This window comes from Diplotaxodon limnothrissa, linkage group LG22, assembly GCF_057381915.1.
Source record: "Diplotaxodon limnothrissa isolate DT_005_m linkage group LG22, D_limnothrissa_male_GT1.1, whole genome shotgun sequence".
Taxonomy (NCBI): Eukaryota; Metazoa; Chordata; class Actinopteri; order Cichliformes; family Cichlidae; genus Diplotaxodon; species Diplotaxodon limnothrissa.
This window is the reverse complement of record NC_140616.1, coordinates 10,637,306-10,923,802: the sequence shown is the minus strand read 5'-3', so window position 1 is coordinate 10,923,802 and position 286,497 is coordinate 10,637,306. Positions and strand designations below refer to the sequence as shown.

Genomic DNA, 286,497 nt, shown 5'->3' with positions numbered 1-286,497 from the left:
TTGTGTCCACCATTCCCCCCTCCTCTCCCCTTTTTCTTTCTTAACTTGGCCGGTGAAATAGTAAATTGGCTGCCATATGGCAACACTGCTATTCCAGGAGTGCAGCTTGACTGCCCAGTGTGGCGTGGGGGTTAGTGGTGGTGGACTGTGTCTGTAAGTGTGTGTGGCAAAGAGGAGGAAGGGAGGGGAGATAAGGATTTAGGCTCTTTCACTGGCCCGCGCCTATGCTGGGCTAATTTCTCTAATTTGCAGACAGTCTGGGCTCAGGCTCAGGGCTCAAAGGCTAAAGACCCGGCACTCCATAATAGCAGGCCAGCCGACTCATCACACTCATGGACACACATTGCATCCAGGACATCAGAAGATTTAGATGTACTTTTTCCAGTGAGGGAAACCTCACTTGAGGGTCAGAAGGAACTGGGCCTATAGCATGAAGAGGGAGGTAGGGAGAGAGAACCAGACAAGACCAAAAGGATAAGTGGAAGAAAAACCTGAGGTCAGCTTTATTCAAGCTGTCTTGGACGGAGACAATCAGACCAAATGATGCGACCTGAAACATGATAAGTGGCACCTGGGTGTTTTGTAATAGTCTGGTCTCGGTGGACACCTGTTGCAATGTAACAGTCTAATTCTGCAGCGCTCTAGTGCTTATACCGCTGCAGAGAAAGCAGCCACCTGCTCGGCCAGTTTATGGTGACGTATCTGTTCTCCCACTTTTACTAAAAGAAACCAAACATTTACTCACCAATACACATTTTCCTGCAACGTTTATCGGCCCAACTCCTCTCACCACGGATCATGTATTACTAGCATGTATTACTCAAGCGTACGTTTACCTACTTCAAAGTTTCACAGTTTTAAACAGACTACAAGACCATGAAAATTATGAAAATATTTAAAATCCTTTTTTACTTGTTTTATATTATATACACATTAAAAAATGTACACACATTTGTTAAACATACGCACACCAAAAACAACCATTTGAGGTGCTCCAAGTCCTTTTTGCACATAATAACAAAATAAATAAGGTATTTGTTTCTACAACATATAGATTAATAGTTTTGTCCCATTGCAATAAAAGGGCTTAAAAATGGTTATTGTAAATTGCCATAGAGTCCTCTGAAGAGAGGAGTTTGAGAGTAAACGGAGGCCTCCAAAGTCTGAAATTTCTTTGATGATGACACAATCTAACTTTGGGGTGAATTTGCTTGTATTTCCACTTGTAAAAAGATTGTGGCATTGTGTTAACATACACGTGAATGCTCCAGACCAGCTAACTGCAAAAAACATTTGTTGTTATAGTGGTGGCCGTACTTGCTAACTTACTGCCGAAGCAATTTCATTTCGTGGAATCATTACGAACTTCTTTGGAGACGGAGTAGAAGGCGTGGCTAGTGTTACGCAATAGCGCAGCTTTAATGAAACGAAGAGCAATATCAGTCCTGATTTGTCACAGGGCATCTTTTATTTAGGGTTTGTGTAAAAGGGGAATGTTTTAGTGACTTTTAACTGACTTGTCAAACGCATCGATTCCTTGTACGGCTTTACTACTTGTACAGAGGAAAGAAAACTCAGTGTCAGATTGGACTGCCTTATCTGCCTCAATGAGTCATCAGGAGACATCAAGAGAAACTTTGACTCACATGGTGTGCCACCAACATAGTGGATCAACGAGCTCAACAGTGTTTGGTGCTATCAGTTGTAGTTCAGTCATTTTCTTTTTTTACTAAGAATGAAAGTGGAAACAATCCATCAGCTGCTTGGCTACGAGTCAAGATCAGTTTCTGCAGTGGGTACATGCCACACCTCAAATCATAGGGACAGATAATGTTTACAGGTACTCTGTATCCTTATTTCTCGGTGCCCTCAATTCTTCTTATTCTTTTGGTATTTTTGGTACTTCCCTCCCTTGGTGTTTTTTATTCCTGAGCTGCTGTAAACAGTAAACAGCCATGCTTTAGAGGATTACTTGTCTGTTAATGCATTCTTACTGTTTCCCTGTAACTGTTGTCCTTGATAACAGAGTGATGACTGATGGGAAGAAGCTATAGAAACAACACACTTCACACATAGGGGGTGGAGTGTGGGGGCTGTTTACTTGGTCTGGAGAGCTTAGTTTTCATATCCCTTTAACCAGAAGGATTATCCCCACTAGCTCAACGTTAAATATGTAAGATTACATTATATTTTTAATCACTAACATGCACAGGCAATTGTTTTCCTGGAAGCGTCTTTGTTTGTGTGGTTTTGCTAAATGGACAGAGGTCTCTGGTTGTAGGAAGTCCCATTGTTACCACTGTGCAATCGTTTCAATGAGGCTTTGTTTTGACAGGGGACTACAGAAAATGTTGCTTGTGTATATATACATGTAGCTACATGCATCTCCTTCTACTGTACAGCTCTTTTAAAAAAAGTCCATCCGTTTTATATTTAACCATGACTGCATGACTTAGCAAACCGATATCTTTGTCCGTATAAATCCAAACTCGTTAGACCTGTTAAGTTTCAAGAGCCACTATCTTCCATGGAAATGCCTTTGCGTGGCGAAGATAAGCAAATAACAGACTAAAACCACTCTGAGGCTTATGGAAGAAATCAGGTTTACATATGGGTGAAATTTAGTATCTTAAATCCACAGGTCAGGAGATCAACACAAATTTGAAATGCAAAAACAGTTTTAGCACATTTTGACGTGCAATCTTTGTTATTGTGTTATCAAAGTATCCATTGATATCAAACGAGGGTTAAAAATGCTAACGGCAGGCGCACGCTGTCATTTCCTCCATCTCTCTAAAGGCTAGTGACAAGTGTTTGCAAGTGTTTCGTTCCACATTTCTCTATTTTCTTTCTTTGCTCATCATTTAATGCGGTGAAGATGCGTTCAAGTCCCTGGAAACATGGAAAGACAATAAAATTATTGTCGGCACTGAAAGAGGCAGTTTGCATGGGTAACAGGAAAGAATAAAAATATGACAGTGGGTGATAAATCTTCCTTTCAATGAAGTGTGCACGGTACATTATTACAGTTTTCATCTGCAAACCGGAGCATGACTGTTATTACCTGATTACGACTGCATCATTCAGCAGATGTGTTGCAATGCAAAAATCTGCTCCTGGCACTGGCTTTATAAACTTTTTGTGGTTGCATCTTTCCTTTTTCGCAAAGCAATTAACCAATGACTAAATGTTGCAGTGAAAACTGGCAGCATAGCATATGACAGGAAACTTCAAATCATTGCACACCCTCAGCCATCCTGCAAATCTGCATGTGCAGTTTATGTAGTAGAAATCAGTATAGATTCAGCATGGTGACTTTTTATTGATGAGAACTCTGACACATTTTTTTAGCCTGTAGCATTTCACTTTATCCGTACAAGGTTAAGACGAAGTGAGAGCACTTTCTCACACTTTCTCACAAGCAACTTTAGTATACGCCAGAGTTTCTCAGAGGTTTACTGAGACAGACCAAAATAACCCATCACATTTTCACACCTCTTCTGGGTTGCATGCCATCATAGAAGAGGAAGGAAAGAGACGGACGAGCCAGAGGCCTCAGCAAGCAACATCTTTATCTGCAACATCATCATCAGTCTCTTTACGTGCTCAGTAACTTTGCACCATATGAGGGGACTTTTTTTTTTTGTTACCATGGTTCTAATTTAATCTAAGAGAAAATTCTATCTACTATTAGAAATATATACCGCGTTGTTTCTCTTTAGTCACCTACATTACTGATTAACTGATTATACATAAACATTGACCTGGTAATGACAAAAAGACATGCTTGTGCTAATTTTATTACAGTTGCTAATGTTTAAACGTGTTGGTTGTTTAAATATATAAACTCAGTGTCCGGTCAGTGTGACTACCACAAACAATTGTGGCTTATTTGTTTTCTTAGCATTGACGTCCATCGTGCTGTATTACCGGCAAATGTCGTACTGTAGCAGTCACTTCTTCTTCTTGTTCTTCAGAAAATATATTTAACAATACAACTTTTCGCTTCTCACATTCATCAAATCTCAAAGGAAATATTTGCTTTTAAAAACACATTGAATCGAAAGATGTAGGCGCCATGTATCTGTGAGTTGATGCAGTGATTCTCTCAGTTTAGACATGTGAATCTTCGCACTTACAGTACAGCAGTTAGTAGGAGCAGAAGGGGAACATGTGAATGGTGCGACATGGCACCGGTTGGGGACATTTGCATATTATTTGCAACAATTCACAACTCTTGTTAAACAAATGTATTCACCATGTTTGATTGTGCTTTGCATTACTGAGCTGTGTCGACTTTTATAACTGAGCCGATTATTCATACAATGTTCGTTTTATCAGATCATCTTAGGTCACACTGCAATTCCTGGTGAGAAAGTGTGAAAGAGACAAACAAATGTGACAACCTAGGCCCACGACAAAAACCGACGCTGTGCATTTCATTTCCCTGTTGATACTTGGCGTCCAGCATGCAGCTGCACACGTTAGCAGGACACATTATCGCTTTAACGCCTGACTTACTCTAATAGGAGCTCTCTTACGCCATTTTTTTGATATATTGAGCAACACAGTTTTGCAATAGTTAAACCTGTGGGATGATTTTCTGCTTCAGAGAAAAAACATGACAATCCTTAGACTGAAAAAAATAGGACACGACATACCAGAAATCGTGGACCATTACACCACACGCCACCCTGTTTGACAGAATGAGTAACATTACTGTTGTTGCTGGTAAGACTGGAACACCTTTACATAAAGGTGGTAGTAGGTTTTGTTTTCTTCAAACAAAGACTAAAGCAGCATAAAAACTTCTAAGTAAAAAGGCACATTACTTTCTGAAAGGATTGAATCAGCCCTCATTATATTTTGCTAGGGAAGTAGGTGCAGTTTATGAGACAGAAAGAAAACAGAGGTTATAGCATTATAATACATTTGAAAGTCAATATTTGGCCTGAACTTTCTTACGCAAGCTTTCTTGTAGGGATTTTTCTCCAGGCTTCTTTTACAACATTCAAAGCTCTTCCTGGTGGTGGCTGGCTTTTGTTACACACTCTCTCAGCATGATCGCACACTGCTTCAATAATATAGAGGTCTGGGATCTGAGGAGGCCAGTTTATGACCGATAGTGTTCTACTGTGCATTTTTTCTATCGAGGTATGCTTATCCTGCATTAGCAGTTTACTTGGGATCATTCTCCTGATAAAAATAATGAAAAATGGTGATATCACGTAGCGGATCAAAATCTGATGATACTTTTGCACATTTGTAATTCCATTAATTTTGGCAAAACTCCCAACACCACTGGTTAAAAGGCACCCCCAACAATTTCTATTTGAATTTGTATTGAATCTTCATTTTGAACATCAAAATAGTATAACCAACAACAGAGAAAAGAGAGACTAACAAACAAACAAAGCAAAACAAAAACAAAGCATTAATAATTATAAATAACTCACATGTTCAGAACGGAGTAGGAAGAAGCATAAGCTTATTTGATCCCACCCCCTTTCTACTGTTTAGTAACTAATAGTCTACACTTTTTCTTCCTGTTTATGCCCTGTCCATCATAAATTCTTCATTACAATTTGTTGCATGGATTTTTATTTATTTATTTGTTTTTTATAACCCCAGTAACACATTCACAGATATATATACTTATATAAACATACTTGTGCACCCACACACACATATATACACATCCCTATTGTGAAAATAGTGGGTGAGAACATACGATCAGAGCCCTACCTCCTCCCTGCACCGCTTTTTAAACTGAGTCATGCTGGGACATTTCTTCAGTTCTTCACTTATTCTGTTCCACAGCTTCACTCCACACACAGAGATGAAAAAGCTTGTGAGTGTTGTACGGATACAGGGATGTTTTCATTTTAATTCCCCCCTCAAATTGTATCTACGTTCTCTTTTAGAAAACAATTTTAGAATATTATCAGGAAGTAGGTTGTGATAGAGCCTCCACTGTGTTTTACAGAATGCTGTTGACACTCACTGTTGTGCTTCTCTCTTTACCTCCTCTGTACATATTGATCACAGTTTGAACAAAATATTTAAAATTTGGATTCATCACACTATGAGCCCTGTTGTCACTGATCTTCAGTCCATTTCTTGTGTAATTTGCAATACCTCAGCTTTTTCTATCTATTCCTTAAGAATGGCTTCTTAACAGTCTACTGCTCAGACCAAGTCTGATGAGGATTCATTGGAATAGTAGATGACTCAAGGGAACGTTAACTGTTATTTGATGGATTATTTAGACTTCTGGGCCCAAATGCAGACTGGTTGGAGGGAGTAAATAAACAAAAAAAATTTAACTTTATTCTGGTGTTGATGAAAACCAACGGGAAGAAAACAAAGCTCATAAAGCTAAAAAGCTGATCCACAAGAGAAAACTCATGACAGAGGGCCATGATGAAGTATTTAGGGGAGATAAAGGCAATAAATGCACACAAGGTAATTGGGGAAATGGGAAACACCAGGGGAACACAGCTGAAGGGGAAACAAAACTATGAGATGAGAGACTATCAAAATAAAACAGGTAGTAACTAAACACATGAATCTGTGACACCGAAACGCAGACTTAACAGATAGGGGGAACACTATGGGGCGGGAAGACTGAAACTCTGGGAATTAACGAAAGACAACTATAATATAAATTACAAAAGAAAGCACAATGTTCAGTGAGAAGAGCATAAAGCAGGAAATAAATCTAGAACGTGAAACTCAAAATGACAAAAATAAAGAACAAACTAATCAAAAATATATTATATAGATAAAAATGTACCAATGAACCAGGGTTAAAATCCCAAGTTTATGACAAGGACATGACCTTCAGATACTGTTCATCTGCTATAGATAGTTTTTTGTTGTTTTTTTTAGAGCTGGCACTTCTTCTTTTGTCATTGTTTATCCAGTTTCCTCAATTTTATTTTAAGGCCACATTACCCACCATGCTAAAATATGCCATGGTTTCAGCGAATAGCTCTCAGGGAATCACCTTGCTGGTGTAAAAATGTTATTTTATGCCTGTGAAACTTATTTTTGGCATTTATCATGGATGCAACTAAAAAAGAGATACATTACAAGCATTTAAGTGTGACTTTAAAATTGGATTTTTGCTAAGTTGTCTGTTGTATATTGTAGACAAAAACACTAGCACTGTTTTACACTTTTGGACTAAGTGTAAAATAAGTATAAAGTATGAGACGCTCAAGTCAGGACCTCAAAATTTGGTACTACTGACTAACTATTAAAGTAAAACGCATTAGTTATTTTCCCTGCTATCATGTGATGTAAAAAGTCAACATTATATATAAACATTGTATATCTGGTATAATAAGTCTAACCAGTGTCAACAGATGTTAGTTGTGCATTGTGGCTAATTTGCGATTTATAATGCTTCCATAATCCGTCTATGCCACTTAATCACCAGCAAGTGGTTCCTCTCAATCTGCTACTTTCTGTACTAAACAGACAGTGCTAGCCTAAGACCCTAATTATTGCTAACTCTAGTTATTATTTAGCAAGAACCAACAAAATTAGAGTGGGTGGGGTAGGCTATAGAGGATATTAGGAGACTAAGAGATGTTGTGATTGGGGAATCAGGATAATAAAGGGGTGTTGTTAAGGGTGTAGCAAAGTCTGCACGCTTTTGGCTTGTTGTCAACAGGTGGGCCCGTGTACTAGGGATCCCTCCCCCAGCCCACAGCCCACCAGCTCAGGAGAAAGACTTTAGCCAAGATCTGTCTGGCAGACAGAGAAGGGGATTTCAGCACCAAATCCATGGGATCAATAAAAATGTCTGCTAATTAGGCGAGCCATGAAAGGAGGGGCAACTGGATGAGAGTAAATAGAGAGAGGGCAAAAAAAAGAAAAGCACCTATTTTACCTCAGAAGTCCAGACAGATGAGGAAACTCTTGAGACAGGAGTGCCCTCTGAGTAAATCAGGTACAAAAGCTGACACACAGTCTCGCTTCGAGAGCAAATCTCACGTAGTCTTATGAGGAATAGGGCTTGCCCTCTTTCCCTCCCTCCGTCACTACTTTTATCACTCTCTTGCGCAGTCAGAGGCAACCCTCTCATGCAATGGTGATCAGTTTCTCTGACCCCAATCCCCTCTCTTCCGCCTCCCACCTTTTCTTTGCCCTCCTCCTTTTCCCTGCCCCTCCTCCTTCCTTCCTTCCTTCATCATCACTTTGACCTAAATCTCCACATTTAATCTTCTTCTTCTTGTCTTTTGGAATACAATCAACCCCTTAATTGTCTTAATCTCACTGGTCTTTTATTGTCACGAGGCATCATGCGTACTGCAGAACAAAAACATTAACCACAGATCAATACTTGGCATCCGGCCACATAAACCACCACGGTCTTCGATCGATAATCACTAATTTAATGTCGGACTGCACTGCACAACAGCTTAATTAACATATAAAAGATGGTGGGGTGTATCAGGTTTGTTGTCTGTAGAAGCAAATATAGCAAGCTCATATTTTAAAAGCGAGGTGATAGGATTACGTTAGTCAGAAATAGGAAATGTTTTTAGTAAAATTCATCACTAAGATCATGCTGTTATTGTTTTCTATAAATGTGGAGTTGAATGATAGACTACTGGAAAAGAGGTATATATTTCACTGTGGAGTGTTAAAAAACACTGTTTATGGATCAGTGGATTAAATATATCTTGAAGGCAGAAACACAACTCACTGGCTGTAAACACCCACTGCAAATCTTCCCCAAGCCGCTTTATTTTTATCTTCTCTAAATAAAGACAAAAATAGTTGCATTGTCAGTTTCTAATAAGAGAAGCTTATGGACTGGCACTTTCAGTTATATTTTAACATGGTTTTAGAGCTTGAGCCAAACATATTAGCTTCCCAGCATTGGTAAGCCCAGGATCAAGCTAAGGTTAGGATGTGATTTGTATATGATTTTGAAATGACAACGCCAATGTTAATCAACATATTCAGAACAATAACAGATTATCCCTGTCAGCAGATGCACTCTGCACCATCTGTTAAGGAGCAGCGCATGGAGAGAATGATGATGTTCACTTCTGTGTTATGTGTACATATGTCTGTTTTTTGTGTTTTAAGTTGTTTGTTCTTTTATGTGTGTGTGTGTATATATATATATATATATTTATATATATATATATATATATATATATATATATATATAACACCCAGCACGCCCCTGCGGGCGGTTTATCCTTCAAGCTCGGGTCCTCTACCAGAGGCCTGGGAGCTTGAGGGTCCTGCGCAGTATCTTAGCTGTTCCCAGGACTGCGCTCTTCTGGACAGAGATCTCCGATGTTGTTCCTGGGATCTGCTGGAGCCACTCGCCTAGCTTGGGAGTCACCGCACCTAGTGCTCCGATTACCACGGGGACCACCGTTACCTTCACCCTCCACATCCTCTCGAGCTCTTCTCTGAGCCCTTGGTATTTCTCCAGCTTCTCGTGTTCCTTCTTCCTGATATTGCTGTCATTCGGAACCGCTACATCGATCACTACGGCCATCTTCTTCTGTTTGTCTACCACCACTATGTCCGGTTGGTTAGCCACCACCATTTTGTCCGTCTGTATCTGGAAGTCCCACAGGATCTTAGCTCGGTCATTCTCCACCACCCTTGGGGGCATCTCCCATTTTGACCTCGGGACTTCCAGGTTATACTCGGCACAGATGTTCCTGTACACTATGCCGGCCACTTGGTTATGGCGTTCCATGTATGCCTTGCCTGCTAGCATCTTGCACCCTGCTGTTATGTGCTGGATTGTCTCTGGGGCATCTTTACACAGCCTGCACCTGGGGTCTTGCCTGGTGTGATAGACCCCAGCCTCTATGGATCTTGTGCTCAGAGCTTGTTCTTGTGCTGCCATGATTAGTGCCTCTGTGCTGTCTTTCAGTCCAGCTTTGTCCAGCCACTGGTAGGATTTCTGGATATCAGCCACCTCCTCTATCTGCCGGTGGTACATACCGTGCAGGGGCCTGTCCTTCCATGATGGTTCCTCGTCTCCCTCCTCTTTCTTGGGTTTCTGCTGCCTGAGGTATTCACTGAGCACTCGGTCAGTTGGGGCCATCTTCCTAATGTATTCTTGGATGTTCGTTGTCTCATCCTGGACTGTGGTGCTGACACTCACCAGTCCCCGGCCCCCTTCCTTCCGCTTAGCGTACAGCCTCAGGGTGCTGGATTTGGGGTGAAACCCTCCATGCATGGTAAGGAGCTTTCTTGTCTTTATGTCAGTGGCTTCTATCTCCTCCTTTGGCCAGCCTATTACCCCAGCAGGGTACCTGATCACGGGCAGGGCGTACGTGTTGATGGCCCGGATCTTGTTCTTACCATTCAGCTGACTCCTCAGGACTTGCCTGACCCTCTGCAGGTACTTGGTGGTTGCAGCTTTTCTAGCGGCCTCTTCATGGTTCCCATTCGCCTGTGGGATCCCCAAGTACTTGTAACTGTCCTCTATGTCTGCAATGTTGCCTTCTGGTAGTTCAATCCCCTCAGTTCTGACTACCTTCCCTCTCTTTGTTACCATCCGACTACACTTCTCCAGTCCGAACGACATTCCAATGTCATTGCTGTATAGCCTGGTAGTGTGGATCAGTGAATCGATGTCTCGTTCACTCTTGGCATACAGCTTGATGTCATCCATGTACAGGAGGTGGCTGACAACTGCTCCGTTCTGTAGTCGGTATCCGTAGCCAGTCTTGTTAATGATCTCACTGAGGGGGTTCAGGCCTATGCAGAACAGCAGTGGGGACAGAGCATCTCCTTGGTAGATCCCGCACTTGATGGTGACTTGTGCTATGGGCTTGGAGTTGGCCTCTAGTGTTGTACGCCACATCCCCATTGAGTTCCTGATGAAGGCTCTTAGGGTCCCATTGATCTTGTACAGTTCTAGGCATTCCAGTATCCAGCTGTGGGGCATTGAGTCATAGGCCTTCTTGTAATCAATCCAGGCAGTGCACAGGTTGGTCAGTCTGGTCTTGCAGTCTCGGCTGATTGTTCTGTCTACCAGTAGCTGGTGTTTTGCGCCTCTGGTATTCTTGCCAATTCCTTTCTGTGTCCCGCTCATGTATTGACCCATGTGCCTGTTCATCTTAGCCGATATGATGCCTGACAGGAGCTTCCATGTAGTACTGAGGCAGGTTATTGGTCAGTAGTTGGAGGGGACCGGTCCCTTCTTGGGGTCCTTGGGGATCAGGACCGTCCGGCCTTCAGTTAGCCATTCCGGGTGTCTCTCGTTAACTAGCAGCTGGTTCATTTGTGCTGCCAGACGCTCGTGGAGTGCAGTCAGCTTCTTCAGCCAGTAGGCGTGAACCATGTCGGGCCCTGGTGCTGTCCAACTCTTCATACTGGAGACCCTTTCTTGGATATCTGCCACTGTGATGGTTACTGGACCCTGTTCAGGGAGGTCGCTGTGGTCAGCCCTCAGATCCTCTAGCCACTGAGCATTGCCGTTATGGGTTGCATCCTTCTCCCATATGCTCTTCCAGTATTGCTCCGTCTCCAGCCTTGGTGGTGCTGTTCTCTTATTGTTCCCTTGCCACTGAGAGTACACCTTTGCTGGTTCTGTGGAGAACAGCTGGTTTATTCTCCTGCCTTCTATCTCTCTGGTGTACCTCCTCAAGCGGCTGGCCAAGGCTGTGAGTCTTTGCTTGGCAGTTTCCAAGGCCTCAGGTATGGACAGCTTGCTGTATTTCTTAGGCACCTTATTTGTCGCACCTTTCTGCAACTCCGTTAGTTGGCTAACCTCCCTCCGTGCTACTTTGATCTTGCCCTCTAGCCTCCTTCTCCATGGAGGGTACTGCCCCTTGTGGCTGTTCAACTTGTAGCCAAGCATCTCACTGATCACTGCTGCCGTATTGTAGATCAGCTTGTTAGTGTCGGTAACCGTGGTTGTAGGTATTGTCCGTAGTGCTGCATTAACATCATCTAGCAGACCTTCTGAGGGTACTTCACGTAATCTTGGTAACCGGCTACGGGGGATCCAGGTTTCAAGCTTGGCCATGATCCTATTTTTCAGGTCAGTTCCTCAACGATCCACTTTTCGTCAGGGTGCCCTGGTTCCTCAACACCTGACGCGGACCTTGTTGATCCGGGCGACGTCCGAGCCGGCATATGTGTATGTATATGTGTGTATGTATATGTGTGTGTGTATATATATATATATATATATATATATATATAAAAAAAAAAAAAAACACCCAGCACGCCCCTGCGGGCGGTTTATCCTTCAAGCTCGGGTCCTCTACCAGAGGCCTGGGAGCTTGAGGGTCCTGCGCAGTATCTTAGCTGTTCCCAGGACTGCGCTCTTCTGGACAGAGATCTCCGATGTTATTCCCGGGATCTGCTGGAGCCACTCGCCTAGCTTGGGAGTCATCGCACCTAGTGCTCCGATTACCACGGGGACCACCGTTACCTTCACCCTCCACATCCTCTCCAGCTCTTCTCTGAGCCCTTGGTATTTCTCCAGCTTCTCGTGTTCCTTCTTCCTGATATTGCTGTCATTCGGAACCGCTACATCGATCACTACGGCCGTCTTCTTCTGTTTGTCTACCACCACTATGTCCGGTTGGTTAGCCACCACCATTTTGTCCGTCTGTATCTGGAAGTCCCACAGGATCTTAGCTCGGTCATTCTCCACCACCCTTGGGGGCATCTCCCATTTTGACCTCGGGACTTCCAGGTTATACTCGGCACAGATGTTCCTGTACACTATGCCGGCCACTTGGTTATGGCGTTCCATGTATGCCTTGCCTGCTAGCATCTTGCACCCTGCTGTTATGTGCTGGATTGTCTCTGGGGCATCTTTACACAGCCTGCACCTGGGGTCTTGCCTGGTGTGATAGACCCCAGCCTCTATGGATCTTGTGCTCAGAGCTTGTTCTTGTGCTGCCATGATTAGTGCCTCTGTGCTGTCTTTCAGTCCAGCTTTGTCCAGCCACTGGTAGGATTTCTGGATATCAGCCACCTCCTCTATCTGCCGGTGGTACATACCGTGCAGGGGCCTGTCCTTCCATGATGGTTCCTCGTCTCCCTCCTCTTTCTTGGGTTTCTGCTGCCTGAGGTATTCACTGAGCACTCGGTCAGTTGGGGCCATCTTCCCAATGTATTCTTGGATGTTCCTTGTCTCATCCTGGACTGTGGTGCTGACACTCACCAGTCCCCGGCCCCCTTCCTTCCGCTTAGCGTACAGCCTCAGGGTGCTGGACTTGGGGTGAAACCCTCCATGCATGGTCAGGAGCTTTCTTGTCTTTATGTCAGTGGCTTCTATCTCCTCCTTTGGCCAGCCTATTACCCCAGCAGGGTACCTGATCACGGGCAGGGCGTATGTGTTGATGGCCCGGATCTTGTTCTTACCATTCAGCTGACTCCTCAGGACTTGCCTGAACCTCTGCAGGTACTTGGTGGTTGCAGCCTTTCTAGCGGCCTCTTCATGGTTCCCATTTGCCTGCGGGATCCCCAGGTACTTGTAACTGTCCTCTATGTCTGCAATGTTGCCTTCTGGTAGTTCAATCCCCTCAGTTCTGACTACCTTCCCTCTCTTTGTTACCATCCGACTACACTTCTCCAGTCCGAACGACATTCCAATGTCATTGCTGTATAGCCTGGTAGTGTGGATCAGTGAATCGATGTCTCGTTCACTCTTGGCATACAGCTTGATGTCATCCATGTACAGGAGGTGGCTGACAACTGCTCCGTTCCGTAGTCGGTATCCGTAGCCAGTCTTGTTAATGATCTCACTGAGGGGGTTCAGGCCTATGCAGAACAGCAGTGGGGACAGAGCATCTCCTTGGTAGATCCCGCACTTGATGGTAACTTGTGCTATGGGCTTGGAGTTGGCCTCTAGTGTTGTACGCCACATCCCCATTGAGTTCCTGATGAAGGCTCTTAGGGTCCCATTGATCTTGTACAATTCTAGGCATTCCAGTATCCAGCTGTGGGGCATTGAGTCATAGGCCTTCTTGTAATCAATCCAGGCAGTGCACAGGTTGGTCAGTCTGGTCTTGCAGTCTCGGCTGATTGTTCTGTCTACCAGTAGCTGGTGTTTTGCGCCTCTGGTATTCTTGCCAATTCCTTTCTGTGTCCCGCTCATGTATTGACCCATGTGCCTGTTCATCTTAGCCGATATGATGCCTGACAGGAGCTTCCATGTAGTACTGAGGCAGGTTATTGGTCGGTAGTTGGAGGGGACCGGTCCCTTCTTGGGGTCCTTGGGGATCAGGACCGTCCGGCCTTCAGTTAGCCATTCCGGGTGTCTCTCGTTAACTAGCAGCTGGTTCATTTGTGCTGCCAGACGCTCGTGGAGTGCAGTCAGCTTCTTCAGCCAGTAGGCGTGAACCATGTCGGGCCCTGGTGCTGTCCAACTCTTCATACTGGAGACCCTTTCTTGGATATCTGCCACTGTGATGGTTACTGGACCCTGTTCAGGGAGGTCGCTGTGGTCTGCCCTCAGATCCACTAGCCACTGAGCATTGCCGTTATGGGTTGCATCCTTCTCCCATATGCTCTTCCAGTATTGCTCCGTCTCCAGCCTTGGTGGTGCTGTTCTCTTATTGTTCCCTTGCCACTGAGAGTACACCTTTGTTGGTTCTGTGGAGAACAGCTGGTTTATTCTCCTGCCTTCTATCTCTCTGGTGTACCTCCTCAAGCGGCTGGCCAAGGCTGTGAGTCTTTGCTTGGCAGTTTCCAAGGCCTCAGGTATGGACAGCTTGCTGTATTTCTTAGGCACCTTATTCGTCGCACCTTTCTGCAACTCCGTTAGTTGGCTAACCTCCCTCCGTGCTACTTTGATCTTGCCCTCTAGCCTCCTTCTCCATGGAGGGTACTGCCCCTTGTGGCTGTTCAACTTGTAGCCAAGCATCTCACTGATCACTGCTGCCGTATTGTAGATCAGCTTGTTAGTGTCGGTAATCGTGGTTGTAGGTATTGCCCGTAGTGCTGCATTAACATCATCTAGCAGACCTTCTGAGGGTACTTCACGTAATCTTGGTAACCGGCTACGGGGGATCCAGGTTTCAAGCTTGGCCATGATCCTATTTTTCAGGTCAGTTCCTCTCGCACTCAACGATCCTTCTCCTATCGCACTTGGGGCTATGTACCCAATCTCGGGTGGGGGTGATGATATCTCCCCCCTGACCTGGCGTCCTGACTCCTCCTTGCCGTAGCATTTGTGTTGTACCTCGTCAATCTCTAGCTGTGAGAGCAGTCCCTTCTTTCGAATGTTGGAACACTGAGCTACTAGTTGTTTCGCCGTCATTGTGGATGTTGGGTATCGAAGAATCCATAGGTCCCTCATCCTATTCATGTAGCCCCTTCCGCTGGGGTTACTTGCGTAGTAGCATTCCAACAACGCCCTGTTTTCGTCCCTTGCCCACCGATGCCTTCTTGTTCCAGTAGCCCACTTTTCGTCAGGGTGCCCTGGTTCCTCAACACCTGACGCGGACCTTGTTGATCCGGGCGACGTCCGAGCCGGCATGCCTTCATATTTATCTGTCTCGCTCATGTCTGCGGTAGGCTTGCTTAGCATAGGGGGTCTAGCCTTAGGACCCTTACTGGATACAGACGCCCCAGGCAGGAATCGAACTTGCGATCCTCTGTTCCAAAGGCGTGTAGTCTAACCACTACGCTATATATATATATATATATATATATATATATATATATATATATATATATATATATATATATATATACACACGTATATATATATATATATATATAATATATATATACACACGTGTATATATATATATATGTATGTATGTATGTATGTATGTATGTATATATGTGTGTGTATATATATGTATATATTAGGGGTGCAACGATATTCGTATCGATATTGAACCGTTCGATACAGTGCTTTGGTTCGGTATGCATATGTATGAACAATACAACATTTGTAATTTATTTTATCAATTTTCCTTCTGACGATGCTGTCTGTGTTGAGCGCTCAGTGAATCTGTGTTCGACTACTCCGCCTAGGCTGCACTGTCCAGTGCAGATCCACTGAGCGCTCAACACAGACAGCATAGTCAGAAGGAAGAGCGCAGGGCAAGCTAGCGAGACAGAAGTTAAGCTCTCCTTGCAACAGGCAAATTGAACTTCATTCAGATCTGGCGTTTGGAATTATTTTGGTTTTCATGTGACGTATGACCCTGAAGGTAAGCGAGTCATGGACTAAAGTAAAACAGTATGTTGGATGTGCCATGCAATGCTCAATTACATTGGTGTGAACTAGTGTGTTAGCGCAGTTAGCTCGTTAACATGTTGGCTGTCTAGCCCCATGCACGGAGCGATTGGCGGTAGCTCGTTAACGGAGATTTGCCGTGTTGTGGCGTTAAGGTCATTTCAACGAGATTAACCTGAATGCACTAGTGGGAACACAACGAATATGACTGCACATTTACGCCGACATCATCCTAGTGCAAAGACAAGTGAAAGCAGACAAAAAAATAGCAAGCATGCTACTAACTTTAGCCGAGTCATTTAGACCGCTGTTAGCACATGATTCTCCTTATGCTGCTGAGAATATAGCCCAGAAGAAGCGGATAGTATAGCTTTTATTTTGGAAAGAGCCATTTCTCTGTAATAAACTCTCTTTTCCAAAGATGAGTGATTCCTCAATCAGATACAGGGCTTGCAATATCGCTAGCCCGACGTCCCGAAGCTAGCGATTTTTTCAGTCGGGCTACCAAAATCTATCTCTTCCCTGCCCGTCGGGCTATTGTAGGAAGGAAAATATATGTCAATGCTTTTGCATTCTTTCAGAAATGTAGCTGGGTAATTATGTCATTGGCATCGGTGAGCCACTGTCAATATGTGACATATTGAAGTCGCGTTTGAATTTGCGCTTGTTTTTTTGCTTTCACTTTGCAATCGTGCGAACTGTGTATAGAGAGCGACAGCACTGATCTGTGAGTGATGATAATTTGTGCACCAATTCCTCTGACATCGTCTTATTAATCGTTAGCTTACTATGCAAACATGACAAGTGAAATCTCCCGCAGCTTAAACATGTGAGAGGTTGATCGTGCAGAGAATCGCTGAGCTTATGTGAGTGCGTGTGTAAAAGCATTTCAGTTCTGCTGAGCCAAATAAGACAGGTCAGGGTGAAGAAGTGACAGCCAAAGAAAAGCTTACCACAAAACGGAGAAGTTATGACAAATCAGACTATAAGGCAAAAAGAAAGTGCAGCTTTATGGTTTCATGGACAAAAGAATTTCTGTGGCTGCAATATGACGAGCTAAATAACCAGGGCTGCACATAAGTGGTCCGCAGGTGCGCATTAGCTGTCAAAATAAAAAACACGCACAAGGGTTAGGGTTAAATTTAAAAACTGTACTTTTGAGTTAAAATATATATTTATAATTTTAATAAATGACAAATTAAAAATGCATGAACATTTTTTTGTATCGAAAAAATATCGAACCGTGACACCAAAGTATCGAACCGAACCGTGAATTTTGTGTATCGTTGCACCCCTAATATATATATATATATATATATATATATATATATATATATATGTGTGTGTGTGTGATATTTGCACATGCCTATTTATCACCATTCTATTTTTCCCTTCAAACAACAACAGGTCAGCGCTTCCCTCCTCCTCTCCTTTCCTCTGTCTCAGTGGGTGAGTCTGGTCCTCTGTTGCAGTCAGACGACACTGTCCGACTCTGCTGTAATCTGACATGGCTAATCTCATCTCTCTGTCTTCAGTACTGGCAAACTACCTGGGTCTCTCCAGCCAATTAGAGCCCATCTGCACAGCACACACCATGCAGGCCAGGCTGAAGCCAGCCTCTGTAGGGGACCAGCCAGTCTAGTCAGGCTGCTGAAGGGCTCAGTGGTGGCTAAGGCTGTCTGGTCTGGGCCCAAAATATCTGCTTCCATAACCGCCCATCTGCCTGTGGCTTGGCCTGGTACACTTTCATCCCCTGCCGCCCCCAAAATTTGTGATACTCTCCAGGCCTGCTGCCAGTTAAAGCACTTATTGCCATACAGTTGTTAGGCAGTTGCCAAAGCAGTGATTTAGGCTAAGTGGCCTACTGTTATGCCAAAGTTTGTTCTTTTTCATTATACCTATTGAACAGCATTGGCACAGAAAAAGGTTATTAATTAGTATAAATATTTAAACAAATGATACAAACTATTAGAGGATTAGCCCACTCTCAGTCACTGACTTATCCATGTATAGTATGATATATCATCTTATTGTTTCCTAAACTTGGTTTTATTATTATTATTTGTAATGGAAATTATTTTTAATGAAAATGTTAATTATACATAAATGTTTAACGACTTGCAGAGTGGTAAATAAAACGTAACAAGCCTTCTAACAGCTTGGTTTCTCATCAAGCCGGTCTCACTTAATCACCTTAGCTAAATTAGTTTGAAATTAGCCTTCTTTCTAACTCCCCGTTCTCCATCTTTCCCCTCCTTTCCTCCCCAGTTGTTTTCACAGCTTTGTGGATTAGACAGATTACCCGTCTGAAACTCTGTTTTTGTTTCTTTTTTTTCTCTTTCTCCCTCTGTCTCTGTTCCAGTCCTTCTATCTTTCCCGATGTTCATCCAGAATGCACATTAGTGTATAACACAACAAGCAGAGTCAACCTTGTGATTCTCACGGGACAACAGTCGTCTTATGACTGCATTATTACTAATGGGAAAACAGAAAATGAAATTAAACAAGGCCTGCTTTTTAATTGATTTACATAAATTTAAAGGTCAAGGTCAAGGTCAAGGTCAGATTTATTTATATAGCACATTTCCAACAGCCGATGCTGCACAAAGTGCTTAACAATAACAATAAAATTAAAAACTACAGTGTAATACAATAATAACAATAGAAACAATAAAATAGAAGAATTGAAACAATACTAACTAATTCAGATAAATCCAAAATGCTTGGGTCATAATGTGTTAAAAGCCAGAGTGTAAAAGTGTGTCTTTAGTAAAGATTTAAATTGCTCAAGAGTTTGAGCAGATCTAATATTAAAGGGGAGACTATTCCAAAGTCTGGGACCTGCCACAGAGAAGGATCTATCACCACGAGATTTGAGGTTAGTCCGTGGAATGGACAACAATAGTTTTGAACTAGATCTCGTGGGTTTTAAAGGGAAAGAATGCCACGCCTGTTTGCAAAGAAACAATAAAATTGGTCAATCAAGAAATGAGGAGTCATCAATGACTGATATGAGTCACATGTCAACAACAGGCTTGATCTTGTCAAATGTCAAACCTGTTGACTTGCTGCTGATTGCAAAAAAAAACAAAACAACAAGCACACAAACCCCAAATCTGGACACGTCATCTAGGTACTTGGTCATGTAGACAACATTTCTACTGCTTTTTGTTAAATTAAACTACATTTAAACTAAATATTAATTAATTAATTATATAAAAAATTGAAGATGATTAGAGTAGCCTAACTGTATTAAATGCAGTTATAGAGCTTTGAGTGATTATTACTTTTGAATCCTAAATAGCAGGAAGCACTGCTTTTATCACAGTTATTCATTTGTATTTGTATTCGTGTCTTCCCTAGATTTCTGTGAAAAGGTTCCTTTCTCTGCTTAGGATACCTTTGCGCATGTTGACGTGCAACAAGTCAAATACGTTTGGTACAACTTGCCAGCGATCGTCGGTAGCCTACAGCTGTGCATGTGTTGCCACATGCCGTGTGACACATCATTTCCTGCGTCAAAAAGCAGATCAGGCCCTTTGCGCAAACCAGAGTAGGGTATAGGTGAAGGGGGGTCATGCTTTCACTTTCACTTTCAAACTCCATTGATTAACTCGAGAGGCTGCATTCGGTTAAACGATTAAAAAAGAAAGAAAGGAAGAGAAAGGCGCCCCAAGTAACATCGCAGAAGAAAGACGACAGACACCCTCGAGCTCGTCGCCATGGCGTTTAAGTACCCGGTAGCCCGAAGAGACGACAGTAAGGTCAGTGTCAAAGTTCTGCGGCGTGCTTTTTTTTTTCTCCTTTTTTCTCTTGGTCTGTTTTTCATTCGACGAAATGCTGTGGTGTAAGCCCACGAGCAGGAAAAGCGATACCAGGAAGAGAAAATGCACGTATGCGCGGAGGGACAGAAAGGCAATGTTCGAGGAAGCAAAAACAAAACTTTACTGTGTGTAAAGTCCGAAAAGTGAAATATTCTGTGGCTTTAATTTGTCATTTCTCGTATTAGCCGGTGCATTGGAGGTAAAGTAACGCCCACGTGATTGAAAAAAAAAAAACGTGCCTGGGGCCGTGGGTGGAAATTAGCTATCGGCTAAATCTGCACATCTCTTAGGAGAATTATTTTTTTTTGTACACGCTCCCTGCCAAATAAATAAAGGCAAATACAAACTAGTTCTTGTTCATGATGGCCATTATATTAGCTCCAAGTACCAAAGTGGCGTTGCATGTTTAGTGAATCATGCAAACGTTGCTTTTAAAGCCACATTGCACTCAATTATAATTCCATATCGATTTAAGTTAATGATACTTTAATACAAGAAAGGTCGTGCCAAACGCTACCAAATGTTTACTTCTCTTGACACACAAAACGTCCCCAGCTTCCCTAGCTGCATTTACAGCCCGAAGTATGTCTTCATTGTGCTTAAAAGTAAAAGTGAAGCCAAAGTACGTCCTGCAGAGCATGCAGCTGACTTGCAGTGGCATTCAATCATTAAACTCAAGTGAACATAGGCTGTATGTACAGGGGTAGAACACCAAGAGATATGCATGGCCTGGTACAGTTGCAAGAAAACGTCCGAAATGAAATAACATCTATCAGATGAACGGTGCACTAGCAAAGATGAACAGAGGTGACAGTAGCCAAAAACGGACAGCCTCAAGTAAAATTAGATGAAGCGCTGTGGCTGAATATGTTTGGAAATTGCTTAGTTACTTGTGACTAAATAAATAAAATACTGCAGCTATAAAAGTTTCAGGTTTATTCTTTAGAATTGTGAGTTATGACATCTATGTCTAGTCATACATGCATGCATACATGACTAGACATGTATGCATGCATGCGTTGATGGTTCAAAGCTAAACTGAATGTGATGCAAATTTGTTTCGTGTGGGTTTTTGAGTATAAATAAAAACTGACAGGTCCCTCTACTATTTGAAAATTTACCATTCTATAAGCCACAAATGTTTAAAATGACCAGCCGATCCATACCTGTGCCGACGTAAAGGTTGTCTCTAATCTTAGGATGTCTCGCACTGCCTCAGGGATCATTCTAAGGTTTATGAGATGTAGGTTTACTACTGTGTTTCACCCGATCTGAACTGGCATGAAGGCACGAAGGCAGGTAGTGAAAAAGCCAGTCAGACTGTCTTTCCAGGAGGACATTAGCTTGGTTGCATTCAGTCAACACTCAGTAAAGAGAGATAGAAAGAAAGGCATGCTGAAAGAAGGAGAGACAGAAAAACGGGCAGAGTGGGCCTAAGGTGCCTAAATGTTAATGTGGTGAGGATTAACCAGTTCTTTGTTGTACGCAAATTTTTCCCAGACTTGAGTCTCGCACTAACAGTACGACATTCGAGAACGTGAAAAATGGCTGTACTTGAAACATCCATCCTAAGTAAAACATTTCACACTGGTTGATCTCAGGCTACTGGTGGTGAATTCGTATTGTTAAAATAAAATATGAGTAGGTTGTGGACAAGAGCTGTTTTGCAATGTCACATTTAGAGTTTGGTCATATTTCCCTCTTAATTCTTAGGAGCCAGTCAGTGGGAGTACATCCCACATACAGAGTCCATGTAACAATCTGATGCCACATGTCTCTGTTGTGTAATGGGAGATGCCAAGAAAAGAGATGGCTTGTGACTGAAGTGAAAAATGTGGTTTTGTATCCTGGTATCGATGTCCTGTCATAGATTTGGACCAGGGGTTTGCTGTAGATGTTAAGAAATATATATAATACCACCACAATGATACTCTAAACTATTTTAAAAGCTTGGTGTGCCACATGTATCTTGTGTAACGTTAAATTAAAACTGCCTAAAAATAACTAACAATGCATTTCAGTATATACATTTGTATAGAAAATTTGTATAAAATGATTCCAATCTACGGTGAAATGGGGTTTTTTCCCCCCACCTAATGTCCTTGATGTGTGCCATAAACTGGTACTGAAATGAGTTTTTCACCACAAGTCAAAGGCGATGTGGACAACGGGCTGTGCTTTCAGGTCGAAGTGGAAAATGTGACGGGCCTTATTTCTTTGAAGCGTTAATAGTTGTTTTTCATTGACAGAAAACTACTGGAACATTAATTTTTATTTGGATTAGTGGAAATGGGCACATTATGGAAATGCGTATGTGTGTGTGTTTGTGGTTTAAGAGAACTTGCAGTAACTCCAGTCTGCTCACTGGTGCATTAAGGTCGGCCTATCAAAAGTGCTTGGAGTAGTAATCCAAATTCCAGTGCTGATAAGCATCAAGTTGATGAGCCAAAAATTTCTGATACAGTTGACAGTTATGAAGTATGATGCTCTGCAGTTCCAGAGAAAAATGCTTTTCAAAGGAAGTATAAATGAGACAATCCTTTCTGTCAAGAAAATCAGGTTTGAATGCCAAAGATGAGACGCGCTCTTTGTTTATGTGTTTGTATGTTTGTTCTGGCTTATTCCTGTTTGTTGATGTTTAGTTTCTCTGTGCATCTTTGCAACAGGTGGATGATTACCATGGAACTAAAATCAGTGATCCCTATGCATGGCTGGAAGACCCTGATGGTGCAGAAACAATGGTACATGATGATTTTTATTTATTTATTTTTGAAGAATGCTACTGTTGGTTCTTCACCCAAAAAAACCATCTGCATTTCATCCCTTGTCATGTCATTTGTGTTACGCAGGCCTTTGTTGAAGAGCAGAATAAACTCACTATGCCGTACCTGGAGCAGTGCGCCATCCGGGCACAGTTCCATCAGCGGCTGACTGAGGTCTATAATTATCCCAAGTACAGTTGCCCTTACAAAAGGGGGAAGAGGTAATAGCTGAATTTTAATTAATGGTTATCAGCATTTATACTTAAAGCGACAAGCTTGAATTGCAGGACTTAAGTCACAACAATGCTTTCCCTCACCTCACCTTTTCAGATATTTCTACTCTCACAACAAAGGGCTTCAGAACCAGGATGTGCTGTATGTGCAGGACTCTCTCGATGCACCTGCAACTGTATTCTTTGATCCTAATAAGCTTTCTGAAGATGGAACTGTGGCACTGAAAAGTTAGCCAAATTGCAGAACTTGTTATCGATCACAGACATACAGGCAACAGAGATGGAATGATACTAAATTTGCACTGCTAACTTCTAATCTCTTTCATCTCCTTCTCCATTTAGTGGGGCGACTGTCAGAAGAGTGTGAATTTTTTGCTTATGGTTTGAGTAGCAGTGGCTCAGACTGGGTAACGGTGCATTTCATGAAGGCCGATGACCTCAGCCCACTGCCTGACGTTCTGGAAAGGGTTAAATTCAGCTGCTTGGCCTGGACTCATGATGCAAAGGGCATCTTTTATAACTGTTACCCACGCCAGGAAGGAAAAACTGATGGTTAGGAGGAGATATTGTGCAAATAAACAGAAACAACACATTTAACTAATCTAGTTTGAAACGTATTTAGTATTTAACTACTTTGTATTTCGCTGAAGGCACTGAGACCACCAGCAACATGAATCAGAAGCTCTACTACCATGTTATTGGCACCAACCAGTCAGAAGACATTCTGGTAGCAGAGTTCCCTGACCATCCCAAGTGGCACAGTGCAGTGACCGTAAGTCTATAGCTTTCTTGAATCATTAGTGCCCTACCCGGGCATGCTCGAGCAGATGTGTTACCCTTATTGAGTTGGGGTCTGCTAATGGTTCGTTCCTGTTTTAAAAGGAAGAAACCCATTAGACCATTGCAGTGCTTACTCTAAGGAGTTGACACTCTTGTCAGAAAAGAGAAGAATTTGATTGCTACCAAAATTAAATTAGTTTTCTGCAAACTACATGAACCTAATATTGCAAATTGCATTGGATTATAGCATCTTTTGTCCATTTTGGTATTTTAAAACGATTAAAGACCCAGCTATCTCTGTTTTATACAGTGGGGCAAAAAAGTATTTAGTCAGCCACCGATTATGGAAGTTCTCCCACTTAAAATGATGACAGAGGTCAGTAATTTGCACCAGAGGTACACTTCAACTGTGAGAGACAGAATGTGAAAAAAAAATCCATGAATTCACATGGTAGGATTTGTAAAGAATTTATTGGTAAATCAGGGTGGAAAATAAGTATTTGGTCACCTCAAACAAGGAAAATCTCTGGCTCTCACAGACCTGTAACGTCTTCTGTAAGAAGCTTTTCTGTCCCCCACTCGTTACCTGTATGAATGGCACCTGTTTGAACTCATCATCTGTATAAAAGACACCTGTCCACAGCCTCAAACAGTCAGACTCCAAACTCCGCCATGGCCAAGACCAAAGAGCTTTCGAAGGACACCAGGAAAAGTATTGTAGACCTGCACCAGACTGGGAAGAGTGAATCTACAATAGGCAAGCAGCTTGGTGTGAAAAAAAATCAACTGTGGGAGCAATCATCAGAAAATGGAAGACATACAAGACCACTGATAACCTCCCTCGATCTGGGGCTCCACGCAAGATCTCATCCCGTGGGGTCAAAATGATCATGAGAACGGTGAGCAAAGATCCCAGAACCACACGGGGGGACCTGGTGAATGACCTGCAGAGAGCTGGGACCAAAGTAACAAAGGTCACCATCAGTAACACACTACAACGGCAGGGAATCAAATCCCGCAGTGCCAGACGTGTTCCGCTGCTGAAGCCAGTGCATGTCCAGGCCCGTCTGAAGTTTGCCAGAGAGCACATGGATGATACAGCAGAGGATTGGGAGAATGTCATGTGGTCAGATGAAACCAAAGTAGAACTTTTTGGTATAAACTCAACTCGTGTTTGGAGGAAGAAGAATACTGAGTTGCATCCCAAGAACACCATACCTACTGTGAAGCATGGGGGTGGAAACATCATGCTATGGGGCTGTTTTTCTGCCAAGGGGACAGGACGACTGATCCGTGTTAAGGACAGAATGAATGGGGCCATGTATCGTGAGATTTTGAGCCAAAACCTCCTTCCATCAGTGAGAACTTTGAAGATGAAACGAGGCTGGGTCTTCCAACATGACAATGATCCAAAACACACCGCCCAGGCAACAAAGGAGTGGCTCCGTAAGAAGCATTTGAAAGTCCTGGAGTGGCCTGGCCAGTCTCCAGACCTCAACCCCATAGAAAATCTGTGGCGGGAGTTGAAAGTCCGTGTTGCTCGGCGACAGCCCCAAAACATCACTGCTCTCGAGAAGATCTGCATGAAGGAATGGGCCAAAATACCAGCTACTGTGTGTGCAAACCTGGTAAAGACCTATAGTAAACGTTTGACCTCTATTATTGCCAACAAAGGTTATGTTACAAAGTATTGAGTTGTATTTTTGTTATTGACCAAATACTTATTTTCCACCCTGATTTACCAATAAATTCTTTACAAATCCTACCATGTGGATTCATGGATTTTTTTTTTCATATTCTGTCTCTCACAGTTGAAGTGTACCTCTGGTGCAAATTACTGACCTCTGTCATCATTTTAAGTGGGGGAACTTGCACAATCGGTGGCTGACTAAATACTTTTTTGCCCCACTGTATGAGTGCGTCTTTTTAGGGGATTCTAAGAGCAAAGATTATACTTTTATGGCAAAGCCTACATTGGCATTTTCATGTCAGCTGCTTCTCAAATTCTCTTTCCCCTCCCTGTGTTGACTTTAAAAAATAATCCTCTTCCCAGATATCAGATGACGGCAGATATGCTGTTTTGTCGATCACTGAAGGCTGTGAGCCTGTCAACCAGCTGTGGTACTGCGACCTAAAGCAGCTCCCCGATGGCATAAAAGGTCTGTGTTAAATACTCATAAACGCAATAACTCATGTGTGTTATGGAGATGTAAGATCACAGGTATATATTTGGTATTCTTATTGCCTCACAGTGCAAAATGCTGATCTGGCCATGACAGGTAAATTCAGGTTCATGGTAGTTAGTTTCCTCCCAGCTTTACCTCATTAGCCTGTATTAATTTGTGAATTGCCACAAATTGGGAGTTATTTTGTTGGAGGATAGTGTCTTAAGTGGCATGAAAAAGTTTGTGAAAAGTTTCAGACTTGTATGTAGCATGCAAAGAACATTAAAAATGATTTGAATTGTAAAGAACTGTCAGTTCTTTACAATTCACCCCAAATGAACAAATCATCTTTCATGAGAAGTATTTATGAAGCAGTATGGACTGCAGCACGACTCAGTGTCAACATATATAGCTTCTAAGTAGCCCGGGCAGTTTTGTGAAAAATACGCCAGCTTTGTCATTAAGACGTGTCAACGCAGACACGAACTGATGCCTGTGACTCAACCATTAGTGAAGTAAATGTTGAGATTTCAAAATTCAAAATGTGGCCTGTTTTTAGTTGAGGAAAAGAAATCCTCCCACACAGAAGTTGTGAAACCTTCTACTGCAAGCCTGCTATGAAAACTTGTTATTGTTTTTTACAACCCACTGCAAATGAGGGTTTATAAGCTAATACTAGTTCCTAATACTCACTGCTAGTGATAAATATTTTATTTATGTACTTCTGCAGGTCTGCTGCCGTGGGTCAAACTTGTGGACAACTTTGAGGCTCAGTACTCTTATGTTACCAATGAGGGAACTGTGTTTACTTTCCGCTCCAACTTGGATGCGCCTCGATACTGTCTCATCAACATAGACATCGAGAAACCAGACAGACAGCACTGGACTACCCTCATACCACAGCATGATAAAGATGTCCTGGGTGAGATAAAATGGAAATGTCATTAAAACATACTGTAATAGAGAATGAATTATGTAGTGGCATGTAGTCTTAGTACATTCCTTTTGTGGAGAACTATCTGCAATGCAGTGTCTGAGAGTTAATAAAAGCAAACTTGCTGCTAAACGCACAACAGCATCTGAAACAGTCCTTAGAAATGTGTGAAGGGTTTATTCATAGAACTGTACTTCCACAATTCACCTCTTAAAATCTTGCAAAATAGTTTTAAGCCGAATTTCTGTCCTGATGTTTCGATGACGGTCCAGCCACAACAATCGGGAACTTGCATGTCTGTCTGTGGTTCAAAACCTTTGTCAGAGGGAACTCTGCTCAAAAAGTGAAACTTGGTCCATAAGCACTTTGTGTTGTAATTTTTTTTTCTTTGTTCGTGTCACTTGAATGACCGTAATTGTACTTGGAGATGAATGAAACATACACAAATGTCCATGTTACCTTTGAGAAGTGCGAACAACACGTCACAACATTTTACTTGTGGTAAAAACAGCTGTATAGCTCTTGGCACACTGGGAAACTACACATGTTAAAGAAAGAGAAAAGAGGAACATAGTTGAAATTTGAACTTGGGCAATACTGGACTGATAAAAATAATAATGTAAATTCTATATTGTTAAAGGAAATTTAAATCACATTTTATGAAGGGCTTACAGTGTTGTATTAAACAACATAATGTTTCAGTTACTGTTGGCAGCTATTGAGTTAAACTTTATAACTAATTCAGGTATTATTAAGAGCAATGAAATTTTCATAAACTGACTATTCAGGGTTTTTTTTAAATAATGTTACTAAATGAAACCAGTAATACTTTCTTTACTAGTGCAAGTTATTTCCTAAGTAATTACTGGCAATGGTATTGGTTTTTTTTTCTTGGTTTCTGTTTTTTTTTCTTTAAATATTCTTAAATTGCTTTTTTTGCTTGGTGTTGCTTGGGTAAAATAACACACACTTGTTGCCATGGTGTCAAAAAATGCCATTCACATAAAGGATTGATGGTTTCATTTGATAGTATCTAGTCACTCAGGTTCACCAACCTGTTCAAGACAAAACTGACTGCTCTCCTCTGTAATTTTCTAAGCTGATAAATCGTTGTGGTCTCTGTAGCATTCCAGTTTAACTACATGCCCAACATCACAGTTTTGTTATTACCAAAACACTCCCAAATGTAGCCTAATTGTGATCCTTGTACTTTGTATAATATAATAGCGCTAGGATTAAATATAAAGTCACCGTTTCAACATTTAACAGTTTGTCTTGAAAAGGACAAAATGCCGTGCATGGAACTGTAGTTATCGCATATAATGTACGTAGATACTACCACAGCTATCTTAACATCTGTAGGCTGTTGGGACTTTATTAGGGACAGAACATGGATTTATAGTTTATTCCTGCAGTTATTCTGCCCTTTGCACATGTAGTTATGCATTAATTACAAAACTTAACTGAAAAACTATTTTATATATTCATGTTGAAAAGTGTTTATGCCTTATACTTGAGTAATCATGGGATTACTCCTTATTGCTGAGATCATTGTCAGGAATCGACAGGAGGAGGAAGTATAAATAGTGTGATGTAGAAAGGAAAACAAAGACAGAAATACAGTGCCGCGCTTGGATACATTGTTTTTGACAACCCCCCCCCCCCCCCCCCCCCCCCAAGACATTTTGCATTACTTCCTCCTTTATTTTCCTGCAGGCTTTGTGTCTTGTGTGAACCAGCACCATCTGTTGGTCAACTATGTCCATGATGTGAAGGATATCCTGCAAGTATACGAGTTGTCTACAGGCCGGCTTGTCAGAGACCTGCCACTGGATGTGGGCACTGTGGCCGGAGTGAGCTGCAAGAAGAAACACTCTGAGTTCTTCTACAAGTTTACCTCCTTTACTACACCAGGCAATTCCAGTTTTTATATACTTGAGTTTTTCCATGAATATGAACCACATAAAATACACTTCTTATTCCATGCAAAAAAGAATATACAAATATTATTGCAATTACTTCTCCAAAAACTCAATAAAGTAACTGTATGTGACCAAGGCACGTATTTAACAGATTAAATGCTTTCTGATGTGCAGCTGTTTGTTATTGTTATTACAACAGAGGATTAATTGCAACATAAAATACTCGTATAATTAGCCTATTTTACTAAAGTTGCAGATCATGTCTTTTGAAATGGAATTAATTTGCATGATATAATCAGAATTTCTTAATAACATGACCATATATTTAACTATTTAAATGCAACCAGTCACACTGGAAGTCTAACTTTGATTTCTGCTGTATCCAGGTATCATTTACCACTGTGACCTGAGTGAGCCAAACCCAGAACCCAAAGTCTTCAGAGAGGTGGAGGTAAAGGGTATCAAAAATGAAGACATTGAGACCAGACAGGTAATATCACTCTTTCTGGTCATCTGCTTAATTTCAGTAGAACATACTGTAATGTTATGTATTTTAACAGTACTTTTAATATTCAGAGTCATGATGTTGCTGCTTTAGAAATTTGACTTTGGGATCTAGCTTTTATTTCATGCTATTTACATGACCCCACGCTTTATCATTTTATACAAAGAGCTATTTTAATGCTTCTTTTGAGATATGCAAATACAAGTTAATGACTTACTGACAGTGGTAAATTGTGAATTGCCCAGACAAATAAAAGCCTTTAAGTTTGCAATCGGTGCTAGATGGCCAACACAAGAACCAAAGAACTGACTCTGGCACCTTATCTGTAAAATGTAATAAGAGACAACAACAAAAAAAGCAGAAATGGGAAACTTCACACAGGAAATGTACATTCAACTTAGAGGAGTGTGAAAAGTTTAGAAAAAAAAAAAGAAACCATTGATGGACTAAATAAGGACGGGGGCTGAATGACTACAGAAAATGACTGCAGCTAAAAAAAAAAAAAAAAAAAGAGTCTTTAGGCCTGCGAAGAAGAATCCCAGCATAGCAGGAGTCTAGAAACCCTTGAAAAATTAAGTTTCTTACTCAAAGTTTTATAGTCACAGTGTACTATAAGACTTGTTCTATTGACTATAAGTCACCTATGTTGACTAATATACAGCAGGAGCTGGGAGAGTGGAATTTAAAAGCATTTCCTTACAGAATACAAAGCATTTCAACACGTCAGTGGATCATGGACTCAATATAGGCATTTCAGAGCTAATATATATCACACTCATTTTACATGTGACAGTACATGGATGTACTCTTTGGTGTTGTATTAAAGAAGCGTGTCTGCATATTTAGGGTCTCTGAGGCCTAAACGTCCCCATTACTTTATTTGTATTGATTTCTAAACATTTGTCATTTTGAGGCATAGTTGTTATGAATTGTCACATCTACTGTTTGAATACACACGATGCAGAAGTAGCAGAATTCTGTTCACCATGGTTGAGGAAGTCACAAATAATATATCAAAAAGAAAAGAAGCCGTTGGTTGACACATGTCAGATCAAATAATGCATTTTTCTCTACGTACCAGGTGTTCTATCCAAGTAAAGATGGAACCAAGATCCCTATGTTCTTAGTACATGCTAAGGCCATTCAGAAAGATGAGAGTAATCCTGTTTTACTTTATGGATATGGAGGCTTTGAGAACTCCATACAACCATACTTTAAGTAAGTACGACTCTGCTGTCAAAGCTGTCTTCTTTTAATGTACTTTTCCTAGTACTTCAGAACAGTGTGATCAATGATGGTAGGTACTATAATAGTGGAAAAACAAGGTTAAATACAATAACCCATAATGATGGTCCTGCTAAATAATTCCAGTGCTCTTAAACTGAATGAACCCTGATTCATTCATTCATAATTTAACAGTGAAAATTCAACTTTTTTGTAAGCTGGAGATTTTAAATTAATAAGAAGACAAGACACCCTCTCAGTTCAAGGTTTTTGCCCATCTGGACATGATTTCTATTATTCTGTCTTGTCATTTGCTATTTAACAAAAATTAAGCCAAAATACAGAAATTTTATGTGGAAAACTTTATGATTCAGTAGTTTGCACAACAACTTTTACCAGGAACAACTTGAAGTCTAACCTTTCTGTAGGACTTTATCAGTGTTTATCAGTGTCTCACATCATTGTGGAGGAATTTTGCCTCATTCTTCTTTACAACATTGTTTCAGTTCGTTGAGGTTTGAGGACTTTCATTTACGCACAACTCCGAAAAGGTCCTAGCATATGAGGCTATACAGGCACAGCATTTCAGTCAGGTTTCTTCATGTAGATTTGCTGGTGCTCTTGAGGTCAGAAGGGTCGTGCCATACATTGTTCAGAGAAATTGCAATAAAAATTCCATAGTTAAATTTCAGACTCGGCAAGGCCTCAGTTAGCCAATTATGTATTAAGGCTCATGATATTAGAATTAGAAAGAGAATGGAAAAGCAGAGATTGCTTAGAAGACACAGATCAATCATCCAAAGGTGATTTTGAAAGTCTTTGTATGTGCATTTTGGCCTTACCTTTTGTTAGATAAATAATGGCAGGGTGTAATATCATTTGTTGTTGTTCATTTACCTAATTTTATAACCTAAGGGCCAGATGATTTTATTATGTCCTGATAAGGAAAACCTTAGAATTTGAAGAGGTTGTATTTTTTTTATTTTTATGACTATATTACATCCATCAGTGAGCTTTTATTACACCTGGTTGGATTCATCTCTGGAGGAAAGAGTACTGATGAGGTTGGATTCTCTGTAAGTGACTGGGTGTGGATGTATGCATTAGTATTTCTTGAGAAACGCTCTGTGTATTCAGTGCTAATGAAAAAGAAACTGCTTAGATATGTGTACTGTTGTAAAGCCAGTCACATCTAAATAAACCGCATTGTGAACTTAAGTGTCATACTGCCAATAACACTACTTCTGCATTTTGTTTTCTAAATACCATGCTTGTTACGTGGCATAAGCTTGTGATTTTGTGAAGGCCTTTCTAGAAGAAAGTGTTGGTTTTTTTAGCAGTATTTTGACACCACTTTCTAAATGAATGGGGAAACGGTGCTAACTTGAATGTCAGTGATATAAAAACAGCATGACTAATTAAATATAATAGGAATAATCAAAAATCTCCAAAAAGAAGCTTAAAAAACTTGTCCTTGTCATGTAACTTTGTATAATCCTTTACAACTTCATGAAAGAGTCAATCTGGAGTGCTGACACGATCAGTGTCACCAGAACAGTGAACTAATGGCATACTAATGCATATTATGCATATAGTTAGCAAGGACAATGAACTTACTATGATAGGGAGATATGTTTCTCATCATATAATTGAAACTGTTGTGTATTCAGCAGTGCAACAATACAGTCTATTTATTATTTTCTAGTTCGAGGGTTGATTGGCTCTTCAGGGGCAGGGATGGGACCAACGCTACCTTTATCTTTAAATGCTTTTCCTATAGACTTCTAGTCAGTATTCTTTAAGTACAATGTGCTCTTATAACATTTCTGTCTTTATTCTCTCTTGTATGTGGTCAGTGTTGCCTCTCTGCTCTTTGTGAAACACCTCGGAGGCGTGCTAGCAGTGGCTAACATCAGAGGGGGTGGCGAGTATGGCCTCACCTGGCACAAAGGTACAAAAAGACATGGACATAAGTAGTATGTAAGCAAGTAATTGTGTGGGTTTTTTTTTTTTTTTTTTTTTTTACGGAATTGACACGACTACTTCTGCTGTGTATTGTTTGTAGCTGGCAGTTTGGCGAACAAGCAGAACTGCTTTGATGACTTCCAGTGTGCAGCACAGTACCTGATCCAGGAGAAGTACACTAAAGCAAGCCTCATTGCTATCAATGGAGCCTCTAATGGAGGGCTGCTAGTGGGTAAGTACAGGATCAACTGTGTGTGTCTGTGCTTTATGTTTTTTAGTGGGATAGCTGCTGAAAAGGCCAGAGGGAGTTTTAAAAGTATACCTGGGAAACCATTATGCAACAGTCCACTGCCTGCACGTTCAGATTGGGAAGCTGTGTGAACCTTGCTCGTTATTTTTATAGCTGAAATTAGCCAATGGAACTGTACCTCTACTTCCTCCCCAATTTACCAGATGAGCTCCCTCTTCTCTGTGATTTAACCCATGAGACCCGTAACAGTCCAGTACAGGTTCATGTTTTCACATTTATTACTAATGCCACAAAAAAAGGGGGGGCAAAAACACTATGATATTGGCCTCAGCTGCATCCACATCAGTGCTTCGTGTTCTTTTATAGTACTTCTTTGTCATAATTGCTAATGTCAAGTTCATCTAACAGTAGTTAGCTGCTTAGCTTCAATTAATTTCGCTATTAAACACCACATTAGACAGTGCTTAGTCACATCATTTACCAAAGGCTGGCTGCCATATGGCATCGCACAAACCCGACTAATGCCTGCTTCCCTGGTGTGTAAATAGCCATTTAGAAGTGACTGTGTCCTACAGTGTGAAGTAATTGAGATGCATGTGTGTTTGTAAGCAAACAGAATGTGCAGTACTAATTCTGAGTCTACACACAGCGGCATGCATGATTCAACGTCCAGACCTGTTTGGCTGTGTTGTAGCTGAAGTGGGCGTTATGGATATGCTGAAATTCCACAAATTCACCATCGGCCACGCTTGGACAACTGATTACGGCTGTTCTGACGATCCGGAGCAGTTCAAGTGGCTCATCAAGTATGGAAAAACACACACTGAACAAACAGCTAAAGTACACATCCATGATGGTGTTTTATATGTATGCACGCGCGCATACTTATGTCTCCACTGCGATGACTGATCGCATTATTTAAAAACTAGCAAAAAATAAATAAATCTACGGTCGGTTGGGAGAACTTACTTCTGAGTATGTAATACTTAAGCTGAGTGACATCTTAATATAATGTGCCAAAGTAGTTTTTTTCTGAAAGTGAGGTGTACTTGTACATATTATTATTATTACATGTCAGAATACAGAGACGATGATGGTTTTTGTTTCGTTTCCATGCTTCAAATGGCTACAGCAAGACTTTTGATGTCTTTTGAAGTCTTTAAATGCAACGTGAATTCACGTCAGGTCTTGTTTTCAGTAATCTGAAAGTCGAGTCGCAGTGCTGCACTTGCCCGCATAACCTGAAAGATCACAGCCGAACAACTGAATAGCAAATGAAAGTTTTCAAATATCTCTTATGATCTTTGTTCTCTCTGTTAAGAGACTCCCCTCACGTTTTCCTTCCTTTTGATCTTTGTCATCCTCTCTCCAGGTATTCTCCTCTCCATAATTTGCCGCACCTACCTTACTCAGGCCCTCCTTACCCTGCTGTCCTGCTTCTGACAGCAGATCATGACGACCGTGTGGTACCTTTGCACACACTGAAGTTCTGTGCTACCTTGCAGTATGGGGTTGGCAGCAGCTCTGTGCAGCGTCAGCCTCTGATGGTCAGGGTGGACACCCGTAGTGGGCACGGTGCAGGGAAACCTACTGCCAAGGCCATCTTGGAGGACACGCACATCATGTCCTTTATCGCCGAGACACTAGGCCTTAAATGGAGGGAATGATGAGAACATGACAGTAAAAGGGAAGTAAAACATATATTCAGCAGTCGAGGCTTTTCTTAGGGATGAATCATTTCTACTTTTATACTTTGGTATGCATACTCTCGAATAAAAATAAGAATACATCTGTTTAAACAAAGTCCTGCTACAACTAAAGCAATGAATTAGAGAAGTGTAAGAAATAAATTTTAGAAATTAAGTCCACAGACTTTTTTAAACATACACTGTAACTTTGTGAATGACTTGAATTGGATGGAAGCATTTTCAATAAAACCTTTACTGCATTATAATCCATGGTGTCTGTCAAATCTTATTGTCTTCTACAATAGACCTAATGAGAAATGACATGTAAGTCATAATGAAAGAGCAGCTCAAAAGTCTATAACTTTATAATAAAAGTGCAATAGTGTAAAAATAATGTTTTACAATTATTGGAATTTTTTTTTTTTTTACCAAAACAACAGAAGTACTGTTACCAAAATCATAGCAAAAGTGTCACTGTGGCATATGAACAGCTGTGGGAATGTCTTCATCAGTAGGAAAAGCTGTAAAACTTGAGAAAATACAATTAAAAAGCCCCACATCTTTTGTTCTCAGTCACCCCTGATCTAAAGGGTTGCTTTTTGTCACTTTTCAGTAGTTATTACTTTATGGTGTAGTTCTTTCATCTACCACCAAGTAGCAGTATGGGACTGCAAAAGCTCACTTCAACCCCTTCTAACGCCTCTTGGTCAAAGGCTAGTCGGGTATCAGTGCATTAAGCCGCTTTTTTGATAGGATTTGTAGAATTAAAAATTGAAAAAACAACTAGCAAGATGAAATCCACTAAATCACTTATTTATTTATTTATTTTTATGCTGATTACTCTGGCTGGAGATTGGATCAAATTGCTGGTGAATAAAGACGGGCATGATGGATCTCTAAACACAGTAAAAAAACAAACAAACCAATACACAAGCATGAGGACAAATGGTAATGAACTTGTAAGGGGAGAGGGAGGTGCTAGAAATGTGTGGAAGCCTTTAAAGTATTTGCACAAAAGTTGAGAGATGGAGAGCGATGATAGACGGAGACAGTGAGTGGCAACAGAGAACTGCAGACTGACTGAAAGTGCACTTATGCGAGTCTCGGCGGGTAGTGAGACATATGGGTGTTTAAACTGTCATAAAGAGAGATGGAAGCTCTCCGGCAGCTAACCACAGAGAGTGAGCGAAGTTGTCTGTTCGGTCACTCAGAGTTTAATCTCGGCTCAGTGGGAAGTTCTGATTTCGTCAGACTGAACCCTGGGCCTTATCTAAGTACCTCTCGGTGGAGAGATACGGTGGGAAAAGGAGAGGGGGAGCAGAGAAGGCAGCAGGAGGAGGATTTGCAGACAATGACTCTGCCACAGGGGCAAAGTGGATGAATGTAGCTAGGAAAGACAAAGGCAGTAATAAGCTGGACATATGAGAGACGGAGTGAGGGGTTTAAGATCATGCAGCAAAGAGGCTGTGATGCTCTTCTCTCAGGAGTGTCCCTCAGGACCGGACAAGCTTTTGCTGCTTCATTTCTCTCATTCACCCACCCGTCACCTCTTGAGCTCCCTCTTCCTTCTCACTGTACTCACATTCACACATGTACAAGCGCACACAGCCTTCACATCTCATTTTCTCTGGAGAAACGCAAGCTTTTACATCGCCTCACAGCTTCTCTCCTTTTCCCCCCGTCTCACACACTCGCAGGTCCCTGCTCTGTCCTCCATTTGTTTACTTTACTCCCTCCATAATGCAGGGATTAATTTCTCAAAGCCGATTTGAGCTGCGGCACGCTTCAGCAAAGAGCGGAGAGCAGAACTTTTGTGCTGGGGGAAGTTTCCCCTTCACACTAGCTTAGAGGTGGACTGCTCTCCCCTTTATGCCGCTTGCTTTAATCTTCACACGGAGCGGTGAGAGTGAGGGATAGAGGGAGGACAAGAAGGGGAGAGGGCTCTCAACACGCAGCTGGGAATCACTAATGTCTTTACAGAGGTGTTGTCTGCTTTCCCATGTGCCTCTTTGAATCCTTTTGCTTCCTTTGCTATTTCTCTGGCATTTCCTCCTCTTACATTTCTGGACTCTTTTTTTTTTCTTTTTTGTTAAATGAGTTTTTGTTCTTTGATTTTCAGTTGCAAAAGTCATTTTTTTTTACTAAAAGGTTTGTCGTACTGGCAAAAGACTGGCTGGGAATAACCTCCATAGTACTGAGAGATTGACCTGAATCCTTTTTTTTTCACCGATGTGTGAATAATTTCCTCATAATTGAATATGTCTTTAAATTGCATGTTTAACCAGTAGTATTAAACCCAAAAATACAACTGCAACTCATTTTTGCAACTAATTGTTGTTGTTATTGGTTATGCTAAGAACTGTGGATGTTGTTTTTCACCTCATGCATGTGGACTTCTGAAGATCTTCTTTGCTCTCCCTACAGAGCCCCTTCAAGTCTGCATATGCAGTATATAGCAATCATGTGGCTTTAGTGCTCTACCATGTTTTTTGTATCTGCAGTCAAGCAGTCCACAAGTGATATGAATAACATAAAAATGTCTAGCGGTGTCCATCTGTGCCTTGCTGCCACACTGACTGTATCCCTCCGATCATACATTGACCCCAGCTAGCAGGTCTGGCTTGGTACTTCTGTCGTCTCTCGCTTAAGTGGAGATGTGCTGATGAGCTGTCACGGTGTCCCAAATAATGGGGAAGGCCAGCTGAACTTATGTAGTCCCATATTTCAAGCAGAGCTGGACCACTTTAACTTTTGGGTTCCCTACATCCCAGAAGACAATGGGCAAGATTCCAGTGGCTTAGCTCTGTTTCCAGTTAGGAGCATTGAAGTCTGATAATGAGCGATCGAGAGCCCCTTGTTTGCTGCTTTCACTGTTCCCATTGCATCTGTGAGCCCTGCTGGATCAGCTCTTTCTGTCAATGTTGTAGTCATTTGGCCATCACTAAGTAGTTGGCAGATTTTAGAGACACTTCTGTCCTGACAGAGCACTCGGCACCTGCTCACAGCCCCTTAGCCAGGGACATTTATGATCAGGAGCCACAGGTCAGACATCCCTTCCCCGCTGTGGCTTGACTGCACAGAGCTCTGGCCATTCATAGAGGCACCACATAGAGTGGTGTTGACATCTTACCCAAGGATTTATTCAGATTGGCACAGCTTCTCTCCCAATAAAACCTTTTTCAAAGCACACAAAAGTAGGAGTGGATTTCTCTCGCCCTGGTTGTTCCCAGTCATATTACATATGCTGACAGAAAAACCATGGTAGCTCTGTTCGTGCTATCACAGCTAGACAGGGCACGCGAATCAGTGGGAGTGTCTGTAGATGTTAGGCTACCCTAAAAATGGTACCCAAGGGGAAGTACTTCTGTTTATGCCTGTTAAGTGCTCCAAGTTAATGTATTGATTTTCAGCACTGGTGCATGTAGGGAGGCTCAGACTCCATATCACGCCATCTGTCTCCAGTGCTGTCCGACCTCCAAATATTCGTACCAAAAGAGCTAGCTCCAGCTATGATTGCCTTGTATGCTACTGCTGTCTTATCTTGTCATGAAGGCTTAAAGAGATTTCAGTTTTTGTGCATCCTTTGTTAACTGCCTTTTGAAAGGAGTCACACAACTAAGACCTGTCTTTGGCATCACAGTGTGATATATCGATGGTGCTGCGCATCACAGTTTGAGCCAACAGTCAAAATGTCTTTCAAAAGGCTGTCTCTGAAAACTGTTGCTCTTAGCTTTACCTTAAACAGTGTTATGCATGTTATCAGCCCCACTATCTTGTCTTGTAATTAGTGAAGACACGGTGGGACCACAGCCACTTTACAACCAAGCTCCATTTTTACACCTCAAACAACTTTTCTAGGTTGAAGGTTAACTAGAAGGCCATTTTTGTTCCCCTGGCTCAGAACAATGAAGCAGCTGAGCAATCTCTCTGCCCAGTCCTCTGTCTCATTATGTTTTGTGCACCACTAACACGAGGCAGATGCAGCAACTGTTTGTCCACCTCAGAAGACTCTCATAAGCTATTTCTCTGTCAAAACAGCATTTGGCTCACTGGCTGTGTAATGCTTGCACGCAAGTATACATAACAGCAGGTGCAGAGCCTCTGCAAGACACTCATACTCGCGCCACAGGAGCCATATTCTCGTCCACAGCTCTCCTCAGAGGGACTGCGGTAGCAGACATCGGCACAGCAGCATCTTAGGCCTCTTCGTGCCCCTTCATCCATTCGCCTCTGCACCATGTGTCTGAGTCATCCCTGAGATGATGTTTTTTTTTTTTTTAAATGGTAAATGACCATGATGTACCCATTCCTCAGCACTATAGTTCTTCTAGTAGTATGCAGCTTTTCTTTCTGAAGTTTAATTTGAAAAGAAAGTCTGCCATAGGAGGACCAAAAACTGTATTTCAATTCACTATTACTTATAAAGTTATTCAAAATAAACTTTATGCTTGACTTGAGCGTCGGTGTGATGGCTTTCAGATCGTGCAATCTGCATTTTGAATTTTGAAACATGATATTCATCAGTCTCTCTGAAGAATTGCTGTCCAACTCCCTGTCCCAGTCTCATTTACAGTGAATAAACAGGCAAATCTGATTGAAGATTTACTCTCAAACCGTGAGAAGCCTGATAAAACACAGACTAACACAACTCCCCCTTTGCCACCGAAGCGATGTACTGTTGGGTATGTTGTTTGCATACTAAAGCATCACACTCAAAGTAATAGCATTTATTATATTGTATTGCAAGGGGACAGAAAGAAGATAGCAGATGATTATGCCCGCTATTTGGTTCATTTAGCAAGAGTAAAGCTGCTAAGATAGCTTGTGACCCAGAGAAGGCAGGAGTTAACTCTCAAAGGCTATTAGGATTTCATAATTTACATTATGTAGATAAGAGCCTGCAAAATATCTCTTCTGCTATATTTTGTTATTGTGCCCAAATATAGAAGTCTGCTTAGAATTTATGAACTTGAAGAACTTTCAATACTTGAAAAGTTTTTTTCTTTTCATATTTTGTCCATAAATGTGAAAAATATTTCTTTAAATCAACCACTTATGCTCTGTTTTTCAGCCTTATAAAAGAGTTTTGATGAGGAAAACATCTTGAATGCAAGCTATGATAAGCCTCCAATAATGAATTATCCAAATCCCGTGTTATTGCAGCAGGAGTTCAAATCCATTTAGCACGGGTCTGCGAGACAGCATCCGGAGGAGGTGATGTTTGGTTGTGTAGGAGGTTTACAAAGCTTCAGTCAGCGATGGCTCAGAGATGAAACTCATTCAATCTCAGACTCCTATCCTCAGCTCCAATAAGACTTTAATATAAAAGGTATGGATCGGTACTGCAACTTTGAGCTAAATAAAAAGATCATATTCTCTAATGAATGCCGATGAACTCTCAACGCACTGGCAGCACATTTGCACACAGTTAATATGCACATGCATGCAGTATTGTGCACACGCTGACCCTTGCATGCAGGCACTGAAACACATTCCACCACACTCCCCCCTGCACACCCACACAGTTGCCTACAGCAATCCTACACAGAGTTAATTTGCATTTACAATTATTTCCCATACGCTCGGTGCTGGTCTAAAGGTGGGTGTTACATGATAAAGCAGTAAGTAATATAACCTCAGTCCTCAGAGAGACTTCACAGACATGGTGTGGTAATGCTGAGAAAGTGCAAGAGAAAATTGGGAATAGAAATAGCTAGAGGATGTAACCAAAAGCTGAAGTTTATTGTAAGTGGATACGAGGTATTAACCTCATAAGAGAAGAGTAAACAAATAAGTACATCTCGTACTTATTTGTTTACTCTGTCCTTAAGGTTGGAGAAGGTTAAAGAAATAAATGTGTTTTCAGGGCCTTTTTTTACTTCATTCTGAAGTAATTCTTTCTTACATGAGAAATAACATTTATGGAAACAATCTTAAAGTATCGTAAAGGAAATTAAAGATGGTCAAACATTGCTACACAGCACCACCTGGTGGACACACTTCACAACTGACTTTTAAATTAAAACAATCTGCATGTAAAGTTTTTTTCTTTCTTCTTGTTTGAAGTTTGACTGTCTATTTTCCATTCCCCAGCAAGGGCCACGACCTTAAATACGACACAAAAACATGTATTGATAATTAAGCATCGAGCTAGGCTTAAGGTTACAGTTGAGACGAGAAGGAAGGGAAAGGATGCCATTGAACTGGTAACCTAGTGCCATTTGCTCAATAGGTCAATAGCAGATCTTGTGGAAAGAGAAGGCTCTTGCACGCCGACTGAAACAAATCCCAGGGCTTTGCTGGAGGGCAGGTGGTAGTCACACGCAGTGACACTGCTGCGGCCTTGACCTGAGAGAATATGGTTTCGATTTTCCTTTTGTTGCATTGTGAACTTTGAGAGGTTAAAAGCAGTTTAAGTGACTCGGCTTTACTTTTTGAGAAGTGATAGCTAGTCTCTCTATTTGAAGCTTGGCAATAATGTGGTGTGTCAATTCTAGTGCTGAAACAACAAATGAGTGAGAAGGCGAGAGATTACTTTCAAAGGTAAGGGTTGCTCAACATTGAAATTTGATAAACTGGAAATTTGAATCTTAAATGTAACACCCTCATTTACTGTAGAATTTCACATCTATGATGTTTTGCTGAGTTATATTTTTATGAATTGTATTGCGAAACAAACTGATATCAAGGGTTGCATGAGAATACTGGGCAGTTTAGTGTGTCTAAACTGGTTAGTTTGCACTGTATGTATGTATACAGTATGCTTGGTTTGAAGTACAAAGGTGAATTAAGTGACTCTGAGCATGGCACGGTTGTTGTTGCCAGACGGGCTACTCTTAATATCCCAGAAACTGCTGATTTACTGAGATCTTCCCACACAGTCGTCTCTAGTGTTTACAGAAAACTCCATAATAAAATGAGCCGGGATAAGACTATCCAATCTAAACCTCAACATCTGACATGGAAGACAACGAGGAAAAAAATGTGCTCGTATTGGAAGTTTTTTAATAACACATTTCAATATTGCAACAGCCATCAGATTTTCTCCTAACGGGTAAAAATCATTTAAAAACTAACAAAAACAAAAGAAACTTTTTTTTTTCCAGTTGTATATTCCAAACATCAGAGTTTCTTGGCTATTGCCCTAAAGTCAAACAAATAAAACCCTTACACAGTGAGCAGATATTATATTCAACACATTGTTCTTCAAACAAATTATAAAAATAGATTTAGCATTTTCAAATACATATATACAATATTAAACATATACTTAATGGTCACAGCAACATATTGGGGGACAGGGCGGGAAACATCTCCGGTTTCATTCATCGTGGTGAAGAGGTCCAGGCTGTTTTGTAGTCTCGTGTGTCTGTTTTAAAGGTGTATTTTTGGATACGTGTGATGTGTTTTATAGCAAAAGGAGGGACATTTTTACCAAATTGAAATCCTTAACTTTATTCCAATTAATTTTTGCACCTTCTACTGTGAATCTGTAATGCCCCGATAAATGTCTTCCCCAACCAAATGGAAAAGCCAGATTGCTGTACACAGGGAATTCTGGGAGTTAACTGGAAAAAGTGTAACCATATAGTCTGATGGAGCATGATATTAACAGCAACATAAATTTAAACCTGACAATCCAATAGCAACCAAAAGGAAAAAAAAATATCATTGATGTTCTGTAATACTGTATCCGTACTGCAACACACACACACACACACACACACACACACACACACACACACACACACACTGTAATGTGTATACAGCAAATCTAAACGGTAATGAACCTAAAATCAACTGTTGCAAATCCAGCGTATAGAAATACACAGATACTGTGTGCTGACAGTAAAAATCCTCCAGTGTTCCTCTCACTTCCTCTTTACAAAATAATTTGTTCAGGTACAAACTCACAGTCGAAATAAGTCAACGGAACAAAAACGAAACAAGACAACTGCTTTGCTCAAATTATTATTTTTTAAATACTTAAGTTTAAATAAACCATCCCAACATCCTCTCTGGAGAGGTCTGTGTTGCAGTCTGTAAACATAAATAAATATGGATAAATATCTAAAATCAGACCACCTTCCAGAGATAGCCCGAGTCCTATACAGAGTAATAAACATTGTAGTGAGAGCCTTTGGAGAGGAGGATCGTGTTATCCAGATGAAATCCAGCAAACTAAAGGGAACGATTTAAGCTTTAAATGCACACAGAAAGCATGGAGAAGAAGAGAAAGATATAGGGAATAAAGCAAACGTAGTTAGGAGTAGCGAAACAGACAGCGACGTACAACAAATTCATGAACAATCAAAAACACATTTTCAACCCTTTGCTTTACAATTTCATCCTGCAGCGATTGTTTCACCATCAGTAGTACCAAACAGGATAAATGAATGCTGATATCCCTGCTGAAAGAAGAGCATAATATCAACACAAATATTTTACTTAAGTCCGTTCATGCCATGAGCAAACTTTAGATAACGTATATAGCACTACAATGAATCCTCGCCCCTCTCATTCTGCCACTTTGCGGCTCCATCCAACCTCCGGCTTCACTAACCTGAATAGCACGGTCTTCCCAACCTGCTGCTTTGAAAACGCAAGTTACATTCCAGCCATGTTTATTCTTTAGAGTATTTCTTTACCATCTGATATGAGATCAGCTTTGACCGTTCTTGATGTGATTCTGTATCTTCGTAGTAAATCAGTTCCTGTTGATGTGAAATCAGCTGTGCTAGTTCTGAGGCATTGTTTTGACCCAAGGCCAATAAAATAGTTCCCTTCATCGAGAATATCTTGGTTTTAGTGAATTTATGTTGTAAAGGGATATTTCACCCCAAATGTTCACGTGTCTTCGAGCTGTAGTTCAAAATTGCTGTGCGCGTCTCTCCCACAGTTCGGCTTCAGACAGAGACATTTTTAATTTGTCTTTATGCGCTGATCTAGAACCAGTAAGATGGAGCCAACGCAGGCGTTGAAGGTCAAAGTGCAGATAGAGGTCACAAAAAGTCACATGACATCACTCCTCTGCTATCCCCCCCCCGGTTATGACATGAACACAATGTCACAACTGATCGCAGTCTTCAAGGGGGACTTGTTGAAAAGAGAAAGGAAGGAATAAAGGAAGGCATGAGGAAGTGTGGGAAGGAGGAGTAAATAGATGAGTGCAGTTAGCTGAAAGATCAGCTCATCTATCTTTATGTATGGAAGAGCTCTCTCTTTCTCTCTCCTCGCCTCCACCCCATCATCCATCTGCACACATGTAAGGATCTGCAGCAGCACGAGACTAGGTGAGTTGACCGTTTAGACCTGCACACCACGCCCGTGCATTTGGATGACCTGGGCTCTCAGAGTCTGGATGGCAGCCAGTATCAGCTTCTGGTGCTCCAGGGAAGTGATGCCAAGGCTCAATACATCTCTGTGAACACAAGATTTACAGAGATCAGAAGATGTGGATTGATTGTTTTTAACGATGTTTCGCTTTTATGATTTTTGTTTAACAAAGATGTAAGACTGAAAAGGCAGTTTTAGTCAGCTTACTTTAAAATGCAAGCCAAACCCAAATGTTAAAAAACATGATGCAGTGGAATTCTAATCCTTTACGCTAAAAAAATACACCATTACTGTATCTTTGACCTAACAGTAAGGACACCAGTTATTGCAGAAACATTTTTCTGTAGCAATCTTTATATGAAACAGAATGAGGCTGCACACATATGTTTTCAGGGAATACCACTTCCAGTTTCTTAAATGTATTCGTTTGCGTCTTTATATTAATTCAGCACAGATGCCCAGCTGTCTTAGATATGGCTGACGCAACTCTCTGACACACACCCCTGAGCTCAGATGGGAAAGACGTCATTTTAGATTCAGATTAAGAGATTCATCTCAGAGTTCACTGGGTCAGTTTGACACTTTGAGGCTTTTAGAAAACTGGAAAGGTCTGCTGCTTCTTAGAAATTCCTTCACTGTTAATACTCAACACTGTAAATAAGAAACTCGTGTTCTTCGTGTCAAATTTTTTTGACACGAATGGTATAACATGTATGGTATAACAAGTGCCATATTTAGACATATTTAAATGGAGCTAAAAAGGTTGGTGTCTTCTGTGACATCTCATTTTTTTATATACAGTTAACATGTTTTATTATAAGTAAGTTATCTAGTAAATAAACAGCCAAATATTTGCTCAAACACAGGGTGATGTCTCCTTACCTACATATATCTTATAAACACTGATTCAGTTGCTTTTAAAGTCTTGAATATTAGCAGTTTTTTACTGGAATGAATTGGCTTCTTATTCTTTTATTAAGGTACCCTTCTGTTAAAAAAATGTAATGAAAAGGTCACACAGTCAGAATTGTACAAAACTACTCACTGTACAGTCATTCGTGCCACAGACTCCAAGTAGCAGTATCCCGCAGCAGTGAAGTTGTCCTTGTATCGGCCCATGTCTACTGCATCCAGCCACTCTCCAACAGAGTTAAAAGATGGGAAGGTGGGGAGAGGCCTGTCAGCTAGTGTAATGGATGAACTCAGGGTTCTATAGTGGGGGAAATAACGATTAAGGCTTTGTAAAAGTAACTTTTTTAAAAATTTATACATTCAAGGATCTACTCCAACTCATGTAGTCATGAGACTGTACCTTCGCGCCAGTGTGGAGGAACCGATACCATCAGGCGAGCGAATGCTCTTGCTGAGGGCCGAGTGGATCTGACTAAAGCTGGGCCTCTCCGTCCTCTCCTTCTGCCAACAGTCCAGCATCAGCTGATGGAGATGTGGAGGGCAGTTAACTGGAGCTGGCAGCCTGAAACCGTCCTCGATGGCCTTTATCACCTACGCACAGAAAGAGGAAATCGATAATATCAGATTAGAAATTAGTTTTGTGATTTTCCAGTACTCATGGTATAATTGGATACATTCTTAAAGAGCATGTCTGAGTGGTAGGGCAGAGTGGGAGAGGTGAACGAGGATGTAGAGAAGTTTTGTCCTACTTTCAAAGTTCAATAAGATGCTTAAAACCTTTTCCCCTTGCAGTGGACTTGCTTAGTTGCCAAGAATAGAAGTCTTACAGAACAGAACAGAAGACTGTATAGGTCACACGTGGAAAAAAAATATTAAATAAAAGTACATAATAATCACACTACCTAGAATGTCCCACTGTATGGCTTAAAATCTAAAACTGACCTTGCAAGCCTGCGGCAACTGTAATACTTAGATTTCACAGAGATATCATCACCCTAATATGAGTGGAATACATTATGTTTTTGGTAATAAAAAGGCTCCAGAACTGTACAGCAGGTATGCAATCACAGAGGGGAAAAAAGAGCCCCTGCAAATTTGTTCACAACTGACGCTGTATGCAGACTTAAAGGTCAGTTAGTGTGATATCCACTGTCACTTGGTGTACTTCACACGATACTTACTGGGTATCACAATAACAGCACCTTTTCATTTCCAATAATACAATATGCGGTAGGTCTTTGAATTGGGGGGAAAAAAATCAAACCAGCCAAGTTTGAAATACCAGAAACATCAAAGCAATGAAACAAACACGCCATTAAAAAGTCTGTGCTTTCTTAAATACAAGATAAGATAAGATAAGATAACCTTTATTAGTCCCACACGTGGGAAATTTGTTTTGTCACAGCAGGAAGTGGACAGTGCAAAAGTTATGAGGCAAAAATTAGAATACAATAAGAATAAATACAGTACACAACTGTACAGAATAGAATAAAATAAAATACTATATACAGTAGAATAAAATAAAATAAATATACAATAAGATAAAAATAGAATACAAATACTATATACAACTGAGTAAAAATGCAATGATGACAGAAAGATAAACTATCAAATTTCAGAAAATGTTTAATCTCTGCTCAGCATCATCACCAGGCCTCTGAAAACTCACTGTCTTCAAACAGCAGTGCTTGAAAGCATCCTTCCAGACTCTTGATGTTCTTTACTGCTCCATCAAGCTAATGTCGCCCCCTATTAAAAATCATTCACTCAAACACCCCACGAGATATTTCCTTTCAGTATATCTAGGGACATGGGATATATCCTCCACCGCAACCACTCTAAGAAATACAATCTCCTTAAAGGAGGCAATAAAGTCTGAGAATAATCACAAAAATGACATCCATCAGCAGCATTAATTCCTAAAACACTCTCTTCTCTCTCTGCCTACCCGGCCACCCACTTCCCCACTCCACCATCCTCTCAGCCCCTTAAGCTTCTATCTCAGTAAAGAGCATTCATAAAATGCTTTTCAGCATTTGACATTTTCCATTTAATCAGAGCCAGTAGGTAAAGGGCACGACGGATCACAGGTGGACAGGCCGACCAACAATTCCGTTATGATATAATGTATCAATTTAAAGTGGATTAATATCCCTGGCGCTCTACAAGCTTGATCTTTGCCCTCTCAATTGGAAAGTTTGATAATATAAACCAGGCTGAGATGAAACTTTCGCCAGCTTTATAAAAGGGCACTAACAAAGAGTATTAAAAAGCTACCTATTCTTGTGCTCGCTGAATAACTCATGCATATTAATTTGGGACATTCAAAAATGGAACATGCAAGTAATCAGTTGCTTTACGCGTAGCTGCCTGCAGAAAATGTAGTCTTTATGATAAAATTCATTTGAAAAGGCATTAGGATGATGAAAAATAATATGTCTTGAAAAAAGCTCTTTGCTGATAATGCCTGGAGTGTCACTGGCCTCACTAATAAGAAAAGCAGTAACAAGGATCTGCTGTCTGTTGTCTCATATGCAGACCTGTATCCTGCTTTCAGCTATACTATAGAGGCATGACATCCTTAAAAAGGGGGGAAATATAAACCTCTTTTTTAGGACAAAGAAAAAAGAGTGACAAGGAAAATGGGCCCACCCACAGTGACTTTTAAAGGTTGCTAGTGGTGGCAGGGTCCTATTAACTGGACAGTCACTCCCCTCAAATAGTGCTTTACATTTCTTGAAATAAGCTGACTATTTTCTGAGAGATTTTCTACACTTAATAGCAGGGTGGCAGCCAGGGATAGGCAGTGGACACTAGAAGGGGGTCAATGCATCCTTAAGAGAAAACAGGATTGGTCATGGAGCTGATGCAGACTTAAAGAGGGGGACTTAGGCCCTGCAATAGCTCTCAGAGGTACTGTGGCTTCTCGGTTTTCTATTAATAAGATGCATGGTGGGCACAGATAGAAAATTCATTGATAAAAAAAAATTAGAGAGCGGCAAAAGAGAGAGGTAGGGTACAAAAGTATAGAAATTAATATTGAAATTGGAGCAAGGAATATGGAGAATTTAAATGCACACTTACATCCTGGTTGCCCATATCCCAGTAGGGTCTCTCGCCATAGGACATGACCTCCCACATGACAATGCCAAAGCTCCAGACATCTGAGGCAGAGGAGAAACGATGGTACTGGATGGCTTCTGGAGCGGTCCACAGCACCACACTTTTCCCTCCATGCTGGCGGAGAGGAACAGGAGAGGTAAGACAAGATGTAAAAGTGTGTGGAGAGTTCACCAAAGTAAAGCTTTAATATTCTCTTTGAAAAGCTTTGAGCATATTTCCAGCAGATCAAAGGAACTGTTCGGAGATTGGGTTCACCTTGGACTGAAATCCTAAAATAACCATAGAAACACTGGATTTTTCTCCCCCTCTACCTCAAAGCCCACGTGACCTCACCTGAACTTGACATAACATATGATAATTCCCATTTGATCAGACTCATTAAGAAAATATGCCCTACATGTGTGAGTTATAAGATGTATAAGGTTGCAGAAAAAATGTTATCTCACCAGCGTGGTGTAGATGGCCTCTATTTTGTCCTCCTGAAGAGGTCTGAAGCCAGACACCTTGCAGCCAAGGTTGGAGTTAACCAGCACCTGCGATTTGGAAAACAGGCTGATTAGCATGGCTTACATTTGGAGGGGAAATGCTCACAGTATGAGAGCTCACTACCCTGGTGGGCAAAGCTCTTATCACACCAGAGACAATTGATTGTTTACAAGAACAGATGTTCCTGATTTTCCACAACATGACCACTGCATCTGTAGTTTGATAGACTGCCTCTTCTATGAAAGACAAAAAACCAAACAAAACACACACACACACAGTCGTGTTTTCATATCCTTGTGGGGACATCTAATTGACATAATGCTTTCCCTAGTCGTTTACCATAACCGTAACCACCAAAAATAAAAGCCTAACTCTAACCCTAACCATAACCTAATTGTAACCCTGACACTAAAACCACATTTTGAGTCTCAAAAATGCCTTCAAACTTGTGGGGACGGGTTTTTTGTCCCCATAAGGGGTGTTGGTCCCCACAAAGATATGTAAACATGGTACACACACACACACACACCCCTAATGAAACGTGGGTGACACAATAATTTAGACAGTTTTGTCTAATTTTCAGCTTCATGTAGTCTTTCAGTAAAAAACCTACAGGTGAGTGCTTTCAAAGATGTTTGCAGACAAGAACGAATTGTAGTCTGCAAAAACTCATTATAGAACACGACATCCTGTTCATCACACCATACCTGTCCTCTATCATCTACTCCCACCTGCTCCCCTTACCTTGTGCGCGGCGAGCCGTTTGTGGACAAAGCCCATTTCGGTGAGGTACTTCATCCCCGACGCCACTCCGGTCAGCAAATCCATCAACTGCATTATACTCAACTGGCCTTCATGTTTCTGAGGTTACAGAAGGAAAAAGAGAAAGATGAAGAAGAGGTGGGAGAGAAGATTGTGAGCAGGCTGAATGGAAGGGGGAGAAAAAAAGCACATCTGCCTCTGCTTTACAATGTTGTGCTTGCTGAGCTGAAAACCTTTATTTGGAGAATAAAAACAAACAGGCCATTAATTCATATCATTATAAACCACAGTGAAGTGGTTCACAGAGCAAAGGGGCACACTAACAGTTTACAGAAGCTTACAGCAGCTTTGAGCAGAAACACTCCATTTGTGCAGTTAATTATGCTATGTTTTCCTTATTACAGTAATAAGCACAAGAATTGCTGCCCTAGGACCACATTATATTAACGGTATATTTAGGACAAGTAGAACAAAAGTGTTGTTAGTGCAGCTGCTTGAAAACAGAGAGTAGTAATGAGTAATTACAGTTTAATAATGAGCATCAGCACATATATTTAAGATGAATGCACAGTAATGAAACTTACCCTAAGGAATGAATCTAAGGCTCCGTTAGACATGCACTCCACTATGATCATCATGGTGTTTCCTGGACAAAGACATGACAGAGGGCATATATGAACAATTGAAACGGGGATAAAATTGTGAAGTCAAGGGAAAAAGGGAAGCAATAGCATGATAATAGAGACATTGGGAATAGGGAAGGAATAAAGTGAGTCTAGTCCACTTGGCAAGCATTGTGCGAAGCCATTCTTCACTCGGTGAACTGTAGTGAAGCCTGGAGAACCTGTGCGCTGCCCTGGCTGTCTCAGCAAGTTTAACGACCCTGAAACACTCACACACGCACGCTCTTACTGTGCACAATAGCATGCGCTCATATACACTACACGCGTGCTCACACACATACTGTGCCAAGGCCCAGATGGCAGGGATCCAGTAGTGCTATGAAGTGCACGGAGGAGGGAAATGAAAATAAAACTGCAGTTGTTGGAAGGGAGACGAAAGGAGGAAAAGATTGCGGGAGGTTGAGACAGTAAGATAAACCTTGACAGATATGTAAACAACTTTACATCTACAAACACATATTCTAGGATGGAAAGGTGGTCTGATCAGTCCTGACAGTTTATGCAGGCATAATACAAGAATGATAAATTGCCACTGTAAAATCCCCGGTTTCCAGTTTCCCAGCATTACTACGCTTTTAGGAAGCTATTTGAAAAGGTTACCAAATATGCTGTGGGAAGCGAGAGCCAGGGATGCTGCCATAATTTGCCAGCCATCATGTAATTAATGTGAGCTGGATAATGAGTCTGTGGTTGAACGGGCTTGCGCAGGGCTGGAATGGCCGATGTATTCAGCTACAACCATGGACCGACTATGCAGTAAAAATATGTCTATTTCTTGTGGTTATCTACAAGAACATCTTTGTTTGCAGTCCTGCTACCAGCTGTTCCAGGTCTCCCACACTGTGATTTGTTTTCTGCTACTCTCACTTTTTTTGATAATGATTATAATAGGTTTAAATAGTGACTTCATTGATCACCCATTTAACACATGCCTCTAAATTATGAATAGAAAGATTAGTATAGAACAAAGGGACAATAGGTGGTATTTTGCAGGTGAGTGAGATGTATTGGGCGGATGGAAGGGGGGCTAAATAAGAATCCGGTGGGGGCGTAAGTGATGTAAAGCAGGTGATTTGTAGTCTAACGGCATGTGGGCGTGCGTGGGTGTGTGTGCAAAGATTTGTGATTTCATGCCAAGTGAAGAGGCAGGCGAGCAGGTGTGTGTGTGTTTGTCAGTGATGGTAAAGAAAAAGTGAGCATATGGGACAGCCTTTTCGTGTGTGCGTGGTGAGGAGTGTGCATGTGGGTTTTCGATGAATGTGTGTATGTGTGCATATGATGGTGGGTGGGATTGGAGTGCATCTCAGGGCCCCGCTGGGTCTCTAGCACCAATTACTGTACCCTGCACATCTGCTGCCATCCTACTGAGCACAGAGTGTGCTGGGGCACCGTGCCCCCCCCCCCCCACACACACACACACACACACACACACACACACACACACACACACACACAAACATCACCAAAAAGCATCGCAGCGGCAGTAACAAAAACTTCACAAACTCCTTAAAGCTTCTCCCTTCAGCTGCCATTCCCATTAACCTCTACCTCATCTTCTGTGACTCTCATGTCTCTTTCGTCAGTCTCCTCCCTTCAAGTTTTTTTCCCCCACTCTCCTTCCATTCTGTTTTCGCTCTTGGACCTCAATTGCTATCTGTCAGCAGAAAATAGACCTTGATGTAGCTCCGCTGCTGCTAGCACAAGGCATCCATCTACCCACCCTGCTTTCTCCTTTTCAAACTTTACTTCTTGTTCCATCCTCCTCTCTTGCCCTCTTTGCTGTAAGCGCTGACCCCCTCCATGTGTGAGTTATTGAGGTATCTGGAGTGTCTTAGCGCTCCTCCCAATCCTTGTCCCTTGCTACTCCCTTTTACCCTCTCTGTATGCAATTTTAAGATGCTTAAATCCCAATTACCCCTTTTCAACAGCCTTACTTCCTTCAACAACTGAGCTGGTCAAACTGTAGAATTTTTCCCTGATCCTTGGATTCCTACGTTTTTTTCCACTCTGTGCTTCTTTTCATCTATACCCATTTTCCTTTGTTTTCCCATTCTTTTCCCAGTGGTATCCACTTACTACTATACTACCTTTCTGTTTCTGCTCTCTGCACAATATCCCTCTCTCCCTCCTTTCTTACCAGTGGTGATAACGCCCTCCAGCCGGATTATGTTAGAGTGGTCAAATTGCCCGAGAATGCCAGCTTCGCTAAGAAAGGAACGGCGCTGCTTGTCAGAACAACCAGCCCTTAACGTCTTTATGGCCACAGGCAGCTCCCTCTTACTGGGCAACTTCAGGCAGCCACGGCACACCTCCCCAAAGTCACCTGTGGGGGGAGACAAACAGAGGTCGTGATCAGTGTCAACGGATGCACAGAAAGAGAGCGCTGAGGGAGAAAAACATCAAAAGAATGCGAGAAGAAATGAGTAAGGGTTAGACTGAAGGGGATAGAGGGGGAAGCCAGACTTAGATGAAGAAATACTACTTCATGTTGGGAAGAAAGAGTGATGACATTGAGAGAAAAAGATGAAATACAAAGGGATCAAAGAGAGATCAAAGATGGAGTAGAGTGCAGGTGAAACACTGAAGCATCTACTAGAGGCAAATACAATAGCCACAATAGTTTAGCGCAATTTTGGCAAAGGTCTGCAAGTTCCCAAATTTGATTGAACTGGATGCCAATTCAGCCTCAAAGCAGATTCAGAGAAAGTGCAAAAAGACACAGAGTTGACTTTGAAAGGTTTCTAATACTTTTGGCTTTCTTTTTAACACAGGACAATATATTTTAGCATTTTTGCTATAATATTTGGAAAATTAATGGATTAAAATTGGTTGTCATTCATAATTTCTACTGTGCTATATACTGCTTTTGATTATATCCTCATTCCTAAAATGCATTTGCATGCTTAGCAAAATCTAAATGAAACAGAGGGAGTTATTCAACACAATCTATTTAATATTTCATGTAGCATAAATATTACAAAGACAACATGAGAGATGGATTTATTTTTGTTTAATTAAAAAAAATATTCATTTTAAATGTAATGCCCGCAACATGTTTTTGTTCACTACTTTTTTGAACAGGAAACGCTCACTGTAGTTATGATTCCAAAACCTCTCAAAGCAGAAATATTATCCAGCAAGTTGCCTTTTCAGATATGGAAGCTCACATGTCATGTGCACTAATACTACAACAAACTAGATGCTATTTTGTTAAACCACAGTATAGCTTTCTAGTTCTCCTCAATCTTAAAGGAGCTTGGAGCTTAAAGGATGAACAACATGTGTACAGTTCCATTGAATATGTACAATGACAGTAAAGGGCTTTTCTATTCTTCTATTCTCTTCTACCCCACTCTAAAATTGCTGAGCCCACGCACCCTTTCACCGAGTGGTGAAGTCCTCCACCATCATCTCTGGGATGAATAGTGGAATCTGAGATGCTTTCTTGTGTATAATCATGTACCTGTGTGCACAATTCTCTCGATCTTGATGCTCGAGTTGTCCAGCTCTTTGGCAAAGGCATGGACAGCCTGAAGTAGGTCTTCGCAAGTCTCGGGGTCAATGTAGGTCCTCCGTGTTGGGATCTTAACTGCAGTGGTATAAACACACAAAAATATTTATATAGTTTTAAAACTGGTGATATAAAATGAGACATGTGTTTTCTACACTTTGTAAGACATTACATCATTTATTGTGCACATTCTTTATAACGTCTGAAGTACCCAGCAGCAACATATCCACATTAGATATAAAGAAACACTCCCAGACTGGCTGGACCTCGCTCTCAACACAAAGCAAAGCATTTCTAAAGTCTGCATCGCTTTGTGCTCTACTGAGGCTACCATCAGTGAAAGGAATTGCTATGTCTGTCTCCTTCAAGAAAGACTTTCTCTGTGTATGATAGTTGAACATTAGACCAAAATGTTGTGTCTGGGAAGAAGGCTTTGCTCTTTGATCTCCAGCCTGAAATCAATACCAGAGTTTTACCATTGATGTTTGCAAATGCTGAAAAGCTTTCTTCTATCAAACTCTACATAGCTCTATATAACTGTAGGGTTAAGGTAAATATCTCAGTTCTTAGTCAGTTTTTCAAGGTTATAATAGCCAAATATAACCCATAATGCAAAGAGATGATTTGGGGGGGGGGGGGTGTCTGTCATTTTATTTAAAGGATGGAAAAAATAACATATACTTCCATTTCTTTATTCATAACTCGCCTTACTCTCCGTTTTATTTGTTGTGACCTTGCAAACTCCTGGGAGACAAAGTAAGATCAAAGGCTTTGAGTGCTCAAGTCTTACTGGGTTTCCTCCACAAGGCTTTATTCAGATCACACGGCTCTTCCACAAGGGTTTTTGTCTTTTCAAAATGTTATCGCTCTAACACACACATACGCAGGCAAAATAACAGACACACACGACCAAAATACAATCTTCAGTCAGAAACTGGGACAAGCATAATAGACTTAAAAATGCTGAGGCAGAGAAACCTTTGTCACATGGTGCTTATAGTTGCCTTGCTCCTTTGCTGTAAGTTTCACACTCTAGGTTAAAAGAAACCCTCAAACCGCAATGTTGAAAATAAAAAAACAAACCCCAAAACAAAAATACTTCTACGTTAAAACTGGATGTGTTTTAACTTAGTAATTCAAAAATTACTTAATAATTTTTCTCTGACATATCCACACAAATTGCCTCATTTCTTTTACCAGCATCTACAAAATCACTACTGTGAGGCTAATGAGACACAATAATTGGAAATTTTACCTGACATTTAGAAATGAAAGGGATATCGACTCCAACTAGACTGTACACAACAAAATAAACACTACTTGGTTCCTCAATGAGCCTTAGTTTTCTTTATCAGTTAACTGCCTGTTGTACTTACTGAATACCAACGGTAAGAAAATAAACTTGCCAGCAGGTAGTCAATGACCATTAACCAGTGTATTATAGCTCTCAGCTGGATGACCTTTGACTCCTGTTACTACACTTTAAGGCTAATCTTCCAGGAAAAGGCCTGGTAGTACTCCCAAAAGCAGCACAGAGGCTCTCAAATGTGATTACAGTTTCAAATTGACCTGAGGGAAACTGTACTGGCTGCTTCAAAACGGCTTATTGATCTACCACACACACATGCTTACTTGTGCGAACAAACACACATGCTGATATGCTTCTGTGTGTGTGTGTGTGTGTGTGTGTGTGTGTGTGTGTGTGTGTGTGTGTGTGTGTGTGTGTGTGTGTGTGTGCGCAAAGCCAAAAGTGCACTTATGAAAGTGCACTTTTGGCACTTTCATAAGTGCAAAAAGTCCAACACTTTTATTCAAGTGTTGGACTGAATGTTCTTTCCTATAGTAGCTTAAAATCAGACATACACACACAAATGCACAAAACACATAGCATCTGGGTTGGAAACATGAAGCTGAGCCTTAAATCTGCATTCTATCTAAAGGCCACCAGATGGCGATACTTGTGGTTGCAATAAAGATTTCCTGTCTTACAGACGTCGATGGGAAATCAGCTGACCTCTGGGTTTATGGGCTCAGTCATGCATTTTGAGACTATTTTGTAAATTTTGTTCATACCATGTTTCAAAATGGAGGATTACCTGTGGTATGAAAGCACGCAGTCATTGGCTTACAACTTGTCATTACCCAATGAGCACGCAGTTTCACAGTCAGACCCACCCCTTCCTGCCATATCCGTTTTTTTCCCCCTCTAGCAAAGATGGAAACGCTCATCTTGAAGCTTCACAGCAGGACTTCAAAACCCAGTGCGTAATATCACAAATACAACATTACATCATACATATGCCCACATACCAGGAAAAATCTCTACTCCAGTAAGGACTTAATCTTCAATCTGCATTTGTAGTATAAACTGTTCAAGGTCAGTCTGCTTGAATGTTCTTCCATCCATCCTCTTCCACTGATCTAATTCAGAGCTGTGAGGGGACCAGTTGCCATAGGCTGAGTACATCCTGTACAAGTCGCCTGTCTGTCGCAGGTCTACTTGACTATAATCAACACCCAACTTTTCAAGGTTAACTAACAAATAGCTTTGTTAGCAAAGTCACCTTTGTAGCATTTAGCTTTTCATGTTCATCCATCACACATGCACTGCAGCAGCTGGTTAGATTCAGGGTTCACCGAGTTACTGCTATAGGCACACTCGAAGGGAAACTGAAACATATTCAAGAACATTTTCTTTCATTATAGACAGAAGAACACAAACTTCTTTGTGTCTTTCTCCGTTTATTTCCTTACACACCTTCTCTTGCCGTCGCTCTCTTATGCAGAGTCAGACTATCGATGGCATTGCAAATGAGTCACGAGCCTCTTCTCCTCGCATTCATGGAATATGTGCTGAATATTTCTAGGTCACATACTCTGACATAAAACTAATATTCTGAGCAGTGTCACTTATGATGAGTCTCCTTCTCTGCCAGTTCACCTCATCACACTTAATCCCTCAAACCTCTTAGTGCGCCCTTCACTCACTCACTCATTTCCCCTCCTTTTCCCCTCCTTCTTCCTCTACTTTATTACTCACACGCTCATTTATTCACTTTTCGTCTCTCTTCCCCTGTCCTCACGCGTTAATATATGGTTGTAGAATGTGTTTTAAGAGTCTGGCAGGCGAACAGATGGGAAAAAAAAAAATCATAACACCCACTACTTTGCGTGCTTCCAGCTCTCGGACAAAGCAGACCTGCAGGAACGCGAAAGCATGCTGCACTGGGTTTGCATGCACGGAACGCAAAACGGACTTTTGTGTTGAATAATGAGGAAAAAATGTTTATATGGGTGTCCAAGTTTCGGAAAGAAAGGTGCGTGTGTGTGTCTCTGAAAAGCAGGCCAAAAATGTTTCGGTGTGTTTCTGTGTTTGTGTATATTACGTGCTTGTCAGCTGTTGGCATGTCTTTGTTTGGAAAGATTTAATTCCCATTCGCATGGCTTCGGCTCATTATTCATCAGACATAGTGCTCCAAACCTCTCTAGAGGGCTCAGTATGCTGGGAGATTAAACAACGCAAATGAGCACGAGCACACGCTTGCGCACTCACACACAATTAAAAAAAAAAGGAGAGAAAGCAAACTCTGCATGCATACACACATAAATAAACTCTAAAACACACACACACACACACACACACACACACACACACACACACACACACACACACACACACAGAGCCACCACATTAGCAAAGCACTGACAGGCAAACCCGCACACAAACAGGAACAGATATGTCAAACTTGTTTCAATCTGTCACTGTCAAACAAAAAACCTATTAAGAGCTTTGTGACCAGAGGTTAAAAAAAGAAGCATTTACAACCTTGTAAAACAACAACATTTACTGTTCTGCTTTTGAAGCACAATCTCGCTTGTTGCCTGCCTTGTTCATGAGATTTTAGCCTTTTTTTTTCCCCATTCTTTTTCCTCCCCTCATCTCCGGCTCTTTATCTTCCTCCTCCTCCTCCTGATTTCAATCTCTCCCCATCAAACTCAACCACGCACACACCACCTAATGGAGTGTGTCAGTGTGCTCAGAGTTGGCTAAGCATGCACTCAGAATTGCGAATCAAGGCTGCGGCGCTACTTAATGCCTCAAAAGTCATCTGTAATGCACGGGCATGTGTGTTCACATGCCATTCCCGCACTGGAATAGGAAAAGACAAAGCCTTTTTTCAGATTCCGCCTCCTGTCCCATACACTTTATACAGACACAGTGATGCTGTATAATACAATCATCACTTTTGTCACTTACATTGGAAGTAAAGTTCCTCATCTCCCTCTTGAGAAGCCTTACTGTAGCCACATTGCCTGCGAAGAAAGAGAGAGACGGTCATCAGAGAGAGTTTCTTTTTAATCCCATTTAGCAGACACAGGTAAATGGCAGAATCAGCTGCTCTTTATCTTGAGCCATGGTTATAAGTAGTAACTGCCAAGAGAGAAGAAGCAACAATGAGAATATTGACAGAGGAGAAAGAATGTGGAGAAGCATTCATAAAGACCCCTGAAGTGTTCACTCATCAGAAAAGTCCGAGGCTCAGTGCCAATCCTGCCTATTTGAGTGTGCCACCGACTCACACCAACAGCCTTGCAATTGATACACTATTGTTGTTTCACCTTGAATAACTTTTCATCCAAGAAATGAATATATATACACTTTGGCAACTGGACTGTCCTCATCCTTTGTCACCACAGGGGCCTAAAGAGGAGCAAGCTCAATAGGATCTCACTGTTGATGGCTTCTGGCTGAAAAAAGCTTCTTTTTCTTTTCTTTGCATGCAACACAAATGCCACGCACACTCACACTGTCAGTGACAAATTAACATTTGGCTGGCTACTAACAAACTTACTTAGATTAGAAAAATAGAGGAAAAACAAGACTAAAGAATTACTGAGGATATAATTAACAACATCAGAAGTTTTTCTAACAACCGGTTTCCAATAAAATATAGTCTACAAATGCCAAAATATAGTATAAAAGTGTGCAAAAGTCTCAAGCCTCCTCTCATTTCTTTGTATATTCATAGGAAAACTGAAAATGTTGCGCTGACTTATTGGAGCATGCGCAAACATACATGGAAATACAACATGAAAGCCAGAAACAGAGTTTGTATAATTCAGTAATGGTAAGGTCCGGGTTTTTCAATTCAGTTGTGCTTTTACTGCATTGGCAGTGTGTTTGGTTTTAATGTCATACTGAAAAATTAAGCAGTTCCCAATCTGATGCTTTCCAGATGGCATTGCATGGCGGATCAAAATCTGACTGTATTTTGTTTTTTTGGAGTTCATAATTCCATCAGTGTTGACGAGATCTCCAACGCTACTGGCTGGAATCGTAATTTACAGATGGCTATTGGCACTCAATGCTGTACCTCTCTCCTGATGTCATCCATAGATTTTGTTGATGATTTTAACCAAAACGATTTATTACTCGATGAGTGCCATTGCCACTGATTTTCAGTCCAGTTTTTGTATAATTTGGTATACCTGTATTTCTCTCCTAAAAATGGTATCTTGACACTACCCATTAGACCATTTCTGATGAGGCTTCGCTAAACACTAATTCTTATACACATGACTTTCAGATACTATTCATCTGCATTAGATAGTGTTTCAGGCTTGTCCCTTCTTTTGTCCAGTTTGCTCCCTTTTTTAAGGACACACTGCAAACTATGCTAAGGTATACCAAGTTGTTTAACCAAGTGTTCAAAACCTTTTCAAAAACATTACAAGAAAGTTTCGCTCCTTGGAAGCAAAATATAAAGAAATGAGGGGTAGTTTAAAATTTCTGCATAGCACATTTAAATGCTTTATATGGAATGAGAAGGTCAAGTACAAACATCTGAAAGTTTTCTTCAAATGCCAATCTTGAGAGTGCCTCGTCCTTCAGGTCTTTAGCAAATCAGTTTAGCCTAAGCCTTTTAAAAGAACAGACGTGTATGTATATCTGCATCAATAATATCAACAAGTGAACATGGAACATACTTAACGTTCTGCTGCCATGGCTAGCAAAGACTGCTGTGGCTGTTTTGACAAAGAAGTCACAACGTGTCACAGTTAAGGCCCGAGCACAGATGACACTGAGGTGTAGATTTATGTTTAAGTACAATATTATACCTGCTCAGGCAGGCATGTGTTAATGTGAACATCATAATATATCTGCACTACACAAAGAGCTGGTGCACAGCTGAGAGGGAGTATACAGAGAGTACGACAGTCGTATGTATGTGCACATGGGAATGTTAATGTGTGTCGTTTGTGCATGAGTGTGTCTGCACAAATTCATGTGGGCGCACATGTGTGTGTGTGCGCGCTTTACAGGATCCTGTTATATTGCATGTGCATGTCCCCGTGAGTTTTTATAAGGAGAGACGTGGCTGAGGGTGAGGCTGACACATCCCTCAGCCTGTGTAGCAGTTGGGTCTGAGACAAGGTCAGGACCCTGTCTGTCAAAACACACCAGCAGACACATGCACCACAACTCCTCAGGGCAGGAGATATCAGACAGGAGAGAGGAGACAAGAATTAATAGATAAGGGAGCACAGCGTAAAGGGAGCAAGGGGTGGGAATGGGAGGAAGATGAGAATGGAGGGCACCACGGTACCGAGAGAAACAAGATGCAGGAGACCAAAGGGAGGAGTGGAGGTAAGGGAGCAAATAGCGAACGCGGCAAGGGGAGAAGGGCAAAGCAGTGGAGAAATCATCGAGAGAAATGAAGGAAGTACTGCTGCGACGAAGAGGCAGAGGAAGTGACATGAAAATAAGAGGTTGCGAACAAGAGGATAATTGGGAAGAAGGTTATGCAAGGAAGTTGAAACTTGAAGAGGCACACAGTATAGCCTATAAAGTAGACTGCAAGGAGCAGCGGAAGAAGCAAAGAGAGACGAAAAATATGCATCTCAGAGATTAGAAAAGTAACAGAAAAACAGAAGCTAGGACACACAGCAGGATAAATCAACCATCTAAGCCCTGTACTCATTAAATAACTGCCACAAATTGATATATATATATTTAAAATAGTATGCTTATTGAACCTTCTGAAAAATTAAAAAATAAGAGTTAATATCAATTAGCATATATGAGTTTTAATTTTTATCATATTAGCTACATCTGGCATCTTTTTGCAATTTGTTTCTTAAAAATATACGTTCAAATTAGAGACAAAGTCTCAAAAACTCACAAAAACCCATGTATCAAATATGATACACTAGGCATAAGGAGTTAAAGGAGTGACAACAAGCTAATAAGCATGAATACTAATACCAAATACCAAAGAAGGATGTAGTAGAAAGTAGTAGTAGCAGCAGGAGTAGTGGTAGGGATGCATGAAAAAGACTCATAAATTGATTTATGTGACCATTTCCCTTTCTTCTTCTGAAATGTCATATATGTGACAAAAATGAAATAGCAGATGCAAAGTAGTACTCATTGGAAGGTTGCTTCTTATTGAGTATGAATTCCCACTCCCTTTCAACATGTAAATTAATCAGAATGTTTTTTTGTATGTAATTTGTATAGTATATTTTTTTTTCTCTCATTTCTTTTCTAAATGTACTTGTATATTGTTCACATGTTGAAATAAATTACCAATCAATCAATCAATCAATCAATCAATATGACTGGCCTTTACATTTTTAGTTTGATTTCAGATCTCGGTGGAGCGCAGTGGCGAGGATATAAATAAAACTGTGCTGAACCGCTTCATGAAAAAGGAAAGAAATGGTTATTATGATTCTCTCGGTATGAGGAAATGAAAGGAGACAGAAATGTGGGGCTAGGGGAGCAGGGAGAAAGAGACTACAGACATGCCAGTGTACCTGGGCATCAGCTCTGTGAAGGGAGGAAGAGGAGAAAGAAGAGGAGGAGGAGGAAGGGTGGAGAAGGAGGTCGAAAGCAGCACCACGCTAGCAGGAGTTACATTGGAAGAGCCTGAGCAGACGCTGCTGGGAAGAAAACAAGGAGGGGGTGCCATTGTCAATTCTGGCTCTTTTCATGAATTTAGTCATTCAACACAACTTTGGATCCAAAACAGATTTTTCTCTAAAATCTAATCACTGGAATACAGTGGATGCTATCAAGTAAACATACAGTACAAAAAATCATATAATATACTTTCAATTTTTGTAAACAGACCTTGCAGTCTATTTCTAAAACTAGAATTACAAGAATTCTGGACTGATTTTTAAATTTCACAACTTCAAAAGAACCAGATGGCAGAAGGAAATGTGTGGATGGTGAATGCTAAAATTTCTGGCCAAACTCTGTCACTGTCTGCTCAGCTTCTTCAAATGTTAGTTTTGGCAAGACTTCTTTTCTCTTTAAGCCCTATTCATGAGCAGATATGTTCTTTGGGAGGGGGGAAAACAAACTTTTCATGTTGATTGACACTTCATTATTCACATCTGTGAAATCCTGTCAATTTAATTGAGCTATGCCAACAATTCTATTTTTCACAAATCTGCATTTTCATTTCCTAATATTATGTCATATGCATGAAGTGGATGGAATTTCTGTTTTAAATGCCACACAATGTTTATTTAAGACATGTTTCAATACCTTTGCAAAAACCTTAATGTAGAATATCTGTAAAACTCAACTAGCAAAACTACTGCATTAAAATTTTGCTGCTATATTTAACAAATTAGTAGATTTTCCCTTTGGTTATGTGAATAGCATTAACTATGGAAGCAAAAATGTTGATTGTTCTAGTTGTATGACATATAGTTATTGCAATGAATAGGTTAAGTGAGGTTTTTTTTTTTTTTTTTTTTAGATAGTTTTAGAGAAAGAAATGTTCTACACAACAACAACAACAACAACAACAACAAAAATCTGAATCAAGCAGAAAAACAGACTTTCTCTATAAATCATATACTTCTAGCCTTTAGTACCCTGATTAACCATTTTGGCAAAACCGGTTATGTTAGCTGGAGAAGACTAAAAGAAACCAGGGCACCGATGAATGTATGCGTCTTATCCTGGCATCTGATCGATAGCCAATTAAAAACCACTCCCTTGTCATGTGTGGATAGAGTGAGTGACAGCTTGATACCTGTCAAAGTGGGGGACATGTTTAATATTTATTGATGCTATCATCTCACCTCATCTTATGGCTGGCAATAAAGCTAAAGCTCCTACAACCTTAGCATTGCAAACGAAACACCCAAGTAGCCTTATTTTAAAAGGTCCATCCTTCCATCTTCTTCTAATTATCTACCTCATCTTCATCATAGGGGAGCTAAAGCAGATATCACAGGCCAAGATTCTTGCCATGTTCCAGACACCTCAGAACTCAGATGTCAGGACTTGTGAGCGACATTATTCCCGAGTTAGCGGATTCTTAGCATAGTCGAGCTATTAGAGCTAAAAAACATATTCAGAGATAAAGACTAATCACTGCTCTGCGTATGACTTAATGAGTTGAAAATACAAAACAGTGGCAGTACAGATTAAAAGTTTAGTTTTACTATTGTTTATGTTCAGTGCCGCCATCTTGGATTGATAACTCGGGGGTACGTTGTTCTGCTTCAACTTTCCGAGTGGGAGTTGAGGGGGTGTTACACAAAAAAAATCCGAGTTATTCGGGGAACGCAGGGCTCCCATCAGACAGCCGTCCACGCTCACATTCACACTTACAGCCAATTTAGAATCACCAGTTGACCTGGTGTGTGTGTGTTTGGACTGTGGGAGGAAGTTGCTGCCCAGAGGAAGAAAATGCAAACTCCACACAGAAAGGCCTCAGCTGGCTGGTCGAGGATGTCAGAATAGTTTGATAGGTTTTGTGTGTGCTTTTGCTTAATTTAATCAATTTCTATGGCAACTTCAAAAATCGATCATAATTATAAAATTAGTAATAACATGCACTTTTATGCAGCTGTACATTTTTAGGTACAGTCACTCACACTTTAGGGTGAGAACTTTAAAACAAAATAGAAGATGGATGTCATGTAAATTATGCTGCTTCCATGTCAGCTCTTTCAACTCCGTGCCTACATATCCTAGAATAATGCAGGTGCAGAATAATAGGTGAGAGAGCATGAATAGAATCCTAGCTGAGGTATTAGGCCAGAGGAGATTTACAATATGTATGGCAAAATGCACGTAAAATTAGGTAATTTAAAAACAAAAAAAAAAGAGAACACTTTAACTTTTATCCATTAGTATAATGAGATTCACTTTATTCCACTGCTGAGTTTTGCTTTACTCGGATGAGCCCTGCTACCACATAAGTATCTCTCCCTTGGGGCAGATAAATAGTGTTACTCTAAAACCTACTCTCACACAAAGATAAAGACAAATATAGTTTCAGCTTCATTTGTAAGTTATTACTTACAAAGGTGTTAATTTAAACACTATCTGGTGAATAATAAACAGCAAGACTGACAAAATGGCTTTATGCATAAGTAACTTCCAGACATAAAAGCACTGATCTGTTCAACATATGCATGCACCTATACACTGCTGTGTTTGAGACCTTTTTTCTTAGCTTCCCCATCTCTTCCCCTTTGAATCCTACTTTTTTTTTTTACTGTGTCACCAAGTGTCATCAGCCCTATGAAATGACCCTCATCTTTAATTTCCGGCTTCTTTCTTTCTTTCTTCTTGAACTCCTCTCCATCCTCTGTTCTTGATAACTTGTAACTCACTCACCAGACACCAAAACACACACACGCACACACACACACACGCACACATTCAATCAGAAGACACAGAAACGCATGCTGGTGTGGCTGGTGAAGGGTAAACAATCCTTGCACTGACCAGTCAAGCCTGGGCTTCCTGGAGAATGTTTGGGCAATGCCCTGGAACTCTGGCTCTATCAAACTCTGTCAGGCACCACTGGATTCTGTGTGTATGTGTGTAAATGATAGGATAGAGCATCAAGGTGAGGTTTCAAAGTGAAGAAAATACAAAATACCCTCTCTTATCTCATCACGCCCCCTCCACTTTTCATCTGTTTTTATTACCACTTTATGTTAATAAGAGTTCATAATAATTTGTATGTCACTGTAAGTGACTATGACTGATGATGAACCTGTGCTTAAATAACATCTTTATAATGGTGAGACTGAGCTGCAAGAGTTTCTCAGTTCATCAGTAAATGTATTACCATAAAAGCAATCAGCAACTATTTTGAGATTTGATTGAGCCTTAAAGCAATTTTCTTGCATACGTAAATTGCAAGATAATGGGAAGCAATTCTAGGGCTTCTGGTACAGAAATGCTAAAATATTCGTTGTTTTAATAGTAACTTTGACTATTAAACTTAATCAGTAGACTGCTATAGGTTGTCCAACACAAGAGATCTAAAGACTAAGAGAATAGTCGATGCAGAAAGTTAAATACACCAATTATGCGGTAAAATATGGCACGATCTGTTGTAGTGGTGTACCCACATATGGTAATTCAAACCAACTCACAGAAAATAAAATCACTGGTCCTGTCGCCATCCCCTCACCTCAAACCTTTGCTGCACCAAGTTCTGCTGGAGGTTTCTCTCTGTTAAAAGGGAGTTTCCCCTTCCCACTGTTGCCAAATGCTTGCTCATAAGGGGTTGTCAAATAGTTGGCTTTCTCTCTGTATTATTGTAGCGTCTTTACCTTACTTGGCCTGATATGACGCTTTATAAATAAAATGGAATAATTTCCTTTTTTTTGGACTCTAAGAGCTGCAGGAACAGAAGGGGTTAAGAGGAGGGAGAGACAAACCCCATGTCCATTACAGAGGCACAACTAACGCACTCTATATTAAAAGTGAAAAATGAAGTAGGTTTGAGGACCGTGCATAGCATCAAGGGCACATCCATAAATGTGATGTGCCATAAATGCATTTCGCTGCCAGTGTCCATCCATGCCTTTATGTGTGTGCAGTGGAACTCATTTGCATGTGTCTGTGTGAACAGGCAGATCGATGTAACTGAGACCCTCCAGCCATAGCTGTAAGCTGGCTGTCTTTGCGAACACGAACATGGTAATTGAGGCATCACACCATTCTCCCTTTGTCTCTATGCAAAACATGAAGAGCTAGTTAATGGTCCAGCAGCGATGAACAATGGAGACCACTTGCAATGAATGCAGTGATGGAAATAAAAGAGTAAGATAACCATTATTATTCACTGTGATGCTGTGCACAAGGGCATGATGCTGCCTTCCTCAAAGCAAGAATTTATTTAAATACTTGTGCTGTGTGTGTGTCAGAGTATGTGTCTACTGAGAATAAGCACCTTGTTGAATTTTATGCTTTTCCTACTACAGTGCTGTTGTCTTCACTTGACTATGTCTGCGAATGTTTGTACATCCATTCCTATATTTTCCTTTAAAAATGTTTGACTGATATCCACCAATGTGTATGACGCTGCTGTGAATGAACAGGACCCAGTTTTTCGCCCAGCTGAATCCATCATTGCCCCGTTTGTCTGGATCTTGAATTGGTCGTGGTGTCTATAACACAGCCCCTCTTTATACACACATACAGAGAGTGTAGCTGTGGAAAAAGCCCACTTTACTTTGTATGGTTGAGAGTGCAGCTTCAGTGAAGATCAGTGTATCCGTGTGTGTGTGTGTGTGTGTGTGTGTGTGTGTGTGTGTGTGTGTGTGTGTGTGTGTGTGTACGGAGAAAGAAAAGAGGATGAACAAAAGCTATACAGACAAATCTTTGCACAATGTGTTGGAAAATCTCGCTGGACAGACTGAACAGTTGAATTGCAGCCAAATGGAAGAAGAAAAAAACATATGCGTGCATGTGTACTGTGTGGGAATAGATATTTGCCCTCTACTCATGTGCTGCATATATGATTGAGAGTACAGTAAGAGTTGCGAGTCTGTGTGTTACTGTGTAGGCGTATTTGAGGTGAGATGGTAGAATTCAGAGTTGGGCATGAGTCAAAGAGCAAAATGTTTGGAACAAGCAGAAATCCACTCACTCCCTTTGTCTGCTCAGCTGAATAAAACATGTAACTACACGACAAGATATTCAGCTTCCATATCATAAAATCATCCTCTATGCTGTTGCATGCTGGGGGAGCAGGCTGAGGGTCGCAGATGCCAACAGACTTAATAAACTGATCCGTAAGGCCAGCAATGTTGTGGGGATGGAGCTGGACTCCCTCAAGGTGGTGTCGGAGAGGCGGATGCTGTCCAAGATAAAGACAATGCTGGATAACACCTCCCACCCACTCCATGACATGTTGGTCAGTCACAGGAGCTCGTTCAGTGAGAGACTGAGATTACCGAAAAGCACCACTGAACGACACAGGAAATCATTCCTGCCTGTGGCCATCTCCCTGTACAACGCATCCACTTAACACACTGTTTGCTGCTACAACTACACATGTTTCTTTTCCAAATATTTATTTATAAGTGACTTATGTATGTATGTATGTATATATATGTATATATTGTACTATTCTTAGTTAGCGTATTGTCTGTCTTGTCTTAATGTTGGTTTAAAATGGAGCACTGTAACAAAAAATAATTTCCCCCAGGGATCAATAAAGTATTCTGATTCTGATTCTGATTTAATGTTTAACAGTCAAGACACTCAAGTCTGGCAAGTTATGTTAATATGTATTCGTCAGTTATTATGATTGCCTACATTGTCTTTAGTAATATATTGCAATGCATGAGCCTGTGGCACCAATGTAGTCATTGCAGGGAAATGTGCAGCAACATCTACTAATCACCTGAGGACTAAAAGTCCAATTAATTACTTAAACACCTATGCTCACAATGCCCCACTTTACAATTTTTTAAAAACATTCCATCATAACAATTATCTTATCTAAATTGCGTCATTAAAAATGACCCAAACTGAACCTAATTGTACCAGACTGCCACTTTAAGCCCAGCTGTACTAAAAGAAAACAGAATATAATAAATAAATAAGTAACAATAATAACTATAATAATTTGAAACAAAAATTTAATTTAATTAAACTGAGCAATATGCAGAAAAAGATTTCCCTGAAGCGTGAAGAGTAATTTGCATTAGCTGTGAGTCATTTTGGTTTAAGGTTAAACGTTAGTTCAGTTTAACAGTTTTTTATCCTTACTGAAAAAGGTAGAGTAATAAAGCTGAACGTTCCACTCTCATTATAAAACAACGTTAAAAAAAGACCCTTTGATTCAGTGTAAACCCAAGAGGTAGAGCGAAATCACTTTGCAAACCATGTGTCTGCCGTTATACAAGTGACACTACCTAAACCTTTCATCTCAGCTGTTTTAAACAGCTCCATTTCTCTATGTGGAAACTAATTAGAGAGCAAAGAACTATGAACTTCGAGCCAAAAAAATGATCAAAGAAGGTTTTGACCCTGCCAACATTTTCCCCCGGGTGCGGACAGCGCCATTATCAAGCTGATGTCTTTATGTTGCATATTAAACGATGGTGAGCGTGGCTGCACAACGCAGAATCACTGTTAATGTATGGTCCTTTTACAGGATCCTCTCTTACAGACAGATTACTATAATCTGGATTAAGATGGAGCTGCATGTGATGGTTAACTTAATATGCAGCCGAGTCTATGATGCGTACGAAGTGTGTAAAAAGATACTAAAATCTGGGAAGGCCTTCACGAACCATAGGGAGTGGCTAGGGACTTAATCTACTGTGTGCATGTTTACATCAGTATATTCATATCTACCTCCTCCAGATGAGCAGTCCAGCTCCCATGGAGAGCAGCATAATGAGGGCAGCCACAGACACGACAACAATGATCACCACCGGATTCTGTTCACTGGACGCCAGTGCCACTGCAAATAACAAAACGTAGTTATTACACATATAAACACACACACACCTTAACCGAACAACATAAGTAGCAGTTATGAGCCTAGGAAAGAATCACAGGGACATTTGTGCACATGATCTTGCTGACATTCAGCTGAAGAAGAACACGAGCTGAGGACAAATTATGAAGAAATCTTTTTTGCTTTAGTAAACAAGAAGCACTGACATCAACAGAACAGCCTCATCTTTACAGTCACTGAGTAGTTGTTCTAGATGCTGTTTTATACTCTAGTGTATCAGCTGACATACAATTATGCACATTTTCATATTTTAAATATTTCTCATCCATGTTAGTTTCAAATGTTTAGAGCTCGCTGAACTCGTCTGTGTTGCAGTGGGCGCCTGCTACATCCTGTTTTCTTACACTACCTACACCTGGTTCCTCTCATGAACATGTTACTTATCCAAACTGCATTTTAGTTTAAACTACACCTTAAAGCACAGTTAGAGTCAAACATCCAGCCACAAACAATGCAGTAATTTTCAAGCTTTTATTGCAGGTTTAAGGTTGACAGGACGACATGTTGAGATGTGTTTTCCTACAGTTTCTTTCCTTTGTTTTCATTGTTACTTTACCTTCGTGCATGTAATGCATGATTTGGTCAGTTCTTAACTGAGTGGGAAGCACAATTCCAAGCTGTTTAGGCTTAAATGTCAGTGTTGATTAATATTCACCGTCTCCCACACAAAGTTAATTGACAGATAAATGTAATAAGCTGTATGATTTGTTAGTTGGTGATGCAGTATGTGGGGCGATTTTATGAACCCACGAATAACAAAAACAAACTTCTTGAATTGGACAGCCAGCCAAAACCTTTAAGAAGTGTCTTCGTGCACGTCAGCACCGCTTTTAGCCACTCACACATTTGAATCTATTCTACTGTGTCTACTGTGTCAAAACTCTTTTAAGAGGAGAAACTTGTATGAGGCTAAGACAGAAGCTGTTTTAACGCTGTGAGAGGGTGCATGATGGCATGTGCACAGTTCACATCACTCGTGTCAATTTTTCTGCCTTAAGCCTCAGTTATATTTTCCACGTCCACGAGTCCACTCGGGTCTGCTCGGTCTGAGTGACAAAATGTCGTCATAACACGGGAAGCGCGAAGGTCGGTGCAGATGTCTGTGCGCTTGGCTGTTTTTTTGTGACCGCGCAGACTTGTCAGCAGAGAATTGATATTATGGCTTCCCGGTCATCGAGTCTCCAGCTGTCCGTGTCCACAACGGAGTATAATCAAGGCTTTAGACACCTAATGGTGCCGACTGAACTCCTGATCTAATTCGCTGTATTAGAGCTTGGACAATGGTCAGTCATTCTGATACGGAGATTAATTTTTCAGCTAGATGCGATTTTGAGGTCCATGATAAAGTCACAATTGCAAGTGGTCAGATCAGGAGCACAGAGAGTGCTGGAGGTAGGGCCTAAATTTGTATCAAGGAATCACAAAACGTTTCGATCACACATTATAAAAGTTTCTGCAAAAGTAATGCACCCCTCTGGTGCGAAGCAACACCGCTATAATACTATAAATTCTCAACATTCCTCTTCCTGGAGAAATACAATGGTTGAAAAAAATATATTTGTGAAAAGTACAAGGCAAGAAACAAGAAGGATACCAGCCAAACCCTGAGGTGGCATAAGGGACACTATATCAACAGGCGCAAAGAAGAAACATTTCACGGCTTACTGCTAATATCTTGAATCTTCACATATAATCTTAGACACAGTCACATCCCATATCTGTCTCACTAGCAGCACGCCTCATTGTGTGGGCTGGCCAGGTGCCTGCACCGAACGCCTACCCAATCTGCCTGGTCTAAGAGAAGGGAGTGGGGAGAAAGGAGAGAAATCAAGGAGGGGAAGGGGGAGGAGGAATAAAACTGCTACTCACACTCGCCAAGTGTCTGCAGCTCCAGGGGAGTGCTGTACGCCCCGTAATCAATGGGCGGCGGGGACGAGGATGAGGATGAAGAGGAGGATGATGTAGAAGAGGAAGAGGACGTAGAGGAGGAAGATGAGAGCGGGGAAGAAGACAAGGCTGAGGAAGGAGCTGGTGTTGAGAAGGGGCGGATGAGGAAGACATATGTGGTGCCGGGCTTAAGGTTGTTGACACTGATCCGTGTGGCGGCAGTCTTCACAGTAGAATAACTCTGATCCTTTTGTTCCTGCAGAGATCGAAAGAGAAGTGAGAAAGAGGGAGGGAAAAAAAACAACAAAAGAGAGAAACAGGAGAGGAAGAGGTGGAGGAGTTAGACGTGTAGGAGGAATTCATTTGTGAGAGGGATCATTCGTTTCCGAGGCACAGTTTGTAATTCTGGGAGATGTGCAAGACAACTTTGTAACAAAATCAGAGGCTTCGGTAATGTTTCATTTATTGAGACAGTGTTTCAAAGAGTCAGACAGTTTGGCACGTCGAGTTAGGAGTTTTTAACTTGCTTTTAATAAGGGAGCATTACTCATTGCTTTGGGAATAAATTATAAAAATTCCAGAAGGCAGTAACAGTGCGACTCCGTGTAAAGTTTTTAGAAAAACAAATATGGTGCTCATCTGTTGATGAGAATGAGTGACACCTTCTACAATGCAGAAAAATGGGCTGAGTGAGTAACACATTCAAATAATTGCAACACTTGCTTTGTAATATACTTGGTTTTGCATGTTATTTGCAAAACATCTCCATTTAAAACAGCAAGTATAAGAAGTCTGCCATGATTGACACGGATTCTGGTTCCCAAACAATGAATTTTAAAGCTTTTGGTGACTCCTTGACTTTGTGCAGCATCTGCATGAAGTTGATCTGATGGTTTTTATGAAAATGGAATTTTTCCCAAAAGCGTGTGTGTGAAGGTCATTGTAGTCTAAGGAGCTTGGATTTCTTTAAGTTGCTTGAAGACGTTTCACCTCTCATCCGAGAAGCTTCTTCAGTTCAGTTCCATAGGAGGTCCATTGTGCCTCTTTGGGGGACACTCCTATAGGGCTTAAATCTGGGCCTCTCCATGATTTGACCTTAGAACTGAAGAAGCTTCTTGGATGAGAGGTGAAACGTCTTCAAGCAACTTAAAGAAGTCCAGATGCTTTTCTTTCCAAGCTCCTTAGACTTCCCAAAAGCTTCTTATTAAGCTTAATCTTGGTCGGCAGGTCAGATTTTTATATGGAGCTTTTTGAAAAAAAGTAGCAATAAAACATATCACATCATCATCAGCTTTAGCCTAGCTCAGTAGCAAATGTTAGCATGCTACAAAGCCTATCTGAGCGTGATGGGGGAAAAAAAAAAATCCCCCAAAGCATCCGTATGTTATGGTATTATTGTGGCATTATGATGTGAATAAAGCAGCCACCGTGCCCACATAGAGAGCTGCTACATCTCTATGTTTTGTTCATTTGTGAACACAGAGGAGGAAATAAAGACAGCAGAAAAGTCAGATGAATGACACACACACACACACACACTGAAATAAAAAGAGATTAACTGAGAAACAGAACGGTTGCTGCTGCATAATGAGCGTACCCTGCAGAGTGAGCTAAGCTATGTGACAAGAGCTGACAGGAGAGAACTGAAGAGGAAAATTTTGGGAGTCTATGTAGATCTGAAGCGCGCAACAACAACAGCACTCTGAGCTGACACTTTCCAAAGTCAAGTAATGAATACACCGAATTAATCATCATTAGTCATTAACAGTGTTAATCGTTCTTATTGTCAATAATGTTTTCTAATTATTATTCAAATTACAAGTTTAAATAGTTCAATTTTTAAAATGTTTAACAAACCATTAAATTAAACAAGTGATTTTAAAATATCATTAAACACCATGTGGGCTCAGACGATGACTGTGCACTGTGGTAAAAGAGACAAAGAAAGAAAGAGGCAACATGCTGACTAAACAAAGCTTTTCTTTCTTAAACTTTAATCGGGTTTCTGCATTACCTTTTTATTTCATGGCTGTTTAACAATTTTCCTGTCTTACTGTCAGTTATACTCCTTCTATCACTTAAATTCTCTTTACTCCCACATTCTGCTTTTCTTCCCCTACACGCAGTCCCACTAAGCGCTTTTTCATTTCTTTCTATCGCTGTCTTACAAGCATATTTCCAACAAGTCATTTCCCCATCTTCCTCTGTCTCAAATACCCTCTTCACCCCTCTCTTTCTATCTGTTACCACAAAAGCTTTTTATCCCTTCAAAGTACACCACAATATTCCTCTTGTTACCTCTTCTTTACCCCGCATCTTTCCCCACCCACCTCTCTTCTAGATTTGTTCCCGTCTCTCTTTTTTCATATAAAGATCTGGGAGTAGAGCAGCAAGGAGCGGAGCTTTAATAAATATGATGAAGCATAGGGAAGAGAAGAAAATGTGAAAACTGGTGAGAGCTTGCCACAGCCAAACACAAAGACCTGGCATTGCCAGAAAACACAGTGTGTGAAAATAGACAAGTGTGAGTGTGACAGCTGTCATTTTATGTCCACGACAGATTTACTGTAAAGACTAGTCGCAATCTGCTATGCTATGCAAATGAGCGTGACACGGCAGATGAAATTACAGCGTGTGTTCATGAAAGAAAAAAAAATTAATAAAGATATTCATTTATACATTAACTGGGCTATGAATGACTCTGAAAAAATTCTGGAAACAATAAATGGTTGCATTTGAACATATGGCCTTCTGTGATTCTGTAGGGAGTGTTAAAATGTAGCAATCTCGGCTTTTGTGGGAATAATTTTGACCTCTCAGAGTAGCTCTTTAATGTCCTTTCATCAATACAATGGTACTATTATAGTACATGTGAAAAAGAAAATTAGTAACGAAAATACAAATAAAATCTAGATTAAAAAAAGCACAAGTGAAATGATTTCAGAACTTGGAAAAATCTTAAAACAAAACAAAAATATAGAGTTTTGATATTTGTTGGTTTGGTGTAAATTTTATTACAACTTGCCTGATGAGGCATTGATGGAGGTGATTATTATTGTAATACCTGTACTGATTTTTCATATATACCTCCAGCTCAAACAGCTGAAACAAGAAAATCTCTGAAAACTGAAACTAAACTAGTTTAAAAAACAAAAAGTCAAACATGAAATAATAATAAAAACTAATAAAAAAATATAAGACATGAACATGAAACATAAGCCTGTTAGAGCTGTGTGGTACACGTCTATTATAGTGGCACGGCCTCCCTGTTTATCTGCACTCTGTTCTGTACAGCAGGTTCTGTACTGCTTGTTCTTGCTATTAATATTGATAAACCTGTTATAGAAGTAAATTTGATCTTTAATATCAGCCACGAACATATCTCACTTCATTCTAATGGCAAAGAAAGAACCTCCAGAGTGCTGAACTTTTCCTCCAGTGAGTTGCTGAATGCTATTTATATCAAGCAAACACGAGAGAAATTAAAGTTTACCGCAGCTTTACTGCAGTGAGGAGTGGGTTTAGAAAATTTGGTTGGGCATCAGAAAGTCACCAGAAAACAACGGACTTCTGAGGGACTCCATATGATGCATGTCATTCATTTTGTGAGTTCTTTCCACTATAGTTGGTACCTTTAAGTCTTTCCTCTCTCTCTTTGCACCGATCTGTGCATATCTAATAGTAATCTTATCTGTCTCAGGCTCTGGAGCTGCATGTTCCTGATCTGCAGTTACTGTCCCAACAAACCTGCAGGGCATTTATTATTATATTGCTTGCCGTGTCCTCTGTGCACGTCTTTCATGTTTGCTTTTCCTTCATCCCACATGGTGAAAGTAGATGGCCAACCTCCCAGAGCATGATTCTGCTGGAGTTTTTCCACTTTCTTCAGTAAAACTTGTGTTTTTTTCCCCCCTCCTCTACAAATAAGACTGAATTCAGCTGATATTTATGATGAAGTAACAGCACATATACCTTTTCATAGTATTTGACTTCATATCCAGTCCGGCTGCTGTTGGGATGAGAGGGCTCTCTCCACACCAAGGTTATGCTCTTCTGTTCGATCTTCTCTGCTCGCAGTTCGCTGATAAGAGATGGTGCTACAGAGGGAAAGGAGGCGAGAAAAAAGAGGAGAAAGCTGAGTTTAGGTATGGTGAAAATACAGTGGCTACAACTATGATGTCTACCTTGACTCAATGAGCAAAGGTTAAAGAAGGAGTACCATCAACTCTCTTAGAGAGAAGAAGCAGGCACTTATATATAGTACACCTGAGTGGATTTCCAGATCAAAAGGAAGAGAGGGAAAATGTCTGCATGAGAGGGCTCATAGGAAAGTCAGGTATAAACTATGAGAGGTAAGAGATTAAATACTGAAGCTAAAACATGTCAAAGCAGGTAGCTGCCCATGAGTAGACGAAGGCTGTCTCCCTCTTTCCGTGTGTGTGTGTGTGTGTGTGTGTGTGTGTGTGTGTGTGTGTGTGTGAATGAACAGCTCCCAGATCCTGTACATCGGGATTGACAATATATCAATACCAATATGGGCTGAGTGACAAGTCTTTATTGACACAAGACAAACAGACAGAGGCACTCTTAATCTTAACTTTCTATTTCTTCTCCAGGTCTCTTAATTAAACTGACCTCACTTCAGTGTTTTCAGACTGAATCCAGAAAACTGCACTGGAATTTAGCCTGACACATAATTTGGCTCTTATTGATCACGCCAGTGCAATACATGAGGAATGATTCTGTTCAAAGCTCATCCAAATTTAGATGCAGTGCATAATGACAGTTGCTCACAAAGCAAACACTCTCATTACTGATGAAAAACTAGTTCTTTGATTCTGTGTCAACAAATGACAGGCTGCGCATAGTATGATAATCAGCAAACACCACCCACTCTTGCTTATGTGCTAATTATACGGCTAATTATACCATGTGTAATGAAGTTGCAAAAAGGGTTGCCAGTCAAAAATACTAAGAAAAATTATGCAGTGTATTTAGCTTAAAAGGCCTTTATGTTAGGAAGGAGTGGTGCCATTAAGGCTGGGCGACAGGGTGAAGGAAGTGGCAGAGAAGTTTACGAGGGGGATTTCTAGATTTCATTTACTTAAATGCACATCAATACCTTTAATAGCATTCAAAAATATCCAATTAAGTTCCATATTTTCTGTGGTTTATTTTACTTCCCTTTTGTAGTGCTTGCTCTTTTTTTTAACCTTAATTCATTCCGACAATAGTTACCGATTCAGTTCTTTCCAGGTCCATTTCTTCCTTATCTCCTCCTTGACCTTTAGCCATCAGTTTGTCTCATTGCTCCTCGAAAAAGGCTACACTAATGAATATTTTCTGTCTGTCACTCACACGTGAACACATGAAATACTGCACACATATACACATGCACGACCTCCTCTCAAACAGCAGGATAATAGTCATTTTAGGCAGCAGATCAAAGGCAATCTGTCAGCATTGCTCTCTCTCAGTGTCCACCTCCATCTGTCATTTTTTTTATGTCGCTGCTAACACAGGTATAATGCATTCTTCGTGATAACTATGTGACTTTTTGTTTCATGTTGGAAGTAAGGATGTATATCCATATGTGTGTATAGGCTGATGTCAAGTTTGCCAATGGCCACTGCAATCATAGATGCGTTTTATTTTTGCCCAATCAAGCTAAAAGAGGGAAATCCGGGCCATATGGAGACTATTAGTGTGAAAAAAGGATTCAAAAATTGATTTTTTTTTCTTTTTAATACAAAAGAATCATTTACTTGGATTCAGTGATATTAACACTAGTTTTCACCAACACACCAAATAAATCCAGACATTCCTCAACAGCCGTCTCAGAAGGATTCTCCACATTCGCTGGGCAGACACAATCAGTAACATCAAACTATGGGAAATAACTTGTCAACTCCCAGTAGAGGAAGAAACCCAGCAGATCAGCATTTTCTAAAATGCTCAGTCCTGCAACAACAGTCCCTTAAATCACCTTCATTCTGATGCTCAACTTCAGCAGGTCACCTTGACCATGTCTTCAGTTGCTGCCATATGTGTAATCAGTTTATTCTAATAAGTATTAAGAGTGAGCAAAGGTTTTAAAAATAGACATACATATTAAGATCAGTTAGAGATCTTTTGAAAATATCATCATTACTTTGAGTCCTCAAGGTATTCTGAAGGATATTCCTGCATAATGTGAACACGGCACATTGTACAGATGCATACACAGTAGGGGGAGAGGAGTCGTGGAAGCCATAGGCGCTCTAAAAGTTGTTATGATGTTAATGAACACGACACACGAATGTAAATAGACATAAGCAAAAGAAATTATTTGCGGTGATTAATGAATATGCATGGGCATTAATTAAGTGGGAAATAGAATAAAGGATGTAGATGGTATAGTTAGGAGAAAATAAAGGGATTACCTCCACGATAAATGAAAGGACTAGACAAACAAAAATGGAAATAGTAAAGGTATTGGGAGGAAAGAAGAAAGCGAAAACTGTTAGTAACACTTGAAAAGGTATTTAGGTCAAAATTAAATTTTTACCATTAAAAAAATCATTAAGCTTAATGTGTTTAAATTACAGAAAATAATTACCTTCTATGTTTATGTGTTTAAAAACTGCTGAGCTAATGAACACTATTACTTCATTTTTGATACAGATGGCTCACACCTATTTTCTCTATTATTTATTTCCTCTGTTAAAAACATGCACCCTAAATAGATGGAAAATTTATAGGAATCTAAAATACGTAATCCTAATCTTATTAGAGCTCAACTATTTTGAGTGAATGCTTGAACAGACAGTCCCTACTTTCTCAAAGCCTCTGACACTCAAATACAAGAAGAAAGGTAGCTTAACATACTAAAGCAAGAACACAGTGTCAGCCTGCTCTGGAGGCTATTGTTTGCTATTCTTTCCTTCCTTCTATGCTGAATTATGCATAAGACTATTCCCTTCCTCCAAACCGTGGATCACATCACAGCTCAATCTGACACACAATAAACAAGTGTGCACTACAATGCAAAAGTAATACAAAGGTTAAAGTGGTGCTTCCACCTCAGCAAAGAAGTGCTGTAACTTGTTCGCCAGACAAACTAGCATCAAATTCGCCCGTATTTGAAGTGCTTTAGCACATTGGTTGTGCAGACTGTACTATTACTTTTTTTCTGCCCCGCTATCTACCAAATGTTTCTTTGAGAACAGAGTAGGGTTCATCTCTACTTTCAGCAGATTTACACATTTTGAGGTTATATTTTTACAACAACCATAAATACAAAAAAAGTTAGGACGCTCTAAAATGTAAAACAGAATGTACTGAGTTTGGAAATCTCACAAACCCATATTATATTCACATTAGAAGACTGAAAACATATCAAAGGTTTAAACCAAGACATTTTTGCTTGTTTAGTATTTTTGATGGCAGCAAGACGGCTCAAAAAAAGTTGGGATGTGGGCTTCAAAAATTCAGTGGTACTAAACAGAAAGAGCTGGAGTCGAATTTTGCAATTAAATGTGTTAATTGGCAACAGGTCAGTAACAAGCGACAGGCAGAGTTTCTCAGAAGTTAAGATGGGAAGAGATTCACTAATTTGCAACAAACTGTGTCTACAAGTTGTGGAATAATTTCAGAATAATGTACCGCAATGTAGAATTGTCAAGATCTTTGAAATGTAATCATCTTCAGTACATAGTATGTATTAAAAACGGACATGAATCTGTTCAGAGGCTCAGGAACAAGAAATAATTGTCTGTGAACACAGTTCACCCTGCTATCACACAAATGCAGGTTGAATCATGCAAAGAAGGCACCACATGTACATATGATCCAGACACACCACCTTCTACTCTGGACCAAAGCTCATTGACAATATGCTGAGGCAAAAGTGTTCTGTGGTGAATTAAATTGAAATTTGTGCATCTTCTGGACTAAAGAATAACATTCACCTTGGTATCGGCACACAGTTCAAAAGCCGGCATCTTTGATAGTATGGGATTTGTTAGTATCTGTGTCACTGGCCGCTTGGATGTCTGGAAAGGTGCTGACAGTGCTGAAAGGTGTGTACAAGTTTTAGAGCAACATATGCTCCCACAAACTAGTCTAGACTTTCACCAACGGAAAACATTTTTCTTAGAATGATACATTTTCTCAGTTGAAACATCTGACGTGTTTTCTGTTGTAAATAAAATATGGGTTCATCAGATTAGGGAAAAAAAGAGCCCCAGCTTTTTTGGAAAAGGTGAAAAAAAGAAAAATGGTACTGCACTACCGGTGTGCTTGATCTAGATGGCCTGAATAGTTCAGTGACTTTTTCTCTCAACTGACCCACTGAGAAGAAAAGCAGTGTGTTCCAGGACATCCTGATTTATAAACTAAGCACTGAGTAATAATATGAAATAAGAAAAAACTAATTGCTGCTTTTTGCCTTTCAGCATCACGTAGAGGAATGAGTAACACACTTTACTGCTGATTTTAGCATGACTCCAAAAATATAAAACATGACAAATCCAACATAGCGTCACATCATATTTTCAGAGGACTTTCATCCTTGCTCCCTGCGGCTTGCAACCTGGCTCCTGGGCAAAAAGCTGGTTGTGCTGGTTCTCTGTGCATTTATCATTTGCAAGGATTAAACAAAACATGAGCTCTAATTAATTAAAAAGGGGAACAAATTAATCAGAACAAGAGCATAAATTAATCAAAACGTGAAAAACGAATGAATCAAAATGTGTGCGCACATTTATTATGCACAAGATAGCATTTTGTGTACTCAATATAGTAAACTATAGCCTCAGAAGATTTTCTTTTCAGTGTCTACTGACAGGCTTAGAAGATTTAGCCATTTATGAAGGCAAGTAGATGTGAAAATACTGTCCATTCTCCACTTCAACACACACTCAGCACACACGAGCATATGGGAGGGAATAGTGACTGCATTTGGCTTTGTGTTTTAAAAGAAAAAATCGGTGCAGACTTCTCTTTGAAATGTGTTTTTGACACACATTTACACAACTACACTCACATAAAAACATATACAACTGCATGATGATTTTCAAAAGCAATATAGAAGAGGTGATGGCTATGCAATAGAAGTGCACGCCAGACATTTCCAGTCCCTGATCTTGCAGCAGAAATCGCACGGCAGACATGCTCATAGGTGCCCATCACAAAGATAAATGGCTTCTGATAAGGTCCTGTATGAATGCCTTGCAGTACATATACCAATCACTAACACAAGTATAGGTCTGTAGACTCTAAAAGGGACACTGTGAATTTTATAAAAGTGATGCATGTACAAGTATAGTAGGTATATTTTGTGACAAAATAGTAACCAGGCTACAATTAATACAACTTTGTTATCATATCAAATCAGGTTGTGGCTCTCTGTCAGTCATTTTAAATAAGAAAGACTCTCAGCAGGGAACTTTAAATACTGGAAGTTCTTAGAAAGTTGCTGGATCATCATGAGCTTGTGAATGTCCTGGACATGCAACACATGGAAAGGAGAGCTGATACAGCCACACTACATGCCCCAGTGTGAGCAGCAGTGATCCTCTTGGGGAATCTAGAAAACTCCACCTGTTGATGTTGGTTTGACTAACATTCAGACTGGAAGGTAGCAACTATTTGCTCTTCCTGCCACATGCAAGCGTGCGTGACAGAATTCTACGTATAAATATTATGGACACATATCTGTCATGCAGTCCATGGCTTTAGGGTAGAGAATGGAGAGTGTCAGGTTTGGTGGTGTATGAAGCAGTTGGGATGAGAACTAACATCTCCAAATCAGAGGCCATAGTTCTCAGCTAGAAAAGGACGGAGTATCCACTCAGGGTCAAGAATGAATTGCTGCCCCAAGTGGAAGCAGGAGAGGGGAGCGGGAGACTGACAGACAGATTGGTGCAGCACGTACCATAACAGGGATGCTGTACCAGTCTACTGTGGTGAGGAAAGAGCTGGGCGTGAAAGTGAAGCTGTCAGTTTACAAGGTTGATCTACATTCCTACCCTCACCTATGGTTATGAGCTGTGAGTAGTGACCAAAGAAATGAGATTGCAGATACAAGTGGCAGAAATTAGATTCCCCTCAAGGGCATCTGGGCTCAGCCTTCAAGACAGAATGAGAAGCTCAGCCATTTGGGAGGGGCTGAGAGTAGAAGTACTACTACTCCACATCAAAAGAAACCGACTGAGGTGGTTTGGGCATGTGACTAGGATGCGTTCAAGGTGAGATGTTTTGGACACATCCTAGGAGGCTGTGTATTTAATTCAAAGGGACTCTGATTGGTTTAATCTTCTAAATACCACAAATGTTTATTTGAAATAACTGAAAACTAAGTGATAACAGAGTCAAAGAACAGCAAATAAGCTGACAAGTAATCACATGGATTGTGCTTGTGGATCACATACAATTGGCAAGAACACAACCGATTTATATTTTACAAAATATTTAGAGTAATTGTAAATTTTTTTTTAAAATAATGTGTGTTTTTCTTTAGATGACTAATGAAATAACTAATGGTGATTTTAAAAGAAATGTAGTTTGCAAATATTTATTTATTTATGATTGCTTCTTAAGGTCAATCGATCTTGGGATCACCAGAGACTCCAGTTGTTAGTCCATGTATGTTAAATATGTTGGCGCTGAAACTAAACTCTTAAATCAATATATGTAAAGTGGAGGTTCTGACCCTGGTATCATTATTTAAGTTCAAAAACTGTTGAATTTAAAATACTGAATGTTTACACTACTATAAACAGGAACAGGACATGGTATCTTAGATTTGTTTCTTGGTTTGGTCTCTGATTTGCCAAATACCAGCAGAGCAGTTAATCTCCTAATACCTGAACTCTTCCGCTGCATGAATTCTTAATTTCTATTTGCTATTTTTTTACCTGATTTTTGTTTCTGATAAAAATGCGATTCAAATATGAGAACATTCATTTAAAATTTCGATAGAACAGTGGCAGCATAACGTCCTTGTAAGTGGATATCAGCCACTTGTAGAGCAAAATTTAGTATTTTAGTCTAGACAACCCAAAATGTGATGTCCACATATGTGGACGGCAGGTCCTAGGAGGCTGTGTTTTACATTGTATGTACAGTTAAATGATTCTCACAAGTAAATCTTTTTTATTAGGATGGACTTAATACGTTGTATCAAATGATCTTTCAGCATTTTGCTCCTTAGATGAGTTAAATACAGAAGTGCAGGAAGCGATAACTTACTTTTAGAATTGTGTGGGGTTAAAGAACTGAAAAGGCTTTAACAAAAACCCAGGTTCTCATAAGTTCATCTTCAGATCCACTCAAGAGCCACTGCTTTCATTGCAGAGACTCTGGAGGTTACATGGCAGCTCTGTCCTCTCTGTGGCAAGTAGATGTGTGAATAGACTTTGGCAAGAAATGGCACCCACTGCTGTAGGCTCTTGCATCCAGGTGTACGGAGGCAGCTGAGGTGCAACTGGCATCTCCTTTTTGTTATCAAAGGAGACAGGCGGAGGAGCTTCTCTCCCCAGGGGGGACAGCACAAACAGGGCCGAACATCTCGGAGTCATTCTTACTTTTTACTTCTTCCTCACATCTGTGGATCCTCTCCCTGGGAATTCTCTCTTGCAGTCTCTCCATCTCCTTATCTCCTTTTCCCCAACACAGCCATGTCTCCGTCTTTGTTCTTAGGGGAATCTGTTGTTCCCTCCAGGTTTGTGCCTCCGCTGAGATGGCATCCATTTTCAGAAGGTGATTTGATTGTTCTACTTCTCACTAACTTGTGCTACCCCATGTGTCAACGCATATTAAAGACAGTGAATGATTGCATGCGAATCTATAATGAAAAGATATGCACAATGGTAGAAAATGTGTAAAAGTTGTAGACAGGAGTGATTGAGAGAGCCGTATCTGTCACGCATGCGCTTGGTAAAAGGGTCAAGAGGATGCAACAGTGATGATCCCTCTGGGCATAGCACCACTTACTTCTGCCTGGAGTTAAAGGGATAGTGCAACAATGAGCCTGACAGCAGAGGACTGGGAAGCAAGCGCCACTCTCTGGGATGATAAAATGGAGCCAACACATAAGTGCCAAAAGCTCCTGTTTCTTAAATGGCCTTTTGAGCTTGGCTTCAAAAGCAAATCAGTCCCTGTAGACCAGTATGTTAAAAAGCCCAACTTTACAGGAAAAATAAACATGTTTACATGTCTGGTCTCCTGCAACTTGTCTCCTGGCTCACCAATCACTGCCTAATTTGTTTTATTTGCCACTTGGACACCTAATCCCAAATTGCAAACACAATTATTCTGCCCAGTGCATCATAAGAGTGAAGAAGAGCAAGTGTGGAACAGGAGAAAAGGAAAGATGAAGATTAATAGTAAGACCCTGCTTCAGAGCAGGGTGAGGAGATGCAGTCAGACACAGCTATTATCTGCAGTGTTTTTTATTCATATCAGTACAGGAAGAAAAGAGGAGCAGAGGTGTTTGGAGGGAATGAGTCTTGTCTAGGTGTAACGCACACACACAGACACACAAACCTGGCTGTGAGTGGGAGGAATGGTGCAGGGACGGCACCTGGATGAAGCACATTTTCATCTCAGCTACTAAATTATACGTTGCAAGGACACAAATCCACACACCTTGGTGGATAGCTGTGTGGATTTGTGTCTAAATTTGTGTCTGTGTAGGAGACCAGCATTTGTGTGCGCAACACCGGAGAGAGTCTTAGGGCTGGCCTGATTGAATGTGTCAGTCAGTAGGTGGTTGGGTGAGAGACAGACCAGAAGAGCCAGCGAGACACAGAGGCTTTTCTGTATGACATATTCAAAAAGGCTCGATCAACATAATCCAGCTGTGCCAAAACACCATGCCCTGAAAATAGGCTACCAATAAACTGGTGAATTTTTTTTCCTGCACATACATGTGATCAAATCTGGAAAAGAAAACACCCTTAACCTGTTTACATTGCCTTTGCATAGCGTACAAATCTGGCATGAGACGCCCTCACCGGGGGAGAGAGGCTGGGGCCAACTTCTTTAAACTGCTTTTGACAGCTGCACACTGACTGATTCTGAACACTCTCCGGGCCCAGCATGCTTTAGCCTAAAGGCTGAGGCATGGTCTGATCATGACATGTCTGTTAAGCCAGACAGCCTCTGCCCGAAGCCTCCACCAAATAAAAAACACAGGCCGCACACAAACCCTCGCAAAAACACAAACATACAGATAGAGTGGCTGACCCAAGACTGCTGCAGGAGGTTGGCTAAGAAGGTAAATAAAGCTCTATCTGCCTTGACAGACTTGAATAAAGGGGCAGTGCGTATACACACACAAACGCTGCATCTTTACAGCCTCCATCCTTTAGCATGACACAGCAATCCGAGCATAGTCTAACTTCTTTGATGACAGGATCTGATTTGGAGTGTGATGATATTTGGATCTTTTGGATCTTCTTAAATGCAAAAATAACAGATGATGTACTACAGGTTGTTATAGAAGGTTGTTGTAAGCAGCATTTTCCAATTGTAGTTCATCTGGGAGCCAGTTTTAACTGGACAGCGGGGGAGAAAAAACTAGGATGACACAAACTTGCATCGACAAATGAATACAGATATTTTGAAAGTGTGCTTAAGTGCAGCTCTTGACTAAGAGCTGATATTACTTGAGGACTGTGAGACAGACAGCAGCTATAATGTAAAGAGTAATATAACCTATAATAAAGAGTAAAACATGAGCTCTTTTTAAGATGTATGACAAAAGCTGCAAAAATACATCCACAGTCTTCCATTTGAAATGTAGTCTTTTATTAAGTTAATAGTTTAATTATGATCAAGTGATCATGGCTGTGGATGTTTTTCCCCTTCTTTCATCCTGTTTATCCCCCTTCATGAAAAAACTTCCAAACAAGCATTCACACAAACACAAAACCGTGTCTTGAAAATTAAGGGATGGATTGACATACTAAGCATTTGGCGCATTGTTAAACCTCTGCTGGATAAACTGTACTGTAACCCCTCCCCCTGGAATTTTATGCATGAAATTGTATAAAAAGATGCACGGCGAATGAGAAAAGAGGTGTCTGTGTGCGTGCAATGTTGGTCTGATGAGCTGAACTGTCTGTCACCCACCTACCGCTGTATCAGAGAGGAGTGTACTGTCATTCAGAAAGACAGCTGCATCTCCACACAACTTGCTCTCTCTCTATTTCGCACAGCAGGACGCAGCCGCCTTCCCCTCTCCTCCAGCGACTAACCCCACAAGAAACCCAGACGGCGCGCACACACAAACGCCGCCACGCTCTCCACAGAGGCACGATAAAGACGTCACAGAGTATTAGAGAAAGTGAGACATGAAAAGCATTTTGGAAGTTTGAACTTTTTCTCTCTAGTCTGCTTGCAACCTTAAGCGTTTTCACCTGTCTACCCTCTCCCGGCAGGGGTTTCGACAAAAGATGTGCATCAAAGATAGTCTTCATGATAATATGATTATGAGGAATACGCTGTGTCTTCGTGTCATCAGCTATCTCCGAGCTTTGCTTTCATTCATACGCATTCCTCTACAATTCCCTGAACAAGGAACAGCCTGTAAATCCACATACAGAGTACACACACTGAACACTGAGAGTGCCTCTTCATAGACTCCAATTATAAGCCAAGAGGTAGGCAATTAAAATTCCCATCACAGGGTGACAAAGCGTCTTAAGTGGCTGGGCTATAGTCCTGAAAAGTAGCTTGATGACTCTATTCATTTGGTGCCTGCTGAAGCCTCACCTTCCCATCACTTCTAATTAAGGAGGCAGAAAGGATCCAAATGCCTTCATGCAAAGGGCTGAAGGGGGGAGAAGGCTGAGAAGTGTGAAAGTGAAAAAATAAAAACGGCAATTGGAAACTAAATGACAAAGAAACAATGTTTCATACCTTGGTATTTGAAGTGTCTCTTTCGTTCACTGAGTGAATGGAAAAAACAATATTCAACACCCCCCTCCCATTATAATGCAAGAAAAGTCTGATCCCAAGTTAATTCAGACTTAAACTTTAGTTCAAGTCTTCAAACGCAAACATGTGTACCATAGTTTTTTAAGGTACCCATTTGATTCAGAGAATCAGAGACAACCCCACCCTCAATTAGCTTCCATTCGTTTTTTTATCTTTCTGCCATAGTAGGCAATGTGAATAAGTACATTACCCAAGTACTGCATGTAACCTTCTTGTACTTCATTTAAAAACATTTTTCTATTTCCTTCTACAACCCTGCTTTAATTTTAAAGGAAAAATATTACATTACTTTATTTCATTTATCTGAAAGTTTAAGTGACTTTTCATTTCAATATTTAATAGTCGTTTTGTAATAAGTTATGTCTCCTGTATATTTGGCTTGCACCCCCATAAGCAATATTTGGTTGGGCTCCCTTTTCTCATATTATGATTTTATTAGTTTTTCTTATATACATATATTATGGATATTTTGTGTAGGAATTGCAGCAAATTTGAACTTCTTTCATAAGTATTGCAAGGTCTCCATCACACTTTTTTCAGTTTGTGTGGCCTTCAGTTTTAAACATTTTATTCTTCTGCTATGCACCCTGTGCTACTTTACTTGCTTTAAGTCATCTTTCATGCTTTATGCTTCCTAACTTTTATCTCAAAACCATCTCACCCTAACGCTTGTCCACACACAACTTTAAAAATGTATTAAGCAGTTTTGATATGTACGTCTTTAAAAATATGGTTTCAGATCGTTGTTTCTTCTTTTAAGTCTTCTCGCTTTTGCTCTTCACCCCTGCTCCCTTTTCTCCACATCCAGGCGTTCTCCTCACAATGCCACACCGCTCTCTTCTCTATCCCTCTACTTCTATATTCATTCCCCTCTCCTCTCCTCCCTTTATGCATCCATCTCTAAGGCCTATGTATCTCCGCGGGGACCAGCCATCTCAAAGCACGGCCAGTAATCCTCTCAGGATATTGAAATGCCAATCCTTCCTCCCTGACCTGCACCTCCACCCCATCTCTACAGCTACCCTGCATCCCTGTCTTCTTCCCTGCCTTAGCTAAAGGGCTTTGGATGTATCACTGGGGGCCACACACACACACACATATATATTGAACAATTCTGAAGCAAGATATCTTTTTTTAAGAAAAGAAATGAAGCATGGACCAATGTACAGAAATTATGTCATGCAAGCACAGCAAAGTATGGCCATAGACACATGGTCTGGTGCACTCTTTCGCTTATATATGCACCCCTAATCCACCTCGATATGGCGCCCCATGAGCCTTAGGGAAAATTGATCTCCCGTTTACCCAGCTCATGTCCCATCCCCTCCAGTTTCTATCCCCTACTCTTCCTTTTCCCTATTATCCATCCTTGACACGCCATGCAAAACTCCCCTTTCCCCCTGGTGGCCTGGAGAGTCCTGATAAAACCCCATCTGCATGGGAGGATGTGCATGTGCAAGCATCCAGTTCAACTGCATATTTTCAAAGAATTCAATTTGTATGTCGTTTTTTGTAAGGTTTAAAGACCGACAGTCTCTAAACTGCTGTTTCTAATGATTTGCATAAGATTCTGATTTTCCAATGAAAGCGGGCGAGGGAGAGAGAAGCTTGTGTTTGCATTTTATAGATGAAAATTGCCCCTGGTGTATCTTGCATGTGCGGCTGGGGCGGCAGGTTAACATGGTATAGTATCCAGCAGCACTTTCTCTCAGCAGCTCGGTTCAGATTGTGCTCTTAAGTTGTCAGGCTTTCTCCACCCTCAGCTGCCAGTCAAAAAATGCCACCCACTGCTAACAAGCTTACTCTGCACCGAAAAACAAATATGGCGCAATCAGGAAAGGTGGGAGAAAATAGTCCTAAGAGAGAGAAGAAGAGAGATGGGGGAAAAGAGGGCAGTGGTGATCATGTCAGGACAGGTGATGAAAAAGGAGAAGATAGCGGAAAGAGTGGCAGTGAGTAGGAGAGAAATTACCATCTAAGAATAGTGAGCTTATGGGGAGAGCAGGGAAGGATGTGGGGAGGGAAATGAGGGAGGAAATAGAGGGTAAAAAAAGAAGAGATCGGTTTACAAAGGAAGGGAGGAGGTTAAGAAAAAGAACAAAGTAATAAAGAGATGATGAGGTGGCTAGAGAGAAAAAAAGGCCAGAGTGTGAGTCTGCTGATATGTGCTAGCTTTGTTCCAAATCCCTACTGCAGTATTTATAAAGGTCAGCGAGTTTTGATAGAATAGAATAGAATAGAATTCAACTTTATTGTCATTGCACATGCACAGGTACAGGGCAACGAAATGCAGTTTGCATCCATCCAGAAGTGCTTAGTGATATAGATATATTACAATATATATTAGCAATAATATAGATATGTAAGTATATTACAGAAATGGGTCTATTATGTTATAATGTACACGGTATGAAGTATGTTGTGAATATTCTATAACTATAAGTATGTACAGGCTGTAGTGAGTACAAGCTATGTACAGGATATGGACAGAATATAAATATGAAAAACTATACAGAATATGAAATAAATAACTTTACAGGAATCTGAGATATACAGCTATACAGAAATGGGAACTATGCAAGTTGTAAACAGTTGTAGGGTTAAAAATTATTGTATGTACAGAATGATTGTTTACACAGAGCTATACATTAGTGCAGTTAAGGTAAGTGAGGGTGTGGATAATTTCTACAGAGGCTATATAAAGTGCTAGTGGTTGTGAGTGGTGGTTCACTCCATGTTATTATTGTGTGTTTGAGGGTACAGTTGTCCATTGTGTGTGTGTGTGTATGTTCAGTCCATGAGTTAACGTGGGTCAGATGTCAGGAGGCAGAGTTCAGGAGTCTGACAGCTGTGGGGAAGAAGCTGTTCCGGTACCTGGTGGTCTTAGTCCGGAGGCTCCTGTAGCGCCTCCCAGAGGGCAGGAGGGTGAAGAGTCCATGTGATGGGTGACTGGGGTCTCTGATGATTTTCCCAGCCCTTTTCAGACACCGCTTCCTGTAGATGTCTTTTATGGCAGGAAGTGGTGCTCCGGCGATGCGCTGGGCAGTTTTCACGACCCTCTGCAACGCCTTCCGGTCCGAGGCAGAGCAGTTCCCGTACCAGACTGTTATACAGTTGGTCAGGATGCTCTCGATGGTGCAACGATAGAAGTTCACCAGGATGTCTGAGGACAGGTGGTTCTTCCTCAGAGTCCTCAAGAAGAAGAGGCGCTGGTGAGCCTTCTTGACCAGCTTGGAGCAGTTGGTCGTCCAGGTGAGATCCTCGGAGATGTGGACTCCCAGGAACTTGAAGCTGCTCACACGCTCCACAGCCGTCCCCTTAATGTGGATGGGTGGATGTGGGTCAGCATTCCTCCTGTAGTCCACGATGAGCTCCTTGGTCTTCTCGGTGTTAAGCAGCAGGTTGTTTGTGTCGCACCACTCAGCCAGACGATCCACCTCCTCCCTGTAGGCGGCCTCATCGTTGTCACTGATGAGGCCAATCACCGTGATATGTAAAGTCTCGGTGGGGAGGTGCACACACAGGTGCGGACACAAAGCTAAGGTCCATACAGAAATGCTTTTTGCAATTCTGGAGCTGACCTGGCTTTACAGAACTTCAGACGGTATCCCGCAGATACATAAAAATCAGATGAACAACAAAATGAAAACCGGACTTATCATGCAGCGACAATAAGACCAAGTGAACCATTATTGAATTTGTTTGCAGGCTTTGTATGTCAAGTTTTAATATTGCGTCATTTTAATGATCACTTCCGCTTCTATCTGATAAAACTGAGCAGATCCTTCATTGACCTTGAGGTAAACCTCTCCCAGAGGACTTTCAACGGAGGGTAGCTCTCCTAGAAAATGCAGGAATTATTCTGTGGCACATTTCACACACTTTTTTTTTTCTTCCATCTGTCTCACAGACAGTATTAAACACCACACACTAAATGTCAGCCGAAATCCTCCCTGTCACAGAAAGTCTTCTAAAACCCCTGCAAAACACTCTCTCCTAACCCTTGTCCAATCCTCCTGGACGACACGGTTAGCCGCACAACTCATACCTTAATACCTCGTAATAACCAGAAATCAGTGCCATGGTAACTGCTGACAAGACAGACAGACAGAGGAGATAAAAGTGAGAAAGGTTTAAAGAAATGTGACAATGAGGAAAAAAATGCTCACCATAGGTTTGTACTTCTGATAGAGTATCCCAAACCCTGGAGTTCGGGATTTTACGCAGGAAGCTGAAGAAGGCCAAGTTGTCACTTGCTAGTCACGTTCACAGATTTTAGCTGTCTGAGGGATTTTTTTGGTGGGTGTGGTTTAATTTGAGGGATCAACAGCTCTGCGCTGCTTATAACTTCTTTAATTTTCATTTACTAACCGATTTGCTTTTCCAGCCACATGTGGGCATTGGCGAAGTTTATCAGCTGTCATCGCAATAACTGGATAAAAACATGAGCAGATGTTTCCAGCAAACAAACTCAAAGAGACAGTATGCTGCCTCACCGCTATACCTCTTCAAATTAGACTTGTTACCTGTAAGAAAAGTCAACATCTGGCAAACGTGTGCAGATATTTTTCCACAGGATTTGGTGGAACATGGAGAACGACTTCACTTCAGTGACAATAATAATGAGAAAAATATAGGGTTTTTGAGCTCCCGCTTTGTGGGGAATAAATAATTTAAACCACTAGGTGGTACTTGAGCAATTACTCTTATGTCAATGCAGTGGTAGTTTAGGGACCTGATAAAGCTGCCAACTTGGCACCTATAGAGGTTTTCTGGCACTGATAGGAAACTCTAAGCCAGTATTGCCCAACCACTGTGCCACAGCACATATAGGTGTGCCGTGAGAAATGATCAGGCGTGCAGTGGAAGATTATCTGCTTTTTTTTTTTTTTGTATTTATACGCAACACCTCAAAGGCCGGTCCGTCAAATTATTGTTGGACATAAACCTGTCCGTGGCGCAAAAAAGGTTGGGTTGCTCTAAGCGACTGGTGTGAGTAAGGTGCAGAACAATTACATTCTCTTCCACTAGAGGGCAGTACAACTACCTGCTCTAATGAAATTGGTTGCCAACTGCCAGTAAAACAGAAGACGATGAAGAAGAAATTACATAATAGTCATGCCGTGAGACGACGCAGCGCGTAATAGCAACAGATAAATATTTGAAAAGAAAAAGTAGTCAATCTGACCTGGGTCCTAGAGAAAATTCCGACCCAGATTAAGGCCCTAGCATGAATAGTGGTTGGGACAAACCAAATCAACTCCACTGTGCCTGGTGCGCAGGGAAAAATTATCAATATGCTTTTTGTGACATTTTTGTTTGGTGGTGTGCCATGTGATTTTTCTAATGTGAAATATGTTTTGTGGCTCCAACGGTTGGTAAACACTGATCTAAGCTAATCCCAATACATGAAGATGCGATTATATAATCTCGTCCGGGTTGGGGAGGCCCTAAAATCCTGTCAGGCCCCGAGAAAACTGTTTCCAGGAGTGGAACATTAGGACTACAATGTCCACTCTTCTGCCAAGATAACTGGCTCCAGGAGCAGAGTAACAACTTCATGGATGGAGAAATCAGGTAAACACAGACTGAACAATGGATTTAGATTTATAGGGAACCTAAAATGTGATGTCTAGATTGTTCTGTGTCTGCTAGATTTCTTTTCTGAATGAGTCTGAGCTTGTCTGACCCTTAATGCTGAAGCATTGTTCAACTATAAAGTGAAAATGAGAAAACAGTAGAATGCAAGCTTCACTAAATACAAATTTTTCCCAAGCTCCCAAATCAAGTAAGTGATGTCAGTGCTTTGTTCTCATACACATAACTGTGCTTCAGCCCATCACTCGTGTTATATACAAGTTTAAGCTGGTCCAAAAAAGAAGATCCTGAGAAACACATTTGTTTTTAAACACTCAACATAAATCTCCTTAAGTTCCTAGGACCTGGCATCCACATATGTGGACATCACATTTTGGGTTGTCTAGACCAAAATACTAAATTTTGAGCTACAAGGGCCTGATATCCACTTACGAGGACATCACACTGCCACTGTTCTATCGAAATTTTTTAACAAATGTCCTCATATGTGGATCTCATTTTTCTCAGAAACAAATATCAGGTAAAAAAAACCCCCAAAATTCATTGTTTTTACATTCATCAGGTCCCAACATGCCCAAATATCATACAGAAATTAAAAATGCATGCCATGGAAGAGTTTGGGTCTTAGGAGGTTAAATATACTCTCTTTTTTATTCTTAGATGCATGCCTCAGTCAAAAACCACACTTTCAATATAACAACTATCCAAAAGTTTAACCCACTTTCCCACGATAAAGTCTTACAGTATATATCCTGAACTTAATACCTGGAAATTCATAGCAAGTCCTGCAGCCTTCACAGATGCTGCACAGCATTCATCATTCAGCCCATTTCTCTAAGCTACTTTTCAATTAATGGCAAAAGCACATTCTGCCATTCTCACTCTCATTGTTTCTCCATCAGATAGTTTGTTGTACAGCACCTTTCATTCCATCTTCCACCTATGTTTCATTTGCATCATTATGTTCATCATTCATATTTCCTTCAGCTTTCGCAAACAAAGATCTCAAACATTTTCAAAGATATGCGCGGCGGTATAACATGCACAGTCATGTGTACGTTTGTTTACAAAAGAATGTTTGTCAGCATTCAAGCCAGAAAGTAGGCTTGTACATCTTTAGTGTGTGTATGTGTGTGTTTTGGTCTTTTCACACTTGAGCTCCTCCAAATAGTGAGTGCTATTGCGGTGCTGGGTGACAAGGCTACTTGGTAAAGTGCTTTTCAAGCCTCTGGCTAATGGCCTGCTGAAAACTTCTGCTGATGAAAATGAGATCTCCCCTACCAATGAGAATTTCTGCCCTGTCTGCAGCAACAGACATATTGTCAGTATAAGGGTGTATGATTGAAGTTTGTGCTTTTTTCAAAGAATACACAGAAATTCAAATCACTACAGAATACACATTGCTTCTGAATGCCATGTCAGTAAATCTGCATTTTGCTGTAGGCAAAGGTCACAGTGGGTTTTACAGAGTACAAAATGCACATAAATATGATCTGTGTGTATGTCTTTTTTTGTTGTGTGCAGAAGTAAAAGCGGATTGTGGTGATATCATAAAAAATGCATGCGTTATTTCCAAGCAAAACATTCAAACGTTTCAAATAGGGGTCAAAATAATTTTTTAGAGGATTTTCTTATGTCGAAAATATGAATAAAGTAGTAGAATTTGTCTGACCAGATGAAATGATGACATAAACTTTGTAAAACCACTAGAAATTCAGTCAAAATCAAGTGGAGTTAAAAAGTGTTCAAAACTGGAAACGCATGTAGTGCAAGTTTATTTAAAGTTCATCTATTTTTCACACATAATGTTGCCTGATGTCAGACGTGTCCTTGTTGGTCCCTACTGAGTACAAATGCAATATCTTTTAAAAGGTGCATTCTTTGTCGTTTGTTTTTTGGTTTCGGAGTGTGCCACGTTTAAGTGCAATTTAAATGTTTTCCATTTACATGTTTGTGTTTGTTTTTGAAGGTTGAAATGGAACTTACCAGGCAGGCTTGTTGACACGTTGACTTGTGTGTAGAACCTCTTGTTGGGCAGCAGCTCTGACACTCCATTCAAGGCTTCTACAGTAAATGTGTAATTGGTGTTGGGAAGAAGATTGACCACAGTCACAGTTCTTTCTGTCAGGCCAACCTGCTGAGGCACAAATCCAACGCTAGCCCCACATGGCTCACACTGCCTCCCGATGCACTTCCGGCATCCCACACTGTAGGTCAAATCCACCCTGCCCCCTGTGTCGGACGGAGCAGCCCAGTCCAAGATCAGCGTGGACTGCTTCAGAGTATAGGTCAAGTCTCTGGGAGGGGATGGGGGACCTATGAAAGAAAAAAAAAAGATAATTATTTAGATTTATTAGTTATCACAGGTCGCTCATGAGCAGTTTGTAAGAAAATACAATGCGTGCTCAATTTGAATGAACTGTCATGCAATTTGATATACAACAGTCCAGAGGCTTTATGGTGGGTATAGAAGCATTTATACCAACAATATCATTATAATCAAGCGCCAGTGTTGGAAGGTTACTTTTACCTTTTGCCTTCATATTAAATAAATTTTTGAACAATAATTTTGATTTTAATGATGTGATATGATGTGATATGAACCATTTTACATAAATAGGTGAGGGAAAATCTGAGGTACTTGTTGTGAAATATTAGTGTATGTAGCATTATTATTATACTTTGACAGTTTGAAAATATATTTTAAGAAGATGTATTGGACTGAGACGGAGGAGGGATTATTGCTCATATAGGAAGGAAAATATTTGGGGTAAGGCTCAGGATTTGATTAAAAAAAAAAGAATAGAATAACATTCCCTTTTGTCTGAAAGATTAGCGTTTTTTTCCATTATGTACTGGTGTCATCTGCTGTGTGAAACAGACCCTCCCTTTACTCTTAGTAAATAAAGATGGCTTGCCATGGAAAGTGTTTTATCTCTCCCGGAACACGAGTCTGATTTGATATGAGGGGCAGTGATGTGAGCTGCCTATTGAAAGGCTGTGTGTATCAAAAGTTCAGCATTATACAGTACATGACAGAGGTAACAAAAAACTGTGTAAACATGTCATTTAAAGTTAAACCACTTCTAAATGAACCCCCGCAACAGCTAAAAAATAAAATATACGATCCAGTAGAAGGCTGTAAAAAGCCAGACCAGAGGACTCCATCCTATCACTAAGTCAGCATTCAGTGTCTTTTGGTTCATATCCTCTTCTCACTGAAAGCACAGGTCCATTAAAGGTCATGAATTTTACATACATCCTTGTATGTGTGTGCATGTGCGTGTAATGAATAAGTGAAGGTTTGCTGCACTGTGCGTGCCATCAAACACGTCACACACCACAGCTGCGTCCCGCTTCCAAACACACGTGGTGCCCAGGGTTACATAAGCCCAGAAAACATTCACATTATGAACACACACACACACACTCGCACACACACAGTAGTGCATCTACACAGCTGGGCCTCTTTCTCACGTCTCTGTCCACTTTCATGCTTTCTTAGCCTTGCAGTCCCTCACTCTCTTAAGGTTTCTCTTTTCTTTCCATCTTACATTGCGAGTGCCTCTTGTTAAAACTTCACCTCCACAACTCTTCCCACTCTTTTACTCTTAACCTGTCCCAACCTTCTAACTCCCTTTTCCCTATAGCCCATCCACATCACTATTCAACTCAATCTCTACTCCTCCAAAAATATGATACAATACAGAAAAACTTGCATTTCCCTTTAAACCATTGTCATTAAACTGCATGTGTTATCTTTATATGCTACCCCCTCTTAGTTAATCTCATCAAATGAGATCAGGGACATCTATGCCAGAGATAACATAGTCTGACAGGCATGAGAGTATTTTTGCACCAACAAGGTGATTCCCAAAGCACTTTTAGTTGAAAACTTGACATATCTCAGCATGCTATATAGTGCATCCTTGAAAAATGCGAGAAAACTGGACAAATGGAGGACAAAAAGAAGTGACAGACCTATCCACATCAGATCTAAAAGCCATGTCCCCAAGAAATAGGAAAAAAATCCAGCAGAGACCTGGCACGCAACCTGAGAGTTACATCAGGCTCTTTAGTTGATCTGTCTCGTGTTCACTAAAGCCTCATCGAGAATGTTATAAGTGGAAATGTGGATGTCAAGAACCAATTCTTAAAGAAGGGAAACAGGACAAAAAGGCTGACGTATAGAAACACACACTGGAACACTGGAAGTCGTGGACTGGCCACTCTGAAGCACTAACCTCAACATTGTTGAAGCAGTGTGGGATCATCTTGGCATGTTGAAGAATAAAGGTAGTGATACCAACTATTAACTTCAAAGCTCATTAGAACTCTGTTTTTGCCAGATATACTCTGTTTCTATTCAATCAATCAATAAACTTCAATAAATCACTGCACCCATTTCATATTTTAACTAGCAAAATATAAAGAAATGAGGAGTAGCTCAAGACTTTTGCATAACACTGCACATTTATGGTAAACAACAAGTTTAGTTTTTTAAGTTTTCAGAGAAAATTGAAATTGTGCAGTCTTCAAAATCAGAAATAATTATTATGCAGCAACATCATTTTGCAGTTATTCTCAAACAACGATTTTGCTGATTTAATTGCAGAAACATCTGATGACATCTCGTCTCCAGTTTTTTTTTTTCTCTCCAAATAGTTATTGTGTTACAACTGGAGCTGTCAGCAGAAGTTCTCCTCTGCCAAAACTTACAAGAATTTAAAGACTAATTTTAATTAACTATTTCTAAAGTTCTACTTTTCATCTCCATTGCTGCCAAGGGAAATGCAGCAGTGTGCTCTAATGGAAAAAACTCAATCGTCACCATTAACAATGGCAGTCAGTTGAGTCATGAAGTAACAGATGAAGCTTAATCTTATAATTAAAGCTCTGTGCTCCTTCAACTTTTTCAAGAAGAATTCTTAAAGCAACTATGAGGTGCACAGTCTCTGATTCTCAGTGTGGTAAACACATTAGGGTCGTGATACTACACTAGCATTAAAAAGGGAGAAGAATAAAATCAGTTGTTCTTTAATCACTGGCGTAATAATGCGCACATATCAAACACTTCATCTTTGAAAATCATAATTTTTTCTCTTACTCTTATGAGGCTAGATTCATCAAACTCTTTCTCTAAATGTACAGTGTGGTGGATTAGTAGAATCTGGGGATTATCATAATTACAGAATCTATAGTGTAATTAATGTGGTCATTAGGCTGCTATGAATATTATCACACAGGATCAGTGAGCTCAGCAATCAATATTATAATTACACCCCTCCACTGCACTTACCATTAAAGCTAGCATGACCACACACTTTCATTCATGTGTGTACGCACTAACGCACAAGTCAATGTGAATACGTATATAAACACACATGCACTAACTTAGAGACCCTATGGATTTATGTCCTGAATACTTTCAGGATATATACCCTATTATTCCTCCATCTAATTACTAAGCTATAATCAATAGGCTGTTTTCCATGCAGAAATCAATAGGGCCAACCTGTACGGCTCTGTTTGGCCTCATAGTGAAGAAGAATCAGGCCGAGAAAGGGTCAGAAAAAGTAAAAGGTGAGGAATGAACAAATAATATGTGGCGAAAAGGGATGAGGATATAGAGTGTCGCTCGAGGATAGAGGGATGAGATTTTGGTTTGACAGAGAGAAGAAAAATGGGATGATAACACGCATGGATGGAACAGATGAAAGGATAAAGAGTAAGGAAAATGCGAGGAGGCAGTGGCTAGAAAGAAGAGTGATGACTGGTCAAGTTAAGAAGACAGAGAGATGGGAATGGAAGAGGGTGTTGAGGCATCAAAAAGGAGGGGGTAGAAAAAGAAGGGGGGGTCCAGCGGAAATGTAGATAATGGAAGTATAGCAGAAAATGGATCTGTAATGTCAGGAGAAAAGGTGGAAGAATATGGAGAGAATGCAAAAGGTTAAGCAAAGAGATGGCAAAATGGAGTGATGGGTTTTTTTGAAAGATGGATGGGAGATATAAAAGGGATAAATGTTAAGAGGCAAAGAAAATGGTTTGGGTGAAGAGGCGCTTTCATATATAGCTTTGGATACTAATAGACAAAGGTTGGAAGTGGTTACATTTACAGAAAACCCTCAAACATACTATGACACAGACGTCCCAGAGGAAAAGTCTTCCTTAGAAAATTTACTTTAAATACTATGTCAAAAAAAGACTGGATTTATTCTTTATTCCAGATCAAAGAGGAATTGTCCAACGAGGCAACAGATGTCATTAACCAGTTATAGACCAAGATATTTGCTTATGTATTTTCATCCTTTAAGCTTGCAGTTATACAAACACTTCACAACTTTTTCATCAGCAGAGCAGTACAAGGCATGCATCCTGTGTTGTGAGAGACCTACTCCTAGCCAACAATCTGGGAAAGGTTATAGAAACATGGAATGCAATACAATGAAGGGTATATGGTGAAGGAGAGGTGAAGGGTGCAAGGAATGAGTCATGGAGATGGGGTTGATGAGGACAAGATGATGAAACATGACTTGGGGGGGAGGGAGCAGGTCAGACCAAGAGGTAATAGCATGAAAAAAGGAAAGGTGGATGAAAGGGTACGGGGTGAAGGACAGGTTGTTTTAAGACATAAAGAAAATGGATCTTTATTGTTAAAATGGATAAATGACAATTGCAGCTATATCAAAAGCTGAATGGGAGGTTGAGATATTGATTGGCTTACAGACATAAAAATCTATACTTTATGCAAAATTTCAATATCATATCTTATATGAGTTATATGGTGCGACTAGAACTAGTATTAGCATATATATATATATATATATATATATATATATATATATATACATATATATAATTTAAGAAGATATAGACATAAATAAGTGCAAGTATATTATTATTATTACGTGTGCATGGCGCTGAGGGATTGTCCAAAGGGGTCCTGAAGTGATCCTCCTCACACAAGCACACCATGGATCCTTCCTCTTCTGCGACGCTGTTGGCTGGGCAGGGGAAACACTCCTGCTGTCTGGACGACATCTTGTAAGAGCCAGGTGGACACGCTGGAAAAGAAAAGCAGTTTGTCAGATATGTCCAAATTACGTGATATATCACATTACATACATTTAAAAAAATATATGTAATATATCCTTTTGGGAAATGAACACATGAAACACATATTGCTATATCAAGGAACTGCACGTTCACAAGATAATTCTGCAGATATGCTAACAGTTTAGAGCCTTTTTTTAATCACATAAGCGCCTCTATTTCACTAAGCACGTTAAAGCCTTTGAAAGAACGAGAGGGAAAATTAAGAATGAGTGTAGAAAAATGAGAAAAGCCAGTGAGACCTCAGTGAAGTATAGATGAGATAAAAGATAGGATTAGAGCAGAAAAGTAGAGGAGACTTTGGCTAAATCCATCTGACAAACACAATTCTCACATTACATGTGATCGGTGGACCTGTGCAAATGGCATCAAAGTCTGCAACTGGAATGAACCAGCTATGCAAATGAAAGAAAACCAATGGATCGTGCAGGCACAAAGCTCCGAAGCCCAAGATTTTTTATTTCATTGTGCTTTTTCTCCCCTTGTTTCGCCTTATTTGGAAGTTATCCCAAAGCATGCATGAACCAAAATACAAAAGGTGAGAACGTGGACAAAGGTGATAAGTACTCATGACCTTACATGTGTAAGAGTACACACCATGTAACAGAAGCTTATCAGTGCAAGTGTGACAATGGGCGTGCATAAACACACACACTCAAACTCACTGAGAACAGCTTATTTTACACTCTCCCTGTATGCAGTTTCATTTTCCACTTGCCGTGCTTTTGTAGCAGGTGATAATGGGTGTGAAATCAGGCAGCCAGCTACCGCTCCATGCTCTGGTCTCCTCTCTTCTGAGACTGTATTCTAAACAGCGGGTCTACATTAACAGCTCTAGTGAGCTTTCTACCCCTCTCTCCCAGTCTTCTGCTCGTTTTCCATTCTCCTGCCACATTATTCTTTCTTATTCCTTTCATACCTTTCTTTGTCCTTCTCATTTTTTGTTTCGTCATCGTCAGTCTTGTTAGGTTCCAACTTTGGAGGCATGTTCATTTTTACCCAGAGTGAGAAACTAGTGATTGACATAACCAGTTAGTGGACATTAAATTAGTTTACAGATGGTAGATACTGGTTTTGAGAATATTTATGGACGAAATACTTGGTAACAAAGGCCTTAGCCATGCAAGTCTAGGGACTGGTTGTTAACCCCCTGGCAACCTCCAGTTGCTAGGGACAAATGTGAATTCCACACCCAGATCACGAGTGGTTGCTAGGTGTTTATCTCCAGGCGAAATCGCCTATAAAGAGGCTCCTTGTAATTGCTTTGGTCACTAGCAGTTTGCTGTGGTCGCCTGCAGTTTGCATGGTACAAGTTTACTCGTATAGAAATAATCACCATTTACTCTTCGAGCTGTAGTGAAACTTGAAAAAGTGCGAGATAACCCAGGAATGGAGAATGTTAGCTTTAACGTGAAAGTTGTGTTTGGAGAGTAAACTGCAAGTCTTTGCTTTGTTGCCATGCAAACTCAGGCTTCTTTGCGACCAGTTTCAAACTAGTGGCTGCCAGCAATCTCATCAACCACTCATCAACCAGCTGCAGAAAGTGAATAGGGAGCTTTAGCAATCAGTTTCAGAAGAATTACCAGCAACCTGTACCAGCTACTTGCAGCTAGTCTGAGAATATACATTTTACCCTCAGAACCAGTGGTTGCCACATGGTAGCTGACAAGCTTCTACACCTGCGTCATCGAGGCCTACATTTTAAATCAAAAGAAGCTATAACATGAAAATTATGACTCAAAATTATTTATATGACTCAAAATAAGACATGGTTGCTTTACTTACCCTGATACTACACACTTTTAAATACACAAATTAAAAAAAAAAAAAAAGGGGGAAACCAACTACCAACAGAAATATTTGAAGCTAACGATACGCTGGCAAGGGTTAGCCAGTCATAATAGTCCATGTGGTACATGGTAAATGGACTGGTACTTATATAGTGCTCTTCTACTCTAACTGAGCACTCTACTACAAGCCTCATTCAGTAAATCATACACATATTTTTTCTAAATCAAAGCCCCTTGTCTAACATCGACACACTTTGACATGCAGAAAGGAGAAACTGGTGATCAACCCACTATCCTTCCAACCCACTTTACCTCCTGAGCCACAGCTGCCCCGGCCCTGAATTTCCAAGAAAGATTCTTAAACATTAAAAGATGTTCAATTCACATTCTTGGGTATGTTTACTTGAAGAGCTTGAATAGGAATTAGGAGATATCATGAGCCCCTGGAACCATGTTATCAACTGTGATTTAAGGCAACAGTGCCCTGTCTGAATTATGTGATAAAATTTATGGGATTTATGGGAAATTACAGTTAAGAAGACAGCACTTTTCCCACCTGCAGTATTGTGTCACACAGTCAGTAATGCTGATATATTTGTATGTGACACAGGCAAATTGAACACAAAAGCCTTCCCCTGGCTCAGACCAGTCTGAGAGTGTGCACGTGCCTGTATACCTTTGTGTATGCATGTGTGTATTACAGCCCTGTGTGGCATGTTCGAGGCTGTAAGAACCTCGTAATCGACTTTCTAATGTCTGTCATTACACAAAAAAAAGCCTCTCGCTTTCAGCTCAAAGCACAGCCAAGCATGGGGACATAACAGAAACACACACACACCCGGTCAAGCAGCACTGAAGTAGACTCCCTTTGTTCCTGACTGTGCTGCCACTATCCTTCCCTTCGCCACAGCAAGAACATCAAGTGTGAATAGCACCTAAATCAAGGCAAAATTATGCATAGATCTATGAGAACAGAAATGGGTTTTGCATTTTCTACCTATCATGCTTAAAAGCAGGCTAGCCATATGGCTGGCTGCAGTTCTGACTTATCTCTTCAATTCAGCATGGATAGACATTTCGCTGGCCCACGATGGAAATGTGTGTCTAATGATAGGGGTGTATCAAGACAATATGTGCAGCTCAGATAACAAAAGGAGCTGGCTTTGCATGATGCCCGTCATTTTCAAGGGATTCAAAGGGTCGCCAAAAGCCAGTGCCAGAGAAGGTCATGTCAGTCAGCATGGCCACAAGCCATCTGCCAGTTGGAGAAGAGGAGTTAGTTTAAAAGGCATCCAGCGGTGAGAAAACAAAACAAAAAACTGAACAAAACAATGGAGATACTTGTAATGAAGAGTACTCAAGAGTACTCATTTGGTTTTTCTCATCTTTAAATTGCAAGGTGTATAAATTTAAGTGGAAATCAGAGTTTCAGTGGAAGTAAAGGAGAGTGGGTGGTTAGAGAACTAGAGAGACAGAAGGAGAGATCTGCCAGGACAGCTGGCAAACCAACTGATCAATTTGTCCTATGTGCTGACTGGGAGCCTCGATTAAATGAAACACGGCGGCAAATGTATGCACGCGCACGCGCACACAGAGGCATATTTCTTCAAGGTGTTATGATATAGATATGCAGTGACATGCCAGGTCCTTGGGGTGGGGGGTAGTGGATGACACAGTACGCCAACTGCTGTGAGAGATTGTTCGGAGAGACAGAGACACCAACAGACAAACAGATGGCGTGTGAGAGACAGAAAGACAGTAGGCTATGTACTGTACTGAGAAAGGACATTAAACAGGGAGGGATAATAGACTCCTTCAGACTGACTGATAGACAGAACAATAAACACAGGCATGGAATGCATACAGATGAGAAACACACTGAACGAATGAGTGACAGTGTTAGAATAAGGTCATCTATAGTAGGAATATATAAAACAGCAGAAGTGCTCTGCTTGCCATAGGAGCTTATCGGTAGTTAGAAAATAAATATAGGAATATGATTGCAAAACTTGTTATCAATCTTTCTTAGAAAATTCATTATTACTCTGACAGTTTGAGATATGCCAACAGTTTTGCCATCTAATGAATAAAAAGTAAAAGGCCAAAGAATCCACATTTCAATGAGCTTACAAATGACTTTAATAGACTTTTGTCTTTGTGGGAGGAATCAATTTATAGTTTGCCCTTCTCTCTTATTTTCTTTTTCCTTTCTTTTCTCTAACCTTAAACATGCCCATTAATAAGTCATGAAGCACTTAATGCAATACATGTGAGCAATGAATTGTTTCTTTGCCTCTCTGACAGCACACATTAATAAATATTAATAACCCTAAAAGAGGTTTTACTTTAGACCTTTGTGCGCGCACACTGGCACACATTTGCACGCAGCTAAACCCCAAGAGAGATTACACATAGACATAACGCGACGATTTTTTGCAGAGGTTTTCAAGGAATTGAACAAAGTATGATAGTCAAAGGGGTAATGGTATCATAGAGAGATGGGGATGTGATTCCAGCAGTTGGAAATCAATAATTGAGAGAGCTTTAATTCAGATGAGTGCTCCCTGTGTAGCTGATGGTGATTTGAATTCTTTAGGCTTCCTTAACATCCAAAAAATTTATTCTCATTACCATCTTTTTACACACACACGGACACGGACCTACGCGCACATACGCATGCACACATGTAAATCTGCATATCCGAATCAGAGAAGTAGGGAGGTTGGAGAAAAATGACTGATTAATGTGTTTAAATGTGTCGTGTTAGGTCAAATTATTAAAATGTGAACTGATGAGGTTAGGGTGAGTCAGACTGAATTGGACTAGTTGAAATTGGACAAAAGTAGATGGGGTCAGTCTCATTCCACATGATAGATTGGCTGAAGAGAATGAGATATGGACCATACTGGATCAGAAAAAAATGTTGAAAAATACTGTTTCAAGCTAAGACGTTGGAGCTTAGGGGGAAAAGGCTTGGAAAGTTACCAGTGCAACTCTCCAGACTGAAAAATAAAAAGACTCTTAATACCCTGGTCAAGGCTCATGAACAGTATGTGTAAATTGTGGGGAATTTACGTGTATAGTGCTGTGCAAGTCATTCTTTGTTTTTTGCCAGGAAAATGGAAAATAGGTGTAGTAACTTACTGAAAGGAGCCAAACATAAATGTTTACACACTATGTAAAGCAAAAACTGAGTTTGTACAATTGAAGAGCTTAAAAATCAATATACCCATCTTCAACACAGCCTGAACTCTCCAAGGCTCTCAGGAATAGTTCTCCAGGCTTCCTGAAGGACATTCCAACTTCTTTAGATGTTGCCTGGGGAGACCAATCCATGACTGACAATGTTCTGTTATGTGTTTCAGGAATGCTTTAACTGCACTGGCGCTGTGTTTGGGATCACTGTCATGGTGAAAAGTGAAGCTGTTCCCAATTGGATGAATTTCCTGTTACTTGTTAGCATGTTGGATTACACTGTGTGGCAGGGCGTGGCCTGCGGTGCAGTGCAGGGAAGGCGGACGCACCTGCACGGCATCTGCAATCACGCCCCGCCGACTTAAATATTGTACTGGGTCCTGTGGTTGGGGTTGTTGTGGTAATGTTGAGCGGGCAGCGGGAGAGCTGCAGCTCTGTGTGCATTGTGAAGCAAACGTGTGTGACAATAAAAGGATGCAAAGCATGTTGATGTCACCGGTTCTGCCGTGTATGTTTACACACTGTTAGATTGGATCACAATCTAACAGTGTGTTCTTATTTTCATAATTCGATCAATTTTTAACAAGCTGGCCCAACACCCCTAGCTGAAAAGCAGGTTCAAACTATGGCAAAACCTGCTGGACCTTGTCTTTATCTTCTGTAAATCATCATTAATGATGATTTGAACCAAAATTTTCAATTTGGATTCATCATTCCAAAAGACCAGTTGTCACTGATTTTCAGCATGGATCTTGTGTAATTTGTGTAAAAAAAAGAAAGAAAAAGAAAACAAACATCACTCTGAAATCAGTCACGGATAAGGACTAGACTGAAAATGAGTAAAAGGGCAGCCAGTGTCCGAAGAAAAAAATCTGAAAGATCTTCAGAAAGCCTTTCTCTTAAGACAAATTTCCAATAATTACGAGAAAGTTTGTCTCCCTGGAAGCAAAATATAAAGAAATGAGAGGTGATCCAAGACTTGTAAACAATTCTGTCCTTGTATATTAATAATTAAAAGCTTTAAAACAAATCATAGGGAGGAACTATACAGGTTAGGGTAAGACAAACTAAAACAAAAAAACCCAACTTTAAATCAATGCTTCTAATTTAACATCAAAAATTTCCTCTCATTATATTTTTAATGTTCTATATTTTTCTCTTTGTTTCATGTTGGAAAAATTAATGTTTTGACTTTTTGAAATGCTCTATCAAAGAGTAAGACAATGGTCTTCTATGGCAATAAGGAAATAATACTTAGTATAGAAAGCTAAAAATTAATAAACCCCTAGAAACTTGTCTGTTGCACAAGGCCCTCTTCAAAAAACCCGCTACCACGTCATCGGATCAAACTGTAGTGTATCATATTCCCAGTAAGCAGATTTTCTGATTTTATAGTTTGAAATTAAGTGACTGATGAAAAAAAACATTTCGTGACCCTTTCCATGGCCTGCTCTTTTGGAAGATACAATTTTCTCCTGAACTAACATGCAGTGTCATAACCTGTCTGCGTGTCTAGCTGCTTTGAAGATATGACCTAGCCTAGAATTACAGCATAAATCCCTGTTATTAGCTCAAAGTAAAGACCTCATTCAAGTCACCCACTGACTGGCTGCTGCTTCACAGTGTAATCGTGGAGAAGGCTCTGAGCCGTGCCATTCAGGTCAATGCTTTATCGTTTTATTCTCTGTTCTGCCCTGGTTACCGCAGACTGACATCACACAGAGAACACAGGAGAATAACTAGCGAACAATGCCGCCAGGGGTACTAATGTCAGCCGTGCTCTGTACAAGCTTTGCGCTGAAGACATGTCTAATTCTGCATGTCAAGTGCAGCATGTATACGCAGTGACAGACACATCACACGCAAACAAAAGCACACAATTACTCACAGTTGTGAATGCAAAACTCCCACGGATCCATTCGTTGGCTTTTTCACACAAGCATCCGCTTCAACGCCGAACATTTAACAATATCAAAGTGGTTACATCACAAAATAGACACAACAAAGAGCTGTCATGTTACATCACAGCAACAAAGAGCCAGGCCTGAACAGTTTGGATCAAACAGAAAATTCAGAGAGAATCAGCCAACATAATACAGCATTAGGGAATCACAAAAATGTATGCATAGTCATGGAGTTATAAGGTCATGCATCTATTTTTGTGAGGCAAATGTTTGTTAACGACATTAACTTTTCATTCTAAAAAACAAAAAAAAGTTTCCGTTCTTGGTGGCGGCACGGTGGTGCAGTGGTTGACACTGTTGCCTCCATGCAAAAAAGGTCCTTGGTTTGATCCTCATGCCTATGTGGGTTCTCTATGAGCGTCTTTCCACAGTCCAAAAGCAAACAGGTTAGCTGGTGATTTTAAATTGTTAAAGTCACTGCGATAGGCTTTAAACTGACCCCATAACCCTAAACTGCTTACTGAAACGCAATGGATGCTAGTTTTTAGTTGCACTTTAATAATAGATTTTGAATGTAAGGCTTCTAATGATGTATGCTCACTCACTCACTTTTTTCATTACAAAAAAAAGGTTCCTTATTGCCAGGCTATGACTTTATTGTACTTGACTTTTAATAATAAAATTTACTTAAAATTTGACATTGCTTAATATACCCAGGATTTCTCCTTGTGGCATTGAAAATGGCAAATTATTTTTTGTGATATTTGAATCAAAGTCAGAAATTTCAGTGTGATGACAACACTAAGCCAGACAGCATTCGCAATTGGTATAACATTGTGGAAACAAGTGTATGCCAAAATACTATATTTATTACTGAAATTAATCAAAAGAGGCATTCCCCATTTTTATGGTCTTTTATATAAAAAAGTCATAAAGAAAATTGGATGGCATGAGTATTTATATCCAGTTTTATTCCATTTTTAGTTGCCAAAATACTTCAATAACTATGAAAGATATCAATCAAATGGTGGCACACAGACAAATAGTGAGGCGACTGCCAAAAACTAGGAAACCATGAATGAAAACACTGACCCACTACAGCAGAGTTAAATATACTACTTAAGGTGAAGGGACAGATGCGTTTGGTGTTCTAAAAACAATTGGAAGTCAGTTATTGTGGTTTAACCCGGTGATATTGCACACTTTATTGCAGGAAGCTGTGCTGCTGTGGCAGAGGCTCTGACACAAAGCTCAAGGAAGCAGTTAAGGTAATTTAAAAACACTCCGACTCCCTAAATTGCCACAGTAGCTGTCAAAACTCGATTCCTTCACAAAGTAATTACTTCGTCATAACTCAACACAGACATGGTGCACACATTTTACATTCAAATGTAAGCTTTACAGTGATAGAAAGTTTCCGTTTTGAATAAATATCTCAAGAACAGTAATAGATGTTATAAAGTCTATCATTCTTGCTCTACATGTTTATTGAGGGTGACAGTAGCCACATTGTAGAATGACTGCAATAAAGACAGAGCATCACCAAATCCACTGAGTTTCATCCCATGCTAACAAAATAATGCTGAATATATTTAAATCTGTTTATGTTTAAACCACTTTATCTTTGGGAATATGGGCTGTGAAGTACTTTCTTTTTAGTGCTATTGCCCATTGCCTTAAACCTTATATATATATATATATATATATATATATATATATATATATATATATATATATATATATATATATACACACATACATATATATATATATATACATACACATACATATATACATACACATACATATATACATACACATACATATATACATACACATACATATATACATACATATGTGTATATATAATTCATATATATATTAATATGTAGATTGCATATTTTGGCATGCCATTCAATGTTAAAAGGGGGCATTAGATTGATTTGATACAAAATAAATCAGATATGTTTACATGAATGTGGAAATAAACAGATGCATTTTCTTTTACCCACACAAGTGATTGAAGTAGACAGATGTCCGTAGGGTGCATATCTGTATTTTCTGAACACATACTGACTCACTTGGCTCATGTGCTGAAATGTACAAAAAACCCACCATACACACATAAACACAGCAGACCATCGCTGACTGTTGATGGATCCTGCTCTTCTTTTCTCGTTTCCATGTTTTTGCCACTGTCTTTAATACCCGTGCTACTTCGACGTTTACCTTTCTCCCATCTCATCTTCTGAAATAGCTCTTGACTGCTATCAACTCTGCTCCCTGCCAAACTCTGCCCACTCCCCCCACACACACCCATCCCTTCCCCGACTCCCCTCTATCATGTTTGCTACCCTCTCTTTCTTTTTGTCCATTATTTGCCATCCCTTCTTTTGCTCCAGCAATCATTTTCCACAGGATTTATCAGGGGTTCTGGAACAAAAGACTGAGAAGGAACAATTTCTGGATGTTATTGCCTCCTTCTCTCCTCATCTTGTGAACATTTGCACTGTTCATATTTGAGTATTTAGCTCTTGTTCTTATCCTAAATGACTACCATTAAGTACACTTTTTTTTGTCTCCCACTCATTTTTGTAGAAGGGATGGTGGGCATGGTAGTAAGCTAAATATGGATCTTTTATTGCATGGTTCCCAACATTAACCCCCAGTTTGTTTTCCTTAAATACATAGCTTTTACCCACAATCACACGCACTGGATTTTGACTCTTAAAACCAAAGAAAAAGTCAAATACTCCAAAAATAAAATCTGACTGTTCAGTGCTTTAAGCAACACAAACTGACTTTTATTCACACATTTGATTGGAAGCTTAACTCTTTCTGACAGATGTCTGCATATAAACAACACTGTGTGACAAACTGTAAATATAGAGTGGTACAGTATGTGGTAAATAAGGAGTGATTTAAAGGGAAAAATAAAAGACCGACCCTGGTTTGAAGCAGTCGCTATAATATAATCAGCTCCATTTTTGTGTTACATCTCCATGGCTTAATGGGCTGGGATTTAATCTTTTCTCATCTTTTGGTTTCTATGGCAAACACTGAAAAAAGAGTGTTTTATTAACTTCTGTTTTCATTCAAACCTAATATGACATCATCAACTTAACCCTCAAGCTTTGACCCTCAGGTTGACCCTCATCCAACTGACCTTATCCTTTAAAATCTAACTGTAAAACCACTGAACATCATTTCAGTCGTGACTTTCTCACCGTTTCATCCTGCCAGGGCCAAGACTTTTGAAGATGTCCTCTCTATCGAGTGTAGTGATTCGTCTGGCATTGTGATAGATGGTTGAATAATGGTCACATGTCATGGGAGGACTAATGATTAGCCTATCAGTGCCACAGCAGAAGCAACATTGTCAATTGGTGTGCTTCTGAACAACAAATTGATGAAGATAAATTCTTGTTATTTCACCTCACTCCACTCTTAAAATGCTGCCATTACCAACATGTTGGCTGTGGTATGTCTCAGTGATTAAGTTTGAGATATTGGTTTGTAGTGACTGATTTAGTCAAATCTCCTCCCCCATGGAAAACAGTTAGACTGAAGAAAATGGAAATAGCTGTAACAAGCTGACAAGCCTGATATGAGGCTATGCTAAACTGTCAGCCTCATCCATTGATTACTGTTATTGGTATACCAGATGTGCGGACTTTTGCTTTTCTTATGTGTGTGTTAGAAGCTTAGCCACATTCTTATCTTAGTAACGTGTCACCTGCACACAAGTCCATACTACACACATACTACTGCATGCATACACACAAGCACGAGTAGGTGTTATTCGAGGAACGGGGTTTTGCGGTGGTCCTACGCACAGCTTTGCAGACAGTCGTATACATGCACTGCCACCATGGGGCAGTATCACAAATATCCAGTCTTTGATAATGATGCTTGTGCTCCTTGCCTGCCAAAATAATTATTATATCTTATTATATACAAAGAGCTGAAGTGAAACAGACTGAGCCTTCATACCCACAGATGATTATTACTGTCATGATCACCTTCATACATGGAAAGTCTCCCACACACTTATCCTTCTCACTTAACATATCCATCACATAACCATGGATACAGCTTGCTGCACAAGACGCGCACAGTTGAAATTTGGTTCCTATATTGTGTGAACATATTTGTTTACATATGTTTTTGAACAACAGAGTTTCTGTATACATTATGTGCATATCAGCTGCGAGTTGGCAAACAGGTGTGCATATGAATGTCAGCCAATTTCAGGTCGATCGCACACAAAACGAGATCCAACGTTCTGCTCACACACGCTGTTGTGCTGCGTGCTCGTGTGTATTCTGTTTCGCTTGCCTGTCACACTCGGCTAAAACACAATTCCTCCATCAAACTGAGAGTGAGGATAGCAGGTAAGAGAGTAATATTGATTTGTAATGCTCCTGAAGGTTATACACACAGCAGTCTTTCAGACACATACATCTCTCCCCATTTGCGATGGCAATATGTAATGTCATTCTTCACTACTTCCAATTTTTCATGCATAAAAATGCATGTCTTTACTGCGAGTACGCTGTGTATAACAACCACAGGCTCAACCACAGTATGGGATGGAAGAAAAAAAAACAACTGCTGCCAACATGTGTTTGTTTTTGCTATGGACTCAAAAACAAAGAAATCGTCTAAGAGTAAAATGGGAAAAAATAAACTATTGCAAACACTTCGCAACATAATTCACTGTGACACACGAGTACATTTTAAATTTCCTAAACATCTAATCAGATATGCAACTGGAAACTAATCACATGCACTGGTGGAAACATTAGGGATGATATGGAGAGTAGATGAGAGTTTGTGTTTTCTTGCATGCCACTCATCTTTGTGCGTGTCTGTATGATTATATGCATATGTGAGTGTGTGTGTATACCGAGTACGTCCTGTTATGAAAATTACCAAGCGTAATCTCCAGCCAGCAATCTGTTGTGGCACACCAGAGTCATTTGATTTCTTTGAATCAGCTATTCAAATCTGAGATGTGAACTTGAATGAGTCGCGCCTTCTAATGACATTCCATTTTCATTTGCCTCATCGGCCATTTTCATTAATACTGTGACCCAGATATAGACAAATGGGCCTGATAAATTTGATTCCCAAGAGTATAGACGGATGAGCAGTGCTGCATATCTTTAAGTACAGTGGAGGAGAGGAAAACGAGGGGTGGCGTGGGGGGGTTGCTGTAGAGCTTTTCGTTCTATCTAATATCTGGTAGAATTGTTAAAGGAGGATGTCAAGGGTAATCAGATAGGCCCTCGAGCCTGGAAGACACACCTATTAGAGTCACTTAGAGTGAACTCGTATAAGTAGGTGCGCATATCTGTGTGAGTCAGTGTTTTTTACGAGTGCCTATAAGAAAGTGGTGTGCATCTTATGCAGCAATTTATGTTCCTAATATGTGTGAAAGAAAGTGTGCTGTTGCATGCATAAACACAAAGCGGAAAGAAGATTAGATGCATATTCCAGTTAGAAACATTAGCCTCAAGACAAAGACTCTACTTGGTGGAAACAAGTGTAAGCCTCCAGCAAACGTGCGTATACAGAGTTGTCTAGTTTAGATTTTTATAATTTTCTATATGGTTTTCATATAGCAACCAAAATATGAGAAATTCCTTCAGTGTAGTCCATCACAAAAGGCACCAGTCAAATCAAACTAGTCTCAACAATTCGATAAGATAGTGTTTTGAGATTAACTGTCTTATGCTATCTGTCTTGGATATTTTCTTCTCTATTATTTGTGTAGATTTCTCTCACATGGATTTATATGCTCAGCGAAAGCCTCAGTGATTCACCTGCCTGCCTCTCATTTGACATGTTACCTGTATGCATTAACAAAGGTTAAGTCTCAGTGGTCTTAATATCCAGGTAAAACATAAAAAAAACATTGATTTGTGTGTACGAATACAAGTCAATTCAGTCTGTCCAGTATAAATGAATTAGATGAACACTCAGGGTGAAGTACTAAACAAAAATCTAAAATATTCCAAGTAGCAGTTTAAATGATATAACTAATTCAGAGTTCCAAGAGCAGCAAATTGTTTCTGTCTGATACCGGTTTCAGTAAAGTCAAGACTGCAGTGTTCAGCGGACCATCTAAGACAAACCTAATCCCTTGTCATCACTCATTCTCTGCATCATTTAAGATCAAGCGTCTCCGATCCAAACTTATTAAATGGCTAAACAGGTGCAGCGATGGATGGAGATAATGGTGGGGGGTCACTTGGACGATACGGGTGATTAAGTGTTTTCACCGGTAGGGGAGTCATGGCCAAAGCATACGGCGGTTAGAATGTTTTTATACGTGTATGTGTGTGTGCGTACGAGAACAAGACCCCATGTGATGAGGAACAGTTGGTCTATCAAGGAGACGGATGAGGTGGGCTGATCCCCCTGCCCTTCCCAACCCCCGCTGGGTTTAATGGCCGAGCTCCATTTCAGGGATCAAAACACGCATACATAAACATGGATGAAATGATGATGATTTTCTGAAAAGAGAATCAATTTAAAAAGATTTTTGCCAAGAATTTATGGATCCCAGCATTCTCCAAATTACTGTTGTTCTTGCTGCAAAGAACACAGCGATCACACCAGCTTATAGTTAACAAGGTCTTCCTGTGACAATTACACCTCAGAAACTGCCTCCAGTAATAAAAACTGAGCTGAAAAATTCGGGAGGGAGGTTCTTGCAAATCAGCAATTGATTATGCACTGGATCCAAGTTAAAGAAAAACAGAAGAGAAAACGCTGTTAAATTGCAGCATGCTTGTATAGTATTTTCAGAAATGTAATTTTTACTAGAATTTCTCTTTTAGTCATGCTCCTATATAATTTATAATAATAAAAAACACAGATAAATTGCCAGGTTCCAAAACACAACTCAGATGCATAAAAAGGTAAATATAAGTACATCAACATGCACACAAAACACTTGTTTAATGCGTTAATTATTCTTCAAATTACACTACAAAAAAAAGCAAAACACTCATCCATGATTGCTCATACATACACAAATGCAATGTGACAATTAACGCAGCTTAGTGCGCCCGCTGCTTGAATTAAAATTGACGCCTTGCAACGCAATCACAGGGCACAATTAAGCTGTGAAGGTAAAGCGGCCTTGACCTTGCTGTGTAATTAACAAACTCTTCTTTCATTAATCCCCTACTACTCATTCTTTTCCACCCCCTCTAAATCTTCCCCCCTATGTCCCCCATTTCACACAATGTCTTCCTCCTTCTGAGCAGCCGTTTAATTAAGACATGCAACATGGCGTCATGAAGAGTCAGGGGACAGAAGGCATGCAATTAAGGGGACGGAGAAAAGAAGGCATGAAAGGAGGGGAAACAAGTCAACAAAAAGATAGAGAATTTGGGACAAAAAACAAGATGTAAGGGACTATACTTCGAAGAATGACTGCACTTAGAAGAGCATTTGCTGTACTCAGAACACAATTTTCTTTAGAATACTCTGCAAAGCAATGCCTTTGCCAGAAATTATGGTCCAGCCACTGAAGCATGCGGAGACAGACTGAACGAGACAGTGAGTCATCGAGTAAAGTGACTCAAGGAGCATTACACTGCCTGCGTGCGTTTCTGTGAATGCAGCAGTGCACGTCTGTTTAAGTGTGTGTATCCTAGAATACGATGGTCTCGGGCGAGTGCATTGGACACAGCAAGCTATTCATAGTGCAGAAGGATGCTAAAAATCTGTGGATAAAAGAAGCCTTAATGCCTTAAACAAAATGTTGAAGCTAGCCAGGGAGCAACGGAAAAAAAATCATGGGGCACAAGCAGACATGGCAGACGTTTCGAGACCCACTTTACTGCGCTATTTACTGCTTCACTTACTGCTGTCAACAGCCATTGCCTGATACAGGCAGAGAGTTGTGGTGAGTCAAAGCTTTAAATAGGTAGGAAAATTAGACAAACAGGTGGCTGAGGTGGTGGAGACTCGCTGCGCAGTCTTGTATTTAAAATAGTAGAAAAAGTCAAAGAGAAACAAGCAAGACTGTACAAATTAAAACATCAGTTCATTAAGAACACGCTGCACATCAAAGGTCTCTCCTCTCTTTTCTGGACCATGAAAGATAAACTGTATATGCGCAAAACCTCAGGGTGATGCATAATAAGTATAGATAAACACTTTCAGTCATTGTCTTTTAATTAAGGCCTACAAATCCTGAATCAATCCAGTTTATACATTTCAGAAACTACAAGAGTCATTACTGACAGTGCATATGAAGCTGTGCTCCTACAACACGTTGGTAAAACATGAAACCAACTTGCTAAAGTATATTGAACAGTCAAAATTGCATTGCTGGTAAATCAGACTTGACAGTCAGGCTCTAGGAGTTGGCCAAATCTGCAGACCAGACTACTACAGTGCTTGTCATAACATGGGTAGAAGAGGGAGACATTCACACCAGTATCTATCAGCACCAGTTACAATCAAGCACTGGCACTAGGAGTTTACCTTTAAAACTGCCCAGTTTTATGCCTTTTCCTTCTTCCACTTCCACACTACTGCTGTTAGCATGCTGGTGAAGTGGTCCTCTGCTACCTCTGCCTCACATCATTATTAAAAATTGTCTCTGTTACGCTGCTCATCATGATGGCGTTAACACTACATAAATGTATCCTGGGGATCAAATAACACACTGGGAATAAATCTCTCCTGACGTGCAAAGCCTGCACATCTGATTATTCCACTAAACAGTGGAAATCAGTATTTCAGTACATACCAGTGAAGTTTAGCGCTATTAGTTCAAGTTGATTGAGTGTCAAACAGTAGTTTAATCCTCTTCTATTGTGCATACAACAAGGAAACCTATGAATAATCTGCTATTATAATAAACTGCTTTCAGTATATAGTGTGTCAAAAAAAAAAATTGGCCTTGTGAATTTTTTAATTAAAGAAAAAGCTTACCTCTCAAGGCCCTTGTAAGAAGATGGTTAGAGCTACAAGAAGTTTCAAAATAAAGTACAAGTTATCTCAACAAAAAGACAAAAGGAAGACTCCCAAAATATTTAGCACGCAGCAATGTGGCAAACTCATTTTTAACGATACAGTTCATAATTCTGGATTGCTACTGAAATAGTCCACATCTCTCTTTAAATGCAATGTTAAAGAAAAGCAAATTGTCAATTCAGCAGCAGCTACTGGGCACAACTGGGGCTAAGAGAATAAAATACCAAGATGTGTAAGCCTACATCTTTATGATACACCTGTATCCCCACATGCTGCAGCACCACTGATGCATTAAACAGACGCTATGATAAAATCTTACTCTTATTTGACTGGATAACATTTGGTGAAAAACAGATATAATCAAACACTTGATTGACCCAGACATACTGGAGTGTTAATGGAGCAAATTTTCAGTTATAGCATAACCCAAGTTTTTTCCAAGCAAACTTCAAGCAAAGCAAACACACTTGAAAGTGTTGGTCGGCGTTGGAGCCAACAAACTGTAAAACGTGTCCTTCAAGAGAGTTAGAAGCAAATAAAAAAAGCTTTTTAATAGAGAGATTGCACACAGAAGCTGTTTTGTAAATACACTTAGAGAAAGTATGACGAAAAAAAATGCAGTTTGTGCAAAACAAGAATAAACTTTTCTGCACAGTGCATAAAGATGACAGAGGTCATGGAGGGAGATGGAAAGACAAAGTAGCAGCATTATTTAGCTGCTGCGTGGGAGTGTTATGTGTGCAAGAGTATCGATTTGTCTTTCCCCTGAAGCGTTGTAGCATCATTTCTCCATTTGCATTTGTTTTGCCTTTTATTTCACTCCCTCGATCCCTGCTTTCCTGTTGGCTGACACCCTCCACACTTGGAGCTCTCTATTGCTGGAAGGCAAGCCCAAATGGACTGCGAGTGCAGGGGTGTATGTGTGTGCGCCTGCATTTCTGTGTGGAAACATGGAAGTTCAATAAAAACCTTGCTCTGTATTTTTAACTAAGCCTTGCTGTGTGTGCATACAGTTTTGGTTTCTCCATACAACCAAAACTGTATGCAGTATTGATCCAACACCACACTTCCCCATTTATTTACTTCAGGATATTTTTGTACTAAGTGCAAAAGAACTAGATCATAATGCAATACACTGAGTATTTTTTGAGCGTTTCTACTAACTAAATGAAAATCATGCATTTCTCAAGAATTCAGGTAGGAGAAATAAACTTTTAAGTTTTCCTCAAGTTGTACAGTTGATCAGTTATCCAGTTTGTTATGTGACATTTCCTATTCTAGGAAACATTTTCAAAGCTCACAACATAAGCTTTCTTTTTAAAAAAAAATTAATAAATAAAACCTTACATTCTAGTTTCTCATCGCTGTCTGTGGCATCTAATCCCAATACACTGAAAACATCTGGGTCACTAATATAACTTTCCTGAATCTTTCAGAATGTGTTCAATTTGAGCCTTCAACACTAAAAAATGCACATGCATATAGTTTAGTGTTTGTGTGGCCCCAGCTCTAATAAATTCAGACACATAGCACAGATCTCTGCCAAGGGCAATATGCTAATCAAGTGTTTATAAAACTGTAACACCAATATTAGAAGCACAAAGGAGAGGCCAACACTTGGATATAATTATGAAACCGCTGCCTGGCACATCCCCTGTGCCACCTTTAGGGAGTTTTCCTACTAATATGACACTGCAAACAACAAATTAGTTGTTTAAGAGGAAAGTGATACAGCTTCTCAGCACTTGGGGGTACACTGATGCCTTTCCTTCTGTTTTTAAAATGTACTGGGTGTATAAACCAAGCTGTGTTTTTTAGATTGTTTTTTGCAGGTCATTTATAAATTAAAAAAATAAAACAAAGCACACTACATTCAATTTATATTTCAGTTTTAACCTGCTGTTAAACTGAGGTTTCATTATATGCTTTTGCACCCTGGTAGAGCTGGGCTGGCTAGACCACATGCTCCTCCAAGTTTAATGAAAATCAGCCTGGTAGCTTTTGCATAACCCTGCTCACAGACAGACAAAATAATAACAACAAAAACCTCTTTGGTACACTCTGTAATCTGCCAGACTAGCTGTAAGGTACCCTTCTAGACCATCAGCATCTTGCTACAAATGCTTACTGTCTCGTTTCTTGGGTTGAAAGCCTGAACAATAGGTCCTGAAGTCCTGGTTATGCAGAGTGGAGATTTCAGCCTGACACCCTATATCCCTTTCTCCACCGTAGTCACTCATACACAGTCATTCTGTCTCTGCCAATTGCTTCCTTCTACCCCATCTCACTTGCTCACTGCTGCTGCCTGCCCTCTGCTGCGTTGTCCTTGTTACACTTCTGCATTTGGCACATGAGCCAGCTGCACACAGGGCTGACTTGGGTACACAACAACTTATGCAGAGGCTACAGACACACAAAGTGTCAGGGCTCTGTGTGCGGGCAGGCGGAGGTGAGGATCCAAACGCAGGACTCGGAGACTGAATGCAACTCAAAACCCACAGCTTTATTGCTGGCAGAAAACAAAACAGAAACCAAACCGGGAAAAACACAAACTGGAACACACAGGCAAAATCGCAACACTGACACAAAGAAACACAGGGCTTAAATACACTGAGGGAGTCATCGAGGAATTAGAGACAGAAGGGGAAACGAGCTGGGAGGAATGAGACAGAGGAAGCGGAACTAGAAAAACTGACATGAGACATAGCCCTTCAAAATAAAACAGGAAACAAGAGACAATTCACAAGACACAGACTTGACACTGGACTAAAAGGGACACCTAAGAACAAGAAATCACATGAGAACTCGAGCACTAGAAATACAGAGAAAGACGCTTAAACACTAGTAGTGATAACAATGATGAAAACCAAATATCAGATCAGAACACAAGTCACTTACAGCAAAGAAATTATAGAACAATAATAATAAACAAAACACTGGGTCATCGACCCAGGACCGTGACACAAAGGGCAAGTGGTTTTTCAGGATGTAGCTGCTTCATTTCCACATTTCTTTTTCTGGTTCATGTGTGGTATGAATATTTGGCCAGAGACACAGCTTAAATGGGAAAAACAAAACAAAACCACCAATCATAGTTAGAAGAGAGACCAAAAGAGAAAACTATTTTAAACTAGGAAACAGGCAACATGGCGAGACCCAGTGAGTAATTCATTAGGAGGTAAGACAATGATTATTTTCTGGTTGGGTAGATTGTTGCTGGTAGTAGTTGGCCAGTTGTAAAGTTGCTTGTCAAAATGCCTTCCCATCTGGATTTGAGGCTCTGCATCCTTCCATCTCATCTGCTCTTCTCCTTGGCCTCTATTGATCTGCACTGCCCCTTTTTGCTGACCTCCTCTGATCACCCTCCTCTTTTCCAACCGTCTTGCACTTTCACCTCTGTTCACCCATCTCCCGCTCACTCGAACACTTGTAAGCTTTTTTTTTTCTTTTCCTCCCACTGCTCTCTCTATTAAAACCTCTTACTATCTGCACGCCCTGAGGAAAGAGGAAAGAGCAGAGAGTGAGTGGGATCACTCCAACTTTGTGAGAAGCGGCCACGATCCAAGTGTAAAACGAAAACATTCGTCCACAGACACACACAAAGTTGGGACCTAATGCACACACAAACACACGATCATCCAGAAACCCAGAAGCAGAAACACCCACCACTATTTCCATCTCCAACTTAATAATCTGCTAACTTTCTCCAAATATGCTTCCAGCTTTCTTGTTGGCAACAGGAAATTAACAGAGCTAGCAGTATGCTTAATGTAATTTCCCTTTTCCAGTGTGCAGCCGGTGTCTTTCTATAGTTTAGAATAAAGTATGCATGGCGCGATTTTGGTGTCATAAGAAATATCTAGGCTATTCTTTCTCCCACAATTTCCAGTCATATGTTCATAGTTTCACAAATGTTGGAAATTATAATCAATGTTGAACCTTTAAGGATTGTACACAGAGTTCAGTGAGCAGTTGCCATGGTTATAATGGGATAAGATTGCGGTGTTACACCCTAAGCAGCAATAAATTAATAAATAAAGCTGTAAGCTGATGGGACCATCATAAAAAGAGCTGTGCTTACGGGTTCTGAAAGGGCTTTTAAAACCCCCGAGCACAATGATTAGCAGCATCACTTAACCCTTTGCACAGTAAACTGTTTTCCTTTGGTTTCCACGCTACTCCACATCTATATGTGCCAGTTTATCAGTGCCTCAAGGATATGTGATTAACATGCCTTGACACTAACATCACCTCTAGTGAAAGATCTCTGTATAGATACTAAAACATTCCCCGAAGTACAGATGATTTCCCAGATCCCATTGCATATGAGATTCTATGTGCTGTACACCAACAAGACAGAAATTTCAGCCTTTATATGGCAAAATAAAATGTTTAGCTATTTACTTTTTAGACTTTGTTGTGAATTGTACTAGCTATGCCATTTCTATTATTGTAGGGTGTTAACCTTACAACACAAAGCAACTCAAGGTGATTGTTATTGTGATTTGGCCCAATATAAATATTGAATTGAGCTGAACTAAATTAAATATTGTCCTTAATAATACCAATATACATTTTTCTGTGATCTAAAAGTGTTAAATCACATAAGAAGTAGATAAATCTGAGTGCAACAGACTGTGGGAACAGGAAGGCTAGGTAAGAAAAGTGAGAGGTTAAGCCGAGGAGGGAGTCTAAAATAAAAAGGAATTCCCTTTCTCGCTTTGTCAACTGCTTTGATTTGTTGCTCCTCACACTCACAGATACCAATTCAGTTCAGAGATGGAGACAAAAAGCATCCTTCAAGGAGGATGCAAAGTTAAACGTGAAGATTCCCTGTCAAGTGTAAGACAGCATTTATGTCACCATGCCTTTCGCTGTGCACTAATAGTACATGACAGATCCACACAGATGCAAAAATGCACAGTGGGTTATGCAGTATTCAGATGGGTTGTAAACAGAAACATTTTTGCAGACATCCTGTTGCGTGTCAGATGACATAGAGAAACCTACCACAGTGATGTGAGAGTGCAAGAAAAAACATGTGCTAGCCTCCAGGAAGAGTTTGTGTGTGTCAAAAATGAGACGCACACATGCTCTGTTTCTCTCAGTTCTCTCTTCTTTTTTATTTTCTTTCCTCTCTATGACTTCTTTACATACTATTTAACTTTCACTAAAGTAAAATTGTAACACTTGAGAACTCCATGTGAATGAAAAAGTACACTTTTATGTCACAAAGAAATGGCATTTCTTGGTAAAGACTTTTAGGACCTCAGCTGTTGCCCATTTATGAAACCACACAAATGCAAACCAAATAATGCTGTCAACTTTAATCTGTGACAGTAAGTGGCTAAGTCATATTCAAAATGATAGTGAAGCCACAACCCTGTGTGGTGTGATTAAGATGAAGAGTGGTTGTTGGTTTTTTTGGTTGAATACAATTCTGCTTTCTAAACCTGCACATGTGAAAAACACATTTTCACACGACCCTATTCAGTCCAGTGAAAACCCAAGTACACCCTTAGTTCACCCTGAGGTCAGACCCTGCAACGCTCAGAGAAAATTTTTTAAAACGGAAGCACTACATCTAAGACGCTACAGGCCTCAGTTAGTATGTTAAATGTTCACGAACAGTTTATTGAACAATTATGGCTTGTTTAGAACACTCTCCAGTACGGTGTACATTTTAGGACATCGTCAGGTATCAGACAAAAAATTGTCAGGTGTCAGTTGTCAAAAAAAAAGTTGTCAGGTATCAGAAAAAAATTGTCAGGTGTCAGAAAAAAAATTGTCAGGTGTCAGTTGTCAAAAAAAAAAAAAGTCAGGTATCAGAAAAAAAATTGTCAGGTGTCAGAAAAAAAGTTGTCAGGTGTCAGACAAAAAATTGTCAGGTGTCAGTTGTCAAAAAAAAAAAAGTCAGGTATCAGAAAAAAAATTGTCAGGTGTCAGAAAAAAAGTTGTCAGGTGTCAGAAAAAAAGTTGTCAGGTGTCAGACAAAAAATTGTCAGGTGTCAGTTGTCAAAAAAAAAAAAGTCAGGTATCAGAAAAAAAATTGTCAGGTGTCAGAAAAAAAGTTGTCAGGTGTCAGAAAAAAAGTTGTCAGGTGTCAGAAAAAAAGTTGTCAGGTGTCAGACAAAAAATTGTCAGGTGTCAGTTGTCAAAAAAAAAAAAAGTCAGGTATCAGAAAAAAAATTGTCAGGTGTCAGAAAAAAAATTGTCAGGTGTCAGAAAAAAAGTTGTCAGGTGTCATAAAAAAAATTGTCAGGTGTCAGTTGTCAAAAAAAAAAAAAGTCAGGTATCAGAAAAAAAATTGTCAGGTGTCAGAAAAAAAATTGTCAGGTGTCAGACAAAAAAGTTGTCAGGTGTCATAAAAAAAATTGTCAGGTATCAGAACACAAGGTACCAGAGAGAAAATCTTCCTGCAGGTGGCGCTGTTGTCATGTCCCACCCGAATTGATTTCCAAATACGTCATCAACGTGTGACCGTGGGAGAGCGTAAGGTCATTGACCTCACCGGAGTTTTACCGTGGTTCAGGCTCCTAACGACACAAGGTAAGTTTAACTTTTTCTCCCTTTTGTTCATATTTTTGCCACAGTTGTGTTATATTAAGTTGCAGTTATGTTGTGAAAGTTACATATCAGAGACGGAAAGCCAGTTTTGTACGAAACCAAATCAGTACTATTTTTGTCTGGCTAATTCATTCTAGCTAGCGACAGTGGTGAAACGTGATTCAAATTTAAACTGTTCAGTAATTGTTTTGTATACATTTCAGCAAATGGACAAGCTGAAAGCTTACGAGCAGCTTAAAAAAGACCTTGAAAATGGTAATCCAACACTTTATTAAACTTTTTGGTAATGCTTGCAAGTTAATTTTTTTAACTGCAAAGAACCCTGACAATATCATGCTTTAATTATTTAACATGTATGGTATTCATATTTACTTCTCTTTATTAATATGCATGTTAACAGATGTATATAGTTATTACTTTATGATATTGTTGGAGTGCCCGATTTAAAAATAAATAAATAAATAAATAAAAATGACAAAAGATAAATTTCTCACAAAATTAAAAGATTGCAATTTAAAAGTTAGATAGTCATGTAGGATCTGTCTCCTACAGTCAATCTATAACTACTTACCCTTTTAAAATTTTATTTGAAGGTGAGATTACCCAAAAAGGCTTTGATAACAACATAAAAAAGCTCCTGACAGCAGAAAAATCAGGTAGGTTTTGATACTTTTGAACAACATGCAAAACAATCTCCTTTATTTAACATGATATGCTTAGCAGGTTATGATTGAATAACCACTTTATTAATAGATGCAATACATTTTGAAAGCAGATGACTGTGCAGTAGTCTGTGATTGTAGTAGAATTCTATAAACCACATGTTTCACATCAATGCCCTATTTATATTGCAGATGACACTACTTCAACACGTGGCAATGAATTTCTCAGTAAGAAAACCACAATTATTTTGCTTCAAGGTCATTTGTAATATAGAACTCGCTGTGGATCAGTTTGATTAACTTTCAGCTTCATCCATTACAGGTGCAGCAGAGGCCTTTGGTAAAGCCAAGAAACTACTACAGCCTCAAGTAAAGAAAAGGCAGTTTCCACTGAATGATAAACGTTTGGACCATGCCAAATCATTATTGAAGGTTAGTTAAAAAGTGAAGCTACCTGTATGACTATCAGCAATATATTAAAAAATAACTTTCTAAATTTGGCTTATTTTTTAATAAATTTCCCTTTTTTTCCTTGATGCTAGGTCAGACTGGCTCCCATGGAGTGGAAGCCAAGAACTCATAGAAAGTGTGGACGGTACCAGAAGTTAATAATGGACGAAGCTCCACCTCGAATCATTCTTCAAGGCCATGAAACCTATGATGATTTAATTACCATAGGCAAAGAACGCTTCTGGCCAGAGCGTACTGAGGGGAGTGAGTTCACTCTTTGCCATTCTGACGGGACCAGGTGGAGTAAGCAGGAGTTCCACAAAGAATACGGAACTGTTTCTGATATTACACATATGTGGAAAAGAACAATATACATCGGGCGACGACAACTGGGTAATAAAGTGTTCAATATTACTATTAACTACTGTCTAGCACTCGAATTTGTATGGTATGAAATAATTTTACTTTTTGTACAGAGGTCGTGTGTTTGGATGATCAAAGTTCCATCTCAGGTGTGTGCCTGCCCAAACCAAATTGAATATTTTTGATGTTATGATTGAACATGGTACACTGGCCATGTTGGGCATTATTCAGATATATTGCAATTAATGTGTTATTTTACAGATGAAGACCCTGTAACTAAAGTGGGTGGTGATGAAAGTTGCAGTTTAGGTGAATGCCTGGACATCTAACTAAATCATTAAAATTGACTTCTTTTTTGTTTTGCATTACATTTCCAACCTTTACACACTTGTTTACTATGCTTGGTCATTGCACAGTTACTGTATATAATATGCATCTTATTCTGCAGATGAACTTCCTGAAACCCTCATAGGACAAAGTGTTGCAGAACAGGTAAAACCATGGCTTCATCTTGAACAGAACAATTAATTTCTTATCATTGTCATAAATGTGGATATTTTCACAGTGCACCCTGCAAAAAGTATATCTTGGCTGAATGTGTTCATAGGATTTCCATGCAGAAACATCCAGCTCAGCTGAATTTGAAACAGGGAGAGTCAGAAAGAAAAGCCAGTCCAAGCAAAGGAAGGAGGAAAATGTAGGGTCATCTCTAGGTCCAGGTGGAGCAGTGAGCCAAGACATGTTACCACATGCAGTTATTGAGTCAAAAGAAGCTATGGAGGGAGCTGAAGAGCTATCTGAAGGTGCTGGAAGTAGTGGGCTTTTGATAGATTTTGCACAGTCTTTCAACCCAACTCCAAAATCGCCATCATGTAAGCATTCTTTCCCATTTAGGGCTAACATCATATCATCAGACAAAATTGTAAATAAAGGTTTTCATTCTTCACTATTTGGTACTCAAGTTCCTGGAGTAAACCTAGATATTAGTGATCCAGCAGTTAATAGAAGAATGATTAGCAGTAGCTGTATGTTAATGGATGTTACTTTGTGTTTTTTTTTTTTATCTTCCACGTGTTCCATATGTGGAAGAGGCTTTAATTACATACAGTGAGGACAATCTACTGGGAGAAGGAACATTTGGCAAGGTATATAGAGGTTCTTTTCATGGTACTCCAGCAGCTGTTAAAAGGATCATGTGTGGCCAACAAGGGATGGAGGACAGCGACATTCATCATGAGATAAATGTTTCACTGTAAGAACTTTGACACACTTTTTTTTTTCATTGTCAAAATCGATTCTTCCTCAAGCTGTAACATAATATGCCTCTATTTTGTTTTTTTTATTCGGACATGTTTCTGTTTTATTAGGAGACTGTCTCACCCCAACATCGTCAGACTCATGGCAGTTGCCCGCACTGAGTCCTGCTTTTTGTTGGCAGCTGAATACATTCATGGCGCAACCCTGCAGCAAGTGCTTCACACAGACAGCTGCTTGGTGAAGGTACCAATACTCATAACTTTATGTTTAATACATTTAGGTAGATGTGAATTATCTTAATACCCTCATATTAAAAAAGAACTTTTTATTGCTGGCATTTGTTTAAATATGTACTTGAAACCATCTTTGTGTACAACATATAAAAAGACTGATTCCTTTATTTTTCTCTCATGTTTTCAACCATTTAGAATTACCAAAATGATCTTTAATTGTCAAATGCCAGAAAAGTATCAACTTAGTAAAAGAATAATCTTAAATTTTTAATAATAAGCTCCCTTACTGTTTTGGTAGAATTGCTGTTTTTACTTGGATGAGGTCCAGACATTTTAGGTTTTCTTCTACAATATTCTTACAATATTTTTCAGGAATTTCTGTCCAGTCCTCCAGACAGGACTGGTGTAACTGAGTCAGATTGGTTGGCCACCTTGCTCACACACACCATTCACCTCTGCTTACAGTTTCGCAAGAGGACTGCAATCAGGGCTTTTTGATTGTCACCGCCAAACATTGACTTTGTTGGTCTTAGGTCCCATTGTAATTTATTGAAATTGAAATGGCAATTGCATTTGAATACTAATCCTATTTGAAGTAATACATTTCCAGTGGTAGACATGTTAGATTGTCACACCTGGCTACGCATTGTTTTATTAATATTATATATTGTCTTGATAGCTTGAAGGGGATGATGCCGGTTTCATATCACTGGACTTATCCATGGCAGTAGAGTACATCCATGCACAGAGAATCATTCACCAGGATATAAAGCCAGCAAATGTCATGGTAAGCCATACTGTATTTTTCTTTTTCTCCACTTTGTTTTTGAAGATCAAAATAAAAATAGTATATTATTTATTTAACTTTATTCTCTTCAGTCTATTAAACACTACATTTGAACAATGAGAAACTTTTCTGGCATATTCATATAAAGGATTTTTTTTTAAAGTAAGAAGCCTTACATTGTTTCTTTAATAGTCCAATTTTTCTTTAATATGTTGGTTCTTGCACACCTACAAAATTCCCAAACATGTTGTAAGTTTAGGCTTTACAAACTGAAAGTTTCTATTCTTTTATTAGTCTGTACCACTTGCTTAAGTGGAATGGGGATTAAAAAATGCACAGGACTATAAAACCGGGTTGGATCATTAACCAATCTGTTAATTTTAATGTTTGGTATAATAAACAATCTCAGAATAAATCTGCAGTGATTGGGTGATCTGGGTGCTAAAAGCTTTGAGGGTTTTTTTTTTTTCCCCCCAATTATGAGCTGTGGTCTTTGGAATGACATTTTTGATAACATTTGTGAAATTTTAGACAACCTGGTAAGTTCTCATATGTATACCTTATAGGTTCACCACCCTTCTAAAAAGGCAGTCCTGACAGACTGGGGCATGGCAAACATAAGAGACACTGTGATGCTTCGTCAAGGGAGTAAGTTCACTGCCCAGGCTACTGGTCCAGCTGGTGGCACATATCTTTACATGGCCCCTGAATGCATACTGATGTTTGAAGAGGCCTCGTTCCAGACAGACATGTGGTCCCTCGGAGCCACATATCTGGAGATCCTGACGGGTTCCGCTCCGTGGATGGTTAAAAAACAAAGAGAACTGGCTGCACTAATGGCCACCAAAACCCCACCACATGCCCTATCACATCTCAGTGACAAAAACAGTTTTCTTGGTGGTTTGGTGAGCTATGACCCAGACTCAAGGCCTTCCGCATCTGATGTTGTTAAGTTTCTCAAGTCAGGCCTTGATCTTACGAGCCGATATGGCTACAAGTGGTAATGTTGCTACAGTCTGCAGTTCAAAAGTCTTTCAATGTGAATTATGTTCTACATTTTGTTAACAAAAGTTGTGGTAAATGAAACACTGAATCATTATGAAAGATGGCACCTTGTCAATTGTATTTCAACATTTTATTGTACATTTTGTTGGTCAGACAGTTTTCAAATTACCTGTTGATTTTAAACAAGGATAAATAAATGTTAACAAACACTGTTGTATGATTTTATTGGTCATTGGAAATGTTTACTGGTGCACCTTCCATCCTCTCTCTCTTCAGAAAGATGTATATGTCATTTGCCTCGGCAAACGTAGAAGGTGTAGGAACTGCATTTCTGTTCATGGCAGTTGTGAGCTCTTGGACTAGCATGAGGTATGCAGCAAGGCAACCATCAGGTGTGCAGGGAAACTGGCTGTTTTCTAAAATGTTCTGGCACATGTCTCTGAATTCCTGGTTTGCTACCAGTGAAGGCTCTTCCCTCTCACAGATTAATTGCTTGGCATAGTCTAAAAGGTCTGGGTCAACAATGTGCAGCACATTGCCATATCCTGCGAATGAAAGACAATATTGAAAAGATGTTCACTTTGAATGTTAAAAATAAATGAATAATGACAAAGCTGTTCTAGAACCTGTATAAGAAGCAGTCAGTGTTTACAGATGTTATTACAGAAACTTAAAGATGGAAATATCACTCAAACATTTAGATAAATTTTTAGTTAAAGGTGTCAATATGAAGCCATTTTAGTATTGACAGTAGAAATTCAGAAATCTCTTATTGTACTACAAGTAGGCTTCTTCGGAAGACACAAAAGAGAAAGCACATTATAACAGTTTTACGCTCATTACACTGGCTTCCAGTATATTTTAGAAAATTCATTTTAAAATTTTAGTAATGACTTTCAATGCTCCGAATCGTGAAGCTCCTGCCTTAATTTCTGATCTTATAGAACCCCACGCTCCCTCTCCCAGCCTGTGATCATCTAATCAATGGCTGTTAGTAGTCCCACCAGAAGACCAGAGGCAAGAGATTCTCCAAAGCGGTGGCTCCCAGGTCATGGAATGCTCTGCCTCCATCATTACGTTTCCTTGATTGCATTTATTCTGTATGTTCGATTGTGCTGTTTTATGTTTATCTGTTTTATATTATTGTGAAGCCACTTTGTGGTTTTTATCCTGTGAAGAGTGCTATATCAAAGTAAAAGTAAACTAATGAAAGTTAAAAAACAAACAAAAAAATAAAACCCCACAGGCTTTCAAATGACATACCAGGAGGTGGTGAGGTAAACAGAAGGTCGGGTTTCCCAAATGGACCAGGTGCATTGCGTTGCTTGCGGATGTCATGGGTGTTCCAAACTGTTTGCTCCGTTTTTAAGTCTCTTTGAAGCAGTGGCAAGTGTGAGTACTGCAAGCAGTTGCTATGAAAAAGGAGAATTAAAAAATTAATATGTTCATCTGCTTCTTTGAGGTAGAATAAGTAAAAGCTAAATTTTAATCAGTACTCAAAAAACAAAGGCATTCCTAGACCACATAATTTCATACTGCTGCTTGATTATTTTTCATGTCTAAAAATATTGACTTACATGTGCACAGGATTGTCCAGTTCAAGGATCCCAGACTCCATCATGGCCTACGCATGTTGTTTTGAAAAAGACATAAGTTGTGAAGGTGAGAATTTCATTAGTGAAAAGGTACAGATGTACATAAACACAGATTCTGGCCTTGTGTTTTCAGATAAACTAATCCATCGTATGTTTAACGAAATTTTGATGGCTAGTCTTTGTTAATAGGTTTTACAGGTGAAAGATTTGCTTTACCTCAAATGTTGTCAGCCATTTCTTAATCCATGTCCGCTTTAAAATACTGTTGAAACATTCAGCTCTCTAAACAACAGAAACATGACATTATCAGTTTTGTTGTCAGGTTGTTACTTTAGAAATAGTCATTTACCAGCTTAAAGACATACCTGGTTGTGCACTGATGTCCCCATTCTGAAGCACCTCCATGCCTGATTCCCAAGATCTCGCATGTGAAATGCCATCTGCATTTGACCCACAACAAGGTTCTCCTTTCCTCTGTCCCCCCGAATCATTTGAGGACAGCCTAAAGACACAAACTGAAGATAATTAGTGAATGATGAAAAAATAAATTTATTAACAAAATGTAATCTTTTTTAACCCCCCATTTTTTTAGTATATTGCATACCACCCTGTTCTTGAACAGCCTCAAAGAAGTATCTGGCCACAAAGTTTTGTTTGCGGTTGGATGTGCCCACCTTTAGCCATAGAACCTTCCTGGAAAATCTGAAAAGAAAGAAACAGAAAAGTGGCCACTTGTACATATGATTTAATCATGTTTTGGCACTATGTTTGGTTTTTGTTACATTCCCCAAGAGTGACAGAGGATTTTTATGAAATACAATATAATCAAGTGTGCCTTATATTCAAGTGTTCATATATTTTCACATAACCAAGCCTATTGTTGAAGAATCACCTAACCAAGTCTATTGTTAAAGGAAAACATGATGCATTCCTTACCTCAGTGTCTGAGATGTTTGACAAACATGATATAATGATGCATTCTTTACTTCAGTGTCTGTGATGTCAGATAAAGCATGATATACTTCTGTATTCTTACCCCAGTGTGTGAAAGATCAGATAAGCTGATCTAATGCCTAACCTCTCTTCGACTTCTCACAAAAGAGAAAGTACTATGTAACCTGCTTTTTCCTATAAATAAAGGAAGCAAGCCTGCATTCGGTGTGTGTGTTCCTCAGAGACACTCACCCGTGCGCACGCTCTTATACACTCTGAGTTTGGTCTGCAGTGTCTTATTTCTCTTGCTTGTGTTTGAACAAATGTCTTCCCCTGACAAAGAGTATGCTGGTTTTCCATTGTATTATGTCTAGGCATTGTTTCTGGTTCCTCCGGCCATTTTGACTGCCATAGTTGTGTAGGCTTACATGCCTTTGGAATTGAATGTGACTCTTGACTGTGTTCAGACTGACGCGAGGGGAGAGCTGCCTTTTGTTTTGTAATCCCTTGTATTCTCCTGTTTATGTGTTGGTTAGGTAGGTTATCGTAAATTGTACATTTTATTTTCTTTGGAGTTAAATTCTGTTTACTTTATATCAGGGATGTTTTGTTTGTTGTGTTGGTCTTGGCCCTCCCTGAAATTAACTGCCAGTCTGAAATGGAACTTTAAGACTAGCAGGAAATAAGCCTTTTAAAAACCGCCATCTTGAATACTCCTTCACTATTCATACTTTATCTTGGTCCCTTAGACCAGGCTTGGCCAAATCCAGACCTCGAGGGCCAGTGTCCTGCATGTTTTAGATATCACCCTGGGTAAACACACTTGAATAAAATGATTAGTTCATTACCAGGCCTCTGGAGAACTACAAAACATGTTGTGAGGGTAATTTAGCCATTTGAATCAGCTGTGGATCAAGGACACATCTAAAACCTGCAGGACACCGGCCCTCGAGGCCTGGACTTGCCCATCCCTGCCCTAGACTCCTCAGGAGAGATAACACCTCAGTTTACCGCACATCCTTATCTTGAAGCAACTTTGTACTATCACTGAATATAATAAATTAAGTAGCGAATGCCATATTCAAACCTACCCATCAATCCCCAAATGTATCCACATTCCAAAGAACTTCAGTTTATCATTGCCTATATGAAACAACAAATAATAATTACAATTTGTTTCAACAGAAGTACCATCAAAACATGTTTGGAAGGTTAATTGAAAAGATAAAATAAATACCATCAATGTGCCATGTGTCATTTGGACCACGGCTGATGTAATTCCGACGGGGAATTTTCTTCTTTCCAGGAGATCTCCTCTGAAGACCACTTGCATCCATATACCTCATTATATTAGCAACATCGTCTCTACAGTAACAATAGATTTTACTATGAGCTCAACAGTAAAACAAGAGAATACTTGATTATATACACACTATTTAACCAACCTGTAACAAGGCCGCACTCCTCTGACATCCCTTACCCGCTTTACCATTGCCCTGATTCCTTGTTCAGGAGACCACTGTTTCATCTCACTCTAAAAAACAAACAAACAGACAATTGAATGTTTTTTTTTTAAAATCACTACAGAAAATAACATTTATTGTTTCTACAATAGCTCATGACACAGACTTCAGGAAAATATATATTTTTTGCACTGATGTTTTAACGCTTACCTCCACAGCTTTGTGGATTTCAGTAAAAGGTCGTTGGGGGCATCTTCGCTTCAACCCTAGAAGTTTTAAAACTCGTCTCAGATGCCTCTCACTGTTAAAAGACAACACAGACTTACATTATATTAAATGCAAACTGCATGTTTTGTCATTTTAGAGAGTTGTCACGGAAACTGTTGAAATGCAGACTTACCTTATTTTATGCCCATATGAATTCAGTGCACAGCTGATTTCCTTTTGTTTTAAGCCTTTGTTGAACAATGTTATTATCATCATATCTTGAAAGGTTAAGTGTAACAACAACAGTCTAATTGATCACCCACCTCTTACACTGAACATAAGTAATTAACCAGTAAAGTACTAAATCTTTTTATGTGGCAATTACACTAAAAGCATCGTCTATTCAGTGCCCACAAATAAAACATGTGTAGCAAAAAATACACTTCTTTGATATTAAAGAGGTGAACAGTAGTTAATAAATAAGTTGTACTTTAGTCATTTATTTTTAATGCTCTTTTTTTAATAAAAAAAAAAAAGTATTTTTGGTACAGTCATGGGAACCAGCCAGAGTCGGATACTCCTTTCATCATCGTCAGATGACATATTGCAGCAAAGTCTAAAAACAATAACAGAAAAAAAAAAATCGGGATCAAAAAATATCCCGACAGTAGCAATATAGAAAAGAGAAATAAAGAAAAAGAGCGACAGAAAGGATGCAGGCTGCTCGTAAGCTTTCAGCTTGTCCATTTGCTGAAATGTATACAAAACAATTACTGAACAGTTTAAATTTGAATCACGTTTCACCACTGTCGCTAGCTAGAATGAATTAGCCAGACAAAAATAGTACTGATTTGGTTTCGTACAAAACTGGCTTTCCGTCTCTGATATGTAACTTTCACAACATAACTGCAACTTAATATAACACAACTGTGGCAAAAATATGAACAAAAGGGAGAAAAAGTTAAACTTACCTTGTGTCGTTAGGAGCCTGAACCACGGTAAAACTCCGGTGAGGTCAATGACCTTACGCTCTCCCACGGTCACACGTTGATGACGTATTTGGAAATCAATTCGGGTGGGACATGACAACAGCGCCACCTGCAGGAAGATTTTCTCTCTGGTACCTTGTGTTCTGATACCTGACAATTTTTTTTATGACACCTGACAACTTTTTTGTCTGACACCTGACAATTTTTTTTCTGACACCTGACAATTTTTTTTCTGATACCTGACTTTTTTTTTTTGACAACTGACACCTGACAATTTTTTGTCTGACACCTGACAACTTTTTTTCTGACACCTGACAACTTTTTTTCTGATACCTGACTTTTTTTTTTTTGACAACTGACACCTGACAATTTTTTTTCTGACACCTGACAATTTTTTTTCTGATACCTGACAATTTTTTTTTTGACAACTGACACCTGACAATTTTTTGTCTGATACCTGACGATGTCCTAAAATGTACACCGTAGTACGGGAGAAAGCCTCATGTCCCTGAAAAGACCATGGAAGCATGGTTTAGGTTTGCAAAATTGCATCTGAACAAACCACAGGACTTCAGGAACAATATGTTTTGGAAAGAGAAGACGAAAGTGGAGATGTCTAACTGAAATGCACAGCGTCATGTTTGGCTAAAACCAAACATAGAATATCAGCGCACTCGATAGAGGGCCAAAGATTTGGGTTTGTTTTGCAGTCATAGGACGTAGCAATCATTGAGTTCACCATCAACTCCTTTGTATTCCAAGGTATTCTGGAGCCAAATAAAAGGCCATATGTCTGACATCTAAACACTGATGGCGTTTCACACACAAATCAGTGGTTTATCAATCTTTTCCAACCTGACCATGTTGAGTATATGATAGCAGGTTAACATGACATGATCATTAAATTATTTCAGCACTTCAGTTATTAGGCAATAGTAGTTTGACTCTCACTAACATGCAACAATTCTATTAGCATTCATCATACACAAAAATCAAATAAACTGAAAAAGTAGTAATGGCAAGGTAGAATACTTTTAAAGTCCCAATTTTTCCTTGTGAATTATTGCCCACTATTACTAACCCTGACTGAAATATTTATACTGCCTTTTGCTTTTAAAAATCTCTACAATCCAACAATTCCATTCCAAATTCAGGGATTTAAGTATCGTTGTTACTCCGCTGAGAAAGAGAAACTCAGTACATCCTCACATGCAAACATCCATGCACACACATGCAAATACATACACACTCACTATCACTGTTCTCATCATCCAGACACATGCTCTGACAGTACCAGCTGGGCAGATTAGATGGCATGACAGTTTATAAGAGAGGAAGTGAAACGAACAAGGCAGGAAACAGCGCTAAATATCACGTACACAGCCAGGTCCACTTCTGTTCAGTGCACATCCCCGCACATACTAAACTCGTCAAAAGATAATAAATGTCAAGTGTGTACCACCAACACAGACACATGAGTTGAACTTCAGAGTTTCCTGCAATATGAGTATGAAGAGGGACTGTACAATAGAGTGCTACATAATAACCAAGAATCGTATTTTGGAGACTATATCCAGTTATTTTTCTCAGTAAGTAGTTCTGGAACATAATATTACATTTTTCAAAGTAAAATTACTCAGTTTATATATTCATTTAAAGAAAAATGGTTAAAATGTGCACGTTGTGTGACAGTTACTTTGAAAATAGTCACTTCAATTCTCCAAACTCTGCAGCACTCCTTAGGTCAGTGGAACATTTCAGTATCTTTTAGCTTATTGTTGTGATTTTCTAGCAGGAAATGTTCTTATGTTGTTCGATTCCCACTTATTTTAGGCAATAGCAGACAGGCATTTAAGGCAAAAAGCTCTTATATATCCATGTTATGCATACTCAGCTACAAAGTTAGTGAATAGCTCGAGAACATAGCAGGGAATTATCAGCTAAAAAGCAGAAGATTCCCTCAGGAGTTGGTGAAAACTAAACTAGATGGAACAGAGAAGAAATATTGGACTGCTAAGGGTGGACAAAAACAGAAATACAAACTCATGCTTTCTTGGTTTGTGTTTTCTCAATAAACTGAAAAATATTTGTTACCACGCTCAATATAACAACTTATGGAAGTGATATCAGTGTCATTATTGTATGTGCAATAAAAAAAATAAGGCAATACAATACTATTACCACTGAGCAGCAGAAATGACTAGGTAAAGTAAGAAGACGGCTAAAAAAAGTGTTTCAACTCATGACGGGAAATGAGGATGACCCTGCATTCTCAAAGAGGGAATCAGGGTCAGTCTATTGAGGGGTGTCAGCGTATAGGGAACATAGTAGGGCAGCCAAGTAGCTGGAGGAGTCAGAACAGAGATCGAAGGCTAGTGCCCAGGTTTGAACTACTGGCAGCTGGCAGAGGCACAGACAAATGTGAGTGACGCAGGAGAAATGTTTTCCTCAAGCTTCAGGATATTTCACAGTTGTGAACATAAACAGAACCAGCGACAACCACAAGTAATTGGCATGAGTAGCGTTGCTAGTGGAACATGTTACAGCAAATTACTTTAGACAATGCAACTGACGTGAGCCAATTACAGTCAGCATATTCTGCTTATAGTCCAGCCCTTCGAAAATGTCCACAGAGGAGAATATATCCATAAAATGCAAATAATCACCTATGATACACACTAAAACAACTTTTAACAGTTAATATTGTTTGTTGATCTCATTGCTCTTTAACTGGATTAATAATTTCCACAACTGCTGTCACCATGTGTTGTTAACTGAAGTTGCTAATTAAATACAGTAGCCTTGCCAGACCTGTGCTACACTCAAAAAACAGATTCAGGTCCTCCTTTCAAAGAACACATGCAAATTATGTTAGTTGTTCACAAATGCAATTAAAAAATACCAAATTAATTTGATTTTCTTTGTGTAAACCTAAAATTATTCAAAACCAGCAGAGGCTGATTCTGAACACAAAATGAATGAGTTTGTTGGGGCACTGGGGGTAGGAGGAGTACATTTTTGCACTTAAGTATTTGTAAACTCAAAGAAATAAATTCAAGCCCCTCTTTAAGCTTAAACATTATTTTTAATCTCATTCAACGCAAATGTAGCACTCCAGCGTTACTGCAATTATTATTCGTGTGGTGAACCTAAATTATTTTCTCTCAAAGCAGTCTTTGTCACAAGAACACAAAGTTACTGAGTTACACAACGGTCCGCCTTCTTTGAAAATTTTGCGCTCTTTCAGGATCACCTAAATGAATGCAGCTGCTCTTGGCCTCTCTGTACTTTTTGGATAAAACTACACCTTCAGGTAAGGTAACATATTATTTTTTCATATATCCAATTGTGTATTTCTTTATCAGCTAAATCTATGGCAATGCTATTTATCATAGAAGTAACAGTTATTTTTTGAACTTTTGGTGGTGCTACCATTCTCTTCTCTGCTTGAATACTATTTTTTTTTACAATATAGCCAGGTATTTTCAAAAGTGCCTTGTTTTAGAGGAGAAATTGTGTAGCTGCCAACTTTTAAGTCGGAGCGTGTGCTAGCTTATTAGCAGCTAGCCATTGTGCTCAATGAAAGATGATGTCCTATAGCTAACTTCTTTCTTACTGTTTTCTTTTTATAATCTAAAAATATGGTATTCTGTGTTTATTATTATATGCCATTTTCTAGTAGAAAGTATCGTTTTGAGGTGTCTTTAAAAGCACTACATAGTTTACTGAGGGTGCTACCAAAAGCGAACCATGTGGCCAGAAGAGTAACTGCAGGCAGCACAATGCGCACTCCCATGACGTTCAAACCTATTTATTATTATAAAAGATTTCGGCTACGTCCACACTTACACAGGTATTTTTGAAAATGGAGATTTTCCGTTTTCGTTTTAAAAAATAATCCCGTCCACAGGTAAACGCAAAAATGAAGGAAAACGCTGCTAGGAACATGCCAAAGCAACAGGTGGCGATATATTCCTAAACTCAGCTAAAAACAGTTTAGGTCTTGACAAACTTCACTGATGGTTCAAATGTTTAGCAACTTTCAGTGTGTTGATTCAGCAGTCTGTATTTAAACTTCTAGTTTATTATATTTATGTATGTTTTATTTCCAGGTGCAGAGTTCCTGCAGATCACTACAAAACCCCTGCAGGCGAAGTTCTTGGCTCAGCTGGACAATTTAACAGACAAGCTGATGCAAATTTTTGAGGGGAGCAAAGGAGCAAAGGGCCAAAAGATCAAGGATATCATGGCGATCAGTAGTTTGGTTGGTACTAATGATAAACCCATCAATTAAATGCAATCAATCAATTCCATTTTTTTCACCCTTTTTTTCCACCCTTGCATTAGTATGATGACATCGACATAAAGAGGGAGCATACTCTTAAAAGCCTGGTGATCTACTTTAATGAAGATCCAGACCTACTGTTCAAGGAGTATCTGGTACGCTTATCACACTTTCTTTTCTAGATTCAATTTGAGTTAGGTTCATCGCACACAAAATCCTCATATATTCAAAAGAGACAATATAATTGTGAAATATGTATTATTCTTAATAGTCATTGTTGAAACTTGCACTGGAGAGCACTTTTTAAGGGGACAGTTTCAGCAAAAATTCAATTGTTCATTCTTTTGGTGCTGCCATGTAGGTATCTACTGCCTCTATAAACACAGTAAATGTGGACAAAACATTCATCCATTTTCTGTCAGTGTTTCAATTCAGTTTATTTATATAGCGGTATATCACAACAACAGTCATCTCAAGGCACTTCAGAAAGTAAACACTCCAATGGAGTTCAGTTTATTATGCCAATTAGTAAAAAGTCTTCATTATAAGGAACACAGCAGATTGCATCAAGACACTAACTAGTGTCACTGCTATTACAGCAATCTCCTGGTTTCAGGAATAATGTGCATAAAACAAGCTGTTTCAAAAGGTTCCCAATTGTGATGAAATAAGGGAAATTGACCCAGCCCACACACACACACACACACACACACACACACACACACACACACACACACACACACACTGATAGACACTGGAGGAGCTGCTGCTCTATATCAAGCCCCTCCCAAAGGGAGGTACATAATACCTGAACCCAAACTATTGATAGGAAACAGATTGACGGGTTTTATTTATGTTTGGAGTGTTTATAGAGGTGGTAGAGACCTATGTTTCAGCACAAAAGGATACAAAAGCTGAGTTTTGCATAATATGTCCCCTACCAAGTGACAGAGCCCTTAAACCTGAAACAACCTGTTTTTCAGACCTCCTCCACTGAGGATGAACGGTTGAGGTCCACTGCAGCAACTGTCATGGGCATTTACACCATCAGAAGAGAAGGGATTCAGGAGCCAGAGGATGTTGGAGTTGTCATTGAAGGTACTACAGTTATGAACAACCTCGGTAGTGTCATCATGGCATTCATCGTCCTCTTTGGACTGATTTATGCACTTGATCTGAGCTATCCAAATGACTACAAGTACACTTTTGAGTTCTGTCAGAAGATTTTGATGAATCTGGATGGACAAAGGCTCAGTACAAAGATGCAGCAAATGAAAATGAAGATGTTTGCTTAGGCAAACAAGACCCAGCACAAAAGTTGATTTTGGCCTTTTTATATCTTTTGTTCAAACTGTGACCTTTTTTTCTTTCTTTTTTTTGGCCAAATGGAAGTTGTCTATTTTTGTCTGCTGTTCGGTTGTGAGTGATGTGACCTTTAATCTGTACTACTATAGATGGATGAAAGGACTGGGGATTTAGCTCAGAAAAAGTTTCATGGTTGTAACCACCATTTTCTTTTTGATTGCTTTTGGGATTTGCAAAGGTAATAGAAAAATGTTGACAAGTTTTGTGTCTTCCAGTGTTTTAAAGTTGGTCTTCCCGTTCTTATAAGCTTGTAAACGTTTACATGTAAACATTGGAGAAGTAAAGTTGAAAGATTTTTTTTTTTATTAAAATACCTCCCCCTTGGTAACAGAAAAATGTTCGTCATGAAAACACACACACACACACACACACACACACACACATATATATATATATAAAAACACCCAGCACGCCCCTGCGGGCGGTTTATCCTTCAAGCTCGGGTCCTCTACCAGAGGCCTGGGAGCTTGAGGGTCCTGCGCAGTATCTTAGCTGTTCCCAGGACTGCGCTCTTCTGGACAGAGATCTCCGATGTTGTTCCCGGGATCTGCTGGAGCCACTCGCCTAGCTTGGGAGTCACCGCACCTAGTGCTCCGATTACCACGGGGACCACCGTTACCTTCACCCTCCACATCCTCTCGAGCTCTTCTCTGAGCCCTTGGTATTTCTCCAGCTTCTCGTGTTCCTTCTTCCTGATATTGCTGTCATTCGGAACCGCTACATCGATCACTACGGCCGTCTTCTTCTGTTTGTCTACCACCACTATGTCCGGTTGGTTAGCCACCACCATTTTGTCCGTCTGTATCTGGAAGTCCCACAGGATCTTAGCTCGGTCATTCTCCACCACCCTTGGGGGCATCTCCCATTTTGACCTCGGGACTTCCAGGTTATACTCGGCACAGATGTTCCTGTACACTATGCCGGCCACTTGGTTATGGCGTTCCATGTATGCCTTGCCTGCTGGCATCTTGCACCCTGCTGTTATGTGCTGGATTGTCTCTGGGGCATCTTTACACAGCCTGCACCTGGGTAGCGTAGTGGTTAGACTACACGCCTTTGGAACAGAGGATCGCAAGTTCGATTCCTGCCTGGGGCGTCTGTATCCAGTAAGGGTCCTAAGGCTAGACCCCCTATGCTAAGCAAGCCTACCGCAGACATGAGCGAGACAGATAAATATGAAGGCATGCCGGCTCGGACGTCGCCCGGATCAACAAGGTCCGCGTCAGGTGTTGAGGAACCAGGGCACCCTGACGAAAAGTGGGCTACTGGAACAAGAAGGCATCGGTGGGCAAGAGACGAAAACAGGGCATTGTTGGAATGCTACTACACAAGTAACCCTGGCGGAAGGGGCTACATGAATAGGATGAGGGACCTATGGATATATATATATATATATATATATATATATATATATATATATGTGTGTATTTATGTATTGTTGGGTTGTTTCAAATCTTCAGTGACTGCCATACTATGGTGTGAATTGCAATGTTTAGTAGGTTATCATTGTGAATTTGCAAGTGTCACTATAAATATATACAATGATTCTGAAGTGAAATCTGATTTTACAGATTCCAGTTTGTTTTCAGTATTGCCTAGTAGTACAGAGGTGTGTGCTATTCAGATTTGACATTCATTACAAATGTACGTCAGCACTTTTTTGTGAGCACTTTGATTTTTGTTAAGGTTGATTTGACCATGTGACATGTATGTTTATTTACAAAATATTCTGTTTCTGCTTTTAATTCAAGTGAATAAACCTGAGTTGTAAAAACAAATTCATTTTGTCATTATTTTAATAATTAAATTAGTTTTCTGGTAATGAAAATTATGATTTAGTTGAACTCAAAATAATGATTTCAATGCAATGAAAATCTAGCTCAAGTGAATGACATTGTATTGAGTTGGACCAACCAAAACCTTTCACATCATTTTAATGTACTTTTTTTCATTTTAGCAGTATTTACGAAATTGTGTTCTACTGACTCAATTTAATTGAATTGTCATGATGTATGTAGATTAGGTTGGACCAAAATAGATGTATTACGTGGAAAACCTGCCATCAGTCCAATTGAGTTCATCCAATGACTTATTTTTTTGAGTGTATGCATGCAACTCAGTGTACCAAAATGTTCCTCCCTGCTTGGTTGGTTTGCATTTAGGCATGTGCTCGTGAGTGTGTATCCGACTGTGTCTGTGATGAGCCCTTATTAGTATTTCCTCAAGACACTTGTTTTGTTACTATGATATCCACCACTGAGAGTAGATATAATTGGACTAGAATGGGATCTGATGACTTTAAATGAGCCCCATACTTGCAGTTACTGAGCTAAATGGCAACAAAGCCTGCTGGGTAGTCCTCAAAGAAAGGCATCCCTCTCTGTGATTGGATACAACACGCATAGCTCCCTCCGTCTGAATTAGTCTGCTTGTTTTTCAGCTGACACAGAGTCAAGTCCTTCTTAATGCCTATTGCTCACACGCACAGATAACAAAAGCATACACACATAAATCCATGAGTGCATACACAGTGCCAAATGCACACACACAAAAAATAACAATAGAAAAAATAGAAATACAACATAGTATTCAATCACTGCCATAGCCACATAATGCATGACCTTTGCTGTGCTGGAAAGACACACACACATACTCACACAGCTATACAGGCACACATTGCAAGCACACACACAGTGAGACAAAAGAGCAAAACATGCTGAGAGATAACACACAGTGGTCAATAAATGACAAAAACCATTCATTCCCCCATCCATCCTTCCCCTTATTTAAACCTGTCTCACACTGAGTGAATGTGATTGGCTGCTGGTGGGGGAAAAAAAGCAGAGAAGAGTGCTGCTGAGCCAGACAGAGCTCGCCAATTAGATTGATCTTCAAATGACTGAGTAAACAAAGGTTACCAAGACAACAGTTGGCAGGGGATTTGACAGCAACTAATTTATTCTGTCGTTTTGACTTTGGCTCCAGCGCATAATGCCCTAGAGGTATGAGGGCAGCCCACGGTGGAGAACGCACACACGCATTACACAAACACATGTGCACACAGGATGACTGGTGAATCAATAACGGATTGACATGCAAACCATTCTCATCAATGCACATTTGTGCACATAAAGTGAGAAGCACAGATATAAACTGTTGCAAAAACCAAGAATTTATTTGTCTGCATGGGGCAAAAATAAACTGCATTTTTCACCCTGTTTTGATGTTCCAAAAAAACCAAACCTACCCTGTTAAACTTCCAACCGCCTGCAATGATCAGTGCAGAATGCTTCAGTGCAGTGTGGTAATGCCTCTAAAGTGTGTGTGAAGTATCTGTGCATCTACTGATTCAGTATGCACACGCAAACACACAGCAGAAGCAGCAGCGGCAGCAGGAGGAGACTTGTCGATATACAATCTGTAGAATTCACACCTAATTGTGTTTGATCGCAGGTCGCTGCAGATCAATAACAGTTGCACACACCAGTTTATACACACATACATTGCAAACCGAACACACACACACACACACACACACACACACACACACACACACACACACACACACACAGTATATATTGCATTTATTTATATAACATTTACTACCTTTTTTTTTAATCAAGCTGTCAGACATCCAGACATCAATTTGCTCTCTTGACAAACCAATGGATTCTTATTTCACTCACATGACACAAGTGTCACAAAAATGGTTCTGCTTTATCGCCAGCTACTAATTAGTGTACTGTATTTTTGGTTTATAATAAAGCATTTAGTAAGATTTTATAAGATTCACCACCAAATATATAACAGGAATCTGCATTAAAACTACAGTGGGGCAAAAAAGTATTTAGTCAGCCACCGATTGTGCAAGTTCCCCCACTTAAAATGATGACAGAGGTCAGTAATTTGCACCATAGGTACACTTCAACTGTGAGAGACAGAATGTGAAAAAAAAAATCCATGAATTCACATGGTAGGATTTGTAAAGAATTTATTCGTAAATCAGAATCAGAATCAGAATCAGAATCAGAATACTTTATTGATCCCTGGGGGAAATTATTTTTTGTTACAGTGCTCCATTTTAAACCAACATTAAGACAAGACAGACAATACGCTAACTAAGAATAGTACAATATATACATATATATACATACATACATACATAAGTCACTTATAAATAAATATTTGGAAAAGAAACATGTGTAGTTGTAGCAGCAAACAGTGTGTTAAGTGGATGCGTTGTACAGGGAGATGGCCACAGGCAGGAATGATTTCCTGTGTCGTTCAGTGGTGCTTTTCGGTAATCTCAGTCTCTCACTGAACGTGCTCCTGTGACTGACCAACATGTCATGGAGTGGGTGGGAGGTGTTATCCAACATTGTCTTTATCTTGGACAGCATCCGCCTCTCCGACACCACCTTGAGGGAGTCCAGCTCCATCCCCACAACATTGCTGGCCTTACGGATCAGTTTATTAAGTCTGTTGGCATCTGCGACCCTCAGCCTGCTCCCCCAGCATGCAACAGCATAGAGGATCGCACTGGCCACCACAGACTCATAGAAAATCCTCAGCATTTTCTGGCAGATGTTGAAGGACCTCAGTCGCCTCAAAAAATAGAGACGACTCTGGCCCTTCCTGTAAAGTGCTGTGGTGTTTTTAGCCCAGTCCAGTTTATTGTCAATGTGTACTCCAAGGTATTTATAGTCCTCCACAATGTCAACACTGACCCCCTGGATTGAAACAGGGGTCAAGTGTTTCCTGGTCTTCCTGAAGTCCACGATCAGTTCCTTGGTCTTTGCCACGTTGAGCTGCAGATGATTCTGCTCACACCACGTGACAAAGGAGTCGACCACAGCCCGGTACTCTGTCTCATCATCCCTGCTGATGCATCCAACCACCGCAGAGTCATCAGAAAACTTCTGAAGATGGCAGGTCTCTGTGCAGTGGCTGAAGTCTGTGGTGTAGAGGGTGAAGAGGAAGGGGGAGAGGACAGTCCCCTGTGGTGCCCCTGTGTTGCTAATCACCTTGTCAGACACACACTGTGGGAGACGTACATATTGTGGTCTTCCTGTCAGGTAATCAACAATCCAGGACACCAGAGAAGCATCCACCTGCATCGCTGCTAACTTATCACCCAGGAGGGTCGGCCTGATGGTGTTGAAAGCACTGGAAAAGTCAAAAAACATGACCCTCACAGTGCTCGCCGGCTGGTCCAGATGGGTGTAGACACGATTGAGCAGGTAGATGATGGCGTCCTCTGTTCCGAGACGAGGCTGATAAGCGAACTGAAGGGGATCCAGATGTGGTCTTACTATGGGTCGCAGGGTGGAAAATAAGTATTTGGTCACCTCAAACAAGGAAAATCTCTGGCTCTCACAGACCTGTAACGTCTTCTGTAAGAAGCTTTTCTGTCCCCCACTCGTTACCTGTGTGAATGGCACCTGTTTGAACTCATCATCTGTATAAAAGACACCTGTCCACAGCCTCAAACAGTCAGACTCCAAACTCCGCCATGGCCAAGACCAAAGAGCTTTCGAAGGACACCAGGAAAAGTATTGTAGACCTGCACCAGACTGGGAAGAGTGAATCTACAATAGGCAAGCAGCTTGGTGTGAAAAAATCAACTGTGGGAGCAATCATCAGAAAATGGAAGACATACAAGACCACTGATAATCTCCCTCGATCTGGGGCTCCACGCAAGATCTCATCCCGTGGGGTCAAAATGATCATGAGAACGGTGAGCAAAGATCCCAGAACCACACAGGGGGACCTGGTGAATGACCTGCAGAGAGCTGGGACCAAAGTAACAAAGGTCACCATCAGTAACACACTACAACGGCAGGGAATCAAATCCCGCAGTGCCAGACGTGTTCCGCTGCTGAAGCCAGTGCATGTCCAGGCCCGTCTGAAGTTTGCCAGAGAGCACATGGATGATACAGCAGAGGATTGGGAGAATGGTTTCATCTGACCACATGACAAAGTAGAACTTTTTGGTATAAACTCAACTCGTCGTGTTTGGAGGAAGAAGAATACTGAGTTGCATCCCAAGAACACCATACCTACTGTGAAGCATGGGGGTGGAAACATCATGCTATGGGGCTGTTTCTCTGCCAAGGGGACAGGACGACTGATCCGTGTTAAGGACAGAATGAATGGGGCCATGTATCGTGAGATTTTGAGCCAAAACCTCCTTCCATCAGTGAGAACTTTGAAGATGAAACGAGGCTGGGTCTTCCAACATGACAATGATCCAAAACACACCGCCCGGGCAACAAAGGAGTGGCTCCGTAAGAAGCATTTGAAAGTCCTGGAGTGGCCTAGCCAGTCTCCAGACCTCAACCCCATAGGAAATCTGTGGCGGGAGTTGAAAGTCCGTGTTGCTCGGCGACAGCCCCAAAACATCACTGCTCTCGAGAAGATCTGCATGAAGGAATGGGCCAAAATACCAGCTACTGTGTGTGCAAACCTGGTAAAGACCTATAGTAAACGTTTGACCTCTGTTATTGCCAACAAAGGTTATGTTACAAAGTATTGAGTTGTATTTTTGTTATTGACCAAATACTTATTTTCCACCCTGATTTACGAATAAATTCTTTACAAATCCTACCATGTGGATTCATGGATTTTTTTTTCCAAATTCTGTCTCTCACAGTTGAAGTGTACCTATGGTGCAAATTACTGACCTCTGTCATCATTTTAAGTGGGGGAACTTGCACAATCGGTGGCTGACTAAATACTTTTTTGCCCCACTGTACCTTCTTTAAACTGCTTACATTGTTTTCTGGCAGTTATTGTAGTGCCTAATTTATTATTTATTTGAAATGGCAATGGAAAGCTCATTGCAGAGGAAATAACCTAAACAATGAAACTAGATCAGTAACAAAACTGTTGTTGTCATATTAATATTTTTCCAAGGTAAAAGATGTGGCAAAAACTTTGACTAAGGTTAGTCATGTGTAGGTACTTACAGTTAGATCCATAAATATTTAGACAGAGACAACTTTTTTTCTAATTTTGGTTTGGTACATTCCCACAATGAATTTTAAATGAAACAAAGCAATTGCATAAAAATGTGAGGAACTAAAACATTTTTTAAAACAATCCCTTCATTTCCGGGTCTCAAAAGTAACTGGACAAGTTAAATAACTGAAAATATAATCTTCGTGTCTAATACTTGGTTGAAAAGTCCCAGGCCTTTACTACAGTAGCTTTCAGTTGCTGTTTGTTTGTCGCCTTTCTTTCCTAAGTTTAGTCTTCATCAAGTGAAATGCATGCTCAGTCGGGTTAAGATCAGGCGACTGACTTGGCCATTCAAGAATATTCCACTTCTTTTCTTTAATAAACTCCTGGGTTTCTTTGGTTGTATGATTTGGGTCATTGTCCAGCTGTATTATGAAACAATTAAGTTGACTGCATTTAGCTGGATTTGAGCAGACAGTATGTCTCTCAAAACCTCAGATTTAATTCTGCTGCTTCTGTCCTGTGTCACATCATCAATAAACACTAGTGTTCCAGTGCCACTGGCAGCCATGCACCCCCAAGACATCAAGATGCGTCTACCATGTTTTACAGATGATGTGGTATGCTTTGAGCTGAGCTGTTCCACGCCTTCTCCATACTTTTTTCTTACCATCTTTCTGGTAGTGGTTGATCTTGGTTTCATCTGTCCAAAGAATGTTTTTCCAGAACTGTGCTGGCTTTTTTAGATGGTCTTTTAGCAAAGCAATTTAGCCTTTCTATTCTTGAGGCTTATGAGTGTCTGGCACCTTGCAGTGAACCCTCTGTATCTACCACACACAGTCTTCTCTTTATGGTAGACTTTGATATTGAAAAGCCAACCTCTTGGAGACTGTTGTTCACTTAGTTGGCTGTTGTGTAGGGGTTTCTCATCACCGTGGAAATAATTCTGCGATCATCCACCACTGTTGTCTTCTGTAAATGTCCAGCTCTTTTTGCGTTTCCGAATTCACAGTGCTTCCTTTCTTTTTCAGGATGTACCAAACTGTAAATTTTGCCACTCCTAATATTGTGACAATTTCTCTGATGACTTAAGGATGGCTTTTTTCACCTGCATGGAGAGCTCCTTTGACCGCATGTTTTCTGTTCAAAACAAGATCCAAAATGCAAGCGCCACACTTCAAATCAACTCCAGGCATTTTTTCTGCTCAATCATTAATGACATAATGAAGGAATTGTCCACACCTGCCCATGAAATAGTCTTTTAGTCAATTGTCCAATTACTTTTGGTCCCATTGAAAACAGGGTGGCACATGTTAAGAAGCTCGTAAACTCATCATCCAATTTTGATGTGGATACTCCCAAATGAAAGCTGAGAGTCTACACCTTATTTCCATGTCCAATATATACTATAATTGGAATATGTTTCAGTAAACAGGTAAAAAGTGTCCAAATATATATGGACCTAACTGTATCTACTTGATTACTTTGCCTTGACTCTGCTCAGAACAGCTGGTTAATGTGTTTGTATTGTTCCAGACGGGAATGTTGCCAAAAGGAAAGTTGCAGAGTGGCTCTTTGTGAACAAGCTGTGTGACATGAATACTGTCTGTAATGCCAAAATGCCATATGGATCGTTCGACAAAGCTAATATCAGCCGATAATATCAGCTGGTCTCTAATTTTTGCTTTAAAATTATTTATCTGACTAGGTTTCCTGGGATGCTTGAGCTTATCCAAGCTAACATTAGGAAATAGGCAGTATACAGTCTGGAGTGATCCCCAGTGCCTCTCGGCTCTAAGAGAAAGAGAGCCAACCAACTGTTTATGCTCACACACAGGCATCCCTACATCCAATTTAGAATCACTTACTTAACCTAACATGCATGTCTTTGGACTTTAGGAAACAAAAGCATTTGGGGCAATCTCATACAGGTCCCAGAACCTTCTAGCTGTGACGTGACAGTGCTAACCGCTAAAACACAATGCCACCCTGTGCTATTCACTTAAACAAATTCATTCATGAGAACATATGATAAAGATTTCTTTATTTAAATGTCCCCATGTAGATCTTTTTATTGGACTGCACAGATGGCATGTATAGAATATGATGTGCACATGAAACAAGCAATCATGTTTCACAGTGTCAATGCATGCTGACATTTCATGAGACTGAATGTCAGTTAGCACCCAGCAGCAGGGTCAGAGAAGGACGGGGTGAATGAACACTGAGGAGAACTGAGGGGTGGTGGGAGCAGGCATGTAAAGTGGCAAATGAGAGAGAACACGAGTAAAGCAGAAGGAATAAACATGCTTCATGAATAATTCAATCCAGGCCATAGCCCTAGAGACACTGACTTTAACACAAGCGTGCACGAATACACACTCTGGGCCGGTCACTTGTAATGGAGGGATTACTGTGCTCATATGACAAGTCAGATCTGATCCAGAGGAAGTGCCTCAGGCAGACAGCCGAGACAGAATGAGGGAAAAGAAGGTAAAGGGATGGAGAGAAGGAATGGGGGGAAAACCGTGTTAGCAGAGCAAGTAGTTTGCATTTCTCATCATCAGCACCAGCCACTACTGGCTTTTATTTATTTATTTCAGTTTGAAGGTGTTAATTTGCAGCTTTTCCACCCTCTAAATTTCACTCTGATGTCAAGTGGTTTTCTTTTTAACATTAGAAAGAAAGATGCGAAAGAAGAGAAGCACTGTGTGATTTTTTGATGGTGTGCAACAGGCTTTTGTCTGAACTTAAGGGTATTACTTGTAAGAGGCTGAACATCAGTCGTAGAGGATGTGAGTGCTCTACTGAAGTTGTGTTGTCCATCACTAACTGCCAGAAAATGTGGTATTATGGTAATACGAAGGGCTCAAATGCAAAAACAATCTTTCATCTTCTTTCAGCCCACATGACAGCAAGTGACCCTGGTTCGGTCAGATGCTCTCAGATCTGCTCGGACAGATATTTCATAGTCTGACAGCTACTTAAAAGTCTTATGTGACTTCCAAGGCATTACTCCTTTACTGTTCCTCCTGCTTATGCCCTTCATCTCAGAGTGTTAGGCGAACATTCATGTTTTTTCTCTTTCATCTGTCTGTTTTCTCGTAGCTAGTGGAAAATAAAGAGTTTATTTCAAGTTCTGTTTCGGCACAAACAGGTGCATATGTATGAAGAAAGTATAAAAAGGGAAAGATCATACAATTAAAGGGTTGATTCAGACAGGAGCAGCAGGGAGCTTGCCTCTTTGTGGTAAAGTCTAACAGACAGAACTCCTAGAGAAACATTTGTACGCAGATAGAAAGCATATGTTATGTCATTGTGGTATATTCTTCTTGCTGGACTGATCACGTGAGTACTCTGAGGGATGTTTTTGCTCGTTTAACCCTGGCTTCCCTAACTCTGAACCTGGCAAAGTGTGGATTTGCCAAGGCGGTAGTGACATACCTCGGAAAACAAGTGGGACATGGCCAGGTGCGCCCCGTGAATGCAAAGGTGGAGGCCGTACTGAGCTACCCGGTGCCCACCACCAGACGGGAGCTCAGACGCTTCTTGGGTCTGGTGGGCTACTACAGATGTTTCTGCCGGAACTTTTCAACAGTGGTGGCTCCCCTGACTCGTCTGTGCAGTCCAAAGGAACCCTTCGTATGGACTGCTGAGTGCCAACATGCATTTGACTGTGCCAAGTCTCTCCTTTGCAGTGCCCCTGTACTGGCTGCTCCCGACTTCAGCAAGGCCTTCAAGCTGGAAGTGGATGCAAGCGCTACGGGCGCTGGAGCAGTACTGTTGCAGGATGGAGTTGATGGCATCAGTCACCCGGTTTCCTACTTCTCAGCTAAGTTCAAGCCTCATCAACTCAACTATTCCACCATTGAGAAGGAAACCCTGGCCATGTTGCTTGCTCTGCAGCATTTCGACGTGTACGTGGGGTCAACCACCACCCCTGTCATGGTTTATACTGACCATAACCCTCTGGTATTCCTAAAGCACATGTACAATCATAACCAAAGATTGATGAGATGGGCGTTGCTTGCTCAGGAGTATAACATGGACATCCGACATCAGAGAGGTGTGGACAACGTGGTGGCTGACGCACTGTCCAGGACCCAGTATTAACCCCTTAACCCCAGTAACGGACCTGGTGGCAGTTGTTAAAGGTGTCTGTTTACTGTATGTGATATTTTATGTGGGGGGGTGTTACGGTCGCTGACCTCTAGTGGCTCTCCCTCTGTAGACGAGTTGTTTTTCTCCTTTTCTTGTGTTGCAGGTCTGCCTCATGAGCCGCAGCTGAGGTGTGTTCCAGCTCGTCAGCCACGGCATATAGTCTGCCATCCTAAACTGCCACACCCCCTGCCATTTTCCCCATGTTTGCCAGAGCTGTGAGCTGTAGAGTTTTGGGCAGCGGGCCTTAGTGTGTATGTGTGTGAGAACTTACCCTCTGTGAACTTTGGTTTTTCTTTCTTTTATTGTAAGCAAAGGTGTACCCTTATTGTGTTAATTAGTTTGTCATTGTGGAAGCAGGTAGGGGTTCTCTGCCATTTTTGTTTCAACTGTTTTCTCCTGGTTTGGTTAGACAGGGAGCTCAGCCATTGTATTTTGTTTTGGTTAGTGAGTACTTGGTTTTGATTTCTAGCTAAAGTGGGGTGTTTTGTTTATTGTTTTGGCCTTGGCGACCCTGAAGAAAAGAGCTTCCCTGTGCTTGTTTTACTGTAGTAGTTTTAGGCAATAAATCTTGTATACTGACATCTATTTCTCCAGTAGTTCATGTGTTCCCTTTCACTTTGTGTTACCCCTCGCTCCAGTCGACACTTCGTTCTTAAGTGGGGCGTAACAACTCCAAAACAAGTGGATTCTATGCCACCCACATGTATACACACACACACACACACACACACACACACACACACACAGACACACACAAGCCCATTCAACTATCTTAGTGAGGACCTTCATTGATATAATGGTTTCCCCAGCCCCTTACCCTAACCATAACCATTAAAAATGAATGCCTAACCCTAACCTAATTGTAACCCTGACACTTAAACCACATTTTGAGCCTCAAAAAGGCCTTCAAACTTGTGAGGACCGGTGTGTGTGTGTCCTCACAGGTGACTGTTGGTTCTCACAAGTATAGTAGAATGCAAATTTTGGTCCTCGCAAAGATAGCTAGACAGGAACACACACACACGTGTGTATTTATATCCTTGTGGGGACATCTCATTGACATAATGCTTTCCCTAGCCACTTACCTTAACCCTAACCATCAAAAATGAATGCCTAACCCTGACCCTTACCCTAAACCTAACCATAACCTATTTGTAACCCTGACACTAAAACCACATTTTGAGTCTCAAAAATGCCTTCAAACTCGTGAGGACCAGGATGTTGGTCCCCACAAGGGCTGTCGGTCCACACAAGTATAGTAAACTTCCAATTTTTTGTCCCCACAAAGATGTTAATACCCATCCACACACACACACACACACACACACACACACACACACACACACACACACACACACACACACACACACACACAGTGTTTTTCTGTTGATGCATTTGTGACAAACAATACTGTAGAAATTGTAGAATTGGTAAGACTGATTCATGCAAGTATGTGATAAGTGGTGTGTCTTTATCAGTTCTCAGAATATGGGAGCGCCATAACAAAGATTAGGGCTTAAAAGAAAAGGATCAAGCCAAAACAAATCAAAATATGAGCACAATAAAATAAAGGACTTATATTTGGAGAGGTGAGGGATGAAGAGAGAAGGTGAGAAGATGACATACAGAAGAAGAGAATTTTATACGGGAGGAGAAAGATACAAAGAAAGATGAGTGTGTCCTTGACTAATGCTACTGTTATCTTCATGCTTTATCAGTGCTGTGCTGATCTGTGCTGCAGAGAGCAGACAGACAGAGGCCATACGACATGGCTCACATCCCAGGGACATTTAGCATGGTCTATAAACCTTGAGCTCACACTCACACATACACACAGCCAAGCTCATTCATGTACAGAGCCAACGCTAATGGCACCGCTGTCATTATGAAAGCCTGATGCAATCGCCAACGCGCTCCTTGATTACTGATAAAATGCTAAGTTAGTCATGGGTGTAAAATAAATTACAAAGAAGATGGGAATTCTTTTATTGTCTCATAGTTAAGAATGAAAGATCAGGGGGAAAATAATGATATCATTTTTTAATCAATTGAGTGAAAATCAGCGAGTTATAAGACTAGAATAAAGCCCTCGAGCCACAACTTGAGTCCAGTGATAAGCTCTGATGGTTGTTTCATTACTCAAATTGAGTGGAATAGGAATTCCAGCTCGACCACTGTCTAACAAATGTAAACCCCCGGCTTATTTTTCCCACAGAGAGATCCCTTGAGGAGGACTTAATGATGTTTTTTTTTTCCTGGGAAGATTTCACTGACACTGAGGTGAAGAGATTGTGACAGGCACCATGCACAGCTCTGAGGAGGCTTCAGCTGAGATAAAGACCGCATGACAACCCTGCGAACACTCAGTGACTGGCATGGGAATACATGCGTGAAACTGAGATGTGTGTCTTTTTCAAAGCATGAGTGAGTGCTTGGGTATGGCTGCGTAATTGGAATATCTAGGCTGTATGCGGATGATGTGAGGTGATTCCCCATGCTTGGGTGGATGCTAATCTGTAGAATGTGGAGTACATATAGCACAAATCAGAATATGCTCATGTGTGTGACGACAACGCAGACTCTTTATTGCTTCTTAAATTTGTATGCTGGATGTATGTTCAATACGGTCTTCGCATATTTTAAATACTATTGACGTATGATAATGAGGGGAATGAATGCCAGACAGTCAGACAGACAGATGGGGAGGCAGATAGATAGAAAAGTGTTAACATCACAAAGGCAGATATTCAACTAACACTGCTGCACCGACGTGGAAGGAAAACAAAAACAGCAAAATGAGAACAGCGGGTTTTAGCGCAGGAGGCTTATTTAGATGGAGGACAAGAAAGGGAGTATATGAGGTGTGGTTCCATTCTTTAAATTCAGATAAATTATCTCCACTAGTCAATCACCTGGCATTGGAAAAAAGCCCCAACTACTGGTTGATAGAGCAGTAATCCAGTACTCTAAGACCAGGCAGACCAATGAGTACCACCTGGACTGACCACAGGAAAGCTTATGACTCAATGCCTCACACATGGATACTGGACTGCTTGTGACTCTACATGCCTAATAGTGGGGTAACAACATTCATCAAGAATTCAGTGGAACTATGGAAGATAATACTGGATAAGTGTGGTGAATGGATGTAAAAAGCGGAAGAGTAATCTAGACGGAAGGGGTGGAATTGGCAAAAGTCAGGACGGTGGACATAAAGGACAACTACAAGCTCCTGGTTATGGGTCATAGGTCAATGGAAACTCAGTGAAGATGTATGAAGGTCAGCCACAGTCAAATACCTCCAACAAGTAAGACAGGTGCTGAAAAGCCAGCTGAATGGTGGTAATAAGAGCCAAGGCATCAATATACACATTACTTGGCAACAGATAAACATCTGGAATCATAAGATGGCCAAAGGAGGACCTCGATGCCATTGATGTAAAAAAAAAAAAATCCTCACAATACATGGAAGCTTCCACCCTAAGTCCATTACCCTAAAGCTCACCCCAACCCCTACTGCCTGCAACCATCCATCCATCCATCCATCCATGTGCATGCACGCACGCACGTACACAAGCACGCACATGAATTACATAGTTCCTCTATTCTATTCTGTTCCTCTATTCTGTTGGAGGCAGAGGGAAAACAATTAGTGCAGCCCAAACCCCAGATCAGAGTAAAACAGAGAAAAGGAAACACAAAGAACAGCCTTTCAGTGTGTATGAGTGTGTGTTATTTCATTTATATATAAGAACATTTGGCAATTTTTCCTTCAATAGTTGATTTCTGTAAAAATGATCTTGCTAGTAATAGCCACCAGAACATAGCTCTATCTAAAAGTTTACCTGACATTGCCAGCTCAAAATGACAATGGCTCTGAAATGACCACATATAATGGACACTAAATAGTTTGGCTCGATCATCACTAAAAGCTGAGGAGGCACTCAACATTAATTTTCTGATCCGTAGAGGAAGAATGAAATGTAATTCTGATTATTATCTGGGTGTATTTAATGAGACCCATGATGCGAATGAAAAAGACCAAGAAAAGAAAATTGTGATTTATATTTTTCATACAGGGTATTGTGCATATACAGAATTACCCATCCAATTGTTCTTTTATTTTTTTTTGTCTTTTCTACTTTGGAATTCTTTGCATTACACTCCTTGCTGAAAACCCCTGGGACTACCTAGGCAACTGAATATGAGTCAGCTATAGATCTGAATAAAAGAAACAGAGTTTGGCATGATTTTGAGCACAAAAAAAGCTTGAGAAGAAAGCCATATTTATTGTACATACCATGATTCTCACACACAAATACACACACACACACACACACACACACACACATATATATATATATATATATATATATATATATATATATATATATTGCAGTGAAAGGGATATTTGGAGAGGTGGAAAGGTATAGATGGAGCCTGGGGAGATGGCAATCATGTGAAGTTGGAAGCAGAGGAGTGAAGTGTGAAGTAATGAGGAAAGAATGAGGGCTGCAGCTGTGTTGTGTCCAGCGGAACACACATAAGCACTCAGAGACGCCGGGCGCACATACACAAACTGAAGCCAGTCAGCCATGGGGACTCCAGAATGACAAATGACAAAATGACAAATGTGTCTTTAGGGAGCAGTGCAGCAGGAATTGAGTTCTGCGGGGTTAGATGAAAACACAACCCCCAAAACACACACACACACACACACACACACACACACACACACACACACACACACACACACACACACACACACACACACACACACACACACAAGGAAAGTTGACGGAGTGTGTGAAGACACAGAAAGAGTGATGTAAGAGCCAAGTGATCGATTACGGATACTGCATAAATATCCTGTTATCTATCTGTACCGTGTGTGCCTGCGTTTATGCTTGATCTATATTTGTCATTGTTGCATATGTCAGTGTGATAAAGAGCTGACAGGACGTTCACTTTATATGCATAGAATTGTCATCTCCGTGAGACTGACCACGCCAAATAAATCACTTAACATCTCTCTTTTTATCTCTGCCTCACATTGTTTTGGTCGCTTTACTGAGGGTGTTAACAGTGTTTGGTTTATTTGATTTAAATCTATGATAAGGAAGGTGATCTAGACTATGCCATAGTCCAAAGAAATGTAACTCATTGCTGCAGTGACAAAGACCTACCTTGCTCATTATGCGAGTGCAATAACTAGTACTCTGCAAGTGTTGATGTATGCCGTTTTTCTAATTTCCATAGCTGTGACAATTTATGCACAGACACAGAGGTGGCTCTGAATTTTTCTGTTTCCTGTGTTTTCTGAAAAAAAAAACAAAACTAATGTTCAAGAGTTATCAGCTCTAAACCCCAAATGAACACCTCAGTTTAGCTTATCGCAGCAAAGCGATGGACACACACAAGTGCGCACGTATAAATGCAAACAATGACATCGGCGGGGATTTAATGCAGTACTATAGATTACACTTAAGGGTTCCTGTGAGTCAATGACACATGAATGGAAAAACAGACAGTGCCACACAGAGCAACAGAAAGACAGAAAGACGGGAAGAGAGATAAAGAGGGGAAGGAGAGACGAGAGATAAGAGGTTTGCCACTGGGGGTTATTGCCTTTCTCACACTGGGTATTGACTCACCCTATTAGGGGGTGGGCTTCTCTAGGTTGCTGTGTAGAATACATACGTACTCACACACAACCGCACACTAATCCTTCCTAACTTTCGTGTTTGTACGGTTGTTGTAGTTTACATTGAGGAACTGATGAAACAGAAACACAGTCATATGGAGCAGCAGCTGAAATATCCTGGGCCTTTGGACTAATTGGCATCTTCCTCCTGTGAGTTGTAGGGAGGGTCTCCGACTAACATACACACATAACAGCTGAAGGACATGGGGGCATGGGAGAAGACAAGACAAGCAGGGAGAAAAGTGGAGAGGAAGCAAAGGTATCGATCAAAAGGGGGGAGCGGCATAAATGAAGGAGAGGAAGACAGAGTGTTTCAGGCATTAGAGGAATGGAGGAGCGATAGGGTAGCTGAAGAAAACAAGTCAAGGGGAATACGGAGAGGAATGAACCGTAATCCCCCCATGCAGAGTTTAATGGTTGGGCCCAGTGGTTTAGGACGCTAGTAGGAGGTCCCAAGGATGGATTGATCCAATCCCACAGACAGGGGTACAAAACTTTTTGTCTTTGAAAAAGAACAGTTGAAGGGTGAAGAAAAGTGGTGAGGACAAAGGCAAAAGTAGAGGCGAGAGTGAGCTCAAAAAAGAAAAAAAAGAGGGAAAGAAAGCTGAAAGGAGATTCAATGGGTTGAGAAGCTAGCGTGGTAGGAGTAATAGGAATTATCTCTGTAATGCTGTTTGACCATGCAGAAGGTCTGGGCAATGGATGGTGGAAAACATGCTGAGCACTTCACCCAGAGTGCCAGTCAAACTTTAATTAGAACTAAAGAACACATTAATGCATGAATACTTTCTAGGTAGAAATATCTGACTTATCAAAAATAAATAAATAAAAGTAAATGAAGAGCTACATATCAGACTCTACAGGCCTCAGTTAGCATGTTACATGTTAAAATTCATGAAAGTGCAATTAGAAAAAGACTGAACAAGTATAGCTTGTTTGGTTTGTAAAGTTGCATCCAAACAACCGATTTTAAGAGAGCTGTGCATAAGCAAACGCCTACAACTCTAAATGAACTAATACCACCATTCTCTAACCAAGTAGAACTTAATGCAGTTAATGTCATTCTGGGACATTGTCCTTTGGACGAACAATACAAAGTGCAGATGGTTAGCATTTATGCACACCTCGATATATCTCTTCTCAAGAATAAGAATCAGATAAGCCTGAACTGACTAAAATGACTTTTATCTGAAATAACAAGAATATACAAGATGCCCAGATGTCCTAGTACAAACATATGTTTGTGGATCAGCATGAAAAATTCCTCAAAACACCATGTGCACATGTGATCTTTGCATATCAGATGATCTGTGCATTCAAATTTTACTCTTAGTAATCACAAACAATGCCACAAATGATTTTAAACATTTAAATGCCTACACAAAAACTTGATTTCATTTGACGCTGAGGAAACAAATGTCTATGGCGTATGATCTTAAGTGATTTTGGGACAGATATTTTTATTTTTGTCAAGGGCATTTCAGTAACTGCTTTAACTTGAAGTAATAAGGTGCATTATTGCTGATGTATAGAGACAGATGATGGTCCCACAGAACACTGCATGTCATTTCACATCACCACATATAAAAAAAACTGCTTAAAAAAAACCCCAAAAATGTACAATTATGTGGTAGTCTCTCCTAGTGGATTTTCGAAACCCCTTAATCTTTCATTTGCAGACCTTTTCCTTTATGTCCACAGCCTTTTCAAAGACCGATAACATTTTCCCACATCCTATCCATCTCCCATCATTCACTTTTACCACCATCCCTTCATCCCTTTCCTCCCCCTCCTGGTGTAAATCACATCAGTGAGCGGAGCAGAGCAGCAAAATCCCTTCTTTCTGAGGGAGGAGATTAGGAGTGAGCACAGACAACTGGATTTAAATAAAGATCACCTTCCCTACAGTGCGCATCCTGAAACTGAGCAGGGATGGATTCGCTGTGGGCATTTAGTATGTGTGGGTGTGCGTGTAGGGACAGTCGAGACAGAGGTAAGCAGAGAATGACAGAACCATTTTTTTTTTAAAGCCTATATATGCACAAGTATGTCTTTCTCTATGTTTGTGTGTCTGTGCAAATTTATGTGAATACACTGTAAGCCCCCAGCTTCAGGATCACACAGGCATTTCTGTTGTACATGATTATCACCTGGCTTGTTTTATAGAAATGTTTTAGAGAAACATTAAGCACTCAGAGCTTTTGTACAAACATGATGTGTAGATAAAGCCTTCTCATATAATTCTGACAACACATGCTTTATGCTGTGCAGGTTACCAAGCAGTTTATTATTATTTTTAAATATAAAACTGAAGAAAAGGACTGAAAAAGCATGTTAGCTGAGGAATCTTGTAACATAATCAATATATGTGTTACAAAACCATAACCTATTCATTTGTGTAATGATATTCAGAATTTCCATTTTTGTTTTTTTTCCCTTTAGAACAAGAAAAGTTTAATTGGAGTTCTGCTGGATGGTATTTAGATGACTAATTTTGATATATGGTGTAATACGACTCCAAGACATAAAAAATTAACACAGAACATGCTCGCTCTCAAAGGAATAGTGATCAACAGCAAGGAGAAAAAGTTTTTAACTTAAAAAGAAAAAAAAAACAAGAGCCTGCTGGACTTTAAAAATGTCACCTTAGGGTTTGGAAAAATTTTTTTTTGAAATCCCACAAGGAACCCAACGGCTATTGTCTGCTGACATAGCCTCTGGGGACATGGGCCAATATTTTGAGTGCTCCAGCACAGACAGCAGATATATCCGGTGAAAATGTCTTTTTCTGTGTGCCTGCTGCTGTTCATGAATGCATCGAATTTCAGCAAATGTGTTTCCTATTTTCCCATTAATGTGGATTATTTACCTGCAAATACCAAGCACACTTAAACGTGATGGCGTGGCACTACTTGCACTACAAATGGAAGCCAGAAAGCCCCCCATACTTAAAATCTGGTCCCTTGTACAAATTCTTGCGCGTTGCACATATTTAGACTCTGCATATTCATATATCAATCAACACAGGGCAAATTAAATGATAGTAACACACAGAAATAAACCATACCAGAATCTGTGCATACATTTTGGACTAAGAAAACAGCAGGTAAAAATCAAACTACCAGCTTGGTTAAACACTACAGCACGGTAACACTATCCTCTGGAAATACAATAAATATACACGACTACAAACCTGATACAAATACCAAACACACAACAAGTTCACACGAACAAAGAAAACCAATGCAAGCAAACTTTGCACTCAGGGAAAGAACAAAGGAACAAACCACAGCTAAAATCAGAGCACTTAACATACATTATTAATAGCGTACACTAGGTTTTACTGAATTACAGGCAAGGACTCAAAATAAGTCAGAGGCCTGTTTCTGTAAGATTGAATTCAAACAGACAAGAGCCCCGGTATGTTTTCAGCATACTTCTAAGGGAAACAGTAATACCTCCTCAGCATGGATGACAATGTATTAGATTATTCAAAGTTTATCCTCAATTTATATATAATCTTCTCGCAGTGTAATCAGAGGCAGTTTATGCATTAATTTAGAGTGTTAAGGCATGCTTTTCTCAATGCCACCCCATTTATTTTACTCAGTTTACATTCCCTTAATGAGCAAAAGAGGCAATTTTTCATCTCACAGTTTACTCTGTGGTCTTAGGCAGAAATTTGATCTGTTCTAAAAGAATGCAGTCAGCACACTCAAATTGCATAAAAGAAAAATTTCTCAAATCCACCAATTTGTGACTTACAAGCTCCTGTGCTTGGGGTTTTAAAAATTCTTATATCTAATTCTGTTTCCTGTCCTCGAGCAAAGCCTGCCTTTCAGCAGGGGCAATGGCATGACACCACTTGTGCCGGCTAAAGTGATGCATGTTAAAATTTGATGAGGCCTTTTTTGGGGATCTGAAATGGACCTAAAATGTTAAGGTCCTGGCCTCAATCAAAATGAGTCAGGTAAGAGGTGGACAGCAGCTTACTGGGGCTAAAATATTTGTACTGACATAAACAGCAGGAGACTGAAGAAGAAGAAAGGATAAAAAAAAGGATAAGGAGGATAAAAAAAGCAAATCTATAGAGGGGAGAAAGGCAAAGAAGGCAGTGATTATTAACCACTGCCCTCTTTGCCTTTGTCACACTTAGTTTGTTCTCTTGAACGGCAGGCAGCCAGAAAACAAAAGGGTTTTTTTCTGGCGTCACAACTCAGGAAAGGGTAAAATGGTTCATGTGCCATGCAACTGAAAGAGGGTGTAAAGTATTTGAAGTAGCAAAGACAGAAAGAAAGAAAGAAGAAGAAGGGGACAGATATGAGGAGAAGTGTTGTTCTGCTTGCCGGCCAGGTCCTACTCTGGCCCATGATTCATTGCAAATGAAATGTCACCCTGGCAGGCAGTAATGCAGACCGGCCCACTCCCCTGCAGCCTAATTGAATTTTACAGCCATATAAACAACAGTCAGCCAGCAGAGAGAGAGGGAGAGAGAAAGAGACAAAGAGTGAGAACGAGGGGTGTAAGTTATTGATGCTGGTGTTTATAGGTGGGAGCTTCTGATGTGCCATCAGAGAGTGTGTAAGGGCCTCAAGGGAACTATAGCACAAAGCACACAGATGGAGGGAACGCCAAAGCAGGATTGCCACTAACATGACTCCCTGAACTCACACAGATGCACATATAATCATGACACTAAATGTGCTTTGAGATGCATATTTGCTAAATACTCCAAGATGCTTTGACCAGAAGTGCACAAGTGACTGGATTTCAATAAAAAACACCTGGTGTAAAGTTTAGGAAAAAACAGTTATGACATAACATATGACATACAAAACTTAATGTAAAGAGCTGAGAAGTCCGCAAATTCTGTTTTTCAGTGTCTTATAATGCTGTCCCTATTTTTCAAGGATTTCATTTTCAGTTAGCAACAATAACATATATAAATACTTCATAATTTCTTTGGAAATAAAAAAGTGCTTGCAGAATACTCGAGTGTGTTCTCCCCTGTTGGATAAGTAAGATGTGCTGGCAGAGCTTTTTTCTGCAGATGACAGCCACTGAGGACAGTATAGAAACAATCAGCAGTGTCCCCTCAGGCTGCCCCGAGGTCCAGGTCAATTTGTCCTATGCTAACAGAGGACATCACCTCCATGACAGCCAGGCCGTTTGGCAGACAGACAAAAAGGTATCTGCTGCACCTGCACAGAGTGTTTCCTGCAGCAGGAGAGAATTTCTTTAACATCAACAAATCAAAAGATCAGATCGAGTGGATGAAACCATTTTTCTTTAACACAAGACATTATAAAAAGATAAAATTATGTTTTATTAATTAATTATGTTTTATTACTCCTGTAATTGTCTACTTTATTTGACCAAGATCAACTTTTCACTTTGTCCACGTGTAAAAAAAAGTACAATTCTATGAGCAGAACGTTTTATGAGATGATGATTACGCAAATGAAAATAGCAAATTTAACTGGCAACTTGTCACTTTCTTCATTTTTATAACACTTTTCTAACAGTAGATCAACAAAGCACACTGAAAAATGTACTCCAGCATCAGCTTCATCCCTGTACAGATGGACAGCTCGAGGGTTAAGAAAATATAAAGGGGAGGCAGTAGGAACTCTTACTTCATTTATTACCACTTTTGCAGGTCTTCCTGACAAGTGCAGTTACCACATGCAGAGAGCCACCCTTATGGAGAAAACTGTAAAGCTAGGCAGGTATGCTCTGTGGAAAATCACGAAGAAATATTGCCTTTAGCAACTGACAGCTAGAACAGGATTTGACTTTGGACTCCAACACCTTACTGTATGACTTGCAAACAACAGAACTTTTGGCAATGTAGGTTTTCATTCCTCGCGGTTTTGCTCACTAAAATTGAAGAAAATTGAAGCTTTATTTGAAACAAATTAATTTATAAATATTTAGCATGTTGTATATTATCATTCAATATTTTTATAATATTTACATGTATTCAGTTTTGCTTTATTAATTTTGATATCACATTAATTAAGATATTTGGTTTTATCATATTGTATTGTATTTTTTTCTGATATACACAATTCTACTCATTTAAGCTATTGTTTTGTTGTTATTTTATATTTTTTTCATGTATTTCTCTTAATAGTGGTAACCAAAGAATCTTCCAAATCAGGGCATATTTTAATTTTTTTTAGTAAATTTAGTAAAGAAAAAGTGTTTTATTTGTATAACTGCATCCAAAATTAATTAAAAAAAACCATTTTTTTTTTCAGAAACTGCATTACTTTTCCCAGAAACGTAATAGTACACATACAAACTACTTTGTATGTGTACAATTTGTAGTCTTACTTATGTATTTGAAATGAATTGATATAGTAATAACAATCTTTCAGTCCACGATAGTCAAGATTTTGTTATTTAAATTTAGCAGAATTTAAATGCAAATAATGGTTAATTTAAATGTAAAGAATGTAAAAATGATTTAAATTTGAATCATGTTTGGGATTTCTCCTTACCTTCCACAGAGTGTAGCAGGAAGATACTGTATAAAGCAGGCAGGAAAGCTGGTGTGGAGATGGGCAACAACTGTAAGCAGGTTAAAACAGCATAAATGAAACTCCTTATATAACGCGGCTGGTTGGATGTGTAGAACAGCATGGGCTTGGACATAAGCTGAAATTGGCTGGCATTGAGAACCACCAATCTGCTGGTGCTGTGGTCGAGCTTGACTTTGTGGCCGAGGTTGACTTTGTGTCTTGCTTGAACACTTTGTTTCCATTTTATTTACCATTTCTGCAAGATTTTCTTAATCTTTCAAATATACCATTTTTAAGCTCAAAATTGTGGAGCCCAACAGATTGATACTGTAATTGCAAAGTCAAGGCCCACGACTGAGTCCATTTTTGTTTAATGTTACCCACTCCCACAACTCTCATCAATTTTTAGCTATTATATATATCCTATCAAATAACAGAAACAAGTTTCAAAGGGTTCTTGGATCATCAGCTAAAACAACAATATCTAAGGCTCTAAATCTACTGTACTTCTGATATGCTTGTGAATTCAAAATTCCAGTATTCCCATTCTGTCTCCAATGTGTCAACATGTCCTGCAAACTGTTTTTTCTTTGATTTAACAGCTACCAAATGTGCGTGTCAGTCTTCCTGCCTGCTTATTCATATAAACACTTAACAGCTAGTCTGCTTGTTTTTGCTGTCCATCCCTCCTCTGGCCATCTGTCTTTCTGTCTAATAGTTTACTGTCTACTTCTATCTGGCTTACAACTGCTGCCTCAAAAACTGGGATGAGATTTATCCTCGTACCAAATGAGAATAACGACACAGAATAGATGAAGCTGGCTGGGTGAGACGAAACCAGAGAGACGAATAAAAAACGATAAGAAGCGAGGCTGCTTTTGCACACAAGTGGATGTGTATGCAAGCATGTGCATGCATTAGGATGGTAAAGACTGAATGTGCTACAAAGTGTATTGTTGAGACAATAAATATCTGTCACATTAATGTATCTTTATAACAAGCTGACTCGTTGTGTTATCCAATGTTTAACTGATGCATCTTTCACGCATTTTGGACACTAACGAATGTCAGTTGGTGACGGAGGATTCGGGACCTTTTTTTCCCCCAATTTGATAAAGAGAAATTGCACTTGTAGGTGTGTGTTTGTGCGACATGTTCCCAGCTCAGCAGGACTCCAGTACTCCCTGCTGACTATGACCTTCCCATCAAGCAGGCAGTCCTGTTTTTCTCCTTCCCCGTCCCCTTCGCCCCTCCAAAATCCCTCCATTCTGCTGCCTCCCTTTCTCTTCAGTCATACATCCTTACTCCTTCCCTCTATCCTTGCCTCTGTCATCCCTTGATCCACCCATCCCGCTCTCTCCGTCAGACTGGATGATTCTTTGAGTCCTTGATCCAGAGCACGGAAAGGGGCTTCATAAATACACCATCCATCACCGCCGGCAGGGACAGTTAAAACCACATGACATACAAACCGTTGACTTTAGGTGTGTGTGTGTGTGTGTGCGCCTTGTGGTTTCTCAGTGCCAAAATAGCATATACAGATGACATATAAAGCACAGCCAAAAAAACTAAAGGTAAAGTGTATGCTCAGTCAACTGTGATGTGTACACACATCTTATGGATAAGCTTCCATGTGTAACGGCCAAGAGCATTGAAATTCTGCAGAAAACATTAAAGACACAGAAAAACAATCCACTGCATCAAACAAGTTTAAATAGCCCTAACCCTGAAAAAAAAAAACACACAAAAAGAAGGCAACGCCAGATACACAAAACGCTGCAATGTACAATTTCTGCGTACGTGTGTATATTCTGCATGAGATGGTCAACCAAAGATGTATTTCACAAGATGCAAGTCTGTATTTGTCTTTGTGTGTCTGTGTGCTGCATGGCAAAAACAACAACAAAAAAACACTAAACATGAACACACATGTTTGAACTTATGTTTTCCCCGGGTCTGATTTTTCAATCTGTGTAAACATGGCGATGGTTCGTTGCACCACGCAGTCTCTCACTGTTGCGCACTCCGCCCTCTCAGTGTGTCGTGTGTGATGGATGATAGGGAGGGAAAATAACTAATTCAACAGTAGATTTACATTGTTCTGGATGGTGGTAGCACAACACAAAGAGTCACGGAGAGAAAGCAGGGGGAGGAAAAAAAGTCAAATGCACCCTGAAAACAGGTGAAAACTCCACTGCTGTTTGTAAATATTGTTTAAATGTACTCTTGTCACACACAGCTTTCTATATGAAGCCTGGATTTACGGTTTTCCAGGACAGCACATCTTAGCCAAAGTGTAAGTGAGGTAAGCGGACAGTCATTACCTCATTAAGGGGTGGTCATTTAATCTCCCTGAAGGGAAATATTAAGTGTGTTTCAGGTTTAAAAACGGCAATAAAATTCTACATTAAGAGGCAGGCGAGGAAGTGGAGACATATTCTGCAAGACTCTCAGCCATATAGGAGTTCAAGACCTATACTTAACGACTTCACTTTTGTTCAGCTTTAGCTTTCATTGTTAAGAGCTACCTGAATCTACTATCATTTTTGCACACTGTTTGGTTAGGTTTGGACATGAAAAGTACTTAGCTGGGGTGAGCAAAAGATCACTAGTGGGTTGAAAAACTTCACTTACAAAAGTATGCTATATTCCCAAATGTATTTGCTTGTCTGCTTTCATACAACTCGAAGAGTGTGTTTATGGGATTTCTTTTCAACTATTCTTCCAGAAGCACATTTGTGAGGTCTGACACTGATGTTGGACAGGAAGTCCTGACTCTCACACTCCGCTCCAATTCCTCCCAAAGGTTTCTACCAGGCTGAGGTCATGACTCTGTACAGGTCAGTCAAGTTCTTTAACACCAAACTCACTCATCCATGTATTTATGGACCTTGCTTTGTGCACTAGTGCACAGTCATGTTGAAAAAGGAATGGGCCATCCCTAAACTGTTCCCACAGAGTTGGGAGGATGAAATTGCCCAAAAGTTCTTGGTATGCTTCCTTTCACTGGAACTAAAGAACTCAGCCGAAATCCTGAAAAACAACCGCACATCATTATCTTAGTTCCACCAAACTTCGCACAGGGCAGTCAAACTGTTACCTGGCAACCAACAAACCCAGACTCGTCCATCAGATTTTCAAACAGAGAAGCACTCCAGAGAGCACGTTTCTACTGCTCTAGAGTCCAGTGGTGGCGTGCTTTACACCACAGCATCTGACACTTTACATTGCACTTGGTGATGTGTTACGTTTCGGTGTGTCAGTGTTTTGTTTTTGCATGACTTATGTATTTCCTGCTTTACTTTGAAAGTCTGTGTTATCTTAGTGTGTTCAGTTTACATTTTCCCTGTCTCGTCAGTTCTAATTTGCCCCAGCTGTGTTTCCCTCCTGTGGTCCATTCCCTGATTGCTCCTTCTATGTATTTAAGCCTTGTGTTTCAGTATGTCATGGTCGCGATCTTTCCCCCCGTTGTAAATAGTTTGGTGTTTTGTTGTGAATAAATAGTCTGTTGTAAATAGTTGTAAATGGGTTGGTTAATAATTTCGTCATGGGATATTTTCGTTTTGGGATTTTGGTGGAGAGCCTTCGTGGTTTTATTTTTCCTTATCTTTATTTTTCTACGTTGCACCCCGGTTGCCTAGGCCGGGGTGTAACATATGGGGGCTCGTCCAATCGCTGAGGGGTCCGAGGACCGCTTCAGCCGTCCGCCGTCGCTGGAGGGTCCGAGGGAGGGACCGCTTCAGCCGTCTGTCTTCGCTGGAGGGTCCGGGATCGCTGGAGGGTCCGAAGGAGGGACAGCTTCGGCCTTCTGTCTTCGCTGGAGGGTCCGAGGACCGCTTCAGCCTCCGTCTGTCTTCGCTGGAGGGTCCGAGGACCGCTTCAGCCTCCGTCTGTCTTCGCTGGAGGGTCCGAGGACCGCTTCAGCCTCCGTCTGTCTTCGCTGGAGGGTCCGAGGACCGCTTCAGCCTCCGTCTGTCTTCGCTGGAGGGCCCGGGGACCGCTCCAGCCTTCTGCAGCTGGTGGGCTGCGTGTCCGTGTGTGCAGCTGGTGGGCTGCGGTTCCGTGTGTGCAGCTGGTGGGCTGCGTGTCCGTGTGTGCAGCTGGTGAGCTGCTCATCCGCCTTCGCTGGAGCGTCCAAGTGACCGCTCCAGCCTTCATCCGCTTCTGCTGGAGGGTCCGGGGGACCGCACCAGCCTTCGTCGTCTGCTGGAGGGTCCGTGGGACCGCTCCAGCCTCCATCAGCTTCGTCTGCCTTCATCCGCCTTCGCTGGGGGGAGGGTCCGTGGGACCGCCCCAGCCTTTGTCGTCGCTGGAGGGTCCGTGGGACCGCTCCAGCCTTCATCCGCCTTCGCTGGAGGGTCCGAGGGACCGCTCCAGCCTTCGTCGTCTGCTGGAGGGTCAGTGGGACCGCTCCAGCCTCCATCAGCTTCGTCTGCCTTCGTTTCAGCCTTCGTTTGTCTGAATCAAACTTTTCACTTGGGGTTACATGTTTGATTTTTGGGTAGGGGGAAATGTTACGTTTCGGTGTGTCAGTGTTTTGTTTTTGCATGACTTATGTATTTCCTGCTTTACTTTGAAAGTCTGTGTTATCTTAGTGTGTTCAGTTTACATTTTCCCTGTCTCGTCAGTTCTAATTTGCCCCAGCTGTGTTTCCCTCCTGTGGTCCATTCCCTGATTGCTCCTTCTATGTATTTAAGCCTTGTGTTTCAGTATGTCATGGTCGCGATCTTTCCCCCCGTTGTAAATAGTTTGGTGTTTTGTTGTGAATAAATAGTCTGTTGTAAATAGTTGTAAATGGGTTGGTTAATAATTTCGTCATGGGATATTTTCGTTTTGGGATTTTGGTGGAGAGCCTTCGTGGTTTTATTTTTCCTTATCTTTATTTTTCTACGTTGCACCCCGGTTGCCTAGGCCGGGGTGTAACAGATGTAAGGCTTGGTTGCAGCTGTTTGGCCATGTAAACCCAGGAAGCACTGTTCTTGAGCTAATCTGAATGCCACATTTGGAGGTCTGCAGAAAGTTGAGGACCTCTTTGTGTATTAGCACTTGCTGATCCAGCTGAGTTGATGTTGTTCCCAATCACTTTGACTTTGTTATAATACCACTAACAGTTGCCTGTGGAACCTCCTGTTATAAAGCCCTATTGTCTATATTACTGCAATTTTTACAACCAGAGGTTTAAGTGTCTCCTACATAATTGGGTTACTTTCTGTTGATCACTGATTACAGTGGATGATTACTTTCTACTCAGCCTGCTGAGAGATGGAGGAGGGCCCCTGCTGGCCATATCTATGGGACTGATTACAAGTGATAATGCCCATTATATATGCTGGTTAATGTTGGAATTTTCTTTCTGTTTACAGACAATGTTAAGATTCCTATCAGCCCAATCAGATCATCTTCAGCTAGATGAAATGACCACCGAATAAAGTGATAACTGCAGAGGAATGTAGGAACTTACATTTTCCTGAGAAAGATTAAATTATGATAAAAGACTTTGTTTGATTCACCTTCTTATTTGATGGAAAGGGAGATAAAAAGGAAAAAAAAAGGTTGAGAAAAGTAACACGCAAGAACAGGGATGACTGAACAAATGGCATAAGATAAAGCTAAAGAAACAGCAGAGAGCGAGATGGAGTTTTGTTTGCTTCAATGATTTAGAGACACTCCTGAAAAGACTCGATTTAATCTATTTAGACTGTGTGACCAGTTTTCCTCTTTGTTCCTCGTGGGTTCTAGGACATCATAGAAATTTAAACCTCATCAAGCCAAAAGTTTTACATTTTCAGAGTGTCATCTATCAGCTTCTGTTTATATCTGTGGGCAGCTGTGATTTACAGTTTATAGGGGAACATATTTGAGCTTCAGTACAGAATCAACCAGGGCTTGTTTATGGTGGTTATCATCAAACATAAATTTCAAGTTGCAAATAGCTTTAGGCTAAAAATGAAATGCGATTAAGCACCATTTCCCTTTTGTCGATTTGTATCCTCTTGATATGAAGAGTTCAGTTTGTTATTATTTGATTATCTTTGGAAAACTACAGGTATAAACTTATCCAAAGTCATTTTTTTCTAACTCATTTACGGAGCCCAAGCTTGATATTAGGATCCAGTGGAGCTGTAGCAACCCTGTGTCTTTCTCTCTCTCTTTCTCCCTCAGTGGCCCCTCTCTCTCTGGAACCTCCACCCACCTAACGCCCTCAATCTCTCAATGTGCCAATTGGACCAGAGGCCCTGCAGGAGACCTCAATACCACTACACAGTGGAAATGTCACCCATAACACTCTACTCAGGATGCCAATCACTTCACACTGTTCCCCACTGTGAGCATTTGTGTGCGTGTGTCGGGGAGAGAAAGCGAATGATCAAGGGGCATGTCCATGTGTGCAAAGAGAGCATGAAACAATTATTGCCAGTGTGACAAAATCCCTCATAACTCTACCAGAATATAAAATTAGATTTCGCCAAAGTGTACGTCTAGATTTATGGCTTTTGCTCAGTGATGTGTGAGCATCTGAGTGTAATGAGCCTGTCCATCCGAGAGGATTATGGGTTGTCTGGTTAATATAAGGACTACAGGTGTTTGTGGAACTGCACATGATTACACATCAAAACAATGAGAGTGTGCGTGCGTGAGTGTGCCGAGTGATAAACAGGCCTTAGTTAGGCGTGAAGGCAGAAACAGATGGAGTGGGTTACGGACAAATAACACACATGAGCCTGTGAGGGAGTGGGAGTAAGCCCATGTCTGAGCATGCATATGTAGTGTTGTTTGTTTCTGGGAGTGTTTGGGATGATCCGTGCATTCAGTATATGGATATGCAAATGCACGTGCCCAAGAAATCTTAATGTACACATACATGGATATGTGTGGGCGTGTGCATTTACGTGTGTTATATTTAGAGCGCAGTGGCGCAGGTGTCTCTGGAAAAGCCGTCCATTTCAGTGGAATGTGGGTTGAGTCGTGCGAATGCGTATCAGTTTGCACAAGAGAGGGTGCATGATAGGGAGGGTGATGACGAATGACAGGAAAACAAGGAAGGCAGGGGGATGGAGAGCTAAGCTGGCAAAGGCTGGCATGCCAGGCGCACTGTGGAGCCAGGGGGGGCGGGCACTCTGTCCTCATGGCAGGCCCCTCTGTCGAGCTGTGAATACAGAGACAACAGCCGGCATACACAGACATAGATACGCAGGGTAGATTCAAACAGGGATGGCTGCACAGCTCATCACATACAAACTCACAATGTAAACGTTTGCCTTGAAACATAATGAAGCAGTGCAGGTTATTGAAGATTTACTTTTATTTTAAAAAAATGCAGTGAACTGAATTTTAAAGATAATTGTACATCGAGGTTTTTAGTCATACTTTAAGTTAAAGGCAACTCACTTTTCAGTCTTACAGATGTTTTGCCATTTGTTTTAATGACTAACAAAAATAAATTTTCTTTTTCAGTGCTGATGACATATTACAGTCACGTTATTAGCATTTTCCCTATGTGGGTTTTCTCTTGGTGCGCCTGTTTCCGCCCACAGACATGCATTAACTCTATGGGCATGGATGTGGGTGTGAATGGCTGTCTATCTCCGTGTGTTAGCATTGATGGACTCGATGGGCTCCATTACAGAAATACACCCCTGTGCTGAACAAGCCCTGCCTCACATCTTGTGTCATGGCATATGTCAGCACTGACAGGCTCCAGCCCAAAACCATTAAATAAATGAATAAATAAAACAAATAAAAATACAAATCAACTTGTAACTGATAACCATTTAATCACCGCATACCACTGTACAGAACACGCAGATCTACTAGAGTGAGTGACAAACTGTCTTTAACACTAATTGTGTAAATCCAGTTACCTTTGACTTAACAATTCTCAACACACTTTGACTATTTTATTTCTCATTTCACTCCTCCTGACTTCAATGAGACCTGTAGTACTAAAAATAATAGCAGCTTCCTCTTAAGACTTTGTTTCCAATAAGCACACGTGTGTGTGTGTGTGTGTGTGTGTGTGTGTGTGTGTGTGTGCGCACTCCTGCGTTCGCCATCTTTCAAGTGTTTTGACAGAATAAGTACATTTCACTGAGGTTAAGTGGGGGCAGACAGATCTATACACTGATCCCACATCAATTTGGAACAGATGGAAAGTTATTAGTAGAGCTTGAATAGGGATGGAACGAGGAGACTGTGGGACAGCAGGGCATTTCTGAACACTGCCTTTCCATTAACATTATAATTTTTTTCATATTTTACTATGAGGAGGTGGGGTGTGCAGCCAGGTAGCATACATGTATGGATCTGTGCACATTTCTTGCAAAATAACGATTTTTCCCCCCGATTTTTTTCTATGGAGCCCAAGAAAAAGAACTCTTAGACGCAAACACAAGCGTCGTAAATCATCTAGCACATCCAAAATTCTTCTGCTGGGTCACTTCAGGACACCAGGAATTACACAGCCTTACATAATGAGACTTAGCATTAATCTTTAATCTAAGATGCAGCTTGTCGTCAGCAAGCCTTTCATGTGCCAGAGTGGTTCAACTGGGATAGCATAGCACGAGCCTAAGGGCCAGCATCTGTGGAAGAAAATCGCTAGCTTGAGCCTGCCTCTGTTGTTTTTATATTTAAGTTTTCCTGTTTAGTCTGACAGAATATAATTGAGCTTTAATGTGTATTCTTGCTTTCATTAGCACCAGAAATTATCACAGCGGAGAAATGTCCTTGCCATTTTTCAAAACTAGGCATAGTTTTCGATTCAGGAAGTGCAAGACGGCTCCCATAAAAGGAGCCTTTAATCAGTGAATTTAGAGATACTTGGTTTTACTGGGTGGTGATTTGTTAAAACATGCAAAACATAGCTGAGTGAATATAACATGCTTCTCAAACCATAAGTCAACTTAATATGTTCCCCGTGGAGAGAAAAATGGTGCTACGCTTATCGGCTGTGCTGTTAATCTTCCCCCATTGTTTCACTTTGATTTATATTCTATTTGCTGCTGAGTAACGCGGTTTCTCCACAGTGATATTTAAAATTCTTACTAAGTCAGGTTTACATTTTAAATGTGTACCATATGATTTAATTATAATCACCAAAAATGAGTGTAACTAATCTCAAGTCTTATGGCGAGCAATATTTTATGCAACTGAATATTGTATCACACCTCAGCGATACTGTAGTGGCTAGAAAATAATTACTGAAAGAGGAGGAACGGTATAACAAAGCAAAGAGGAAACTGGTATTCCAGGGAATAAAGCTGCCAGTTTCTTTTGTTCTAATGTCTTTTTATTTCTTATGAACACCAAAGTTTTCATGTACTTAATAAGCAGGAGCTGCTCTTACAGGATAGTTCCATGTTTTACTGAATATTTGATTCGGCTCAGTGGTCATGGGTGAGTCAGAGAGAAATGAGGCTGTCATGTCGGGTGAGTTAGCAACCTGATTAAGCTGGATGCCAACCTTTTCTAACTTTGATGCATTCATGTTGGCTCTATTTAATTCATGAGACTGGTGCGGAAGAAAAGGGGGGGAAAGAGAGAAAAGGATGAAGGTAACACATTGCAATTTCACTCTGCCTAGTTCTCACCTTTTCACGCTTTGTTTTTTCTTTCTCTTCAACTTACCATTATCTCCCTCTGACCTCCACTTTTTTTCTTTACTTACAGGTCAAGTTGGGGTTTTTTTACTTGTTTTTTTAGCCTTTAACCTCTAAAACTCATCACCTTTACTCCCACTGTCTTCTCCCTTTCAAGTCTACATCATCTCCCTCACTTCTCATTGTCATTTTTCTTAGCGTCATCTCTCTGCACCAGCATTGTGTGCGTCTCTGAAATAATTCTCAGCTTTTACAACTCATATTTTATGCATTCCGCTTTTACGCAGAGTGACTAACAAACAGTGAAACGACGAGGAATTTGTGACAGCTCTTTTTTTCCCTTTTTTTTTTTTGCAATGCTATGCATTCCCTTTCCAATTTTTCTTCCTCCTCCTCAACCCCCCTAAAATACATTTTCACCTCCATCTATAATGCCCCCCCCAACTTAATTCCTTCCTTCCTCATTCTCCCTAGGTGAAGTAAGGCAGGGGAAAAATGAATAGCGAGTGCTTGGCCTCCCTCCAGCACACATTTTCAATATCCAAGGGACATTTTAATGGTACTTTTGTAAACAAGCACACACATAGATGTCTGTATGTCTATGTGGGAATGCTCTCTATTAGTGTGTGAATGTTTGACGGGTGTGTATTTGTGCTCTTTGCCCACTTGTTGTATGGGTGTCCAGCAAAATAAATACATCAGATGGTTGGCTCAAAAGAACACATTTGTCTTTCTCCCTGGAGAATGTGAATTATTTAAAATGAAAGCTGGGGAAGAGAAATGACTAACAGTAGCAGGTGACGTGGCTGGAAAGGAGAAAGATGGAGAAGGATAGCGAGGGGAGACCAGATGGGCAGGGGTTGCACCTAGCCAAAAAGAGATAGTATAAAGATAGCAAAATGTAAGATAAAAGGAGAATGAATGATGAGTCAAAAACATGAATATGGAAAGTGGGAAAGATGCTCTATCATAAAGGTTAGGATGTGGTTACAAATCACTGGCGAAGGACTGGAAAGCTACGCAAATAGAAGTAAAAGAAATAGAATACAATAAGACTTCTGTCTGAGACAAAAAGAAATAGGGAAGGCTGATAAGGACATGACAAGAAGTGACAACAGACAGAGCGGAAGATGACTGCAACAGAGGGAGCGACTTTGGAAACATATGATTGGCTACTAGTGCCAAATTTGAGCACGCAAACACACACACACACTTTCTCGCTCACCGCCCTGTACAAACGCATTGGATAATTCTCCAAGCTTCACCAGCAGATTTCAGCCTGTTAACCTGCCTTGCCCTGCTTCACCCCGTCTTACCCTGCCACATGGCCACCCCGGGGGGGGCATGAAACAAGAGCTGGAGACAGGAAAAGCAGAATGTTGATGGGAAATATTGAAAAGAGACAAGATAAAAAAAACAGAAAGTCAAAGAGGGAGAAAAAAAAAGGAAAGAGGTAGAGGAGGAGAGAGAACGCAAACAGTTTCTTTAGAGGAAGTCGTGAAGTGTTGCTCTGATCAGTGAGATAGAAATTAAGTATACAGTCCTTTGGCAGCACAGGGAGCGTGTTGGGGGGTAAATAGGAGAAGGAAATAAAGGTGCATGAGGGGGGAAAGGGGAGGAGAAGGATGGCGTGTAGTAAATTACGGAGGGAAGGAGAGCAATAGGAAGGAATAGCAGGGTGGTGAATGTGATGGAGCTGGATTGTGAAGCATCAAACAAAGATAATAAGAGAATCCGCTGAAGGCATGAGGCAAACTCAGTAATTATATAGAAAGAGCAGCCTGCCTTAATTAGAACAGGATGGAGCTCATGAGTGTGAGAGAGACACACGCAAAAACCCCCACACATAATTACACATGTACATCAAACACACCATTTCTGAGGTAATATATTACATAATTTTTTTGCTCCCTGGTCTGTTCCTGTTGACGGCTATTCATAATGAGACCGAAGAACATATGTGTGCTCCTCACAACGCGTGTCTGACTTGTGAATGCACACAGGGTCAAGATGTACACATCCAAGTCGTCCTACCGCTCTGGTTTTTAAACTCGCTCTCCTTTTTTGGCCTTTTATGTATTTCATGAGGAAGCTAAGTGGACATAAGCTCTAAGTTCTTCGTATTTACACTCATCTTCACAAGCAGCAGCAGTCTTGCGGTCCTCTGAGCAACAGCGGATTAGTTGCATGACCTAAATCTTAAACACCAGGATCTCCTCTTTTCATCCTAGAGATACTTGGTAGTAACTCAGTTGTAAGAGACGACTTCAACACCACACACATTTTTGTCTTTTTTAGGTTTTCTATAATTACACATTCATTCAGTTTTGATGCAGAAAGCCGTCGAACTGGAGAGATGAAAGCCAGACGAGAGCCACCGCATGGCTGGACACATAACAAATTTGCTCTTTTGCTGAGTTTTTTTGTTGTTGTTAAATTAAGTTAAATGTCCTTTAATACCTACACTTCCTAGGTAAAAACTTTATAAAAAGAATTATGACAGCAGTTGCCATAATCCGAAGTAATCCAGCATTCCTTAAATCTTCTGTGACCCTTACAGAGGATGCGGTAATAATCCTCTTCCCTACTGCACTGCACTGCACTGCACTGCACTGCACTGCACTGCACTATCTGTTTACACCATTATCAGTAGCTTCTCACTGGCTCTTCGATATTATTGACCGGGACTGAGACACTTAGTGCATTTTCACTCACTCAGTTAAACAATTATGCTCAGGAGTAAATAAGACATAGAACCTGTGAACACTGTATGCAAACGTACACGGGAATCAGTTGAAGATCACAGCTTTGTTGTGTTTGTTGCGATTTACTGCTTTGCATTCTTTTTTTGTTGTACTTCACAGCAGCTACTCATTCATATTCTTGAAGGACATGTGCATGAGGATGATTGCGACATATATAAACTCAAATGTCCTTGCGCACAAAACATTTCTGTAATCTCACTATCCATTTTTATGAGGTGCACATGGAGACCTGATGTCTTTCTCCGACACACAAAATGAAATTAAAAAAAAAAAAGTGTGTGTGTGTGTCTGCTGTGAGATGTGTCCTTAGTATAAGTGTGTATGAGCAGTCCCAGCGCAATTCCCCAGTTTAGTGGAGCATTACAGCTGATCAATAGCTCTGGTGCAGTGGGAGATGTCTGGGCTTTGGCTGCATATTCATACCATTACAGCTGAAGTGAGGAAAGAGGCACTACAGGGAACGTGTGTGTGTGTGTGTGTGTCAGCAGACCACTCTCATGGATAATGACATTCTCTATCACCTAGTGGACCACACAGTTACTTGCTAAACTGCACCCAGTCAAGGTTGAGCACCGATAGAAGCAGTCTAAAACGTCTCTCTCTCTGAGTCTCTGTGGACTCGCTGGCTTTTCTGTGCCATCACTGAGACTCACTGTCCTTGTCTACTTGCTCTTTTGGCAAGATGCCTGACATGTTCTATTCTCCCTTTACTCCTTCTTTTCCTTTAAAATGTTACTTTTTTTTTGTTGGTTTCCTGTCAGTGCTTTCTCTCTTCATCCATCTGCGCGGTGCTTCCCCGTACCACATTGTTATTCTCCTCCGAGTTTCTCTGTTGGTTTGTACATCAGTCAGATTCTTCTGTCCGCGGCGAAGATTTTATTGTCGAAAAAGCATTGTCAGTAATTACAAAAAGCAGGACAAGCAACACATACTTTATTTGCACACGGCCCAACTGCCAATATCATTAAACAATTCTCAGCTCCAACTGTCAAACTGTTACTGCAGAACCAGAAAATGTGCAACGCAGCCAAAGTTCTGCACGACTTATCACCAACTTTACTATTAATACTATTTATACTGGATTTGTTTCCTTAACTATTGGTTCCTCTCAACAGCTAGGTGTTTTGCAGAACTATTGTTGACAGAAACTTCATAAAGTTAATATTGTTACGGCCCATCATTTACAATGACAGACAAGATATGTGATGAATTACCATATCGGTTGTTAGATCCCACTAAATGAAAGCATTCCAAAAGCGGCATATGGTACAATCATACCAAAAAATGTTAAGGTTAAGAAAATATTATGTCCCTGCTATGACTTAGATGAGAAAACAGCAGTCTTCACTGGAAGATCATGCGATGTACAAGTCCACAGGTAATGCACAAGGTCATCGACATCCCGAGGTGTCTGAGGGAGAACACTTACTGCAAACGACCCCGAACGTGATGGGTTTCATGGCAACGGCAACAAAAATTGTTGCTCACCTGACTTCTTCCCCAAAATGAAAGTATAGTTAAAGGCATGCTGCTTTGACACAGCAAAGAAGACGTGCAGAGGGAAGTGGTCAGAATGAGACTTCAAGGAAATGACCTGAAAACAGCAGGAGTGCTGAGAGCTGTGCAGAGCTTCAGACAGAGACAACCTTGAAGTGGACAGCAGGCAAACTGAATCCAAGTAAGGTTTTGACTTTTTATGGATAGACTCACTGAGCCTTTTAGCTATGTTGCCGTTTCTTATATATTTTAGTTAGTAGCACAATGAGCTTCACTTTGGAATACAAACACGCTGATGTAAATTACTATTGTTAATCAAATACACAGAATCAATACATTTTTAATAAAAAACCACTGCAGGGATCAATATGAGATCACCGCACCAAGTTCAACAGTCTAAATTACTGTCCCATGACTGCACGTTACAGTCTAGTCAAGTGACTCCAACACCCACATCACATTGCACAATAATTCAAGATGGGGTGTGAAAACTAACAGCGAGAGTCAGGCGTTCAAACTGCTGCTATTATATGAGCAATTGTGACAAAAGATCGCAATACTGTCCGTTTCAGTTTACGTCAGAAAGCAACACATCAAACCACCCGCTAGCTTACTAATGGCAGCACTTCGTGTAGGTGTGTCTGTGTGTTAATCGGGACATTTATGCCTCATGAAAGAAAGATGTGTTGTCAAGCTTGGGACACGGCCTTCTGAAGAAACAGTACACAAAGTCATTGTGTTCACATTCACACACACCAGGCTCTTCACACTTCTCATACTCACGGTACACACACCATGCCTCACATGCCAATATTTGTGACAACGTTTGGACATAAACACGAAATATTTTAACATCTCTGACAAGTCAAGATCCTCGCAATCGATGGCACTGTCAGTATAGAACAAAAGGAGGCACAGTTTGAAAATGAATGAGAAAGGTGTCTTTGTACTTCTATTGTCTGCCCTCTAAAAACATGACCACTGCGGATCGTTCTTCTTGTCTAAACACTCGTTAACATTGATTTCTCCTTTCTGTCCTTGCTCACCTGCACTTATTCCCTTTCCCTCGTTCACTCTTACAGTATCTGCTGTATCTCTGTGTGTGTCTCAATACAGATGTCAATTTCAGAGTCTTTTTAACTAAATTCCTGCTCCTTTTTGAACATGGACGTTATTTGGAGTTGTGGTTGCTCGTTTTCCTTTTGTTTGCTTTGTTCATTTGTCTCTTTTAATTCTTTTTTTTATACTTTTTCAACATGTTCAAAATAAAGATTCAATCAATCAATCAATCAATATATCTTCAACAGAACTATACAGCTTTATAATATTTGTAGCTGCTAGCAATATCTGCCTGAACCTCCAATGTAATTTGGAATTTGGATTGGCTCTAATGCAAGTGGCACTGCCATTTAACACATGAAAAAAATGCCAATTTCACTTAGTTTGCATACAAATCATCAGTTTTGATTGCAATGCAATTATTTGCTGTATTTTGTATGTGCTATTCAATACACTGACACCGGTTTCTAGCAAAAATTCAAACCAAGTTGTGTTTAAAAGAAAACAAACAAAAAAATCACACACAGTTTTTGTTTTTTTCCTGTTGTGTTCCTGCTCGCTGTTAGTCCAGAGCATTCTATCAAAGAGCTAAAACACATGAAAACATTGCTAATTCTTTCTTTTCTTTATTCAGTATTCTGGATTTGTTGCTTTAGTTCATTTCCAACACAACTCCTTTCTCGTTGCTTGTATTTGCTGCATTCTTATTCGTGTATCCACACATCCCACTATCTGATTTTCCATTCCCTACCTTCACAGCTGCTGTGTCCCTCCTCGTAGCCGGCGCTGCAGCTGCACTTCCCAATAGGCACCAGCCATTCACCTTCGGCACTACAATGCATCCTGGGAGGGCTGTCTGTGTCAACTTCAGAGTTGTTAACACAGGTGCCGCGCACCTCTACAAGCGTGGCAAACGCTGCCTCGGCCACTGTATCGGGGAACACTGCCAGGTTCTGGACGGTTGCGAGACAGCGTTTGTAGTAAACCCGCACAGCCACCAGTGCCACGCAGGCACCGACATCCTGGAATGCCAGGTGGAACCCTTTACGATTGAGGTGGCCGATCTCGCGCACCTCTGTGTTCAGCTTCATCTTCCTCTCACCAAGATCACCCTGCGTGAAGCTCTCATCAGCAGCAATGGTATCTATCTTGGTATACCGGTCCTCTCGCGTCACACCTCCAAGGTCCCTGTCTGACTCGACATACAGGAGGTTGAAGGTCTCCTTGCAGGTGCCTGCTACACCAGGGATGCTGTTGCAGTCACGCAGAGTGAACTGGAGCTCCACAAAAATGCGCTGTCCACCTCGACGTGCCACCCAGCCCGTCTGCAGCCAGTTGTTCTGCTGCGTGGGCTCCATCACATTGCACACCTGGTATGTCCGAATGGGCTTATACTTCTCATCTACGCCGCTTATTTCCTCCCACTGTAGGGATAAAGATTTGGGCAGAGGGGAAAAAAGACACAAAATCCTTAAATGTGAGGTATAGAAAAAAGAAAATCAAGAAAAGGAATATGGGAATGGAAAGAGACATACTGCATTTTACAAACCATGAATAAGCAGCAAGGAGCTTAGTAATAACATGAAGGACTGACAAGAAGAAAAAAAAAACAGCAAGAAACAGATGATAAAAATGTTAAATGACAGCAGAAAGAATAGATATGCAAACAGGAGTGAGTAAGTTCAGGTTAACAGTGTAATGACATAATCTGATGAGTGAGTGTTTGAAATAAAAATCATTGGTTCTCAGATTGTCTAATAGTGTCACATAATGAACAGGCTCAGTCATCGTGAGTCTTAAGTGGTGTTTCTGCAACTGTGGGTCAGACCTTAGTCACTTTCTTTCGATCTCAGACTGCTTGGCACTTAAACTAATGGCATTTGTGTTCAATGTTTGTATAAACCAGGGGTCGGCAACCCTAGGCACGCGTGCCACAGTTGGCATGCGAAGGGTTAACTGATGGCACGACCATAGCTGGACTGGCCATCGGGCATACTGGGCATTTGACTTTTTTTTCTTTGTAACGGTATAAACAATAAAAGGTGGTGGATTGGCCAGATGCTGGTCGGTGTGTAAAAATAACTCAGTTGTTTGGTGGTGGCTGTGGCGGAGCTTCCACAGATTCAGTAATCTGTGGTGGAGGCCAGCAGGTGGATGAGAGAAAGGAGAGGCAAGAGGAGAGACCCGAGGCGGCCGCCGGTCCGAGTGTCAGGTGAACTGAACTTCAGGTAAGAAGTTATGACCTGCAGTCTATCTGGGTCAGATATGAACCAAGTTTAGGTGGAGTTTATTTTTGTTGTGCTGACTTTTTACAGTCAGTTACAATAACTCGTACTGCGTGCTAGCTAGCATGACGGAGTTTCTATACAGCTGGGTGGTTGCTACTTCAATCATGAAACTGATCAATGATCAGCTGATCGCCTTTTTTCTCTTTTGTTTATCGCCCACTTTGCGCCAGAAAGAGGAAACCGTCGAATGTCGCGCTAAACAACAGCAGCACGTTTAAGCTTGATCAGCTGTTGTTAGAATGTATTTAATATTACTTTCTAGTAGCTGATGTTTGCTGGAGCCACAGCTGTAAAGCTGCTGGTCATGATGTCGGTTTGGTTATCTTGTGAGAGGAAGATGAAACCAGGAGATGTCTTTACTGAATCATCAGAGCTGAACAGGTGATGGAGAAACAGGTTTGCCTTTTAGGTGACATGAATGAGTTGAAGGGAAGTTATGAACTGTTCCTGAGAAACAAATAACACCAGGATCTGTTTCTAAGTAGCTGACAGCTGGTAACTGTGCAGGGGTGGGTCTAGCAAAGTTTTGCCAGGGGGCCAGGTAGGACATTAACAGGGAAAGGGGGGCACAAAGAAATACTTTCTTATTCTCATTTAAAATGTCTAGCTTTTAATAAATAATTCTCTGAAGCTTATGATAGATGTATGATGTATGATAAAAATCATACATATAACATCGAAGCAGCTGGAATCCATAGCTGTGTGTGTTCATGGAGCTTGCATTTTCACCTGCTGGACATCACTACCTGACAAGTTTAACTGTCTTCAAAACATTGCAGAGGCCTTATTGACAGTATTTGGCTCTACATATCTGTGTGAGTAGATTTTCTCTCACATGAGTCTCCTCAGGTAGCCGTCTGAATGCTGGACACTCGGAGACCTGTATCTCTGAGTGGGAGACCAGAGATCACATTAACATGTTTGTCTCTGTATTAACAGACATGCCATATTGGCCCAGTTTATTTTTCTTATCATTGTTGTGAGGAGACCATAAATAGCTTTTGTATTTTCTGTTGTACAGTTCATTTGCTGTCATGGATAAAAAGTGTCCTTTTTTTTGGTTTCAAAATAGCTGATAACTATTCGCTGATTGCTGCCAACATCTGCGAACAAATATAATTCTATAAAGTGGTTCTATATAGTGTGTAACCGTTAATATAGAGCGTTATTAAATTTATCGCTAATGCAATCATATGGCACACTGACCTCTGAGGAAATTCTAAATGGCACTCGTCATCAGAAAGGTTGCCTACCCCTGGTATAAACGCTTCATCCCACAGTCTTGTGATTTATTCACAAGAAACGAATTTAGAAAAAAAGACACAGCAGGCTTAATTAAAGGGCTTTGTTAGTTGGCCTTCAGCCTACAGATAGTTTTTATTTATTTATTTATTTTTTGCAGCTTTGGTGTAGCCTAAAATATTGATACTATATCGGTACTGACAGAGATTCTCTGTTCTAAAGAACTCTCTGCACCTTGCTGAATAGATTAAGAGTGTTTTTTGTCTAAATACTGGTCCAAATAATTGATAATTACTGGCCTGTTTGCTAACAAAAGATTATTATTAGTAGTTGTTGCTTTAGAAGAAGTGGTAGTAGTAAAAAGAAATCTGATGTATGTGCACACCCTATTTCAGCCATTGGGACGGAGTCACAAGTATTCTCTTCAAGGTGAGGAACCACTGAATAATATAGCATTTTATTTATCTTTTAAATGTATTTTATTTTTGAGGAATTAAAAGTTTAAACTCCTCTGAGCACTCTAAGAATGCTTTTTATAGTTTCCTAATATTTGCCGTAGGGCAGAGTTTGTTTTTCTGATTTACTTTCAGTCTGGAAGAGCGAGAAAAATTTAATCAAATATATAATTTATCCATCAGATGAATGATTATGACTCCATGTCACTATTTGAATTACCGAGGCGCTCTTGACAGAATTGAAAGTGAACTGAGCAGCAAATATGAACTGCTCTCCCTCTCTCATAAATACACAAACGTGCACAAAGCAAAAGAGTAGAAATGGATTATCTCCAATGGTAATGTGATCAGCCCCTCTCCTGTCAAGGTGACTATATCAAAGTGGGTGCAGTGTGTTCTCTATCACTGCTACTGGGACATGTAGGTGAATCACACAGTCACATTAATCTTATGCATAGTGGAGCACGTAGTGCAGCAGTCATCTCAAACACAAGTGCTTCAGCAACCTCTATCCTAAACAATGCACATTTAAAAGCAGTGATGTTATTCATATAATAGACTTATCAAGTGTGTGTGTGCATGGAAAGGCCAACTTGCAGGTGACACGTGGGTGACAAACTGCTCTGGCAAAAGTGCTCCTGCATTTATCTTGCAGTCATAACTTAGTGCAAAGGGTTTTACGGACGAAATCGATCGTCACAAAAGGCCATTTATCTGTGGCAGCACATCTGTGTAGCTGATTTGGACACTGCTATATTATAGTAGCCTGGATTAGTCCCAATGATTAATGATAATGATGAGCTCAGCACTGGGGACAAATTGAAGAAAAGGTGTGGAAAAGTAAAGTAACAAGCTGTGTGGAGGCTGGCAAGTAAACACATGCATCTACAAATGAAAAAAATGACATGCAGGTAATGAAAAATGCAACTATACTTACTCCATTAGGGGGATAGGACGTCCAGCCGAGCTCTGCTTGAGTCTCTTTAGAATTCAGCAGCACCACTGCAGGAAATTACAAAAAAGGGGGGAAGACAGACATGAGTTAGACGACATGTGGCATTAGAGTGTATTTGCCTTTATTTTTTAAATACATTTCCCAACAGTGTACCTCACCTGCATGATAACAAAACTCAATTAACACTAACTCAAGCAAATAATAGTATTAAATTAGTCATTTACAGTACATTTGCACAATGGTTCAGTTTTATTTGGCCTCTGAAAGTGCTTGGAGTAAATATGAATAACACAAAGTGCAAAATGACACGTCAGGTTTGGAATAATGAAAGAAAGGCATTAACACTGAGAAAGGTTTGACAAAATCTGTTGAGAGTGAACCTGTCCTTTGATAAATGCATTAACACCATCTGTTGAGGATTTAAGCTGGACAAAGCGCTTTCCTTTAGCCCCTGGCTTCACACACAACACACAGAAAACCACAAACAAAACAAAACAGAACCATAGAACTTTTACAAAGAGTCGGGAGAAAAAGAGCACCCTTATTTAGCTTTCAAGAGTGGAAAACAGGAAATGCAGTTTCTTTTCAGCACAGAGAGACAAAATGTAAACTTTGAAGCTGGTTTCAGCACCACGGACAGCTACATAAGAAGCAGACTGCAGTGAGTGAAAGCCGGCGTAAATCTCCCTGTTTAAAATCAGCCAAATAACGGATACAGCAAAGTTTCTTTAAAGAAATATCTAGGAGTTAAGCTACATTGTGTTGCCTAAGGTACACCACTGAAGGACAATAACTACAACACCATTCAAAAGTCTTGAACCACTCGCATAAGTGGAAACGCAGTATATGAGGCAAAAACAGACCTCATTAGAGTTGCGCAGAGTGCAATTCTAATGATGTTTGAATGTTAATATTTGGTATGAGATCACCTTTTAACTTTTTAGCACAGCCTGAACTCTCTTATGCAAACTTTCTTGGAATTTCTTCAAGTAGTCTTCGGCAATAGATCCTGAGGTTTCTTGAAGGACATTTAAACCTCTTCTATTTTGTGTTTGCTAGCTTTTGTTCAATTCTTAGTAAAAAGTATCCCACACTCCTTCAATAATGCTGAGATCTGGGCTGTAGGGAGGCCAATCCACAGATAGTGCTCCACTGTGTGTGTTTTTTATTCAGGTAAGAATGGCTTCTCGATAGCCACCAGTTGATCCATGTAACGTTTGTACAGCAAACAGTATATGGATCAACTGAAGGGCCAGAGGCACCCCTCAGGTCCTGCGCCGGGTCCTTGCTGGATTTTATTTTCCAGTTTCCTTTCAGATAATGTCAGATGTTATTCATCTGCCATAGTTAATTTTTTTGTCCTGTTACTTCTTCATTTGTCATGTACTTGAATCCGAAATATTATTTAGATCTCTTTATGTTGATATAATATATAATTAAATCATTCAATAGCAACAAAGGTAGATACTGGTACAACGAATTTCAAGATTAAGTATTAGATCAAAATATTCATCAAGAAAGCAAAACCAAAGTAACTCTCATTTTATTAAAAGATCTTAATACCCGTTCTACCAAATTTGAAAAAGGAACCAGAGTTCATTAGCGAGGACGTATCTGAGCAGTCGCACTGAGAACAGTTGTCGTTTTACATTCTGTTCTATGTGGCAGGCGTGCACGAGAGCCATCATCAGCACATTTATCTTAATCTATAATCTAATATCAACATCTGTAGTGACATATGGTGAGCTGCATTAACGCCTGATTTTTAAGGGATTTTGCTGATATTAAAATTAACCATGCTTTAAGCTTGTCTGCTTAAACAGACCCCCACCCCCACTCCACTGGCGCACACACACACACACACACACACACACACACACACACACACACACACACACACACACACACACACACTGAGAACCAGGCTCTCTTACAGTGTTCTCAACACGTACATCTTTGAGGGAATCTGCGTTGTGACAACCAGACAAAGCCATTTTTTTCCTCCAGACTTCAAGGAACACGCTGTGCAAAGATTGCTTTTTATTATCCTTGAAAGTGCTACTTTCATTCTTTTTACTTGGCTTTAACTTTTATGTTCTGCTTCAACTTTCAACCACTTCAGGAGATTGTAAGGGCTATCAAAAATAACCTGAGCGACACAGACTGCAGTTAGAGACAGACTCCTTGAGAAGTAACAATTTCACCTTATACCGAGCAATTCTTGGTGTAAAGATCTTTGATCACATACGCAGCTGCTACATGACAAATATCTGGCTTCGTGGAAAGTAATAACAAGGCACAAGGACATCCTGATGAGCAAAAAACAAAAACCAAAAGCCTACACAGTCTGACTCAGCTGTATAAGAAGTGGTGACTAAAACCTGTGGCTGACTCACGCTCTGACAAGAAGAATATGCACTCTGGCTCAAATGTGTGCAGATGTATCACTATTTACTGTAAATACATTTTCTTTATTAGGGCCCGAGCACTGAGAGTGCGAAGGCCCTATTGTATCTGCTCCGTTTCTTCTTATTATTATTCAGGCAAAACAAGGGCCTTTTTCAGGGCCTAAACATGCTCAAAAACCCTTGAAATTTTGTACACATGCCAGGTCTGGTGAAAAATTTTGTATTTTAATGGTTTTACATATGAGCACTGGGAAATGGCTCTAGAGGGCCACCTATGCCTTGTTAAATGCAGCCCTACAACCACATCGTTTGAGCTACATGTATGAAATCTGGCACACATGTGTACCATGCCAAGACGAACAAAAAAGTCTGGGGGAGCATTGACGCAAACCCAACAGGAAGTCCGCCATTTAGAAGTGAACGTGACATTTTGACTCTAATTTTGCCATTTCCATGCCTCGAACTTTTTCGAACTCCTCCTTGGGATTTAGTCATATAAGCTTCATATTTGGTCAGTGTCAACTACACAACTGGGCCATGTTAAATTGTGGAGCTTTTGAGTTTTCGTTATACGGTGAGGCCGTGGCGCCACGGCGAATTTCGATGACTCGCCATGAAAATCTTATTGCCTCTCATTCTGTCATACATTATCCGATCTGGACCAAAGAGCACACATATGATAAGGCTCCGCCCCTGAACATATTTCAACTGCCATTTTTGACATCAGGGACAGCGCCACCTAGTGCCAACAGGAAATGTCATGTTTTACACTTTGGGGTACAGTATTGTGATGGGTGACATCTGCAGCCTCAAATTTCTCCAGGAAAGCCTTAAGGAGTTGGTCTTGGGTTACAGTGAAAACTGTGACTTTTCGTGAAAGGGTGTGACCCCAGCAGCATGGCGAACTTTGATGTCTCACCATGAAGAAACAAATTAGTGTAAATCAATGAAATCCAGTCTGATCAGTACCAGACTTTACAGGCATGATGTCAGACCCGCCCTGAACAGATTGATGTGCCCATTGTCAGGAATACGTAGAGCGCCACCTAGTGGCAACAGGAAATGTCATGTCTTTCACTTTGTTGTATTGATTTTCAGAGGTTCATCGTGGCCACCTCGAAAGCGGTGAATATCACCATCAGTCCTTCATGATGCTTCAGTGTGAAAATTGTGACTTTAAACTGAACGGCGCACCCTGGTGGCAACGCGGTTCACCATGAACAATGAAGTGCCTTTTGAGGGGCTTGGAAAGTTTAAAAAGGCGCACACCTCCAATTTGATGAGGGCTATCTTGTTATGTGATCATTTTCCTTGAATAGCGCAAAATGGCTCCACAGCGCCCCCTACAAAATTTCAAATCATCAGCCCCTGCTCTGTGTTTTATGTACGAGTCTGAAACCTGGTAAGTTTATGGAAGATATTGAGATGTACAAAAAAAGTCTCTTGGAGCAATATCCCAAATCCTACAGAAAGTCAGCCATTTTAAAATTAATGTGTAATTTTGGCGACATTTTCCCCACTCATCAGGCACCGTACTTTGACGAACTCCTCCAAGGGGTTTCATCAGATTGACCCGATCTCCAGTGCGTGTAATCTAAAGACCTTTGTGATGTTAAATTGCGAAGCTTTTTACGTTCAGGGAAACGGGGTGGTCATGGCGTTTCAATCACTCGCCAAAAAGCAGTAATCTGCTGTCACTCAAAAAGACAATGTCCAATCTCTCCCAAAGGTCGCAGGCATGATTAGACTCGAGCTTGGAAAGGTTTGTTATGCTATTTGTCAGTAATGGTTAGAGCGCCACCTAGTGGGAGGACTATAATCATGATTGAATGAGATGAAATGTTAGCTGGTGGTTAAATGCATGAATTCCATCAATGTGACATCTGATCGGACGTGCTGGTTTTAGGTGTTGGGCATGGCTCGACGTGCCGGGCTGCGAGGGCCCTCATAACGCTGCTTTCAGCTTTAATATTATTATTGTTATTACTATTTTTACAAGACCATAACTGTATAGAGATTTAATAGACTTCTATGCAATGCTATTGCAGTTTGTATAGCCAAAATCTTCAGAGGACAATGCAGTTTTCATTCTTCTTATTTTGGGATTTGCTTGAAAAGGAGACACTAGAGCACTGGATAGGGATCAGGGAAGCCTTGCTGGAAAATTAAAGATCCTTTACAAAACACTTAATTTCATTGTTTTTGGGTTAACACCAAAGGGTGCCCAAAGCATGCTTCTGTGGTTCGCTGATAACACAGAAGCATTTGGAAAAGATTAGAGAGGGAGAGGGCAAAGGTGCTGGAGAGACACAGAGGAAGGCTGAGGCAGAAGCCAAAAGAGAGATGATGAGAGAAAATAATCAGCAGAGGAGGGCAAAGAGAAGAAAGAAAGAGCCAACAAGTGAGAAAGAACGAAAAAATAACAGTTGGAGAAAGGGCTGGAAAAGGAAAAGGAAGAAGTGAGAAATGAGCACATGAAGTGTACATAAATGAATACGCTGGATAATGCACAAGGGATCGCTATGTCTTCCTGAGCAGTCAGACAGTCAGTCAAAGAGAGACTTGCAGGACAAAGTTGGCCCTGTAATCACACATTGAATACATAAGTCTGGTAATCACAGTGTAGTTAGACAGACTAATGGGCCTTTAAGGGCAGTAGGAAGAGAGAGCGAGAGAAAAGATATCCAGAGAGGATGACAAAAAGTCCGGCAAAGAAAAGCTAATCTGGTGAAGGAAGGGTCATCAAAAGAGGGAAAGGGGAAGGGAGGGAAAGGCAGAGAAAGAACATATGACACAGAAATAAAAGCTCTCGTACGCTGTGACACATGGCCTCAACTTAATAGCCACGACACATTAGTTTTACTAAATAATTTCAAAAGGCTGTTTTGTGAGTAATTACCTTTCAGTGTTTCTTTTTTGTATGATTTTGGTCTCAGGCCTATTTAGGACCCACAAAATGAGGCTGACTTTCATCACCAGCAGATAAAACATGATCCCTGAAGAGTAACAGAGGCTCCTCTGCTTTGATCACACAATGCTGACAGTGTTAATATAGAATACTTCATATGAGAAAAGGACACAATTATGTTGCTAATGTTTTGATGAAAAATTAAAAAACAACAACAAAAAAAGTCATCGTTCTTTATTTTTCTTCTTTTGAGAAATATGTTATAATTAAGATGATATCAGTCACAATTAGCATGGGAAGGCTCAGAAAATTCGACATTGCTTAAGCAAATTCTATCTTTACAACAGTCTTTAAAGTAACAGCTATCACTTTAGCAGCTTCTCTGTCAACCAGTTTGGATTAGATCCATGCAAAGGGATGGCTGAGTGAAATTAGTGGTGGGATTTCAGTGAAAAACTATTTATTTTAAACCAAATTTGATTTTTATGAAACACAAAATGGTAGCATTGGAAGCACATGTCATCATTCTCATTCTCTCTGTATATATTTTCTTTCTATGATCACAGTGTGATCGCTCTCACTTTTGCACTCTCTCTTTCTTTTTTTATTTATGTATTTTACCTGAAAAGTTTCATTGAAATTGAAACTAAAATGTAAATGTCTCTTTTATCATCCCTCCCCTGGTCTCATCCACATTTTGATCTTTCTCTGATTTCTGCGGTGTACTAATTATCAGCCTTGCTAAAGAGGATGCGACGAGGAAGAGATAGCCGTAGGAGAGAGGTAGACTGCAGCACTCACTTCAAGTATTCACAAGAAAGGGAGGGAATGTGTTGGTGCACCAACAGCAATCTAGAAGAGGTAAACACTAAAATCTGGCCTTTGTCAAGTGTGCAGCCAGCACTTACACAGCTATTTTTTTTTTCTTTTTCCTTTTAGTGGTAGACAACAACATGAAGACAGCTCTGTCACAGGGGCCAATTTCAAGGGCTTGCAAGGTTAAGGGTTCCCATTCTTTGATTGAACTAAGTGTGTGCAGCTATTAAACTGTGAGTAAAAGGCGCACTTCCAGGTACTTAGTCTGAAAAAGGAAAAGGGTAGAAGAAGAAGAAACAGACATGAATCGCAATGATCCACAGCCCTACATGTAATAAATTTGCGTTTTGCTCAAATATTCTATAACAGGCTAAATAGTATTTCACTCTGGTGAAACAGAGCTCTTACTAGCCAGCATACAACTGGGAAGACCTGGGGGATCTGGAGGTTCAACCTGCCTATAGAGAAAGCGCTGAGACTGGAATAAGCACAGGCTTCCAATGCTCCATGTGTCAACTGATGTCCAAATATTACCTTTCCTATGTAACATATTCCCATGTAACCCATAAAAACTAACATTTAATCAGGAACACCTTCTTGTAATCTTTCACATAAGGGTAACCAGCTTAGTACCATTTTCCTGTGGGAGAAAGAACAATGACTCACAAGTCAGCATAAGCAGGCAGGTGGAGTGGCAGATGGCATAATCGCACGACCCTTAACCTAAAGCCTGTCCCTATCCTGGATAGGATAGAGAGAGGCTTATTTTCACTTTCATTTTGCTTTTTAACGTTCCCTTTTGGGGTTATGCACTAAACGTACACGGTTAGGTTTAAGAAAAAAAAGTGCTTGGCTGAAAAGCAAGTCTTTCACAACATTAAATACCTTTTAAACTTTTTATTTTGAGATGTCGTGGATACCATATACACATCCTTGTTACATATCCCAATTTTTCCCCATGGTGTCTTGGTGTCTGTTTCAGAGGGACTCCTGTTGAACTGTATGGGACTATTCAGTGTGTTGAAAGATGCCAACAAAAGGGACAAACACTGCTATAAGATATAATGCCAACGGGTCCTGACAATGTGTGAATATCTAATGACTTGCAAGAGAGATCTGGTTGATATGACAGGTTGAAATCAAGACAAAGAAAGACCTTAAAGGGGTTATGTTGTACTTTTTTTTCCTGCCATATATAGATGATCATGTTACAGTTTCAAAGAGTCAAAGCAATCCCTAGTAGCTGAAAGTTCAAGATTCAGACTGCTCTAAATGTTCAGTTTGAATTGAATAAGCGGAAGAGGATGGATAGACTGATGGATTTAAATGAGAGCACATGAGCAAGAGAGCAAAGCAACCTGCTGTTCAAATCTTCTGTTTATAAGCAGCAGCCAATGAGAAGAAAAGTAGTTTTGAGTGAGGGGAAACACCGTTAAAATGTCTTTTTTAAGACTGGAAGGAGCAAAGAGTCTCCTCAACAGGATTTACAGTGTCGCTCAAGGACAAAAGAACATGGCTGGAACATGGGAGTGTTTAAAAAGAATATATATGTATATATACGCACACACTTCAATGAAAACAATACAGTAATACTGGAGAAGGACAGATAAAAAAATGGATAAATGGATGGGGATATAAGGTACCACATAAAAAACACAAACAGTCACATAAAAGATAAACGCAGTGTATAAACAGACAAATACACCGCCTTCAGTGACAAATGGTGTCAGGGAACGTTCACAAGCACGCACATACAAGCACACAGCCAGGAGGCAGGATCATAATAGCACTTCCAACAGCAGGGCATATGAACTTCAGATGGGGCTTTCCTCTTAACAGAAGCATAAAATTTTCAGCTTCAGTAATGTGACATACTGCAAAGAGCTTGGGCTGCTCCCTCTCCAAAGTCCACCACGCAATTGCATATATCATTTATGATAATGAGGTGAACGGTTATACGCTATCATTACATAGTGCATATTTCTCATGCACAGTGTGGTAAAAGTACCTTTCTAAAAACACAAGCTACAAAATAACCTAAGCGTAACCGATATTCATTTTCATCACAGTTTTTTTTTTATTGTTAGTCTTTAATCAAAGAGAATTTTAAATATTCAAACAATCAGCAGACTTTTACACAAGTCACACGCCAAGCCGTTTCTCAAAAATGATTATTTATCCTACATTTACATATTGTTAAACTATTACAATATCCCGTTTAATAAAATGATTAAACAGATGCTCAGCTAACCAAAAGCTTTTTACCAAAAAGCCCGGATAATTTGTATAAAAGGCCTCCGTCACATAATCATGCTGGTTTTGCATCTCTTTGTTGTATCAGTGCCTCTAATTAAAGCATAACAGCTGTGGCAGCGGGTCACGATTTTTTTTTTTTTTTTTTTTTTTTTTTTTTTTAGCACATTACTCATCTTTTTATTAGTTGCAGTTATATACCATCTGTTTGTTGAGATCTTTAAAAAGAAGCTAATTTGCAGTCGGTTTGGTGTTACAAGATTGTTGCAGTCCCTGAAATACATTATATAGACAAAGTGTTGGTCCACTCTTCTTAATCTTTAAATCCAGATGTTTGCAGTCTTATTGCCACAGGTGTGCAAAACTAAGCGCATGGCCACGAAGTGTAATTTTACTCACTTTTGAAAGAATGAGTTGTTCTTTTTTTTTTTTTTTTTTTTTTTTTTGGAAGTGAGCGGGTCACGATTAGGTGCATATTGTGACATGAAAAGATGCAATAACTCAAAATTGTGGAAATTTGTATCACAATTTTAATTTTGGTTTACGGTCTGTCACTGAAGCCAAAAATTAAAAAAAAAAAAAAAAAAAAAAAAAAAAAATCAGGAAAGGAAACAGATGTTTCATTTTTGAAACAGGCGTGGGTACTGTGATCACTGCAGTCTGAATACCACATAACTACACTAACCCTTCTGGTTAAGGAGCCTCTTATCAACTTTAAAAATTATGAGTATGAGCCTCTGTGTGAACAGTCAAAGGATCAAAGCAGTAATGAGGAAAATTATGGGGACGTGTGGAAAAAGGTCGATGTCCTGCTATCTGGAGAATTTATAAACATCCTGCAAAATGGTTTAAGTACATGACATTGGTATTGTTAGATAAATCAGCTGTTTTTCATTTTCAGTTAATGATGTGTACTTTTTGTTACACTTTATTTCCAGTTGGTTCAGTGAGAGAAGAAACTGTATTTGAGCACATGATCTGCAGTTTGGTGAAAATTTAATATTTTAGTTTAATATTTTCTTTTGGCACAAAAATAATATTTAGGATTTTTTTGTTTGCATATCCTGTCAGTTAATGAAAGAAATTTTAAATCCATCTAATATCTTTGAAGAATTATGATTTATGCATGTATGATCTTCTGGTGCTAACCAGGTGGGCTGTAACAAAGGTAGTACGGTGATTTTGTTAACAGGGGGTTTGGCTGATAGGTGTTAAAGTGTTAATCCTCTTATAGTTTTAAATGCAGATTGAGTATTAACTTCAGAAATCCACTTTGAATTAAATGATTAACAAGTGTGTAAGTGTGAGAACATATCTAGTACAGTCAAAATGCCTGTGTTTTCTTACAAATTATAAAAGAAATTGTTTTGGGCAATCGCACAAAAGGACGAGAACAGATATATTCACAACACAAGCAGTTTAGAGCCCAGAATGACATAATGAAATATATTTTACAAAACATCACAAAAGACTGTATATAAGCTCCATGTCGCTCCATGCCCACCTTACCTTATCTTCTCCTATAATTATTAGTTTTTCCTTTCTATTTCCCCTTCTTCCTACCTCTTTTGCAGTGCCAGTCTTGAATCTGAATGACCACCTGTTAAGACAAATAGCTTGAGGAGGAATAAAGCGAGTGTGTGCTTATGCATGTTTGTGTGTGCTTTAGGGAATGAAAGAAAAGAGTCATTGAGTGAGTTAGGGAGACAGCAAAAGCAGAGCGTGTTTTGGAGGGAAAAAAGGAGTAAAGGATAAAAATTGCAGAGAGTAAGGACTGATTGTAAAAAGAAAAAATATATAGTCTGGCACCAAGGCAGGAAAACGAGACCCTATTACAGTAATTACACTGCCACACTTTAAAAGGGGCCCTGCAGTACAGGTTGTTTGTTCAAGCAGCTTATTAGAAGCAGTGATTTTATTTTAAAACTAAGCAAGTTCGAGTGGCTGTGTACATGAATGTATGTGAAGGTTACACAATTATGAGATGAGAGATGAGATAGCCTTTGTCAGTTGCAGGTCTTTCGCCCACAACCGAGATGACAGACCTTGCTGACCGTACGTACAATACACAAACATCACATTGGGGAGACAGGTCAGGCTAGGTAGCGAGGAAAAAAAAACATCGAAATGTGTAACACAAAAGGATAATACAGGAATGCACAGATATCAACACACCATAGCACAATAAACACAGACAAGCAACATGGGAAAGTGTTCAGTGTGTACATCTGATCTGGGACCGCTGCAATCTTCGACTGCGCCTCCAGCTGACCCGATGTCCACATCAGAGGAGAGGTAAGCGTTGGAGGTGGCGTTGGATCCGGGGTAGGGAGCGTGATGCGTCAGTGAGTGCTTATCAGTATCAGTATATGTATGTGTGTGCGTGTCCATAGTTCAGCTGAGACACTGTCCTTCGCCCTGCCAGGCTAAGTAAACCGTCTTCCAGCCAACCCAGGTGGCCTTGCATGGAATGGGAAGGAACAGACTCAACACAGTCGTTATCAGGGAGTTGTTGTTCGGCTCCAGCCTTGAGCCCACAGCTGGCGCCGAAGGGGTCGCCGGATTATGATGGTTATTTTTCTTTTGCAACAACTCATGAGAATTTCAAGCTGTTTTTTAACACTCCGACACTGGTCTCTCAATCTCCCGTTGGATAGCCACGAGTTTCTCCATGATGGTATTAACCTTCAGTTCCGTGGTCTTGTCATTCTTTTACTCAAAGAGCAGATTCTGAGACCTCACGACCGCAGTTAGCTGTTCCAAGATGTGATCCAACTTCCACTCAGAGGTGTTGTTCTAAGTGGACTTTTCCTTGATGTAATCCAATGTACGCTCAGAGGTCTTATTCTGAGTATTCACTGCAGCCGTAAGCGCCTCCAAGCTCTTAACCATGCTGCACTCAGTGATCCCATTCTGAGAAGTCTCGCCTCATCCCATCGGTTCAATCCCAGCGGGCAGCCTTGGGGGGGGGGGTCTGAACAGCCGGTTCCGCTTTCTTAATTCTCCGATAAGCCAGGGCCAGGCCAGCTCCGATCAGCAAGAACCCTGTTATCATGGTTCCGAATAGGTAGATATCCTCAGCGTCCTCGATCGACAGTCCCGCCAGGCACACGATCCTCCATGTCTGCCACCCGTCCAACTTCTCGTTGAGAAAAGGGTGTCAATAGCATTCAGAGACCAGTTGATCAAATCTATAATTCTCTTTTAGGTTTTTGAAACAGACTGTGAGAGAGTGTTCCAGTGAAAGTAATACAAAAAACACAAGTCTAGACAAGGACATGAGAACTAAGCAGGGAAGATAAGGGAGAGGAGAGGAGAAAAAGTGCGTCCGCCTCCTCCGAGAGCCAAAAGAAAATTACTATCACATATTGTCTGTGAAGGTTCTCGGTCATCCAGGTCATCGTAGTCAAAGGAGCTTGCAAAGAAAAGCGTCTGGACTTCTTTAAGTTGCTTGAAGACCTAAAGGAGAAGCTGGAGGATTATCATGCGCATGATAAGGTGGGGCCAGGTTTCACAATGAGCTCACCTGAAACCCTGGCTGATTGGGACCCACACCCAGTTTCACACCTTGGCTCAGACGATTAGAGGATCATCAGGGGGTCCTTTTGTCCCTCTGTGGGGGGATACTCCCACTAGGTTTAAATCTGGGACTCCCCACCATTTGACCTTAGAACTGAAGAAGCTTTTCGGATGAGAGGTGAAACGTCTTCAAACAACTTAAAGAAGTCCAGACGCTTTTCTTTGCAAGCTCCTTTGACTATCACATATTGCGACAAACCTGAACTTCTCCCACTGGTATCCTATATAAACTGAGCATCCTAATATCTAATTATGAATTACAACCATTACAACCATCAAGGCAAAGTGAGCTGATAAAAAAAATCTTGAGTTGATTCCAAAGGTTCAACTTGTATTTGGTCACTATTCTCTGGAGGTCAAAAAGAGATGTCAATGCAACTGAAGATGGCCATTCATTAGGCTAAAAAATGAAAATAAGGACGCCAAAAGGGCAAAAAAAGAAATGATATTCATTAATGGCCGAGTCCGTCACCTGATTTCAACCCAACACATCATGCTTTTCAGTTATTGGAGACAAAACAGGAGTAAAGCAGAGCGACCCCTAAACAAGCAGCAACTGAAGATGCCTGCCATGAATGCCTGGCAGGTCAAGGAAGGAAACAGTATTTGGTGATGTCCATGGGTTCCACTCAAGTATTAAAAAATATCCACACATTTAAAATTTTACTTTATAAATTTTAGTTTATCCAATTACCTTTGAGCCTCTATACAATTGGGAGGGCTATTTATGGATATTACTTTAATTAAGATCTTGTGGTGTTGGAGAAAAACAAAATTACAATAAATCTTTTTTTTTTTTTGACCAAATGATTTTGACCTTTGACCAGGAGACTTTGACCCCAGTCTCCTGGTCAAAGGTCATGTTTATTTGTGCCCCACCATCCTTTGTGCAACATAATGTACATGTATTTATATCTCTTTATGTCTACAGGTCTCTTCAGACTGTAGTAATAAATAATCAATATCAACTGTCTGAGAGCTATGTCTGCTCCTGCTTTTTTGGTTGAAAAAACATGAAAAGTTACAAAGCTCTAAGAAACAATAGTCAAGCACAAGGGGGAGAAATAAGAGAAATGAGAACCATAAAAAGACCCGTACTAAAGGAGGAAACATGCTGATAGATCAAAAGTGAGTGACAAAGCAAAAGACATACAAAGGGGAAAATAGAACAGAGGGCAAAGAAATTTATTTTGTTTTGTAGGGTTGTAATTAGTTGTCTTGATTGATAGTGAGGGCGGTGAGAGTGCTGTCGGGTCGCATTGTTACAACAAAGCGGCTTCCAGCTACAGGGCTGAGAACAACTGGCAACAAAGTTGAAAGGCAAACTCATGCAAAGCGGATCGTGCGGCATACAGTGCATGAACAGGACGCGAGTCCAATGGATATACTGACTGTCTACTGGTATCATGTCAGATAGATGAAGCACAATGCCAGAAAGATGGAATAATATAGAATTGGTATTATGTGTCCTTCATTTTCTTTTTGAGTGGCTTTGATTCCACCATTTACACTATTCTCAGCACAGGCTATAGCACATGTGGCCAAGTAGACAATTGTGTGATTTCCAGTTGTTAATTAGCTTATAAAATACATTGTAGGGAAGTTAAACAGTAGTAAAAATTAACCCCATAATTATTTTCCATAAAAATGCTGTTTCTACAGTTCAGTTTTAATTATACATACATACATACATACATACACACATATATATATATATATATATATATATATATATATTCAAAATATACATTTAAAACAGCAATCACCTCAAAGCATTTAGTGTTCTAAGATAAAGAACCTATATTGATATATGATATTAGAGAGAAAACACAAGCACTTGGCAACAGTGGGAAGGAAAAACTCCCTTTTAACTGGAAAAGCGCTCTGACAGAACCAGAGTGATGTACTGTGACTCACTGAGCTTTGAGAGGAAAGAGAATAAAAGAGTGTATAGAGAGTCAGAGACAAAAACTATGGAAGAGAAAAGATGAAAGTTAATGACATACAGTAGTGGCATTTAAACACTTAAAGAGCAGAGAAGAATATGGTTCATTATCACCTGAACCAGCCCTTACTATAAGCTTAATCAAACTACAAGGTTTTAAGCCTAATTTTAAAGGTTTAGGGGAAACCCAAACTGAGAGCTGGTTCCACAGGAGAGAACCCGGATAGCGGACGTTTTCCACTCTACTTTTGGAAACTCTAGGAATCACAAGTAAGTCCACATTCAGAGAGCAAAGTGCTCTAATATCATACTATAATTATTTTAAGATATTAGATCTCTAAAAGTCTGTAATGACTTTCCAACATCCCACACCAGTGTCCCATTTAGTAATAAAAAAACAAATAAATAAATATTTGAAAATTACTGAATGATATATTATTGGCAGACGTGCCTTTACAGTAAAAGCCACAACTTAATGCATCCAGCTATTTGTATATTTGTACGTGACATAAAAAGTCAAAGTATCTTCTTTTCTTTTTTGACTGCTGCATAGTCTCACCATGTTTTTATCAGGGATGAGCCTTTTAAAAAGAACAAGTGGACCATGCAAGAAGAACTATTTAAAGGATGGACAAAGTGGTTAGTGAAGGGAGAAATATAGAGACCACTTCAGGAATAGTCACAGCACTAAAAGGAAAACACTGCCAAAAAAAGCAGAAATATTTCACAACAAATATCGACTGGGTAACCAGCACGCTTGTAGAAATTTACAAACTGAAGGGAGAAGATGAAAAAAAAAAAGACAAAATAAGAAAAATAATGTTTCCAACATCACAGAGTGACTCAGGAGCTGTGGGTTTATATCCCATCAGATGAGCAGCATAGCACAGCAGAGGTTTGCCATAACCCAAGTCAACTAAGTTAACAGTTTGTTCGTATCATTAGCATTTGGAGCACTAAATAATTTCCGCTTGAACATCATCAGTAATTGTTCTGCAAGCTGCAAGACTGAGTTCTATAATACACTGATACTGCACTGTAAAGATGACACATGAAACCAACAGACACAATAAAGTGTATACATCTACCAATTCTGGTGGAAAAAAAATGTAGCTACTTATTATTAATAAACTTGAAGTAAAAAATAAAAAATAAAAAAAGGCTTGATGTTTTTATTAAAACACAATTAGGTGACAAAAACATATTTAAGAACTGGCCTTTTTGACCTAAACTAATATATAACATCAGTAATATCCATTATTTTCCATGACACTAAAGTAACCACATTTTTCCATTTTATGGTATGCGGTTTATTATTTAAGAATTATAGCAGCATAGAGCACATGTGCACATAGCAACGGTAAGGCGATCATTCATTTGCTAAATGTGCATAAGTGTGGAACTCAGTGAGCCAGCATTAAATGTACTTGCATAACATAAGAGTTCCCAGAAAACATGGCTACACATGGTGACAAGTTAATTATAAAACAGAAGCTGCAGTGGCCTTTATGAGTAGACGCATGGATGGCTACATTTGTACTTGTGAAAAAACAAACAAACAAAAAAACTAGAATGTCACTGACAGATTGAATACAGAGAAGCAAACTTCACTATTTTTCTCTGTGACACTCATATTCACAGACATATAATTATGTGCCCATGTTGCAGTGACAAACTAAAGCATCATAATTTTTCGAGTGCAAAAGTCTGCTTCAAATGTCACCAAAACACAGAGTTATAATATCTGTGCACATAAACATGTTTGTTGTTTGTGTGTGTGCGTGCGTCTTTTTACATGCACATTCACAGAGGTACTAACGTAGGAGTGTGCACCTGGTTTGTGTGCCTTGCATGATTGGATTGTAAAAAATGAATGCCTAAATTTTCCAGATCCATTTCCTACCCCGTGCCTTTTTTTTTCTTTTTTTAATACTGAAATGTCTTACTTGCCAATCGTTCAGGGCACTTTTAAATAATAAAAGCCTGTATCTTTGCAGTGTGCCGCTACATCTTCCATCTTCTCCTTTAGCCTCTCGTCAGTCCAGCCAGCAGACTGCATTATTTAACTAGACACTCATTCAGGGCTTTAACACAGCTTGCCAGGGCCTTATACTTTAATGTCTGTGCAACAAAGAGTGGGAAAAAAAAAAAAACGGAACTGACTGAAATAAAACAGAGACGTGATTGTGACAATTGGAAGGAAGTTTTTGGCTGGCAAGTACTCTTGTAAAGTTCATGCTTTACAACTTGACAACCCATTTCCCTCCATCTTTTACTGCTGTCCACTTTATTTGTCTTTCTGCTCTCCATTTCGATTAATTTTTCCTTTATTTTTCCATTCTTTCTTTCCTCATGTCTTTCCATTTACCTCCTCTGATTCCTTCATTCCTCCCTCTCGCTTATTCATAAGAGAGATGAGGGGAGGGAAGAGCTGTTACATAAGTGAAGCGGAGCTCCAAGGTTTTGTGCTGACTTTGTTTTCCCTCTGGTTCAATTTGAGAACCACTTTAGATTAAATTAGGTCGTCTTCTTCTAAATTCACCTCTCCTCAACTCTTTCATTTCCCCCCTCTGTGCTTCACTGGAAGCTCTTTCTCTCTGTTTTTTTTTTTTTTTTTTACTTGATGACACCTGAAAAAGTGAGAAGCATGTGCAGCAGAACTGTCAACGATCTTATACAGCCAAAACCACAAAGAAAACCATTATGTGCACCTTAAATAATTTAATGCACAGTACCATCAACATAACATTTTTTTCTTTTTTACTGTACCCATGAAACTGTCCACAGAACTAAAAATGAACATAAACACACTTTTCCAGAGCGATAACACTGTTGGTTTTCCCTCTCCTTCTTCCCATAGTGCACTGCAAAACAAACAGAGTGCTTTGCAAAGGTAAACATACCATACTGTCACTTAAAAGCAGCCACACAAAAATCACTAGAGAAAACTTCCACAGATATTTTATAGAGACACAAATTCCAGTTATGCATGGGTGGCAAGCAGGTTTCAGCTCACACTCAGTAAAGACATTTAATTTATGTATTTTACCAACAAGCAAGCTTTAACTTCAAAGATCACAGACTTGGCCAAAACAGCCTGCAATTTGCACGATTGAGTAATCCTTTGCAGAGTGAAACGTTATAGGACTGCTTCTTATAGCCTTATACTGATATCTACAGTATTTACTTTTTATCATTTTTCCCAGGGCAACAAGTAACAACATCTATATTTTTATAAAAACTGTAAATTGATTTCCCTACATTAACCTACACATGAAGGTTGGGGTTAGGTTATTAGGTCATGACTTGCTTCATATGTTAGACTACGGTAGCTCTGATGTCACACTCCCAGTGTGACCGGCAGCACTCATGTATCAAATGAATATAAACCAGTAACTCGGCTTTGTTTTATTCAAAATGGACTAAATGTTATTATTTCTTCTTCTTGTTGTGCCCTACTTAGTATTATGACTGAAACACAGGCACATATTTGGATGTATATGGACCAAAGACACACAAACTGTCAACCTTACTCAACCCTCTCTCTATAAGCAGTAATGCATAAAGGACATTTGCTTCTGTGTGCTTCATATCAACTCAATTAAAAAAAATCATATCTTTCTTAAGGCCATGACAGGAGTATATTGTTTTGACAGGGCAGTAGGTAAACTGGGTTAATTCATGTGCATTAGTGGTCTGGTGAGAAGGTACGAGGGGACTGATCCATATACCGCCATTAACCTTAACTTTACGCTTGCTGGTTGAGCCTATTTTTAGATTGTGAGCTCCCCTGATGCAATTCATTAAAAAAGAAAAAAAAATTTTTTTGAACAAGCCAGCCATTCTACTACAACAAACTGCAGTCTTTAGTAACAACCAGGAGCATATTGAAACATTTAAAAGCTTACTCACTCAATTTCTGCTCAGTTCCAATACAAACAGTCCCCAATCTGCTGTTGATTATCATGTAACATTCAAATTTTCTCACCAGAAAAAATCAAAACAAACTATACCGCTATATACCAGCAGGGTAAACACGAGTGTAATTGATAACATCACTCATAGTCCTTCTCTGTTTAGGCATCATGCACGATGGCTCACTGGAAAAGTTGTATTAAACCTGCTGTGGTATGTCAATTGGTCATGTGGTTTGGATGTACTAATCCCTTAAGCTTGATAATACTGCTAAATTATCCTCTTACAACATTAGTAATATAGTGATATAATCATCCAGTTGTTATGTGTGTTCGTAGGTCATCCCGTCTCCATCAAGGGCCCTTTGTCCTTATTCTGTTCTAACCACTGCTATATAATTCAGCAGTCCACTAAAAAAGTCAGTGCTCTGGCAGCTTCAGGGATCCTGCAGCTTGATTCTTTCTTACTGCCTTGTCCTGTCTTGTCTTTTCTTTTCCCCAAAAGCCACCTCATGTGTCTTGTAGCTGCCCTCCGGCATACACTTCTTACCAAACCTCTACTCTTTGATTCTTGCTCTGTGTCTTCTTGTTCTGTCCCCTTCTCTTCCTCCTCTTTACCTTGAGTGACATCACAGCCTCACTTTGCACACCGGCAATTCATCCGTACTCTGTGTTCCTATCATCTGAGTTGTGTCAGTGCCACATCTATGGGCCCACACAGCCAATGCTGGCTCCCTGCGGGCCAAGCACCCATTATCCTCGGGATCGATCTCTGCTGCATCGATGAGCGATTGCAGCCACGACACTGAAGAGATAAGGGGAAAGAAGGGTAGACAGACAGACAAATGAATGGGAAAAGCAGGAGGAGAAGGAGGCACTGGAGATGAAATGAGGTGAGTGATAGATTAAGCAAGGTGAACGGAGAGCAGAGAAGTAAGAAAATACAAGAGAGTAGCATGGAGGGAGAAGATGATGGAAGGAGAGAAGGTAGCCATTGTGGGACTATTCGTCAATAGCCAGCAGTGTGACCTTAGGGATCGATGGGGCCGGACAGCCAATCAGTCGATATGCTCCATAACTAGCACCGCTAGGCAGGGGCAGAGAGAAGAGCGAGTGATAAAAAACACTGGTCATAGCAGTCAATAGACCAGAAAAACAGACCAGTGTTCAACTCTGACACGAGTCTATCAAAATACTATTGAACAGTGATTTAAGGACAGCAGGGATGGGACATGATTAAATCAGATGTGAGATGGAATATTACAAAAAAGAAAAGATTTTAACTAATTTCGTGCATTCACTGCATGACTGCCTTCATAAGGAACACAGCAGGAAATCTGCAGAAGTAGAAATTCCAAGGAACTAAACAGTAGGCAGGGCTAGAACTACAGGGTTTTAGAGACAATGTTAGATTGGTAGACTAGAAACCATCTGCAGAAGTCACCAAAAAAAGGATGAATGAATAACTAATTGTAACATATAGATTAAATAAGGTATTTTTAAAATGTAATTTGAAGGGCATGTTGGTCCTTTTTGCTGAATACTGGTTTAGACTGTGGAGGTAAAAGGTTAAAAAAAAGAAAAGGAAAACCAATTTGAATAATAAGTGGAATTCTTCAATCAGTGCTTGTATGTGAGGTGAGTTCTCTTCATGCAAATTCCACCACAAGTAGTTTTTATCTTTTAAAGAGCTTCCCAAGTTTGTGTATGAGCACAGGGACAACGAGCTCATTTGTAATGACCCTGTAATGATCTTGTTGTGCAGCTGGTGATGTTACAGTCATATCAGATGGGAGCTCATCAGAAGAATCGAGCCGGCTGCTCCACGAGAGATGTGCTGCACTCACTATAATATAAAGAAGCCAAAAACAACAACAAAAGAAATCTGGGGACATAAAAAGGTGGTGGTCCATTTTTGATAAGCACACAAGTAAACACATGCATACACAAACCAAAAGAGGACTCCCTGGGAAATCATGATTATCAATTATCAAGCCAAGGCGATAAATAAATAATGCACAGTGGAGCAGCAGCAGAAAGCTGTGAGCGGTTAGAATGCCAGATTATGCCAAACCACAGCAGCAGCAGCAGTAGGTCAGTAATTAATGAAATCAAAGAGCTGCTCTAATGAGAGACAAAGAGCACTTCCCTTACTGATGACTCCCCCCTTGGGTAAACAAGAACCCAACAGGACAGAATGCAAAACCAGGAAAGTGCACACTATGTGTCTGTGCAAACACACACACGCAAAGTTGATTTTCACAAACAATAGGTGTAAACACGCCAGGGCAGAAATGAACAGTTTAAATCACAAGCGCACACGCAAATTAAAAAAAATCGTTCCAGTCCGGCGAGAGGGCACAGCCAGCTTATGTTCCTCATTTGTACCACTGTTTGTTAAGCGCCACAACCCTGCCTTTCTCCTCCTCTTCATCCTCCCACCAGCCATTATCCCATTTCATTTCTCCACAGCATATTGTTTATTTACTTATCGCCGGGCAGATAATAGAACATAATTAATCGGCTAATTCCTCATTTTTGTACGAACCAATTCTAATGTTTATGCAAATGGACAGCAAAGCAAGACTGGCTCTACAGCCTGAGCTGACAAGCTGACTACTGGATTTAATTATCAGGGCTAATTACTTGTTTTCCTCTAACTGCTAACCACAGGGCCACTGTTACTACACTTCCCTGGGTGCTAATGCCTGCGGCAGCTGCTGATTCAACTGGAAGGACCAAGTGGTGAGAATGCACCACGGGAAACAAGGATGTCTTTTTCTCAGCTTGCCATTTTAAATTATCAGTTTGTTGTCTGTCATAGTAGGATACAGTTGTGGGTACACGGTAAGACACTTGGTTAGTTGATTATTGGACTGAAGACTGAATGGAAGCTTTTTCAGTTTTGGAAATTGGTGCCGTTTTAGTCCCAAAAACCTGATGAAATTTGGTTAAACAATCCAGGGAACTCTTGCATATGACAACAAAAATAAATAACATGAGCTGAATATTTAGTAAAAAGGTTCTTTTCTTTTTTTAACCCTTAGATGCACACGTGGGGTCAAAAATGACCCCATGGGTTGTTTTTCTTCAAAATCTTTAAAATAAAAAGTTGTAATATATTCATATTCCAGGTATTCCTCATAAAATATGTTTGTAACATGAGGCCATTTGCATTTTTATTAATTTTTTCATTAATTTAAAAAAATGCTGTTTTTGAATCACTACCCCACTCTTCCACAAGTGGGGTCAAAAATGACCCCAAGCAGTTCCTATGGAATCTTCTATGAAACTTTCATTCTTAGCAACTCTGACTGTCCCACTTACACATCTGACGGATCAAGAATTAATTTTTACACAGTAACATACATGATTTATAGTCAGGGCTGCACATAAGTGGTTCGCTGTCAAAATAAAAGTATTCCCGGAAATTAATAGAATACGCACTTCTTCTGCGGTGGAGGAACGCCAAAGTAATTGCTTACGGAGCTTGCTTCTTCGACATCTTTAGAGTTCTGAACAAATGTCTGTCCTCCTCCAGAACATCTAATGTACGCAAACGAGCGCTCCAACTTCTTATCTGGTGCACGTCTTTTATTTTGACAGCAAATGCGCACCTGAGGACCATTTTTGTACAGCCCTATTTATAGTTTCCTGTGCATTTCAAACATTGTCCTTTATGATTTTTTTTTAAATACCTAAAGTAACATGGCTGCTATGAGGCCAGCTAGGATCCCTGTGGACCTTGCCCTATAAATGATCCCGGACGGATGGGATGAAGAGCCCATCGGAGGCACTGACTCAGAATCTGACATCTCAGATATAGAGGACCCAGACTACTGTCCCCCCCGCTGGACAAGGCCAGTCAGATACAGAGGAGTCCTCTGATGAGTCCTCTGAAGAGGAAATGAATATTTAGTCTAACAGAATGAGCCCCTCTTACTGCTCTAGCCACAATATTCTGAATTAGTCGGCCAGGGCTTGCACCTGGGTTTAGTACTGTCTCCCCAATAGATGCATGGAAGATGTTCATGTCTGATAATTTAATAAAAGAGGTGCTGTCATACACAAACATGGAGGCACAAAGAGTAGTCACAGACAGGGGAAAAGAGTGGAAAAATATAATCAAACATAAGCTCCTGGCCTTCATTTGATTGACCATTCTCGCAGGAAGTGAGAAGAACTGGGATGTACCAGTCAGTGTGTTTTTTGGGAGTCCTCTATAACCCATTGTACAAGGCCACTATGTCAATTCAAAGATTTAAAGATATTTGCCGTTTCTTGCACTTTGATGACATGAGGACCAGAGCCTACCGACTGAAAACAAACCACATGGCAGCTTTCTGCTACATATGGGGCCTGTTGCTGGTCAACTGCAGGCAGAAATTCATCCTTAGTGATTGTGTTACAGTGGATGAACAACTTCTGCCTTTCAGAAGGAAGACCCAGCTTCTGCAGTATATGCAGAGCAAGCATACAAAAGTGATACAAAAACTGCAATTTCTTAAAATTAATGAAAAAACTAATAAAAATGCAAAGGGCCTCATGTCACAAACATGTTTTATGAGGAATACCTCAAATATGAAAATATAACAACTCTTTGTTTTAAAGATTTTGAAGAATAACAACCGAGTTTATAGCAAAATGCATTGTTTCTATTTGGGGTCATTTTTGACCCCACTCGTGGAAGAGTGTAGGTATTGGTAGGTTGTGCATCCAAGGGTTAAATTGGTGGCCTTTTAAATTTCTGACCACAGAAAAAACTGCTAAAGTTTGTCTGCAGTCCCTGTAATATTAGACCAATAGTCCCCAACCATTTTTTGCGCCACGGACCGGTTTATGTCCAACAATATTTTCATGGACCGGTCTTTAAGGTGTCGTGGATAAATACAACAAAATAAAACGAGCACCGCTACCCAAAAAAAAAAAAGAGAGATTTATTAATAACACACAGGGAAACTGAGTTAACAATAAAAACCAATAAAAACCCTGAAAACCATAAATTTGACACCCAAGCCTCCAGTCTCACGGCCCGGTACCAAACAACTCACGGTGTTATGACATGCATAGGTTCTTTCTCTTCAGCACCCTCTGCTGGTCATAATGGGAATACTCACCAGCTTTTATTTTGGTGGGGTTTTTCTGTGTTCCTGTGGGTAGAGGAAACAGGAAGCTGGTCGCTTGTTAGCCTGCAGAATATGTTGTTGCTCTTTAAAACGTTTCTGCCTTGGAGAGTTATTGCTTGTGAGTATTAATGTACCACATGTTTACAAGTTTATTTGGTGCATTTTTATTACATAGATTTGTTTAGAAACCAGTTATTTCATCTGCTATGTTTATCTTTGAGGAAGCTAAACTCGCTAAGTTGTATTGTGATCAATACTGAGTCGCTGTTGATTACACATACTATATAACAGTATAGTTCATATCCTAGAAGTGTGTGTAAAAAGGAAAAGACATCTTGTGACATTTACTTTGTGTTTGTTTTTAGTTTTACGGGAAGAAAAGGATGTCAATCATTGAACTACTGACGAAGTAAAAAGCCTTAAACTTACTTCCGCCTCCAATGTTCATTGAAACCGTTAGCTGTCTGTCAAGTTGGGCAAAGGGACGCACAATAAGGACAGAACACACGGACTGGTACCGGTCCGCAGCCTGGGGGTTGGGGACCGCTGTATTTACATTTCTGCTATGGAATAACAACAAAAAAAATCTCCAATATGATGTATATGTGCAGTGAGTGAACTCTAATTTATACTTTTTTGGGGGGGGTTTGTTTGTTTTTTTAAAAGAAAACTATCTGATGAAAGAGCCACAGAAGATATGAAATCATAAGGCATAATTAAGCATGATAAGCCCGAGAAGAGTTTAGCTCCTTGTTTAATTTTGATGGAAGTGTATAAAGTCATTCACACAGCTACGTGTTTACCTATATCAGTCCATTATCTCATTCAGAAGATGTACCATGACCACACACACACACACACAGACTAGTTTTGAGTGCGTATCACTTCCCATGTTGGTTTACACATGCATGGATACGTGAGGTAAACGAGCCAAAACCACGTCCTCAGGACAGACGTGGTTAGCAAGAGAAGCGATGTGTTGAGTGATAAAATCTGCAGATGGGGCCCCGGGCAATTATAGTTCATCAACATGACAACTCAGCTCCCACTCATCATGCCACATTAATACACACACATATACACACATGGAATATTTACTCAGAAACAACATTTCCATAACCAGTCCTGACCAGTGTTGGGACTAACGCGTTATTAAGTAACGCGTTACAGTAACTACGTTATTATTGTGGTAACGAGCACGGTAACTAGTTATTATGCCAAAATCAGGAACGCGTTACTCGTTACTGGGATTTAGATAGGGTCGTTACTCGTTACTTCGTGTGGTGGCATCGCGGAGTTTCCACAGATTCAGTAACATTAGCAAGTGGTGGAGGCAGCAGGTGGATGAAGGAAAAGGGACGCAGAAGGAAAAGAGACCCGAGGCGGCCGCCGGTCCAAGTGTGAACTGAACTTCAGGTAAGAAGTTATGACCTGCAGTCTCTCTGGGTCAGATATGAACCAAGTTTAGGTGGAGTTTATTTTCGTTATTCTGACTTTTTCCGTACTGCGTGCTAGCTAGCATGACGGAGTTTCTATACAGCTGGGTGGGTGCTATGAAGTTAATGATGTTGAACCTTATTTTGTTCATAAGTTATTAGAGTTGCCAACTGTCCCGTCTGGTATTCAGAGAAAATATTACGCGTTTCTTATTGAGGTGAAAAGGAACAGTTTGTCCCGTAATTCAGCTACAATGAAAAAGACACAAAGCTGGAGTTATTCTGTGTCTTTGCTGCACAGCTGCCTCTTCTTCTCTCATTCTCCCCCCTCCCTCTCCTGTTTCTACTTCAATCATGAAACTGATCAATGATCAGCTGATCGGCTTTTCTCTCTTGTTTGTTTATCGCTCACTTTGCGCCGAAAGAGGAAACCAGCGGATGTCGCGCTAAACAACAGCAGCACGTTTAAGCTTGATCAGCTGTTGTTAGAATTTATTTAATATTAATTTCTAGTATCAGCTGATGTTTGCTGGAGCCACAGCTGTAAAAAAAAAGCTGCTGGTCATGATATGGTTTGGTTATCTGGTGAGAGGGAAACATGAAGATGAAACCAGGAGATGTCCTTACTGGATCATCAGAGCTGAGCAGGTGATGGAGAAACAGGTTTACCTTTTAGGTGACATGAATGAGTTGAAGGGAAGTTATGAACTGTTTCTGAGAGACAAATAACCCCACAATCCTTTTTTAGGTAGCTGACAGCTGGTAACTGTGCAGGTGCGGATCTAGCAAAGTGTGGCCAAGGGGGCATGTAGGGCATTAACAGGGAATGGGGGGCACAAAGAAATACTTTTCTTTCTTATTCTCATTTAAAATGTCTAGCTTTTAAAAAATAATTATCTGAATCTTACAACAAACGATTGATAGATTGATGCATATATACCATCAAAACAGTGTACATCACTGTCACAACAGTGTTTGTTTTCATTCAAAGGCTTTATGATTTTTCCTATAATGGTGGGCCAGTTTCTAGTCAAAATGCCCGGGCCAATTTTCTTTCCCAGTCCAGCCCTGTATGCAGCTCATCTGCAGTCTGGTGTTACCTACATCTTCCTATTCAGAAGGCAGAATTTCTGAGTTCTGAGTACAATCGAAAGCACCATGACTGCAGTTTTTGTGTTGGATGTAAAAGGCGCACATGACTCTGTGACGTAGGCTAGAATCATGGCAGCAGTCAATGACGGTCCAGGCGTGGGATTTCTCTCGTGGAAATATGCACGTTATCATATCCTTTCTATTGGTAGGTGGCACAGTGCACTTGTGGCAAGTAAGCAAGCTAGAAGACTGGCAAAGTTATGGAAGAAACACATTAACAAGAGAATTCTGAGTAAAACCAAAGTTACTTTCCCTAGTAACTAGTTACTTTGAAAGTAACGAGTAACTTGAAGTAACTGAGTTACTTTTGAGAGAAGTAACTAGTAATGTAACTAAGTTACTATTTTAAAGTAACTTACCCAACACTGGTCCTGACTAATAGGTCTGAGAGGTTGGCCTTTTAAAAATACACAAGTAGGTCTAATTTAAAAAAAAAGTGGCACGTACACAGAATCTCGGTTCTGTTATCTGTAATGTTCTCAAATTATAGAAGACATAGTTACATGTAATTTAAGTAAGGGTAACTGGTACCAGGTAGATTTTTGCACTTTAACAAATAAATACAAAAAAACATCATTGAAACTCAATGACTTCCATACATTTAACATAAACTTTTATCCTTTCCATAACCAGGTCGGGTTTATACATAAACAACACTAAATATTTACCACAGAACTGTCATATGACTAAATGGTCTCGTATTAGAAACAATAACTTAAAAATAATCATGTCATTCTTGCAAATGAATGTTTTGCAATTAAATTTAAGTGACTTGTGGATTTAAAAAAAAAGCTTGTTAATTAACATAAAAACCACTTAAACCTTCAGTTATTAGAAGATGAAGACAGACATTTGGCATTTTTGTCACATTAAATTCTAAAACAGGCTAAGAAAGTCCACTTCTTGTTTTTCTGCATTAAAGTATCACAGCAGCACACAGACAAACACGTTGCTGCTTTTCTAAATCAGGCGTCAGGGCCTGCAGCTGGTGTTGTGCCCTGTGCAGGTTAAAAGGGAAAGGTCATCTCTTTTGACCGCTAAATGTACCTTCAACACCTTGTATCGAACAATCACAGCATCAGGCACAGAGCTCAAAGGTCACAGTCCCAGGAGCTTTAGCCCATTGAGTGAGGGGTTGCATCGGCACGGTGAAACTGCGCACGAGCCAATCAAGACACACTCAGCAGCATAGAGTAATTTAATCAAATGTATGTACACCTCATTTTACACACCAGAAAACCTCCAGGCTTTTTGTACCCCCAAATGAAATTCAGGGATGATGGATTGAGTGAGGGATTTGTTCACGCCTTTTAGCACTTACACCGATGGCTATAAACAATTTTGATATGGGAAGAAAACCTAACCAACCATCACATGACCACGGATTGGAGTTTGTAAGAAAATTAAAGGAGTGAAGAGTGATGACTGGATCCATAATGCAGTTAAGTTTAAACTATTTAAATTAGGGATTTTGAAACCAGGCTTTACTCGTTACTGTCTATCTTTTATGCTTTCCAATTTCAGTGTAAAGATGGAGGTAATGTATGTGACTACTTATATGTGCTATTCGTTTCTACTAAACGACTATATAATAACCTTTGAGAATCACAGTCTGGCATCATTTACTTCATGCACAATTTACTATAAACTGTTACCAATATGTCTTACAGTCACCACTGGGTTAACTTCCTCACTCTGGACTCCAGGGAGCAGTTGGTTCCATGAAGTAGGTCCTTCATCTGCCACAGATCGCTTATGGTCATGTTATAGATGGCTAGAGCGGAAAGAACGGATGGAGGGAAGACGGGAGATATCAAAAGGGGGGACAGAGGGGTGGGTCAGGAGGAAAGCGCGATGGGGTGACAGAGGATTGAGACGATGAGGGCAGAGCAGGGTCACGATTCCATGACTGCTGGAGCCCTTCGGATCTGAGAAGCATGGCACACGGCATCACTAATGAAATCCGTGCCTTCACTCGTCTGGCAGCGAAAACCGGGAGGGGCTGGATGAGTCAAAGGAGCTGGAGAGAGAGCGTGATTAAAGTGGAAAGAACACAAGGAAAAACAGGTGTGTGGGGTGGAAATAAGAAAAAGTAATAAAGAGCTGAGGTAGAATGATAAAAGAAAAAAATTAGGAGAGAAAGAATGAATGACGGAGGAAAGAAGATGAGGAAGAAATAGAGGAAGCCTCATCTCCATACACTGTGATAGCAGGCAGATTTGAATTTAGGGCCCGTCGTTCATGGAGCCCCTATAAATAGGGACGAGGAGCAAACACCGAGCAATTTTGTCGCAATTCCAAACACAATGCCTGATTGAGGGCAAATTAAAATGCAAATGCAATACTTCCATTTTTTCCAGATTTCGCCCACGAGATAAGCGAAGGGCCGCTGTTCCTTTCATAAAGTGTAGAGGTGTGTGCGAGTTTGTGTGTCAGTGTGCGTTTATTCACAAACGTGTGTATGTGTTTGTTTGTCAAGTTTGAAATGAGAGGAGACAGGAGGGAGACTGGAGGTGAGGTTGTATAAACAGATTAGATTCAGTATTGTCCTCTCCGAGCTGCATTTCAATCGTCACCGTCTTTTCCTTTCCTTCTGCCCTTGTCCACCAGCAGTTTCAATAGACCTTTAACAAGCTTCACTCGAATTAACAACGTAAAAGAACACAGTCCCATTAGTTTAATAAATCATAAAATAATTTAAAAAACTTGGAACTGTTTATTTGACAAAATGAAAAAAGTCCACTGCTCCTTATACCTAAATATTTGGATTACAGTGAGGATATTAGAGGATTATGAGGCATTTTACAAGCTGGCATAAAACAGCTTTTATGAGCAAAGTGTTTAATGCTTGACAGAGCCTGGTTCACCCCCTTAATTGTTGCAAAGCCATCACTTCACCATATGTATTCGAATCTTTCCAAGTCACGGGGTACAAACATATTCGACTGCTGTGGTCACATGGTCTCACTGAGCAGAAGGTTCGTAGTACAAGCCAAGTGGAGGGCAAATGTTGATGGTAAAGTGCCGCCCAGTAACCAACGGTTACACTGTAGATCGAGGTTGAGCCGTGTACTGTTTACCAGACAGATACAGTAGGGTGTTTTAACCATGCAGAAAGAGGGAAGAAAAAAAATGAGATCAGACCCAATGACAATTTAAAACAGAAAGTGACAGGCAGGCAGGGAGAAAGAAAGAAGAAAGGAAAGGATACAGACTAAACCAAACAGCTTTTGCTTTAAGCTACTCTTTAACTAACTGAGCTGAATTTTTCATCAGCCTCTATTCTCAGGGGGTGGCCAACTAAAAGCAAGCTTTCGCTGCGTCCTCTCACTGCGTACGTGTCCCTGAGTGTGTATGTTTGTAGGACAAGAACGACTGTCAACGCAGTAAGTCACATAAGTCTGTCACATGCGGACTGTGAATGAGGACATGTGATTTTTTTTTAAACATAGCTTTGCAAACTTCGAGAAAAATGGAATAGAAAAGTGTCAGTTTACAAGGACATGCTAATATATTCACTATTAACTTTGTGCTGTTGGGCACTTTCTAAGCTCTTAGTTATTTTTCCATCCCCAAGGAGGCCTGGTGAGAAATGAAAGGAATGACAGACCAAGGAAAAAAAAGAATTTTAAAAAGGGATTGCAGACAACAAAGAAGAGAGCTGACATCTACGAGAAAGATCAGCGCCGCACTCTAGATAGCGGAATGACTGGAAACGTTGTTTATTCTAATATTACTGCAGGATTGTGTTTAATTATTTTTATATTACTTGTCAATAGCCAGTGCTTACACTTAAACTTACACAGATGAGCTCAGATGAATAAATGTCAATGAAGCACTGATCAGACTGAGTGAGAAGTGAGTTCTCAGCTTGGGAGAAAAAAATACTTCCTAACATCCTGAGACACCTTGTACGTGTAATGTGGCCATTTTTGTCCGCAACTGATCCCGAGACTGATGATCGAAGAAAAGTCCTCTTAGTCATCTTGGCTCGATAAAGGACAGTTTGTTAATTAACCCAAGTCTTGTGTGATGCAGTGTGAGTCAGACGTCTGAGCGATGCCACCACTCTGCTTCATCATCAACATCCCCAAAAGTTGGAAAAAGAAAAAAAGAATTCACACGCTTCAACTGCATGATATTAGAGGAGACCTTTTGTGCTCATTTCAAACTCCATATTTTTTTCATAAAAGTGGGCTCCACTAGAGTGGCTTTGCATGATTCATAGTTCAGTAATCCTTATTTATCTTATTGGGCCTTTGTGCAGCCTGTCACTTTATGAACTGGTGGAAAATGCCCATTTTAACTCTCTCTCCTCTGACTTTAAGCCAACTTTCTTCTGAGTGGCTGCCTCTCGCAAGCAGAAGGTTTAAACAGCAGGTGGGTGGGGGTTGCTGTTGTTCACAGCCAGACATTAAGGATATCAACCCCTACTCTCGTAGGGGGAAAAAAGAACACTGTCTGAAATGATTTTAAACAGCTTTTTGGCTCACAGGGTTCACTGTTAGTATTCACACGAACCACCGTAAGAATATATTACAAGAATCAAGAAAAGTATATTTGATTAAATACACTAAAAAAAAAAAAACATAAATGGAGGCCAAATGTTGCCAAATTAATGATAATAATATTGATTATAATAACTTTTGGCTTCCTGGTGAGTTATCAAATGCTAGTACTGATAGTCTGTGTACAGCACACAGCACAGAAAACAATTACATTTCAGAAAGCGATAACCAATTTTCATACGCATATAAATCTGTACAGTCCGGGCCGATGAACAGGCTACTATTGAATGCTTTAGTGGCATTTAGTGATTTATTTGCAGGCTCCTTCAAATAACCTCCATTACTTTGCCCCCATCCAAAACATAGACACACTCAAGACTTCAGAGGCAGGCAGGTAATTTGCCATTAACTCTAGCCACTCAATCCCTGAAACACTGCCAACTTCAATTGTGTTAGTGAGTTAGATAGACTAAGACAATGTGAAAGAATGCGAGAAAGAAGGAGGGAGAGAGATATGGGGGGGGGGGGGGGGGGGGGGGGTCAATTCAGTAAGCAAGACAAAGTGAGTGAGAAAAAAAGGAGGGAGGAAGGCACTTCCTTTCACTTCCTTTGCCAAAACATCCTTAGGTGCCCTGGAGACAAAATCTTAGTCACCTCAGCTCAGCACCAGTATGACCATCTGACCACTGTAGCATCACTTAATAACAGCCACATATCTGTACTATATGTACATAATCAGGCAGTGTTTTGTGCAAACATTAATTGATCCACATTTAATCCAGTCTGAATAGAGGAGAGGAGGAAAAAGCCACAGTCTAAAACCCACAGTCAACAGAGTTCGCAGAGCAACGTGCTATTGTGTTGTCTTGTGTTTTGTTCAAATGCAAATTCTACTGCAAAAAATTAATCTTACAGGCAGAACAGGAAGTGTTCAGCCTGAAGAATAAGAAGCCCAACCACACATAAACAAGCAAAATGGGAGAAATTGCCTGCATCACTTTTGCACACAGAATAATGCTAAGTAACCCTGTTAAAATTATTTAAATATACCCAATACATGAGCTTCCAGTGCTTACGTCCAGACACGGACCTACTACACAACAGCCACGCACAGCAAATGCATTAAATGTGAGGGCAAACCAATTATTGAAAATAAACCATTTCCTTGCCAAGGTACACTTGCAGACGGATATGGCACCACACACCCTGTCCTCAAGAAATCTTGAATAACCATAGCGAGCTCTTTAGCTAAGCAGGAGGGTATATACTGAATAAACATGTAGCACTTTAAGTGCCTAATTAAAAGAGAAAAGAAAGCTTAAAAATATTATTAAATAACTCATATTCCTATCACATGTAATATTGATACTACCAGTCTAAAATGTGACCAAGCATGTGTGACTTTGTCAGGTTGCTGATGTTGGATGTTGGACACCAAAAAGTCAAATAGACTCAAATATAATTCTGTCTGTTTGCTGTCAAAGATTCCTTCCTGCATCTAAACGTACAATATTTATTGTGGTTGGCCAAACAGAAAAACTGTTCTGTTCACAGTTTAATGTGTCTGTGCAGATAACACCAGACTCACTGCTTTCTGCACTGTAAGTGCAGAGTTTCTCGTTTCACTCAATAAGTGGATCCTTGCTACACTCATTTAAGACGTGCTTTACGAGCAAACCAACCAAAGGCAATAACTTTACTCTTAACAATTATATGAACATTTGTCTGCTGTTATCAGATCACTGGCAATGCTACATAAATGATTAGGAGAGTTACATTGGAAGGTATGTTTATGAGACAGATTGCAATAACTGGGCACCCAAAACAGTTAGTCACGCATGCAAAGGTTTGCTCGCTGTAGCATCTCACACCTGATAAAGGAAAGCCCCAGTAAGAAAGTGTGCTTTAGGGTGCAACAATTTAGATTAGCCTTTGAATCCACCTGAAGCACGCAGCTTATACTTGCAACAGTTGCTGAGGTTTATCCCCCCTGTGCCACACAGAAACAAACACACACACACCTTCCTTCTCCCCTTTGCTTGTGCAGTTTTCTCTCAGCGGCTTTGGCTGCTACAACTTGATTTGCACATTTTCCTCTATGATATAGCATCTGCAGTCTTACTCTACTAGTTCTTATCCTGGCATCCATCTGTGATGTGAAAAAAGCAGGATTCACCTACTTTACTGAGTCTGTATATTGCTTAGCCTTCTTTTACTATGCCAGTGAGAATATTTGATGCTTCAGGCATGATCATACACTTTATAAGTTCTGAGTGACAAAATTAGAGTACATGAGATCTCACTGCGTCAACATAGTACAGAGAAATAATTCTGCCTGGTGCTCACATTGTTTTGTTGAAGAGAAATGGCTGGCTGGTCTTTGAAATAACCGATTAATAAAATGCCAGCCTCTTTGATTGGCTGGCTGTCTGACAGATAGACAAAGTGCTATTTGCCTCTGACTAACTTGATTATCAGCTGATTTATTTATTTATTTTTTTTGATTGACTGCTGGATGCCTCACTAAATGCAATCCTGGCTAGCAGTATTAGCGGTTGCTTGCTTTCCAGTTTACCTGACTAAATGACTGGTTGTTCAGCCAGCTGGTTAACTGACTAACTGATTGGTTGTTTGGCGTGCTGATTGGCTGGCAGACGAATTGACTTGTAAACAGGAAGGCAACATTTAAAACAGAGGAAGCTGAGAAACAACAGGAGCACACTCCATCCAACCATCCTGCACTGATGACACTCTGATTGCAATCAAACCCAGACAAACAAAAATATTCACGTGAGTGCACACAATGCTACATGTTCAGAAATATACTTAAAGTCAGTATATTAACATGAATGAAGGCATGCACAAAAAGCCTAAGGAAAAAAAAGTGGCATCCTTGGGTGGCATGGTGGTGATTTTTGGATTTTGTATGTGTAAGCCTTCTGCCACAATAAAAAAAATATAGTTATACATAGTTATCTGTCTCTCTATATTGGGCCTATGATGGACTGACACCAGAAGGAACAGCTCCACTCCAGGTGTGTTAATGAATTGGATAAACAATTAAGATATGGATGGAATGGACAGAATCGATATAGTTAATGTGCACCGAGAAAAGGAGCTATGGTGATTATTTATCCTAATGAATTAATACTGGATCTGTCCAGATCAGCTCTGTGCCAAATTTCAGGCCAGGTCATTACCCCCATTATCTTCCTTATCAGCTCTGCAATTAAATTTTACTTAGTCCCTTTTCTTCTTTTCTGCCACTTTTGCCCTTTCTCCAAATTTTCTCAGCATCTCCAGTTCATTTCCTCTTCCCCTTCCTTAGTCACCCCTACAGTAAACTGAGCAGAATAAGTTTCATCCACCCCCCACCCCACCACTTAGCCTATTACTGTCTTTTTCATTCTCCTGTGCACTTTTGATAAACTGAGCTGATCTGGTCCCATGCTGGTATGTTAACCTTCCTTGCCACACACCACATTACATCCTCTGCCACCTACAAAGCTCACTCACGCCCAACCTCAACTGCTGATAAACTGAGAAGAGCAAGTCCCATGCTGGCATGTTAACCTGCCTTGCTCACTCACCTCATTACATCCTTCGCCATCTACACTTCACATACTCGCAATCATTCGCCCTCAACCTGGTCAGTAACACCTTTCATTAGAGATATTCTTCGCCACAGGGGGCTATCACTTCAAAGACGCCCTGCTTTCCTCTTCTGTGTCTGTGCTGAGGGGGTTCCAATGACAGGGTGCATGGGAGGGAGAAACAGGGTGAAAGGGGTATCATAAAAGTGACTGAGCCGGAGCGGCACGATTTATGTATTTATTCATCACCAAGGAAGCTGCGTATTAAAAGGTCAGGCAATTTTCCAGGTCAGCACCCAAACCCACACGGTGAGGAAGCAAAGGGATAAAAAGGACAGGAGGAGAGGAGAGACAAGAGAGATAAAGAGAGTCAGAGCGGCTGAGATGGCAAGCCGGTAAAGGTGATATTGGCAGTTGGACATACATCAGTGCGTTCACACTTGAGGATGTTTTTGTGTGTTTATAAGCCAACTTTACCTGAGCACTCTGCATAGAGTGTTTGTTTGTGTGTGCAAGAAAGAGAGTGCATGTATGGCATGTGTATAGATTCACTTCTCTCTGCACACCGGCTGTGGTTAATGAGTTTGAAAGGTCAAACGCCTCTCAGAAAGATTAATGGGGTTTTCTATGCACAGGGTAATGGTTTACGAGGTCCAGCCGGACACATTTCCAACATGACGGCCATTACCACCACAGAACAGAAGAGGAAGGAGGTATCACAGGTAAAGACAAGGACGACATGAAACTGCTGGGCGATCACCGGGTAGAAAATAGCGTGCGTTAGTCATTCTAATCTATATCCTCGGCCATCAAAATGGCAACCATTCCTGTGCATGTGCACACAGCTTGGTAATTTAGATGACATGCATCACTTATTGCAATAGGCAGCAGCACTCATTACAATACTTTTTTTCTTTTCAATTTACAGTTTCAACAGGAATAGTGTTTTTCTTGAATAAGTTTTAAAATATCCTAATTGCTACATATTCTTATCCCAGTCATTTATGAAAACCTCCATCACTTGCTGTGTTTTTGAGCTACTCTATTTAGTCACAATTACCTTTAGATAAAGGTTCGGTGACAGCACAGGTATTTTACAAGACTCAGTAATCGGGTAAGAAGCTGTTGGTTGTAACATTTTAAAATGTCTCTATCCATCTCTGATGTAATCAAATTTACTTTATTTTGAATAGCTAACAATTTTTATTGTTCGTTAATCTTGATGTTAAACACTATTCTGTATACATTTCTGGTATTTTAGCATTTTATATGAAGCCTAGATTCTTATTCGTTGTGCAGGAAGGCGTCACATCAGGTGATTTTTCTTTTCTAGCATCACCTGACCTCAAAAATACAAGCAGAGTCAAAGAATTATCTTCAGTAACAAGTCTTTACCCCTGACCTTCACATCACTGAGCCTCACAGATAAACTCACAGATAAACTCAGCAACCCTTTTAAAGCACCTTAAAAACCTACACGAGTGTAGGAGAAATTGTGATGTTTTGAAAACATCTTTTTGAAACAGCTTTTTTTCCTTGCTTCCTACACTTGTGTGAGTGCAATCTATTTCATCTTCTACATGTTTGAGAAGGGGTGGGCAACTCCAGGCCTCGAGGGCCGGTGTCCCTGCAGGTTTTAGATGTTTCCTTGAACCAACACAACTGATTTAAATGGCTAAATTTGCTCCTGAAGCTCTCCAGAGGCCTGGTAACAAACTAATCATGTGATTCAGGTGTGTTGACCCAAGGTGAGATCTAAAACCTGCAGGACACTGGCCCTCGAGGCCTGGAATTGCCCACCCCTGTGTTTGACTATGCATAATCATTGTCGATGAGTTACTGTAGTTTATATCTATATGAAATCAAATATTCCTTGATTATAATAAAGGAAATTTAGGCTGTATTTTACAGGAGTACATAGCATCCACTCATTTATTTCAACACATTTTACTAATCAAAACACAGCCTTGTGCATAGGCCTTGTTAAAAAAGTCTGAAGTGCTACAGTTTGACTCAGCTTAGAACTGCCTGTAACTGCCAAAGCTGCTATATCCCTGCAGTTTTGCACCAATATTACATAGCAGGACATATTGGAAGCAAGCACCACTGTAGAGGGGACAGAAAATCAGAGAAATTTAAGAAGAACAAGCATAATCCAGCATTTAATCATGTAAAAACTACTGAGTGCAGAATGATGTACAAATAAGTCAAAGTGTTTTTGTCCCCTGTCTTATGTGTACAGTCTCATCAGGTCAAACATGGAAAGCATTAAAAGGGAGCTTTCACAGGTCAGTCAGCCTCGACCAGAGGTAGCAACGCACACACTCACACAGCAGAGGAATGACAGAGAGACGGCTGGGTTCACTAGAGGTTTCAAGCATGACATGCGTATGCATGTTTACTGCTGAGAACATTTGTGAACAGCCTGAACAGAGTACAAGCCTCAGTAGGTGTGATTTCTCATGTGTCCCTAAAACATGCACAGCGTGTTGCTATTTAGGTCACATCACTCTTACGTAACATGCGGTGGACGAGTGGATAACATTGCCTCAGCTGCTGCCAGCCTGAAGGTTCCAAAGTATGTTGAAAGGACCTTCAACCCAAAAACAGAATTCTCAGTATTTTTTAATATATTAATATGAAATATTAAACTTGAAATTTTGAGCCCAACTCAGAGAACATCAGCTGTTGAAGCAGGTTTCCCAAAACATCACACTTACAACCAACTTTGATCTTAAGTGGATCGGACCAGTGGAACTCCTCTTTCTGTCGGCGCAAAGAAGTTATATATTTTAATATAGGAAAAGAAGTGCAATTTCAACAGTATATCTCAGCTTTTCTATATGATAAATAAACTGTGTTCCAGAAAATAAAAGAGGTAGAGGTAGAAGGAGTTTAGTTACTCATTTCCCAGACTGTCCTGTAATTATAAAAGAGAAAGATTTTGTTAATTCACAGAAAATGACCTTCCCCCCCACTGTGGATACACTTAAAAACAACCAAATATAATATATAGTAGATAGAAAAAATCCCTGTTTATTCACCATCATTTAATTATTTACCGGTTACTTAACTACTTTGTACGGTGGCCCTGAGAGGCCAAATGGATTGCAACTTAAGAAAACACCAGCAATAAGAAAAATGCTGCAAAAGCACACAAAACACAACGGAAATAGAAAAACGAAAACAGAAATAGGAAAAACAAAAACGGAAATAGTAAAAAAAAAAAAAAAACAGATTTCCGAACGCACAAGGGAAGTGTTTCTGGGGAGACAATAACCCGACGCACCAGTTGCAGGAACCAAAACATGTTAGGTAAGTGTGTTTTAATCTCATGATTCATATAATACTGATGACGGATTATTAGACTAATAGTCAGGCTAACACACTCACCTCTCATCTTTTGTTTCCTCGCAAAATCTCCACTTCTAATAAGTGTCTCCCAGCGCAATTCATATTTGGGTTCCTACAACTGGTCCGTCAGGTTATTGTCTCCCCAGAAACAATTCCCTTGTGCTTTTGGAAATCAGTTTTTTCCTATTTTGGGTTTTCCTATTTCTGTTTTCGTTTTTCCTATTTCCGTTGTGTTTTGCGTGCTTTTGCAGCGTTTTTCTTATTGCTGGTGTTTTCTTAAGTTGCAGTCCGTTTGCTGGGTCAATTCTGGTACACAGACCATAGGTTTGACACCCCTTAACCTTAAAGGCTTTGTGGAAACTGAATCAGTATTATCTCAGGTAGGCCAAAATTGACCAGACGAATCTTCAGCAAGTTTGCTATCACAAAGCAAAACAAGGTCCAAATTTTAGATTTGTAGCACTAACAGCAGGGTGTACAGTGGGTTGTATGCCCACAACAAATGGTAGAGGTAAGTAAAATTACACAGCATTGATCTTGTCATTTTACTTTTTTTATATGTGGTTGGTGCATGCCTCTGTCTGCATCTATGTGCTTTATACACATTCCAGGAGCTTTATCGCCTCCACGGCAGTGTGATGTGAATGCTGTAAGGCCACAAGCCTCAATTGAGGTTGATGGTCTCTAAGACAACACTTTAAAGGGAGGGCAACACATTTAACCTCAAGTTACAGCTCCTTTCCTAACATTTTCTACCAAAGCATGGTCTCTGATTTAAAAGGAATTGGTGCGACAGAGCATGCATTATCAAAAAGTCACATCTGCAAGTGGGTAACCACAAAAGGTCATTTTTCGCCCAGGGCTGGGTGATATCAAGTTTTAAAAGTATTGCATATAGCACTGCATAAAGCGTGTCTTCAGTAAAACACCTCCAGTGTTTGCAACTTACTTCTCACTGCACTCTTTGACTCATGCACATCTGCCCCTATTATCCCCCTGCATCTTAAGCTTGTTCTCAAAATTCTCCTGAAGCAAGAAGGCATAAAGAGAGCTGGTTCAACAGTGAATAACTCAAAGTTGAAAGCTCTGTTTTAACATTAAATATACACGTGTGTAAAGAGACACTAAGAAACACAGTGACTGCACAATCGAGGCAGCAGTACACAAACAACTCCTTCAACATGTGAAAAAGGAAACTGAAAAATATTATTTACCCAGATGGGTTTTCAAGGGCATGAATTTTGGACTGTCAATACATTTGGCCTGCAGCTCCTAGAAGTCTAGAGATGGAATGAGCAAACTCTTACGAGCTTGAAATACTTGCTTGAAATCCATCTTGTTTTTCATACCAAAGCCTAAATGAGTGGGTGAGTTTGTTTTCACCACTGGTAAAAAAAAAAAAAAAAAAAAAAAAGGAAATGAAATGAAATGAAATGGAATGAAATGCTGGGAGTGTGAGGGTGGCAGACTGACTGAGCTCCACCAAGTTGTCAGTTCAATTCCCAACATGCCCACCCACATCAAGTCTCTCGTTAATGTTGTTACTGTTTACTCTCAATGCAAAACACCCTGAGCAGGAAAGTCTGCCAAGAGCACAGTTACAGCTTCTCACAAATACACATCAGTGGCATTTATCAACTTTAGACATCTTAGGACAGAAACGCCTGCCAACAAGTGCTCCTCTAATCCATTAGTATCCCAACAAGAGTGGTAAAAATGAATAATGTGTTCAGAGTATCCATTCTATCAGGTAGTCTTAACTCTGAAAATCTGTGGGTGGAGACGTTTTTAATTTATTTTTTCTTTTACATTTACACTTTTTGCATATAACCTTTGAAAAACCTTTAGAAAACAGGCCCTTGAGATGTTTACATAAGGCTCTGGCATGAAAGCACATGTGAATTCACTGAAGTATGTCTCGTTTTTTCTTCATTTTGGGCTTCAAGATTTTTACTTTGCACTCTTCACATCTTCAGCATTAGAGGATTTCTTTTACTCTGCATACTCATATTTACACACTCTCTATAATGCAATAATATCAGAGAGTTTTAGAAAATTTATGATACTACCACAGTGTCCGTTTTGGTTGAGTGTAACCCACTTTTTCCTCCATGTGTCTAGAATTTACAGATGTTCCCTAAAAAAATGCACATGCTTAAACACAGAGGTTATACATACTGTGATTCCTGTTAAGATAACTATTTCTGTATTTTAATGTTCTTGAATTTTAATGAGTTCAGGTTTTGAAAATATAACCACAGCATTTATAATATTTTTTATTTAATAAAATGCTAAAGTCCCAATCTTACAAATTTCCTGTTGTGACAAACTGTTTAGGATGCCATCCTCTTCCACTAAGCACTGTTTGGCCAGGTTTGTCATTTAACTCCAATATTTAGTGCGCCTGCGTCAGCCAGCATGCAGCCTGTTTCAGTTGCCCCTGCTTTTTGTCTCCTTAATTTAACTTTTTCTTACTTTTTTCTTTGTTCTTTACGTAGTATTTTAGAGTGTTTGTTTGTTTTAATAGCTTTCTTTTGATTACATAATTTCCTTAGGGAGCAATAAAGCATTCTGATTCGGATTAAGACAAAATGCAACATCACAAGATGCTGTCACCTTAAAGAAAGAATGAATAAATATTCAGCTACTGTAGATTCCTAAGCAAACAGTTCACTTTTTCCCCCTGCTCTTTTGCAGAGAATCATCTGCAGCATGTCAACCCCTTTTTACCCACAGCTGGAAATTTCCAGGCAGGGAAGAAGGTAAACCTGTTTCATTTACTGAGAAGAACTACAGTTTAAGTGTTAATAAATACATGAACTGGCTAAGAAAATGACTCTCAGCTCGATGTTTTACAAGATCTAAATGTATATGACACACCGAGTGACAGTCAGATTAGGGTTGAATGGTCAGCTGAAGACCTGAACATTGTAGGGAATTCATATTGTTCACACTTAGTTGGAATATTTCTAGGATGTTTTCTGTCCCCTGTAAAAAAATAAATAAATTAAAAAAAAAAAAAAAAAGTGGTATTATGGTGGCATAATATCAAGTTGAAACAAAATAGTCTCTGCTGTCCATGGACAGATAGCACTAACATTCATACTCAGTTTCTGATTTGATAGTTGTTTGCAATGTAGATCAGTTCAAGATCTAGCTCTAAAAATCAGAGGGGATGGAAGTGGGGGTATATTTTTAACCCCATTAAGCGTAAAAATAATTTAGCAGAGACAGAAACATGAACACCCACTTTAGCACATTGTATACTGGTGTACTGCTAATACACGCAAAGCAAAAGAAGTAATTAAATGCTACCATTGACAGCTGTTAAACAATTAACTCACCTGGTATTTGTTGCTTGCATTGACACATCCACAAGAACCAGAACAGACATTAAAAAACAACAAGTAGAATTTCAAAGCAGTTTCCTACGGGTTGAATGTTTACTTGCGACTGTGGTTAGCTGCCAACAGTTTACTGATGTGACTGTAAGTCTCACGAGCAGAAGTGCTACAGTTTAGAAAAAAATGTTTTGAATTATCTTTTTCACTATTGACAACAGATGTAAAAGAGACATGGAAAATGTTTGAATTTCACACTGCAGTTACACATACCTGGGTTTCTTGACAAATTAAAAACATTATTTTTGACGGTATGCCCACCGATCTAAGTACAAAAATGCAAGACCATAATGTAACATATAACTGAAACATCACTTAGTCCGTTAGTTGAGGAATGCTCCATTATCACTGTCAACAGAACGGTTTGAATGATATGCTTCCATTTGTGAGTGATGGGTTTCTTTTATTTAATGCAGTAAATTGAAAATCGTTGGGTTTTCAACAGTTTACCAAAAGATTGAAACGTATAAAGAGATCATCTTGGACTTTAGGAAATTGTAATAGACCTTTTTAAACATTTTAGAATGTTTAAAATCACATATTCAAATTAAGGAAATGACTTGTAGGATTAATATGCTTAAAATAATCATCACTTGCAGCTAGTAACTAACTAATTAACTGTATGAATGTAGCACTGTGTTCAAAATATAAATTATGGTTCTTTCTTAATATAAATGACTATTAAATATGGTGAAAAACTGCAAATAATGCAGAGTTATTATAGAATGGGAAACAGAATAATTGTAATTTTCACTTATTTACTATGTGAAAAGCATAAAAATAACTGCTACAATGGCGCTGAGCTCAAACTAATCTACCCACAGAAATAGGTAGAAATAAAATGATGTAACCATTAACAGGAGCAAAATGTCCGATTTCTCAAGCTGTACACAAATGTAAACGTTAAATATCCTTGCACTGTAGATAAAAGTTTTATGATTCATTTCATACGGTTCAGTTTTATTAGATTTGTATAGCGCCAAATCATACCAACAGTCACCTCGAACACTTTATACTGTAGGGTAAAGACCCTACAATAACAGAGAGAAAACCCCAACAATCACATGACCCCCTATGAGCAAATTACTCAGGACTATAAGGCACTATATAAATGACAGGCAAACAACAGTTTAAGAATTGATTCATAATGTTTTTTAGTCTCTCACTGAGGTCTATTTAATTTCCTGTCTTTGCTGAAATACTTTTGCTGCAGCAACGATTCAATTAACCCACACGCAAATTAATAACATTTCATCTCATTTTAATAGAATTTACAATGTCAACAACAAGTTGGTCAAGCTACATTGCACTTTGATTACGCTCTTTCCAAAACTGCACAGTCCAAGGGTGCTTTTCAGTTCTCTTGTAATAACAATCACAGCCTAAGTATGAAAGCCAAAATGGAAAAAAAAACAACCCAGACATTTCTCTCACGTAACATGGCTGCAAGCCAATGCGAATAAGTATGTGAACACACATACAGGCTGTGGTATTCATATGCATAGATAACAGCTGAAGGAGAGGTTTCAGCATAGATTAATCAGTTAAATGAGCAATAAATGTGTAGTCCATCTGCACTTCCTTCATCTATCATAGACAGCTGCACAAAGCCCCTTCGTAACTGTCCAATATGGCTGAAACACCTGCTAAAAACCCCCATTGTTCCCTCCTACCTCTAAACACACACAAAGATTGCTCTTTTTCTCTTCCATACACACACTCCCACCCTCTAGTGATAGCTCATTCTTGCGGACCCAGCAGAATAGCCCAGATCCTATAGTAGTCTCTTTACACTACACTGGACCAAAAAAAAAAAGTAGGTGACCCCTACCGGTATCTAATACACATACATTACACATCCGCTCTCTTACACATGTAATTTATCAGCCTTTCAATTCCCGTGGAGTGGGGGGTAAATACGAATCTGGCTGAGCTGCTGAATTGACTTCTTATATTAACTCTTAGTCTGTTTGATCACATGAAACTTACAAGTGTTGTACAACAATGAGTGGTGGCAGCTTACAAGGCCCTCATCTCTAGCTCTCTTCCAACCGCCTTTATTCCCCTCCAATTTTCTTTCTGTCACTCCCTCCTACCTGTGTCCTTAGTCTTGAACTCAAGACACCGCCTCTCCCCTTTCTCTGCTTGTAACACGTAATTTTTGGGGTGAGGCTCCACCATCTCCCTCTCCCTCTTTTAATTTCACCACACCTGTGCCTCTACCCTCCCTTCTGCCTCAGCCCTCGTCTCGTCTTTCCAGAAAATGACAGTGTCCCCGAGGCCTTGACAAGAGAGCGCTGCACTGCTACGCCTGCCATCTTCACAAATCACTCTGACCTTTCATACTCACAGAGGTCAGAGTCATCTGATCTAACATGCACAGGTCTAAAGCAGTCCTTGCCAGCCAACGAGATGGTCTAGTGCATCGGTCCAGGGCCGTGGCAGCAGAGCAGAAATAACCTTGCAGTAATCACAGGCAATTAGCTCCAACTGATGCCTGGGAGGGTGGATAGCTACCCCTTTGCCAGTCTGGCAATAGCTGATGATCCCAATATTAGTAAATCAGATTGCTTCTAAGCACTAATTATAAGATTTAGTGATGATATGACATAGGAGTACAGTTTAATAAATATATAGATGAATTAAACTGCTTCCAAGTCAACAGAAGTATCTGTATCTAGATAAAGCTGTTTTTTGGCATTATAAAACGTTATCTATGTAATTGGCAGGCAATGTACACACATTAATCCAAGATTTGCCTGTCCTACTTAAACCAGTGCTTCAGTGTTTTAGCACAACACTTAAAATCAAAGATCTGTGGCCAACATCGGTGCAACAGTGACTGTGATAACACTGGATCTTACACATTCCATAATAATTAATAAATAATTTCAGCATTTCTAAGATTAACTGTCAACATTTTATTTTCAGTATTTCTGTTAAATTGGCTATTTTATTAAGGTTAAAGAATGAGGTGCATATGTTACGGTTTATCTGTTGCTTATGTGTCTAAAATGCTCACAATAATTGCTCTGGGGAAAATAAAAAGCCTCACATTATTTGTGGTAAAGTCAAACTCCAGACCAAACACAATGTAGATTTTTAAAGCGGTGCTGTTGCGGACGAAATAAATGGAAATATGCAGGTTGAAGCAAATTCTTCCTGGGCAATGCAAATAGAGGTGAAGATGTCACTATGCAAGATGAAAAATGCTTTAGCCTGAGCGTTTTTCGCATACCAAAACTTACTGACTTTACTTATGCATGGGCATACAGACACAAACTGGGGTAAATAAAAACATGAAAGAACCACAATTCCGGTTAAGGTCTGGGATCACTGGCTGAGCTGTCCACAAACGCACCTTCTACACAGTCAAAGGGTCAACAGGTACACTGGCACAGAATTCAAGATGTAGTCTTATCTCTGTTTTAATACTATACCTTTCTAGCATGTAAAAACCCCACTGTTAAAAAAAGTCTAAAGTCTCTGAAGAAATCCATTAGAAATAGTTCAGTTCAGTCTCAGTTCTAAGGATCAGTCACTGCATTATAATGAAACAGGCACTTTGGGTATGTATGGATATTGTGGATCTATCATTAAACATGTTCGATCATAAAAATACTAAAATTGTATCACTAATATTTCAGTTTTACAATGCATTACGGTAAATAATGGTACCTGTAAATATGAAATTAGATATGGCATGCTGGTTTGGGAAGAGTGCCAGTATAATAAGGCTCTAGGTAAACAATAGACTGCTGCATGTCTGCCAAGAGCATAGTGCAGGCAGTTCACAACAGTCATTCTGATGCAGCGAGCAAGTGAACAAAGCTACGGTCCCACAAACAGGATAAACTCACAGGTTACGCTGCAGTTTCTGAGACTCTTCCACCTCACGTTTTCAATCACTCCACTCTTCTCTCACTCTGCCTCTATTGTTCTGTATGAGGGTTGTTCCCTCTCTCAGCTTAGGACAGGATGGATGGATGCAGAGGGAGAAAGGGAGGGAGTGATGGAGGAGAGAGAAAGTAAATGAGATCCCAATGAGATGCCAAGGTGCGTTAGCGGTGAGGTGTGGGGAATGAGAAAAGAGACCTGAAGGGAGGAGGAGTGGCTAGATTGACTGTGTGTAATGCGCTAGAGTACGATGGTGGACACCCGGCTCTGCCTGTCGGAACCCCCTGGTCATATTAGTGTTTGCTAAGTCAGCTAAAGAGGTTGAGCACATGCGCAAGCAGGAAGAAGATGGAGGAAAAAAAGAGGAGCAAAAGAGAGGAGAAATAAGAGGGTCATGTGTGAGAGGACGGGGGGAAACAAAGAAAAACAGGAAGAAAGAAAATAGAGGGAGCGCTAAAGGAAGGAACAACAACATAAGAATGTAGCTGCACATTAAAGAGGCAGGAAAATGCTGCTGGCACACGAGGGGAAATGAAATAAGAGCACAGAAATACTAAATGATATATAGAACTGGGAATAACAGCTACTGAAGGATTAGAATAGGCACAAGGGCAGACCAAAAAAGGGAATCATCAGGAATGCTAATCAAAGAGTGTGTGTATATAGATATATGTATATATATAATGCAATGCATTAGTAGATACAAAATTTCAAATGCCTAAACGCACAAATGCAATTCTCTGTTGAAAAGGCCGTCGTGTGCCTGAGCTTCTTGGTTAGAACTAACAGAATGCATGTAGACAGGTGGGTAAATTGCCTCATTTAATGTGGATATAATGGGGGAAAAAAGTGGAGGGAAAAAAATCTCCCCTGTGTTTTCCCCCCATCTCTCAAATCCTTAGGAACAGCGAGAAGAATTGCTGCCAATACAAGCCTTCAGGAGCACATTGCTTTCACAGCAATTAATCGCTGTCACAACATCAATTAAACAAAAGCTAGCATCCAAATCCGGCTACCCAGCATTCCAGAGAACCAAATCAATCTGGCAATGCTCTAGAGGAAATGTGTGTATGGGTAAATGAAGAGTACAAATGTGGGCATGTGACTTTTCATATGTGAATGAGTCTCTGCATGCGTGCCCACAAAAAGGGGCCTTTAGTACCAAAAAAATGCCACACCATGTACATGCGAACAAGTGTATGTTTCATTAGAAAGCCTGCATGCAGGTGCAACGTGTGCATGCCAAGTGAGTGTGTGCATTTGACCGTGGGCTGCATGTGCGCCAGTTCTGCTCTAATGTGTGTATATGTATAATGTATAATGCATAATGCGTGTCAATGATGTATGGGTGTAAAGTGTGTCAAGTGTGCCAAAAGTAGACTACTTTTCTCAGAGTCAATATTGGTTACTATACACTACAGCTGCATGTTTGTTTGTGGCTTTACAGTGACTTTACACCTGAACCAGCAGCCAGAAATGCATGTCCATTCAGCAGCTTGGGTTAGGCTGAATGATTAAAATCTCAATTTGTCTACAATATCTTGGATAACTTGCTGGTGGTGAAAGTATTTACCTGTGGCAATCAGCCAGGGTGCTGGTAAATCACTGGACCACAGCAGTACCTTCCCAGCTCTCTCACACACCTCAGTGCAGATGCAAACGGGCAATTAAACAAGCCAGCAATCCACATCCTAATCCCACATCAGCATTAAATCTATATATAATCCCCCACTGAATCACACATTGTTCTCCTGCATAACCACTGTTTCATAACTTCATTTAATGCCGCTGAAGAGCCAAAGAGAGGAATTAATGCCGCCGCCTCGCTATTTAAAAATTGATGAAGAAAAATAGAAGGTAAAGTGAGCTGAATGGGGAGATTCATACAGTCAGATAAGCACTGAGTCAACATCTTATAATGCATCCCGTGGTCCGCGTCACAGCTTCAGTGACTGAGTATGAAAAGACAAAGAAACCAGTTGCACAAAGATGCCGCGACGAAAGCCTTCCGTACAAGTCATATCTTTGTGGCAACAGCCCGAGGATTTCTTTTTCATAACGAGGACGGCTGTCTGAACCAAACTCACTTCCTGAATAAATCATAAAGTAAATGTTAAAGCAAGCACTGGCTCTATGTGGGATCACACATCTGTCACAGCGCATAGTCTACACTTTGTGCCTTTACAGCAAAATCTTTAAACTTGTGCACATCACTATTTTTTTGTCAAGTTTACCATCTAAACTCTGTAGCACTGCTGTTAAAGAGTAATCCGTTGTTTTTGTTTGCTTGTTTTGTGACAAACTAATAAACTAAAGTGACGTGTTTGTCTGTGTTAAACTGAAAGATTAAAAAATCTGATCTATTATCCGGACGCTTGAGAGCCGTCGCTTTGAATTCAGCACAAATGCGTTTTCTGTCACACTACAGCTTTTTCAAACGCATCTATCGCTCCATTATCTGGTAATCACCGCCTCTCCATCTATCTCTCTAATGTTTTTCTTTTGTTTTTAATTAAAAGTCCGCCAACATTAATTTCCTCTTATGCACCTGCTTCTCATCACAGGATAAGTGCAAATGTCAAACTATCTTTACGGCGGACATCTGTCTCCTGATTAAGGCTGCCGTAGCCAGTTTGGGAACAACCGATCCGTTAATTTTTTTCACATACCTTCTTCTGCATTGTAGTCTTTCACTTCGTTCAGCAATAATATCCAAAGCACCGAAATCAGCGTTTTACGGAGATCCATGTTTCTCTGGCCAGTTCCGCGGGGCTCTTGTCATCTCTCTCCAGCCTGCGCGCAACGCACCGCAGCAGAGACGCACTCAGTGTTTGAATCGAGCGAATGCCGTCTGGGCAAGTAGTGCGGGATCCGGAGAGCCACGCGGCCTATTTGATATCTCGGGGGAGGGTTCTGAAGGGGAGATTGACATCGAGCGAGCGCAATGAAGTGGGACGCGGAGTAGTGGGTACTGCAGGGTCGACCTATCAAGGAACTGCAACCTGGAATCTTCACGCCAGGTGTTTTCACTATCTAGAGCGAACAGACCCGAATCCGCAGTAGAGCTCCGTTTTCGCTTATGTCGATGTCCTCACAGAAAGTGACGTGAGTAACTTTGCTGAGTAAAGACCAGGGATATTTGGTAGTTATATCATGACGTGTGTTAGAGTTTAATGGGGATTATTTGCTTCTGTTTTCAAAGTATTTGTTCAGTGAGCAGCAATTCTGAGAGTAATGTGCAGGATTGAGGGGACGTCCTGAGTGGGAGGGTAAGGAGTCCTCGCTTAGCTGGTGTTGTTTCATTTGGATAGTGCAGGATTTTTTTAAATAATATATATGTAAATGTAGCAAAGCAAGATTATATATACAACATATACCATATATAATTTAAATCAAGCTAATTTAAATCAACATTGTAAAGGTTCGCGCTTTACTTTTGGTGGCTTTGAAAATACAGAAGTATTGAGCCAGCTTAGGCAAAAAACAACAACTTTAAAGTTGCACAGTGGGTTTTAATCTAATTAACAAAAACAGTTTAAGATATTACAGTCTTTTCCTTTCAATTAACACACTGACTTGAGATCATTTCTGTAATGAAAATCACTATCCTCCCCATGAGGGCTACATTGATTTGGTGCTACTTAAAGTGAGGAGACATGCTCATACCATTCTGCAGCAAGCAAGTAATATTTAGCCTTTTACAAGGTTTGTTTGTGCCTCAGTTTGAGTCCTTAAGACAGCAAGATGAATTAAAACAATGAAAATACTGTTTCAAGGGTTTGCATCATTGTAACCCAAAGACTATTACTTAACAGTCTCTTGTGTCTTCCCTCACTGTCATAGCCACATGCTGAAAGACAGTGTACACACACACACACACACACACACACACACACACACACACACACACACACACACACACACACTACTTTGAATTGATCATTCTCACAGTTTAGCTTGGAAAGCAATACAGTTTATTGCAGATTGTCAAGCGAGATACTGTTTTTGTAAAGCGAGAACTAGTGATGTGAACACAGGTTGAAACTCCAATCAATAAAATCTTTTCTGAACGCTCAGAAGCGAGGCCTGCAGGAGATTCAAAGGAGCATCTTCCCTTTATACGACTATTTTTAAAGAAACGAAAAAGAAATCATCACATGTGCTTCATTCAAAATATGAGAACAGATTGATCTCGATGGCATGAAAAATGTCTCTACACAAACAGTTCATATGATTGTTTCCATATAGATTCAGTTATTTTGATCTTGTTCATTTACATGTCTAACTGTTCTAGGTAGAATCACTCATTTTGTCACTTACTTAAACTGAAATTATAGCTGCATAAAACCTGATTTCAGAGTTCAAAATTGAAGCCAGAAGCTGAAAATAAATAATAATAATAATAATAATAATAATACATTTTATTTAAATAGCGCCTTTCAAAGCACCCAAGGACACTGTACAACAGATAAAAACTGGAAATATACACAATGATAAAAATAGAAGATAAAAGTTAAAACATACAGTAAGTAAATAAGTAAGTAAGTGGGGAAAAAAAGTAAACAGCCTATAGAAATGCCTCAGTGATATCCACCACTTTGCAGCTCTTCAGTGTATACTACCAACCTTGGCTATTTAGCTACTTTTCAAACTTTAATGACATGGTAATTAAAAGGGTAGTCAGCACACCTAATTTCCCCCTTAAGCAAGTCCTGCAACTGCCAGACATAAAGCAGCTCTCTAATAAATGTAAGTACTTTTAATAGCGTGCACACACATAAGCTCCCCTTTCGTGCAATTGTATGCAAGCACACTCTAACACAGTACAGTGTACATTCTTCCTCCTATATGCTTCATAATACGCGGTAAGAATCATCATCGCAGTTTTCACCCAGCCCCCTCGCTATTTCTGCTCTCTCTACTCGACCACAAGCTCGCGCACACACATACGTATAAACACACACTCACACACAGATTATGGCCCATCAGCCTGACTGATCCTCCCCAGCAGGGGGGCTGGTAGCCTCAGCTCTGGGAGCTGATGAACATGATCATCTGTCCTCCTCTGTGGTCATTACTCACCAAGGACAGAGGCCAACAGCCCCACTCACTCATTCTGTGTCTCTCAGAGTCCATTATGTACATGCACACAATCGTCTATTTTTTGCTCTCAGTTTCACATCACATATCTACCACTTAAATGTCTGGCAAATTTCAAAGCTTAAATTCAAAATGTGGGATCACATTTGCTGTGGTTTTACCACAAAGCCCACGTGTCCTTGTTCAACTCACCTTATCACGCTTCTGTGCTGGCAACAGCCAGTGATGGGGGTATTATGTTTTTGGCTACTCTGGCCAGCAGATTTTCATGAAAAAAAAGGGTATTGAAGGAATTTTGAATTTGACACACATAATCACAGGGCTTCATGGGTGAGCTGGTTGTATTTGGGTGGTCAAAATCCAAAGTTCAGGCCTCTGAGGGCTCAGGAGGTATGCAGCAGTGATAATAAAACTTGACAAAAATGTCCGATTGGATAAATCGATGATGATATTAATATCTGAAAAGTCAAAGGTAAATTTCGTTGTGAGACTGGTGACAATGAAAACTGTGGAGAGTGTGTGAAGAATCCACTGCCTAATATCTTTGCAATTACATTCAAATTTTAAACCTGCCATGGTTAAAACTTTCTGTTGTATGAAAATCAACTGTACCTCCTGGTCATTCACTTAGACGGCAAGCATACAACTGCAAGGGAGTTATACTTTTTTAAAGTAAGGAATATTGTGTAGTTTAGTACACACTAGGGAGTGTTTTTGGGGAGCAGGATGGTAACAATAGAACAATAAAATAAACTATATTTCCCACAATTCATGGAAGGATGAAAGAACATGTCACTAGATGGAATTATGTGCGACACTGGGGATATGATTTGATGAAGCTAAGGGCTGCAGCTTTGAAGTTGTTGGGTTTTTTCCACCAGATTTAAAAAAAAATCGATTCCTTTGTTCAAAGCATTAAAGGAAAAACTAAAACAAAAATAGCCAAAACTAATTGTTTACATTTGGTTAAACCATTAACCAAATGTAAACAATTAACATCTATGATGTAATGCAGTGATCTCTACTACTTTTAGCATGCTAACCAGCTTGCCTTGACTTGATCCCTTGTAATATTGCTTTGAACTTCATGATAGTCAATTAATGTAGCCTCTACTCTGCCCTCTGTCCAACAAAAGAGATAGAAGATCCAGCATTGCTGAGAGAAGATATTATTCTGCTATAATTCAGACTTTCAGTCATTTACAGACTGTAAATGACTGAAACAGTAAATGCAATGTTGGCTAAAGTTCCTGGTAAGCAACACTGTAGGATTAAAAAGATTGCTCAGTGTCGTTTGCCGCATTTAGCTTCTTTGCACTCCACTTATGACAAATGCAGAAACCAGACAACATTGAGGACTTGAGCCATGTTTCCCTCAGCAAGCCATGATTGTGTAGCTTCTCAAGCAAATCATTATGCTGATTGGTTGTAGAGCGATTTCTACACTGTAGTGGTGACTGTGTATGATATCAGGAAACAAAGCACAATATGCAGATATCCATGTGTCATAGAAATTAAAGAAGGCAATAAGTTATCAATCTAAGATACTCATTATAGTGGAATTACACTGTACCTTATTCTTACTTCAGAACACTGGAGTTTTGTGTGGTCTGTTGAAATTAACGTGTATTACATATACATATATACATATATATGTATATATAGAACATATAAATGTCAAAGAAGAAAAGTCCTACTCTTTTATTCATTCTTTTGTAAAAGTGCAAAAAGTTTTTTTTCACCCCTTTCTCCTTCTGTCATGACATGCCCACACAATGGAGGTCAATCTACAGCAACACTTCCCGGTGGCGATGTGTTTGCATTATTGATCGGAATACAATTAGGCTACCACAACAAGTAAAAGTAAATACCTTTGTGTATACAGAGGAGGCAGTGAAGCAGTTAATTGATATAAATTCTGCACGAGCTCCATGTACGCATATATGTACATGCAGCTTCATTACCTTGCAACAATTTCATGCCCAGGCTCTTTGCCGGTCCCTCCCTCTTCGCTTCATCTCACATATTTTTCAAAGATGGATGAAGAGGAGCAAAGTCACCTGACCTTTTCTGTTCCCGGCCTCTTTTCCCCATCATCTCTGCAGAGCCAGCGGTAGCAGAGATAATTAGGGAAGAGGTTACTGAATACAACTGTGACTGTTTAATCAGACATTTTCCACATTATGATTTGAAACTTACCAAACATCCAACTAAATAAACACAAGGTAGCTCAATTTCTTCTTTCTCCTCCTTTCAGAGTAACCAAGCAACATAATTGTACACCACAGACATTTTCTAGTAAGGAGCCCTCTGGACCAGGACTAAACCATGCTGCCTGTGATGCAGACTAGAAAATTCCCAGTTCCAACCAGGAATCTTTATTGTCATTCCAGCTTCGACCCCTCTGTCTATTTCTTTGTGTATCTGTGATCATAAAGGAAGAAAATATCCAGCAAATACTGTTTTCTTCACTATCCAACAGCTCTTCTTGCTTCTGAGTCACTGGCTTATGTCAAAAACTTCGTTTTGGAAGCTATCTCAGTTTTAGAAGTGCATGCATATAGTTATTTTAGTGATCATGATGAGGAGCACAATGACACCCCCCCCCCCCCTCCCCACCCCCCAAAAATAAAAATAAAAATCACTTCACAGACCAGTGCATTGGAGCTTTTAATAGTGGGATGTGCCACACGAGCTGTGTGACCACATGCATGCACAATCAGCTCAATTCTGGAGGTTTATTACCTTGCAACAGTGTCATTCTTATATGCTCTTTGATCCCCTGCCTCTATGCTCACCCTTGCAGACACATTACAGAGGTGGGGAAAAATAGAAGCAACAACATCAAAGTCACATGTCTGATGTGAAAGTCAACACAGGAGCAAAACGGAGAGGGAATTATATTTCAGATTTGCAATGTCAGATTTGGCTTATACTGTACCTCACTCAGATTAGCACAGTGACGCTGGTCATGCCCACACCAGTGGTCTATCTGAATCAGCCAGCGTGTGTCAGCTGACCCTCCTCCATAATCCTTCTCTTGGAAACTGATTGGAAGCTGCAAGGCTCCCTGGTTAACTATCATTTTAGATTAAATAATTCAAATCTCATAAAAGCTTAAATATTATTTAACCAACTTTCCAAAAAGGGAGAGAGAATAGCATGACAGGGAGAGAAATATAAAGTACACTCAGGTGGGTGAGAAAAGGAGAAAAAGAGATGGAGTGGAAAAATACACTGCATGCAAAGTGGGATCAGTAAGCAGCACTGTAAAGCTCAGGTTCACAACTGTTAACAGGAATTTGTAGGCAACACAGAAAATATCCAGGACGGGCTGGGAATTGGTGTGGAACTTGAATTTCTGGCAGTTAAGAAGCAGTTGAAAGTGAAACTGTTCTTTTTATTGGGAGCCAGTAAAGGTGTCATTGTTTTATGAGTGTTACTCGGATGTTACAAGACATACTGATCTCATAAAATCTACAGTATATCATCAATAAAAGGAGATGTAGTTTGGAGGAGTTATAAGTCACAATTAGGGTGGTGAGTGGTTTTATTTGTGATACTCCAGTGGTCCCTCCTCCCGCACCTTCTACTATGTTACTGTAATTTCAGAGATTTAAAACGATCTTAGGAACATGGTGGCTAGAGAAAATGTAGGAGAGGAAATGGAGTAATAGAAGGAGACAGTGAAGGGAGCAGGTGTTTTGATACCAGTAGGTTCCACGTCCCAGACATATTGTGCCATAGCTGTGTTTGTCCCCCAGGGTGGACTCCTGCAGATTCTGCCACTGAAAGGGTGTTAATGTGTCGCTGAAAGAGATACGCACATATACGTTACACAATCATGCGAGAAAAAGTTAACACACATTAACAGACCCACACATATATCCCAACAGCCACACTCACAGCAGAGGTGGCAGAAGTAGATACAGATTGTTTTAAACAGACACGGGGGAGCAAGCGTCACTCTTTGCTTTATGTGCACAGAATCATCATTCCCTTTACGAGATGATTAACTCCCAGGCGCTAATCACATCAACATTTCATAATGAAATTAGATTACAGATACGCTCTAACAATATCTCTGGATGCATTGTTTTTATCACCTTCATTAGTATTTCTATAATAGCCTGTTTGTGATTTGCTAGTGGATTTATTACAATAATACTTTTCTTTTATTAATGCAAATGAGATAATAACTTCGGTTTGTGGTCTGGCTATAAATCAGACGTGTTCACATGTGCTGTGGAAGTGACAGAGGGGAAATAAAAGGTCACAGTTCATAAACTGGACTCATTGCAACATTAAGAGTTTACACTAGCTTTGAATTTTTATGTCAACCTTACTGCAGAAATATATCACACAGGTGTCTTCACAGCATGTCCAGGGGTAAAATAGCCCATGAGAGGATGGCTGTCATTGGCTGTTAAGTCCTCGTGTTGCTGTTAGTTCCAGGTACAGCAGTCTTCTGTGTTATTTAAGTTTTTGGAAATTACTGATGTTATATCAGGACATAATGTGGTCTCTGTGGAGAGAGAAGTATCCAGACTTTTTTAATTAAAAGTACCAGTGCTGTGCTTAGCAATGCAATATTACATTGCTGGGAAAAGCTAAACATTTCTTTCTCACAAGCAAAATCATCGGTCTACAAGGAATTCCCTCACACATGGATGAAAACATATTTGATGTTAGATGTCTGAATAGTAAGCATTTCATTTACCCTCATTGGTCTTTGCAAAATTCATTTGAAGATTATATTTCTTAACTTACCTGGAGCCCTTTTCATGTATCTGTTTTGGTCTTATAAAATTATACTCTCTGGCTGTTTGCTCAAATGAAAACTTTTAAATTAGACAACCCAAGGGTCTCAATAGCACTGCTGTGAGGTTTGGTTGTGTGTTTTGCGCACACAAAAATTGCGTCTCTGACCTGACATTTTTGTCTTAGATCATCAGGCAACTGGAATTACAAGGAAGCACAGTGAAGTTATCTTAATAGTCACAAACAACATCCTACCATTCTGCTTCCAATTATCTGAAATTGGCAGCACAAGAAAATTTAAAAAGCCAATAGATATTTTTAGTCATTACTTTATCTTGGAAAATATTCAGAGTTTTGGCAGGAAACATAGGCATTAGAAGCAAATCCTGTTCTTGTGTCCGTGACAAACTTTTTCATCTTATCTTCCTTTCATTCCTCATTTTACATTCATCCAGTGAACAGAGAGACTAAGAAAGAATAAAAGGTTGCAGATTGACGCCTAGAAAGAAAAGGCATGGAGAAAAATGTAAATAAAATCGGATAGAAAAAGAGGACACAGGAAAGGCCGGGCCAAGCCAACTGTCAAGTAGCCATGTGGCAGTTTGCAGATAAGGCCCGTGACTAAGTAATCAGGAATATACAGTGCGATCTACTGCTCACCGACACATTCCCGGATATGACATCTGCCCGGCAGCCTCATTTCTCAACCACAGCAGGCCGATTCTGAGGCGACTCACTCGGCAGGAACTGAATCCGATAGCGTTTTTCCGAAGGACTGTTATTCCAGCCGCCACAGCTACTGTGCCAGTATTTTTAAATATCAACACAGATAGCACAAACCTATCATGACTTCAGATAAAGTTCAATTATAGAGTTTACACAAACTGCCTTAGTTCATATGGAGCTGCGCGTGTGTCTGTTCCTCTTTAGCAGGATGATCCTTTTATATTTAAATCGGTGTGTGAGTGTGTGTGTGGTAGTTCGGGGTTGCAGGGTGGTTTATCAGACACTGAATACACTCTGTGCAGGTGATGGGAGATTAGGGAACGCCACTGTTTCCAATTTTTAGAGCTGACTTCAGACAGCCAGGAAATGGAACAACTGTGACATCTTTTGCTTTTTCTTCACCTTTTTTGTTCCTTTAACATTTCCCCGCCCTTCTCTTTCTACTTCCCTCCATCTTTCTTCCTGACTTATATTTATTTTCTACATATCAGTTCCTCTATTTTTTTTTTTTTTTGACTGTTGCCCTGTTAAAATAAAGCACACATATGGCAACATTCAAACCTATGGTATCAAACCTTTTTTCTCAGTAATCAGAGAGATCCCAGTAACTATTGGTCAGATTCTTTAGGTGATGTGAGAGGTTTTTTTCTGATGATGGATAAAATTTGAAAGAGTGGAGGATATGAAAAATCAATTGAGTTGAGTGAGGGAAGTAGAAAGAAGAGATAATGAGGAAGCAGTGGACTGACTTTGAAAAATGTGTTGCTTTGCCAACAGAGGCTCGATGTCTCAGGAGACACCAATAGGAATTCATCATAAGAGACAAATTATATGGCAGTACTATCCCTCTTTAACTTATATATGTACGTCTCTGTGTGTGTGTGTGTCTGCACTCACAAGCTATAACAAAAGAGTGTGTTGCATGTGTTTACTTGGTGATTTTAGAAGTTTGTGTGACTGAAAACCCTTCAATACATGGTTATCGCTGGGACTGCTCAATGACAGTAATATTTAACCTTCACATCATGATACAATGCAACAAAAGACAGATAAGTGTTTGCCCATGAAGATTCATATTTTATTGTCACCTATATAGATATTAAACCAACTCACACTATTCCCTTGTTAATGTCAAACGTAAAATTGAATCATATTTTGAACTTGTAACCACAATTGCAAAAAAGTACAGACACCGAGTAAAATGGAAGTATGCAAAAATGTTTATATGCTATGTAAAATATAAGAAAAACTGAATTTAATGATTTGCAAATCATTATACTCCAATTTTTAAGGTCCAAGATTATAACAAATACTGTTCATCTGGTGGAGGGTATGTAATACTGAAGATCTTAAAACACTCAAGGATGCCAAGAGCAACATTGTGTCCAGAGGCATTAGAAGATGTACTAACACAACAAGTTTCTGGAAAGTAAGAAGACCACTTTGTGCAATTTTCAGGGCAAAATGTGTACCTTTCCCTGCTAGATAGAGGATTTCAATTTACTCAAAAAGGCATCCTTTGTCTTTTTTTTCTGTCATAGGGAGGCAAGTTTAACACCCAGGCTCTTTTAATAAATGAGGAGCTATTCTCTCAAAATCCTTGGAGAATGTGGTTTGGTATTGTCCTCCTTAACTAAGAAAGGCTTTCCCTGAAAAAAAAAAAGAGACGCAATCTAGATATCGCCATATGTTTGTTGAAAACCTGCATATATTATTCAGCATTACTGGAATCTTCATAGATGTGCAAGTAATTCCTGTCAACTGTGTTAAGTGTGGGTGTCCAGAAAAACCAGTGACACTTCTGGATCTTAACCAAGATACTGTTTATTTATATATTCATTTTAGTATCACATTACTGTTTCTCTAAATTTGCTCTTGCACTTCATAATAAGTACATGTTGAAGATTAAAAAAAATCGGTTTCAATATCTTTGTGCTATTTCCAGTTAAAAGGTGAGTTTTAATCACATCATTGCGTTCTTTTTACACAGTTTTTAATTTGAATTTTATATAACAACTTTTTATGAAATGAGTCTGTAATATCAGGTCAACAACAGCAGCTTCAAAAATCATTAAGAAACCATAATATTACTTGCTGAATGAACCCCACTGTAGCATATATTAAGGTACAGCAATTCATTGTGTGACACATTTTGTAATTAAGCAGCTACCTAATACAGGGTTCAGGATGTATAAATTAGATTACAGCTCCACAAATCAAGGGTATTTTAATAATATCATCACTGTTGCAATTAAGGCGTACAACTTTCTGCTCCAAAAAGCCCCTCCCCCACACACTCTTCATGATGACCACAAATTAATTCACATGTAAAGGCTTCAACATGTACAGCGGTACAAATGCCTTGTTTATTAGACAGTCATTTTAGTATCCCGAAGAAAAGTAAATGATTAAGTGAATGGTTAAGCAAATACATTATTTTTTTTGATGTAGCATATCAGCAATATAATCAATATGTTGAATGTGATGACACTAATAGCAACAGCTATGACAGTTAATACTTAATTGTGTGTATATGTGAATAATGGCTTTTAGGTAACAATATAATTTACAGAAAGGTTCAAAGAGCCACATACATTTTGTGATTTGATGGCTGGTTGCTTGAGGGGAGCAAACGACCTCCTTGGGGGTCCAGCAGTGGCTGAATACTTGGTAATAAAGAGAAAGAAATGGACAGGAGAAGAGAAAGAGACAGCCACATAGCTAAAATCTTGAAGAGAGATGAAGCACATGAGGGTGTACGACCAGGGTCAAACTGTTTTCATCACCCCTGTTTATTCCCCGGTGCAAGATGATGAAGACTTTAAATTGCACTAAGATTGAATCTTTAAAGAAATGTATATAAATATACTGGTTGGAGGCTGGCAATGCTTGTCGAAGAGGTCTACTTAAAGCACAGACCAATCTCATATCAATACACTGCCATAGATTGGGTTGCAGTAAGCACTGAGGTATTCTTTGCTATTATCTGGAAGCGTAACAGATAGCAGTTCTTCTTTCTCCATTTCTGTTCTCAAAGAAAAAGAATCACAGGAGGTAGATTACAGCTGATAGCCGATAGCCTTTTGGAAAAACAGAAACATCTGAATATAGACTCTATCCTGCTAAAGAAAAAAAAGAAAAACAATTTCTGTCTGACTGTCTGCATCATTCGAGCTACATCAAACTTAACTACTGTATTGATGACAACCTAAGCAAAGTTTGGGGCCGTTTGGATGAGTGAACATCTAATTTTGTTCCTAGGCAGAGAAATTTCTGACCTCACAGATGAGGAAGGAGCATAGGTCAACTGGCTTAAGCCTCGCAAGCCCAAAACCCTATCATCAACCATCTGTTAACCACTGGTGTCGAGGGGAAAATTTATATTGTCCAACCTCGTGTGAGTGCTTGATTGATTGAATGTGAAAGTGATCTCAAAGAGCTAATTGGTGCTGCACCAATAACCTTGCGACTAACTGCTAGCAGGTTGCTGTGGTCACTGGTAGTTTGCATGGATGATTCACTTCAGTTCCATTTATATATCACCAAATTATAACAACTGTCACCTCAAGGGGCGTTATATTGTATATTGAAGAGTTAAGACTCCACAGTATGAGACATCTTGTTTATAAAAACCTGCTGCCTACTTGCCTATGTAGAGAAACAAGAAAGATGATGGTGTAGTGTGACCTTGCTAATAACACATTGTGACACTAAGCACTGCACTAGTATGATTATACTAAGTGTTAGAAGAGTTTTGATGTTTTCGTATATGTGAGTTATAAAGGAACTGAGACTATTTAATTAACAAGTTATTGTTTTGCTTGTCGCCTTGAAGGTACAGTAGGGGTGTAAGTACCACTCTGTAGTTTTTATAGATTGAAAACTAAATTTAAATCATAAAAAAAGAAAGTGCAGTCCACAAGGACATAAGAAACCACACCAGTTACACCACTGAGGCCAATAATAACACATCCAGCCATCTCCATAGTGGTTTTATACTTCACTTTATCATTGACTCAGTGCATCAACAAATGTTATTACTATTTGCTGTGAGGTTTTTTTTTTAAACCCCTTTATTAATATTTGTGTTACAAACTGCCATCTAATTAAGGAGATAGATCAAAATTACCTTGGGTAAGGTTGAGAATTTGTGGCTGTACTCCATGCACACACTTGAATCAAAATTGTATTATTAAAGAGATGCCGTGATATGAAATTTTGACATTTCTAATTAAGGAGCTATATCACAGTAACCTTGGGTAAGGTTGAAGATTTCTGTTTGTGTTAGTGGAACAAGTAAGTACACGCTTTAATCAAAAATTAAACCATAATATGAAATTTAGTATTTTTAGCTCAGAATAAGGCTTCAAACTCAAGAAAAACATGGTGCATATGGCATTCTGATTGGAAGAACCTGTAATATGAAAATTAAAAGCGAAAAATGTCTTTAAAACCCATCAAAGCTAACATACAGGGAGTGCAGAATTATTAGGCAAGTTGTATTTTTGAGGAATAATTTCATTATTGAACAACAACCATGTTCTCAATGAACCCAAAAAACTCATTAATATCAAAGCTGAATGTTTTTGGAAGTAGTTTTTAGTTTGTTTTTAGTTTTAGCTATTTTAGGGGGATAACTGGGCAGCACGGTGGCACGGTGGTTAGCACTGTTGCCGCACAGCAAGAAGGTCCTGAGTTCAATTCCAACATCAGACCGGGGTCTTTCTGTGTGGAGTTTGCATGTTCTCCCCGTGTTTGCGTGGGTTCCCTCCGGGTACTCCGGCTTCCTCCCACCGTCCAAAGACATGCACTTAGTGGGGATAGGTTAATTGGATAACCCAAATTGTCACTAGGTGTGAATGTGCGAATGAAAGTGAATGCGAATGGTTGTCTGTCCCTGTATGTTGGCCCTGCGACAGACTGGCGACCTGTCCAGGGTGTACCCCGCCTCTCGCCCTATGACAGCTGGGATAGGCTCCAGCGCCCCCCGCGACCCTGAAAAAGGATAAGCGGAAGCGAATGGATGGATGGATGGATAGGGGGATAACTGTGTGTGCAGGTGACTATTACTGTGCATAATTATTAGGCAACTTAACAAAAAACAAATATATACCCATTTCAATTATTTATTTTTACCAGTGAAACCAATATAACATCTCCACATTCACAAATATACATTTCTGACATTCAAAAACAAAACAGAAACAAATCAGCGACCAATATAGCCACCTTTCTTTGCAAGGACACTCAAAAGCCTGCCATCCATGGATTCTGTCAGTGTTTTGATCTGTTCACCATCAACATTGCGTGCAGCAGCAACCACAGCCTCCCAGACACTGTTCAGAGAGGTGTACTGTTTTCCCTCCTTGTAAATCTCACATTTGATGATGGACCACAGGTTCTCAATGGGGTTCAGATCAGGTGAACAAGGAGGCCATGTCATTAGTTTTTCTTCTTTTATACCCTTTCTTGCCAGCCACGCTGTGGAGTACTTGGACGCGTGTGATGGAGCATTGTCCTGCATGAAAATCATGTTTTTCTTGAAGGATGCAGACTTCTTCCTGTACCACTGCTTGAAGAAGGTGTCTTCCAGAAACTGGCAGTAGGACTGGGAGTTGAGCTTGACTCCATCCTCAACCCGAAAAGGCCCCACAAGCTCATCTTTGATGATACCAGCCCAAACCAGTACTCCACCTCCACCTTGCTGGCGTCTGAGTCGGACTGGAGCTCTCTGCCCTTTACCAATCCAGCCACGGGCCCATCCATCTGGCCCATCAAGACTCACTCTCATTTCATCAGTCCATAAAACCTTAGAAAAATCAGTCTTGGGATATTTCTTGGCCCAGTCTTGACGTTTCAGCTTGTGTGTCTTGTTCAGTGATGGTCGTCTTTCAGCCTTTCTTACCTTGGCCATGTCTCTGAGTATTGCACACCTTGTGCTTTTGGGCACTCCAGTGATGTTGCAGCTCTGAAATATGGCCAAACTGTTGGCAAGTGGCATCTTGGCAGCTGCACACTTGACTTTTCTCAGTTCATGGGCAGTTATTTTGCGCCTTGGTTTTTCCATACGCTTCTTGCGACCCTGTTGACTATTTTGAATGAAACGCTTGATTGTTCGATGATCACGCTTCAGAAGCTTTGCAATTTTGAGACTGCTGCATCCCTCTGCAAGATATCTCACTATTTTTGACTTTTCTGAGCCTGTCAAGTCCTTCTTTTGACCCATTTTGCCAAAGGAAAGGACGTTGCCTAACAATTATGCACACCTGAAATAGGGTGTTGATGCCATTAGACCACACCCCTTCTCATTACAGAGATGCACATCACCTAATATGCTTAATTGGTAGTAGGCTTTCGAGCCTATACAGCTTGGAGTAAGACAACATGCATGAAGAGGATGATGTGGACAAAATACTCATTTGCCTAATAATTCTGCACTCCCTGTAGCTTATGTGCTGCATGGCAGCTACAGCTTCTTGAACATTCAAAATTTCAAAAACCGCTTGTACAGATCTGACAAGGATTTCACCTTTGCCACTTAACCAAATGTCCACTTGCACAGTTTGTTTGGACTTTCTAAAAGACAGTTGTTGAGTCACAGTGGATAACTGTGTTGACATTATCCGACAACATCCAAACAGACATAGACACATACAGCACTTAATACGTTGCTTTATTTACAAGAGTAAGATGAGCAGGAATGTCAACAGCTTTCAACTTCCTTCCCAAACATCCAGCATGCACGCTGATGCCGCTCAATTTTGAAGGGACAACAGTGCTATTTGCATAATTGATTGCACCTCCAACCTACAGAACAGGGTACAAACAGAGGAGAAAAGCAAACAGACTGATGATGACATTTGTTCTGGTGAGAGGATAGTGAGCTGTCTGAGAGATTAGTAAGCTGTGATGTAAGGTGAGTGGGGCAAAGGATGAAGAGCTAATCATATGCAAATTCAAAGCAGAATATTCATGCACTCCAATTGGGGTCTCTCTTTGGGATTTCTCCAGGCATGTGAATGAAAAATTGTTCCTCAAACTTTGGCTGAACTTTCCTTACCCTCCCTTGTCATTAAATATGTAAGGCCGTGTTGCAGGAAGCCAAATTTGGGTTGTGTAGACATGGAATAATCAGCATTTTTTTTCTGAAGTTTATGAGGCGTCACAGATTGGCACACGGTGTTTGTTGATATCTGTTTGTGCAGCATGTTCATACCTGGATGTTTTTCTTCTTATGAAATTCCAAGATCCTGTTTGTGTCTTATGTGTGCACATCATTTCTGGCATGTGCATATGCCTTGAGGTTACATTTGGTTTTCAAAGTGCTTTAATAGCATTTTTAGAAGCTGTGTAAAACTCACCTCTCCACCTGTACATTTAGAAATATTCGTTAAAAAGAATGCAGTTGGTATGCAGATCGTCTTCGCTCTAAAAGGATGAGCAAAAGGCCAAATGAGGCCACCTGAAAGAGACCTGGATTTGATTAAGGACCACATATCAAAGTGGCCCAAATCAGAATTCACAATTCCTTAAAAAAATCTGACAAATCAGATTTGGTCCACTTTTGCTCAGTCTGAACCTAAGAGTGTTGTCCCATCTGTCTAAAATATATCAAGAACATATTTCAGCGACTTTCAACATCTTTTTAGAAAGCACTGAATTTACAGCACTGGAAAATTGTTACATTAGATTGTGTATAAAAGAATATTGAGACATTTTGTTTTCCCGTTTTACCCCGAAAATGCTGACATCACATAATTCAAACTGCACCAAGTGATGCCCCTTATTCAAACAAAATGATCACATAGCAAACCTTTGTGGAAATATTTGCTGACTCAGTGTTGACGCTTTATTTACATCCATCTCTATAATTATGCCCCTGAGCAGACAGTCATAGCCTCTGTAATTCATTCATCTAAACACTGACAAATATGCACACACACCGGATAGATGCATAAACGTCCAAATTATGAGCAAACCCGTACTCACTCACATTCACATATAGACTCATAAATACATATGTGCTGTCTGACAAACGCACATAAAAAAACCCCAATGTTTTGGCATCCTCCCGTTACCAAACCCTTTACTCATCTCCCACAGGCACAGGCATAAACACGTCTTCTTCTGAATCCTATCACACAGTTAGTAAAATTGGTAGTTGGTCTTTTGTGGGTTTTCTTTTGGTTTATTTAATGTGTGTATGTGTTTCTCATTATCACTTATTTAACCAGAAGTTCCTTCAGCCTGCAGTTTAGGCCCTCTTCAAGATGAGCAAACTATATTACACCAGCTGTGCATCTGATCAAAGTAAGAACGTCTGCTACCTTGCCTGTTGGAGCATGAATAAAAAGGCAACTCTTCACAAAGAAATAGTTTTCTCATTTTCTGACAGTCAGCTTCGTCTGCTTTCACCTTACCTACCTACCTACCTACCTACCGCTGCTACTGCTGGTCTACACGATAATTAAAACAGAACACCACAGAGTGGCTTTTGTTTTCACCTTGTGAGTCCGTGTACACGTGTGCCAAATTGAACTTAAAGCATTTTTTTGCGGAGCTGTCTGACTGTTTCAAGGAGCATGCTATTTCTCACTCTGTGTTATCGTGAGCATGTGGTGAATACCTGCAATTATGTCCCAAAGACATTGCACTTATAGAAAGACACACACACACACATCTGTACTTGACTGGCTTCATTTGTGTTGCATTACTAGAGCCACTCAAATGATCACTATTGTATCCTTAGACTAAAAGGACACTGATTATGAAACAGAAAAGCAAAAGAAAAAAAAAAACAGTGCATCTTCTTGATTAATGCCTCAGCTATAAAGAATTATTACATGTTATAACCACACTCTAATTTAATTCAAGAATAAAGTCATTTTATACAATTTCTTTAAAGAAATGTGTATCAAAATGCTGAAGTATCAATGGTATTTATTCTCTTATTTCAACTATAGAGCTTCAGAGGTGTAGAGAAGCATATTCCCTACCCCATGCATTTAGTCTTTATGCTAAGATGGACTTAGCTTAAAGCAGCATTAATGGTATTTTTAGTCAGCAGATGAGCACTGAAGCTGCAAACGACATGTTATCATTTAATTGCTGAGGAGAATTTTCTAGCAATGACACATGGAGCCACAATAGCAGCCAGCATTCAGTTGTGAATCCTGCTAAAGAAGAAAAGCAGTAGATTTCTCATCTATAGCACAAGACTGTTTTTATTGCCCGGTAAGGCGAAAGCACTTTCTTATTTATGAAAAGTTTGGGGTTTTATTAAGAAACTGTTGTTTTAGTAATGCTCAACTCATTTGGCCACTGGCAATTCTTGGAGGCAGAAAGACTGGGAGTCACAAAGAATGGTAAATTCAATGTTCTCCCTTGACCATAGTCATTAAAAGAGAATCAAAGAAAACATCTTGAATCCACAGAAGAATTGTTTTTTAAGATGCTTGGAATGAAATGTCTAAGATTTCAAGATGGCGGCGCACGTAGTTGCAGCAGCTCAGTGTTCTACCGATCGATGCTATGTTTGGATAATTTTGTACGCCTTATGTTTGTTTTTGTGTTCTACCAGCCAAGCGAATAACATCTATAGCCGACATGATCTCCTCAAGATTGGAGTAAGCTACCGCGAGAGCGTGACTAGCAAATTTGTCCGCTTACACAAGATACCGGTGGAAATAGCGAGGAGTCCGGGATCCCCATGGATTGTTATCCCTTCGGGGTGGAGGCGCAGGCGGCGTCGAGAGAGAAGGAGACGGCGAGGCTGCAGGGCCGGCACGCTAGCCAGGCTACGGAGGCAGCCACTCAAACCACCGCTCCCCAGCCTATTCATCACAAATGCCAGATCCCTCGCGAACAAGTTGGACGAATTGAGATTGCAAATAGCAGCGAATAACTTCATCAAAGACTCATGCATCCTTCTTATCACTGAATCCTGGCTACATCAATCCATTCCAGACTCTGCTATTGAGCTAGCAGGCTATACCACACAGCGACATGACCGAACAGTGGACTCCGGTAAGCGCAAAGGAGGGGGGCTCTGTATGTATGTGAACAACAGCTGGTGTACCAACACAGTGATAATAGACCGTCACTGTTCACCGGACATTGAATATCTGACTGTTAAATGCAGGCCCATCTACCTACCTAGGGAGTTCACCGTTGTCATAATAACAGCTGTTTACATACCACCAGATGCTAATGCTAACTCTGCGATCGCACTCCTGCATACAAACATCAATAATAAACAGAGCACTTACCCTGACGCTGTACATATCGTAGCAGGGGACTTCAATCACGCAGACTTAAAAAGAGCAATCCCCAAATTCCACCAGCACGTCAAGTGTGCCACTAGGGGTGACAAGATTCTGGACAAAGTTTATTCCAACATCAAAATGGGCTACAGGGCCAGACTTTTGCCACATCTGGGTCAGTCTGACCACTTGTCACTGTTTCTAATCCCTGCATATGCCCCCCTCAAGAAAACTGCTCTTACCATCACAAAGAATATTACCATATGGCCAGAGGGTGCCTCTCAGCAGCTGCAGGACTGTTTTGACAGGACTAACTGGGATATCTTTGAACATCAGGACTTGAAAATGTTCACAGACGGTGTCCTCTGCTATATAAAACACTGCATAGACACTGTTACAGCAGTCAAACGGATCCAGGCTTATCCCAACCAAAAGCCCTGGATGACCCGGGAGGTCAGGCAGCTGCTGAAGGAGAGGAACATTGCGTTCAGGTCTGGCAACAGGGATTACTACACCACAGCCCGATCCAACCTGAAGAGAGGCATCAGAGAGGCAAAGGGGGACTATAGGAGGAGGATCGAGGACCATTTGAAGAGTAATACCAGCCGGCAGGTGTGGCAAGGCATCCAGCACCTAACCAACTATAAGATCAATCTCGGAGCTGCGGACGGTGACCTGGAGCTGGCAGAGGAGCTGAATATCTTCTTTGCCCGCTTTGAGACCAGGGTACCGGAGGTATTGGAGCCACAGCAGCAACACGCCACCCATAGCAGCACCACCCTCACCCTGGAAGAGCACGAGGTGAGGCGCATGCTGCAGGCTGTTAACCCGAGGAAGGCGGCGGGTCCTGATGGTGTGCCAGGTCGAATATTGAGGGATTGTGCAGGACAGCTGGCTGGGATCTTCACCAGGATTTTCAACAAATCCCTCGCACAGGCGACTGTCCCACTCTGCCTGAAGTCCTCCACCATAGTCCCCTTGCCTAAGAAGCCCCACATCACCGGCCTGAATGACTACAGACCCCACTCACCCCAGTGGTAATGAAATGCTTTGAGAAGCTGGTCCGCAGACACATCACAGCAGCCCTGCCCCGCAGCCTGGATCCACACCAGTTTGCCTACAGAGCAAACCGATCCACGGAAGACGCTGTAGCCACAGCACTCCATGCTGCATTAACTCACCTGGAAGAGCATGGTAGCTATGTGCGGATGCTCTTCGTGGATTACTGCTCAGCTTTTAACACCATCCTTCCACACAAACTGGTGGCCAAGCTACAAGACCTGGGGCTTCCATACAGCACCTGCATGTGGATCAATAGCTTCCTCTCGGGCCGTAGACAGAGAGTCAGAGTTGGCCATCACACATCCTCAGCCCTGAGTCTCAGCACTGGCTCACCCCAGGGCTGTGTGCTCAGTCCACTGCTCTACTCTCTCTACACACACGACTGCACTCCTCGCCACCACAGCAACATCTTTGTGAAATTTGCAGATGACACCACAGTGGTGGGGCTCATTTCCAAGGGAGACGAGTCTACGTACAGAGACGAGGTGGAGCAGCTGACGTCATGGTGTAAGGCCAATAACCTCCTCCTCAACACTTCAAAAACCAAAGAACTCTTAATAGACTTCAGAAGGAAAAAGGCAGAGATCCAACCACTATTCATAAATGGGGACTGTGTAGAAAGGGTGGCAAGCTTCCGCTTCCTGGGAGTCAATATAGAGGAGAACCTTTCCTGGAGTGTGAACACCTCCGAGCTGCTGAAAAAGGCCCAACAGAGACTGTACTTCCTGAGAATTCTCAGGAGGAATAACATCACACAGAGACTGCTGGTGTCCTTCTACAGAGCCACCATTGAGAGTGTTCTAACTTACTGCATATGCATCTGGTACACTAGCTGCACAGGGGCTCAGAGGAAAGCACTCCAAGGGATCATTAACACCGCCCAAAAGATCACTGGCTGCCCTCTCCCCACACTGGAAGTTCTACACAACGCCCACTGTTTTAAAAAGGCCCAAAACATCATAAAAGACACCTCACATCCTGGCCACTCCCTGTTCGAACTGTTGCCCTCAGGCAGACGGTACAGGGCAATCAGAGCAAGGACTAATAGACTCAAACACAGCTGTTATCCAACTGCAATAACACATCTGAATACTACAAAAAAATGTCCATCACGCCACTCTTGTGTTAATCTATGCACGGTCTGAAGCATGTGTGTGGGAATGTATGTGAATGTTTTACTGTTATATCTTATTAGTATTTTAAGTATTCTATCTATTTTATTTATTGAATTTTATTGTTTTATTTATATTTTGATATTGCTAGGGATGATGCAATGATCGGGAACCATTCTTAATTTCGTTGTTCTCATGACAATGACAATAAAGTTTCTGATTCTGATTCTGATGACATGCTGTACCTGCCAAGTACAGATGTACCTGTAAAGAAAATTTTTAAAAGAGAAACATGGTCACAGACATTTATTAAGTTACATTTTTTTAAACTTACAATGTATGACATTAGCTTGAAACACTCATGACTGTCCTTTTATGTAGCTTCAGTGCTCAAATTTTTTGCAACATACTGGACTGACTTTTTTCAGAATTAATGCAAATTACATTGTTAAATAAAGAACAAGTCCTCTTTCAGGTAAGTCAGTATACTGAAGCAATACATATATCTTCAAATACAGCCTTTCCCTGCCACAATCTACTGTCATGTATTCACATATCAAAATAAAACTGGTTTAATGCTTTGATCAGATGCTGTTTCGTCACACACCAAGATGCAAGTAAGGGTACCTTCACACAGAAGAATAGCCTTTGCAGGTGGAAAAAATAGAATAAAAATATGATCTTTATTATCAAAAAACAAATAAACAGGAATTTTTCATCACCCGTCACATTTACCATAACTAAACCAGAACAACTAAACCACCAGCCCACCAAGCCTCAAACTCCCAGTAGACTGGCTAGTGTCACCGACTGCACACACCTGCAAACACACGAATGCATTCATTCTGTCTCACTTGCAGCCAAGCTCTCTATCATATTACTCTTCCTCCCAGAGGCCAGAGCATGAATCTTCATTCAGAGCGATACGAGCAAAGACGGAGAACGTGATCGAAGGTACACAATGACTGCAGTGAGTCAGTGTTTGTAATGTGATTTGTCACTCCCTCTGTTCTCTCTCTGATGTGATTACGAGACGGGCTTTGGCCGGCCGTGTCAGATGAGATGGTGGTCTCTGATAGGAGAAGCAAAGCAGAAACCAGGAAGTGCTTGGCCTGCCTGCAATCTGTCACTGGACCAAGGAAGACTGGATCCGAAAAGATGACCACTGCAAAGACATCAAGGTATATTTTGGGGGGGGGGGGGGGGGGGGGGGGGGTGTACCTCAGTGAGTGTGTGTCTGAATGAATTAAATATAGATGACAGCATTTTTTGTACCCCTATCTCTCTCTCTTTCTTCTTCAGCCATACCTATCACTTGATGTTATCTCTTTTGCCTTGTGGTGTTTTCTTTTTAATTTGAACTTTTATTGTATTTTTATATTTGCCCTTCTAAACTTAAACTGGAAATTTTACAAAGCACTTTCATCATGTTTTTTTGTTTGGTTTTAAAACTGTGGAAAATGTGTTGTCTTTCTCAGGCAGAGGCCACTTTGGTCAGTGGTGATGGGGATGGATGTAAATTTTTCATATATAAAATCTGAATATGTCAGCCATGCTGAGGTAGACGCACACATCCAATTACAGCTAATCTACTAGTGGTGACTTGCTGACATTGAGTGCTGAACTATATTTTGCCAGAAATTGTTATTCTCTGGAAAATTGGATCAATTTTGCAAATGATATTCATTCCTTCTCGGTTCTGTATACCACAAACTATTGTTATATAACAATATTTTTGAATTTTCAATAAAGATGCTCAGTGTGGTCTGTTTTCTTAACAATACTATGCTCTCGCCGTCTTTTGAAATTGGCCCTCGGGAAGCTTGGCATTTTATTTCTTTGTCTTTTTCGGGCCATTTTCTGCCTGCACCAGATCGTGACCAGTGTAATATTTGAGACAAACCATTGTCTCCATTTTCTTCAGCTGACAATTAGCACACATAAATTAGCCACACAATGCTTGCCAGTGGGACACAATACTCAGAAAGACCTGCATGTACCAGAGAGAGACTGGGTCTAAAGAGCTCCCTCTCACTCCCTCTCCTTTGGCCTCTCACAAAAACATATCTTCCCCCATTTATCCCATTTTCTCTGTCAATCCCATCTTTTTTATTTCAGTCTCTTCTCTGGCCATTTCCACCACACAATCTTTCCACCTCTCTTTTGCCCTTTCATTTTCTCTGTAAATCCTCCTTATTTTCAATCCCCCTTTTTTGTCATCTCTCACATGCTCAGTGCTCCCTCCCCCACTTCATCTCTCTCTCCGACTGGTGGCTTAGAGGGTAGTTGGCAGCTGTGACCAGGGTAGATTGGATGGACGAGTAGAGGACTGGTTATGGCTGGCATGGCTCTTCCACTTGGCAAAGGGAGCCACGGGTAAATTGGAAAGGTAACCTGCACCCAGTGCCAGTGCTCAAGGTTAGCCTGGCTCCACATGGGTGTATCCAATTGACCCCAATCTGTTCAGCAGGGGTAAGCTATCCCAGTCTCAAGTATACCTGCCTATAGAGTATAGAGACTGTCACACATACACTGCATGTGTGGCACGTGTATACGCTAAGCCTGATTCTTCTACAACAAACACAACCATCAAACACAGTCACTGTCAAGTCCTGTCATCCAATGGACATTAGCTGGTTAACTTGGGTTCATAAGGCTGTTTATTGTTATGCATTTAAAACAAAGTGAGTTTAACTGCTTAATTATGTTTTACTTAAAGTATTCATCACCTTAAGATTATTTATTTATTTACTTTGTGTACATCAAAACATAACAGGACAGTTTTTTGACAGCATTAAATCAACCGATCAACTGATACAAAGACATGATCTCAGACCATCTTGTTCTCTCATTGCATCACACACACAAACCTTCAGCTTCATCTCAACTGAATCCCTCTACTGCTTGTTTCATTTTTCTTTTGTTTACAGCGACGTGCCATCACAAGACAGTCTGCACAATATCACATACATTAGCACGTTCGAACTGTTTGGTTAAATGACATGGAAGTACTTCATCCACACAATCACCCTGCACAGCTGGTTCCAGATAAGGCGTGTCGTCATTTGCAGAAATGTAATTGCAGTGCACTCGCCCACAGGGGAAGTAAGTGGTGCAGTAGAGGTAGGTGGAAGTGGATGAATAAATAATGAATCTACTTCAACGCTATCTTTAATCCTCGCAACCCCCCCCAACCCCACCCCACATGAGCTGACCTCAGGAGGTAAAGGCACGCATACTGGTCCAAGCTAAATATATACTCTATGCTTTGCTCTAACTGCCTCGTTCACGTTGAAGCACTGAAACTCTGTTTTCTTTCTCTCACACAGGCCCTCAGGATTCCACAAGAAAATGAACATGCAGGGCCATACCAGCAGAATACATACATACACTTACTTAGATATACACGTATGTGCACACACTCCTTTGGAGAACAAAGCTCTGGAATCACAGCGTCTTTGCCAAGAGAACACGAGGCTAATATTCCAGACAGTATCTGCTGTTCTCTGTGGTGGAGAGATAACGCCTTGGCCAAACATTAGAATCAACAAGCCAGAGAGGTCATAGCCTCACCTAGGATAACAACTGCAGAAAAATGTTTATCTCTCGCTATCAGCATGTCAGCCACTCTCACCTCCCTCCCCTTCCCATCTCCCACCTTGCCCTCAGCCACCTTCTTCCCAGGCTTGCACCCTCGCCTGCATGACCTCCATGAATGTGCACCGAAAAATTATTCTGTCAGAAAATGCTGGAGAAAGACTAAGGAAGGGGTAAAAAAAAAAAAAATCCAATAAAATAGAAGAACAGAGGGAGGAATCCCATTTTCCACCTGCTATTCCCAGCGCTGGCAGCATAATAGCAGGCATCCCGGTGTTGGGATAAGCTGTGATAACAAATAGCTCAATCTGCTCGGTGTCTTCATCTGCTGTTCTATCTCGCTCACACAAACAAACCCGCAGAATTATGATTAATGGTTAGGACTGAGGCCTGTCTCAGGTATGAAAGATGATCCAGCGTAGATCTTCACACAAAACACCGTGGTGAGGTCATGTGCCGCTTGATTTCTAAGAAATTACGAACACAAAAGGACAAGTAGAGTACACTGGTAGAGTATATTTGGATGACAGCGGGATGGTTAAATTCACAAATCGCAAAATCACCTTTATTAGTATAAGTGAAAATGACCCAGAATGTCTTTTTAAATTGTTCTATATTAAATATAGGAAAAAACGGAAACGAACCAACACTTTTTTTTACCCTCAGCCAGATATAGATCTGAATCCTGGTGTGAAGCAGGCTGTTCAACAGACTATCAGTGGAGTAAACGGTAATAAAATTCTTCTAACAAGGCTCTTTTATTGCCTTCCTACTGTTTTCATCTCATTTCAGACTATTGCCTCATACTCCTTAATGGCTTCAGATTCAAATTCCCCTTAATGAGGAGAGGAAGAGACTGAAAGCAGAGAAAAACCAGTGTCTGATATGAGCTGCCAGTGATACTGGCACTTGGTTAAAAGGTCAAGCCTTTCTAGGACACACTGGATCAGGCACACAGAAGGAATCGCCATCAAGAAAAGACTGAGGGCAATTTTTTGAGTTCAAGGGACTAATGGCAAGTTTTGGGGGGGTTTCTTGTTTTGTTTTGTGTGTGTGTGTTGGGGGGGGGGGGTGCTTTTAAATTGACATTTTAGTTAAAACTCTCAGTTTATAAAATCTTTTAATCTATCAACACGCATCCATGTCACAAAAACATTATCTGTGAGAGAAAATGTCAGTAACAAAGTTAATTAGAGCCAAAAGGCTAATTTTTCTGTTTTACTTGTTCTGTATTGACAGAGATGTGCTGCAGGGACACTGATGGACATGGGCACCGAGCATTTGTCATCCATCAAGTAGTGAGGACAGCCTGCTGTCATCACTTCATGAGGCCCATTAATTTCATTATTTCGCTCACTGTCTGTCTCTCTCTGTTTTTCATCTCAGCTTGGATGTGGTGTCTCACAGTGACCTAAATATCTTCTGTCCTGTGTTGAAGACTGGAGAGAGAGAAAGGTTACAGGAGGATTGTGGACAAGCACATAAAGTCACAGATGCATACACACATATACATGCACGTTCAAAACAAAAGCACACACTTGCAGAACACAAGCATCTTTGTCAGCATTCGCACTCTGATCAGATGTACACATATACACACCGGCACAACTGCAAACACAAACACATCTTGGTGAAGTGCGGGGACATTTGAGGGTGGAAGTAATCTCCCATGAATATTCCATCCCAGCAGCAGCAAGCCATTTTAATTATCAGCCCCTCCCAGCCCCTCCGTGAGGTCTAGCCCAGGTAAATTAGGCTCAGCAAACACCCTGTCTTCAACCCCACCAAATTCAATATGATGTCAAATAGAGCACAGCAGTCACCGAGCACACACAAAGCATGCACTCTGTTGTGTGTGTGCACAGCACTGCTGGAGGGTCTAGAAACCGGTCACATGCATTTTGAGTCTGAGTGACTCAAAATGCAGTGAGAATGCAAGACAAAGAAATATGACAGGAACAGACTGTTGCTTGGTGTGTGATACAAAAGTACCAAAATCTTCACAAAAGCAATCAGTTTGGTTGAAAAACCATCAATAGTACCGTTCAGTTAAAATAATACAATTCTGATTTAGCTTTGTCTGTAAGAGAAAACACATAATTCTTTCTGATTTTAACTTTCAGTTATACATGATCTCTTTCTTTCATTCTCTTTATTTAACCAGGTAAATGTCTCACTTTTTTCAGCTTTCCAGACATTTCCATAAGTGTATTACAGGTAGCTTCATTATCTCAAAGACTGGATTGATTTCTTTTTTCTTCAAAGTCTACCAAGAACAGGGATCCAGAGTAATCATCACCACTTTGGAATGAAAAGAGAACAGATAATAAAATGATATCATGTAAATGACTCTATAAGGCAATTCCTTGTAAATCAGACAGATCGACGTCATGCTACACAGAAGAGTTTCTTTGGCTCATTCATTTACTTTACTGTTTTCTATCTTTACATCATGGCATATTTTGTCCCCCCAAAAAACAAACTTTAAATCAAATAGAAACAGTGCTTGGTTCGAAGTCGCTTCAAAACAAACTGAGTCGTGACAGATATGGTCTATATAGAAGTCAACAACATGTCAACAATACGTCACCTCCCCAGAATAGAATCAGAAAATTTTTAGCATCATTATACAGCATCCATTTATACAGGTATCAGGTATCAGGCTAGTGGGACAAATGGTACAGTAGTTGCAAATTATTAGTATTTTGGAAATGATGTGTGTGCATGAGTGTGTTAAAATGTGGAAAAGGCATGTGGTGGCCTGTTGCTACTACAGTAGGAGAGGATTGCTCATTTTTAGATTCATTTTATGGTGCATACACAATACAAAAAAAACATGGAAATTGTGAAGAGTGACAAGAACTTACAGAAGAAAATTGCTCAGAAATCTCCTAAAATGTAAATCCTCCATGGTAACAACTTCAGAATTCAAAACAATTATGATTAAAAACTTCAAAAGCAAGCCTGTTCATCCTTACTCTGATCCCCCAGCTGCGTAACTCCATTTGGAATCCAATCAGGTGAGACTAAGGTGCTCAAGTAAAGATATCTATCATCTCTTATCTGCTTGATGTTTAATCTACCCTTTCCCCACTCTCTGCTTTGGCCCATAGAACAAAATTGAGTGGAAACAGGCCTTAGCACAAACACAATCTTCAATCTTTTCTCTCCCTCTATACTTCCAACTATCTCCGGAGTGATCATAGAGACCCCTGAGTTGTTCTACTGCATTTAATGATCTCCCCAAATTGTTTTTTTTTCCAGCTCTGCAACTCTTCTAATCACAAATACATTCTCTGCCCAATCTGGAGAAACCTGCCTGCTTGGCAGACGATTACAATAATCAGGATTCATAAGACAGGTTCTTAACTAGCCAATCTGAAAAAAAAAAACACATGGGCTGGCGGTTTTCAGTTGACAGTATGCTTGGTGAAAGATTTGCCATTATATCTTTAAAGCAATGAAATTTAAACGTCACCCAGTAAATGAGGCCGCAATTCCAAATGTCATTTATCTTAAAATACACTTTGCTAAAAATAATCAGGTCTAATATGACAGTGCTGTAATAAATAATAACAAGGGAGTGTTTGTCTAAACTGTTTCAGACAAGAAGGTTAATTTAGCATATGGTTATTCTGATAACACTGTCCACCATTTTTAGTCCATATAAAGATTACACTAAAGATTAGAAATACCCCTCATTACACTCAATACTGTTGAATTAATACATAAACGACATCTTCCAAATTAACGATATAGTAGCTTCAGCAGTATCTCAATATTTTACAACCCATTTCAAACCAACAAAGAGATGTCTACACTGAAGAAGTGACACTGGTAAACAATGAGGTTTAAAGAAAAAATATATATAACAAAAAACAGTAAAAAAAAAAAAAGACTCAAAAAAGGTCAAACATACCATACTCAGGGTGCTAGGGTTGGGGAAAAAGAGATGGGAGTAATGCTTGGTTGGGCTTTTATTAGATGCCATTGGTCATATATTCTAGAGATGGGCAGATTGATTCAAAAATCAATAGTATTGTTACCAATACTAATTTTTGACAGCCTATAACCCATTTAAACAACACATGCTGGCCTGAAGTGCTTTAAAGATAAAACTGAGGAACAAAATACGTGTATAACTGTTTACCACAACTAGAGACTATATAGAAAAGATGTACATTACCACTGTGTCATCATATGACATAATGAAGCCGTTTGCAATTGCAGCTAAGATTTTAGCTGCGCCTGCCGTGGTTGGCAGTTCTACATTCATGAACTGTTCTGGTGCAATGCACAGACATGCATATTTACTCATCATTGCTAAGCAACAAACCATTAAAACATTAGACTTTCATTCACTAAAACTGAAGTACAAACTTTTTGGAGGGGTTGTATTGGACAGATGGCCTTATTATTTGTTATTTGATATTTCCATTAAAACATATCAGTAGAAGCCAAACTCATTTTTTGTATCAGGCTGTAAAAATGCCTTTTAATGCTGTTTAGTTTGGCAATTTAACATGGATGTTCACAGGAAAGGAGTTGCTTTTGGAAAAAGATTCAAGTGGCCACTAGAGTAGCATACAGTTTACTCTAGTGGCCACAGCTTTTGGCACTTCTGCTGATTTTATTTTTTCTGTCCCAGACATGATTGTCCAGATAACTATATCTGGACAAATTTCTATTGTACACAGTTTGATTTTCTAAACAAAATTCTATTCAGATAAGTAATAATGTACATCGTTTGACTATATGACAAATAGCTTGTATTAGAAACACTTGGCTTCAGCTGTGGATAGTGATTCTCATGAATCAGTCCTCCCATTTGAAAGCCGTGTAATAAGTCTACTGTCTTTAATGTGATTGGTTGTGCTGGATTTATACTGAATTCGAGCCATGTTGTGTGTGTTCTTTGTTCAGTGCAGGCACAGTTAAAAATATTGCCTTCTGAGAGTAATCCAGATGATAACTTCTCTATTTTATTTATTTATTTTGCTCTAATTGTGTTAAAGCTCAAAGCTGAAAGAATGCTTTAAATCATTTTCGAGCATTTATGGCTCTCCCCTTAGTGCTTATTGTGTCAAGTCAGATATGCTAGTTCTTGCTACTCTTTAACCTTTGAGAAAGGCTTCTACTGTCTCAAAGTAAGATTTATTATTTTATAGCTGTAAAAAATAATCTGAATGTGCAAATTGTAATTGACAGTGTGATACATGCTCAAGAGTTATCCCCATGTTTAAACAACTACTAAGTTATAATAGTAGAGTACAAAAACATTTTTAATGTAGACTTTCAATCCTGTATTATGTGTATTGTTCAACTTCTACTTGATTTGCTATGTGCACATCAAATATATTCAAATATACACAAAAACACCAAACTAAAACCCTGAACATGAGAACTAGGAACGAAACACTGAAAAACTAGATCTAAAACACCAGGAAACTAGAAATGAGGGACTAAACCTAAAACCAGGAACATGTGGAGACTTACACACATGAGGAGGTAAGATCCAACAAAAGGCAAAGGAAAACACAGGGCTTAAATATACAAGGGAGTAATGAGGGAATGGGAAACAGGAGGGGAACACAGCTGGGACTAATAAGACATACTAGATACACTTGACATAGGACATGGGACCGTCAAAATAAAACAGGAAATGGCACGAACATTGAACCAGAAAAATCACAGTGGCGATAAAGAATAACTAAGGAACACGAAATACAAAAGCCAGAACATAGAATAAACAAAACCTAAACACGGAGTGTGTCAGGGTTCCTGGGTCGGTGACCCAGTATTTTCAGTTCACGTTCACTGTTTATCTTCTGCCTGTTCCACTTCCTGTTTTATTGTGTTAGCCTTGGTCCATGTGCATTATGTTCCGTCCTCTTCCCGTTTATCATTAGTTCATTATGTTCAGCTGTGTACTCACCAGGTTCTAATCTCTCATCACTCAGCCTGTGTATTTATGTCCCTCAGTTCAACCAGTCCAATGTCTTGTCATTGATGTTATTGTGGTGTTGTCCCTCCGTCTGTATGTTCAGTTAGTCAGTCAGTGCTTCAGTCAGTCGTCCAGCCAGCCATTTTCTCCCTTTGTTCTGTTCATCCACTCCTTATAATAAATCGTCACCTACCTGCGAGTCCTGCGTTTGGGTTCCTTCTTCCTCGCCTCCACCCAACCGCTGACAGAATGACAAGACCCGTGCCACGAAGACACGTTTGGAACCCAGCGGACTCGGACCTCTACGAGCGGCAGGAGGTAGCGCTCTCCTTGTGGGCGGAAAAGCTCAAGGAGAGACAGCGGCTCTTCGCGGAGCGAGAGCACGTCTTCGAGGGCACTCGCTTGGCTCTGGGCGGGCCTCGGAGACGCCGCGTTCCCCCACCTGCTGCCTCACCTGTACCGGAGCATTTGCCGTGGAGAGTGGACGTTCCACGCCGCGCTTCGGCCACTCCCTCTCTCGCCACTCCGCTCCTCGCTCCCACACCCGCCGCCTCATCCGCCGGACCTCCACCATCGCCGCGGCACAACGGCTACGCCTCCCACCTCGGCTCAACGGAGGCTACCGCGCCAGAGGCTCTGCTGTTTTCCCCGGCCGCTTCCGCTTCCCAGAGAAAGCGGCGCACACGCCGCCATAGAACAGACTACTTTCAGCCACTCCCGATGGTGAGCTCCAGTGACTGTTTTTCGCACTCACCATCTGATTATTCACTTAAAACGCACAATAAACCCATCTCTCATTCATGGGATGTTTCCCTCCTGGAGGATTCTGTGGACTGGGAAGATTTGTTCTGCTCTGCTCCCCCAAAGACTGTAAATAGTGGTGGCAGAGAAATCAGAACAATCTCCAATAAACCTGCCAGTAACACACACACCGTCACTATTTCCACACCCAGTATTCAGCCATTTCCCACCAGCACAGGGGCCCAGTCTACGCCCACACCAGTGCCAGCTCCCAGGAGGAGGGCAGCTGCGACCCGGTCTACCTCCACACCTGCTTCTGTTTCTCAGGTGGGGGTGACTGGTGTCCAGCCACCTTCCGTGCCCGTCCCAGCGCCCAGGTTGACCTCCCTGGAGGCTTGGAGGAGCTAACCGGTCCACCTGCTACTTCACCACTTCATCCACCTCCTGACCCAGCCTTTCACGCCCTCGCACTATCCCTAGTTAGATTAGCTGAACTGTCCCCTGCCCAGGCACCAGCCTTACGAGCCCAAGCCGTAATTTTATCTCCGTCACTAGCTCAATCTGTAGCTCAGCCAGCAGCCACGCCTGCCTCCGTTCCTCCCTTAGCATCTCCACTCCAGTCAGTTCCCTCACCTGCTGTTCAGCTTTCCCCCCAGTCAGTTCCCTCACCTCCTGTAGCTCAGTCCCCTCCTGTCCTCCAGTCACCTCCTGTAGCTCAGTCTCCACCTGTCCTCCACTCTTCTGTAGTCCAGTCTGCCGCCCAGTGCCCTGTAGTCCAGTCGCCTCCTGTTTCCCAGTCACCTGTCCACCATCCCGTCCAGTTCCCGGACCTGCAGCCACAGCACCCAGAGCCAGCTGTGAGCCTTCCTGCTTCTCAGCCAGGGGTTTCTGCACCCGCTGGCCCGGCCGCTCCTCAGCCAGGGGTTTCCGCACCCGCTGGCCCGGCCGCTCCTCAGCCAGGGGCCTCCGCACCCGCTGGCCCGGCCGCTCTCCAGCCAGGGGCCTCCGCGCCTACTGGCCCGGCCGCTCTCCAGCCAGGGGCCTCCGCGCCTACTGGCCCGGCCGCTCTCCAGCCAGGGGCCTCCGCGCCTACTGGCCCGGCCGCTCTCCAGCCAGAGGCCTCCGCGCCTACTGGCCCTGCCTGTCTCCAGCCAGAGGCCTCCGCGCCTACTGGCCCTGCCTGTCTCCAGCCAGAGGCCTCCGCGCCTACTGGCCCTGCCTGTCTCCAGCCAGAGGCCTCCGCGCCTACTGGCCCTGCCTGTCTCCAGCCAGAGGCCTCCGCGCCTACTGGCCCTGCCTGTCTCCAGCCAGAGGCCTCCGCGCCTACTGGCCCTGCCTGTCTCCAGCCAGAGGCCTCCGCGCCTACTGGCCCTGCCTGTCTCCAGCCTCCGCGCCTACTGGCCCTGCCTGTCTCCAGCCTCCGCGCCTACTGGCCCTGCCTGTCTCCAGCCTCCGCGCCTACTGGCCCTGCCTGTCTCCAGCCTCCGCGCCTACTGGCCCTGCCTGTCTCCAGCCTCCGCGCCTACTGGCCCTGCCTGTCTCCAGCCTCCGCGCCTACTGGCCCTGCCTGTCTCCAGCCTCCGCGCCTACTGGCCCTGCCTGTCTCCAGCCTCCGCGCCTACTGGCCCTGCCTGTCTCCAGCCTCCGCGCCTACTGGCCCTGCCTGTCTCCAGCCTCCGCGCCTACTGGCCCTGCCTGTCTCCAGCCTCCGCGCCTACTGGCCCTGCCTGTCTCCAGCCTCCGCGCCTACTGGCCCTGCCTGTCTCCAGCCTCCGCGCCTACTGGCCCTGCCTGTCTCCAGCCTCCGCGCCTACTGGCCCTGCCTGTCTCCAGCCTCCGCGCCTACTGGCCCTGCCTGTCTCCAGCCTCCGCGCCTACTGGCCCTGCCTGTCTCCAGCCTCCGCGCCTACTGGCCCTGCCTGTCTCCAGCCTCCGCGCCTACTGGCCCTGCCTGTCTCCAGCCTCCGCGCCTACTGGCCCTGCCTGTCTCCAGCCTCCGCGCCTACTGGCCCTGCCTGTCTCCAGCCTCCGCGCCTACTGGCCCTGCCTGTCTCCAGCCTCCGCGCCTACTGGCCCTGCCTGTCTCCAGCCTCCGCGCCTACTGGCCCTGCCTGTCTCCAGCCTCCGCGCCTACTGGCCCTGCCTGTCTCCAGCCTCCGCGCCTACTGGCCCTGCCTGTCTCCAGCCTCCGCGCCTACTGGCCCTGCCTGTCTCCAGCCTCCGCGCCTACTGGCCCTGCCTGTCTCCAGCCTCGTTTGGGTCTGGAGCTGAACGGCCATTTTCTAGACCGCTGGCTAGGCCACTGGCCGGGCGCCATCGCCGTCGTGGGCGGCCCACAGACCCTCTTCGCCTGAGTGGCCGCCGTCGCCTTCCGCACGGCCGGCCCCCGGACCAGTGCTGTCGCCGTCGTTGCCGTCCGCGCGGTCGGCCCCCTGAACTGTCTCGTCTCGGCCACGGGCCGCGTGGACGCCCACCTGAACTGTCTCGTCTCGGCCACGGGCCGCGGGGGCGCCCACCTGAACTGTCTTGGTGTGGACTCCGTCCCTCCGTCCTGGGCCCCCTCCGCCCACCCTGTTCTGGTTTTTTTTTTCTTTCTCTTTTGGCCGTCGGGTGCCGGCCTTTGGAGGGGGGGTACTGTCAGGGTTCCTGGGTCGGTGACCCAGTATTTTCAGTTCACGTTCACTGTTTATCTTCTGCCTGTTCCACTTCCTGTTTTATTGTGTTAGCCTTGGTCCATGTGCATTATGTTCCGTCCTCTTCCCATTTATCATTAGTTCATTATGTTCAGCTGTGTACTCACCAGGTTCTAATCTCTCATCACTCAGCCTGTGTATTTATGTCCCTCAGTTCAACCAGTCCAATGTCTTGTCATTGATGTTATTGTGGTGTTGTCCCTCCGTCTGTATGTTCAGTTAGTCAGTCAGTGCTTCAGTCAGTCGTCCAGCCAGCCATTTTCTCCCTTTGTTCTGTTCATCCACTCCTTATAATAAATCGTCACCTACCTGCGAGTCCTGCGTTTGGGTTCCTTCTTCCTCGCCTCCACCCAACCGCTGACAGAGTGATCCAACTCCGGATCATGCCAGTTCGATTTATCCCTAAAAGTGAAATGAGGGAGGGAGGGTTTAGTGAATGTGAGAAAATGTTCCTCTACTCTTTCTGTCAATGGTACTTGCTTTGTATGCTTCCTACTTGGCTACTACTGTGACTGCAGTAGACTTTATTTCACACAAATTAAGAATATTAAAGTTGCCAAGCAAACAGTAGCTCCCTCTGGTCACGTTTGAGTTCATATGATCTCAGTGTTTGTTTGCATGTGCCAGTACCTAAAGCACAAACACACAAATGGCCCATGTGTCTTTTGCGTGTGTCCTGAATATTATAGCAACATATGTTTTAAAATGATGACTCTTCAAAACACCCGCTTTACATCATTATGTGTCACAACACTTAATTCTGAGACAGAGGCAGCTCCACTTCCCACTATATAAGTGTCAGTTATGTTGTAGATGACAAGAGCTGCATGTTATATGTATGCAAAGATTGTTGCATTGCTCGTTACCACAGGTGGGACATGACGAAATACAAACACTTGATTACTACTTATGTAGAATTTTCAGGTATCTGTACATCAGGTGTCTGTAAGTACTTTTGAGCATTTATTTTACTGGCAACGTTTTACTTTTACGTCCAACAAATGTGAAGGATGGCATACATTTTGGACTTTTAACTGTATTTTCATGTGTCTTACAGCAAGCTATTCATACTGTACCAAAGTATTGAAGTAACAGAAAAACAATTAAACACAGAAAAGTTCCTTTTCACACTACTATAGATTTTTTTTGACAAAGTGCTTGCAGTTAAATAAATAAATAAAACACATTTTCTGTTAATTAACAGAAACTTTCTGCTTTATAATTAGAAGTTATTAAAGTTTTTACACATTCATTTCTCTTAGTTTAAGCCCAAAGAGGTGACAGTTGAAATTGCACTTCTTTTTCCTATACAGCGACATCTCAGAGATTAAATGTGCCGTTAAACTACTTTACAGGCCTTTCACTGGTCCAACCCACTTAAAGTGGCACGTATGTGGCTCATGATGTAAAATGAGTTTGACATCCATGCTATAAACAGTATACTGTCTGTTTAGCGGATGGAACTCAGCCAAGATTAAATGAAGCTCATAGGTGGTGTGTTTCCTGGTCAAAATAGCAAGGGAAATCCATATTTGGGGGACTACTTAATCCCCTTGATTCGCAGAAATAAAAGACAAGTTTGAGATTCATGTTTTGGAATTTACTTAGGCTTTATTATTTATTTATTTATTTTTAGCTATTTGGGTTAGGATTGGGGATTAGCTCCAAAAATACTTTGTTTTTCATTATTATAATACAATATAGTATAGTTAATATAGTATTCACAATAAATTACAAACAATTTTAAAGTAAAGTGTGTTGCTACCTTACTGACACATTTATCACTGAAGATTTTGCCAGAGGTTTACAGAATCAGTGTTTGTTACTGATTACAGTGGATGATAACAGGCTAATGGGCATACTGAATGGTATAGGTGGCACCTCCTGGAGATATATATTTAACTGATAACAGCTACTTAATGGGCTGATAATACCCAGTATTCTTTGTACTGAACATGCCGAGACTGCAACGTTATGTAAAAGGAAAGAGGCCCTGAGGGGGTCGGCCCCCACCTTCATTCTGTTGTCTCAGACTTTCATCCATTTTTCTACTGGATGCTTTTTTATTTTAGTAGAAAACAACAACTTCTTATCTGTGACAAATTTAATTAAAGGCTTGAAGTTATGCTAAGTATCAAACCTTAGAGGTTTTTATTTATTTATTTGTTTTAACTTTTATTATTGTCGTGGTGCTGGATGATTCTGTGTGTGTCGTCTAGAGAAAAGTTGCTGGTTGCAAAGGCGAATCAAAAGTCAAGGGAGGAAGCCAGAAGTGAGATTGGAGCTTGAAGACAAGACTTTTGGATAATCCGAGATAATCCCCTGGGTAGAATCTCGGTCAAAAAAAGCAACACATGGTGTCAGACACAAAGAGTGTGAAGGCAGGCAGGAGGGCAACTTCACAGCCACAGTTCAGACTGGGACTGCTGAAATCAGCTGTCAGCTTTACAAGTCTGCCACAAGTCATGTAAGTTCTCAAACACTTAGCAAAGCCAAAAGAGACAATTCAAAAGCTCCAAAGTTCCTGAGCTAATTTATGCTTCAAAGTTTAGGCAAAGAGAAAATCAAAACTTTCCTTCTGGAAAGTAATTTTGAGTTAGAATAAAGTCACTGTGGCTAACTTTCAAATAAATCTAAGTCATGCCCATCTGTGATGAGGGGAGATGATCAGACTTCAATGGTAATTGACTTAATTGATTACAGGGATTGCTACCGGTGAGCGAGGTGTGAGAGACAGAACATCTGCGGCGGTGTCCCATGGTTTTTAATCAAGAGAAATAGAGGACATCCTCTCATCTCTTAAAAAGCGGACCACAAGAGACAGCTAAAGGACAGCAGTTTTAGATCTAGGAGAGAAGATAAAAACATTAGATTTTAAAAAGAATAAGTATCCTTTGCAGGAGATAAAGACTACACTCTCTGTTTTCTTTAAAAAAAAAACCCTCATGTGTGGGTGTTGAGTTTGTGCACAAAGGCCTCATTACTTGTTTCCCATCAGGATCACAGCTCCCTTCCACCCACCTATGTTCTACAGTCATTAGCACAAAAAACATTAAACTAACACTAAAACTGATTTGCACCAAACATGCATACATACAACGCTGCTTCTCACCTTTGTCGCCCTTAGTCTTACTTTCCCCTCCACTAGATTCTCTCACGCCCTGCCTCACAAAGCATCCGTCCCAATGGTAATCCCGCAGACTCTTTAAAATCATTCTGCACGCCGATACTCTGCCTGAGATTAAGATGGACCTTGTCTCATTAGTGCCTCATTAACACATCAGATAGCTGGCTTAATAGAGCATCAGAGAGGAGGTGCAGAGAAAACATTAAAAAATGGGGGTGAAAAAAGGAAGGAAAGTAGGAAGAGATAAAGAAAGGGAAAAGAAAGGGATTTGAATGCATCAAAATTACTATATGGTCAGAGACTTTAGTGGGAGTTTGTTGCTCGTCAGAATCTCCAGCTTCGAACTGCATCTGGGAGGGCCTTGCTTTTAGAAATCTGAACATCATTAGAGAGTCAGAAGGGAAGGTGGGGATGTTTTTCTTGGAAATAAAATGAAATATTTATTATTAGAACTAGTCTCAAAGGACTGTTTTTTTTTTTTGGTTGTTTTTTTTTTTTACAGGCAGTGGGTCAAGCAGAGAACCAACAAGAGATTCAAGTAAAGCATACTGAGGACATGAACAGAGAAAAATTGTCACGTAAACACTGCATCTATTACTCTGCAGCCAATCAGTAAGAGCCCACACTTTCATCTGTGGTCCTGCAGGAAACATGTTTACATGAAATGAAACACAGGCCGCGAGTGGATTAGCTACGAGATATCATTGAGGAGTAGTCACACCTTTGAATTTAATTAGCTGTTAGTGTGATTTACAAGTAACATATTTTGTCTTGGACAAAAAAAGGTTTACAGAAAAAGTTAAAATTACTTTGAAGACCACATTTACATGTGCATTCTATTTGGTCATATTTGCAAAGTCTATACTTAAAGAAAAGTAATTCAGCTACAACAGTGCTGGCCAAAACACAGTGTGATCTTAAAGCGAGCAAATATCCTCATGCGTGTTTTATCAATGAAACTCCCCAATGTAGTTCTACTGACTGTCTCAACATACTCAGCTGACTACCCCCCACTGTAGCCCTGCAGGCTTGCTCTCTCCCAATTCAAACAAATCTTTCTCTCGTGCAATTAGCAGCAGAGGCCTAATTCCTGTGTCCTCGGCTCCCACTGCCAACCCATTTACCCTGTAGGCCACTGCTGCAGCCAGCTCCAATATAAGTCAGCAGGCCGCAGCCTGCTGGCTTAACATAGAATAAATCCCCCACATATCAATGTGGTTTAAGCTGAGCAGGCTGATATATCTGCTCGCGCGATAGGGGGTCAGGCTAGACTGGCAGGATGCCAGCTGGGACAGTCAAAACTACTGATGTAGAACTTGTGACACAAATGACACATACATGTACATGTATGTGTCATTTGTAATGTAATGTAATGTAATGTTCTTACTTGTAGGTGCTATGTAAATTAATGTAGTGCCAGGTGTATGACCACCTCCTTCAGTTTAGAGTGCTCTTATAGAAAGAGAAAAAGGCGCTCTTGCAATTTGCATTAAATATTTTTAGCAGGGTGGACCACAGAAAGTAATTAATGGTTCAAGGCCATCAAAAGAGAGTTTTATATATTTATATATTTATATAGAGAGGTTTCACAGGGGCTGTTTAAACAAATAACAAACTGCAAAACTGACAAACTGATACCTTTGAACTACCCAGATGAGTAACCCATATCGGTTCCTTGTCACCATAACACCAGCCCATGGATTTTCTGATCAACCTTGCTGTTAAGAGTCCTGGTGCAATCATGTTTAATTGTTGTGCTATGGGAAGAGACTAACATCTGGCAATATTTTTTAGTATGTAGTAACAATAGTAAATGGCATCAAAGGGTGAGCCTTAAAACACCTGGGTTAAAATTAAAATGTTCACATTTTTATTAATAGGGTGAATGTTTTTGTTATGACTGTATAACTTTATTCAAAGAAAGGAGAGGTTGGGGCAAGCGAATCAGACGTGCTTAACCAATGTGCAGGGCAGAGACTTTCAGCATAGGAAAAACAAGCAGTGTTAAATCAAGAAACTGTCCATTTGTCTTTTTTCATTTATCTATTATGTAATAAGATGAGTAAGAAAATGATCAAGGAAATGTAAAAAATAATTTACAATGAACTCTGATGTCGGGTATTAGATCTATGAGTCTGTATGTAGGCTGCAAACTCCTAGAGAGTGCACTGTATTCTGAATGTGTGTTTTAATAATAAAGCATGTAGACACATAAGTAAAAATAAAAAATGGTTTAAGAGCTTTCACTTTCCACATATCGATCTATAATGAAAATCATGTAGATTGTGCTGTGATTTCATATTTATTTAGCAGTTTTATTTTTGAGAGTATAATTCACATTCATTGCCTAGAAAAAACCACTTGTCCTCTATCTTCTGAAATCAAAGAATCATTATGTAAAAAATTACTAACAATTTTAAGCTAGAAAGTACATTGCATATGCACAGTGTGAAAAGGGTATGACAAGGTGTAATCATGATATAATTAAGTGTATTTATAAATCAAAAGTACAGCACCATGACAGGGATTTTTACAGTTTTTGACACATTCATGGGTCTACTTGGAAGTTGCACTTCTAAAAATATTTTAATATTTTTAGAAGTGCTATTCTTTTGTTTAATATAGAATATTTTTTATCTACATTTAGTCAGTCTCATCACTTCATGAATAGTTCAAGTGCTTGTACTTCCATGTCATGTCTGCACTAGCTATTAAAAATATATGCCACACCATGTACCTGACTGCCAATGTTGTACTTATAGATAACTATGAAAAACTGTGTTTCTTATTAAACAGAAGCAGCTACTCAAGTTAGCAGACACCCACAGCTCTCTCCTTTCCTGTTAGATAAACAACTGAAGTTAACGTTTGTTCTATAGGACAGGGCAGTAAAGTAAATTATGGCGAATAATCACATGATGCCAGCAGCTGTACAATAACTGCCAAACTGCCTTGATTTCTGCTGCACCTGTTATTGAATAATGACAGAACAACACGCAGGTTTCACACCGGCAGCAATTCATCATCACACATCGACAGCCAGCTCGCAGATGAGGAAGAGTGGACAGAGAAAGAGAAAGAAAGAATGAGATAAAGGTGAAAAGAGAAATGCAGAAGCATGAATAATGGCAAGAGTGTGGTGTGTGTATCCCTGGAGCTTGCAGAATTACTCTCACTTTGCAGCATTTAATCAATGACTCTCCGTCTATATTTTAATCCCCCTCTGCATTTTTCCTGCTTTACTCCCACTATGGCATTTCATAGTGGGGTCATTTGTGTAGCAATTTGCTGTACACGGTTATATAAAAACGTAACACCCGATATGCAGCCGAAGAGGAAGAGCAACATCTCGAATTTTGACCTTGACAGATGAGTTTCTGCTCTTTTAGAGCATTAAGCCTAACTTTCCTCCCCTTATCTTCCCTGTAATTTATCAAATGCAAAATACACTGGGTGCCTGGATTATTTACTATGTGGCTCTTTTTTTTCCCCCTAAACTGATTTTTTATTTAGGGAATTTGGCTTTCTCATGAAAGTGTGATGCAGGTCCAGTGTTACTTATTTTCATGCTTAGCTTTTTCATTTTAAAATATGTTGAAATAATGCATATTTATGAGTATGCTGACAAGGTTGCACAAGTTGTCAGGAGCGTTAAGAAAAGTTTTAGACAATGGCAAATGCACTGCATCGCTGACTGATTTAATAATGTTAGAATTGGAAGAGAAAACATGGTTTGACAGCTTTTATTTTTACTAGAACTATTTCATATTTTGTTCGTAAAATATTTTTAGAAAATTAAGGCAAACATAAATTCTTGCATTTTATGCTGTCAGTCAGCCAAAGTCTGTTAACAGCTATTGTGTTGTTTTTTTCAGTTGTTCTTGTTAATTTAAATGACAAACATTTGAAGTTACTCCTTTTTTACAGGCAAGTGCAACAAAATCTAGAATGCTTGCTATCGCACAACTCCGACTCAAAATCTAGTGTGCCACAACATGGTGTAAATGATAAGAACTTCAGGCACTTGTAATCCCTGCTCTACTCCATCATGACCTTTTTGGTACATACTACAGCAGTATTCCCAAACCATCACAAAAAACCGCGTATAACAAATACTGGTACATCCCTCCCTGACTGGGACAAGGCCATGAAGAGTTCAGGGAAGCGTCAGCTCCTGCAGCTGCTACTGTGTTTGCTCTACAAGAGAGAGATCTTTTGCTTTGGCAGAGACTAAATTAACAAGGCCTCCTGTAATTAAGCTAGTTTATTGGCCCTAGGGGAGTCTTTTCTTCTTGTACAATTCCCATTCAGCCTTGTTTATATCCCTTTCTTCTTTCTCCAATTCCCTAAACCACAGAATGTGCAATTTTCATCATACGTACACACATTTGTGCATTCCCTAATACAAAGATCCCACACATCTACATAAACACCACTGACAAGAAATGTTACTTAATTGTCCAAAACATTTGCAATAGCACATCGGTACAAATGCACACAAATTTGTTTGCTCAAAATCCAAGACAAACCTGCGCAGATGATGAAAAACACACGAACACAGCAGTCATCAAATACTCTGTCCACAGAGTCTTTTGTAGCACACACACCATACACTGATTACACATTACACACATATACGTATGCACTGGAGAGAAGAAAACATTGGCTAATGATGTGCATCGGATCACCTCAAAGATTTGGGCTCAAGTCTGAATCGCACATCTGTCATCCCACACGTCTCCGTTTTTCTTCCGCTTTCAATTATATATTTATCTTTGTAGTGGCTGAGTGATGTGTTGAGCCCCGATCTGCCACTGATCCTCCGCCCAGATTCGACAGAAATAGAACGCTCTCCTTATCCCACTATCAACCCCTCCACCCCCCACCCTTTATCCCCCCTGAGGCTTATGCAAATAGCTTTCCTGTGATTTCACTTCCTTTCCTTGGTCAGGTATTGTGGTTTTCCTCCCAGAATTCTCTTGGCAACAGTATAACAGGTTTAAAACAGGTAAACAACTAAAAATGAGTGGGATAGAAAACATAGAGGTGAAAGCTGAAAAGAGAGCGGCGCTCACAGAGAAGGACGCACATCAAGGGAGGTGTCGGTCTTTAATCAAACCTTAGCTGGAGGTTGATTTGATGTTTGCAGTATTACTTTAAATGATTTCTTTTTCTTATGTGAGTGGGTCCTCTCGGGGTGGGGAGGCTCTTTGCATGGATCCATTTTTTTTTTAATCCAACAAAGATCAAAATGAAAATCATAAGTAAAGAGCAACATAAGTTTTCAAACCATGTTCATTTATTTACCTGCAGGCAAACTCACCAGGTTTATTGATTATTATTTTTTAATAAAAATAGTATGTTTATAGTTCATTGATATAGTTCCCCAAACAGAAATAGTTGGATTAAAGCTGCTGCTGTCCTTTGGCTATTTTCAAAGTACATGGTTCATTACCTTTATAGCTGTATGTCTCCAGTGGTCTCTAGACAAGTTTTATTTTCTGTTTCTCTGTTTTCTTTTTCTTTTTTTTCTTTTAAGGGGTTTAATTTGGAACCGTCATGTGCTATATTCATGCCATACTCACTGGACAGGCCCACTCCTCTATGAGCTGTGCTGCGAAAACTGGATCTGAATTGGCGTGGAGACTGAGTTACATTACTCTGACACTGAGATGACAGCTGAAAGCATCAGAAAATCATGGAAGCAGTGGCAGAAAAAATTGATTGGTTGAAGAGAAATGTGTGAATATGCAGCCAGTTGCTTGAGCTTGAGGCAGGGAAAGAAACTGATTTCAAACTCACTTTTTGATACTCTTCGTGGTTTGCATTTTCCTGTGCGAGACATTTCATGTTCATTCACACTGAGTAATTATCTCTGTACTGCAGCTGCTATTTGTAGCGAGTCCACCCAGTCATAGATTTTCATCTCGCTTGTTTTGGCCTCTGTATTATTACTGTTGTCACTGCAATGCAAACTGAACATCCAGCTGTGAAGACTTTTTCTAAAGTATTTTGGAATGTCTGAAAAAGTCATGCTTGGTAAAGACTGATCTCAAATGAAGATACTGTTTACATCTGCAGGGGCGTCAAGGCCAACCTAACTTTTTAAATCTTCCATTAGGGAGATCATACAAGATCTATCTTATCTGTACATAAGATTTAACCAGAAAGGGCACATTTTAAGTCCAAAAATCACCTTTGTCCTTGATAAAAAGCATCTCTTGCTATTAATACATTTGTATTGTATCATTCTACACCTGGGTGTCCCAAAAGAATATTTATGCAGGTATGAAAACTTGGCCTCACTATATTTCCATTACAGCTGCTTCTGCTTTACATTAAAGGAGTTGATTAATATTTTTACAACAGATATCACTTCCTGGTATAGTCTAACTTTTCACAATTCTTGTAGGAGCACAGACAGTGAATTTGTTAATGAATTAATCTGTTAGGAACCACAGCAGAAGTGTTAATTGGTCCTGGATTGTAAAACAGACAGGTAATACAGAAACTGTGTTCAGACTACATTTTTGTCTACTCCTGCTCACACATGTTCACTTATTTTTAGCAACTCACAAAAATGCTTTAATAAATGCAAGTTTACACACAGACACTGAAATACTGCAAGCACACATATAGGCTCATACCCTCCAAGCAAACGGGACATACAAGACAGCTCAACACTGTCCGATTTGTCAAAACAATGTGATTACAGGGACACAAAGTGAGAAAGAGATAGAGATTGGACTTCACTTACAGACTAAAGAAGAAAAATGGGAAAACAGAGAGGGACAGTGAAGTTTAAAGCACAAAAGAAAAACAAAAAGCAGGGTTGTACTGCAGACTACATGACTCAGTCCAAGGATTAGGCTTACTGCAAATCTGACAGGTTGCCTTAAAAACACTGGTCTAAAGCAAACGATGAAATAAAATAATGCGTTGAGAGCAGGGGCCCTGGGAACAGTACAACTGCCTGACAGAGATAAGGATGACAGCTATAGTCATGTCAGCCATGTAATGCCATACCTGTAGGAGTCTAAATGTGCTAAAGGCATGTGGAAGAAAACACATGCACATGTGTGCTTGAGTTTTGGTGGGGGATTTTACAGGGAGGCCAACTGCAGGGCCCAACAGCAAAGATGCTGAGGACAAAACGTGAGCTCATCATAACTCACGTGTCACAGTGACTCCACAGACTGCTACGATAAACACACCCACTGGCCTGGATTATTGAACCACTAAATAACTGAAACAAATTCATGCTGAATTAAATGTAATTCAGTTTTCACAGTGGAGTCACGCTCCAAAATCATAACATAATCTGCATCCACCCGAGTTAAATAGTTAACACTTTGGCTTGTCTAGTAAATTTGATTTGTTTCAATTTATGACACAATATATTCAAAATCATCTCATGTATATTTGCTTTATATTGTTTTGTTACTGCTTCATGTGCTTTGAATTAATAATTTTTTCTCTCTCTTTTGAGTGACCTGTCTGTTGCTCCACGCATTCATAGTTTAATAAAGAGGAGGCTGAGGGTTGAACTGTTTGAAATACTGAAGCCAAAGAAATAGACTGAACCATTGGAGGTGACAGCAGGAGGGGAATTGGCTTCCTTTGTACTGAGTTTAATTATGGTAGCTGCAGGTTTCGCCCTTTGCTTTTATAATTGGTTGCTCCATTAGAATATAGGTTTGCTCTGACTTACTTATGGCTCTGTCACACTAGAGTTAAAACAGGAGCGGAACCTCCTGGTGGTTGGATGATGATTGCATTGTGTGTGTGTTTTTTTGTTAGTTGTTGTTGTGTGTGTGTCTGTTTCGGGGGGCATTCAACAACTGATTGCAAGTATTAAGGTAGGTAACAACAACCTCTGGCAGAGTTTTCAATCACCCAGTGGTAGGCGACCTGTCTCCAAACAGTTGTGATCCAACTTGAACTGACTTCAATGACCCTCAGATTTAATTGATGAATGTTTGAAAATAATTGCTATCTATTTTATAGATAGACTGATAACTCCACAGACTGAGTACAACCTTCCTGTGACTTGTCTCTTTCCAGAGAGGGACTTCACTCAAATTGTGTCAACTGGTTGTATTTAAATTATATTCCTATGTAAAAGAAAGGTTCCTGAGTGCCTAATTCATTTTGCAGTTAAATCACCATCCTGCAGAAACTACCTCACGATAGGTCTATGAGTTTCTGGCTGGACTCTGGATGTAAGTAGTTAATGTGCTTTTTTTTTCAATTTCTGTGCAAGTAGAGAGCAACAATTGCATATAATTGTCAAGTTGACCACATTCAACCACAGACTGATAGCACACTGACAGCAGACTGACTCTGTGTTACTTGGGTCATTTTAAAGAAAATGCCAAACTGCAAATGATTGCAGACCTGGACCCCATCTTTGAAGCAACCATTTCAAAAGCAACAAGAGTGAGAGTATATTGCACATGGCTGCAATGATTTTGCAATAATTTTTACCAGACCATGCATTATTATTAGTTTTCTGCTTTATTTCCCCCACATTTCATATATAACTTGAGTCCTTTTGATGTAAACTGCAAAAAAGTAGGACAAATTAATGGGTAACTTCAAAAATGTAAAATTCTTTTCATTTGTATTTTTAAAATAAATAAATCCACTAATAAGAATAATATATATATATATATATATATATATGTATATGTGTGTGTGTGTGTGTGTGTGTGTGTGTGTGTCTAATATTATGTAAGTCTTCAGCACTCTTGCACTCTCACTTCTATTTGAAACAACCCCTTTCTACTGTAACTTTAATACAATGGTTATTAATATATGGTTTATAAGGCATCTGAGCAGATCCTCTCAAATGAGAAGCAGCAGCAAGATGTAACCCTCTCATCAGCCGGGTGAGTCTAAAAAATGTTAAAACCACCCAAAGAAGAAGTGAAATCTTTCTGCATTGCAATGTTCTTCTGGGAAACCCAAGAATTCACACAGATGTTACTTTAATACATACCAGCCACTGTAACATTGTTGCAGACCAACAAAGTCCACAAAGGTTCTTCTGCAAAGTCCAAAAGACTCAAAATCAATAGCAGTGGCCTGTGCCAGAAAAAGGGCATCTACAGTGGTGTGAAAAAGTATTTGCCCATTCCTGATTTTCTATTTTATTGTATGTTTGTGGGACAAACTTAAATACTAGACAAACATAACACAAGTAAACAGTGTAAGGTGTTTATTATTAAGGGGCAAAAAAATCCAAACCTATGTTCCTTTTCTGAAATGCTGTGTTAGTCTTACTCCAGATGTAACAGGACTCAAACCTTCCAAAAAGTTCATCTTTGAGACATGTGAAGCTTGCAGTTCATTCATTTTCATTTGGGTTATTTTGCGACCTCCTGGATGAGTCATCAATGCACTCTTGGAGTAATTTTGGTAGACGAGTCATTCCTGGGAAGGTTCACCACTGTTCCAGGTTTTTTTTCCATTTGTGAACAATGGCTCTCCCAGTGGTTCACTTGAGTCTCAAAGCCTTAGAAATGGCTTTGTAACTTATTCCAGACTGATAGATGTCAGTGACTTTGTTTCTTAGGCATGTTGCTTTTTAAGATCTTTTAGCCTGCTTCACTTTGTCAAACAGATTCTGTTTAAGTAAGTTCTTGATTCAACAGGTCTGCCAGTAATCAGGCCTGAGTGTGTTTAGTAAAAATTAACTCAGTTTTCCACAAAAAGTGGTTAATCACAGTTGATTCATGATTTAACAACACTTTTTCACACCACTATACGTTGATGCCTCTGAGTTATCATGGAGGCACAGGGAGGTCCAACATAATATCAACCAGTTAGTTTCAATGCTGAGGCTGTAATTGTCTGTGTTTATGTATACTCAATATTCAGTGCATGTGTGTCTATCTATCTTGCCTTGTTTGTAAACACAGTTTTGTTTTAATCATCTCATTTGACTTAATCCCCACTGTGTTGCTTAGGGCAAGGTAAAAATAAGGATGGTTAGAGTTGAGGTTATGAAATACATTTTCCAGCACAGAAAAAAATGATTCAAACAGCAAATAAAAATGAGATGACTTATTTTTGCCGACGGAGGGATGAGTTTAGAGAGCATACATGTAGATAAGGGTTTTCTCTCATCTGACTTGGCAGTTTTTCCTCTGACTTTTTCCTTTCTCCACTCCTGTGACTTTTTGGTGAACCCTGTCTGCTTCTTCTCCTCGTGTGAGAGTGGAGGAGGGTTCAGTATTTCAGGAAAAAGATAGAAAAAAAAAACTTTAATACTCCACTGGGGTCTTCTTTTTATTCATTTCTCATCCCCTGACTCTCGGAAGCAAAGCTTACTTTCCCTCCTCAGCGGACAGGTTCCTCTCCCTTCCCTTCCCTGATGTATGATCCTTTCCTCTCCTATCACCCCTTCTTTACTCATTTCACCTCTTATCTCATTTTCCTTACCTACTTTTTCCTCCATCTGCTCATTTCCTCTCATTTTCACTTACTTCCTCCTTTCATCACTTAGCTTCTCCCTCAGAAAATACGCAAAAAATGAGATGATGTAAAAATATTCTGTGCTTTTGCAAGAGCATGATTGAACCCAGTGATTCCTATATTTTATTATTTTGTCTAGACATCCACAGCTTAGGGATGTGAGATTTGGAAAGAGCACGAAAGAGCTATCCTAGAATGTTGACTTTTACAGATACACTATACCTCTCACCCGTCAGTGAAAGTGTGTACTATCACTTGATGACCCTTTGTTCAATTTAATGACCTTTGTAATATCTCTCCAGGTTAATATCTGCTCCAGGTTAATGTCTCTATTCTTTTAGCTTTGCTGTCAAAAGAGAAAAACTGGTGGGGGAGAAAAGAATTGTTTAAAGTCACCTCATTGTAAAGATTTTCACTGACGTGTGCAGGCAGATCTCCCTTGAGGCTGAAAAGTTTTCCCTCTGATGCTTTTGTGTTTTGAAGTTTTGACAGAATTGCTGCTGATTAGCACCACCTCAATATCAATTTGCTCCACTTATTGTTAGACAATCTAAGAAATGTTATTGGATCTTTCAGTGCCTCAGAGACTATGGTAATGACTGAGAGGCCAAGACAAACTAATAAATGAAGAAGTGTCAGTGGAGTGGGATACAAATGATGAAAGTGCTTTATTGTTCTCCGGGCGTAAGGCTCTCGTCTTGTGTCGCTGTACAGCCGTGGCTGAGATGGTTTCACTGGAAAATTAGGTGTTTCTAATTCCAGCTAAGCTCTTAAGCTGCTCATTTCTGATGCTTTTGTTAGCTTGGTTTTTTCTCTCATATCCTCTCGCTTCTTCATTGTTTCCCTGTTTCTAACCTTGCAGTTTGTCTTTTTTTGCTTCTGTCTTTCTCATTCGCTCTGTTTCTCTCCTCTGTTCTTTTCATCCTTCCTTTCTACCTGTAGTCAATATACTTTGCTCACAATGTTTTGTGCCCACTGAGGATTGCGTTGGTGCAGCTGGTGGTTGAGTTCATGGACAAGAGCACGGTGAGACACTAGGGATGGGTACCGGTAACCGGTGCCATTGTGGAACCGGTTCTGACATAAGCGGTAGTAACCAGACCGAAAAGCAGCGCATATTTCGGTGCTTTATTTCTGTGCTTTTTTCCCCTGAGATACACTTTGAAATCTAGCCAATCACTTTACCTTTCCAAGGATAGTAGTCGGGCCCAGGTACGTACATTTTTTTTTTTTTAGAGCAGAGCTAAAATGCCAAAGGCAACGCGCTCGGGAGTGTGGCTGTACTTCACAGCAAAAGATATAAACTCAGCAGCCTGCAACAAATGCTTAAAGGTAATAATGTGCAAAGGAGGTAACACCTCAAATCTAATGAAACACCTGGCGACGCATAGCGTTTTTGTAAAAGCAGAGAAATGCACCGCATTTGATAACTTGCATCAAGACCTCACACCGAGCACATCCACTGCGGGTGTGGTGCCTGTTCTCGGAGTTAGCAACATCCAAGAACCCGAAGAGGAGAGTCCGGCCCGTAGCCCTGCCAGTGTAGCAGAAATGATAACTGATGATGATGATGGCAGCAGCAGCCGTTCTTCTCTGGGTGAGTATCTTAATGTTGTTCGTGTGTAATTTACATTGAGTAGGCTAACCACGTTATTATTAAATTAATGCATGTAAGGTGAACTAGCTAACCCCGTCGTAGTTACATGCGGCTGTCTTCTTGTTTGATGGCAGATACTTCCTTCACCCTGGCCAAAAAGGCTAAAATGACCAAAGAAAAAGTGGACGAAATTTATAGGGCAGTGACAAAATTTATAGTCAAAGATCTCCATCCATTTTCAACAGAGTCACCATCATTCAGGTGAAAAATGTTGTATTACTCTGACATAAAAAAATAGTATCTTATAGACTGTATAATACTGTAAAAGTTAATATGTTCATAGCTGCTTAGCTTTGTCTTTTCTAAATGTGGAATTAGAAAAAACTTACAAAATTGGTGTAAATATGGTGTTAGGTGTTTATAGGTAAACTATATTTGAATAAAGGGTGAGCTATGTTTTTATTTTTTATCTGGAAGAAAAAAATCTAATTAAAATTCAAATGTATTTTCTGTTTATTCAGGGAGATGCTTTGTATGATTTATTTATTTTATGTGAAAAAAAGAATTAAATTTCAAGTCAAAAACACTTTTTTTTTTATAAATTTCGCTTTTTTTTTTCTTTTTTTTTTAAATTCAGGGAGATGTCCTCTGCCCTTAATCCGAGGTATCAGCCCCCATCCAAGGATGATCTATCCAACACACATATAACTGCTTGGTATTGCGTGGAGAAAAGCAAGCTCATCCAGAATTTGGCACAGGTTAACAAGGTCACTATCACCTGTGATGGATGGACCAGTATTGCTCAGGACCATTTCCTCACAGTGACTGTTCACTACATCTACAAAGGCAAAATGAAGCAGAATGTGCTCAGCACTGAAGCAGTTTATGAGTCACAAACAGGTCCAGTTGTCGCTAAAGAAATATCAAACGTTGTGGAGCAATTTCACTTGGGAGGGAAAATAATTGCTGCCACTGTAGACAATGCCAGCAACATGGATGTTGCTTTGAAAAATTTGGACTTTTTAAAAGTGGGATGCTTTGCTCATACCCCCAACCTGGCCGCACAAAAGGTGTATGACATTCCTGCAGTTTCCAGCTGGTGTGCCAAAATCCGTTCAGCAAAACTGTGCTCAGAGAAAAGCAGCAAATCCTGAGTAAGTAGCACATGCAGTTACATATCAAGAAGTATTGTTATTCATATTACCTTTTTTATAGTAATTTAAAAAATGTTTGTGTCTATCTGTGCTTTAGTTTTGCCAGAGCACAATGTCATTCTTGACGTTAAGACGCGCTGGAATTCTCTCTTCCTGATGGTGGAGAGATTTATGGAGCAGCTTGATGCAATCCAGGCAGCTGCTCTGGATCAACGGCTGAGGAAGCCTATGGAGAAGGACAAGTGAGTGAATGACATGAGCATCACTTGCAAGAGCTAAATTTTGTCAGTTACCTTTAACATTGTGAATATTTTTCAACAGGCTAGAAAGGTTCACGCACACTGATTTAATCAAGGCAGAGGAGTTTATTAAGTGCATGCAAGTCCTGTACACGTCAACCATGTGTGTGTCAAGTGACAAGTCACCCACATGCCAAAATCATCAAATCATCCCCATCCTGGCCAAGCTGGAGGCACATTTCAGACGATGTGATGAAGACAGTGTTTTCACCTCTTCAATAAAAGAGAAAGTCTGGGGTAGTCTGCAGAAAAGATATCAGGTATTTGCAGACAATATCAATGCGCATGAAAAATAAGGTTACCTTTTTCAGTATCAGCTCCTATGTTATATCTTGTTTTACTTAAAGGATGAAAACCTTCAGAAATTTCTGAAGGAGGCCACAATGATGGGCCCACGTTTTAAAGGCAGGCTAGGTGGTGAGGCATCTACTGACATCTGGGACAGGTTGGAGAAGACAGCAGTTGCAAATGCCACAGCAGCAGTTGTGCAGGTATTTTCCACTGTGTGTGTACAATCTTGTCCTTTTGCATCATGATGTAGTTTCTATGTTGAAGGAATGCTCTTTTACTATCTGTGTGTCCATAGCCTCCCACTGAGGACCCCAAAGCACACAGCGAGGTGGATGATGCTGACATGGACAAGCCAGAAAAATGTGTAATTTCAGATTTTTTCTAGCACAACCACTACCACTACATTCTAAAAGTGATCTTTATTTATTTTGCAAACCTCACTCTTCTTCTTTTTTTTGTTTTTCAGCTAAGAAAGGTCCAGAAGTCACCCTTAGAAAAGCTATTTGAGGATGAGGACAGAGAACTTCAACAGGCTGCTTCTCAAGCGGGTAGAGTCCCCTCAATCACAGAGCAGGTACAGAAGGAGCTTGAAATATACAAAAGACTGCCAGGAATTACCTCTGGACAAGACCCTGTGGCCTGGTGGTGGAGCAAGAGGGATACACTCCCCAATTTATCTGCCCTATCAGAAAAATACTTGTGTGTCCCAGGCTCATCAACGCCTTCTGAAAGAGTTTTCTCTTGTGCTGGGCATGCCATCAGCCAAGAGCGATGCTGTATAGCTCCAGAAAAGGCTAATATGATTATCTTTTTGCAAAAAAACTGCTAAACATGACAAGTTTCATGACAAAGTTTGTGTTTTCAATTGTTTAAGCACTTGTTCCAACCAAAGAAATTATGTTTTATTGACAGAAAGGGTTAACTTTTGCCTAGAAAATAAATTACTGGGAAAAATAAAAACACGAGGTATTTGGACAAAGTTTGTGTTCTTTATTCTATAAGCACCGGTTCAAGCACCGTTTAAGCACCGGCACTGTTTCAAGAGTACCATTTTGGCACCGGTATCGGATAAAACCTAAACGATACCCATCCCTAGACTCCAGGGGTTAACTTTGCTCCACGGGATCATCTTAAGCACCTATACGCTCTGATCTGTATCAGACATTAGTATGTCATATTGTTTCCTAGCAACCACCTAGCAATGGACTTTTTTTTTTTTTGCATTTATGTATGTATAACACCTTTAAAAAAGATTTTTCCATTGTTTTAATTTCAGAAGAACATTAATTTCTATTTAATAACAAGCTGAATAATACCTGATATATTATGATGCCATAATGCTGCCTAGCAACCACCTAACAACTTGTTAAAATTAACCATTTAAAGCATATAAACAATATCGACCAACCCACTTTTTCCATTTCTCAATGCGATTAAGTGTATAAATTTGCAGAATACTGTAGCATGGACATGGACTAGTAATGACAATAAATACAGAAGTAAAAAACTGAAACTATTAATTGTATTGAGTCATTATTTAATTAGCTATTTAGCTATGCCTGTATTTAACTACAGTTTAATTAGCCAAAGAACTACCAAAAGAAAAAGATCACAAAATATGTCACAGATATTAAATTTGTGCCATCACAGTTTAGTGGGTAAAGAATGTGTGACAGAATCAGACCACAGAAAAAGGATGGAAAAGATTACCTAATTAAAAGTAAAGAGGGAAAAAATCAGCTAATGAAAAAATAGAAATTATCAGTACAGGTTTATGAAGGCAAGCAAACTGCTTATTTTCCTCAGAATGAATTCTGATGGCTCAGACTGAACACACACATAGTCCCACTGCTTGTTAAAAAGTCATGCACTGAAATGCAGAAACGGCTGTAACTTTAAAGTTTTTTTGTGCATTAGGCTTATTTTTGTCAAGCATCATATTAATGTAATCAAAGCAAGAGGAGAAAATTATAGAATTTTTGCTGGAACTAGTGATCTCCTAACTACCACTGTGCCTTCCTAATCGCTGGGTTATGGCTACAGTTACTTCCTGAATACTATTATTTCACCCTAAGAGACTACAAATGACCCTTCAGTAACAGAAAAAAAATACAGAAACATTTAACAGACCTTTGTTGAGTGGGACAGGGTGAAAAAAGGGACCAGTTTAACATCAGTAAGAAAAAAATCCCTTTAATGTTACAGCGTTTAATTTCTTCTCAAACAGCAACAAAGCATCAGTAGAGTAAAAAGTCAAGCAAAGAGTAAGAGAGATGAGAATTTTAATAAAAATCAGTCAGAATATAAAGCAGAGAAAGGTGTTTTATCACAACGTGTCCCAGGAGTCCCTCTTTCTCTGTCACTTTTTAGTGTGGTGCACTGGGACCTTTTGGCTGAGCACAGGAGTGTTACAGAGCTCCATAGGGAATGCATTTCTTGGTCGCAAATGCGTACACACACAAAAAAGAGCTAACATATAGCATCCAGAGTAGGCGGAAATGTATTCAAAGCTCTGTACATGTCATTGCACGGCTTTCAGAGAAGCAGCGTGGACAGAGAGCCTCAAAGCTCTCCCCCTGAGGATCTGAATAGATAGATGGACGGAAGGACAGTGAGGGAGATGAAAGTGGGATAAAGATGAACAGACGGGGGGACAGAAGTATCACACTTTAGCAGCTGGTGATGTAAGGTGCATAGGAATGTGAGTGCTGAAAGCAAGCAAGAAGGAGAAGATGGAGAGAAATGAACACTCTGAGAGAGACATGCAGCACCATCCAGTTACTTTGTTTCCATATGGTTGATTTTAATCATGCTTTTAATCATATTATGCTTAAAAAATAGAAAACCATCCAACTTTAAAGGATTACTTAAATACAACAATTTAGGGAAACAACAGTGCACAGAACAACAATGGATTTCAAAGCAGTATGTGAAATATCTTTGAGGTGATGGTATGGAGACATTTCAAAGTCATTTGAAGGATATCTAAAGAGCAATGCACAGAACTCACTTCTTTGTGAATTTGCCTTTTCATGTCACTTCGACTGTCTCATTGACTTGATTTGGCCCATGTGTGAGCTTAACCTCATTGTGCATAGAAACTAGCACGTGAGAGTAGTGTGCAGTACGGTCTTAGATTAAAATGAGACAAAGTGAATCAAGTGTGCTTACCATATCTATCCATTATCTGCAGCTTATCCAGGTATGAGGTTGCAGGTACAGCAGCACGAATTATGTTTCTGTGGGAAATCTATGTCCTAACTTAAGCTGTAACCACAAGCCAATTTTAACCCTATGCCATAACCTTCTATGTAACCTAATGTGCACCTCCAGAGAAATGTAACTGCGCATTAGGTTGACGCATACCACCACTTGAATTGGATGGAAAATTGTGGTGTAGGGATAAAAAGGAATTTCCGGTCACAACGCGACATCAGTTAGGATGTAGAGTCAAAATCAAGCTGAAGTAGAGACACTCAGACCTCTCTCCAGCCTCCAGGTCTTCAGAAGGAACACCAAGGCATTTCCGAGCAAACTATAGGTCACAGTACCTGGTACCAGGTACTTTTTTAGTACCTGCTCGGCCGGGGTTCCAAGCAATCTGAGCAGGTACTAAAATGTGACGTCATCAGACTTCATGCTTCCTAGTGGCTGACCAGTAGAGTCACTCGATAAGTAATAAGAGCATCTCGTTCATGAAAATAAAAACCACCATTTTTGAAACCCAGCAATGGTGAAAATAGCTATAAAAAAACAAGGTATATTCTTCCCTCGATGTCCACCTTTGTTGTAGCGTTTGTGTTAATTACGTCGCAGGATGCTCTGATAGCGACCACGTACATCAGGAGGTACTAAATTGTAATGGAAAACCAGTCCATCCGAGCTGAGTTGTGGCGAGCTGTGGTAAGTATGTCCAAGTAGGTACCAAATGAAACGGGGCTATAGAGAACCCATGTCACTGTTCAGAGTGTTTTCTTTCCAAGCTCCTTAGACTATTCAGAGCTCTTGGTTATAGGTGAGGGTAGGAACATGGATCCGTCAATCTCCCACTCTCTTCACCCATCATTCTCATTCCCACTGCTTTGGGAAGTGGTAAAATGCTCTACTTAAGTATGTTTATGTGAAGTAAGACATCATAAGAGTGTTTGAAAAATAAGGCTTAAGAATTTAAGAATCCTAATCCCATACCAGTGTGTTGTAATGTTCTGCCCATGATTTATACTATTTACCACTATAAATACAAAATAAAAGTTGACCTCCTTCTACTAGCTTCTCAGAAATAACTTCTATGCAACTCTAGCTACACAATGTTAAAGATAAAAAAGAATTACTAAAGCCGCTAATGTCTTCTGGCTGAGGAAGAGGAGCAAAAGATTAGCTGAACTCAACACAAATGGATGCGAACTCTGAACGAACCCAGACAGTACTGGGGCTGCTTTTCAAAAACCAACTCTTGGGACCCAGATTTCAAAAAGACTTCTTCTCACCCTTCAAACTAGTTTGCATATTTTGTTTATTATGTCTCACTCGTTTCCTTTCTATCTCATCCAAACACCTGTAATGAGGATTCACTGAAGTGTGAGCAGCCAGGAACACATACAAAACAGCAGACAGGACATGACTGCATGACCTCTTTGTGAACTTCAAATTGACAGACACTGAGACACAGACAGAAAGAGGCGTGAAGCAGACAGGCAAGCTGACACAATGAAGTGGGATTAGACTGCTGTTTCTGACATTCACTGCAGGGTTCAAAAAGAATTTTAAAAACTTTTCCCCCCTCAGCTGAGAGCTATTTTATTGTTTTCCTTTCTTCTTTTCTAGCCTGTCAAAACACCTATATATATATATAAAAAAGATATATTCAGTGTTCAGTAAGCACACATATGAAATACACACCTAACTCACTGCACAACACAAACAATTTTTCTGACCTCTAACCACATCTGACAAGCAACAGCTGGTTTGAGGCAAACAGCTTTTCTCCACAAAGACACACATCATGGCAGCAGGAGACCACAGGCTAACTGGAATAAATGAAGGGGAGGGTAAATTACAGTTGTTTGTTAGCTACAATTAAAGCTGTCAATACCTGTTACTGAAACAGCACTGCTCTTCCTGAAATGGAGACACCCAAACATTTTGATGATATCACACTCCATAGGCCACGCATTCACATTCTCATACGACTATACATGGCAACAAGAGTTACAAATATTACCAGAATATGATCAAAAATGATGAAAGAAAGCAAATTACTTCTTGTAGCTGTGTGAATTTGGCTGTACAGTAGTGAATGAATAGGATTTCCTTCAAGACCATGCACTGCTATGCCATGTTGGGTGTGCATTGTCTGTCTGCATTACAAGTTTTTTTAATCATTGCATTAATTATTCAGATGACTTTTATTAGAATATGTCCTACTATGTTTACTGGCTGAACTCAGCTACCCTTAAAACTTTTGCTTAAAAAAATAGAAATGTATTTATCTAATGATTAATTTGATATTTATTCAAGGATAAACTTGAAAAGTATCAATTTTGCCAACAGTAGCACATTTACATGTTAAAATGGGGACTGGTCCTGCAAAAATATCTGAATGAGAGCGCTGCTGTGTCAGCTTTAAATAATAATAACACTCTTACACTGTCATGGAGTTACAGGCTTCGGCTGTGTCCTTTTATTCTCATTCCATTTGGGACAACACACCATTCAAGCTAATGAAAAAAAAACCTTCCTGTTAGTAGACACAGTCAGTGTTGCCAACTTAGCGACTTTGTCGCTATATTTAGCGAGTTTTCAGACCCCTTAGCGACTTTTTTTTCTAAAAAGCGACTAGCGACAAATCTGGCTACTTTTTCTGGTGTTATTGGAGACTTATTTATGACGACTTTTTGACGTGAAAGGGCGTGTTGCTCTTACTCTCAACAAGCAGCGGTGCTGCCTTGGGCACCTCACCCATGCTAAAGCGCTCACGGGCGGAGGATAGTCCTCCCCCAGCTGCAATCAGGGCAGGAGACGTTCACACCTGTGCATCCAAACTGCAAATGAATCGCGCATGAGCGAAGCCGCTGCTCCCGCACTGACTGTAACGCAGTCAGTCCGTCTTTTACTCTTATGCTGTTTTGTGGATCACAAGGTTTAAAACTACTTATAAACACACACTCTCACACACAAAGTAACCCCACCAGAGTGCCAATTTCGGGTCACTGTTGCCGGTCCAGGCCTGGATAAAGGAGCAGGGTTGGAATTGTGACATTAAAAAACAATAATTGCTAAAATAAATTTAATTTTTAGTTCTAAATAAATTCTAAATGCATTTAGGACGTTTTTTACTCACTTTATGTCTCTTCCACGATGTTATTTCTCTCTCCAACAACGTAGGTTACAATTACATTAACATGACCAATTATGCAAATTGGGTGATGACGTCATTTAGCTCTTACTTCTAGCGACTTTTAGGACAGCCAATAGCGATTTTCCTTACTGAGGAGTTGGCAACACTGGACACAGTGCCCTTCAAAATAAGGGTCACACCACAATGGCAATCAGGAACATTTTAAGCACCACTTGCTTTATTCAGATTTACCTTTGCTGCTGATTTTGCTGGGAACTGATAAGCACACACATACGCCTTCATACACAAAGCCACACACATGGTCACACCCACTGCTAAGTGCAGGGTACTGCTATCAGCAGTAGACTGAATGCCAAGTCACCTAGCTAACCGTGCAGAACTAACAGTCTTCCCTGATGTTCAAGCACTCACAACAAAAGGGCATTAAAAACATAATGCACACATGCTGGTTTTAAGATTTAATGTAAAGTCACACAAATGCATACACACACATCCATATAAAGAACATGTACATGTTTCACTACTGAGCTACACAGAGAGAAAGCTCAAGAGATTACAGTTTTTCTCAAATGCTAAAACACATGTCACAAACGTTACCACCAGGTCCCCCAATGTCCAAACACAACACCCTTCTCTAAAGCTACATAAACACAACCACACCTTCCCACTGCAAAACTCAAACTCCCACACCAAGAGAGCAGCTCGAAGCTGTCAAAACTATAAACACTATACACAGCATTACACACTACAGCAAAACAATTGAAAACACAATGCTCAATTTGTGAGAAGGTTCTTTGTTTCATAACTGCCAATGCATATTTTAGAAACTATACAGTAACGGATCGTCGTAGATCTCTGCAGAGGATTAGGCATTTAGATTTGTGAGTTTCATATGAGTAGTATAAATCTATAGAAAATCCTGCATGTACGTACACTACTGTAACACAACTCAATGCAAAAACAGAATCTATTGCACACAACAGTAATCTTGAAAACATGAACAGGGTGTGAAGTTTTTTTATTTACGTTATTCACACCACACACACACCACATTCACTGTGCGGCATCATGTCGCTGAGCTGTTGCTCGCATCTCGTCCGTAATGATGGTGCGAGGTTGTCTTGCTCTCCCTCCTGGACCTTCTCCTCTCCCATGTTGGCCTTCTCCTCTTCCTCGTTGGTCGCTCCTCTTCCTCCTCTCATTTGAACTCCTCTTCCTCATTGGCCTGCTCCTCTTCTTCCAGGGCCAGCTCTTCTCCCTCCTCTGCATCAAATTCCTCTTCCCCTGACTCTGCCTTCATCCATTGTGTTTGTTTGGAATCTTCAGCATACTGTGCACTCTGAACTTGCTTTTACATGTGGGTACAGCATTAGCAACAAGTGTCTTCAATTTTGAGACATTGTGTGTAGTGAATGACGCCAGGTGTGTTCCCTGTGTTCAAAGATTGGTGACTGTGGCAAGCATTTTGCATCACATGGGCTTTCATTTGAGAATATGAGCAGAGTTGTTTTGCAACATGTGTTTTAGCAAGGAAAAATGTGTTTAGATTTATGAGTACAGAGGGTTGTGTTTTGTGACTTGTGTCTTCATGTGACATGTGTTTATGGTACTGGAATATGGTGGCTACATTTAGTAAATGTGTTTAGACTACTGGTCATTTGGGTTACAGGATTGGCTTTTGTGTTTTAACATTTGAGAAAAACTGTAAAATACATTACAAACTCCCATAAATAAGGCCAGAGTGTGTGCACGTGTTCATGTAAATGTGTGCGCACACACGTGGATTGTGAGGAATTATAACAGCCCGGCAGGCTTCAGGGCAAAGGACAAAACCTTAGTGAAGTGAGGCCAAGCCCGCCTGCGTGAGTGTTAGTGGATATGAGAACATAGGGCAGCAGCAGGGCTGTCTAAGGGAGGAGAAGTGTGAATCAGGGCGTGCCTGACTCCAGGATGAATTTGCTCAAAATAAAATTTCGTTCCAACTTGAATACTCAGGAATAATTCCCTGGAATGTCACAGTGCATTTTTATTTTAATTGATGAGCAGACTATTTATAATTCTGTTTTCAGAAATGGCTGTAACACTATTATTGTAAAAATGCACAGTCTGCAAAAGATACACAGGGTTGTGATGGTAGGGTTAATTTTTGTTGTTAAAAAAGTAAAATTCAAATGAAGTGCCATACATTCTGGCATTATGATTTTTCTGTTAAAGCTTTTCTCTTAAGGTGTTACAAACAAGCAAAAATTCTATAAAAATTAAATGATTTAAATTAAACATACAATGTAGGCTGAAGGAAGTGTGTAGCTGAGGAAAAGTATAGTGTGGCGGGGCTTGGTCGTCGGTGCTGGGGCAGAGAAGGACGCGCCTTTGCGGCATCTTAATCACGGCTCACTAGCTTAAAATCTGTGTAGGGTCCTGTGACTGTGGTTGCTGTTGTGTATGTTTAGCTGCAGCCGTGTCTGTAAAAAAGCATGGCTGCAGCTGAATAAAATATGCTGGAAAGCATGAAAATGCGGTCGGGTCTGCCATGGATCTATTACATCTAGTAATAAACAAACTGTATGAATTCTTAGTGACATAAGAGCTTTAGTTAGCAAGACTGAAAAAAAATCTAATAAACTAAACTGATAAAGTCTACTGTCAAAAGATGCTTAATGTGTAAGGTAAACATCTGATCAGTTATAGAGTTTAAGAGATGCTTGTAGGATAACTTTTATTCATAGAAAGATTAAAAATAAAAATATAATTGAAATTCCAGCTTAGCCTACTTCCAAATTAAATATAAGTGTATATCGGGGTTTGTTTTTTAGGATCATAGTTCAAAATTTCTTGGAGCCTATAGAAAAAAAATAATCACGGAATAAAAAATAAAGCTTTCAATAAACTATATTTACTGATAATCATCAGCAAAAAAAGAAAAAAAAACTCTTGTAAAGGCTCTTGTAAAAAAAAAAAAAAAGCTACATTCTCTTAGCAAAGCACATAACAAGGTCATCTTCCAGGATGCTATTTTCCAGAGTGTTGATTAGTCAGTAGGCAGTGATTCTGTAGCTGTAGATGTCTCATCTCAAACACAACCTGCTTCAGAGTATGGCAGGTTTGCAGCACAAGTTACTATGGCAGTGCAACCTGCTAAGAAGGGAACCGCCTTTGCAATACTGAAAACCTAGAGTTAAACCTGGAGTTACCTTGATAAGCCACAAATTCTGCTTCGTAGTATGGACTCTGGACTCTATTAAGGGGGTAATATGAAAAGCTGTAGGAGGCTTGTACTCACGGTCGTGACAAATGTTGCCTTGCCAAAATCTTTGCAAAGGGGATTGTGAGTAAACTGCTGACATACGGAACAGCCCTGTTGGACTATAATCTACAACAGCTAACAATTCTGTGAGGTTGCACAAAAAGCTTACAGTCATAAAGTCAACATGCCAGAATCAGTAGATAAAATATCTGCTATGTTCTTCTTAGTTTAACGTGCAAAAATTTGCACTAAACATTTGTGCAAAAGCGTTGGAAAAAAGGTTTAGACAGTTTAGACAAAAATGACTGATGACTTTTGGTGATGCTGTATAAGTCAAGTGACCACCAAAGTCATTAAGATTACAGACACAAGAATGCTTGCTGAATGTACCCCCGAATAGTGTTTACCGTATCAACAACTCACTGTAGAAGAGGTATGCAGTTTCATTCTGTCATTGCATTTGATTCTATAGTCTTTAGCATGAAGTCAACCAATTGTTCTTGCATTTCTAAATATATAACTCTCAAAATGAGACGAATCAATGCTGGGTTTTACCGTCATCGTGGACAGTGTTGCCAACTTAGTGACTTTGTCGCTATATTTAGCGACTTTTTTTTCTAAAAAGCCACTAGCGACAAATCTGGTGACTTTTGCTGGTGTTATTAGGAAGACTTATGACAGCTGCTCACCCCTGTCCTTGGTTTCTTTCTTTATTCCTTTCACTGCCTCG

General features: G+C 40.4%; 6 protein-coding genes across 7 annotated transcripts; 4 read left to right on the top strand and 2 right to left on the bottom strand.

Annotated features, from left to right (window-relative positions):
• Positions 1-19,738: 19,738 nt before the first annotated feature.
• LOC146609446 (prolyl endopeptidase) lies at positions 19,739-34,683 on the top strand. Its single transcript, XM_085346007.1, has 15 exons — positions 19,739-19,971; positions 22,698-22,772; positions 22,881-23,014; positions 23,124-23,254; positions 23,369-23,578; positions 23,677-23,798; positions 25,860-25,965; positions 26,702-26,893; positions 28,622-28,819; positions 29,214-29,317; positions 30,414-30,550; positions 32,413-32,507; positions 32,622-32,753; positions 33,421-33,577; positions 34,144-34,683. The coding sequence occupies exons 1-15, from the start codon at positions 19,930-19,932 to the stop codon at positions 34,436-34,438; spliced, it is 2,130 nt and encodes a 709-aa protein (XP_085202133.1). The 5' UTR covers positions 19,739-19,929; the 3' UTR covers positions 34,439-34,683.
• Positions 34,684-43,765: 9,082 nt separating this feature from the next.
• On the bottom strand, positions 43,766-225,968 carry epha10 (EPH receptor A10). Of its 2 annotated transcripts, none has more exons than XM_085346411.1 (18): positions 225,890-225,968; positions 178,904-178,977; positions 174,742-175,414; positions 97,461-97,616; positions 92,539-92,868; positions 73,942-74,066; positions 69,952-70,225; positions 67,917-68,025; positions 57,531-57,586; positions 53,225-53,350; positions 51,899-52,084; positions 49,663-49,724; positions 49,061-49,177; positions 48,277-48,363; positions 47,792-47,944; positions 45,108-45,298; positions 44,841-45,005; positions 43,766-43,880 (listed from the first exon to the last, which is right to left on the bottom strand). In XM_085346411.1, the coding sequence occupies exons 1-18, from the start codon at positions 225,966-225,968 to the stop codon at positions 43,766-43,768; spliced, it is 3,078 nt and encodes a 1,025-aa protein (XP_085202537.1). The 2 variants fall into 2 exon arrangements, with proteins under 2 accessions (XP_085202537.1, XP_085202536.1); XM_085346410.1 differs by having other exon boundaries at positions 178,913-178,977.
• On the top strand, positions 120,331-122,697 carry LOC146609445 (uncharacterized). Its single transcript, XM_085346413.1, has 9 exons — positions 120,331-120,379; positions 120,718-120,780; positions 120,979-121,014; positions 121,109-121,218; positions 121,329-121,629; positions 121,713-121,748; positions 121,861-121,908; positions 122,048-122,092; positions 122,660-122,697. Exons 1-9 carry the CDS (start codon positions 120,331-120,333, stop codon positions 122,695-122,697), a joined length of 726 nt encoding a protein of 241 aa, XP_085202539.1.
• LOC146609444 (uncharacterized) lies at positions 122,778-124,891 on the top strand. Its single transcript, XM_085346412.1, has 4 exons — positions 122,778-122,851; positions 122,967-123,099; positions 123,769-123,876; positions 124,443-124,891. The coding sequence occupies exons 1-4, from the start codon at positions 122,793-122,795 to the stop codon at positions 124,878-124,880; spliced, it is 738 nt and encodes a 245-aa protein (XP_085202538.1). The 5' UTR covers positions 122,778-122,792; the 3' UTR covers positions 124,881-124,891.
• On the bottom strand, positions 125,036-130,109 carry LOC146609443 (uncharacterized). Its single transcript, XM_085346415.1, has 13 exons — positions 130,051-130,109; positions 129,658-129,695; positions 129,273-129,357; positions 129,083-129,173; positions 128,855-128,943; positions 128,647-128,774; positions 128,501-128,552; positions 127,081-127,178; positions 126,842-126,978; positions 126,693-126,758; positions 126,459-126,505; positions 126,145-126,293; positions 125,036-125,426 (listed from the first exon to the last, which is right to left on the bottom strand). The coding sequence occupies exons 2-13, from the start codon at positions 129,680-129,682 to the stop codon at positions 125,104-125,106; spliced, it is 1,290 nt and encodes a 429-aa protein (XP_085202541.1). The 5' UTR covers positions 129,683-129,695; positions 130,051-130,109; the 3' UTR covers positions 125,036-125,103.
• Positions 225,969-275,066: 49,098 nt separating the features above from the next.
• LOC146609441 (uncharacterized) lies at positions 275,067-276,994 on the top strand. The gene is made up of 6 exons (XM_085346751.1): positions 275,067-275,575; positions 275,673-275,817; positions 275,897-276,134; positions 276,222-276,365; positions 276,461-276,529; positions 276,632-276,994. Exons 2-6 carry the CDS (start codon positions 275,732-275,734, stop codon positions 276,992-276,994), a joined length of 900 nt encoding a protein of 299 aa, XP_085202877.1. The 5' UTR covers positions 275,067-275,575; positions 275,673-275,731.
• Positions 276,995-286,497: the final 9,503 nt, after the last annotated feature.

Coding starts and splice junctions, on each gene's coding strand:
- LOC146609446 (XM_085346007.1), top strand. CDS start 19,930: ATGGCGTTTAAGTACCCGGTAGCCCGAAGAGACGACAGTAAG. Junction 19,972..22,697: donor CCCGAAGAGACGACAGTAAG/GTCAGTGTCAAA, acceptor TCTTTGCAACAG/GTGGATGATTACCATGGAAC. Junction 28,820..29,213: donor TACCTCCTTTACTACACCAG/GCAATTCCAGTT, acceptor TGCTGTATCCAG/GTATCATTTACCACTGTGAC.
- LOC146609445 (XM_085346413.1), top strand. CDS start 120,331: ATGGACAAGCTGAAAGCTTACGAGCAGCTTAAAAAAGACCTTGAAAAT. Junction 121,015..121,108: donor ACGTGGCAATGAATTTCTCA/GTAAGAAAACCA, acceptor CATCCATTACAG/GTGCAGCAGAGGCCTTTGGT. Junction 121,219..121,328: donor ATGCCAAATCATTATTGAAG/GTTAGTTAAAAA, acceptor CCTTGATGCTAG/GTCAGACTGGCTCCCATGGA.
- LOC146609444 (XM_085346412.1), top strand. CDS start 122,793: ATGTGTGGCCAACAAGGGATGGAGGACAGCGACATTCATCATGAGATA. Junction 123,100..123,768: donor CAGACAGCTGCTTGGTGAAG/GTACCAATACTC, acceptor TTGTCTTGATAG/CTTGAAGGGGATGATGCCGG. Junction 123,877..124,442: donor TAAAGCCAGCAAATGTCATG/GTAAGCCATACT, acceptor TATACCTTATAG/GTTCACCACCCTTCTAAAAA.
- LOC146609443 (XM_085346415.1), bottom strand. CDS start 129,682: ATGTCATCTGACGATGATGAAAGGA. Junction 128,775..128,854: donor GGAGTGCGGCCTTGTTACAG/GTTGGTTAAATA, acceptor TTGTTACTGTAG/AGACGATGTTGCTAATATAA. Junction 127,179..128,500: donor ATACATTTGGGGATTGATGG/GTAGGTTTGAAT, acceptor CTTTCTTTTCAG/ATTTTCCAGGAAGGTTCTAT.
- epha10 (XM_085346411.1), bottom strand. CDS start 225,968: ATGGATCTCCGTAAAACGCTGATTTCGGTGCTTTGGATATTATTGCTG. Junction 97,617..174,741: donor GGGACACAGCAGCTGTGAAG/GTAGGGAATGGA, acceptor TTTCTTTTCCAG/CGTGTCCACCTGGCTCTTAC. Junction 92,869..97,460: donor TCCCTCAGCGCCATGCACAC/GTAATAATAATA, acceptor TTTCTTTCATAG/GTCCCCCATCCCCTCCCAGA.
- LOC146609441 (XM_085346751.1), top strand. CDS start 275,732: ATGGTGGAGAGATTTATGGAGCAGCTTGATGCAATCCAGGCAGCTGCT. Junction 275,818..275,896: donor AAGCCTATGGAGAAGGACAA/GTGAGTGAATGA, acceptor ATTTTTCAACAG/GCTAGAAAGGTTCACGCACA. Junction 276,530..276,631: donor TGGACAAGCCAGAAAAATGT/GTAATTTCAGAT, acceptor TTTGTTTTTCAG/CTAAGAAAGGTCCAGAAGTC.